The sequence below is a fragment of the Microcaecilia unicolor genome, chromosome 6 (assembly GCF_901765095.1).
Source record: "Microcaecilia unicolor chromosome 6, aMicUni1.1, whole genome shotgun sequence".
NCBI lineage: Eukaryota > Metazoa > Chordata > Amphibia > Gymnophiona > Siphonopidae > Microcaecilia > Microcaecilia unicolor.
Genome location: NC_044036.1, coordinates 312,147,426 through 312,435,783, shown reverse-complemented (window position 1 = coordinate 312,435,783; position 288,358 = coordinate 312,147,426). Strand labels below are relative to the sequence as shown.

Genomic DNA, 288,358 nt, shown 5'->3' with positions numbered 1-288,358 from the left:
ATCATGAGTTCTGCAGTCACACTGAAGTTCAGGTTAGAGTCATGGGCCTGAACCAAAGTCAGGCCTTGAATCAAAGCTCTTAGCTATGATGATAATATACAAGTTTTTGGTTGTGCTGGGCTGATCCCTTGTTCCTTCCAGTAGAAGGTCAGTATTTTAAGGTCCTGGTTTGTGGAGAGTCTGTATGCTACCAGGTTTCCTACATGACCTTTGTTATGTGTTGTGGATACTGCTGATCTTTGGAAGTCCCAGAAGTGGAGGAACTCCAAGCATTCTTTGGTACTTTCAGTATTCTGATTCTCCAAGTGTAAATTAATGTCTTCTGTTATCAGGATATTGGGGTTAATTATGCTGGAGTTTCAGATGAAGTCCAGAAAGTTGGTTTAGGCCATTTTTCAGTTCCTGGAGGTCTGTAGAATAGGTTGTATGTCAGTTGGTTATGTAGGGTTTTGTTGCTTATTTCAGGTGATTTCTAGTTACATAGTAACATAGTTGTGGTGTAATGGATTCCACTATGGGTTCTACTGTGAAGAAGGGTTTATAGATGAGTGTAATTCCCCCTCCTCTTTTCCTATTTCTGGTCCAATATGTTATCTTATATCCTGAGGGACATAGGTCTAGTATTATGTGGTCTTCTTTGTCATGTATCCATGTTTCATTTAGAAAGACCAGTCTTAGATCTTCTTCCAGTATCCAGTCTTTGATTGTTTTGGTTTTGTTTACTACTGATCTTGTATTAATATATCCCACAGGTATTGACAGATGTCCTCAATTATTCCTAATCTGGGGATTTTCATTAATTGATGGTTGTTGGGATTTCGGATTTGGCTGGTTCCTTTCGGTGTTGGTTTTTGTGGTTGGGAAGCTTTGGTGTGTGTCTACAAACTATGTGCAAATATACAAGTATATATTATGCTGATCCCCCAAATCCAAGCAGCCTTCAGAAGTTGCTTCTATCACTTATAACAACTATGCTGCCTCTTTCCATACATTGAGAAGGTAAGTCTTTTCGCAGTGCTTCGCATCATGATAATGCACTCTATACTGGTCTGACAACACAGATTTTCACCAGCTCCAGAATTCAGAATGCTGCAGCAAGACTGATAGATGGTTGCAAGTGATGTGATCACACCACACCATTTCTGCAAAAACTTCACTGGCTTATCAATACAATATGGGGCTAAATTTAAAACTCTCTGTCTGATCTTCAAGGCACTTAAAGGAAATGGGCCAGAGAACTTGAAGAACAGGATTCTTCTCTACACACTTCCAAGGTTGCTAAGGTCCTCCTGAGGACTATCCCCACTGATTCCCTTTCCAAAGGACATCACATGATGTGACACCTATCAATAAAGTATTCTCTGGAGTAGCCCACGCATTCTGGAATACACTCCCTGAAAGGCTTCGCTCAGCGCAAGACTATCTCTACTTCAGAAACAGGTATCTCACAAACATAAGGACTAATACCAGCTGCACATGCTACAGCAGGACTTACTTATCCACTCCTACCCTAGCTGAGATCATATTCATACACTTTTATGACTCCAGGTAAAACTTTCTTTCAGTTAGTCCCTTTATTTTCTAACTCCTGTTATTTTATCTTATGTCGATATGTTCCATCTACACTTAACATTCTATGCTGTCTATTAAGGTGTTGTGTACTGTGTTGACATACTAAGTAGTATACTATACCCAATGTTGCCTAGGTTACTTTGTAAACGTAATGCATTACACTTACTATTTACTTGTTTCATAAAAGGAATGTTAAGTTACTGTGAAAAGCAATATATTACAGTTACTGGTTACTGTTTAATAAAAGCAATGTTAAGGTATGTGAGTGGTGTAGGAATTAGGACTGTGGGCCCTCACTGCAAGGGATGTGGGTTTGATTCTCATTGTGGTTCTTTCTAAGAATGTTACCAGTGGCGGGCCAGTCCTTTTTACAAGTCAATAAGAAATAGGGTCAGGTAAGGGAAGGGCACATGTGTAAAATAAGGTACAAAATAATAAGGAATAAAATAGTCCTTTGAGGCAATATAATGCAGAGACTATTGAGTAGCATCAGTAGGGTAGGCCTTACAAAACAGGTCTTTAAAGAGCGCCTAAAGAGTTGATGATCATGCAGCTTTTTCACACAGCTCGGTAATGCATTCTACATCTGCGTTCCTAAGTAGGAGAAATTAGACGCGTAGGTGGTTTTGTATTTAAGACCAATGCAACGGGGATAATGAAGATTCATATAATTACGAGATGATCTGTTTCTGTTCCTCGCCGGAAGATCAAGTAAGGTCAATCATATAATCCGGGGCTTCACCATAGATTATTTTGTGGACCAGAGTACAAAGCTTGAAGGTAATACGGTCCATAATTGGGAGCCAGTGTAGTATCTGACGAAGAGATGTAACGCTATCATATCTCATTATAAAAACATCTTATGGTTTTAGTATTACTGTCTATAGGATGCCTACTGACAACAATCAATTTTTGCATTACGAGAGTTGCCACACTCGGAGTCTAAAAAGGGATCTTCCCTAGTCACAGTTTTGGAGACTAATAGGGAGTATTTTACTAAGCCATGCTAGTGGTTTTAGTGTACACTAAATGCTAGAGATACCCATAGGAATATATGGGCATCTCTAGCATTTAGCACATGTTTATTTTTAGAATGCACCAAAAACCCTAGCGCATTATAGTAAAAGACCCTCTAAGAGACTTTTTAATAAAGTGCGTTAGACATAATTTAGTACAAGGTAACAATCAACGCACAAATGCGGTAACTGCTTTTGTGGTATTTTTGTCATTATTGTGCTCTAAACCTCGCTTTAATAATGCACTTTAGTAAAAGGGCCCCTTAGTCTCCAAAACTGGAGACACAGAGAGGCTGCAGCACTTCACTGAGTATTCTGACTGATCTCTCCATAGACCTACCTTGTCAAATTCCCTAGGTCTCGAGGGGTCAGGGTAGGAGCAACCTCCAGTTGCTCCTGTCCCTGCCAGTGTTGGGTTCAAAATGGCACTGACAAATCCCTGGTGGTAGTGTCACGGTAATACTGCTAGAGGTCAAGCTGATGTATAAGGGCCTCCTTATAAGGCAGCTTGATCTCTAGTGGAATACTGTAAGATCTGAATACATGCCTTAATTTATTATAGTTATTTATGCTATTTTATCTTATTTTTAAAAACGTATTTGACTAAGTGGTTTACAAAAGAACATACATAATCATATTATATACCGGTAGAACTTAACATACAAATAGACACATTTTGTTAGGTTTTTCCTTGTTCTACTCTCTGAAAGTGTTTTCTTATGACCTCTCTGTTTTTGTAGCCTAAAATTGCTTTCTTGAATTTGGAAGGTCTTCCCTTTATTTTTTTTTCTGGTTATTACTTGTGTATAGGAAATTTCTTTGTGTTGATTGACTTGATTCTGTATTGTAAATTGCTAAAACATAAGATAATAATAATCATAAAGAGAAATAAAAATCCTGTCAGTCTAAGTACATAAGTAATGCCACACTGGGAAAAGACCAAGGGTCCATCGAGCCCAGCATCCTGTCCACAACAGCGGCCAATCCAGGCCAAGGGCACCTGGCAAGCTTACCAAACGTACAAACATTCTATACATGTTATTCCTGGAATTGTGGATTTTTCCCAAGTCCATTTAGTAGTGGTTTATGGACTTGTCCTTTAGGAAACCGTCTAACCCCGTTTTAAACTCTGCCAAGCTAACCGCCTTCACCATGTTCTCCGGCAACAAATTCCAGAGTTTAATTATGCGTTGGGTGAAGAAAACGTTTCTCCAATTTGTTTTAAATTTACTACACTGTAGTTTCATCGCATGCCCCCTAGTCCTACTATTTTTGGAAAGCGTGAACAGACGCTTCACATCCACCTGTTCCACTCCACTCATTATTTTATATGCCTCTATCATGTCTCCCCTCAGCCGTCTCTTCTCCAGACTGAAAAGCCCTAGCCTCCTTAGTCTTTCTTCATAGGGAAGTCGTCCCATCCCCACTATCATTGTAGTCGCCCTTCGCTGCACCTTTTCCAATTCTACTGTATCTTTCTTGAGATGTGGCGACCAGAACTGAACACAATTCTCAAGGTGTGGTCGCACCATGGAGCGATACAACGGCATTATAACATCCTCACACCTGTTTTCCATCCCTTTCCTAATAATACCCAACATTCTATTAGCTTTCCTAGCCGCAGCAGCACACTGAGCAGAAGGTTTCAGTGTATTATCGACGACGACACCCAGATCCCTTTCTTGGTCCGTAACTCCTAACGTGGAACCTTGCATGACGTAGCTATAATTTGGGTTCTTTTTTCTCACATGCATCACCTTGCACTTGTTCACATTAAACGTCATCTGCCATTTAGCCGCCCAGTCTCCCAGCCTCATAAGGTCCTTCTGTAATTTTTCACAATCCTGTCGCAAGATAACGACTTTGAATAACTTTGTGTCATCAGCAAATTTAATTACCTCGCTAGTTACTCCCATCTCTAAATCATTTATAAATATATTAAAAAGCAGCAGTCCTAGCACAGACCCCTGAGGAACCCCACTAGCTACCCTTCTCCATTGTGAATACTGCCCATTTAATCCCACTCTCTGTTTCCTATTCTTCAGCCAGTTTTTAATCCACATTAGGACATTTCCTCCTATCCCATGACCCTCCAATTTCCTCTGTAGCCTTTCATGAGGTACCTTGTCAAACGCCTTTTGAAAATCCAGATACACAATATCAACTGGCTCCCCTTTGTCCACATGTTTGTTTACTCCTTCAAAGAATTGAAGTAAATTGGTCAGGCAAGATTTCCCAACACAAATCTTGCCTGACCAATTTACTTCAAGAAGCCTTTTTTATTATTTCCTTACTTTTATCTGTCATCTTCAAAAATAGAACTAGAGAAAAATGCAATAAGATGAAAATAAAATTATATAACCCCACAAAAGGTTACAAAATTTCAATAACACAATAACAACAAGTTTTTAAAAAGTACAGTTGAACATCCCAGCCTTAACCAGTTTCCTACAACACAAGAAGTTATGCTCCTTCAAATAGCAACAGGAAGTTTATCCCACTAAAGAAGCCAAAGCATATCTTTTTACAAAGCTCTTCTGATGTCCTGTTGGGAGTCTGGCTTCCTTTTTTGTGCAGTGTTATGCAGGGACAGATCACAAGTTTATGGGCCCCCGGCCCAACTAGCACATAGAGCCTCCCTCTCCCCCTTCCCGACTGCATCTGCCAAGTACAAAGTTTTACTATCCACCACACAAGGAACACAACATACATGCAACTGTGCAACAGTGCAAGGACCCCATAACTTTTAGCTATGGTACTTGGGTTTTTCATATGTATTTAGATAAGTTTTTCCTATTTTTGTGCGATGTTCAATGTAATATCATTTGATGTTTCTTTTTTATTTTAGTGTGTTTGTGACTTAATTGTTATATGTTTGATATTCCTTAGCCTAGTGTTTCTTCTATTTTTATTTGTCCACCACTTAGATATTTAGTTTATAAATAACTAAGGGGGTCCTTCCACTCAGCTGTGGCAAAAAGTGGCCCTAGCATGTCCGTACATGCATCTTTACCATGCGCTAAGGCTATTTTTACCACAGCTGTAAAATGTCCAATTTTTTTGTATTAATTGTCTTGCGTTAATGTTGCAATTAGCGCGCAACCATTAAAAAAAAATTACCACGTAAGCACTTGCCAACACCCATTTTGTAGGCAGTAACGACTCTTGCGGTATCCCTGTGCTAACCAGTTAGCACTGTTTAGCGCAGGAACACGCACTCTCTGCCTCTGACATACCTCTCAAAAATAATACAGTTACAGGGTCTTTTACTAAAGCTTAGCTCCAGTTATCTCCAGCAGGGACCATAGGAATAAAATGGGCTCTGCTGCAGATAACTCGAGCTAAGCTTTAGTGTGCACAGATCTGGCAGTTACCACAGGATGCCAGAACTCATCCTGCAGTATGCCATTTTAAGCTGTGTTAGGTGCACATTAGCACCTACCACAACTTAGAAAGAGTACCCCTAAATAAATCAACAAATAAACCTAAAAAGCCCTATACTGGGTACAGGTCAACCCTCTTAGTCAGATCTGGCACACTGAAAAGTCACAGCTAAGAGGACTGAAGACAACCATATAAGAACTTAAGCATTGCCATGTTGGGACAAACCAAAGGTCCATCAAGCCCAGTATCCTGTTAACAGTAGCCAATCCAGGTCACAAGTACCTGGCAAGATCCCAGAACAGTAAAGCAGACTTTATGCTGCTTATTCTAGAAATAAGCAGTGGATTTTCCCTAGTCCTTCTTAATAATGGCTTATGGATTTTAATTAGCAACAAGTTGGAACAGAAAGCTGGACCTAAGCCATGAAGAGCAACTGTAAAAATCCATCTAGATAACCAATAAAACTCATACAGTAATAGAGCATGGTCAAAGGCCTTCTGGCCCAGCAACCATTATAGAAGAAAGGAGAGGGAACAAAAGAATGAGAAGCAAAGGGAAGAAAAGAAAAAAGAGAACATTGGAGAAAGAATGAAGTGAATGATAAGGGAAAAAAAGCACTTCAAGGTTGTCATAAAATATAACATGTGAAAATCCTTTTCATATAGGTCATTGAGGGAGGAATTTGGATGTCTGGAACAGGACATGCTCAATCTTCCTGTATTTTACCAAATAAAATAGGTATAAGTATGTGTAGAAGTGCATGTGGAGTTTATATAACTTGCTGTACCACCCAAGCTGACTTGCAGAACTGGGCAGTTTACAATCCAATTAAAAAACATACAAATAACAGTACAGAAAGAAACTACAAAATTCGATAAGAAAGAGGGTAGAACAATCATACCAGGTCACTTGCAGCAAGACAGAGATAACCAAAGGGGAAAGGAGGGGACCATAGGGGAATGGAAGGGAACCAGAAGTCGGCAGTGCAAGGAAAGAGAGGGAAGGCAGGCAGGAAATAATGACAATTTACGCAAACTCCAGTACATGCAGTGGGAGCAGTGATTGAAAAAAAAAAAAATAGGAAAAATGTGTGTCTCAGCCTCTTAGCATTGCTGCGACCAGGCACATCACAAGTTCCTTGATGCAGTAATGAGATGAGAGGGCCAAGTTAGACCTGCTATCTGTAAAGTGAAAGGAGCCCCTGAAGGGAACGTTACCTCCAGTTTTCCCTCATTATCAATCATACCTCCCTCAGCTCTTACCAGGGAGTCTCCCTGGTGTCTAGTTGCCACTGTTCCCTCTAAGCTGGAGTCCTCCCAACTGTATTGTTGCCAGTAGGGAATGGTGCTTCAAAGTTGTGCTTTCAATTGCTAGGAACAGGCATGTTCCCTGTCGTCCTGCAGAGCTTGCCTATCCTTCACTATTGAAAAGGTAATCTTCTCCCATTGGAAGTCTTTACATCAGGCTACCTACCAGGAATGGTGGAACTTAGTGCTCCAAATTTACAAATTCGAATCACACCTTTGCAAAGAAATCTTCTTGTTTTGCATCATATAGGGGAAAATGGCTACCACTTGTCTCTTATTTTGATACAGTACAAAGATAAGTACTAAATTTGATGTCTTTTTTTGGCATATGCATGCTTTATACTTTGATTTGTATTCTCCAGCCCCCCCCCCCTCCCCTTTCCCTCTTCTTTTCCTCTTTCCTCCCTCTCTCTTGTTTTCACTTAAGTAGATTGCTACTTCTTACATGTGAGCTCCAGTATTGCCTTACTTTGTAAAATGTTACTTGTTGTTATGTTGTGAGCTCTTGATTGTATCTGTATCAAAAATCAATAAAACAAATGAAACTTAAAAAAAAAAAAGAAAATGTAATAGTGAAACTGCACCCCCACTGGCAGGACTGTAGGTGGAGGACTCCCACTCAGCTTAGAGGGAACAGTGCTAATTGTTTCTGCCTCATCAGGTGCCAGGTTCAAATGGTGCCTCTGACTGTGGTAGTCTCATGCTACAACTGCTAAGAGCCAGATTTCCAAATAAGGAGCTTTTGCACCTACTCTTGACTGAGACTCTGTCTCTCTACTGAAAGCTGGCATTTCTGTGTATCTCAGGGCAGGTGCTAAAGCCAACAAGGATAGTTTTCAATATAGACTTGTCTTTGTTGGAATGTAATTGTATTTTACATGCATTGCCTGTCACCTATTATTTCTCTGTGATTACTCTGTGACCTCTGATGTGAATTACTTAGAGAGGTCACACAGCTATGCAACTTCCTGTGGGGTTAGATGCAGCAGATGCAGCACATGGAGCACATGGAGCTCATGATCTCTCCTAACCTGAGAGGATCTATGGTGGTGTGAGCATCCATTACCATCTAAGCACATGGAAGGAGCTGATAATACAAATGTATAGTAATATGTATATATAAGCCTGTCTGATTATAATCTAACTACAAACTGTGAGTAAACAGATGTTTTGTTACTTCAACTTTAAAGTGACTCAGCAGTGAATTATTCAGGGGTGAATGAGAGAGAGATGAAGAAAGAAATTAACATTTCTAAAGCTGAAGCTGTGTGTACTAAAATCTGCTAATTATTTACTACAAATAATCCAACAAAAGGGTTATGGGCCCAGGGCCAGGAATTGAAAAAGAAGAGAAATATTACCAGGCAGAAAAAAAAGGCCACATTTTTCTCTTAAGTTTTAAAGGAAAGATTCAGTCTGTCTCTCTCTCCCCCCACACAGCAGACAGAAGGCTAAGAAAATGGCTGAGGGAAGAAATTCACCATTTTTCTATTCTCTCAAGGTGCCTAAATTAAATGAGTTTAATTATCAGCAATGGGAACTAAGATTCATATGTCTCCTTCGAGCAAAAAGATTAAATATATGCTTAGACCAAGACAGAACAGCTGAAAATATGGCTGAATGGGACAATGCAAACTATTATGTGAAGTGCATGCTTTTGGAAGCTCTCTCAGAGAAACAAGCCATATTAGTGGAGGGAAAAGATACACCAAAGGACATTTTATATAAACTGAGAACTATGTATGCAACTACATATGCAAAGCAGCAACCAATTTGGCTGGCAGAGTTGAATGAAACCAAATTAAGGGATAAAAGTAAATGTAATGATCACATTATGCATCTTATGTCTTCATTTCAAAAGCTAGAACTTTCTGGAATTCCCATGTGTGATGCATTGAAAAGAGCATTTCTTTTTACCTCACTATCAAAGAAGTTTGATGTTTTTAGGTCTGTAAATGAGGCCATTGAAGGGCAATCTTTTGAACAGGCAACATCAAAACTAAGGCAGGAATGCATAATAAATGATTCTGAGGAGATGTGTTCTCAAAGCAAGTCAGAGAGAAATGAAACAAATTTCTTGGCAAAGAACAGAGGAAGGCGGAGCTATGGGAAAACTCCACCCAAGGGCAAGCTGATTTGCTACTCATGTGGAAAGGAGGGACATGTATCTAAATGGTGTAAGGAAACACAAAACACTCCCTCTAGCTCACCTAAGCCAATGGAACTAAAGAATTTTCAAACCAGGAAATGTATGAAGGACAAAGATAAACACAAGGGTTTTCTAATGGCAGAAAAATCTTTGACTATGGTAAATAATAATTCAAATGAAAGTACTTGGATTTTAGATTCGGGGAGCACATGCCATTTAACCAATTGTAAAGATTTCTTTCAGGAAATGTGTCCAGAGGAAGGTATTCTTAAAACTGCAAACGCAGGGACTGCTAAGATCCAAGCAAAAGGTATTGGATTCTTAAAATGCAAAGTGTCTAATGAAGTTAAAGAAATTCCTGTAAGTGATGTCTTGTATATTCCCCAAGCAGTTTGCAATATGCTTAGTGTATCTACATTAGATAAGAAGGGATTTGTGATTCATTTTGAAAACAGTAAGTGCACAATCTCTAAAAATGATGAAGTGTATGCTGAAGCTTTTATGCATAATGATGTTTATAAGCTGAACATTTCAGGTGAAGCCTCACATATGGCGCAAGTAAGGAAGAATGATGGTAAATGTAGTCTGGAAATCTGGCACCGCCGCCTGGGACATCGTGATTCTAAGGTGATCCAGGATCTTTACAGTAAGCAACTGGCCACTGGCATTCAGATAAGTGCAGATGCTGGTAAAATGGAGAAATGCATAGACTGTGTTACTCAAAAAGGTGTGAGACCCTCATTTCCTGCATACACAGGAAATAGGAGTAATAAAGTGCTGGACTTAATACACAGTGACTTATGTGGACCGTTTAATATCCCATCATTGGGAAATAACAGATTTGTGCTAATATTCTTGGATGATTTCTCTAGATACTGTGTGGCCTATTTGCTGAAAGAAAAAAGTCAAGTCACAGACATGCTGAAGAAATACGTAGCCATGGTGAGCAATAAATTTGAAAGAAAACCAAAGGTTCTTCAGACCGACAATGGTGGTGAGTTCACTTCACAAAGCATGCGCACATTTCTAGAACAAGAAGGCATTCAGCATATCACAACAGTAGCTTATACACCAGAGCAAAATTCTGTTGCAGAGAGAAAATTTAGGTCAATTGTGGAAATGACCAGATGTATGCTGTCAGATAGCAATCTCCCTAAAAGACTATGGGGGGAAGCCATTCTCACAGCAGTGTACCTACAAAACAGAATGCCAACTAAAGGCGCTGAGCGCGCACCACATGAGACATGGCATGGTAGGAAGCCAAACCTGTCACACATAAGAACATTTGGAAGTACAGCATATGCTCATGTACCAAAGCAAAGAAGGCATAAGCTGGATTCCACAACAGAAAGGGGCATTTTAGTTGGCTATGCTCCAGGACACAAAGGATATAGAATTTTGAATCTGAAAACTGGCATTGTTGGCATAAGACATGTTACATGTTTTGATGAAAACAAAAGGGTTGATAAAGGCTGGATTATCCCAGATGAGCCTTATCATCCAGAATATGAAACTAGAACCATAATAGACATGCCAGTGTATATAAATGCCATACCAAGGCAGATGTCTGAAAGCAACTCATCTGTATCTAACGAGGAACAGGCAGAGGAAGCAGACACAGAAAGGATCATTGAAGAAGACAGTACAGTTGGAGAAGGGGAATCAATTGGAGAAGGACTCTCAGATTTAGAGGATGCGGAAAGGTCAGACCAACCTGTTGTCAGACGCTCATCCAGGGAAAACAAAGGTGTTCCACCCCCAAGACTGTCTTACCTAACAAAGTCAGCAGAAGCTCAAGAGCCCTTAACATGGGATGAGATTGAGAAAATGCCAGCAGAAGAAGCTGCTGAATGGCATAAAGCTGCACAAGAAGAAATTGATGCATTGGATAAAAATAATACTTGGATTCTTACAAAATTACCTCCTGGCAAGAAAGCTATAGGATGCAAATGGGTATTCAAGTTAAAAAGGAATGCACAAGGAAAAGTGGAAAGGTATAAAGCCAGATTAGTCGCAAAGGGATATCTTCAAAAATATGGAGAAGATTTTGATGAAGTGTTTGCACCTGTAGTGAAACACACGACAATAAGAACACTTCTGAGCATTGCAGTCTCAAAAGGCATGCAAGTCAACCACATTGATGTGAAAACAGCGTTTCTTCATGAAGATATAACTGAAGACTTGTACATGGAACAACCAACAGGTTTCATAAATACAAAACAAAGACAGCTAGTGTGTAAATTAAACAAAGGTCTTTATGGATTAAAGCAAAGTGCAAAATGTTGGAATGAAAAATTGCATGAAATATTGACAAATTTAGGATTTAAGCAAGGTGAAGCAGATAAATGCTTGTACACTAGGTGCACAAATGGACAATATGCATACATTTTAGCTTTTGTTGATGATCTGCTCATTGCAAGCAAAAGTGAGCAAGAGTACAAGGACATTGTAAAGTGTTTAAACCTCAATGTTGAGATAAAAGAACTTGGTAATGTGTCATACTATCTTGGTATAGAAATTGAGAAACAAAATGATGGTTCTTATCTTCTAAGCCAGAAGCAGAAAATAAATGAGCTTATTGAAAGTTTAGGTATGCAAGATGCCCAAGTTGTAAGCACTCCCATGATCACTGATTTTCTGAAGGATGAAACAGTAAGAGAACCTTTACCAGATAACATCCAATATAGATCAGCCATAGGTAAGCTTTTATATCTAGCTACCACATACAGGGCTGATATAGCAAATGCAGTAGGAATTTTGAGCAGAAGGGTCAGCTCACCTACCAAATCAGATTGGACTGCAGTTAAAAGGATGGTAAGGTATTTAAAGGGTACCATTGATTGTAAATTAAAGATTTCAGCCAATAGTAATCCAAAACTAATATGTTACTGTGATTCAGATTGGGCAGGGGATCATTCTGATTATAAATCCACAAGTGGATATGTGTTTATGTATGGAAATGTACAAATTTCATGGGCCAGTCATAAACAAAGTATTGTGAGTTTGTCTTCTACAGAAGCTGAATATGTGGCTGTATCGGAAGCGTGCAGAGAACTGATGTGGATTGAAAAACTTATGCTGGATTTTGGAATAGCTGAAAAGAGACCAATCCAGATAATGGAAGATAATCAGAGCTGCATCCGACTGTCACAGAATGACAAGGTTCAGTCACGCACCAAGCACATCGCAACGAAATACCACAACGTGCGAGAGTTGGCGAAAGAAGGGGTCATCAGTCTACACTATTGTCACACCAGTGAGATGACAGCTGACATCATGACCAAACCGTTACCCAGAGAACGTTTTGTGAATCTGCGTATAAAGCTTGGACTTTGTATGAATAAATAATTGCATGACAGTTATGCATGAGAAGGGGTTTGTTGGAATGTAATTGTATTTTACATGCATTGCCTGTCACCTATTATTTCTCTGTGATTACTCTGTGACCTCTGATGTGAATTACTTAGAGAGGTCACACAGCTATGCAACTTCCTGTGGGGTTAGATGCAGCAGATGCAGCACATGGAGCACATGGAGCTCATGATCTCTCCTAACCTGAGAGGATCTATGGTGGTGTGAGCATACATTACCATCTAAGCACATGGAAGGAGCTGATAATACAAATGTATAGTAATATGTATATATAAGCCTGTCTGATTATAATCTAACTACAAACTGTGAGTAAACAGATGTTTTGTTACTTCAACTTTAAAGTGACTCAGCAGTGAATTATTCAGGGGTGAATGAGAGAGAGATGAAGAAAGAAATTAACATTTCTAAAGCTGAAGCTGTGTGTACTAAAATCTGCTAATTATTTACTACAAATAATCCAACAGTCTTCCTATTTTATTAATGGGAAGGCCAAGTCTATTTTTATGCCCAAACCACACTCCTGCTTCTCCCCCACCATGCCCCCTTTAATTCTCTTTGTCCAGGGTCTAAATATGCAAATAGTGAATTTCTAAAATTGCTATTTGCATGTGTATGTAATTTAGATATGTAAATGTTTCTGTTTGCATGTCTAGATGCTTCTAAAATGACCTCCAGAATGCCATTACTTGACAAAATATACTGGATTCTGTGAGCAATTTTGAGCAGAGGAAATAGGCTTGTACACTGTTTGAAAATCAGACCAAAGTTTTCCCAAATTTAATCAATTAGCATATTAAATACATTTTCTCCAGATGTAAGCACAGTACCTAGCTGCAGATTAAAAGCACTTTCTCACCTCTGTTGAACCCTATCTGCTTTGTGTAGCATATAGCATGTTTTCTCTGCATTTCCATAGTTTTGATTAGATTTTTTCCAGTGATAAATACTAAACATGGAGGATGCTTGTCACAACAGCTTCCCATATAGCAGTGATTTATTTTTCCATAAGAATATGTGCCATTTGCATTCAGCATTTAAAACAAAGGAATGAGAAATGGGATATGCATCTTTATTATTCCTGTTATTTTTGCTGCAAAGGCTACCTTCTGCTAACCAACTTGTAAAAAGAGTGAGATTACAATCTTTTCATGGAGCTGGCCACTATCCATGGTCCTGATTCAAAGGGTTCTATTATTCCTTAAATATCCTAAGTAATATACAAAATACTTATGCTACACTAATTATGTCTTCACTGTAGTGTTAAGCATTAGCAAATCTGGAATAGTGCACATAAATTTATTAATATTAAAAATAATTATTTTAACTTTCCTTTGATACTTTGACTCACCTAAAGCTGCAGTAACAGAGAAAGCAAAGAAGCACAAAAAAGCAGCAGCAGAAGTCCAAATGTCATTAAAAAAAAAGCATCCAGAAGAACCAACTAGCATCAAACAAACAGGGAAAATTTATTTCAAGAAGCAGTCTTTAGTGTTGAGGTGTGTTGATGTTTCAGTCATCACCCAACATATTCCAGCAGCTGGATTCCTTGCAATAGGGGCACATTCAATCCTTATAATAGGAAATAGTAACACACCTATAAATAATAAAATCAATCAAAACTTGTACATAATACAATAAATAAAATCATAATATGTAATTTCACACGTAAATTAAAATGTAAATAGAAAGACATAGAACTTATAAAACTCATATAAAGAGTGGACACATGCACATTAAGAATGTCACACCTAATATGTACCAAACATGCCAAATAAATAAAAGATAACAAGTAAATGGAAGGGAACAGCAACTAGGCTGGCCCTCTGCTCTGCAGACATGTCTGTGTGGCTATACTTCTAAGAATGCTGCCAAACACATGTCCTTGCCCCTGATTTTTTGCCGTTCATACATTTTGTAAAGTGGCTGTTCATGCTGGATGTCCTCAACACACAGACATCCATCTCGTGTATTTCCTGTTGGAAAACATATGTGAGAAGGATGTCCATTTTGGACATTATGAGCTGGATGTCTCTATTCTGGCTTGAACATCCTTACAAAAATGTCCCTCTAACGGGCTTATTTTCGAAAGTGATCGCCGGCCATCTTCCGACATAAATCGAGAGATGGCCAGCGATCTCGGAAAAGCGGCGAAATCGGCATAATCGAAAGGTGCTTTTTTGACAGCATTGCCGCTTTCCTGTCGCCTCGCCAGCGAAAGTTCAAAGGAGCGTGTCGCCGGTGAAGCAAAGAAGAGACATGGGCGGGCAAGGGCGTGGCTACCAGATGGCCGGCTTTCGCGGATAATGGAAAAAAAAGTGGTGTTAAGCAGTATTTCGCCGGGTTTACTTGGTCCTTTTATTTTCACAACCAAGCCTCAAAAAGGTGCCCCAACTGACCAGATGACCACTGGAGGGAATGGGGGATGACCTCCCCGTACTCCCCCAGTGGTCACCAACCCCCTCCCACACGAAAAAAAATAAAAATAAAGCACTTTTTGCTAGCCTCTATGCCAGCTTCAAATGTCATACCCAGGTCCCTGACAGCAGTATGCAAGTCCCTGGAGCAATTTTTAATGGGTGCACTGCACTTCAGGCAGGCAGACCCAGGTCCATCCCCCCCTACCTGTTACACTTCTGGTGCTAAGTGTTGAGCCCTCCAACCCCCCCCCCAAAACCTACTGTACCCATATGTAAGTGCCCCCCTTCACCCATAAGGGCTATGGTAATGGAGTAGAGGTGTGGGGAGTGGGTTTGGGGAGGATTTGGGGGGCTCAGCACCCAAGGTAAGGGAGCTATGCACCTGGGAGCTTTTTTTGTATTTTTTAAACATTTTTAGAAGTGCCCCCTAGGGTGCCCTGGCATGTCAGGGGGACCAGTGCACTAAAAATGCTGGCTCCTCCCACGACCAAATGCCTTGGATTTTGCCGGGTTTGAGATGGCCGGCATTTTTTTCCATTATCGCTGAAAAACAAAACCGGTGATCTCAAACCCGGTGAACTCTGGCATTTGACCAGGCTAAACCGTATTATCGAAAAAAAAAGATGGCCGGCCATTTTTTTGATAATACGGTTCCGGCCAGCTGTTGCGCCGCCGCCAAAATAGATTGCCGGCGATCTATTTCGCCGGTGACGTTCGATTATGCCCCTCCACGTCACCTTCATACAGGCATAAAATAGATACCCTTTTGAACTTTTCACCTAGGCATCCCATTATAAAATTGCACTCTTACTGCACAAACGTGGCTGCTTTTGAACCCTTTATCATTATTTAGGGGTCCTTTTACTAAGCTGAGAAAAACACTAACATGCACTTACCATAGCAAATAAATACCTTACCGTTGGGCATGCTCAGGCATCCTGTGGTAGTTTTGGGATCAGCACACGCTAAAAAATCAAATCTATTTTTTAGCATTGGGGTGGGTCTGGGGGTGGAGTGGGTGTGCTCTGTGCCAATTAGTATGTGGTTAGTGCATGAGCCCTTACTGCCTACAAAATAGGTGGTGAAAGGGGCTGAAGCACTAATGACCATGTGATAATGGGAAAACAAACAGGGAAAATGTATTTCTATTTATTTTTGGGTACATTTACTTTCTGTTTGTTTATTGGGAGATGATTTTATTTAGTTGATTGTATTAAAATTAGTATGTGGCCATTAATACTGAAATGGACAAATTGCCCATTTTACTCCTTGGGTAAAAGTGCCCTTAGCGAGTGGGAATGACTCACGTAAGGACACACTAAGGCCAATTTTTGACTCCCAAAAAGTTCCCCTCCCAAAAGCAACACCTGCAAGAGATACATTGCATTATACAGCTCAGGGGAGCAACTGCAACAAAGTACCTGTTGTAACCCTTCACACAACCTTCCCCCCCCCCCCCCCCCCCCCCACCCACACACCTTGTCTCAGTTTGGATAAATGTCTCCTGCAGAAATATAATGAACTGATATCTGGTAGAGAAATGTATACATCATTAGTTATATTAGGATCTCTTTTTACCAAAGTGCTAGAAATCCCGGTGCGGCAATGCCGAATGGGCTTTGTTGGCATTCCTCAAAGGAATCGCTAATGCGATCTGATAAAAGAGGCCCTTATAGTATCATTTCTGGTTCAAATTTGCAGGAGACTGCACCATCTTTATGAAATGTGGCATCAGTTCTGGCATTTTTGCATATTCCAGATGCTTTAAAAAAAATGTACAAATTTCAGCTCAAATGACACATTTGAAATACTATAGCATATGTGAGTAATGCCACATAGCACATAAACCCTTCATGTGATGCCTACTGCTTAGTAAGCAGAGCTCCCATTTAAAGCACTGTTTACAGACACCATCTGGCTGGTGTAAATGCTGATTTTCTGGGATAAGAAGGAAATGTTGAAGCTGAAAATGTGTCATCTGACATTCTATCAAAACAAACAATTTTAAAAATACAATTATCTGTTGATTTTGAAGAATGCACTGAAAAACAGAGACACAGGAGAGATAGACAGTCATGGTTTGTTCAATGTCTTGGCCAGGAGTCCTCAAACTATGGGCAGTGGGTTGCATGTGGCCTGAAAGCTCATTTTTCTGACCCACCATACCATTCCTGTCCACAGATAAATATGTTATGGGAAAATGTCTTCCATTTAACTTCTATTTAGCCTGTGGTTTCCCCTGTTATCCCAAGACGTTCCTATAAAACTTCATTCCTAACAAATATAGCCCATGAAAGAAGTTTTAACCCTTTCCTTCCAAGTTTAGTGGGGTCCCTAGGCTCCACCAGTCAAGGAATATGATTTTAGCATGCCGTGGCAATAAACTTCAGCAAACTCCAACGGGGAGTCCTCCACCCCACTTGGCAAACTTCAGTGGGTACTCCTCACACCTCTCACCAAACTCCAATGCCCCCTCCCCCCTTCACTTGAACATTTTAGGGACCCCTGCTCTTCGTGGTTAGAGTATTATTGGGCAAAAGTCCTGAACCTGAGTTTATATTGATCTTCCAGCCAGGAACAGATCCATCTCTTCTCAAACATATCTCAATCTTCATCTTCCCAACTGTAAAGGCATCAAATACAAAACCTATTACGCATCCAACTTCTCTGTCATAGGCAGCCAACTCTGGAACGCCTTACCTCGACATATCCGAAAAACCAGCGAACACCTACCCTTCCGAAAGCTGCTGAAAACTTACCTATTCAAACAAACCTACCCAAACGACCCTACAAAGTCTTGTACCTAACCCACATCACAACCTAAACCCACACTCCTATTCCTTCCCCAAATCTTATACTATTGTCCACTCTTTTTAACTATGTTATCTCCATGATACTTTGTACCATACTTCATATTATCTCTATGATACTATGTACCATACTTTGTATTATCTCTGTGATACTATGTACCATACATTGTAAGCCACACTGAACCTGCTATTGAGCGGGAAAGAGCGGGGTATAAATGCCACAAATACATAAATAAATAAATAAATATATTGATTTTTAAGTCTTTGCGCTAGTTGTAGTTGTTAGTCTTCTACAGCATGGATAGAGTTGGAGATGACACAAAAGGAACAAGTTGAAAGGACACACTTCCACTAGTTGTGCATAAGTAGAAGTGGTATACAATTGCACATGGCACGGGACAATTCACTGCCATGGGGGCAAGTCTATAACGTAGACACTAATATTTATACACCCATCACACACATAAACGGTTAGAATAATGGCATTTATGTGTGCATTTCCAAGGCGATGTACCCATGGGTGAAATATGGGTGGGTCTCAAACCTATGTGTGTAACTTAAAGACAGGTATAACCAGCAGAAGAAAGGAGGTGTTGATGCCCCTGTACAAGTCATTGATGAGGCCTCACTTGGAATACTGTGTTCAGTTTTGGAAGCCGTATCTTGCTAAGGGCACTGTTTACTAAGCCGCTCTTTAGTGTACGCTAAAAATTAGCATACACTAATGCTAGAGACATCTCTAGCATTATTACACATTAATTTTTAACGTAAACTAAAAAGTTGGCATGCCTACAGTGCAGCTTAGGAAACAGGGCCCTAAGATTGTAAAAGGATGAAGCGGTTCAAAGAAAATTGATGACAATGGTATGGAGTTGCTGCCACAAGATGTATGAGAAGAGACTTGCTGACCTGAAGATGTATACCCTTGAGGAAAGGAGAGATAGGGGTGATATGATACAGATGTTCAAATATTTGAAAGGTATTAATATACAAACAAACCTTTCCCAGAGATGGGAAGGTGGTAGAACTAGAGGGTATGAATTAAGATTACAGGTGGGCTGATTCAGGAATAACATCAGGAAGTAGTTTTTCACAGAAATAGTGGTAGATACCTGGAAAGTCCTCCCACAGGAGGTGGTGGTGGTAATGGAATTCAAAAATGCATGGGATAAACACAAAGGATTCCTGTATGGAAAGAGAATGGAATCAAACAAACTTAGTGGTGCTTCCATGACAACTCCAGTAATTGGGAAGTAAGGCCAGGGCTGAGGAAACTTCTACGGTCTTTGCCCTGATTGTGGCTGGACAGATTCAGCTTCAGTAACTGGAGAACAAGACCAGTGCCAGGCAGACTTCTACAATCTGTGCCCTGATCATGGCTAGACAGATTTAGATGGGCTGGAGTGAGGCTTTGATTGCAACTTCAGTAGTTGGGGAACAAGGCCAATGCCGGGCAGACTTCTATGGTCTGTTTCCTGAAAATAGCAAGGACAAATCAAGATCAAGTATACATATATCATATTGCATCATACTTTATGCAATGAGTTTATCTTGTTGGGCAAACTGGATGGTCCACTTAGGCCTTTATCTGCCGTCATCTACTATGTTACTATGAGGGGCATTTTCGAAAGAAACGTCCAAGTTGAGATTTGGATGTCTTTGTAAAACGTCCAAATCCGGGGGCGGGGAAAACCGTATTTTCAAAAAAAGAGGAACATCCATCTTTCGTTTTGAAAATACCAAGTACGTCCTTGGATTTGGACATCCTTAGAGATGGACGTCTTTGACATTCAACGATTTTCAAAACCAAAGACGTCCATGTCAAAAACGTCCAAATGCAAGCCAGCATTTGTAGTGCACTGGTCCCCCTGACATGCCAAGACGCTAACTGAGCACCCTAGGGGGCACTGCAGTGGACTTCATTAATTGCTCCCAAGTACATAGCTCCCTTACCGTGTGTGTTGAGGCCCCCCAACCCCCCCCCCCAAAACCCACTACCCCCAACTGTACACCACTACCATAGCCCTTACGGGTGAAGGAGGGCACCTAGATGTGGGTACAGTGGGTTTTGGAGGACTCCCTGTTTCCTCCACAAATGTGACAGGTGGGGGGGGGGGGTATGGGCCTGGGTCCGCCTGTCTGAAGTGCACTGCACCCACTAAAACTGCTCCAGGGACCTGCATGCAATGTCATGGACCTGAGTATGACATCTGAGGCTGGCACAAAATATTTTTAAAGATGTTTTTTGAGGGTGGGAAGGGGTTAGTGACCACTGGGGGAGTAACAGGAGGTCATCCCCGATTCCCTTCGGTGGTCATCTGGTCATTTTGGGCACCTTTTTGTGCCTTATTCATTAAAAAAACACGTCCGGGTGAAAACGTCCAACTTTTACTTTAGGACGTCCCTGCTTTTTTTCGATTATGGTTCAAAGACGTCCAAGTGTTAGGCATGACCATGTCCCGCCTTCACCATGCCTCCGACACACCCCCTTGAAATTTGGACGTCCTTGCAACGGATTGCAGTTGGAGACGTCCAAAATCGGGTTTCAATTATACCAATTTGGACGTCTCTGGGAGATGGACGTCCATGTTCCGATTTATGCTGAAAGATGGACATCTATCTCATTCGAAAATGAGCCTTTATGTAATACTGTTAGGTTAACTGCTGCACAGGGGGGGAAGCACTAAATGCCACACACTGAGGTGGCGCTAGGGGCTCCCTTGCTAACCTGGCAGTAACTGGGTAGTGCACGGTGCTGCCTAATTACTGCCAGATTAGCACAACGCTGGAAAATAGCTAGCTATTTTCTGTAACGCGGCTAATGGTGCGCACTGGGGCTGGAACTGCCACCGGCGCCCACGTTCGGTCGGCAGTAATTCCAGATTAGCATGCGGTAAAAGGGCTCCTGAGCAATCCAGCCAGATCAACCTCAGTTTACCGAACTACTGAAAAGCTAGAGAAAATAAAAGGGTCTTTAGAGCAGCTTTAAACTTAGCAAATGGTAAACAATTCTATGAGGTTGAGGCTAAAAAGAAAAATGCTAAATGATTTGTTGACTCCAAATAAGCATGTGAAAGTGGAGTGGAGGAGTGGCCTAGTGGTGGACTTTGGTCCTGGGGAACTGAGGAACTGAGTTCGATTCCCACTTCAGGCACAGGCAGCTCCTTGTGACTCTGGGCAAGTCACTTAACCCTCCATTGCCCCATGTAAGCCACATTGAGCCTGCCATGAGTGGGAAAGCGCAGGGTACAAATGTAACAAAAATAAAATAGATACTATTGGAGATTCTACATGAAATGTTGCTATTCCACTAGCAACATTCCATGTAGAAGGCTGCGCAGGCTTCTGTTTCTGTGAGTCTGACGTCCAGCACGGCAGAAGCCTGCGCGGCCACATTGGTGATCTGCAAGGGCCGACTTCTACATGGAATGTTGCTAGTGGAATAGCAACATTCCATGTAGAATCTCAAATAGTAGCAACAGTGGAGGAGTGGCCTAGTGGTTAGGGTGGTGGACTTTGGTCCTGAGGAACTGAGTTCAATTCCCACTTCAGGCACAGGCAGCTCCTTGTGACTCTGGGCAAGTCACTTCACCCTCCATTGCCCCATGTAAGCTGCATTGAGCCTGCCATGAGTGGGAAAGCGCAGGGTACAAAAGTAACAAAAAAAAAAAAGTGAAGACAGAGATAAGAGAAGTTTGGTGGAAGAAAGCAGATCTCAAGGACAATAAGGAACTATGAAGTCCTTTTTACTAAGGTGCACTGAAAAATGGCCTGCGGTCGTGCAGACACGTGTTTTGGGCACGCGAAAAATTATTTTTTAGTGTACCTACAAAAAAATGCCTTTTTAAAGTTTTTGCCGAAAATGGACATGCGGCAAAATGAAAATTGCCACCCGTCCATTTTGGGTCTGAGAACTTACCACAAGCCATTGACTTAGCGGTAAGGTCTCATGCGGTAACCAGGCGGTAATGGTCTATGCTCGTCAAATGCCACGATGCGCGTAGCTGCCATGCGCAAGAAAATAACAAGTATTTTTCAGGCGCCAAAATTGACATTACTGCAAGGGCCACACGGTAACTCCAATTTGGCGCATGTTGGGTGCGCGTAGGTGCCTACGTGGCTTAGTAAAAGGGCCCCTATGAGAATATCTAAAGTAGAGTTCCAGTGGGAAGGGCTTTATGTGTGAGATTGGAACCAGTGATGTTGGTGGAGAAGTGAAATGATACGGTTATATGTACGTGCAGGACAAAAAAATCCTGACTTCTATATTATGAACTGCCTGAAAGCATTTTAGAGATGTCTGAGAAAAGCCAGAAAATACTATGTTACAATAACCTAATTGAGATGCCTCAGTGGTGTGATGAACGGTTTGTTGATCCTTTTTATCTAGAAAGCTGTGTATGGATCTGAATTGATGCAGAGTGTAAAAGTAGCATTTTACTACAGAAGAGGTACAATAATGAAATGAAAGTTGGTGATCCAAAGTTACTTGGTAAATTTTCCTCCTGTTTGTGGCCTTTCATATTATAAAGAACACAAAATGACATGATAACTATCGTTGCTATCTCTTATGTCACTTGAAATGAATGCACATATCCCCAGGAAACTTCCCTCCCCTCCCCCCCCCCCCCCCCCCCCCCCACACCCCCAGACACACACAAAGCATCTAAATAAAGCTGCTTTTAGCTGTTCCAGTGGTAGGTTTGCATCAGAGAAGTAAATTATGCATATATATTTGCAGGTCGATTTTCAGTAAAATGTCTTGGGAATAATTGGAAATATGTCTTTTCTAGATGCTTCAAACTATTTCTCATTTCAGCGGCACTATACATGCATTATAGCTAGAATCACTGAATATGTAATTATAAGTTATAGGGTCAATATTCAAAGCAATTCAAGCAGACAGATGAGGCTCCTGCCCGCTCAAATCATGCTTAACCGGCCATCTGCTGAATTCAGCTGCGCTTAACTAAGCACTGATGCTGAATACGGTCATTAACTAGTCAACATGAAACTGGGCAGGAGAGGGGCATTACAGGGACAGAGATGGGGAGGAGCCAGCAGTTATGCGAATGCCAGCAATATTCATTGCTTCTGCCCACAATAGCTAAGTGGGTACACAGGACCAAACAAAAAACATTTGCAACTATGCCCACTTAGCTATGTGAGTGCTGGCACCAAATACCTGCCAACACCCACACAACTTTTAGATAAAAGCCTGATGAACAGAGCTGTGCTTCCCTCCCTCCCAACAAGGTCCAACCCCCCCAACATGCCCGAATCCCCCCCTCAACATGACCTGATGTCCCCTCAACATGATGCAACTCCCTCCTACCACCCAGTATGATGCAAGCCCCTCTCCTGCTCCACCCTTATTAACATGATGTGACCTTCTCTCCCACCCCCTCAACCAAGTGGACCCCTCCCAAACCCCCTCCTTGAAAAACGCCCCTCCAGGTTCATCTCCAAGAGCAGACCCTCTCCTTTGTCCAAAATGCCTCTTCCCAGGCCTACCTGGACATCCGTGGTGGGCTAGTGGGTCTTCAGGGCAGAAATTAACTCCACTCATTCCTGCCTCTGTTGGCCGTAGATACAAAATGGCTGCCATGACCTCTAGCAGTGGTCTCACAGTACTACTGCTAGGGGTCAGCCTAGGTGCAGCAGTTACGCGTGGAGGGGCATAATCGACCTGGCGCCCAAGTTTTCCTGGGGCCGTCCTCGCATGACGGCCCCCTGAAGGGGCGGGGAAACCCATATTATCGAAACAAGATGGGCATCCATCTTTCACTTTGTTAATACAGTCGGGGACACCCAGATCTCAACCTTAGAGATGGTCATCCTTAGGTCGTCGTTAGAGATGGTCGTCCCCAGTTTTCGTCGATAATGGAAACCGAGGACACCCATCTCAGAAATGACCAAATGCAAGCCCTTTGGTCATGGGAGGAGCCAGCATTCATAGTGCACTGGTCCCTCTGACATGCCAGGACACCAACCGAGTACCCTAGGGGCACTGCAGTGAACTTCAGAAATTGCTCCCAGGTGCATAGCTTTTTTACCTTGGGTGCTGAGCCCCCAAACCCCCAAAATACCCACCCCCCCCACAACTGTACACCACTACCATAGCCCTAAGGGGCGAAGGGGGCACCTACATGTGGGTACAGTGGGTTTCTGGTGCGTTTTGAAGGGCTCACATTTACCACCACAAGTGTAACAGGTAGGGGGGGATGGGCCTGGGTCCGCCTGCCTGAAGTGCACTGCACCCACTAAAACTGCTCCAGGGTCCTGCATACTGCTGTCATGGAACTGGGTATGACATTTGAGGCTGGCATAGAGGCTGGCAAAGAATATTTGAAATGGGGGGTTTTTGGGTGGGAGGGGGTTGGTGACCACTGAGGGAGTAAGGGGAGGTCATCCCCGATTCCCGTCAGTTCGGGCACCTTTTAGAGGCTTGGTCTCAAGAAAAAATGGACCAAGTAAAGTCGGCCAAGTGTTCATCAGCGACGCCCTTCTTTTTTCCATTATCGGCCAAGGATGCCCATCTCTTAAGCATGCCCCAGTCCCTCCTTCGCTACGCTGCCAACACACCCCCAGTTGAGGGCGCCCAAAATTGGCTTTCAATTATGCCGATTTGGGCGACCCTGAGAAGGACGCCATCTCCCGATTTGTGTCGGAAGATGGGCGCCCTTCTCTTTCAAAAATAAACCTGATAGTTACTCTATGCACTAGTTGCCATGAAACTAGATTACTGCAGCATTATCTATGCCGGTCTCCCTGACATCTCTCCCACCATACTATAGATAAAACTGAGTTTAAGCCTGTACTCCATCTTCTTAAATAGATTACACCAAAGGAAAACAAAAGAAAAATTTAGAGATGGGCTGATAAAGTTATGACCTGTATTTGCAACATTAAAAATGTATCCCCTGGTGGTCAATATTCAACTGGCGGTTGTCCATATTTCTTTAAACTGTGACTGCAGCCGGCTAATTTAGACCTGAATATTCAATGTCAGGCCTTATCTGGGCATCAGCACTGAATATTCAGGTTGTCAGTGACGTCTGGAAATTGTGCAGATTCTGTGGATACTCAGTGCTGTACTCACAAGGAGGTTTAGTGACAGGAGACGGCATGATGTCAAAAAGCTGAAGCCGTCTCCCTCGGGCTACTGCCATATTGGTGTACTTTAAACAAACTATCAGCTAACAGTTACCAAGAAGAAAAATCCAAATACCTGACTCCACAAACATGAAGAATAAGTACAAAACAGAGAAAACATCTTTAACTTCTTAGACGAGATGTTGTCTTCATTTACTGCCATCTAAGCACATCCTACCTGTTTCTTCTCACCTCCAATTCAGTGCATGGCAGCTTATCAGATTCAAAGCTCATCTCTCCCAGGAGCCCAGTTTATAGCTGAAATGCCGACAATAATTTTTTATGCTGTTTTAGTGATATTCAATTTTAATCCATGATATATATATATGGGAAACTTTCAAATAAATAAATAAAAAGCTGTCAAATAATAAAAAAACACACATAGGCAATCATTTTTTATTTATTTATAGCATTTATACCCCGCTGTTTCCCGCTCGATAGCAGATTCAGTGCGGCTTACAAGGTATGGTACAAAGTATCACAGAGATAATACAAAGTATGGTACAAAGTATCACAAGGATAACCCAGTTATAGAGAGTAGGACAATAGGACGATACGTGGGGGAGAGGATTGGAGTATGGGTGGTGCTAGTGGTGTGGATTAGGTTCGAGATTTAAATTGGGTGTTGGGGTAGGCTTGTTTGAAGAGAGAAGTTTTCAGCAGCTTTCGGAAGGGTAGATGTTCATTGGTTGTTCGGATGTGTCGAGGTATTGCATTCCAGAGTTTGCTGCCTATAACGGAGAAGTTGTATGCGTAATAGGTTTTGTATTTGAGGCCTCTGCAATTGGGAAGATGAAGATTGAGATATGTTCGAGAAGATTTGGACCCGTTCCTGGCTGGTAGGTCTATCAAGTCGGCCATATAGCTTGGAGATTCGCCATGGAAGATCTTGTGGATCATTGTGTGGGCTTTGAAGTTTATGTGTTCCTTGATAGGGAGCCAGTGAAGTTTTTCACGTAGTGGTGTTGCACTTCCAAATCGTGATTTGCCAAAAATGAGTCTGGCTGCTGTGTTTTGGGCGGTTTGGAGTTTGTTCGTGATTTGGGCTTTGCAACCGATGAAGATGCTGTTGCAGTAGTCGGCATGGATGAGTACTGTGGATTGCACTAGATTGCGGAAAGTTTTCTGTGGGAGGAATAGTTTTACTCTTTTCAGTACCCACATCATATTGAACATCTTCTTCGTCGTGGCTTTTGCATGAGTTTCCAAAGTTAGGTGGTTGTCTAATGTTACTCCTAGGATTTTTAGATTGTCAGATATTGGGATTGTAACGTTGGGGGTGTTTGCTATTGTTTTTAAATAGAAATATCTTTATTATCATCGTAAGCAAAAATAAAGACATATAGCCCAGCACAATACAGCATTACAAATAACAAAGCAAGCTCTGGAGCACTAACAAAAAAAACATTTTCAATATAACCCTCCCCCAACCCCTCAAAAACTTCCCAAACCACCCCTTCCCAATCCCCTCCTAACAGAAAGAATGAAAAAATAAACCAAGGAGGTTTACTACAACAATATAAACCTCAGAAGTTTGCTATTGATTTCAGTAGCATCTGCGAATGTTTGAGGGTCACGCAATATGGTGGCAAGCTCCGCCCACTGCCTTCAGCCCAGATAATGGGCCAAATACGCTCATGCTGTCTCCTGTCATAAAACCTCCTTGTGTACCCACAAAGCTAAATAGGCAACATTAGGACAACCTTTTCAGTGGTTCTACTACAGTTAGCTATGCAGACACCAGCACTGAATAGGACTGGTGCCTGCATTACTCTCAGCTCCTCCCCGTCTCTGCCACCAGACCACCTCAACATGCTGGACTTTTCAGCAGCATTCCACAGTCAAATGCCACTGAAAATCAAGGCATGGCCCACTTATTACAATTGCTCCTGCCCGGTTAAATTATTCTGAATATCGAATCCTTGGTTTCTTATTATCCCAATCCAACATGGAGCACTGAGAAGTCTGATGGCTGATTTTTCTTACTCAGCTTTTTGTCAGCACAAGGGGTTATTATTTCTCCAGCCCCTGGTAAATGGTAAGAAAACATTCTGGTTGTCACCCTATTGCCCTTGGAAGCCCAGCGGAGTGCATGTCTGTCCCAGTATCCAGGCATGCGTTAAATAGATCAGTGAGATGGAATTGGTTCAGGTCTACCAGTCATCTTCAGGAGATGAGGGAAAGCTTTGCTTTCATTATTCAAAACTCATCAGCCTTTTAAAATTAAAAAGAGAATGCTGAGCAAATGGCATTTGATAACAGTATCCCTGACAGGGTACTTAGATTTTAATAGGAGCCCTGTCAAGCTAAATGTATCTTGTGGAAATAGACTGCAGAGTGATCCACCACCACCATCTGGACAGCAGAATTAATTCACACAGAGATGGGAAACAAAGAAACAAGGAGAAGCATACCTGCACCTTTCATCAGTGACATCTTCAATCAGAGAGATGGTAGATGACCTAAAAAAAAAAAAAAAAGCAATTTCTCTCCTGTTCTGTGCTAACCAAAGAGCTCAGCTCAGACTTCCTCAGGACCAGAGCAGGATTAGCCCTTTAGACAAGCAAGGATGTCGGGCCCCTCAGTGTAATATAAATCCATTCTAAAAGTCCCACAAACATTTTATGAAATCTTCTGTTCAAACTCTTTTTTTTAAATGTTTAAATATTTTATTGGTTTTGTTATAAAAGAGAAAGTAACAACAAGTAACAGTGTTAATCTAATACATATTATAGCAAAATGCAAATCTTCAGGTTCAATAACAGGAGCTTATAGGAGAAAATGAGAGGAGAAAGAGAGAGAGAAATCTTCTGTTCAAACTCTAAAGCAGAAACTCCTTCTTCTATGTTCTGATCCAGGATTATCTTTCATCAGACAGGTAGGACGCCTCCTCTTCTTCTTCCTGGCATCATATCCATTGTTCCAGATTTTGAAGACGTATCACAAAATCCCCAAACAGCTTTTAACTTGTTCTTCTTCCTGGCTCTTCCAGGTTCTTTGAACCCACTGGGGTTATCTATGGAAGACAAATCCCCAAATCTCCTTTGTGTCTTTAACTCACTGAGTCACCAGGGGTAGTGGGACAGATATCCCCAAGAAAGGTGTCAGAAATCTGAGGTTCTTCGGCCCTGCAATCACTCTTCTGACAGGACCCTGTCCTGGTGGTCCTGTCACTCTGGCCTTGAGTGTTGACCCAACACAGGCAAGTTCTCATAACTAGATAAACTGTTCTCCCACATCCCTTGAGCTTCTTCTTCCAACCTATAGCCTTCTGACCACTCAATCACACTCCAGAGAACAACACTGGCTTTGAGTTCTAACTCTCAGATAGATGGGAGATAACCAAGATCCAACTACCATTAGTCCAAAGACTCCAGTCCTGAGACCTATAGTATGCCTTCTGCAAGAATGGCAGAAAAGAGCCAAAGAAAACCTCCAATAGGAGGTTTATACCTGAATATGACATCATCAAATCACTGTTATCTCCTCCCGCAGCCTTCCAAGTAGGGGATGTTATCTGAATAACAGGGAGTGGAGGAGTGGCCTAGTGGTTAAGGTGGTGGACTTTGGTCCTGGGGAACTGAGGAACTGAGTTTGATTCCCACTTCAGGCACAGGCAGCTCCTTGTGGCTCTGGGCAAGTCACTTAACTCTCCATTGCCCCATGTAAGCCGCATTGAGCCTGCCATGAGTGGGAAAGCACGGGGTACAAATGTAACAAAACAAAAAAAATATATATATATATACACTCCTACCTAACCCATCCCCAGGGCTGGTGTTAGATATGCAGGGTCCAGGGCATAAAAAAAGGGAAGGCTTTCAGGCTATGCTTTCTTCTGTTTGAGGTAGGCTAAGGCCCCCTGTGACATTGGGGCCCAGGGCAACTGCTCTAGTTACCAGCGCCTAACACCAGCCCTTCCTCTCACGGTCTTTCAGGGATAGATGGTCCTTGTGTGATCATTGCAGCAACAGTCCTGCACTATGGCTCCTTCAACAGCCCTGAATGATGGGATTTGAATCTGGTCACCATGCATCATCTTTAATGCTGACTCTGACTCTCATCTATCTCAGGGTCTGTGAATATTGCCTGTATACCATCCCCAACCCCAGATGCAACACTACCACTGAGCCCAGGCACTGTGCAGTTCATTTGAACCTAAATGAATTACTCTGAAGCACCAGTGTATAAAAGACACACATACGTACTTTGTACTTGAAATTTGTGGAAGTAGGCTAGGGCAGGGTAGTAAAAGCATCTTCTGTTTATGTGAAAATGGAATGAACATGCACTGTTCATCTTCCCTGCTCTAAGCTTGCTGCCAGGAGCACCTCTTTTTTTTATCCAGATAAATGTGCACATGCTTGAGAACAATGTCTCCCATGTCGGTCCTGGAGTACCCCCTTGCCAGTCAGGTTTTCGGGATATCCACAATGAATATGCATGAGATGAATTTGCATGTAATGGATGCAGTGTACACAAATCAATGTCATACATATTCATTACAGACATCTTAAAAACCTGATTAGCAAGGGGGCACTCCAGGACCGACTTGGGAAACACTGCTATAGAAAACAGAGAAAGATCATTTTCAAAAAGACCAATTTACGCTTGTAAATGACATTGAAAATTGCTCCAGAGGGGAAGATTTTCAAATATCCAAGGGGCATTGGTTGACGGCTGGTGCAATAAACATTTGCTGTTTCTATGTAGCTACAAACAATCAGGTCGATATTTAAAAGGATTAACTGTCCAGAAATGGTTCCTGACCAGTGAAATCACTTGTTTGGGGCTAACTGGTCATTTTCAGTGTCTCTTAACCGGTTAGTGCTGCTGAAAATGTCTGATTATTGTTAGGGACGTCGAGGGACATAGCAGGGCCCGGAGCAGAACTGGACTGCTGCAAGCCGACCCGCCCTCCCACACACAAACACTCACGCTGCCCCCCCATTCGCACCACTGCTCCCACCTGCCCGCCCCCTTACCTTTCTGTCTTTGCCTCCGGGGGGGGGGGGGGGGGCTGAGCCCGGTACTGGCCTCTCCTGTTCATGTCCACGCCGAGAGTCAGGACCCGGATGATAGCATTAACGCGATATCGAGCTAATGCAATCATCCGAGTCCTGGGCGGCAGGCAGGAGCAGGGGAGGACAAGAAGAAGGTTGCCTGGCCTGAATCTCCCCTTGGAGGCTGGGCCTGAGGAATTCCCCACCCCACCCCTCCCTTGGTGGCCCTGATTAGTGTCTATCTCAAAACCGGCTACTTTGGGGGCATACCGGGGGCGGAGTCAGCACTTGGCCAGTTAAATGCCAATATTCAGCACTTAACGGGCCAAGGTAACCGCATAAATAGGGCCACATAAAAGTCAATCCAATCTTTATGCGGTGGTCCATAGCCACTTAAGTGCTGATTATTGCACTTAACCGGCTATGCTTTAGCCGGCTCCACAAACCCAGAAATTCAATGCCAGAGTCTGGACATGGCCCTGCATTGAATTATTGAGCATAATGCCAGTTTAGTGAATTTCTTTATCACCTTTTTGAAGAAATTCATTGAAGACTAGTAAAAAAGGCCCGTTTCTGACACAAATGAAACGGGCGCTAGCAAGGTTTTCCTCAGAGTGTGTATGTTTGGGAGAGTGTATGTGAGAGTGACTGTTTGAGAGTCAGAGTGAAAGTGTGAGTGTGTGAGAGAGAGAGTGAGTCTCTCCCTGAGCCCTGCCCTCCCAATCCATGGCCATCCATGTTTCTCTGTCACCTGCCCCCTCCATTCATCCCTATCCTGCATTTCCCCTCTCTGCCTGAGGCCTGCCCTGCAATCCATATCCATCCATGCCCATCTGTCCCCTCCATTCATCCCTATCCAGCAAGTCCCCTCTCCCTGAGTCCTGCCCTTCCAATCCATGCCCATCCATGCTCCTCTGTCACCTGGCCCCTCCATTCATCCCTATCCAGCAATTGCCCTCTCTGCCTGAGGCCTGCCCTGCAATCCATATCCATCCATGCCCATCTGTCCCCTCTATTCATCCCTATCCAGCAATTTCCCTCTCTCCCTGAGTCCTGCCCTCCCAATCCATGCCCATCCATGCTCCTCTGTCCCTTGCCCCCTCCATTCATCCCTTTTCAGCAATTTCCCTCTTTCCCTGAGCCCTGCCCTCCCAATCCATGCTCCTCTGTCCCCTGCTGCCTCCATTCATCCTTTTCCAGCAAGTCCCCTCTCTCCCTTCCATGGCCCCCCCACGCATCCATGCTCCTCTCTCTCCCATGTCCCAGCCTGGCCCGCCCTCTTCTCCCCCCCCCCCCCCCCCCCCCGCATCCATGCATCCCTTTTTTGTTTTTTTTATTCTTTTTAACTTTACCTCCGTGGCGTTTCCGGCAGCGAAGCGTCAGGGAAGGAGGTGGCGCTCCCGACGTCTAGCTTTCCCTTCGCTGTGTTCCGTCTTTTTTTGAAGGCGGAACACAGCGAAGGGAAGGCTAGACGTCGGGAGCGCCGCCTCCTTCCCTGACGCTTCGCTTCCGGATTTGTTTGTTTAGACGCGAGGGCGGGGCAGAGACGGCTGGGTGGCTTCACACCACGAACGCCACGAACCCTACAGCCAGGGACTCAGGGAGTGACGTCAGATGGCTTCAGAACGTTGTCCTCATTAGAACGTTCACGGTGCGTTTTATTATATTAGATAGTTTGCAGCAAGACCAGTCTAAACATAGACAATAGACAATTCCAGCAAAAAAAGAAATATTCAAATAACAATATCTATTATAGTATGCTACTGACAATATCAACACAATACTCATTAAAACATCTCAATAGACAGCACAGGGTGTAAACAGAGGTGGAACCCTTGTGTATATCTGAGATTAGCAAGTTACTTGCTTCTTCCATTAAAGGTTTGGGAGAAGACTCAAGTTTTCACCCCCTTCTTAAAGTAGAGATAGTCTTCTACTGAGCAAACTCTTTCAGGGAGTGCATTCCAGAATGTGTGAGCTACTTCAGAGAAGACTCGTTAACGGGTATCACTTGTGTGATGTCCTTTGGAGAGGGTGTGGTTAGGGATACTCCTTGGGAGGACCTTAGTGACTTGGAGGTATGTAGAGTGAGATCCTGTTCTCCAAGTACTCTGGGACATTTCCTTTAAGGGCCTTGGAGATCTGGTAGCCAATGAAGATTTTGCAGAAATGGTGTGATGTGATCACACATCACTTACAACCTTCTATTAGTCCATGCTGCCTGAGCAGTGAGGAAATCGGCTGCATGCTTCAGCTGGCAACATTGGCACTTCCACACATGCTCAGCACTTCAACATGAACTGAACATGTGCGGGAGCGCCAACGTCAGCTCAGCAGCTGATGAATGCCACAGACTTCCTCACGCATGGAGCTTGGGGCTCAGACCACTTCAGCTGGTAGGGTTTGGGCATCCCTGCCAGCCTTTCCATGGGTACCACAACGTTGAAGGTGGTCTTAAAATGTGCATCGTGCCCCTGTGGGTTTACTGTGATGCTGGCGGGCACCACAGGACACAGTTTGAGAACCGCTGCTCTAGAGCTCCGTGCTGCCTCGGGAAATCTGTGGCATGCATCAGCTGCACAGCATTCCCCTGCACGCTTAGTTCATGTTGAATAACCTTTGAGAGGATAGTTTGAATGGAGTACATACCTAACTGTGTGAAGGAAAAAGAAACAGAAAATAGAATGCAAGGATTTTTTAATTAGCTATTCCCTTTCAAGCAATGGGTGTCCTCTCGCTCAAACTATGCCTGAAAAATATTATGTTGAAACACATTTTATTAGATAAAAATCTTTACAGAAAGCATTTTAATCACTATCCATCAGCATGACTGAGTCCGCTGTGGATTTCTCTTTCCCCTAGAACATCCCCCACATGCAGATCTTCCTCTCTCAATTTCAAATCACTCACTTTGTGGATGGTAGAGAATAAGATTTTGACCTCTACAATATCTTATTAGTTCCATCCTAAGAGATTCCTTTTCTCTCCTGCTTTGGCATTCACTGTTAAAGCAATTCTAAACTTTGCAAATAATCTCATCCGCTTCAAAAGCCCACATGGAACACTTCGGTCTTGCTGCAGTGCTCCTGCATTCTGACCCCTCTACACATAACAGCCACAGTACCATCCTCCAATCTACATCCAGAAGACAGCAGAGCGCACCACTTATTATTCTTATAGCACTACCAGATGTACACAGGAACTGTCCATTGAGAACAGTTTTCAAACACAGGCTGGCTCCATAAGAATTCCTCTCACTTTAGTGGTAAACACCAGAAGCCGACCAGTCAAGGTTAGCAGGTGCTGCAATCAATATGAGCCATTCAAATGGGAACAGTGGTTATGGATTCAGCTGAACTATAAGGATTATGGAGAAGAACAAGTTTACGGTGTTAGATTCTTTATTTATTCTTAAATTATTCTGCTTTCACTTCTCTCAAACTGATGTGACTTTGTGATATGTCCTGGATGGAGATTGTGTCAGCATACATGACGGTGAATGTGCAGGGATGCCATCATAGACATGTTACGCTGCCAACTAACAAATAGTGCCCGGGGGGGAGGGGGGGAGGTTACCATTTGACAGCAATCAAGCAGAGAGGTGATAGGGGCTTCTTTCTGGCCCACCCTAAGACATAAGCATCGCCACAATGGGACAGACCAAAGGTCCATCTAGCCCAGCACCCTCTCTCTGACAGTGGCTAATCCAGGTGACAATCACCCGACAAGATCCACGGAGCGAAGCATTTTGTACTGCTTGTCCCAGGAATAGTGGATTTTTCCCTACGTCCATTTAATAACATTCTATGGCCTTTTCCTTCAGGAAGCTGTGGTTAGGGTGGTGGACCTTGGTCCTGGGACTAAGGAACTGAGCTCGATTCCCACTTCAGGCACAGGCAGCTCCTTGTGACTCTGGGCAAGTCACTTAACTCTCCATTGCCCCATGTAAGCCGCATTGAGCCTGCCATGAGTGGGAAAGCGCAGGGTACAAATGTAACAAAAATAAAATAGATACTATTGGAGATTCTACATGGAATGTTGCTACTATTGGAGATTCTACATGGAATGTTGCTATTCCACTAGCAACATTCCATGTAGAAGGCTGCACAGGCTTCTGTTTCTGTGAGTCTGACGTCCTGCATGTACGTGCAGGATGTCAGACTCACAGAAGCAGAAGCCTGCGCAGCCACATTGGTGATCTGCAAGGGCCGACTTCTACATGGAATGTTGCTAGTGGAATAGTAACATTCCATGTAGAATCTCAAATAGTAGCAACAGAATCTCCAATAGTAGCAACATTCCATGTAGAATCTCAAATAGTAGCAACAGTATCTCCAATAGTAGAAATATTCCATGTAGAATCTCAAATAGTAGCAACAGTGGAGGAGTGGCCTAGTGGTTAGGGTGGTGGACTTTGGTCCTGAGGAACTGAGTTCAATTCCCACTTCAGGCACAGGCAGCTCCTTGTGACTCTGGGCAAGTCACTTAACCCTCCATTGCTCCATGTAAGCTGCATTGAGCCTGCCATAAGTGGGAAAGCATGGGGTACAAATGTAACAAAAAAAAACCTTTCTTAAACTCTGCTAAGCTAACTGCCTTAACCACATTCTCCGGCAACGAATTCCAGAGTCAAATTATGCACTGAGTAAAGAAAAGGTTTCTCTTATTTGTTTTAAACTTACTGCACTCTAGCTTCATCGTATGCCCCCTTGTCCTAGTATTTTTGGAAAGCGTAAACAGACGCTCCGTAACTATCTATGGCCAGGGATGGATTTATGCATATTGGACCAGATTCTATGAATGGTGCCAAAAAAATCGGTGCAGAAAAAATGCACTTAGCGCTTTTCTAGAACCCACGCCTAACATTAGACATGGTTTATAGAATATGCGTAGCACCCAGACCCACCACTAAATGTAGGCGTGACCAAGTAAAACCTGGTGTTAATGTCCACACCTAACTTAGGCATGGATCGGGCGTATTCTACAACAGTGCACGTGATTTCTACAAATGCCCACAAGCCACCCATGCCTGTCCTATGGCCATGCCCCCTTTTCAGATCTGCACATTAGAATTTCCACACACCACTTTACAGAATCCGCTTAGAAAGTTGCGCACATAAATTCTAATTAGTGCCAATAACTGCTGGTTATTGGCCAATTATTGGTGCCAATTGGCTTGTCAAACGATTAAGTTTCATGCACAATTTGACTGCACTGTCAACTCTGCATTCATAACTTTAGTCACCATATATAGAATCTGATGCTAAGCTGTAACATTAAAGAGGACCCTCGATTAAGTAGGAAGAAAGCTTCTCAGTCACTATTCAGACAGCAGCAGTCAACATGTTTTTAAAACGGTGACTGCAGCAGGCAGAATTAGGTCCTGTGTGAGGGGGTTTATAGACTACTGCCCCTCACCCTTAAGAAAAGTCCCTCTCTAACTAGCCTGGGTAACCTTAAGAGCACTGATCCCGCCTCATAAGGATATATTTACAGGAGAAAGAATACATGTATTTTCCCTTTACAACCTGCCACTTTTTCTGTGTATATCAGCCTCATCCACTTATGTGGCCTTAATATGTCAATCACTATTATAACAGTTGGCTGCTACTCTTTGTTTAACTGTTTTGATTTTATGAATACTGTTTTTGTAACTTTATGGTTAATGTTTTATTGTTACCTTGTTATCTACTGAGAGAAAGCTTGTGCTTGGATTAGTGGAATATAAATCTTTGCTAAATAAATCAATAAGGCCAGAGAAAGCCATGACTGGAGAGAGAAGAATAAGCCACTGCAGATAAGGTGCCTTCTGTTCTGCATCTAATGCATAATTCAAACTGCTAGGTTGGGGTTTATTTTGTCTGACCAAGCTCTTGCTTTATCTTTCTCTTCTCATGTTCTTTCCCTCTTTTTGATATTAGTACTATTGATATTGAAATAGGCTTTGCCCTTTGGAGGTGGGGGGGGGGGGGGGGGGGGGGGGAACAATGAATGACTCTTGCGATGGTACACATGACGTCAAGTGATAAGAGGCTGTTCATTTATCGCACTGGGACATAAGACTGACGGTCTCTATCACTGACACCACACAGAAGGGTTACAGAGGTGCTGCTCTGCTAACAGTCCTATCCCTGGGCCAGCTGCAGGTCTACATAAATTGTCTTGATCTTTTCAGTGACATGTTTCTTGTGGTCTTTATTCAACCATGAGCTGACCTTTATCAGGTGACTGGGATGAGAATTAGGCATGAACTCTTGCCAGGGGAATCTGAGACAGTGTATTGTACAGCAATAGCAAGAGAAATGAGCACCAGGAAGGGGATCTCTTGCTGAGTCTTACTGCTTCTTTATCCTAATGGTACAGCCCATTGTTTGAAACCGTAAGTGGAAAAATGCACTAGGGATATGCATAGAAAAAATGTTCATTTTATTTTGTTATGTCATTGTTTTTTCATTATGGCTGTTTCACTTCATTTGAGTCCTGTTGAGCTGTCTAACATTTGTTTCATGTATTAAAGTGTGCCACTATTTATCACATGCTAATGATGTTAACATGCTTTATTAATAAATAGGTCCCTTTGCATAAAATGGGACCTATCATAATAACATAGTAGATTACTACTACTACTACTACTATTTAGCATTTCTATAGCGCTACAAGGCATACGCAGCGCTGCACAAACATAGAAGAAAGATAGTCCCTGCTCAAAGAGCTTACAATCTAATAGACAAAAAATAAATAAAGTAAGCAAATCAAATCAATTAATGTGAACGGAAAGGAAGAGAGGAGGGTAGGTGGAGGCGAGTGGTTACAAGTGGTTACGAGTCAAAAGCAATGTTAAAGAGGTGGGCTTTCAGTCTAGATTTAAAGGTGGCCAAGGATGGGGCAAGACGTAGGGGCTCAGGAAGTTTATTCCAGGCGTAGGGTGCAGCGAGACAAAAGGCGCGAAGTCTGGAGTTGGCAGTAGTGGAGAAGGGAAGAGATAAGAAGGATTTATCCATGGAGCGGAGTGCACGGGAAGGGGTGTAGGGATGGACGAGTGTGGAGAGATACTGGGGAGCAGCAGAGTGAGTACATTTATAGGTTAGTAGAAGAAGTTTGAACAGGATGCGAAAACGGATAGGGAGCCAGTGAAGGGTCTTGAGGAGAGGGGTAGTATGAGTAAAGCGACCCTGGCGGAAGATGAGACGGGCAGCAGAGTTTTGAACCGACTGGAGAGGGGAGAGGTGACTAAGTGGGAGGCCAGCAAGAAGCAGATTGCAGTAGTCTAAACGAGAGGTGACAAGGGTGTGGATGAGGGTTTTGGTAGAGTGCTCGGAAAGAAAGGGGCGGATTTTACGGATGTTGTAAAGAAAGAAACGACAGGTCTTGGTAATCTGCTGGATATGAGCAGAGAAGGAGAGAGAAGAGTCAAAGATGACCCCAAGGTTTCGAGCTGAGGAGACAGGGAGAATGAGAGAGCCATCAACAGAAATAGAAAACGGGGGGAGCGGGGAGGTGGGTTTGGGGGGGAAATGAGATGATGACAGATAAAGACTGCATGGTCCATCTAGTCTGTCCCTGCCATTTTCAGGACACAGATGATAGACGTCTGCCCGGAACTGGCTTAATTTTCAACTATTGGAATTGCTGTTGAAGCCTGCTCCAGGCCAACCAGATCTATCTAGCCATGATTGGGATAGAAATCATAGACGTTTGCCCATCATTAGCCTTATTTCCCAAGTACTGGATTTGCCACTTAAGCACAACTAAGTTCTTTTGATTCTATCTCTTTTCCATATAGGAATCCTTTCAGTTTATCCCACACATTCTTGAATTCATTTACCATTTTCATCTCCTCAATCTCATTTCCAGTTTAAGAAACTGGTGTTAGTCTGGAGGACCCTCCTCTTCCCTGTTTGCCTGCTCTTTAAGAAAAAAATTTGGTTGGATCTGAGCCTTCCCCTAGTCCCTCCTATCTTTAAAAAAAAGTTGGAGGGTACTGGACTCTCCAGTCAACCTCCACATCAACAACAGAAGAAAAATAAAGGTGATTGCAAGCACTCACCCCCCTCCCACCCTCCCATCTCCCAGCACCCTCATACCAAGCCAGACGTAGGACTCCCCCCTATATGCTTCTGGTTTGGTCTTTGGTGTCTAGATCAATGCCATTAATAATACAATGCTGCTCCATTCAGTATAGCCTTAACAGATCAAAGTTGAATTCCAAGCAGGAAACAGGTAAGAGGGGAGGTCTGCTTTAGACTTGGCATGGGAAATTCTAGAGGATAATGAGGTGCAGCCAGGCCCCTAGATTGGACCAAATTGTTATGATATAAACTACAGAATAAATTGTATTTACGGGTGTACACGCCTCTTAACTCTAGATGGCTCCTTCTGCAATTACCACCTACGTGGGCAGTAAGAAAATTAGCCACTGAAAGACGTGATGTGTTTTCTTACAGTTGTGCAGGGGATTTCCTGTTTAGGCCGCTTTTAGGAATCCCAGTAAGCCTAATCTATGAAACGTTTTTACCTCGCGTGCACAGAATGAAATAAATCCTTTGAAACAAAATCAGGTGTCATGTATCTTGTGTCATTTGCACTGAATAAGCATGGTACTTTTAAAAACCTTTACGAGTCCAATAATTTCAGTGTGGCAATTCAAGTACTGCATTGAGTGTTTGACAAGGATAGGTCTTACTTCATTGAAAGCACTTGTTTCTTTATTCATTCATCTCTTTACTCTAATAGAATCCTTGAGTGACTGATGTGGATCAGACTTCCTGTGGGAAAAGCTATACACGGATAGATCACACTTTCAGTTCTGCATGTTATCTTACCTCCTCTATTCCTTTTGCTCTGCTTTTCGTACTCAGTCAGAAACTAAATGAATTGCATGCGTTCTTTGCAAATCTAACTCTAGCACAGAGAGAATGGAAAAACTATAATAAAAGATCTTAGTTTTCCCAGATGCACAGTGGATTGTGCATTTGTGAGTGCACATTTGGGAGTCCTTCTTCCAAGGTGTGCTAACAGATTTAGTGCACGCTAATGATTGCTAAATGATAAGATGGCCATAGGAATAATGGGCACTTTATCATTAGCACACACTAATTATTATGCATGCTAAATCCTTTAGTGCACCTTAGTAAAAGGACCCTTTGGTTTGTTTGGGCACCTGAAAAAATTTAAGAGCAAGCAAATTGCTTCTGCACTCATATACCTATGATTTAACATGTAAACAATCAATTTGCAAGCTTGAAAACATTCTTGGATGCAAACAATGCACGCTAATGAAAATGTCAAAATGAACATGTCAAATGAACCATAAACATGCCAGAACTCTTGCCATTCACACCCCAAGTAGCTTATTGTAGGCTGCATAAAACTTTATACTACTGCACTTCAGAGATCTGTTCAGCTGCGGTACGGAATTATGTCCTGTATCCTGCCACTGTCCTGCAGTAATAACCACAGTTAAAACTGGTCTTTTGGAAAACAGTGACCTGTGTGAGTGCCAACAAACCCACCCAATACACATATGTATATGAAAAAAGAAATGCCTCTCTACGTTCTCATAACCGCCCCCAGTTATATGAAATCCTGGATTTCTTGGCATGATGTTCTGAGGGAAACTTTAGGGCACAACTACCTACAGTCTATTAATTTCAATATTCAAAAAAATCCACAAGAATGTAAGAGACTATGCTAGGGATTATTTGACTGTAAACTATTTTCAGGTACAGATAACAGAACAATTCGTCTCCAATTACTGTAGTCCAATAATTCTTCTTTCTTTGACAGCTTTACAGTTATACCTTTTTTTCCCTTTTCCTTACTGCATTACACAATCGTAGTAACCATTCTATCATTTGATTTGATCCTATATTCGAGTTCTGCACAGACGTTGTCTAATCCTGGCTATTTTCCATTCCTTAGTCCCTTAATAGCTTTGATTTTCTTATCCATTGTGAATGGTCTGGTATCTATCTGCACAATGGACTCCTCTAACGCTGTTTCAGGCTTTGAGTGGTTTACTATTTCCTTAAATCATTCTTCCCAATGTTGGACTTTTTCTTTTGCATCTGAAATGATTTTGCCACTTTTGGGGAATAGTTTACAACATGAGCTACTGTTAAGATGTGTTATTTTGCCACTAATTTGTGCTATTTTAGCACAGGTCCCATTTTATGCAATCAGACCTAGTTACTAATAACTGGGATTAACAGTAAAATAGCACATCTTAACAGTAGCCCATGTGGATAACTTTCCCCCTTAATTAAAAAAAAAAGTCTCTAGAAACAGGAAACCACTGCTACCTGTAGCCAAGTATAGGACAATCAAGTCATTGTGACATCACTGATGAGGTTGGCTCTTAGGCATTGGAGGAATGAGGCGTTATGACATCACAATATCAGCTCTGGTTACCAGAAGCTGAAACTCTTCAAACTAAGGAGGGAAGTTATCAATGTGGGCTAATGCTAAGACGTGTTATATTACCACTAATGTGTGCTATTTTAGCACAGGTCCAATTTTATGCAATGAGACCTAGTTACTAATAACTGGGGTTAACAGTAAAACTGTTAAAAATTCAATGGGTACAGATAAGGTGCTATACAGAATAAAACATGGAAAAGAAAATAAGATGATACCTTTTTTATTGGACATAATATATTTTTGTCCAATAAAAAAGGTATCAACTCATTTTCTTTTCCATGTTTTATTTTGTTTTATTTCTATTGATTACCTTTAAAAGTGGACTAACACGACTACCAAACCTCTCTATTCAAGAATAAGAATAAAAGAGATAAGACCAGAGCAGTGGAAATTATTACCATTAAAATTGAGGAAACAGGGGAACTTCCGGTGGCAAGATGGCGATCTAACGCACTTACGAGACGCTCCAGCTGCCTTGAAATAATATTTCCTAAAATAATTCTAGTTACTCACAATGCCCCACACTAAAAGAAAGGCGATAACCAGGGGCCAACTGCCGGCGGCCAGGACTTCGTCTCCGCGGCAGCAAACGTGGGAGCGCTTCGTGGTGAATCAACCTCGCGAAGCTGGAGAGGCGAGACCCGCAATGGACGCCGCCATAGGAGCGCCGACGCCCCAGGGTTTGGACATCTCTCTCTCGCTCCCGGGGATTATTCCACCTCCATGCCCGGCAACACAAAGGAAAGAGCAAGGTCTGTTTGAAGCAACGGAAGTCGTTGAAGGTAACATTCAGTCCGGCAGTGCCTTTCCTGAATTTGCAATGGAAGAAAGCTTGGAAGAAGCAAATCCTGCAGAAATAACGCTGACTTTAATTTGGAAAGTGCTTCAGGATCTAAAACAAGTTGTTTCTAAGTCCGTTCGAGAAATCACTTCAATTGGGACAAAAATGACTCAGTTAACGGAATCCTTGGATAAGGTACGTTCAGAGACAATGGCAAAAATATCCCAGAATTGTGAGGAAATAAAAAGTATCAAGACTATGGCTGATTCATTGGTAAAAGATAAACTGTTGCTTCATAGAAAAATGGAACAGTTAGAAAACTTCAATCGAAGACTGACTCTTAGAGCAATACATTTCCCCATAATACCTGGGATATCTTCAAATGATTTATTTAAAAAATACCTAACTGAGAATTTGAACTTACCATCTCAAGCCATCCCTCCTTGTAATAAAATCTATTATTTAAAAATACCTGCAAAGAAGAATGAACCTGGACAAGAGGGCAATGAAATAGACCTTCAGAATTTAACGGCTATATTGGAAGAATCCATAACTGAAGTGACAACTCACGGTACTTTAATTATTTCTTTAATATTTGAGCAGGACTTAAGTTCACTGATGAGATTATACTTTAAAAATTTACAGAAACCATTTTACGGTCAAAGAATATGGATCTATCCTGATGTTACTAGAGTAACTCAGGAAAGACGTAGAAAATTTTTGTTACAGAGGGATAGAGTGAGAGAAATGGGAGCCTCATTTCTACTCGCCTACCCCTGTAAATGTATTGTCAAATATTTGAATAACAAGTATATCTTTTATGATCCTGAACAATTACAGGGTTTCGTAGATAGGAAAAGCTTGAATTGAGAATAATTATATGAAATAGCGAGAAAATATCAGAAGTAATGCCACTGACAATTAGACAATGTTTCCTTTTATTAATCTCTCCTATATGATTTTCACCACCTTTTCCCCCTCTGAAGATTGAGGTCTGAGAAAGAGATAAGATTGCTATAATATTCTCTGTTTGAGACCTGTGGGTCCAGATCTTTATTTTCCTTTATATGATCTCTGTGTTTCCACAAGTGTGTTGTTATTATAACTTGTATATTGTTTAAATAATAATAAAAAAAAAATTGAGGAAACAGTCTTTATATGACCCGTTTTGTCGCACCTTAAAGACTTGGTTGTTTGAATGCTGCTATGGAACATAATGTCCTTAATTTGTTACCACTGGCTGAAATTATATTGGTCATTAGTTATTTCTGTTATAGGGGATGGGGTGTATTATCTGTGCATTTTGCTGGGGACATTGACCTATAAGAATTTAAAATGTTGGTGATCACTGATTATTTTTGGTAATCTACCTTGAGTTGCTAGTTAAGTGGAATATAAGTGTTTGAATTAAATGATTCCCCACCCCCAACAGAAGTAGCTCAATGCTTCTCACCTGCACAGTTCAGACTTCACATTGAAGCTGTCATAAGAGGCAACAAACACAGATGAGATGTGCTGCCCCCTTCTACCATCAGGGGGATATCTCCTGCGGCAAGGGGTACATGGAAAAGGTTGTATCAATAATGCTATTGTTGATCCACAGTATCACAAGGAAATGTACCTCTTGAGTGTATTGGGGATGGGCAGCCAGAAAATCTGTGTTTTGTGTCACTTCCTGTGTCATTTCTGGGAATGTTTGTTTTGTTCCTTATTTTTCTAGGCATTTGTTGGGAGCTATGTTGTTGAGAATATGCACTCTCTGCGAACAACATACCAGAGGCGTAGCCAGACTCAGTATTTTGGATGGGCCCAGAGGTAAATTGGATGGGCCCTTCCACACATACATGCCCCCCTCCCCCACCCCCCAACCACACACCACAAATATCTTCCCGGAGATATTTTGTAAGACCATAACAGCTTTTTTTCACTTACCCCACACCTTCTCCCTCTCCTCTGTGACGTCCCGGCATCTGCGCTCCTGTCTCTGAACTCCATCCCTCCCCGATGTCGGTACAGGCGTCCTTGGTGCCTGCAGTGATTCATTCTCGCTGCTTGCGCCGGCCCCACGGGCTTCCATCTGCCATGTCCCACCCTTGCTGACATCATTGCCTGTTTCTTGTCTGGCAGAACACGGCAGATGGAAGCCTGTGGGGCCGGCGCAAGCAGCGAGAATGAATCGCAGCAGGCATCGAGGACGCCTGTACCGACACCGGGGAGGGAAGGGCTTCAGAGATCGGAGTGCAGATGCCAGTATATGCTGTGGAGGAGAGGGGGGAAGAGAGCAGTGTGGCACTGCACCTGGGTGGGCCTTAGCCAAGATTGGGGGGGGGGCTGTGCCCACCCAGGCCCACCCATAGCTACACCACTGGAACATGTACTCTTTTCCATGCGTATGTGTAATGGTCCATGCTTCTGTGACCTATCCGGAAGACAGTGTACACTCTTTAACACAAAATGTTGTGTTTTTCTGCTCATTTTCATTTGTTAATAGAATGCATTGACAGCCCATCCCTGCAGTGTACGACGCTCTGTGTGGTCATATGGGTCACACACCCCAAAAGTCAGCCTCAATCACAGTCTGGTTGTGAGGGATTCAGCAGGTTCAGAACCAGAGCTTCTGTATAGCACCTTATCTGTACCCATTGAATTTCTTTTTAAAACATATAATCCAGTTTTCAGTTGATAGCAAGTAAGAACAAAGTGATAAAACAAATGAAGCCACAGAGCATTTTAGAAAAATGGGAGTAAAGTCAATTCATTCAGACCTTCAGATGTTGAATGCTCCAAGAATATGTCAATACAAATCCATAGAAACTGATTTTAATGATGGCTTCACCTGCAGCAGTCAGGAGAGACATGAAGGCCTGCCTTTGCTAAGGACAGATTTTGCCACAGACAGGAACTACCTACCTGCCTGGGTGAGGAATAAATGATCCCTGAGGAGCAGAACAGAGAGCTGTTGAATTACAACACTCTGGAGCAAGTGTTCTCCATAACTGGCCAACTTATTTCCTTCTGCTCCTGAACAGAAAATAATAGAGTTTGGTGTGAATATGCAGCTGCCCTCTGTGCCCCATTCAAGAGGTGTCGGACATCCAGGCTGAATCAATTCTAAATCATTTAACTCTGCTTAGCAGAGTAATTTGCACTGAAGGGCAAAGTGCACACTACAGAGAGCAATGAGAAGTTTCTTGGTGTCTTTTGAGTTTTATTAATCTGAGGTGTAGGTCCAATGAGCACTAAAAATGCTCATTCATTCCGGACAACTCAAACATATCCAGCAGCCTTAGTACAGAAGGACCTCACTGCATGTTCATTAACGCTTGAGCCAGGCATTCAAACGCCTCTGTGACCCCAATACTGAACAGGATGTTGAGAATAAAATTTGAAATGCCTAATCTACAGTAAATATTTCATATTGTTAATATATTCAGTGGTGCTATACGTTTAGTAAGCACTGCTGAATATACTAATATGCCAGAGAATGTAGTAAAAGCAGTTAGCCTAGTGGGGTTTAAAAAGGTTTGGATAGCTTCCTAAAAGAAAAGTCCATGAGCCATTATTAAAATGGGCTTAGGGAAACTCTACTGCTTATTTCTAGAATAAGCAGCATAAAATGTATTGTACTGTTCTGGGATCTTGCCAGGTATATGTGACCTGGATTGGCCACTGTTGGAAACAGGAGGCTGGGCTTGATGGACTTTGGGCTTGATGGACTTTGGTCTGTCCCAGTATGGCAACACTTATGTACTTATTTACACATGTAGACTACTGCAATAGTATTTACGTAGGCTGCAAAGATCAAATAATAAGAAAACTACAGCCAGCACAAAACTCGGCTGCCAGACATCTTCGTAAAACACGCTTCAAAAGCGCGAAACCCCTCCTAAGAAGCTTACATTGGCTTTCTATTAACGCTCGCATACATTCAAAATATGCACAATAGTCCACAGAATCATCTACAGACTCGCACCAGATTACATGGCATTACTTATCGATCTACCATTAAGAAACGTGACGAGAGAACAGGAAGAACCTACATAGCCCTTCACTACCACAATTGCAAAGGTATAAAATACAAATCTTCACATGCCACCAGCCTTTCCTTTATAGGCACACAACTTTGGAACTCACTACCCAAAGACCTGAAACTCACAGAAAACTACCTCCAATTCAGAAAAAAAATCTGAAAACACATCTTTTCAAGAAGTCTTTCCCCCCTGGATCTGCCTAATCCCACACCACCATACATCACGAAAAGTTCAGAAATTGAAAACAATAATATTAACCCCTCTCACAACATGCTAATATATCAGCCTACGCATTTATTGTACTTCTGTATTATGTACTAGACTTCAACAAATCTAAATTTTGTAACCGCCTTTTTAGCAATATGTAAGCCACATTGAACCTGCCACATGGTGGGAAAATGTGGGATACAAATGCAATAAATAAATAAATAAATAAATAATATGCATGGGTGTCCTATTGAATACACAAATGGGGGGGGGGGGGGGAGGAATTCTATAAATGGCACTCAAAATTTGGCACCAGAAAAAAATCAGCACTGTGCATGGTTCTATAAAGGGTGTGCACTCTTTATAGAATCGTGCATTGCACCAAATCCTGTGCCTAACTAAGTGCCAGACTTATGCCTGCTGAAACTTGGTGTAAATGTTGGCACCCAATTTAGGAGATGCACTGAGGCTGAATTCTATAACTACGTTATGCAACTTTTTGGAATGCTCCTGACACATCCCCTTTTGAGTTATGCACTAGCAGGGGCAGATTGACCATTTGGGCAATGCCCGAGAGCCCAGAGGCTCTGCTCGGTTGCCCACCGCTGCCAAACACTACAACCTCCCCCTCCCCCCGATCCTACATTGAAGGGCCCTGAACAACATTCTTTCCTGTCCATTCTGCCCGGCACCACCACGTTTTAAAAATGGCTGCCGAGACTCCCTGCAACAGTCTTGTGAGACTGTTGAGACCTGTGCGTCTACTGCGGGAAGTCTCTGGGGCCATTTTGAAAACACGGATGTGCTGGGCAGAATAGTGGTAGTGGGCAGGAAAGAGTGGGGTTCTTTCCTTCCCCCAAAGAAGCCATTTGATCACCAGCGCCCTTCAAGGTTGGACCGGAAAGGGCCCACTGAGGCTCAGGGGTGTGTGGGAGGGGAGGCAGCAGCTGTGGTGATAGGAGGGCGGCAGCACGGTGGTGGGAAGGTTAGGGTTACCATATGTCTGGATTTACCCGGACATGTCCTCTTTTTGAGGACATGCCCGGGCAACCGGGCAGGTTTTGTCAATCTGCCCGTTTGTCCGGATTTCTGGACAAACGGGCAGGCTGGTGGGCGGACAAACGGGCAGATTGCTAGCCTCCCCTCCCCTTACTTACTACTTCCCTGGTGGTCTAGTGACCTCTTCTGCCTACGGGGCAGGAAAGAGCTCCCTCTTTCCTGCCCGGAGCGCTGCCCTGCATGCAACCTTCCTGTTGCTGATCTTGGCGCCGATTCAAAATGGCCACCGAGAGTTGGTGACCTCGCAAGACTTCAACTCTCGGTGGGCATTTTGAATCGGCACCGAGATCCGCAACAAGAAGAATGCATGCAGGGCAGCGCTCCGGGCAGGAAAGAGGGGTTCTTTCCTGCCCCAAAGAGGTCACTAGACCACCAGGGCAGTAGTAAGGTAAGGGGAGGGGGGTGATGGGGAGGGGAGGTGACAGGGGGGAGGGGAAAATGTGGCAGGGGCGGAGCGAGGGCATGAAAGGGGGTGGGGTGGAGTGTGAAAGGGGGCGGGTGTGTGGTGGGGCGGGGCATGTCCTCCTTTTTGGGGGACAAAATATGGTAACCCTAGGGGAGGTGGCAACAGGCAGTGGCCAGGGGGGGCAGGTCACCCTCACTGTCCAGGGGTCTAGGGCACTGTCAGTCCACCCCTGCATGCTAGAAGAGTTAGGTGCCATGCCTTATTGGATAGGGCACAGCCAGATGCACCTACAGATTTTAATGAGTGACAATAGTTGATTGTTAGCACCCAATTATTGCTGTCATCGAGCTTGTTACGCAATTAATTTGCATGTGCATCTTGGGCCTGTGAACGAATTTGGGTGCCATATATAGAATCCGGGGAATAGAGCCTGATATTTTTTGCCAGGCAGAACAGACTCCTGCCCAGTTAAATCACACTGAGCAAGTCAGAAGGGGGTCTTCAGCATCTCTTAGCCAGGCAGTGTCGCTGAATATCCCCTCTGACCATCACAGCACTGTCCAAGCAGCGCCGAGGGAAGAAGAGAGCCAGCATAGCTGCTATAGGGTAGCATTGTACTATGGACATTTATCCAGGAACAGAATCTGAGCAGAACCAGAAGTTATGTGGGCACCTGGTGATATTCAGTGTCAGGGCCACATAGCTAACTGGGCAAGTAAGATTTCATAAATTGCCTTTGTCTGATTAGCTATGGGGGTATGGCACTGAGTACTGGATAGTCAGTGCCAATGCCTTTATGTGGCCCAGCACTGAAAATTCAGGACTAAATTAGCTGCAGTCAGCATTTCTAACATTGCTGACTGCTCTTGGCCCAATACTGTCCCGATAGACTATGGCCCTCATTTTAGAAGCCCAAAAAAGATTTAAATACCATTATACAAATGTAAAATCTGATTTTACAAAACCCCAGTATTTAGGACCAATATTTATATAGTGCCAATGTATATCTTGCAAGGGGCCATGAACTGAGCAGTCTGTGAGCGGAGTTAGGGGACTGAAATTTGAATGTCTAGTTCCCATCTCAGAAGAGGAAAATACATATCTGTCTTGACACCTTGACATCGGGATTTACAGCCTTACCTCCTGCCCAAATAAGCACCTTGCCACAACATGAAAGGTTCCTTCTTGCTCCCATCCTTTCCCCCAATCTCCCCTCGATGTTGTGATCCCCCTCCACCAAACGCCTCTTTTGGTCCGATCCTCAACCTCAACCCTCCACCCCCATGTTGTGATCCCTCAACTGCCTCCTCCCTTTTTATTAGATTTTCTCCTCAATCCCCTCCCATATGTTCTCAAGCCTCCCCCAACCCCTCCAACCTGCCCCAAACCCCCTCACCAAACCCCAGAACCTACTTGGAGGTAATCCTGGTGGTCTAAAGGCAATGGGTGGCAACAGTCCCCCTCTGCTCCCACACGCGTAGCTCAATAACCCCCAGCTGTAGTCTTCCTGGGGGGGGTCAACCTTACAAATAAGTTCCTTTTGTCCTTATACGAAGGTTGATTCCTAGCGGTGGTACCGCAAGACTACTGCTAGGGGCCATGAGTGCCATTTTTAATCATGGAGCCAGACAGACAGGAGTGGAGAGAGACTGCTGCCACCCATTCCACTAGACCAAGACGATTACCTCTAGGAAAGTCCTGGGAGTGGGCAGGGGATAATGGACACCTTGGACGAGCTTGTTGCCTATCTGTGTTCTCATGCCAGCAGCTACACATGTAGGTTTGTAAAATGGCAGCCTTATACAGGTGTGTACTGCCATTTACAGGTACAGGGTGCACCCTAAATGTCTAAGAACTACTACTACTACTTATCATTTCTATAGCGCTACAGTCCCTGCTCAAAGAGCTTACAATCTAGATAAGACAGGCAGACAGACAGAACAATTAAGGGTAAGGGAATAAAGAGGTGAGGATAAAAAGGACAGGGCAAGTGAGCAGCACAAGTGTAAGTCTGTGCTTAAAATGTATTGTTTCCATGTTTATCTTGCTAAATTTGATCCTTCCCCTACATGTAGCTGGCACCTAACCTACACATGTAGCAACTAACATTACCCAGCACCTACACAAGTATTGCCAGGGTTAGAGATATATTGATTTTAGATGGAACCTACACGATACACCTGCTTTTTGTAAAATTATGGCCAAAATCTACACATGCTCACTTCCACATGTATTTTGGGGGACAGACGAGCTATCTAAAATGCACTCAGCTTCTTTTTGAATATGGACCTCCTAAAACTTACAAGTGAATATGAATAATGATAGAGAGACCATGAGCTGTCAGCTAGCGGCAAATCTTAATTAACATCTGCCTGTTAAATTTCTCCTTCTCCCCCTTCTCTCCTTTTCTCTGACCTCTTTCCCTGCCTCTAGCTGCTCTGTTTCTTTTTCTACTTGTCTTCATGCCGAAGCCACACTGTAGTATGTACCTTCTGCTTGGTTCTGTTCTATTCCATGCTGGCAACTCTAGATATTAAAAGCTAACACTGCGAAGAGAAGGATCAACATTTTTATTAATAAAAATATTTGCCCATGTTCAGTGCCTTCCTGTTAGAATTCCCCGATGAGCAAATCATCTTCTCTGGCAGCTTCTGTTTGGCAGCATTGCATTGGCAGGTCACAGCTACTACTCAGGGTATATTTTGTGTTGCTGCTAAGGCAGTTGACTCTTGTCTGCATTCACTTCCCTTATGAAAATGTTAAATTGATATCTAGAAATATAAAGTCTAACCGTAAAGGGCGGAGGATAATTTTGTAACAGGTCAACTAGGTTTGGAGGATGAGAAAGCACCCATTTTAAGCCTGTTTTATAAATATACAAAGATGCCCACGTATCTTTGCAGAATCCTAGGGGTACGCTGGTACAAATGGCTGCTATATTGAATCCACTGTTACTTACACCTGTTTGAGAGCTGGTTTAGCATGTGTTAATGCAGCACTTTCTGGCACACTAAGCCTATATTTACCAGGGCACTTTTTTAGGGCAATGCCTATGTTTTGATTTTCAGGACATGCGCTAATGTTCAAGGCACATAGTGCCTTGAAAAACTTAACGTGGGAGCATTTACAGGAGCTGCTAAGTGCTCACGTGTTAACTGTACGTGGAGGGGCATAATCGAACGGGGCGCCCAAGTTTTCCTGAGATCTCCACATTTAGGTCGACCTTAGAGATGGTCATCCCTAGAGATGGTCGTCCCCGGTTTTCGGCGATAATGGAAACCGAGGACGCCCATCTCAGAAACGACCAAATGCAAGCCCTTTGGTCATGAGAGGAGCCAGCATTCGTAGTGCACTGGTCCCCCTCGCATGCCAAGACACCAACTGGGCACCCTAGGGGGCACTGCAGTGGACTTCAGAAAAAGCTTCCAGGTGCATAGCTCCCTTACCTCGTGTGCTGAGCCCCCCAAAACCCACTCCCCACAACTGTACACCACTACCATAGCCCTTAGGGATGAAGGGGGGCACCTATATGTGGGTACAGTGGGTTTGTGGTGGGTTTTGGAGGGCTCACATTTACCACCACAAGTTTAACAGGCACTGCAGTACCCACTAAAACTGCTCCAGGGACCTGCATACTGCTGTCATGGAGCTGGGTATGATATTTGAGGCTGGCATAGAGGCTGGAAAAAAATATTTAAAAAAAATTTTGTTAGGGTGGGAGGGGGTTAGTGACCACTGGGGGAGTAGTGGGAGGTCATCCCCGATTTCCTCTGGTGGTCATCTGGTCATTTAGGGCACATTTTTGTGGCTTAGTCGTAAGAAAAAAAGGACCAAGTAAAGTCGGCCAAGTTTCTTTTTTCCATTATCGGCCGAGGATGCCCATGTGTTAAGCGCGCCCCAGTCCTGCCTTCACTACGCTTCCGATATGCCCCCGGGAACTTTGGTCGTCCCCGCGATGGAAAGCAGTTGAGAGCGCCCAAAATCGGCTTTCGATTATGCTGATTTGGGCGACCCTGGAAGAAGGACGCCCATCTCCTGATTTGTGTCGAAAGATGGGCGCCCTTCTCTTTCGAAAATGAGCCCAATAGTGTCAGGTGAGTTCCCACCAGAACAGTTTCCACTCACCAATTCCCCCCGAGACAATTCCCACCTAGGATAATTCCCACCGGGACAATTCCAACTTAAGGGGGACAATTCCCGCCAAGGACCTCCCCCTCCCCCGGTCATTTCCCACCCTCTGTAGCTTCTTTCTTGTATCGGGTCCCATAAGTCCTGGCAGTGCTTTTTTTTTTTTTTTCAAATGGCACCTGGAACAAGGAGGTTAGAGCAGCGTACGGACAGAGGACATATAATAACAAAATAACTTTTCATAGGTAGAGTAGTAACTTGTTATAAATCGTAATCAGTGTGTCATTTTAAGGGGCTAAATTACGTTGAAACCTAGTTTGGGGGTGTGGAGGGGCATTGCTCCCCCCCAACATGAACTATAGTTTGTATTTATCTTTTTATTTATTTACTTATTTATGACATTTAGATGCCGATGAATTAAGGAGATTACTTGCCTTGTGTGTTTTGAATTTTTTGGGTTATGGATGGGAATTGTCCTCCCTGGTGTGGTGGGAATTGGTTCAGTGGGAATTGTCCTGGGTGGGAACTGTCCAGTTGGAAACTGACCTAGAACCCTCTACATTAACCAGTTAGCACAAGGTAATCCAAATGTGATAGCTGGTTAACGCTTCCACGCCCATTCTCTGCCCACATCAACATGCCCCCTCCAAAATATATATATTTTAAAAATAGTTAACTTGTGGGTTAGTACATGGAAAAGGGGAAAATACTGCAAAACACTTTAATGCACTTCTCAGTAGTCCATTTTCCTGCTTTAAATGCGCTTTAAGGACCTAATGGGGTTTGGTAGAAGAGGCCCAAAGTATGTGTGTATGCAAATCTACTATAATAAAACTCACCCTGAACGTTCTGAAGACAACGTTCTGAAGTCACTCAATCACTCCCTGAAGGGTTCGTGGATTCATGGTGGTGATGCCACTCCACTGACCCGTGCCTCGCCCACGCGTCAAACGTCAGAACGTTGTCTTCAGAACAGTAAACTAAAGGAAGGGAATGGGGATCGCAACCAAGCAGGTGGAGGAGTAGGGAAACACGCTTCCCCTGCCTAGGAAATGCAGCCTACCAACCTCCCGACCCACCCGCGGAAAAAATCTGGAGGGAAACCACCTCCAAAGCTCCAGAGTCCAAATGACTCCGGACACCAGTGTTCGAGGTCCAACCCCCCCCCCCCCCCCCCCAAGCCACCCACCAAAGCTGCAGTTGAAAAGAAGCACTTGCACACACTCTCATTCTCACACACACACACACTCTGACAGGCACACTCACACCCAGACTCACTCTCTCTCTCTCTCACACACACACACTCACACTTTCACTCTCTCTCACATACACTCTCCCAAACATACACACTCCGAGGAAAACCTTGCTAGCGCGCGTTTCATTTGTGTCAGAAACGGGCCTTTTTTACTAGTATTTTATAAGGAATATTTTATAAGGAATGAATGAATATTGCAACTCTTGTTCATGCTCCACCCAAACTCCCCTCAGAACACGCCTACATTATACATGTGGCTCAAAAGTATCTTGTTTAGTCATGGCGTGTATTTTCACATGCATAGCCTCTGAGTAATTTTATAAAACCATTTTATAAAAGTTTATATGATGACCCCTTTGGAGGGTTGTTTTATAAGAACGTGCCTAGGTCAAGAAGCTCAGCAGGCATCTAGTCAGATATTAAAGACATGGGCACCTATGTATCATTCTAATACAGACAGGGACATTGACTCCTGCTCTGTAATGTAGAGGAGTGAAAGGAGTTTTTGTGCTGTCTTTTTGTCCAGAGCCATTATTCACTGGGTGCCTCATCAAACCGGCTAGATCTATATGATGTATTTACTAACTTTGCTGCATGGTGCCACTTCAAGATTTAACACCCAATTCATTACTTTTATTTCTTAGGGCCTGCAGATATTGCCTGAGTTTTAGGTAAAACTTGAAGGCTTTGTTTTTTCCAAATTTGGCCTTTTGAAATCTGACCTTAATTACTATTAAGGTGTATTTTCAAAGCACTTAGACTTACAAAGGTATGTGGAGGGGCATTGACAATGTGACGTCTACGTCCAGCTTTGGACGCTTTGCTAAAAACATCCAAAATTCAAGTGGGGAATATAACCATTTTCAAAACAGAAAACCGTCTATTTTTTTTTTTAAATGGCTATTTGCTAGATGTTTTTGTGCTCTGTGCATTTATCTTTTTAGTCCATTTTCGGAAAAAGAAAATGTCCAAGTGAAAAATGCACAAAATCAAGCCATTGGGATGTAGGAGGAGCCAGTATTCTTAGTAGACTGGCCACACAGACATCGCAGGAGAGCAATGGGGCACCTTTTGTGCCATGTTCGTTATTAAAACAGGTCTAGCTCAGAACATTTTAGTTTTAGTCCTGGAATGGTTTTGTTTTGTTCCATTATGGCTGAAAAACGTCCAAGTGTTAGGAACACCCAGATCCCGCCCTTAACACACCCCTGACACACCCTCTTGTGATTTGAATGCATTTCTGATGGACTTCATAGAAACACATCTAAAAATTGGTTTTGAAAATACCAAGTTGGACACTTTTGTGAGAAAAACATCTAAATGCAGATTGATGCCACATTTTGGATGTTTTTTTCTCTTTTGAAAATGAGCCCCGTGGAGGGGCATAATTGAACAAAAACGTCTATCTCCATGGGCATTTATCTCCGAGAACGGGTCCGTGAAGGGGCGGACCGAACCGTATTTTTGAAAAAAAGAGACGTCCATGTTTTATTTGACAGTTTGTGAGCTGGGCGTTTTTGTTTTTCAGTGATAATGGAAAATGAAAGCGCCCACCTCAAAAACGAATAAATCCAAGGCATTTGTTCGTGGGAGGGGCCAGGATTCATAGTGCACTGGTCCCCCTCACATGCCAGGACACTAACCGGGCACCCTAGGGGGCACTTTTACAAAAACAAAAAAAAAAGGTAAAAGAGCTCCCAGGTGCATAGCACCCTTCCCTTGTGTGTTGAGCCCCCCAAATCCCCCTCAAAACCCACTGCCCACAAGTCTACACCATTATTATAGCCCTAAGGGGTGAAGGGGGGCACCTACATGTGGGTACAGTGGGTTTGGGGGGTTGGACAACTAATAAGCATTAAGCAGCACAATTGTAACAGGTAGGGGGGGGATGGGCCTGGGTCCACCTGCCTGAAGTCCACTGCACCCCCTAACAACTGCTCCAGGGACCTGCATACTGCTGCCAGGGAGGTGGGTATGACATTTGAGGGTGAAAATAAAAAGTTGTGAAACATTTTTTGTGGTGGGAGGGGGTTAGTGACCACTGGGGGAGTCAGGGGAGGTCATCCCCGATTCCCTCTGGGGGTAATCTGGTCATTTAGGGCACTTTTTGGGGCCTTATTCGTGAAAAAACAGGGTCCAGGAAAAGTGCCCTAAATTCTAGCTACAAACGCATACTTTTTTCCATTATCGGCGAAAGGCGCCCATCTCTGTTCGGGTGATAACCACGCCCCAGTCCCGCCTTCACCACGCCTCCGACACGCCCCCGTCAACTTTGTACGCTTCCGCGATGGGGTGCAGTTGAAAACGTCCAAAATCGCCTTTCCATTATACCGATTTATTCGGTTTTGTGAGATAAACGTCTATCTCCCGATTTTGGTCGAAATCTAGGCGTTTTTCTCTTTCAATTATAAGGTGGATAGTAACCTAGGGAATTTTGTAAGTCTACACGCTTTCAAAATGAGCCCCATTGGCTATTATGTATTTCATATTTAGTGCATCATAATTCAGTTGTTTTATTGTTTATTTCATGATGTAATTCCTGTACATGGTGATCCGGTCTCTTGTTGATGCTATCTGCCCTGAATTGTGGAGGTAGTGGTGGAATAGAAGACACGACATAGCAATTCAACCCCGACACATGATCACACCCTAATATTTTGTCTGAATCACCCCAACCTATTTACCGATATGTCTTTACTGTACTTGTCACTGTAATAGTACCCCTATACTGTATTTGTTCACACCGGAGTCTGTAACCACCTTTCCGGAACTATGTAAGCCACTTTGAGCCTACTAATAAGTGGGAAAAGGTGGGATACAAATGTAACAAATAAATAAATAACATAACATCTATGAGGAACTGAGCAGAGTTAGGTCCCGGGCTGAGGAACAAGATTTCCAAAGGAGTGTTCAGGCCTATGTACGATGGACCTTCCAAAGGACCTGATAATCAGCCCATCATGCTCAGACGTTTTTAAGCTGCTGACTGTCACAGGCTGAATCACACCCGGATATTCAATCCCAGTCCATGTCTGGGCTTCAGCATTGAATACTCAGGTAAATGTGGTCACCAAGAAGTTAACCAATATTCAGGCTGGTGCCTGATTAGATCAGCAGGTAAAGTTAGGATACCTTATTTGCTATCCTAACTTTAAGAACTTACTTAACCGGTTAGTGGACTGAATGTCACCTCTAACTAGTTAAGTGCTAGCTACACTCAAGCTCCACCCCTGGGCTACCTCAGCACTAACCATATAATGCTGCAGCTGTCAGTGGCACTATTTAGTGGCATTACCCACTTAAGTACCACTGAATATTGGCAGATGGCCACTTCAGCAGGATTTAAGCCTCTCCGACTTTCATTTCTCATGACCAGCACTTAAGAGCTTGCACAGGCTTCCTTCTGCTTCCCAAAGCAATCAAAACCAGCAGATTCTGAAGGAAGAATCGTGAGAAATCCTCTCTTCCAATCATAATGCCTGCTCTGACCTGGTGTTATTTTTTTTGCAGCAGTAAGGCAGTTTTGTTTCAGGCGCTCTTTTCTGAGCCCTGGGGAGGAATACAAAATTACCTCATTTGCATGAGCTTGACTACATTAACATGCTACTTGCGCATGTTTGTTCCCGTATTCTGGGCCTCTGAACATCCTGTGAAGGTAAATGCAGGCGCTAATATGGCGCTAATGGCCTCTAGCGCCTGCGTTTGCTTTTGAGCATCGGGGCCTTCATGTCTTTTAATTGTGAAGTAAGAAATTGAAAGTGAAAGTGTTAGGTTCTGTAGGTACATCTTAATGGAGTGTGTTTGGTTTCTGAATGAGACGATGTGGGCATTGCTCCATCCAAATGAGAATTTCATATTTCTGGAACCTGATTACATTAAGGTTATTTGAATCAGTCACGGTCTCTATTTCAACTCCTGTAGTCCTAGCCCACCATTAATTCTTTAGGCTAAAACTCGAGTCTGTAGTGCCATCTAGTGGCAGTTTGAAAACTTGCACTATTGAAAGCTAAAAGTGTGACCGGAGATGTTTTACTGCTGGACCACTTTTGGAGCATGTGGCTTATACAATGCAGGGGAACAGGCAATCTCTGTATATTTCTCTAGACATTTAAGATTTGTTTAGAAAATATGAATTGCTGCATTCTAAAGGTCCAACAGCAGGTATATATTCCTGCAGTCTCCATATTTAAAAAAAAAAAGGCTTCCACTAGGGATGGGGGAGGGGGAGGCAGTAGATAGCTTGATGCAGACAGGCATGAGAAATATTTGCTTTACGCATTAAACCAAATACCAACAAATTGACAAGTAAAACTGCTATCAATTACAAATCGTAGAGAAAGCACCACCTTAGTGGCTAAAGCAATGGAGTACAAAGCAGGGAAACTAGGGTTCAGATCCCACATCCTCCACTGATACTCCTTGTTGCATCAATTGCTCAGTTAGGTTGTAGCCTCTTTTCAGAAGGAATCTATAAATACCAATAATGCTACAAGCCATCTTGAACATCATTTGGAAAGGTAAGCAAACAATTATTAAAACAACTATCACGGCCAATGATACGTGAGTACCATTGGAGTAAATTAAGTGGCTTCATACTGAGTCAAAAGGTCTAAGCAGGACCCCTAGCGTTTTTAGTGCACGCTAAAAATAAACATGCACTAAATGCTAGAGAGGCCCATATATTCCTAAGGAATTCATTGTCGGAGAACGTGGTGAAGGTGGTTAGCTTAGCAGAGTTTAAAAAGAGGTTAGACGGTTTCCTAAAGGACAAGTCCATAAATCACTACTAAATGGATGGGAAAAATCCACAATTCCAGGAATAACATGTATAGAATGTTTGTATGTTTGGGAAGCTTGCCAGGTGCCCTTGGCCTGGATTGGCCGCTGTCGTGGACAGGATGCTGGGCTTGATGGACCCTTGGTCTTTCCCAGTGTGGCATTACTTATGTACTTATGTAGCATGCACTAATCATTAGTGCACCCTAAAAATGCTACTGTGCCTTTATAAAAAACCCCCTTAGAGTCCCTTTTACTAAGATACATTAAGCCCTAATGCAGGCTTAGTGCGCCAAAAAAGGCTTACCACAGAATGCATTGAAACATCCTGAAGAATTTCCCTGTTTGCGTGCATTAATTGCATGCTATTTATTTTTTTTATTATTATTTTTGGGAGGGGATGTGGCATGGGTGAGGAGTGGGCATGGAACCACTAACCAATTTGTGCTGGTTGCAGCAGGGATAACACAGGAGCCCTTAGCACCTCCTAAATGAGAGGCGGTAAAATCTCCCATGTTAATTGCATGCTAATGACGACATTAGCACAGGACCTGCAAATGAACAAATTAAGAAAATGCTCTATTTTCCCACCGTGGTAAAAATGAGCTTAGCCCGTGGGAAAGTCCCGAGTTACAATGCACGAAGCCCATTTTTTTCACCACAGCTTAGTGAAAGGACGCCTTAGATTGTGAGTCCTCCAGGGACAGGGAACTACCCTGTGTACCTGAACACAACTCACCTTGAGGTACTACTGAATAGGTGTGAACAAAATCCAATTAAATAATGACAAAGAATTATGGTACTAACGAGCACGTGAAAAGAGAGACATCTTCCCTCACTGTGCAGATCTCTTTATTTCAAAACATAATAGATGACTTGGCAGAAAGGATTTCCTTGTTAGACTGTGACACTGCTAAAAGGCAAAATCAAAATCACTGTGCAACAGAAAACAGAATTTGAAGATGCAGGCAGCAGTCACAATTTGAGAATTACAGAGGCATGGAAGGTGATGATTCATTCACATCTATGGAAATATTTCTGTCAAAATTACTGGACATTCAAGGGGAAAGTTATCAACATAGGCAACCGTTAGGATATGTTATTATACTCTGAACCTGGGTTATTAATAATGTGGTCTCATTGCATAAAATGGGACCTGTGCTAGAATAGCATGTTAGTGGTAAAATAACACGCTGTAACAATAGCTCACATTGATAACTACCCCCTTCAGTCTATGAAGAACTTGAAGGCTGAAGGAGCACATGGAATGACTTCCAACATGTCCTCTTAGATGTGTGAGAGATCATCATTATCTTTGCCCACCAGCCCTCTCACCAGACTGACTGGCACCCTAGGGAGGGCAGGGTAGGGTCCCTATTGAATGGCATGGCTGCGCACTAGGGACCAAGGCGTGACTCAGCCCCCTACACTAGCAGCTGTATCATCACAAGGTAATTCCAGCTGGTCACCAGTGTGTGTGACCTGCACAATATGGGCATCTACAATATACTTTGGGAAGGGAAAGGAGATTTAGATTCTCATGAAATGAAATCATAATACAGAAAAGAAGATGTTTCTAGCAATATGAGTGCAGCTAAGAAAGTTGAAAGCAAGGTTCAGATTGTTTTATCCAGTCAGGATAAAAGACCTAACACACTTGAGAATCCTGAAGAATGATAAGGTTATATTGATTCTTTCAGAAAACAAATGAAGACTCAATTTATATGCACAGAAGAAGGAGATAAAGAGAGATACCAGGGTGAGACAGTGAGCTTTATGTCTAGTTTTCCATGTTGATTTTTGATTTATACTGTTATTAGAGTTGCTGCAAATACCCTAGTTACATTGAGTTGTTTCATGTGAAGCTTCTGTACTTTGAGAGATTCAGGCCTGCAGGCAGATTTATTCCTACGAACTTTGATTGTGTGACAGTTTTTTTGCATAAACCTAAGATGTGCCATGTTGGGTCAGACTGAGCGTTCGTTGGTCCTAATAATCTTGTCTTCACCAGTGGCCAATCTAGGTCACTTGGATGAACCCAGCAGATTCTAATGAGGAAATCTATTCCCAGTGGCTCATGCACAGAGTTAGAGGTGAAATCCCCACCACCACCACCACATCTAACTGACTGACAAAATTTGAGCCCTGTCATACAGCTAAGCAGTGTGAAAATATCTGCCAGTGATTTCTCGAGAAATGCAATGGGCATGTGGAGAATGCATCATTGTAATCAAAGTCTATATGGAAACCTAGCAGATCTGTTCAGATACATAATCTAACTTTAAATGTGAATTTTTTCAACACCATATAATTTTATTAAATGATACAGAGATGCAGATGTGAAAATACATGAATCAAGAAATGTGTTTGAAATATTACTTCTGCATTAATGTTTAATGCTTTGCTTAACTGTCTTTAATACAAAACATCAAAGCAGTGTAAGGAATGTGAGAACATGTGTGCGGACTTAGAAGTGACATAATTGTTACAAAGGCTTGATGTTTGCTGCACAGTAGAAATATAAAATCCTATTGTCTATGGAATCTGCACAATGAGCTCATTTATCCTTGTGATTAGAACAGCAAGCTGTAAACCAGGGAAGCCAGAATTTAAATCCTGCTAACACTCATGGTGACCTTGGACAAGTCACTTGACCCTCCACATCCTCAGGTTCAAACTTAGGGAGCCACTCTATAACTTGGCATCTTGAGTTAGGTGCCTCGATGCCATGTACCAAATGCCAGTTCTATACTGACATCTTAGCACCAAGATTGTTGCAGTTGTCTGGGTCTTGCCGTGTCTGAATCAGTAGAGCCAGCATTTCAGCCAACGAACTTTCCTGTTTCAATTTCCTGCCAAAATCACCTCAAACCCCAGCCAATCGGGTTTGAGCACCCACTACATATAAAGACAAGCTGCAGACCTCCTAGCATATCCTGAAGAAAGCCACGGTACGATAGCTGAAACATCAGTTCCACTTTACTCAGATGCAGCAAGAACCGGATAACTGCAACAATGCCGGCTACAGAAGCCTAAGGTAACATCTTAGTGCCAAGATTCCATGATAGAATGCCAGTGTAAGTCAGAATTGATACACCTACATTTAGATGTGCCCACTTATGCCAGGTCTTTGGCCATCATAAGTTGGCACAGCCAAGTACACTATGCACTGTGTCCAACTTAGAGTATGCTATGAGGTGCATGCGTAAGTAGGAGATGTGCCCATGTCCCACCCATGTATATGCTCCCTTGCAGTTATACACTATAGCACTTATATGATATCTTATAGAATAGCAAATAGTGCACTTCCGTGTGTGTCAATTAAGGTACTATGGGCCCCTTTTACCAAGCTGCGGCAAAAGGGGGCCAGTGCTGGCATCGGCATGAGTTTTACATGCATGCCGAGGCCCCCTTTTACCGCAGCTGGTAAAAGGGAAGTCTCGCCTTCCTGCAGGAAGTGACTGTGTGGCAAGTAAAGCACTTTTCATGTGGCCATTTCGGTAGGGGAGCCCTTACTTCCACCCATTGAGGTGGCGGTAAGGGCTCCTGCATTAACCCGGCGGTAACCGCCGGGTACACTCCAGCGCTATAAAAAATAAATACATTTTTGTAGCGCCGGAAATGACGGCACAATAGGGGTGGAAAGTACCACTGGGCTGCTGTGGTAGCCCGGCGGTACATCCTGTATAGCGAGTGGTAAACCCGAGTTGGGCTTACTGCCACTTAGTAAAAGGAGCCCTATGTACATGCATAAGGTACACATGACTGCGCATGCAGTTATAGAATTGCCTTTCACAACTGTAAGGAATCGGAAAATACATTACATTAGTGGAGGAGTGGCCTAGTGGTTAGGGTGGTGGACTTTGGTCCTGAGGAACTAAGTTCAATTCCCGGCACAGGCAACTCCTTGTGACTCTGGGCAAATCACTTACCCCTCCATTGCCTGCCGCATTGAGCCTGCCATGAGTGGGAAAGCGTGGGGTACAAATGTAACAAAAAAAAATAACTTGCCTTGAACCAGTGCTGAAAAAGCCATGAGCTGAAATCCAAATCTTAAGTTTTTATTTGGAAATCAATTACAAAAGACATATTTCTGCCTGTAATTAATAAAATGATAGATGTTTTACTATCAGCCTTAGGTCATAAGGTCTAAAGCATCGCCATGCTGGGGCAGACCAAGGGTCCATCGAGCCCAGCACCCTGTCACCGACAGCAGCCAAAAGAACAAGCAATTTGTCCCACCCATCCTAGAAATACTGCATTATTCCCTCTTCCATTCAATGACATTCTATGGCTTTTTCCTCCAGGAAGCCGTCCAACCCTTTTTTGAAGTCCGCTAAGTTAACCGCCTTAACCACCTTTTCCGGCAGCAAATTCCAGAGCTTAACTACGCGTTGAGTGAAGAAAAATTTCTTCATGAGGAATAAGTGGTAGAAATGTTCCGTCCTAAAACTATATTCTTGATGGCATACACAGGGCAATTTTGGCACTGCCCACAGGGATTGTAAGCCTGTGAGTATTTATTTATTTATTATTACATTTGTACCCCGCGCTTTTGCACTCAAAGCAGGTTCAATGCGGCTTACATAGTAATAGGGATTACAAAGTATTGATAGAGAAAATATAACAGAGATAGGTAGGTAGAGATGGGCAAGGGTGAAGGGAGTAGGATAGGTATGAGCAAGGGTAGGTGAGCATTGGAGGAGGAGTAGAGGAGGCAGGAGGGGGATGGGAAAACGGGATAAGCAAATGGAAGTTTGGTAGGAGATGTAGTCAAGGTCATTGTCATTGTGTTACGTCTGTGCTCGCCTCGCCCTCTGGTGGCCAGGACCGGTGGCTGCTATGGACTATTACCCATTCCAGACTTTAGCCCAGTCAAGTCCGGATCTTCCAGGCTGCCGGATTTATCTGTCTTGTTTGACCCTGCACAGCTCCCGTAGCGGCCTGGTGATTGCTGCAGTCAGCCTCAGTTGCTGCTGGGCTTATTGGCCATTTGGAAACTCTCTGCCTTTGCCTTTGCATTGTCTAAGGTCCCTGGTATGTTGGTGCATTGTGCACTTCTGCCTAGTCTGGTTTCTTGTTTTAGTTTCTTGTCTGATTCTGCTGTTTGCCCCAACCCAACTTGTTTCCTTTTTTTTTTTTTTTTTATTAGTAATTTTTTATTGTTAACCATTCAAGATACATTGACATTTAAACAGTATCATAAAGCTATTACATAGTTAATCCCCCCTATTTCCCCACCTTGTATATTCCCTCCCCCTAGACTCGTGGTGTTTGATCTTGCTCTTGTAATTGTTCATATAGTGTCCATATTTTTGTGAAGGTCATCATAGTCCCTCTTCGTAATGCCGTTAGCTTTGACATTTGGTAAAGGAAATCTACTTTCTGCGTCACCATCTGCAATGTAGGCATTTCCACTTGCTTCCACGCCCTGGCTAATGCGATTTTGGCCGCTGCAAAGTATTGGGTTGCTAGTCTATGTTGCCAGCTAGGGATTGATATCGGCCGGAAGTGGAGTAGGCATTGTTCTGCCCTATTTGGGTAGGGCTTTTGGATTACTTTACTGACCAGATCCACCACTTTCGCCCAGTATACTTTTGCTTTCGGGCATTCCCACCACACATGAAGGAATGTGCCCCTTTGACCACACTCCCGCCAGCATTGACCCGTCAGTCCCGGATATATTTTTTGTAGTTTAACGGGGGTGTAGTACCACCAATACAACATTTTGAACCCATTTTCATTTACTGATTGTGCTAAAGAAGATCTGAGCAAGTATTTATAATTCCTCACCCATACCTCCTTAGGATAAGAGTATTGCAGCGCCCTATCCCATCTCGCATGGTAAAATACCTGAGGATCTGTACGGCTCAATAGGGCTAGATAGATACGAGTGATACTACTCTTTCCGCCCCCCCTGCCTATTGCTGATTCCAGGGCCATTACAGCTAGCTCTAATTCTTCTTGTGCTCGCCTCTTAACAAAGTTCCGAAGGCTGCAGTAGTAGGCCAGGTCCCTTTCCTCTAGCCCATATTCCTCTTGCAGGTTTGCAAAACTAACCCACTCTCCCTCCTTCCAAACCTGTCCCAATGTACGCAATCCCGCTTTAGCCCATGTATCGAATATCTTTTCAGACCCTCCCATTGGGAATCCCTTCGCCCATCTGATCGCTGTTTGTCTATAATAGTTTCTCTCCGGGAACATTTGTTTCCTAATCTGATACCATGTCATAAGTGGGTGTTTCAGTGCTAGAGGCGTCTGTTTTATGATATGTGCTAGTTCTCCCCCTGGTATCCATAGAATATCTTCAATCTCACGCCTATGTAGCCATGCCCTCTCCCAATGCAACCATTTCTTTGAGGCCCCGGGGGCCCACTCCGCCAACACTCTTAGTTGGGCTGCTTGATAATAAAGAAAAAAATTGGGAACTCCCATGCCTCCTCGTTCATAGGGTTGACACATCATCGCTCGTCGCACCCTCGGTGGACGTTTCCTCCAGATATACGCAAAAATTTTTCGATTCAGCTTATCAAAGAAGGAGGCCGGAATTGGGAGAGGTAGTGCCAAAAAGAGATATAGCAATTTGGGAAGCAGCATCATCTTAACAGCGTGTATACGGCCCTTCCAAGTAATATTAAGGCCCTCCCAACCATCAAGTTCTTTAAATAACTCCTCTGTTTTACCAGGGAAATTAGCAAGAAAAAGGTCCTCCACCTTTGGTGTGATCTGTATGCCTAGATACCTAATGGATTTTTGCGCCCAAACAAATGGGAAAGCTGCACGAAGACCCGGCAGATCTCCTGTAGCTACTGTAAGGTTAAGAAATACAGATTTGGCTAGATTTGGTTTAAAGCCGGATAACTGTCCATAGTGTGTCATATGTTCTATTACCCTCTTTACTGAAATTTCAGGTTGTGCTAACGTCAATAAAATATCATCGGCAAAAAGCATAAGTTTATGTTCTCTCCATCCTCTCACTATCCCTCTAACCTCCTTATCTTTCCTCACCAGGCAGGCCAATGGTTCTATATATAAGGCAAAAAGGAGTGGAGATACCGCACATCCCTGTCGGGTCCCTCGCCCTAGGTTAAACGTTTTAGTATATGCTCCGTTAATTTTTAATGTGGCTAAAGGGCCTTTGTATAGGAGTTGGAGCCAGACTAAGTATCTCCCTGTAATACCTACTCGCCGTAATACCGCAAATAAAAATGTCCAGTCCACGCGATCAAACGCTTTCTCAGCATCAATTGAAAGCAGAACTGCTGGCGTCTGATCATCCCTAACTTGTTGGAGGACATGTATTAGACATCTAATATTATCGAATGTTTGACGTCCAGCTATAAATCCCGCCTGATCTGCGTGTATTATGTGCGGTATTTGTTCTTGTAACCTACGGGCTAATATTTTTGTAAAGATTTTATAATCCACATTAAGGAGTGAAATCGGCCTATAGGAGCTACAAAGCTGGGGATCTTTCCCTGGTTTTGCTATTAAAGTCACCCCTGCTAATCTCCACGAAGGAGGGAGTTCCTGGGCACCTTCCAGCGTATTAAATAACTGTAACAGCACTGGAGCCAGGTGTTTCGCAAACAATTTGTAAAATTTTGTGGGAAATCCATCAGGGCCTGGGGCCTTGCCATTCGCAAGGTCCGCTATCGCCCAGTTGACATCTTCGAGCGTTATGGGGGCAGATAAAGATTCAGACTCTCTGCTTCCTATTTGGGGGATATCCACCTCCTGTAAATATTGTTCAATTACTGCTGTTTCTGATGTCTGTTCTGCCTCATACAGTGTCTTATAATAATCTAGAAAAGTATCCTGAATTTGCTCTGTCTGAGTGACATATTCTCCCGTTTGATTCTGAATGCCCCCAATGTAATTACGCTGGGCCTGCTTTTTAAGCTTATTAGCCAGCAGCCTACCCGCTTTGTCTCCAAATTCAAAGTGCTCTTGCTGCACCTTTTGTAATTGTGCGGCTAAGTCTGCTAATTGAAGTTCATTAAGCTTTAGTCTCAACTGATGCAGTTTCTCCCATCCTTTAGTGTCCGCTGGCTTCTCTTTATGCTCCTGTTCTATTCTCTGCAGTTCCTCCCTAAGGTTATTCTCCTGTTCTGTGCGGGTTTTAATAATGTGGGCCCGTAAGGCGATCAAGTGCCCACGAATCACAGCCTTCAATCCCTCCCACAGACTAGCCGGTTGGATTTCTCCCGTGTCATTGTATTCCAGATATTCTAGAATATATTTTTCTATCACTGGGACATTTTTCGTGTCATTTAGGATAGCCTCATCCAGTCTCCAATATCTGGGGCCTATAAATTTGGAGCCAGCTCGAATTACTAGTATCACTGGAGAGTGGTCTGACCATGTTCGTGGTTCAATAGCTATCTTCTGTACCTTATTTGCTAGGGCTCCCTCACCCAGCCAACAATCTATTCTAGAATAGGAGTTATATTTGGAGGAATAGTATGTGTAATCTTTCTTAGACCCCTGATTCGCCCTCCACAGATCCATCAATCCCCATCGGGCCATAAATCCTTTTAACAATTTCCTATCCGCTTTAGCATATGGAGCTTGGCCCGTGGAGTTGTCTAGTGGCGGGTGTATAGTCACATTGAAGTCTCCCCCTACTAGCAATATACCCTGTTGGTGGCGCTGCAAAGCCTGCTCTATCTGTTCTATATGTGGGCCTTGTCCCTGATTCGGGGCATATACGTTAAGTATAGTATATTGGATATTGTATAGGGAGACCACCATCAATAGAAACCTACCCTCTTTATCAGTTATATTCTTTAGCACCTGCCACGGATGTGTCCCAGCTAACGCTATCATCACTCCTCTCTTTTTAGGGGTAGCTGCACATGACGAGAAACACATTATAGGGTAACGCTTATGATATACTAACTTCTCATAGCATTTTTTAAGATGTGTCTCTTGCAAGAGAACTACATCCGCTTTTAGGCGCTGCATCTCTTTAAACATTAACTTGCGCTTCATAGGTGAATTAAGCCCCCTCACATTCATAGTTACACACGTGATCATTTTATCTGCCATTTCTAATTATACATCTTGTGATACAACCACCACTTAGTCTCCCCCTCCCTCCCCCCTATCCCCTTCCCCCCTCCCCACCCAACCTTAAACCATAACCGACAAGTCCCTCTCACCCGAAGGGACATGTCTTTGGAGTTGTGACTCAATGTCCCGATATCTTCGCCAGCTTGCTGAATATGTCTGGCCCTCGAACTGGAAATAATCTTCGTATCGTTGCCATTATATATCCAACCAGGAAAAGTTGCAGATTTTGTAATCCATAGGAAAACTCTAGATCAGTTGGCCTTTTCCTCTATAGTTGTATGCCCCGATACTTGCCGTCTCAGGCGTCCACGCCCCTGGGAGACCCGCTGCCATTTGGATTTGTAGCTCTTTGATGGATCTTTTAGTGATTGTGATCGACCTGTTTCCGCCGACGATTCCGGGTCCAAATATTCTTGAGCCTCATCGATTGATGTTACTCTTCGCTGTTTGCCTTCTCGGTAGAATACTAGGGCAAACGGGTGCTGCCATTTGTATTTAATGCCATCTGCTCGCAGATGTTCTGTCAGCGGGCGTAATGCTCTCCTGCGTTTGAGCGTTGTGGCTGATATATCGTGAAATAATTCTATAGGGTATGTTTCCCAGATAATGGGCCCGCTCGCCCTCGCCTTATGCATGACCTCTTCTTTAGTCTTAAATTCTGTGAAACATGCCACAATATCCTTGGGCACATTAGCTTTACGTGAGCCCAACGCTCGGTGTGCCCGCTCTATTCGGATAGTTTCGGGGGCCACAACCTGCTCCAGCGTGGACAGAAGGTGGGCTGCTAGTGCCTGCACCACTTGCTCACTGTTATTATACTCCGGTAACTCGGGGAGGCCTCTTATCCTAATGTTTGCCCGTCTGCTCCTGTTCTCGAGGTCTTCCACCTTGTCAGTGAGAAACCGTACCTCTGATTGCTGTTCCAGCAGTTGCCTCTCAATCGCCTTTATAGAGTCCGCTTGTTCTTCTAAGCTAGCCTCAGTCTCATTGACTCTGTTTCCCAGCTCTTTTATCTCTCCCCGCAAGTCTGCCCCCAACTGTGCAAATTCTCTGCGCATTTCTTTCATCTCTGATTTTATATCCTGGAACCATGTTCGCAGCTGGTCCCATTTATCCGGCTGCATATCTCCATCTCCTTCTTCCCCGTTGTCTTTAGGGTCCGCTAATGCGCCTGGCCTCATGGCGCTCCCGTTCGCGCCCTTTTCCACGGCCTGTGTTTCTGGCGCCTGTTCTCGCTGTCGAAATGCAAAGGCGTTTAAATTCGTCGTTTTAAGCTTGGAGTTCGACATCGTTAGGTCCGCGATCTTTCGTCTCGCTTCTGGTGCTCTTAGAATCCACCCGAGGGCTCAGACAGCAATATTTTTATCTCCTTTTTAAGCTGGCTATCGGGAGCTCCGCTTTCAAGCTGCCATTGCGGAGCGTGACGTCACTTCCTCTCCAACCCAACTTGTTTCCTGGTTTTCTCTACTGCCTGCTGCTTGCCCTGACCCGGCTAGTATCCTGGTTTTCTCTTCTGTCTGCTGCCTGCCCCGACCTGGCTTGTTCCTTGGTTTATTCTACTGTTCTGTGTCTAGTTCTTGGTTCTCTGTGTGTCTTGTTTAGTGGCTGCCTGGCAGCTTTCAGTCCTATTTCTTATCTGTTTGTGTTTCTTGTTTAGTGGCTGCGCTGGCAGCTTTTAGTCCTACTCTGTTGTGTGTTGCCTGTTGGTATCCTGCCCCTGCACCCAGGGGCTCAACTCCTGGGGAAAAGCGGCTAAGCGCAGGTGAAGACTAGGGTTCCTGATCTGCCTGTTCCAGCTTGTGTGCCTCTGCTGCAACCCCAGTCCGGGGTTCCAGTCCTGTTCTGCCCTGTCCCTGGTTTGAGGGTGGTTTTGCCTGCCGCTGCCGCTCCTCGGCAGTGGCCCAAGGGCTCACAAACCTAGTTCCGGCTTTGAAAACGTGACACATTGTTTCCTGGATATGTGTTGGGTAGATGGGTATTGATGAGAATTGTCTCCATGGTCTTGAAAGCTAATTTTAAAGAGAACCCCTTAGGATTTCCTTTTGAAAACTTGAGTTTGCAGACACAGTAGGCTGTAAAGGGCCCTTTTACAAAGCAATAGTAAGCTCAAAGCGGGCTTACTGCTTGCTAAAATAGAAGTACTGCCTGGCTACTGAAGCAGCCCAGCGATAGTTCCCACCCTCAGGGCACCATCATATCCAGCACTACACAATCATTTTTATTTTTGTAGCGCCAATGTGTACCCAGCAGAATTGGACAGTGTTGTGCACTGCCCGGTTAGTGCAGGGGCCCTTACCACCACCATAATGGATGGCGGTAAGGCCCCACCCCCCAATGGCCACACAGCAAGTGCTTCATCTGCCGCATGGCCATTTCCTGAAGAAAAGAAAGACCTGCATTTAAAGGGGGCCTCAGCGCACATCAAAAACATGCACCGATGCCAGTACAGGCCCCCTTTTGCTGCAGCTTTGTAAAAGGGGCCCTTAGTATCTATAAACATTTGAGCCTACATTAAAGCATATGCAATTGTATATAAAGAAAGTACTTTGCTTTCCCTACCATAAACTAACCCAAGGACTTTTACCAGACTGGGCGACTGGGTGTCTAAATGGCAGATGACGTTTAATGTGAGCAAATGCAAAGTGATGCTTGTGGGAAAGAGGAACCTGAATTATAGCTACGTCATGCAAGGTTCCACGTTAGGAGTCACGGACCAAGAAAGGGATCTAGGTGTCGTCGTTGATGATACGGTGAAACCTTCTGCTCAGTGTGCTGCTGCGGCTAAGAAATCAAATAGAATGTTAGGTATTATTAGGAAAGGAATGGAAAACAAAAATGAGGCTGATATAATGAGGAGGAGCAGAGGCTGAAACCAGCATCTCCGAAATTCAGAGGGTCTTTCCTAACCATTAAATTGTACTGCCAGGCTCTAGAATCATTAAAGGGAACAGGAAAACTTCTGTGACACACCACTAAAAAAAGAGGAAAAAGACCCTGGAGGCATCAGGTATCCATCAGTTGCAAGGCTATTAGGTCTCTTACAGCAAAAAGCTATTTCAAACCCTTGAGCCTACTGCATGTAATCAATCATTTGCCTCCAGTGGCCAAAACCTCTAATGTTATTTAATCTTTGATCATCAGTGTCGGGTGTCACAGCTTTATAGCCAGCGCTGAGCCTGCTAACGCAGGATAAGTAGTCGCTATCTTTTTATATCTCTTTATATTTCTTATTGACTGCTTTTTGCTGAGAATGGTTGTGTGCTTAAATGCAGTTGCTGTGAGGTTTTTTTGTTTATAGCCTCTTATGAAGTATTCTTTAGAAGCGATTTAAATATAAACATTTTTTTGTTTTTGTAGCATTTTTATATATTCACATGTGATCTGCACTTGGATATAAGTTTATAATAAAGATTAAATAATATTAGAGGTTTTGGCCACTGGAAGCAAATGATTGATTGCATGCAGTAGGCTCAAGGGTTTGAAATAGCTTTGTGCTATAGGAAACCTAATCGCCTTGCCACTGAAGGATATGTGATGCCCCCAGGGTCTTTTTCCTCTTTTTTAATGGTGTGCCACAGACGTTTTCCTGTTCCCTTAGGTATAAGAAAAGATTTTTGTGGAGCAAGACATTGTGTTTGATTTCTGTTTCCCCCTTATTCTGTTTATCTAGAACCATTAAAAAACAGTTAACTAAAACACCTGGAAAGGAAATGAAGTCGCAAAGAATAAAAATGTGAAATGAAAATATCTGGAAATAAGAAAAAGGATTTAGCGTCATTTGTCACCTTTGTTATGTCTGGTATTCTTCGTTTGTGCAGAGGAATATTCTTCTTTTGTCTTGCTGTCTTTTCCATATGCATAAATCAAAGCATCAAACAAGTACTACTACTACTACTTATCACTTCTATAGCGCTACAAGGCATACGCAGCGCTGTACACCATACATGAAAAGACAGTCCCTGCTCAAAAAGCTCACAATCTAAATAGGACAGACAAACAGACAGAACAACTAAGAGGTAAAGGATAAAATGGTACAGGGCAAGTGAGTAGTGGTTAGGAGTCAAAAGCAGCGTTAAAGAGGTGGGCTTTTAGCCTGGATTTGAAAACAGCCAAAGACGGGGCTAGACGTACAGGCTCGGGAAGTCTATTCCAGGCGTGAGGTGCAGCGAGATAAAAGGAACGGAGTCTGGAATTAGCAGTAGAGGAGAAGGGGACAGACAAGAGAGATTTATCCACAGAACAGAGTACCCGAGGGGGGGCGTAGGGAGAGACAAGAGTGGAGAGGTACTGGGGAGCGGTAGAGTGAATGCACTTATAGGTCAGTAAGAGAAGTTTGAATTGAATGCGGAAACTGATAGGGAGCCAGTGAAGTGACTTGAGGAGAGGGCTAATGTGAGCATTGCGACTCTGGTGGAAAATGAGTCGTGCAGCAGAGTTTTGGACTGATTGGAGAAAGATGGCTAAGTGGAAGGCCGGTGAGAAGCAGGTTGCAATAATCTAGGCGAGAGGTGATAAGAGTGTGGCTAAGGGTTCTGGTAGAGTGCTCAGAGAGGAAGGGACGGATTTTGCTGATATAGAGAAAGAAATGACAGGTTTTGGCAATCTGCTGAATGTGAGCAGAGAAGGAGAGAGAGGAGTCGAAGATTACCCCAAGGTTACGAGCTGATGAGACAGGAAGAATGAGAGTGCCATCCACAGAAATAGAGAAAGGGGGGAGAGGAAAGGTGGGTTTAGGGGGAAATATGAGAAGCTCGGTTTTGGCCATGTTAAGTTTCAGATAACGTTGAGCCATCCAGGCAGCGATATTAGATAGGCAGGCTGATGCATTGGTCTGGATGCTGGTTGAGATTTCGGGGGTAGAGAGGTAGATCTGGGAGTCGTCAGCGTAGAGATGGTATTGAAAGCCATGGGACGATATCAGAGAGCCAAGGGAAGAAGTGTAGATGGAGAACAGGAGAGGACCGAAAACAGAACCCTGAGGTACACCGATTGGTAGTGGGATAGAAGTGGAATAGGATCCACCAGAGTGTACAGTAAAGGTGCGAAGCGAGAGGTAGGAGGAGAACCAGGAAAGAACAAGTCTCAATTTTAACCCAGCAGTGGCTTCCAATAAATGTAAACTCAATGCCAGCACTCAAAATTTTCAACATCTGTCACAGGTCAGGTACACAGTCCCATCACTCTGAATCATTTATTGAAAAACTTGTATAAAACTTCTTCATTGCTTCACATATTCATTTTACACTCAGGACCTGCATCAACATGGCCACGTTTCACCATAGCTGGTCAGGATAACAGCCCTGAAGAAGCAACACACTACTTACATTATAATATCAACAATCCCAATGTACAGTACTACAAATCTAAAAACACTTAGGGGTCCTTATACAAAGGCACACTAGCATTTTTAACATATGCTAAATGCTAAAGACACCCGTAGGAATATATGGGCATCTCTAGCATTTAGCACATGCTTGTTTTTATTGCATGCTAAAAATGCTAGTGCAAGGACCCCTTAGAGACCTTAGCATACCCATTCCAAAATAATGATAGTCTTCAGCATTACATATCAATTACCAGATGGCGACTAAATGTCATCACACCCATTTAAAAGTCCAGCCCACCTGGCATCAAAAGTAAGCTACTCCAATCACTATCTACATCATATCAGAGGCATCCAATCTAATTCCAAATTCAATCCCCTGGGGCAGACTGTACCCAATGAGCAAATCGACTTCTGTTCCTTATAATTCAGCAGCCTATAAAGTCTCCCCCCCTCAATACCCACCTGTATTTTTTCAAGAACTCACCACCCTATATCACTCCACTCATGTCTTTTCTGCACCCAATGAGATACCAGAGGGGCTTACAAATTCTTGCATAAGGTTCTAGATTTGTGCTCTGTCAATCGTACCTTAATCTGTTGTTTTGTTCGCCCAACTTAAAGTAGATCACAGGGGCACACTATCATGTAAACTACATTAGTAGACTCACAATCATTGTTAATAGTCCGTCAATTTTCGGGACCATATACAGAAATGTGCAAAATGCACTCGCCAATCAGAAATAAGAACAATTTTATACTAGAAATATGAGAAATGATATATCATAATAGGTAGCATGGAAAGCGCATTCATATAACATACATTTTATGTTCATGATGTCAGCTGTAATGGGGAAGCAAGAGTAGAAATAAGGAAAACTCCCCAGCAGGTTAAAAAAAACCAGCAGAAAATGAAAGAACATTCAGAATTAGGGAGGGTAAGGTTCCAAAGTATTACCTAGGCAACAGGTACCTGAATTACCCAGACCACTCCCTGCACTCCCTGTTCAGAAGGAATGGATCCTCAGAAGCTTAGTTGAGATTGGGAGGCGGGCCTAGTGCTGGGCAAGACTTCTTGGTCTGTGCTCTGAAAATGGCAGATACAAATCAAGAAGTAGCACATCTGAGTTTATCTTGTTGGGCAGACTGGATGGACCGTGCAGGTCTTTTTCTGCCGTCATCTACTGCGTTACTTAAATTACATAAGCCCCACTAAGGCAGTATTGAACTTTGACATTTACCACAAGTAGTGTGTCCCACTGTGTCCAACATGTTGACCTCATAATCAATACTTTTATATGTCAGAATTTCACCCTATGTCCGTCCCCTCTGGTATGCTATTAAGGGCTTTTCCACAAAGCAGGAATGAATCGACAAAATATGCCAAAACGTATACAATAACGCTGTGACCAATGAAATATGTATTATATACGGAAACACAGCTACTAGTTTCTCAAGATGCTGAGTACTCTTGACAGCTTTGCAAAATATCCCTAGAAGCAAACATAACCCGATAATAAGCCCTCTTAATTACTGAATGTGGATAACTACGATCCAAAAGACGCTGCCATAAGGCTTCGGGCATGTTGAAGATTTTGAGCACTGGGATTGAGTTTACATTTTCCATATGGATAACCGTGACATCATCCTTCTGCACTAGTTGTTAGAGAATTCTGGAATCCTACCATTTTCTTCCACTTGTGTGCAAACCTTAACATGAAATAGGTTAATGAGTTCAGTATCCATGGTATTTAGCTAACTGCAGGTTTAAATTACCAAACCCACTTTCTTTTTAACAGCATCAAGCATGATCTCGACTTGACAGAAGCACACAGATAAACTGCAAAAATTGGCTCCCCTGCTGCAATCTGTCTTATCTGCAAGTTCAGTGCACGGTCATTTCATCTTAGGACGTGCTGCAGGATTCAGGGGAAAAGCAACAAACAGAAACTGCACAGCTGTCTTTGGAGTCAGTTTTACATCAGTGTGCAAATTATTATTATTTTTTTCAAATGCAAATTGATATGGTGTTTTTGTCCGATAACCGACCAAGGAACCTGGTTCAGCTGTGACATATTGATAGTACTGTGTAAACACAAGGACCGTAAAATTAAATAATATTGTTTTGACCACAAAAGCCCCTGGCGAGTTGGAGGCTGAAAGCACTGACATATCTCATGCTTTTTATTTTTGGTACGTTGCGCTTCGAGGTAAACAGGCGGGGGAGCTGTCTGTGGTGCTGAATTTCTAAAAGGCCCTTTAAACAGGAATACAGATAAGGGGGTTTCTTTGTCTTTAATCTATTTTGTATAGAAAAATGATTTTTCTTCAGGCTTTTTCATCTTTCTAAGTTGATGTGTTTGTATTTTAAATTGTTTATGCTTGCAGTATATAAGGTTCCGAAATGTCCTGGTCCCCAGATGAGAAATAGCTCAGAAGGAAGAAAAAAAAAATCAAGGAACCCCTTAATTATCGCTTGACAAAAAATGACTTTTAATTGCCGTGTTTTCTTTTCGGTCTTGGAATGATATGAAAACAGTTCCTGTCTAGTAAAAACAGATACTTTAAGCAAGATCAAAGCTCTGCAGGAGGAGAAAGGAGTTGGAAAAACTACTGCCTAAAAGTGAGGTTTTTCTCTCTTGATTGAAAACCTCTACTCTGCAAAGCTTCAGAGATCTCTAGAGCAGATCGAAATTAAAAAAAAAAAAAAAAAGCCCCATGCATTTCCTATAGCTGCCGAAATTTCCAGCTGTTACAATGTTGGTATATTTTTTATAGGTTAATAACAAGTGAAAATATTATTTATTTTCCCGAACTTAACTTCCAAGGACTGTCTTGGCAAGACACAGCTGTACCTTCTGTCTTTTTTCCTGTAATATTTGTTATCATTTAATAATGCAGTCAATGACGGTGTGTACTCATGTTTGATTATATCTTATAGTTCTTCCTGCTCCTTTGAGTATAGAGCAGTCCCTTGCCGGGACTGTAATACGATGAGTCCTTGCAGCTACTTCGTGTGGGACTTTACCACTCCTCCTCCTCACTATCTTCCACAGTCCTCAGCCAGGAACCACAGGCTGCAGCTCGCTCCAGAGCATGGTATGCACACATTGATTCTGACTAAAGCAGAACTCGGGATGTAAACCCTGAACCCCCACATGGCAACACACAAAAAACAACATTGTCAGTAACCCACTAGACCTGTCCCAAGGCACTACAAGAGTTGACAGATTTTTTTTTTTGTTACATTTGTACCCCGCGCTTTCCCACTCAGGGCAGGCTCAATGCGGCTTACATGGGGCAATGGAGGGTTAAGTGACTTGCCCAGAGTCACAAGGAGCTGCCTGTGCCTCCAGTGGGAATTGAACTCAGTTCTTCATGACCAAAGTCCACCACCCTAACCACTAGGCCACTCCTCCACAGTTGCTACTATTTGAGATTCTACATGGAATGCTGCTATTCCACTAGCAACATTCCATGTAGAAGTCGGCCCTTGCAGATCACCAATGTGGCCGCGCAGGCTTCTGCTTCTATGAGTCTGACATCCTGCACATACGTGCCAGACGTCAGACTCACAGAAACAGAAGCCTGCGCAGCCTTCTACATGGAACGTTGCTAGTGGAATAGCAACATTCCATGTAGAATCTCCAATAGTAGCAACATTGCATGTAGAATCTCCAATAGTATCTATTTTATTTTTGTTACATTTGTACCCTGCGCTTTCCCACTCATGGAAGGCTCAATGCGGCTTACATGGGGCAATGGAGGGTTAAGTGACTTGCCCAGAGTCACAAGGAGCTGCCTGTGCCTGAAGTGGGAATTGAACTCAGTACCCCAGTTCCCCAGGACCAAAGTCCACCACCCTAACCACTAGGCCACTCCTCTCTATCTCACCCGGCTTTTCGTCCTCTTTCTCTCTGTCATGGTTTCTCTTCTTCTTCTTCTTGTGCTACCTTATTTTCTGTGTACGTATTTCCCCCTGTGTATAGTTTTCTGGGTGCAAAATGATTGTTATTAACAAACTCGCTCCCTTAACAACGCATCGATTAAAAAAAGACTCCAATGGCTAGATTTCATATCTCATTGTATAAAAGGAGAATGGAATAGATTTCAAATAGTGATAAAGTGCCAGCTGGAAAGGTACAGGCACGAGAGAGCTCCCAAAACAGAATTAGACTTCACAGGGCTCAGTTATTATAATTTCTCTGCGGCCATGAAGATAGGGCAACACTATTTATCTGAAATGAGCTTGCTCAGAGCCTAGCCCCGTGGGTAGGATTTGTACAGCAAATGATAACTTTGACAGCAAAACAATCTCGTAACAATTCAGTCCAAGCAAACCAAGGAAAGGAAAAAAAACCCACAGTCCAAAAATAGAATAACTTAAACATACAAATCCATCATGGTGAGAAAGAAATTAAGGTCTGCAACTGAATGCTAGGCTATGACTGTAATCACCTAATAACTGTTTAAATGTCGGTGGGGATGAACGTTGTTTAACTGGAGAAAATAAGCTGTCAGGGAGGAAACCATGTGTTCAACCACAAAGAAGAAAAGAAAACATATTTACCCTTACTACTCTCTGCACCTATCAAACACAAAAGCAGTGACTGCTGCGTTGTTCACTGTATAACAATAGATAAATGGTCTACCAAAAATAAGTAATTTGCAATACAATTCCTAACTGTAGGGAATGCACACATGCACAACATTTAAAGCCATCTGCCAGCAACCCTGCATCTACTCCTATGTTGCAGGTGGTTTCTGGGAGAGTTCCCCCACTGTGGCTTCAATAACTTGTACCAAATCTGAGAGGTAGCAAACCAAGACACTGTAGGATAGAGCCTGCCCTCCCAGAACAGAGCCTTACTAATGCAAAGTTGGCTCCTTATGTAGCATTCTCTGCTGTGCACCAAGGCCCTTCTGCTCAAAATATAAGATAAGCATGTATGGTGGTCTCAAGGTGTAAGTGAAACTGTGATAAAGCAGGAGACAGAACCAATGCAATGCATAGGGAGAGGCATAACCAGAAAGAAAGTGAGAATGTCTGGTACAGGCCATTGATGGAATCTCAACAAGAACACTAACTCCTTTGGGAATGCTGCACAAAAGCATTTAAATTCAGCACACATTAATTTCTAATTCCCCAAATCCTGCCTACCATGAGGCGATTTTTACTATAACACAGTAAAACAGCACATTGGTTTGCCATTTGACCATGAGAAAATTTACAGTGGGATTCACTAACCTGCAGTACCACCAAAACAAATGTCAAAAGGCTTTTGGTGCTATTGCAAGTTAGTGAATTCCTTGTCTCTTAAAATATCCCCCTTCTCTACTTTCCTCCCAATATAAATTCTCCTACTTGATTTTCTGCTTCCTTAATATTCATGTGCAAACCAATAGGGAGATAATATCAAAAAACAGTTTTTTCAGAATATTCATATCAAGGACCCGACACGGTCCTTGTTTCGGCGCCAAAGCACCTGCCTCAGGGGTCACAAACAACTTTCTCTAAGAAGAAGCTGATTGGCTTGAATAAATCCTTTATGTATACACGTGGTTATAAAAACAAGTTAATCCACAGAGAGAACAGCCAACCGATCCTTGCGCTGAAACACGGACCGGGTGCTTAATATGAATATTCTGAATAAACTGTTTCTTGATATTATCTCCCTATTGGTTTACACATTTGTCAGCCTCTACTTTTGCTGTTTTGCTTTGATTCTCCATGGAGGCTCCTCCTGTTTTCTTGGATTTGTCCTTAATATTCATGCCATCTGCTCTATGGTGGCTTTGGTTAATGAATTAAGGGTCCTTTCACCAAGCTACTACTACTACATTTCTAGAGCGCTACTAGGGTTACGCAGCGCTGTACAATTTAACAAAGAGAGACAGTCCCTGCTCAAAGAGCTTACAATCTAATAGACAAGTGAACGGTCGGTCCGATAGGGGCAGTCAAATTGGGGCAGTCTGGATTCACTGAACGGCAAGCTGCAGTAAAAGGACCCCTGAGGTGGCATCGGCGTGTGGGTTTGCTGCACGCCAAGGCCCCCTTTTACCACAGTGGGTAAAGGGTCTTTTTTAAAAACAGAAATGACTGTGCAGTAAGTTAACCCATTAGTGCCCAATGTTCCCATAATAAGCCATATGGGAACAAATTGATTTTAGTGTACGGCCATTAACCCTGCTTAAGGTTAAGGGCTCCTATACTAACCCTACATTAAGCGAGCAGCACACAGTGCTACCTGATTACCACTGGCTAAGCACCCAGCAATAAAAAATTCTGAGCACCGAAAATGGCGAGCAGCACACACTGGCACTACCGCCAGGCTCCTGCGGTAGCCCAGCGGTAGGGCCAATATGCAGCACCCCATTGCATTGGTACCCTTACTGTGGCTTTGTAAAAGAGCCCTTTAATTGTTCAATATAATAACAATAATAATAATATTAAAAATGTTTTATTGCATATTGTATTAACATTGTAATGTAGCACACTATGCCATACTTTGTATTGTTATTTGAATATTTTTACTGCTGTACTTGTCTTTTCCCTATGTTTGACCTATTTTTGCTTTACACCGCCTTGAGTCAATTCCTTCACAAAGGTGATAAATAAATCCTAATAAATGATAATAAAATTCTTATATAACATCAATAAATTCCAGTGACCCCATGACTCTGACTGAATTGTGTCCAGTGGATTATGTGATATTTTTTTTGTGCCCAGAGGTGGGTTTTGAAGGTGGAGGAGTGGTGTTGATTGCTTATGAACAGTTAAAGCCAGTTCTGGTATCTACACCACCAATGTTGGGATTGGAACATCTAGGGCCCCTTTTACCAACTGCAATGGCTCCCAATCAAGGAGCGGATCATCTTCAAAATTTGCACTCTGGTCCACAAAATCATATATGGTGTAGTCCCAGGATACATGATAGACCTCATAGATCTACCAACAAGAAACAGAGTCAGTTCTGCTAGATCATATCTAAATCTACACTACCCAAATTGCAAAGGCTTGAAATACAAAACAACTTACACATCCGGCTTCGCCTACATAAGTGCCCAACTATGGAATGGCCTCCCAAAAGCTGTGAAAACAATCCATGACCACTTTAGCTTCCGGAAATCACTGAAGACCATCCTGTTCCAAAAGGCATACCCTACTGACCCAACTTAAATGCCTGAATCCAGCAACACAACGAAACCAAAGCCCGTAACGAACACTATATAACTGTTCTTCTCTACGATTCTCCTAATGTATCTGTAACACATGATCCTCTTTGATAATAACATCACTTTGTATCTGTTTTTCATTGAAGGCGACTAACGCCTCACGGTACTATGTAAGCCACATTGAGCCTGCAAATAGGTGGGAAAATGTGGGGTACAAGTGTAACAAATAAATAAATAAACTTACGGTAAAAGGGAGCCTGCAGTAGCATTGGCGCATGTTTTTGACCTGTTCCAAGGCCCCCTTTTATCATAGCAGGTAAAAGGTTGTTTTTGTTTAAAGGAAATGGCCATACGCTAATCACAGGGCTTGGCTTGCGGCCATGTCTGGGGGGGGAGCCCTTACCGCCACCTATTTAGATAATAGTAAGGGCTCCTGTGATAACCTGGTGGTAACCAGGTAGTGCACACTGCTTCCCAATTACCACTGGGTAAGCCCCTACGCTACAAAAATACAAAATGTATTTGTAGTGCTGGAAATGACGCACATTGGGGGAAGAACTACCACCGGGCTACTTGTCCCAATTTGACGTACTGAAAAGCAGCGGTAGCTCTACCGCCACTTTCTAAAAGGACCCTCTACTGTCTAGGTTGAGCACTCTGAATCTGGGCGATCTGCTGCTATATAGGACCCCTACAAATACTCATGTTTACCCTGATGCTCCAGAGTATCTCAGATATTTATCTTGATTCTGTTTAGAGATTTTAATATACACGTATAGATGGGAATGATCAAGAGCTTAATGATTTTTTGTTCATTAGTTTATCAATCTTAGAGTTTCATCAGTTCGTAAATCATCCAAACCATATTAAGGGGAATGTTTTGGATTTGATATTTGCGTCATAATGACGAATATGAGATGGGGTTGGCAGATCTACATATATCCCCGGATTCTATACAGCATGATTTAAGCTGCACTCACAAATCCAGTCATATTCCGGATTTGCACGTGCAACTTAATGAGTTAACAAGCCAATCAGTGCTGATAATTGCCTCTTAACAAGCAATTATTGACATTAATTAGAGTTTACGCTCACAACTGTCTAAGTGTATTCTGCAACATGATGCGTGCATATTCTAAGCTGCATAGTTGAAAAGGAGGCATTGCCATGGGCATGGAATAGGCGGGTCATGGGTGTTTCTCAAATTTATGCACATTGTTATAGAATACACCCAGTCTGCACCTAATTTAGGCATCTGGGATTCCACCAAGTTTTACTTGACGCAACTACCCACAATTAAATTTAGTCATGGGGATGAGCACTCAGCGTATTCTATGATCCATGTGGAAATTTAGGCTTATTCTATAAAGTACACCCACATTTAGATGTTCTTTATAGAATCTGCCTAGGTAATTTTGGGGAAGGGGGTTGAAGAAGGAAGGGGGGAGATGCCAGACCGCAGCTGGGGGGACGTCATCTTAGCCCTCGCTTCAGGCAGCAGATTGCCTTGGACCACCCCTGCCCCTCCGGAATGGTCAGACCATTTATTTGGTGGCCCATCTGAAGCACATGTTGCTAAGAGGGTGCATTCTTTCAGAAAGAGTGTGCAATTTTACCCGATAGTGTACATACATGCACTAATTTGCACATGTGTAATGGTTCACGCATGCAAACACTATCAGGAAAAAGTATGTACTCTTAGCAAAGAAGACAGCAAGGGAGACAAACAAGAGTCTACACTCTGCACAAGGCAAGCAAACAAAGCAAAACAGCGGAGTTGATGAGAATGGCTAGAGACCTTTTATTGTTAATTTTACAATCTGAGTCATTTCTGGTAAATTAAATTTCTAATCTTTTTATCAACTGAAATGTCTAATCTTTTTAACACCTATTAAACACATGGCACTGATGCTCCCTGAGAGCTATTAATCTCATTTAATAATTATGATTACAATCTTTTTCTAAGAGGTGAGAAAAGGGTTACTAAGTACATCTTTTCAACCTAAACTTGTAATTCATATGAAAGGGGAGAGGAGAAAGAGAATGCAGAGGATGCTTTAAGGCAGTAATCTTCACTATTTTTCAATCAGGGGCCATCTTAACAATAATAATAGTAAAAAAAAAGATAAAAATAAAATTTCAGTGTGAGAGCCAGGACCACTGAAGGACAAAATGCCCTAGGCAACCAGGGTGAGAAAGCTGCTGTTCCATGATACAGCCAGACTAGCTGCTCAGAGAGACGCTGTGATATTATATTAGTGTGAATTTTTCACACAGTAAACACAGCAAAAAATGCCAACATCCTTGAGAAGTCCCTTTTGTGTAAAAGTTTGCAAGGGTGGCCATCATTGTAGCAAATCATGCAAAAGCTTATGTACAATCTGTATTAATGATTTGTGCTAATGTAAATTAAGGCAAAGCAGTTCATAAATAGGGGAAAATGCAAAAATGAGTATATGACAAAGCCTTCTCAAGCTGGTTTTCACTAAGGTGGGGTTATTTTTTGGAAGTGCTAGGCAGAAAGTTTCATATGGTGGCGGCCATCCATTACGGAGGCCCTTGGCCCCAATGCCCAAGGTTCCTCTTCTGAGGTGAGGAAACTTTGAGGCCTTTGGTCACCCAGTGGATCCCTCCTCTTCCCCATTTGCCCCAGACTCTGTATAGTGTGCTTAAATTTAGGCACCAAAATCAGCGCAGATTCTATAACACTGCGTGTAACTTAATTGGCTTACGTTAATGCACTTTGATATCAGCACTTAACAAGCAATAATAAGCACTAATTGGCACTGATTAGAATTTAGGCACACAACTCGCTAAGCACATTCCGAATGATGTGCGCCAAACCTCTAACACGTGCAGACAAAAGGGCGTGGTTCTGGGCGGGGAAATGGGTGTTTCGTGGGTGTTCTGAAACTTAGGCGCCTAGTTATAGCAGGGGCATAGCCAGATACCTAATTTTGGGTGGGCCTGAGCCCAACATGGGTGGGCAGAAGAACTCTGCCCTGTCCCACAAGTGATTTGGCCTCTCCCTCTCTCGCCTGCGTGCCATATGGTCTCTCAAACATCTCCCCTCCCCCGCATACCTTTTAAGTAACAGATTTTCACCGACAGCGAGCAGCAAGTAATACACACTGCTCATGTTGGCCCCACAGCCTTCCCTCTGATGTAACTTCCTGTTTCCGCATAAGCGGGAATATATCAGAGGGAAGGCTGTGGGACCGGAGCGAACAGTATGTATCAGTTGCTGCAGGTGAAGATCTGCTATTCAGAAGGTATGCAGGAAGGACAGTTGTTGGGGGGGGGGGGGTTGGCTGGTAGGGCTTGGGGATCCCTGCCAGCCACTTCATAGGTGTGCTGCTACTGGGTGGGCCTGAGCCCAAGCTATGCCTGTCGCGTCCCGCGCCCATACCTGCTCTCCCGCTGTAGGGAGCGGGAGCCAGCGTCCTCCGCGGCACCGGAGGACGGCCAGAGAGGTCCCACGGAGGAGCCGGCGCTGCCGCGGGACTGGCAGGTCAGGCCAGGACCGGTGGCCGGCGACGACGAACGCCAGCCTCTTGGGGAGGGGAGGTCGGGACGAGGTTCGCGCCGCCCAAGATGGCAGCGCCGGAGCCGACATCTCCTTCGCTCCAGAGCCCCGCCTACCTCGCACCGGATTGGCGAACCCGGGCGATAACTCCGCCTGGAGTTCGGGCAGAGCCAATCCAGGGGCTCTGCCGACTCCCTGGGCCGGATTGGTGGGTTTCTTCCCGAGGGCGGGATGGCGCGATATTTAAACCCAGAACCCAGAAGTCATCTTTGCTTCCGGTTCTGTTCCCGAAGCCTGTGCAGCGGTTTCGCGTTGCATCGTTTGGAGTTTCCAGAGACTGTGCTATCCTTGACCACAGATTGCTAGCCGCTTATCCTTGACCACAGAGTGCTAGCCGCTTCTCCAGAGACTGTGCTATCCTTGACCACAGATTGCTAGCCGTTATCCAGAGACTGTGCTATCCTTGACCACCGAGTGCTAGCCGTTATCCAGAGACTGTGCTATCCTTGACCACCGAGTGCTAGCCGTTATCCAGAGACTGTGCTATCCTTGACCACAGATTGCTAGCCGCTTCTCCAGAGACTGTGCTATTCTTGACCACAGAGTGCTAGCCGCTTATCCTTGACCACCGAGTGCTAGCCGCTTCTCCAGAGACTGTGCTATCCTTGACCACAGAGTGCTAGCCGCTTATCCTTGACCACCGAGTGCTAGCCGCTTCTCCAGAGACTGTGCTATCCTTGACCACAGAGTGCTAGCCGCTTATCCTTGACCACCGAGTGCTAGCCGCTTCTCCAGAGACTGTGCTATCCTTGACCACAGAGTGCTAGCCGCTTATCCTTGACCACCGAGTGCTAGCCGCTTCTCCAGAGACTGTGCTATCCTTGACCACAGAGTGCTAGCCGCTTCTCCAGAGACTGTGCTATTCTTGACCACAGAGTGCTAGCCGCTTCTCCAGAGACTGTGCCATCTTTGTCCACAGATTGCTAGCCGCTTATCCAGTGACTGTGCTATCTTTGACCGTGGACTGCTATCCACCTGTCTAGAGAGCTATTTCTGCTGGCCGCAACTCCCGACACTAGCCAGGCCAGCCGTCCACCCCGCGGTTCCAGCAGTCCTGCTGACCGCCTGCAGCTGGGGGCTCAACCTCTGGTGAACGGCGGTCGCCGCGGGTGAAGATTGGGGTGCACGGCTGTCCTCTGAGGTCTTTCGGCCTTGCGGGACCTAAGGGCTCACCAACGTGAAGACAGGACAATGCCACTGAGTTATAGAATATGGCCCAGTGCACCTAAATCTACATGCAGGGATTTACGCCATCTTTACTTGGTATAAACGAATGCATGCAGATTTAGGTGCTGAAATATCAGGTGCCGATGATAGAATACGCTCAGTGCCGATTTTTTTAGGCGCCATATATAGAATCTCCTCCTTCAGGGCTAAAAATGTTAGTGGCAGTAACAACTCCTGGAGTAGTGATGCCATCAAAAATAAATTAAGAGACCAGAGCAGTCAGGTTTTCAGGGTACCCACCATGAATACGTACGAGTTAAATTTGTACGCACTACCATCGCTGTATGCAACTCTATCTCATGCATATTCATTGTGGGTATCCTAAAAACCTGAATGGCTGACTGTGTCCCGAGAACTGGGTTGAGAACTGCTGAACCAGAGAAATGAGTGGAGAAAGCATGGTCCCTGGAATTCTTTCCAACCCCTCTACATAGCTGTATTCTGTGTATCTTTGACCTGGATAAAAGAGGGGAGGGGCCATTTGAATGCTGCAGGATTTGCAAAGAATAATAAAATGAAACTATATATCAAACCATACAGGGCTAGGTTTTATATATGGCAACCAAAACAATTGGTGCTGAAAAAAAGCGCTATTCTGGAAGTCGCACTTGCAGTTAGGCACAGTTGGTAGAATAGCACATACACCCAGGAATCACACCTAAATTTAGGCACAGCCATTTGCAGCGACTGAAATGTGGTACAAATGTATGTGCCTACATTAGGCATGCATCCCCGTAATTCTATAACAACATGTGTTAATTTTAGGAACGCCCTCCCATTTCAATGCCCCCTTTTTCCGATCATGTGTAAATTTTAGGCGCGGATCCCACACATAAATTTAGACATGTAAATGTCAATTAAATGTACCGTATTTTTCAGACTATAAGACGCACTTTTTTCCCCCCAAATTTGGGAGGAAAATGGGGGGCGCGTCTTATAGTCCGAAGGTAGAGATTTGGCTGGCTGGCTGGCTGGCTGGCCGCCCTCCCTCCGAGTTCGGGATCGCCCTCCCCCCCGCCCTGTCACCACTTCTCCCCTTACTCACGCGATCTTCCCTGGTGGTCTAGTGATGTCGGGGCAGGAAAGAGCCCCCTCTTTCCTGCCCAGCGCGCTGCTCTCCATCCTCCTGTATGCAGCCTGACGGTCTCGGCGAGATTCAAAATGGCCGCCGAGACTTCAATTCTCGGCAGCCATTTTGAATCTCGCCGAGACCGTCAGGCAGCAATGCATACAGGAGGATGGAGAGCAGCGCGCTGGGCAGGAAAGAGGGGGCTCTTTCCTGCCCCAACGTCACTAGACCACCAGAGAAGATCGCGTGAGTAAGGGGAGAGGTGGTGACAGGGCCGGGGGGGGGGGGGAGGAGGTAACCCTGAGTTGAGGGCGATCCCGAACTTGGAGGGAGGGATTCGGACAAGACGCACCGGAGCACCTAGGTTTTAGAGGAGGGAAAAAGCAAATTTTTTTTTCCTATTTCCCTCCTCTAAAACCTAGGTGCGTCTTATGGTCCAGTGCGTCTTATAGTCCGAAAAATACAGTATTTATTTATGAACATTTATACCTCACTTTTTTCCACATTAAGCAGACTCAAAGTGGCTTACAATATACAGGAATCAATTACAATTACATTAGACAGGGTAAAAGGAACAGGGTAGGAAGTAAAAGGGAAAGGGCAAGAGGGTCTAGAATGAACTGTGGAAGACCAGATGCTGAGACGGATCAGAGTGGCTTGAACAGCTCTCGGCAAGGCAATCCATAATTGGGAACTGTAGGAATACCCAGGAAGCGCAGGTGAGGTGCAGAAGAAGCAGCAGTATGCGGCCTGAAGAGTGGAAGAGGTCACCGGAGGCAGATGACATCAGCTGGATCCGGCGACTCAAAAAGAAGCAAGTCCCCAGCAAGGGGCAGCCAAACTCGAAAAGACTCTCCAACGCGAAGCAGCTGCCAACGCGCACCAGCCGGGACGAGCAATGTAGAAGACGACCCCGATCTGGTCCAGTGACTAAGCCAAGCGGCAAGTAGCTCAGGCGGAGCTCGCAGGAAGAAGGCCCACAATGCATCTTAAAAAGCCAGTTATTGGTGCTAATTGGCTTGCTATTCAATTAAACTGTGCATGCAATCAAAACTGTAGGCCATATTTGGGGGCATAATCGAACGGGGCCAGCCATCTATATGAGCGGTCATCTCCAAGGCCGGCCCTGGAAAGCAGCATACCCAGCCATCTTCTGTTTCGATAATACGGTCAGGGCCAGCCAAATCTCAACATTTGGGCCGGCATTAGAGATGGCCGCCATTGGTTTCCCGCCAATAATGGAAACTAATGGCAGCCATCTCAAACCCGGCCAAATCCAAGCCATTTGGTCGTGGGAGGAGCCAGCATTTATAGTGCAGTGGTCCCCCTCACATGCCAGGACACCAACCAGGCACCCTAGGGGGTACTGCAGTGGACTTCAGAAATTGCTCCCAGGTGCATAGCTTCCTTACCTTGCATGCTGAGCCCCCCCATAAAACCCACTCCCCACAACTGTACACCACTACCATAGCCCTAAGAGGTGAAGGGGGCACCTACATGTGGGTACAGTGGGTTTCGGGTGGGCTTTGGAGGGCTCACATTTATCACCACAAGTGTAACAGGTAGGAAGGGGGATGGGCCTGGGTCCGCCTGCCTGAAGTCCACTGCTGTACCCACTAAAAACTGCTCCAGGGACCTGCATAGTGCTGTGATGGAGCTGGGTATGACATTTGAGGCTGGCATAGAAGCTGGCACAAAAATGTTTACAAATTGTTTTTGGGGGGGGGGGGTGGGAGGTGGTTGGTGACCACTGGGGGAGTAAGGGGAGGTGATCCCCGATTCCCTCTGGTGGTCATCTGGTCAGTTGGGGCACTTTTTTGACACTTGGTCCTAAAAACAAATGGACCAAGTGAGCTGGCCTTCTTTTTTTCCATTATCAGCTGAAGCCAGACATCTTGTAACCATGCCCCCATCCCGTCTTCCATACCCTGCTGAAATGCCCCTTTAACTTTGGCCGGCCCTGCGAAGGAAAGCAGTTGAAGCCGGCCAAAATCGGCTTTCAATTATACTGATTTGGCCAGGTTTAGGAGATGGCTGGCCATCTCCCGATTTGTGTCGGAAGATGGCCGGCTTTTCCTTCGAAAATAAGCAGGATTGATAACTTACAAAGACCAGAGGACACTCAATACAATTGAGTGGAAATACTTTTAAAACAAATAGGAGGAAATATTTTTTCACCCAAAGAGGAGTTAAGCTATGAAACTCATTGTCGGAGGATGTGATAACGGCGGTTAGCATATCTGGGTTTAAAAAAGGTTTGGACAAGTTCCTGGAGGAAAATTCCATAGTCTGTTATTGAGAAGGACATGGGGGAAGCCACTGCTTGCCCTGGAATTGGTAGCATGGAATGTTGCTAATTGGGTTTCTGCCAGGTACTTATGACCTAGATTGGCCACTGTTGGAAGCAGGATACTGGGTTAGATGAACGATTAGTCTGACCCAGAATGGCTATTCTTATGTTCATATGTAAATGGCATTTAAAATCAAAAAGAAAAGTTTAATACACAAGCTCAGAAGAAACACCAGCATTTTATTTCTAATGCTATTGGTTTGTTTAAATTAAATACCCATAATGGGCTAGATTCTATATATGATGCCTAAAAAAATGGCACTAATAAACCCTGCATAAACTTGCTTTCATTGTGCCATTACCATCCAGCTGGATAGGCAGTGTGTTAAAAGGTGGAGGATAAAGGATTTTTTTAAAACATTTATAATCCCACATTATCCCAAACAAACAGGTTCAATGTGGCTTACATTTGAAATTATAGTGAGACAGAATAATATAATTCAGTCATATCATGGGAGCAAGTATATGGATATGTCTGAAACATTTAACAAAGATAAGAGTACCATGTATACCCAGCTGGGCATTTAAAAGTCTGTCCTTTAATGATGCCGTATGTTCAGAAATCATAGCCATAAGTATAGACAGTTATTCAAATATTATCACATGCATACACCTGAACAGGCATCCATACACACACTGCAAAAGTAAACAACAACTTCTACAAAGTACATTCAAAATTTAATTTTTACTTTCTCATTTCCATCTTCCAAAATTCCAGAGAGCAGATCAGCAGGACCCAAAGCAGTCCAAAACAAGTAAAGTGTTTTTTTAAAAACCAAACAAACAGCAACAGAGTTTATACCTAATCGTTAAACCACCCTTAGGAATTAGAAAGGAGGACAGATTGAGCCAATCTGGGTTTTACTTCTATTGCTTTTAATGGAAGCAAAACCCAGACTGGATCAATGTGTCCTCCTTTTTCTGGAGCCATATGGTAACCCTACTTAGGATTAACCTTTGGGTTTAAAAAGCAAAAATATGTGCATGTAAGGAATGGATAGACGAATTAAAAGAAAGTTTACAGCAAATGCCCTTTATATGTAATACTTGGTATCAATAATGAAACAGTGATGGAATATTCACATAGCAGGCAAGCATGAGCCAACAAATTTATTTTCCATTGAACATAATTGACTTTGTATGAACTTGGCAGCTAACGGTGTGCAGAACTGGACAACGTTGGTACATTTAGACTGCCTCTGGACAGTGCATTTTTATAATATATCACTGCATTCCACAAAACAAAAAGAAGCAAGTTCCCACATGCCATCTTTTTCTTCTGATGTAGGCACAGGAAAAAAAGATATTCAATGCTCCCAGTTTAAACATAATTAATGTTAATCTTTTTTAAATTGTACTTACAAATAAGTAAGTCTGATTGTTAAGTACCTGATTCTCATAACATGACTTCTGTTTTGGTGGCCCTTTACTAGGTGAAAACATCTCTCAACGAACACAGGGAGTGCCTATAGCCAGCCCCTCCAAATGACGCAATGATTTAAAATGTAGAACAAATGAGTACTCTAACCGATGAAACCAATACTTCCTCGGTGTAGATCCGTATGCTGCATAACCCAGCATGTTTGAAAATATAACTGAGATGAAATTTAAAAAAAAACTACTAAGCTGCTCATAAGTTTGCTTGCTTTGTTTTGAGTGTACTAGATGACGGCTGCGCGGGGAAGAAGAAACAAAGGCTAACCTAGCTATTGACGTCATCCCGTCTCCTGTTTTCTTCAACCTCTTTGCTTGATTTACAGGCTATGACGTTACCCTTTTGTTGCGCATGTGTGGAAGAGCGCGCCGCATTCGCTTTACGTTTTTCTTAAGCGGAAGCGAGCGAAGACGTCAGTATGGTGCTTGCGGGGTAGCGACTGCGCAACCGGAAGATGCGGCCTTTGTTGCCCATGCTGCTAACCTGGATCGATCCTTGGCCTTTAAGGGCTGTGGTGACGGTTTCGTTTCGGTGTTAACGTTTTTCTCGTATTTTCTTTTGCGATACCCGTGGAGCGGAATTGTCGTTTATTATCGATGGCAGCGAGGTAAAGTAAGGAATCTGAGCTGGTAAGAAATCTGGTTATTTGGCCATGTGGCGCTGCATCAGCTTTTTGGCGGCAGAAAAGTTGGTCGGCCAAGCCAGGCCCCGCGTGGGTCACGCCTATCGGTGCCGAGCATTTAAGTAAACCAAAATTAAAAAATAATAATAGTAATAATTTGCAACACTTGTGTATGAGATGAACGGTCCATATTTATACACATGTGAGGAACATACATGATAGAAATACTGAGAAGCAGAGATTGAACATGGACAAAGACATAGCCGTAGAGGACAGTGCTGTGAAAAACAATTACACCAAAGAAACAGGTTTTTTTTTTTTAAATCTTGACAGAACGGCACTCAGAAGTTTGTAGACATAGACCATTTAGGAAGATCTAATAAACGGATCAGCCATTAATACGATGGTTTGCTTCTGTTTGTTAAGATCATGTCCATTATAGCAAAATTAGGGTGACTGCTGAAATATGTCTGGTTAAGTTTAATGTACTTTGCTGAATTATTAAATATTTTTTTTTTGTTTTTATTGAAACAGAATATTATATCTTTTAGGTGTTGGTGTAATGAGACCTCCTGTGTGTTATTAACAGTTCTTTTTTAGCTGTATTGCTTGTTCCCACATGCCCACCCTTTGTGAGTAATGGTTTCTAGTCCAGCTTGGGCACTGGCAAGATCCAGGGGCCTGAAGGAATACTGGCCTTACTTGAAGTGGGTGGTTCTGGCCTTTGAAAGCTAGTCAAAATATATTTTTTAATACGATTAACTAAATATATCATATCTTTTATCATTTTTTGTATTTATTAATTTGAAGGGAGTGGAAGAGGGAGGTAAAGCAGAAAGCCCTGACCTAATGCTTTAAGAAGGGGCTCAGCTTTGGTGGGTAGGGAAATTGTAAAGTCTAGAGTGAAGATCATGTCTTTTAATTGACATTAGCACAGGTTATGATCAAATATGTATGTTTTAAATTAATAATCACCAAAAGAATGTTTTTGGGTTTTCTCTTCAAGGTTCCAGTGATGCATCTTAGGACTATGACCACAGGCATACCAAGGTGATTTCCTGGTCTTACCGCTAAACTTTGACTTTTTTTTTTTTTTTTTTAATGCCTTGGGCTTCCTAATTCAGGGGGTATTAGGGGGTCAGTGTTTTTATGGTCAAGGTAACAGCTCCCGTGTGGTGGTACCTTGCAGCTCAGCCTTGACCTAGATTAATCCATGGGTTCATTCCTGTGAGGAAAGCCCTTGCAGTAGCAGGTGTGAGCATTCAAACAGTAGTTTGATGATCATGTATAATACTGCATACACAACTTTTTGACTTTATTTAATACTTGTTTCTGGCTCTGAGCAGCATGTGTGAGAAGTCCCAGCATACTGCTCAAAGCTGGAAACAAGCAGTAGGGAGCAGCAGCAGTCTGGTTGGCGGAACTCAGCAGCCCCACCAGCAAAGTAAAAGGGAGTTCAGGAGGGGGCCTGAGCCCAAATTTTGGGAGCCGGTTGTTCCATGTGGGGCCTACTTTAACAACCAGCTCCCAGAATTCTTAAAAAACGTAAACTGCTCATGAGCTGGCGTGACCCGGCTCCAACACAACTGGTTGTATATAAATAGACTATTAATGATAGCCTGGCTGATTAGAATACTTCCAAAGACTGGTTTGAGACCAGCTGTACTAAAATATATATTTTTTTCTTGTCAAAATCTATACAGTTCTTGAATTTTCAACCCTTGCACTCTGTTTTTCATAAATCAACACCCAAATCCTTGGGTTGCTCTGCATTTGGAGTGCTAAATAAACTAACCATTTGGGTGCTCATTGTCAAAGTCCATAGATTTACATAGTAACATATATAACTAAGTCTGGGTGCTTTGAAAATGAGCATCCTGAGTTCTTAGTAAAGTTGGCCAAAATTGTGTACAGATGAATGGACACTGTTCATTAGAACTTGTTAGTTCTTTCAGACTGGGTTGTGGTTGTTATATTCCTGATCACTTTCTCATCAAGTATTTTAGTTGTTTAATAATCTAGAGCTTATTTACATTTTTAAAATTGTTTTTCAGGAGAGTATTTGGAATTGACCTGTGTTTTTATGCCCTTTGAGACACTTTGCAAACTCAACATGGTGGATTTAATAGGTAAGCAAGTTCTCTGTAGTACTGGTTGGTTTGTGATATGTAGTTGTGTGAATATTTAAGTTCATTGTTGTATTTGTGTTGTGTAGAAAAGCATAAAAGCTGTTTGCTTTGTACAGTCAACTGGTTTTCTTTCCCCTGATTCTTTCCTCATTTCAAATATAATTCATTTACCCCACCCCCGTTTACTAGGCTGTGCTAGTGCCGAGACTGCCCTTCACGTTGAATGGGCTGTGTCGGTATTGCCGCGCAGCTTAGTAAACAGGGGAGTTAATGTTGCATGTAATTATTCCATTCATATCTCATTTCCATTGTACAGTTTTTAGCCTTTACATCACTGTAGCTTTTTTCCCTTTTGTAATGAATGTATAGAACATCTGTTTTAATTGTAAAATGTCAGGAAAACAGACATAAGGCAGTGATGCAGTCTGAAGTTGCTAGTTAACTTTTTATGGTGAATATCATAACGTATTAACTGTTGCAAATGCTTGTGGTAGTAAAGCCAAAGCTGCTTAGTAGGCCCATTCTCACACAAATCTGTTTAATTTAATTCTGGCATATTATAATGCACAAGTTCAAGGTGGAGAACAATTGCACATTATAAGCAGGTACTTTCTCTGTCCCTAGAGGGCTCATGATCTCAGTTTTTGTACCTGAGGCAATGGAGGGTTAAGTGATTTGCCCAAGGTCACAGGGAGCAGTAGTGAGAATCGAACACAGGACACTAGGATCAAAGCCTGCTGCTCTAACCATTAGGCCACATCCTCCCTCCCGCATCTAGCAGTATGTCACAGATAATCCATGTGCCACAACATTAGTCTTTGAACTGGTGTATTAACATTTCACACATGCTGTTAGCAAATCATGACGGGCGCTAAATAGCCCTGATCATGCTGAATAAACATTTCAGTATAGTAGTGCTGGTACTGCTAGATTGAGGTGGCCACCAGCATGCTTTGAAGAATGAGGTCTAAAAAATCCTCAGCATTTGAAGTAGTCTATTTGTTCCAAAGACAGATGTTGTCCCTGTGATCTTACTGGCAGGCTAGAATTGTATTTGATGGTGTTTTTGTAACATCTGAGTTAGAAGGTATACATTTTGCCCTAAATATGCCATTTTATATTTCTACCACAGGAGCTGGTAAGAGATCAACAAGGCTAAGCAGGAAGAAAAGTTGGACATTTTAAAACTATAGAGGAACCAGAACGAAAACCATTATAACCAAACTGTTTTGTTTTTCAGTTTTATTATGATTATTATAACATTTTTAATGAAAAAAATGAATACAGTTGTAGAACATGATGAAACAAATATATATTAAGATTATGGAGTTTGGAGTCTTCATTTCTTTCATCATTACAGCCTTGTTTGCAATCAGTATGGTGGTGAATTTTTATAGATTCATGGTTCTAAAATGCATTTTTCCTAGGTCTTGTATTCATTGCACATAAGAATGTGGACAAGAGATGGCATGCACAAGAACTGATGAATAGGAGCAAATTGTATACAGTTTAACGTTTGTGCATTACTAGAATGTTGGTAGGAGCTATCTGATGCTCAGTCTTGTACTAACAGTTGAAAGATCTTTAATTTCTCAGTGCTAGGCAAGACAGCTTCATACCAGTTATACGTGAAGAATGGTGTTGGCTCCTGCCTCTTCAGTGGTGTATGGGTGACTAGGCAAAAGATAACTTCGATTTTTTTTTTTCAGGGACCTTTATATTATGGTCTAGGGAAGAAGAAAAGGTACAGTAGTGGAGCATTGATGTGGGAGTTTTTTTTGTTTTGTTTTTTTACAGTTGAGTTGCCGTAGAGCAGGGGAGGTTAACCTCTATACACAGAGGGCGGTGTGCATGTCATTACTGCCCCTAGCGGGTTGCAGAAGTACGTAATGTCGGAACCAGAAATGCACAGAGCTTCATAGACCATCTGTGATCAATAAGTAAAATTTTAACTAAAAACTACTACTACTATTTAGCATTTCTTTAGCGCTACAAGGCGTACGCAGCGCTGCACAAACATAGAAGAAAGACAGTCCCTGCTCAAAGAGCTTACAATCTAATGCAAACTGCTAGAGTGGCTAATTTGAAGGTAGTTACAAAATCCAGTATTAAAAATCACCAAAAATCTGGTTAATGATGTTTTATGTATATACATCCCATGGTCTCTGAAACTACACAAAATTCAATGGTGGGCCACATTCAGCCCTCATGCCCACCCCTGCCGTAGAGCATGGATCAGCAAGCACCTGTTTTTAAAGCAGTGAATGCCTAAATCTTTTCCTTAGCTGCTTCTGCCAGTAGAGGGCAGAAACGTATCACCACGTTCAGCCCTACAGTTGCATGTAGTTAAACACACACTAGTATTTCACTCAATGATACATTTTACTGGATTTTTATTTTTATAATCGTAAGGGTTTATAATTTTCCATCTTATTTTCACACACAACCACTTCCCAAGCTTGCAGAAAATATGTATTTTTGCATACTCCTCACAAGCAAACTTTTGTCTTCCTATTCTTTTCCATAGAATAACTCGGATTTAATGTGAGTCATTTGATCTTGGACCTGACTCCAAAAGTCTACACATTTATTGCAGCATTAGTTATACCTGGAATAACTAATCCTAGAATAATTACTTTCACCCTGGGAGGTAACGGCACTGGATTAATGTGGAGCTTGCAGTCTGAAGTCTAGAACGAGCATAATAGCAGTGATTTTGGAGCATGTTCATGTTTGTTTACACTTAATTAGAGATCTTGGCATTTCATTGAAAGTAGAGCCTTCTGTTGACTCTTACAATAGGCTAACTGTTTTAAGAACCTTTTAAGCAGTTAAAGTGATATATCAAGTTTTGACTAAATAGTCATCTTTAGGCGGAATGTGGATTTATTAATACTTCCCAAACGGAGTCACGACCCCAAATAGGTTCACAAACTTCTCATTTAAGGTCATGACTACATTGGCACTGAAGGAAGAAAAGCCATTATGTGGGCAATAACACAGTGTGGGCTTTCTAACAACCATGTGTGGAGAGAGCAGAGCACAAGTTGTAATCTATCTCTCAATTGTGCCTATTGCTACCAGTTTGAAAGAGAGATCAGTTAAATGCTACTCACTTGTCAGTTCAAAACTACTCTTTCATAACTGTACATCACTGCGTCATTCCAACCATTCTTTCCATCACCTGCAGTGCTATCCACTGCAGCTGATCCAGGCCTTTCCCCCCTTGCCTTTGGGCCTGCTGTTCTCCCCCACCTCACCCCATTTACAAGAATATCCACTGAGGAGGAAGAAATGGCCTGCTTTGACCAGGGAGAGCTGTCTGTATTAAAAAGGGGAATAGCAGAGGAGAAGAGCTGGTTGACGTTGACAGGAGAGAGCTTGGGGAGGGGGAGAGGCTATCGGTCTTGGACTGGGATGAGCATGTTCAGCCATGAGGGGTGTGGGACCATGTGCTCCTTGTAGAGCCTGATGTGCATTAGTAGGGGCTAAAAATTGAGGCCATGTGTGAAAAGCACTGTTATTCAATGGTAGGGGAAGTGGAGGAGTGGGAGGAAAGAGAAGGGGTGAACCTGGTTAGAGAGGAAAATACAGATGGATGGTTGAACTGGGAACATTCTTAAAGTGGTAGCTGAGAGAGAAAATGAACCTGAGTATGCTGACCGGGGAAAAGGGAAATTGAATGAGTGAGTTGGGAGTGCTGTGAGCCTATGGTGAGGGGTTGAGAAAGAGGATGAGCCAGGATGCAGCAAGACAGAGGAAATGAGCCGGAAGGGAAGTAGGTCATGGAAGAGGGTGAGAGCAGATGTTGGATTCACTCTTCCCTTTCACCTCCCCTCCCAACACTGCTTCCAATCACACAGTACTCAAGTCACCCACCCACTCAAATCAGCTCACTTATGTATCGATGTCCACCCTCTCACCACCTTAATCCATTCCCAAGACTTGTCCCTAATGTAGGCACCTTTCCCCCACCCACCTAAAAGAGACTGACTGGCTGATGGCTGTTACTGTGTTGCAGAAGGGGTTTGAAAAGTGTGGCAACCTGTGTTGTGAGAACATTAAATAAGTACTTTAAAAGCATTGGTTTGCAAATGTATATATTCCTGAATTTTTAAGTAACAATGTTCTGCTTCTTCATGTTTGAGCAATTTGATTGGGTTACCATTTAGGGTCATCTGAATTTTCAGCTGCTAAAATAGAGTCGCTTCATATAACTGTTTCAGAAGCAGTGGGATCCATGTTGCTTCTAACTTCTCTGATTAGGAAACCTGTTTTGGCAGTAATACAACCCTTGTTCTAGTAAACCTGTTTGAGGCCTGCTTTCCCTGTTCCAAAGCTTATAGAAAATGTAACACAGTTTTTATTTGAAAAATGTTGTTAGAACTATTTTGGTAATCTAGATGTATAGTGGATGGTAGGAAGCATTAGAGGTGATGCCTGTGCTCCCAAAGCCCAATAGTTTAAATCTCTATATTAGAGTGAAGCCTTTAAAAAAAGGGCATCAGTATAAGATCCTTGAAAGCTCATTATTTATTGGGATATATTAACCACCTTTATGAATTGATTCACTCAAGGTGTTGTATATCAGGTATAGTTTAACATAAAACTTAAACGTTTAACAACCCCATCACAATTGTAAAATAACCAGGAATAAGTTTACCTCATTTATTTATCCTAGTGGTTAGGGTGGTGGACTTTGGTCCTGGGGAACTGAGTTTGATTCCCACTTCAGGCACAGGCAGCTCCTTGTGACTCTGGGCAAGTCACTTAACCCTCTATTGCCCCATGTAAGCTGCATTGGGCCTGCCATGAGTGGGAAAGTGCAGGGTACAAATGTAACAAAAATAAAATAGATACTATTGGAGATTCTACATGGAAAGTTGCTACTATTGGAGATTCTACATGGAATGTTGCTATTCCACTAGCAACATTCCATGTAGAAGGCTGCGCAGGCTTCTGTTTCTGTGCGGCCACATTGGTGATCTGCAAGGGCCGACTTCTACATGGAAAATGTTGCTAGTGGAATAGCAACATTCCATGTAGAATCTCAAATAATAGCAACAGTGGAGGAGTGGCCTAGTGGTTAGGGTGGTGGACTTTGGTCCTGAGGAACTGAGTTTGATTCCCACTTCAGGCACAGGCAGCTCCTTGTGACTCTGGGCAAGTCATTTAACCCTCCATTGCCCCATGTAAGCCGCATTGAGCCTGCCATGAGTGGGAAAGTACAGGGTACAAATGTAACAAACAACTACTGTGAAACAGTATCAAACATATACACATTGAACAGCACTGGAATTCAAATGCCAGAGATATAATACAATGTTAGCTTAATACTACTGATACACCTCATAAGCATGCATTAGAACATTCAACTAACATATATGAGGCTAAAAGATTTTCTACAATACAGCTTACCGTGTAGCTGAGGGACCAAGTGCAGATATATGATGGGAACAAAGATGCACAGTACATAGTCAGCTGTGAAAATTTGAGGGTTGGCTAAACTCAAGGCAAGTTCTTTGTATTGTTAAGAGATAAGGAACTGATCTAAGTTACAGTATGTGTAGCAAGCTAGTTCAGGTGCAGAATGAGTGTATAGTCATCACCCTGTGTATTAAAGGCTAGGGAGAAGAGCTAGGCTTTCACCTGCTTCCTGAGGTAGTCTCAAGTTACAGGTAGCACCTTTTGGGAGTAAATTCCTGAGTGTGAGGGCTGCTCTTGAGAGTTTGCTGCTGAAAGCTAGCTTGCCATAGAAAGAGGGCATTCATCTTCTATAGTAGTTTGTTCTTACTCTCTCTTTAGAAAGATATAACTGAAGCTGTCCAGTTTCTAATGCATACATGCAGTAGCCTCTGTGCTATACCAGTTTTGCACATGCCACTGCCCAGATGTGCACGCGTGAACTGAGAAACCAGCAAGAATGAGTGCAAGGTGAGTTTGCAGGCTAATCTGCCGTAGGCACACGTGGCAAACTCTTCAGGCTTTCTTATGGTGCTCCTGGAATGAAGAACAGAAGACTTGCAAGTAAGCAGTGAGAAGGAAGCTGTGGTGCATGATTGGGCCTGCGCTGGCTGCAAGTGTGACTGGAGCAGCCAACGGTGAGATGGGGGCTGAAGGGAAAAGTAAGGAGTATGAAATATGGACAGAATTGGAATATGCAATGCAACTCCTCACAATGTAACCCATAATAGAGTTGTAACAAATTGTATTTCCATCATTACAATGTATTACAATGTAGAGTGGAGGGGTGGCCTAGTGGTTAGGGTGGTGGACTTTGGTCCTGGGGAACTGAGGAGCTGAGTTTGATTCCCAGCACAGGCAGCTCCTTGTGACTCTGGGCAAGTCACTTAACCCTCCATTGCCCGCCGCATTGAGCCTGCCATGAGTGGGAAAGCGCAGAGTACAAATGTAACAAAAATTAAAAAATTAAATTATTGTAAGCCACACTGAACCCGCAAATAGGTGGGAAAATGTGGGATACAAATGCACTAAATAAAAAAATAAAAAGGTGTAGGGTGAGAGGGATGTGCATTGTGCTGCAAATGGTTTGCAGATGGCAGCTAACATTTCTAGAGCGCTACTATGTCCTTCAATGTTGGTGCACTATACCATGTGAGCTGCTAAAATGTCAGTCCCTTGTTAATTGATTTTGTGCTCCAATTTAAACTGGTTTCTTGAAGTTTTTAAGGTAGAGGACATTTAACAGTTGAGGTTAGATTTACATCAGAAGCCAAAAGGTACAACTGCCAGGGCAAAAAAAATGCAGCTTTGCAGAATAAAGAGCTGAATGAACATTTCAGTCTAGAAAATTTCCAATAGTTAAGACTGGGCTGGGCAGCTCTCAAAATTTTGATGACCTTGTAATGTGCTCTGACTTCCCTGAGATACAGCTGAACTGGCCTGTTTCCTTGTAGGAAATCAAGATATGAAAACAATCAGCAAGGATGCGTGAAAACTGAGCAGGGTCCCTGGGGGATGAATAGCTCATAGACATGATTTTTAGAAGACCAGTTCACCCATAGGAAACACGGGTAACAATCTTAGTTACACAGAGTTTGTACATAAATATTTAAACAAACCTTGGCAGTGCCTTTTCTAATGCTGGAAGTTCAGAAAAGCATTTGATGGGAGGGTTTATAAGAACTGTAGTTGGGATCCATGCAACAGTACTTTTTCTGCAGGGATTTTTCTTCCTGCTTGACAACTATTCATTTAAATTTTTTTTTTTTTTTGTATTATTTTTGTTACATTTGTACCCCGCGCTTTCCCACTCATGGCAGGCTCAATGCAGCTTACATGGGGCAATGGAGGGTTAAGTGACTTGCCCAGAGTCACAAGGAGCTGCCTGTGCCTGAAGTGGGAATCAAACTCAGTTCCCCAGGACCATAGAAAACTCTCCAGTTTTGTTATTTGCAAAAGAATTCAGCAGCAGTAGGTGTGTTTTTTTTTTAATTTAAATTGGCACTTAGCAGATTTTTATTGTATTTGGGGTATAATAAGGAAGTGACAAACACATCCATCTTATCCAAAAAGAAATACAGATTGTTAAAGGAGTTCATAACTTAGTAAAGGGTCTTTTTTACCAAGCTGCGGGGGGAAAAGGTCCCTGTGCTGCAGCAGGGGCTGTTTTTCCCAAGCGCAAGGGCCCTTTATACCACAGCGAGTATAAAAGCCCCCAGCACACATGGCCATGCGGTAAGAGAACTCTTACTGCATGACCATTCAATGGGGAGCCCTTACTGCCACCCAGTGACATGGCGATAAGGGCTCCTGCAGTAACCAGGTAGTGTTCAGTGATACCCGATTACCGCAGAGTTTCTGCTGCACCAGCCATTTCTGGGGATTTCCCCCCCAAGAAATGGTGTGCACCTGGGGCAGCCATGTTGGGCTGGTACCAGTCCCGAAAAAGCGAGCAGTAAGCCCGCGTTGGGCTTCCGTTCTATAAAAGGGCCCCTAAATGTTTAAAGAAAGACTGACAATGTAATTGATACAATAACAGCTATAGATGTCACTTGATCAACGATTAGCTGCCTGACTGAAGAGGGTTGCCATAGGTTGACAGCACTTAAATATGTTAAAAATTGAAGCATTCAAAAAGTGTTGAAGCTCTAGTTTTAGGTTGGTTCAGGGTTTTTAATGCTATTTTGTGCATACCAACCAAGGTTTATGCACAGATGTAACGCTAGTACAGTTTTTACAATGCCAAATATTGTGAACAGTCCATGCCTCCCCTTCAGCACATTTTTTTTTCCTTAATCCACCCGCAAGCTAGAAAACATGGTGGGTCTTGTGTGCTTACAGTAAGAGAAGAAACAGATGAAATTCTCACTAACACTGACCACAGAAGAATAAGCTAACTTTTTACTTTTTTTTTTATTCCTTCTCAGATGGTTCATTAATGTCCCAGCTGCACTGAGCTTTCTAGTCATCTCCACATTTCTATACAGCTGCATTGAATAGCTAACATCTTTATTAACATAGTATTTAAATTAGTTATGAGCTGACGTCAGAACATTTAGCCTGTGCAAGACTCATTTTAACACAGGATGCTCGTGGTAGGACAACAAATTGTGCACTAAAGCCGAGCTAAACTGCCTGTAAAGCCTTTATTACATTGGCCCCCTTAGTTGGATCTGGTACTGGGCTCTTGGTATCATGAACTTTCACTGGCATTCATCCTAAATTTTACATCTATATGTATTTTTTTTTTTTTTAAATAGGTCTTCTTACTCTTCCTAATCTGGTCATGATAGCTGCCAAACTGAGGCCTGGATCCCTCCATCAGGGGTCTTTCTGGAACCTTATAGCTGTACATTTACAAATTTAGTTGTCACTCTCATTGATCACCAGCTTTTAAATCCTGTTTCCATCTGCCTTCTTCATGGTTTTTGCATGTAAAGATGTCTTTGGACATTGATTCTTTACTAAGGTGCAAATATTCAGTTTTAAAGAAACTGCTGCTTTTCCAAACATACCTGAAGCAGCCTATAAGAATACTATGCTTGAATGTGCAGAAGCAAGCAAGTGATCTGCTTATGAACAACTCGTTTAGATGTACTTTTCACTCAAGAATTTAGCAATTAGTCAAGAAAAATACATTATCATAAATTGTGCAACAGTAAATGGAAACTATATAGTAATTTCTTCAGAGGATCACAGTAAACAAGTTGTTAAACTGTTAGCAAAACCAGAGCTGCAGGAGGGCAAGTTTGAAAATCGTCCTCTTTGAACTTCACTTCAATTCGTTGGATGTGGGTGGAGAGGTTGTGATGTTTCACGTGAGTGACAGCTTAACCTGGCAAATGTCAGCAGAGAAAGAGCAGTGTGGTCCATCTAGGACAAGCAAAGAGTTTTGGCATGAGATGGGTGATTCGCCTCCTCACTAGTATCATTGGAAAACATTACTTTCCATTTGTCTCTTTCATTTTTAATCCTTGCTTAATTCATGAAGTATTAAACTACATCATTGTATTAAGCTACAAGAAAGTGGATTCTGCAGACAAGGGTATAGCCGGTTGTGATCCCTGAGAACATCCAACAGGTCTGTTTTTTTTTTTTGTGATCTCTACATGTGCACAATGAATATACAACAGAGGCAGTGATTATAAGTCTTATGAAAATGACGAATATCTGAAAATCATTCCTGTTTGTGGCTCTTTAAGAACCAAAGTTGACCATGCTTATTAGGCCATTGGTTCCCAAAGCTATCCTTGGAGTCCCCTAGCCAATCAGGTGTCAGGATAGCCAGCATGATTTTATGAAATGAGAATTGTAGGCAGCATGTCTTAGTGTGGCTGTGTTGACAAGCAGACTGGCCAGGTGAGGGCCAGATCAAGAACCACTGTGGTACATTATCTTTGTGCAGTAAATGAACATATCTGTCCATACATACTCGTTCACTGAGCACCTTGAAGTCGGTCGAAAACAAAATGTTATAAAATAAGGTGACTGTAACTCCATGTCCAAGAGGCCAAACTGAGATATTATATGCAGGAAGATGTAGGTCTGACTTCCAACATGGATTCCTGCTACCATTATTATTAGGGTGCAATTCTTTCTGCATGCAGTGGAGATAAAGCCATAACTGGCTTGGCTTAGCATCCGATACATGGAGCTACACAATCACTCTAGTTAACATAACACCTTTATAATTTTTAGTCTCTCAGTATGCTTAGATTGATACCATTGCAGTGCTACTGTATATTAAATCTTTCATAACAACTACTGTCTTAAATTTAAGCATGGGAATATGCATTTTTTTTTAACTGCTGTTAGCATGTTCTCTGAGCAGATGGCTCCATTTTCTCTGGCATCTTTTATGTTCTTGAAATATGAATAAAGTCTCAATTTTCATACACGCACAAAGGATGTATTGACACATTAATATTTTTGCCATAAGAAAACCAGGCTTACTTCAACTCTCATCCAAATGGGCGTTACTTGTGTGCCACAGGGATCAGTCCTTCCTCTGGTTCTTTTTAAACATTTTCATAAATTGCACAAGGGCTGTCAGGAAAGGTTTGCTTCTTTGTAGATACCACCAAAATCTGTGATAGAATGGGCACCTTGGAAGGTTAGGATAACATGAGGAGGGATCTAGCAAAGCTTGAAGAATGGTTTAGAATTTGGCATCTTAAGATTTAATGCTAAAAAATGCAGGATCACGTATTTGGCCTTCAGAAACTCAAGGCAACAGTACAATATAAAGAGAAAAGTACTTTTGTCACAAAAGAAGAGCAGAACCTGGATTTGATCAGCTGTTGATCTTTAGGTGGACAAATACGTACAAAAAGGCAGAAGGCTGCTTGAGTTCGTGGAGAGAAATGGCCAATAAGAAAAAATGAGATAATGGTGAATCTTTAAAAGTCTTTGGTGAAACCCCATTTAGAGTACTGTATGCAGCTCTGGAGAGCACAACCTTCAAAAGGAAATAAACAGGAGGGAATATGTCTAGAGGGCAGCCATCATCTACTATGTATGTATGTTACTATATAGGGATAGACTTAAACATTTTAATATGTAGATTTTAGAAAAAAAACATGGGGATATGGAAGAGGCATTTAAATACCTCTTTGGATAAATGCACTGGAGGTATGTCTCTTAATTGAAAGGAATCTGTGGAGTGAGGAGTTCATAGGATGAAGGTGAAAAGGGACAGACTCAAGTAATCTAAGGAAATACTTCTGTACGGAAAGCAAGATGAATGGAACGGCCTATAAGCAGAAGTAGTGGAGATAAGAACTTTTTCTGAATTAAAGAAAGCACAGGACATCTCTGAGGGAGAGGAGGAGGTTGCAGTGCTCTGTAGTTGATGTAGATGGTCTTTATTTGCCATCATTGTCTTTGAGACACTTACTAAGTTGTATAGTTGCTAATGCATGCCTACTGCAACTTAAAATGGCATATCAGGGCATGAACTCAGGCATCCTCTGGTAACTGTCAAATTACTGTGCGTTAATCTGTGGGCTAAAAAAAATGTATTTTTTGGGAGGGGGCATGTCAGGGGGTTGAGAGTGAGTGTTCTGCTCTATACAGCCCATCTACATTAGCACATTCTAACTGGTTAGCACAAGAATACTTGATCGGCCTTTACCACTTGGGTGCCAGTAAGTGCTCCCATGGTGATTTTTACATAGTAACATAGTAAATGACGGCAAATAAAGACTGAACGGTCCATCCAGTCTGCCCAACAAGATAAACTAGATTGGCCGCTGTCGTGGACAGGATGCTGGACTCGATGGACCCTTGGTCTTTTCCCAGTGTGGCATTACTTATGTACATGGTATGTGATACTTTATATGTTTACCTGAGTTTGATTTGTCCCTACCTTTCTCAGGGCACAGACCGTAAAAGTCTGCCGAGCACTGTTCTTGTACTAAACGTTCTGAAGCTAACATCGAAGCCCCTTAAAATTTACACTCCAGCCTATCCATATCTATTCAGCCATGATCAGGGCACAGACTGTAGAAGTTTGCCCAGCATTGGTTTTACTCTCCAATTACTGGCATCACCACCCAATCTCCGCTAAGATTCCGATTTTTTTAATGACTGCACACTAATGGCAATACCTCTCTACCCTCATCTCCCCTTACATTCCTACCCGTAACCTCCGCTCTCAAGATAAATCCCTCCTGTCGGTACCCTTCTCCACCACCGCCGACTCCAGGCTCTGCCCTTTCTGCCTCACCTCACCCCATGCCTGGAACAAACTCCCTGAGCCCATACGCCAGGCCCCCTCCCTGCCCATCTTCAAAGCCTTGCTAAAAGCCCACCTCTTCAATGTCGCCTTCGGCACCTAACCACCATACCTCTATTCAGGAAATGTGGACTGCCCCTACTTGACATTTCGCCCATTAGATTGTAAGCTCCTTGGAGCAGGGACTGTCCTTTTTGTTAATCTGTACAATGCTGCGAAACCCTTGTAGCGCTCTAGAAATGTTAAGTAGTAGTAGTAGTAGTATATTAGCACATGTCACTATAAAATACTAGCAAGTAACATCCAATTTGCTAAGAATAAAAGTAATGGGAGGAAAAAGGACTTCAGTGGCTTAAGTCACATCTGAAATTAAGCTTGGACTAATGACCCACCCTATTTCTTTATCAGCCCTAAAAAAAACCAACTCTTATACAATTCCATATTTATTTAATATTTTGACAATTTTTTTTCTTATCTGAAACAAAAGCTGCTTCGAACGTTTCAGATAAGTACTCGAGTGAACATGATCGTATTTGGACTCAATATTGAAAGATAAGAAAAAATTGTCAAAATATTAAATATGGAATTAATTGTATGGAAGGTTTTTTTGGACTAATGAAAAGGTAGGGTGGGTCATTAGCCCAAGCTTCATTTCAGACATGACCTAAGCCACTGAAGTTTTTTCCTCCTATTACTTTTATTCGTAGTAAATTGGATGTTACTTGCTAGTTCTTTATAGTGACACTAGTAAAAAAAGCCCGTTTCTGCCTCTGATGAAACGGGCGCTAACGGACACGGGAGTCCCTTCCCCTCCCCTTACGCTAGTCTCCCTGGTGGTCTAGAGGTACCTGTTCGGTCGGGGCAGGAAAGAAAGAGTCCCCTCGTTCCTGCCCGTAGCGGTGCTGCTAGCTGCCTTGCTGCATCGTGTGGGATTCTGGCTCTCGGTGTTTCAAAATGGCCGCCAAGAGTTGAAGTCTCGCAAGGCAGCTTCAACTCTCGGTGGCCATTTTGAATCGCCAAGAGCTGGATCAGACACGATGCAGCAGCGCTCCGGGCAGGAAAGCGGGGATTCCTTCGTTCCTGCCCGAGCGAACAGGTACCACTGGACCACCAGGGATAGTGGCGTAAGGGGAGGGGAGGTGACAGGGGGAGGGAAGGTGATGAGGGGAAGAGTGTGCTACCGGGGGCGGGGCGGTACCTTGAAAGGGGCCGGGGTGATGGGCACGTCGACGGCAGCTGGGATTTCTTGGAAGGGGAGTAGTAGGGAAACATACTGCTCCCTGTGCGTTCATTTGCCTTGTTTTCTTGTTCCACCCTCGACGTCATCACGTGTGACGCGAGGGCGGGGCATGAAGACATGGTGAGTGTTGTGGCTTCACCACCATGAACTTACGAACCGGTGTGTGAGTGCCTGCAGTGACGTCAGTGTCCTCAGAACGTTGAGGGTGCGTTTTATTATAGTATATTTTCTTCAGAGCAAGTAAAGCCTGGGAAGATAGTTGCAAAATATCAGCACATGGCCATTAATACAAAAAAATTAGGAAATCTGCCATTTTACGGCCACGTTAAAAATGGCCTTAATGTGCAGGAAAAACCCACACAAGGTGCTGCGCTAAAGTCGCCTTTAACCACAGTAAAAGGACGCCTTAGTTTTTTGTGGATAATGGATGGCAGTATAACTTACCAAAGAGGAAGAGTCCGGATTTTGTTGCCATCTCTATTTTACAAGTAGTAAAACCATGCAGAGCATGGCATCTGGAATTCTTAAACACCCCTCTGCATGTGTGTGTGTGTGTGTGTGCGCACACACACATACACCCACCCACCTCCATCTTTATATCTGTGTTGCCTCTGTGTCGTGTGTGTGGACTGGTATGGCTGTGTATGGGTAGGTGGGTGTAAGTGCAGGTTGTATGTGAATGTTTGTCTTTATATCTGTGTTCCTTCTCTATGTGTCTGTGGTCAGGAGAGGAGATGAGAAGAGAGGACTGTGAGGTGCAGTTCCTGAATTGCTGTGTTACTGTGCATCGCCTGTCTTTGTATGCTGCAGCTATTGGAACTTTTTCTCCCATAGAAATACATTGGGGCATTCTTTGGTTGGTGTTTTGTGTGTGTGTTTTGTTTTAGGACGGACCTTAGTTTCTCTTCCTGTTGCCCCCTACCCCCAAACACAAACAGAAATGTCACTTGTGCATTACAAGAACTTGCCCCAGCTCACCACCTCCCTTCCGGAGCTTCTCATTGGCTGGATCCTACCCACAGTCTCTGCTGCTGAATAAGCTGGAAATAGGCAAAGCTGTGCTCGTACACAGGCAGGAAGATTGGAGAACTGCAGATAGGGATTCTAAACTTTGAAAAATGTCCCAATGTGTTAGCTATCTTTCTAACTTCTAGGCAGTAATGCAAAAATATGTTGAATCCTGAAAAAAGCCAGCTATAACATTTGTCTGCCACAGCTGTCGTTTCTCCTGTTTTCTCCAGTATGTTACAGAGTTTTTTCTGCTCGTTCCTTTATGGGAAGACTTTGATTTTCTCTTTGGGAAAGATGCATCTCTCATATCTTGACTTTTGCATAGTACACAAGAAGAAGCTTTTCATTGCAGCGGTCTGGCTTCTTGGAGTTTCCAACTTTGTTTGTCTGCATATATCTGTTTCTAGTCTGTAGTCCCTTTATTCGATGAGGTTCTGTTTGTGTTGTATGAATGACTAAAGATAAGGTATACCATTAGCATCTAGTTTCTGTGTAGAAATCTGTAGTAATTTAGCTCATTCTGCTTTCCATTCTGTAATGGTGTTCTAGGGACCAGTAAATGCACTGTACTCCATATCATCACCTGAAAGCAAAAGGGATGTGTCTGTGCTTGATGCAAAACTGAGAAAATGAGAAGTGAAGTTTACTGTGCTTATTATAAATCACCAATAATATATCCAATTTTTAATTTATCAGTAACATAAGAAAGTATCAAAATCAGTCATCAAGATCTTACGATAATGTACTGAAATATACCGGTATGTCTCATTTCATGCAGAAGTTGCACATATGACACCTTTGCTTTCAGGCAGTGATATGCGAAATATAAACCATTTTAGATTCTCCAAACCTGAGCGACCTTGTTTTAATTTCCCAACTCTCTCCTGAAGGCCCATCTAACAGGTCTGATTTCAGGATAGCTGCAATGAATGTATATGAGAGAGATTTGCATACACTGGAGACCCAGCGTATGCAAATCTATCTCATGCATAATCATTGCAGCAATCCAGAAACTCTCTCTGAATAGGTGTGCCTAGAGGGCTGGGGAAAACATTGTTCTAGGGCACATGGCAATATTTGCCTTGCTGCTTTTTCACAGCTCTTGTTGTAGATGTTTGTATTCTGGGTGTTACTATTTTGTGGTGTGTGTGTTTGTTTGCTCACTCCCTACTGTGGTTGGTTTGTGTTAACTCAGAGTGCCTGGGGGTGGGGGGGGGGGGAGTTTGTGTTGCAAGGTCTCCAAAATTTGAAGATTTGATTTTTATATAGTGAGTGAGTGCTTCTCTGCCCTCTCCTGGAGGCAGACCTAACCTGTCAGATTTTCAGGATTACCACAGTGAATATGCATGAAATAGATCTGCATACATAGTGCCACAATTATGGCTAGACAGATCGGGATGGGCTGGAGTGGGCTTCAATGGTAACTCCAATAGTTGGGGAATAAGACCAGTGCCCAGAAATATTAAGATCAAGTATGTAGAGTTTATATCACATCACATTCAGTGAGTTTATCTTGCTGGGAAGACTGGATGGACCATACATGTCTTTACTGGTCATCATCTACTATGTTACTATTTATTTATTTAGATTTTTCTCACACCTTTTCCAGTAGTAGCTCAAGGTGAGTTACATTCAGGTACACTGGATATTTCTCTGTCCCAGGAGGGCTCACAATCTAAGTTTGTACCTGAGGCGATGGAGGATTCAGTGACTTGCCCAAGATCACAAGGAGCAGCAGTGGGATCTGAACCGGCCACCTCTGGATTGTAAGATCCGTGCTCTAACCACTAGGCCACTCATCCACTCCACCTAGGGTGCCTGGTTGGTTTCCTGGCATGTCAGGGGAACCAGTGCACTGGAAATGCTGGCTCCTCCCACGACTAAAGGGCTTGCATTTGGTCGTTTCCGAGATGGGTGTCCTTGGTTTCCTTTCTACTATGTATATACAAATCTATCTTCCTGGTGTGCCTCAGGGAGAGGGTTGAGGAGCACTGTGATAAGTAGTAAGGGGAAGCCTCTGAGGTCTACTCTATTCATTATTGGAGATGTTCTGTGTGAAGTGTTTGTTTGCAGAACAGGAGGTACTTATGTTTGCAGTTAATGACAGACTGGACACCTCACTCCCATTTATATATATAAGTTTTTAATACAAAGAGAACTTGAACAAAAAAGTAACACACAACTTTTTAAAGATAGAAGCAGTGTAGGTATACATTTCTTTAGATGAGGGAAAGCAATGAAGAATCATCTGATGTATTGTAGCTGTATAGCACTTGTGTTGAGTGCGTGTCTCACAGATTTAAGAGTTCTGGCAATATGAGCCCAAGGAGGACCAGACTTTCAAAACTGAAGAAACATTTCCACATTTAGAGGCTGCAGCTTCTTTCTTACAGAGGCAAATTTAACCGCACCATTCGTATATGTTAAGGTTAGTATTATCCTTCCAAAGGGAGATATCCATTCACGTAATTAAGGTGAGCATGATGTTAAATAATTTTTAGCAGATGTTGATGGTATTGAAATATCAGGAGTCACAAGGCATAGGATTTTGTATGAGAGGTGGCCTTTTATAGAAAATATGCTAGATATTTTCCCCATACTGAAGCCCAAAATATTTTGAGGTTGCAACAGTAATAAATCATATGCGAAAGTGATCTGATTTCTTTAGAGCAAGACCTGCATTTGTTAGATGTGACGTCCGGTAAGTTAGCAGTTTTTGCAGGTGTCAAACGCACTTCATGAAGTGTGAAGTCAGAGCAGCTGACAAGGACAGACGGAGTATTGTAGACCAGTAAAGTTCCCATTCAACTTGAGTTAGTTCCAGTTCCAATTCAAATTCACAGGCTTTTTCTATTCTGATGCACCTCGCCTCCCATGTAGGAAGATTGGCTGAGTGGTGCTGTCATGGAATTACAATAGCAGTTTTACTAGGAGGTTTCATTTGGTCAAGGTTTCTTTGTTGCATGTGGGGCTCTAGAGCTTTTTCTTATAAAGTTTTTATAGGAAAGTTTTATAGGCAGTTTAAAGCTCCTAGATAACTCTTTATACATATCTTGGCTGGAGCTTATGCTCAACTTGTTTAAGAAAGAAACCCATAAATACCTAGCAAAATGAGGCGATTTTTCAATAGCCTGAATCGCCATAAAGCATGCAGCTTACTTTTGTATTCACTGACCTTGGAGCTCCTTGTCAAAGAGCAAAACCAATATGGGTGGCTTCCATTTAAAAACTGCCTAAAAGCACAGGTGACAGAACAGGGTGTTCATTTGAAAATGTAAATGTGCTTATGCTGTTTACTCTCCTGACCTAAACCCATCCCTGGGAAAGGTTCCTTTTGAAGCAGGCCAAAAGTATGTGCACTGTGAAAGCCTGCTTATCATTTTTGCAATGCTGAGGTTGACTGTTCTCAACCAGAACAGTCCAGCTGGCCAGCTTTTAAATATTGCCACTCCATGAGGTTAAATTAGGGCATCGGAGCCAGACAGATGAAATGTGGCTTCCCAAACCAGTCGTGGGGTTCTCCCAGCTGCTCAGTTTTTCAGGATAGCCACAATGAATATGTGTGAAAAAAATTGCATGCAATGGAAACAGTGCATTCATGCTTACCTCGTTAATATCCATTGCAGATATTTTGAAAACCTGATTGGCCGAGGGTTCCACAGGACAGGTTTGGGAACACAAACCACTGTTCTAAGACATAAAGAGGGGCATAATCGAAAGGGGTGCCCAAGTTTTCCCGATGACGTCCTCGCAGGACGTAACGGCGAAGGAGCGGGGAAACCCGTATTATCGAAACAAGATGGGTGTCCATCTTTCGTTTCGATAATACGGTCGGGGACACCCAAATCACGAAATTTAGGTCGACCTTAGAGATGGTTGTCCTTAGAGATGGTCATCCCCGATTTTCGGCGATAATGGAAACTGAGGACGCCCAGTTCAGAAACGACCAAATGCAAGCCCTTTGGTCATGGGAGGAGCCAGCATTTGTAGTGCACTGGTCCCCCTGACATGCCAGGACACAAACCGGGTACCCTAGGGGGCACTGCAGTGGACTTTAGAAATTGCTCCCAGGTGCATAGCTCCCTTACCTTGTGTGCTGAGCCCCCCAAAACCCACTCCCCACAACTGTACACCACTACCATAGCCCATATGGATGAAGGGGGGGCACCTACATGTGGGTACAGTGGGTTTCTGGTGGGTTTTGGAGGGCTCATGTTTACCACTACAAGTGTAACAAGTAGGGGGGAATGGGCCTGGGTCCGCCTCCCTGAAGTGCACTGCACCCACTAAAACTGCTCCAGAGACCTGCATACTGCTGTCATGGAGCTGAGTATGGCATTTGAGACTGGCATAGATGCTGGAACAATATTTTTAAATTGTTTTTTGAGGATGGGAGGGGGTTAGTGACCACTGGGAGAGTAAGGGGAGGTCATCTGGTCATTTAGGACACATTTTTGTGGCTTGGTCGAAAGAAAAAAAGGACCAGGTAAAGTCCCAAGTGTTCGTCAGGGACGCCCTTCTTTTTTCCATTATTGGTCGAGGACGCCCATGTGTTAGGCACGCCCTAGTCCCGCCTTTCCTATGCCTCCGACACGCCCCCGTGAACTTTGGTCATCCCCGCGACAGAAAGCAGTTGAGGACATCCAAAAATCGGCTTTCGATTATACCGATTTGGGCGACCCTGTGAGGACACCTATCTCCCGATTTGTGTTGAAAGATGGGCGCCCTTCTCATTCGAAAATAAGCCTGCAAGAAAACAAAGCTGTTGACCTCAGTTCTGCGAGCCTTGTTTAAAGCAGAGTACTGGAGGAGATATAGGTGCTCATTTTCAAAGCACTTAGACTTACAAAGTTACGTGGAGGGGCATTTTCGATAGTGCATCAAGTTGGACGTTGGACATTTTGTGCTAAACATACCAAATTCTAATAGGAAATATGCCCATTTTTGAAAAAAGAAAAACATCTATCTTTTTTTATTTTTTAAATTCCGTTTCAAACTAGAGAGTTGCACGGGGACAGAAATCCAATCCATCCCTGCTGGAATCTAACCCATCCCTGCCGCAAATAATCTCCTCCAACCCAGCCCCAGGCTCACGCAGTCACTTCCGCACTGCAGTCACTTTGCCTCCCCCCCCCCCCCCCCAAGAAAGAGATCTGCATGAACTATTTATTTTTATTATTTTGACTTATGAAAACCACTTGTTGCTGAAATGCTCAAAACGGAATAATCCATTTGTACAAAAGAGATGAGGTGAAGATGTGATTCCATGTGCCCCAGTGAAAGGAGAGTTTACTTCCAATCTTTGAAACACCAGGCTTCCCAAGGCAGAATACATTAGTTAAAATGAACCCATCAGTAAACAGGATATCCTCACTGAAATTTGGCCATCTATTACTGTATTGTATAGAACAGTGTAGAAAAATGAGCACAAAACACAGCCTTTATTAGTGCGGTTTCTACCAGCAATAATTTTTAAAGCTGTTTTAGTGGTATTCAGATTTATTTCATGATATTTATATCTACATATGGGAAGCTTTCAAATAAATTAAAAGGCTGTCAAATAAGTAAAAAGAAAAAAATCTTTTGTCCTCCATCTTTAAGGTTTTGCCTACCAACTAAAGTCTTGTCTGCCATTTTAAACAAGTAGCAGCAGCGAAATGGATCAGCGGCAGTGGGCAGGAAAGAGTGTCCCGAAGCAAACCACTATGTGCGGGGAGGGAAAGCATAGGCCGGTTCAATTGTGTGGTTCTGCAGGAACCTTGTAGGACCCGGGTCCATCCCCATAGGATCCCTGTGAACTCCAGTCCATCCCTGTGGGATCCCAGTGGGATTCCTGTTGTCCCCGCTCCCGTGCAGCTCTCTCTTTCGAACAAGGTTTACTGCTTTGTGCGTTTATCGTTTTAGACCATTAAAAAAAATGCACTCCATAAAAATGCACAAAATGAAGTCATTGGGATGTAGGAGGGGCCAGCATTTTTAGCAGACTGATCCCTCAGATATCCCAGGAGAACTAAGGAGCACTGTTGTGGATTTCATATAAATGCTCACCATTGCTCCCTTATCTTATCTGCTGAGCCCTCCAAAACCCACTGCCCCCAACTGTACACCACTATAATACTCTTACACCTATATTTATTTATTGCATTTGTATCCCACGTTTTCCCACCTCTTTGCAGGCTCAATGTGGCTTACAATAAATACATCATGGATACTGGAAATAAGAAGAGGATATACATTTGGTTTTACAGAAGGATTTTGGGTTACATGGTCATGAAATACAAGATAGTGGTATTACAGAAGACATTATCAGACATTAGAAATACAAGATAGTGGTGTAGCAGAGACATTAGATGCGTTACTACGTTTCTGGGTATATTTGGAGATTTTTACATGTTTTGATCTTTGTGGTATATCTTTTCAAAGAGATGAGTCTTTAGTAGTTTACGGAAGTTGGCCAATTCATAGGTCGCTTTCAAATAGTGTGGTAGCCATATATATATATATATATATATATATGTGTGTGTACAGTGGGTTTCTGGTGTCATCTGGTCATTAGGGGCACCTTTTTGTATCTTATTTGTTAGAAAAAACATGTCTAGACCAAAATGTCAAAGTTTCCGCCCTAGACATTTTGGTTCTATTCCATTATGGCTGTAAAACATCCATGTTTTGGGCATGCCCTGATCCTACCTTTGAAACACCCCTGACATGCCCCCTTCAGATGAAATGCATAGATATGCTTCTGCAAAACCAGGTTTCAAAAATACTGATTTGGACATTTTGAGAAGAAATCTGTCCAAATGGTGCTTTATGACGTTCTGGACATTTTTCTCTTTTGAAAATGAATCCCATAGTAACCTGTGGAACTTTGTAAGTCTAAATGCTTTGAAAATACACCTCAGCCTGGCTTTGGTCATGAAGAAATTAATAGAAGTAACATGAAAATTGAAGGTTGTAGAATGTTTAGAATTCAATACAGTACAGGAACTGAAGCACATGATAGAGGTATATAAAATAATGAGTGGAGTGGAACAGGTGGATGTGAAGCGTCTGTTCACGCTTTCCAAAAATATTAGGACTAGGGGGCATGCGATGAAACTACAGTGTAGTAAATTTAAAACAAATCGGAGAAAATTTTTCTTCACCCAACGTGTAATTAAACTCTGGAATTCGTTGCCGGAGAAAGTGGTGAAGGCGGTTAGCTTAGCAGAGTTTAAAAAGGGGTTGGACGGTTTCCTAAAGGACAAGTCCATAAACCGCTACTAAACGGACTTGGAAAACTCCAAAATTCCAGGAATAACATGTATAGAATGTTTATACGTTTGGGAAGCTTGCCAGGTGCCCTTGGCCTGGATTGGCCGCTGTCATGGACAGGATGCTGGGCTCGATGGACCCTTGGTCTTTTCCCAGTATGGCATTACTTATGTACTTATGCACAGAGCCTTGTCATTAGGAGATCAAACTTAGCTATTCTTGTTATACAAGTATAAAATTAATTAATACACTTGTACAGAAAAGTCACATGGTGAAAACACAGAATAAAAGAAAACAAACAATAAAAGAGAATTGAAACCATTGCAGCTTGTAACTTAACTTCACAATATATAGGAGAGGCCAAGCCAAAAGCTCCAAAGAAATATCTGCATTAAACACAAAGAAGGGTGAATCTGTCAACCCTGGACCCAGAAATGTATCATTCCTTGAGTGTACCACCATCGCCTACAGGAGTTGGGAGGAGTAGCCTAGTGGTTAGGGTGGTGGACTTTGGTCCTGGGGAACTGAGTTCCATTCCCACTTCAGGCACAGGCAGCTCTAAATGTGACTCTGGGCAAGTCACTTAACCCTCCATTGCTGCATTGAGCCTGCCATGAGTGGGAAAACACAGGGTACAAATGTAACAAAATACAAATGTTATTCTAACCCCAGACCCTCAAACATTTTTTTGCTAGCTAGGAAGGAAGTCAGCTGTACAGGTTGAAACATACGGGTGAAGATTTTTACACTGGTTTTTGCAGTGTAGTCATAGTAACAAATAGTAACATAGTAGATGACGGCAGAACAAGACCTGCACAGTCCATCCAGTCTGCCCAACAAGATAAACTCATATGTGCTACTTTTTGTGTATACCTTACCTTGATTTGTACCTGTCCTTTTCAGGGCACAGACCGAATAAGTCTGCCCAGCACTATCCCCGCCTCCCAACCACCAGTCCCGCCTCCCACCACCGGCTCTGGCACAGACCGTATAAGTCTGCCCAGCACCATCCCCGCCTCCCGCCACCTGCTCTGCCACCCAATCTCTGCTAAGCGCATTCCTTGAGTGTACCACCATTGCCTACAGGAGTCGGGAGGAGTGGCCTAGTAGTTAGGGTGGTGGACTTTGGTCCTGGGGAACTGAGGCAGTGGCGTACCAAGGGGGGGCGGTCTGCCCCGGGTGCACGCCTGTCAGCTGAGTTCGCTAACTTCGCTGCAGCTCCCTCTGCCCTGGAACAGGTTACTTCCTGTTCCGGCCAGGGCAGAGGGAGCTGCAGCGAAGTTAGTGAACTCAGCTGACAGGCGCATGCTGCGGCACCCCCCCCCCCAGTGGCGTGCACCCAGGGGGGGTGTCATTTCACTGGGGGGGGGCCGCACTGCACCCGTGAGGGGGCGCATCGACGATCCGCCCTGGGTGTCATGCCGGCTAGGATCGCCGCTGAACTGAGGAACTGAGTTCGATTCCCACTTCAGGCACAGGCAGCTCCTTGTGACTCTGGGCAAGTCACTTAACCCTCCATTGCCCCATGTAAGCCGCATTGAGCCTGCCATGAGTGGGAAAGCACAGGGTACAAATGTAACAAAATAAAAATGTTATTCTAACCCCAGACCCTCAAACATTTTTTTGCTAGCTAGGAAGGAAGTCAGCTGTACAGGTTCAAACAAGATTTTTACACTGGTTTTTACAGTGTAGTGAGAACATTGTCATTGATCTTACAGTGAGCTAGAAATTAGAGCTTTTTGCAGATGGATAAGATGTGTGGCAGAGATAAGGGAGAGTGAAAAAAAAAACACCTTGTTTGTAGTTCTGATTCACCTTTTACAGTGATAGCTCAAGGCAAAATGCAATAATTGAAACAAGACTAAAGTGTGTTAGTGCAATGGTTGCAGTTCGGCAGGCTGGTGCTGTGTGCTTTGCCATGCAGTGTGCATATTTCATAATCTTGTTGACTCCAGTAAGCTTAATGTACCCTCAGGGCTTGGCCGAGCTATAGCTGTGCTGTGTGTGATTAGTGTTCCCCCACCTCATCTTGCCCATTTCGCCACTGTCAATGAGAGGAGACGGTGGGCTGGGAGCAATCTTTGCACCCTCTCCATATTTGTGCCCTGAGTGGCCACACTGCTCCCATAGCACCAAATACAATATGTAGTGCAGGTGGGGGCTAGCATCAACAGAATAGTGGAGGAGTGGCCTAGTGGTTAGGGTGGTGGACTTTGGTCCTGGGGAACTGGAACTGAGTTCGATTCCCACTTCAGACACAGGCAGCTCCTTGTGGCTCTGGGCAAGTCACTTAACCCTCCATTGCCCCATGTAAGCCACATTGAGCCTGCCATGAGTGGGAAAGTGCAGGGTACAAATGTAACAAAAATAAAATAGATACTATTGGAGATTCTACATGGAATGTTGCTGTTCCTGTTCCACTAGCAACATTCCATGTAGAAGGCTACGCAGTCTTCTGTTTCTGTGAGTCTGACGTCCTGCTCGTACGTGCAGGACGTCAGACTCGCAGAAGCCTACGCGGCCACATTGGTGATCTGCAAGGGCCGACTTCTACATGGAATGTTGCTAGTGGAATAGCAACATTCCATGTAGAATCTCAAATAGTAGCAACAGTGGAGGAGTGGCTTAGTGGTTAGGGTGGTGGACTTTGGTCCTGGTGAACTGTGGAACTGAGTTCAATTCCCACTGGAGGCACAGGCAGCTCCTTGTGACTCTGGGCAAGTCACTTAACCCTCCATTGCCCCAGGTACAAATAAGTACCTGTATATAATATGTAAGCCGCATTGAGCCTGCCATGAGTGGGAAAGTGCGGGGTACAAATGTAACAAAAAAATAGGGTGTAAATTCAAACTGTTCAGTTTAAGGTGTGATGTGGACTGAGAGAGGCTAGAACTGTGCCTTGAGCTAGGTCTTGAGCAGCAATTTGACTTATCAAGGACCAGTATATGCCCCACTCTACATATGCAAAATATAAATGGGTAGATAATAATTTTAGCCATTTTAATCCAAGGCCCCTTTAGTTTCTCATTTCCTTACTACTTTAACAAAAATTGGTGCAACTTTCTAACAGGGAAGCTGTGGCCAGACAGATGAACAAATGCCAGAATCCATAGTTACTTTATGAGATGCATCTGAAGCACACACTTGGAGCACTGATACATAATGCTGTGTGTAAGCTATTAATTATCAAGGGGAGGAATGAAGGTAGAGCAGGAGTTTGTGGAGAGAAAATTAGTTGGGCAAAGTGCAGATGATGGAACATTACCCAGTTTTGGACATTCAGGGAACTAGAGCAGCAGCAGCAGTCCAGAGATGTTTTAGCAAATACACCATATACCCCCCAGTGAGAGAATTAGACCCTGACTTTGTGAAGAAAGCCTATAACACAGGCTCAGCCTCTCCAACTTCCAAGCCAGCCCTGGTCCTTTTTTTTTAGGGGGGGAGGGGGAACTAGGACTTAATTCAGAAAGGGTTGAAAAATATAGCATTTCCTTAGATGAGGAAGTGTGCCTTTCACCGCTGAAGCATACAGTAACTAAGCCTGCCATAAAGAGGAATTCAAGATAAGGCCAGTTTTAAAACAGTGACCAATTTGCCATATTAAGGGAAATTATTGCAAAGTTGTACTCGGCCATTAGCTGATTTCTTGGACACCGGAAATGTACTAGACCCATTTCAGTCAGGCTTCTGTCACTTACATAGAACAGAAACAGTATTACTGTTGTTTGTGGGAAAACAACAGAGCAGATCAGTGGAAAGTCCACATGAATTTTATTAATGAGATCATAAAAGAGCCCGACACAGGCCGTGTTTCGCCCAATAGGGCTGCGTCAGGGGCTATTCAAAGATCCTTATTGTCAATACTTAAATATGTATCAGTACGTTGTCATAAATATGTAGGGGACCACAAGTCTATCCTTTCAAATGCTAGATTAAAAAAACAGCCGATAGCCACACATCCAGGTGCCGACATCACGGCACCGTCACATTAGAAGCCACAGATCTCAGCAACTCGTACAGCCCTGGGAGCAGCTGTTGCTCTTTCCCTTTAATATCAATATCCAGTTTTTTTTTATATAACTTTAGCAAGAGTTCAGACTTTAATTATTACATTTCCCCATGTGATGATCAGATTCTATGTCCAAGATGTTAGATGGTTAAAATCAGTGCTACCCAGGGCTTTTTTTTTTTGAGGGGGTGCTCGGGGGTACTGAGTACAGGCACCTTTTCCAGTGTCTGCTAAAATTGACCCATGGACCACAAGTTTTAATGAAAGAGCTCAGGCTCAAGACACCAATTCTGCCTTGTCATAGATTCTGTGACTGGTTGCAGACGGCCTGGCTATTGTGGAGTGAGTCCCTCAGTGATCACCCCACCCCTGAAGGGTGGCCTGGCATTTGAGTACCGGCACCTTTTTTGCTAGAAAAATTGCACTGGTGCTACTCAACCTGTCCTGCAAGAACCCCAACCATCCACAATCAATATACATGAGATTGATTGGTATACACTGTCTCTTTGCTATGCACATTTATCTCATGAATATTCATTGTGGATATCCTGAAAACCTGAATGGCTGGGGTTCCCCCTGGACAGGTTTGGCAATCACTGGTCTAAACCAATGGTTCTCAACCCAGTCTTCAGAACCAGAGCAAGCAGTGGGTCGAATGGATGGGGGAAAAATGGGTGTGTTGGATGGGTCTAGAGTCTGTATATTAAAAACATGACGTTTCTCTCTTTCTTTTTTTTTTGGGGGGGGGGGGGGGCTGGGGACTACCTACACATAGTAACATAGTAAATGATGGCAGATAAAGACCTGAATGGTCCATCCAGTCTGCCCAACAAGAGAAACTCATTTTACATGGTATGTAATACTTTATATGTATGCCCGAGTTTGATTTGTCCCTGCCTTTCTCAGGGCACAGACCGTAAACGTCTGCCCAGCACTGTTCTGTTCAAACTCCAATTTCAAATATCACTTCTCTGTTACAGTGGTCATGTCCATATAGTATCTTTCCTGGAGAATTTGAACCACTTCAATGGTGAGGACAGCACAGTGACAGATTTCCCATACTTCAGAAATTGCTGGGAGGCTATTTGTGATTCCCAATTCATCTACTCAATGTGAAAGGCATTTCAGTGCCTTCAGTGCTCATAAGACACAATGAAACAATATGTATCCAGAAACTACAGGCATTGTGGAGGAGTAGCCTAGTGGTTAGTGCAGTGGACTTTGATCCTGGGGAACTGAGTTCAATTCCCACTGCAGCTCCTTGTGACTCTGGGCAAGTCACTTAACCATTGCCCCGGTACAAAATAAGTACCTGAATATATGTAAACCGCTGTAGTTGCGACTGTAGTTGCAAAAACCTCAGCAAGGCAGTATATCAAGTCCCATTTCCCTTTCCCTATTTGAGATTCTACATGGAATGTTGCTACTATTGAGATTCTGTTGCTACTGTTTGAGATTCTACATGGAATGTTGCTATTCCACTAGCAACATTCCATGTAGACGCCTGTCCTTGCAGATCAGCTGCACAGGCTTCTGTTTCTGTGAGTCTGAGGTGCAGGACGTCAGACTCACAGAAACAGAAGCTTGCACAGCCGCATTGCTGATCTGCAAGGACAGGTTTCTACATGGAATGTTGCTAGTGGAGGAGAAGCCTAGTTGTTAGTGCAGTGGACTTTGATCCTGGGGAACTGAGTTTGATTCCCACTGCAGTTCCTTGTGATTCTGGGCAAGTCACTTAACCCTCCATTGCCCCTGGTACAAAATAAGTACCTGAATATATGTAAACTGCTTTGAATGTAGTTGCAAAAACCTCAGACAGGTGGTATATCAAGTCCCATTTCCCTTCCCTTCCCCCTTCAGTGAAGGAAATATGAGCAAGCTACTGAAGTGACTTATGCAACAGTTACAGAATTGTTACTGATGTTCAGTGTATTGTGGGGTGGTTCATGGTGAGTCAATTTGTGTGACCCATTGCTTGCTCTGCTCAGAACACATCCAGCCCGTTTAGATTTCAGGGTATCAGCAGTGAATATGCATGAGATAAATATGTATACAAGGGAAGCAGTGTATGCAAATGTGTCTCATACATCTTTTTTGTAGATATCCTGAAAACCAGACTGGCTGGGTGTGTCCTGCCAACTGGATTGAGAACCCCTAATCTCTGTGCCAGAGCCGGTGGAGGGAGGCGGGGCTGGTGGTTGGGAAGCGGAGATAGTGCTGAGCAGACTTATATGGTCTGTGCCCTGAAGAGCACAGGTACAAATCAAAGTAGGGTATACACAAAAAGTAGCACATATGAGTTATCTTGTTGGGCAGACTGGATGGACCGTGCAGGTCTTTTTCTGCCGTCATCTACTATGTCTTGGTGAAATCACTGCTTGGCTGTGTGACCATACATTAAAATGGAACGTCAAGCAGAAGTCTTGTGGCTGGGCAAAGCTTGAGATCTTGGATTAATTCCTACCAGGGTTATACAAACTAAAGATTTAACAGTAGATTTAGATTCTGACCTGAGTGTGTACTCTCAAGAAGCAGTACCGGCTTGGGCATCTTTTGTTAAGCTTAATGCCTTCTGCAAGCTAAGTTCCTAGCCATCACAAGAAAATCTTTGGACAATAACACAATCTCTCCTATCATGGCTTTATTGCTATTAATTGATAGGTGTCGGATTGCTGCTGAAATGGTAAGTGCCTTCAAATTGTGCAAATCACTACAACTCATGCCTGTGGGACTATGGGTCTTTTAGTCTTCAATATTTTACATCAGCTAACTACAGAGATCTGGATAAAGTTTAGACTACTTTTTAGGGTGTACAGAACATTGTACAGATTGGGACCTGGTTACCCACACTAAGCAGTCATCTCTACATCATACCTAAGGAATTCAGTGGTTCCTAATAGGACAGAAGCTTAGCTGCAACATACTGGGGAAGGGCATTTTCAATCATAAGACCCTTCTGGTAAGAATCACCTATAATGCCATAGATTGAAGGTCTAGCTCTTTAAACAGGCTTATTTTGATTGTCTGGCTATTGCACATGGACAAGAGTCTGAGACTCAAAGACATGGATGTTCTTTGAGATGAGATACAGGTAATTATATTGGGGGCCAGAGGGAAAAATGGGATGCTGGATAAGGTTGGCTATATTTTGGTTTTGGCTGTGGGCTATTGTTTATAAACTGCCTCAGCTTTCTTCAAAACAAGGCAACACATACAACTGAAGAATAAGTATGTTTTATAACCCAGGGGAAAAATATGATATCTTGGGAACCACACAGCCAGTTGTGTTTTCAGAATGTCCACAGTGAATACGCATGTACTGAGTTTCCAGTGCATGCAGACTTCATGTACTTTTATGGTTGTATATCCTAAAACTTCAACCAGCTGTGGAGTCCTCGGGGCAGCTTTTAGGAACCATGTGCCTGAGAAATTCAAATATTACAAAGATATGTGTCCAAGAATCCAATATTTGTTTTCAGTGGAAAAGAGATTCTAGGTATGAGGCATAGGTCGGTGATTCCTACTCAGTGTTTTCTGGTGCTGTTCCCTACATGGCATTGGGCCCTCAGTCCTAGCTACACCACTGCCACACACACTTAACAGTAAAGCCCAACTCCTACAGGGCACACTACTATCCATTGTCAGGTTCCCTTTAGAGTGAAGGGGGAAAAAACCCTGTAACTGAGATGGCTCAAAAGGAAAACATACACTGTATTTTCTAAACTCAGCAACACATTTACATGAAAATCACAATTAAACTTATCATAGCAAGGCTCCTGACAAATCACAATGAATTTTTTTTTCCTCCTATCCCAAGTCCCATATCGATGCATCAGGAAACATTTACTCCCTTGCTCCAAGAAACACTGTCTTAAAGGATCTAAAATACAGCCTCAAAAGGGCTTCCTTGTCTTGTGAGAATATTTCACTACCTTTTATCACAGTTTTATAATTCCCAACTTGAAAGAAAATTAGTCAAAAACAGATTTCAAATTACACCCTGTAAGAGGAGAACTCTTACAGGGTGTACCTGTATATGTAAGCCGCATTGAGCCTGCCATGAGTGGGAAAGCGCGGGGTACAAATGTAACTAAAAAAAAAAAAAAAAAAACCTAAAGAATTTCGATGTAATTGGACTCTTCTGAACCACAAAAATAGAGAGGAAGAGCACAAAATCACAAAGGCAATCTTAAATGCCTGCAATCAATAAAAGAGAAGGAACTCATACACACACGCGTGTAGGCAGATGGAACTTACAAATGTTTGTGTTTAATAATGCTGAATGTTCTCTCGGCTCAGTCAGCGAGCTGTTAATAATCACTACACCCCAGGAAGCCAAGCATTAATTAGCACCAGATCCAGTAGGAACAGTATGTATTTTTTCTACCCTTATTTTTCAAACAAAACACCTCAAGTTGCACTGGCTCAAAAATGATTTGTTTTCCAATGAAAAGCAAGGCACTTGCAAGGAAGTCTGAGGAAAATTCTGCAATGATAGAAATAACCAGTTGCTACAGTTTCAAACATATTTTTTTTTCACCTTAGTAACATTTCCTTTTCCCCATCTGGAAATATTCTAAAGGTCTGGCCCCATAAATAAATTAGGGACCCTTTTACTAAATCACGTTACATGCTAAAACGTGCTTAGGGGCTTTTTTTTTTACCAATCTGCAGTAAATAGTGGCCTTAGTGGGTGTTTACGTGGGTCATTCCTGCATGCTAAAGACACTTTTACCACATGAGTAAAGTGGCCAAATTTCCGATTCTTTCTATTAATGGTCACGTGCTAATTTTGGTGCCTGGTGTCACTTCCAACACAAAATCGAGAAGGCAGAAGGTCCAACTGGCTGGAGAATTTATTGTAGTCAGAACTCCTGCGATTTCTCATAGTGGTGTCTTTGTTCCTCCACCTCAAGAGGTTTTCTCCTGTCGCACACTAATTTTACCATTATCGTGTGGCCATTAGTGAATGACCCCCTACCACAACCTGTTTTGTAGGCAGTAAGGGACCGTTATTCAAAGCGATTTAAGTGGGCAGAAGCCTCTCCTGCCCACTTAAATAGCTTCTCGCCACCTAACCGGGAATATTCAGTGGCACGACCAGGCAGTGCCGCTGAATATCCCCTGAGACCACCCAAACAAAAAGTGGGCAGGTCAGGGGTGGTGCTGGGGAAGAGCCCCAGGCTATGCAGATGCCGGCAATATTCACTGCCAGCACCTGCGTAGCTATGCGGGTGCCTGCTCTGAATATCAGGCCAGCACCCACATAACCTTTTGTTTTCTTTAAAACAAAAAGCAGCCCCTGAGCCCCCCCATGCCATTGTCCCCTCCTTCCCTCCCCCAGCCCACATCAAAAAGACCCCTTCCCCCCAACCATGAAGGTAAGCCCCCAGGCTTACCTATATCCCTGGTGGTCCAGTGGGGTTGTTGGGGGCAGGAGTGCAGATCCCTCGCTCCTGAGTGTACAAAGTAATCAGCGCACTGCAATGTAGCTGCATTAACCAATTAGTGCAGAACACACTTACTGTCTGTCCCCAGACCCGCCCCAGTGCTAAAAAAACAAGAAATTATTTTTTAGTGAGTGGGTAGCATGCACCAATGCCAAAATTACCACAGGATGCCTGAGCATGCCCCGCGGTAAGACATTTTAAGCAGAAGTAAGCATGCATTGATGCTTACCGCAGCTTAGTAAAAAGACTCCTTAATGTGGGAAAAAAGGCATACTGCAAAATATGGTAATTTGCCTATAAGGGCACACTAATTATGGGCTATATATTTTTTTTGTTATTTTATCTTGAGGGAGTATGTCATGGGTGGGGATTGGTGTGGAAGCATTACCCAGCTTGTATGTTTGCATTAGTGCATGCTAACTGGATAATGCAGACTTAATGCAAGAGAACTTTGCACCTCCTACATAAGTATTGCCGTACTGGGAAAGACCAAAGGTCCATCAAGCCCAGCATCCTGTTTCCAACAGTGGTCAATCCAGGTCACAAATACCTGGCAAGATCCCATAAAAGTTCAATACATTTTATACTGCTTATCCAAGAAATAGTGGATTTTCCCTGTCCATTTAATAATGGTCTATGGACTTTTCTTTTAGAAAGCCGGCCAAACCTTTTTTTAAACTCTGCTAAGCTAACCGCCTTTACCACATTCTCTGGCAACGAATTCCAGAGTTTAATTACACGTTGAGTGAAGAAACATTTTCTCTGATTTGTTTTAAATTTACTACATTGTAGCTTCATCGCATGCCCCCTTGTCCTAGTATTTTTGAAAAGCATAAACAGACGCTTCATATCTACCCATTCAACTCCACTCATTATTTTATAGACCTCTATCATATCCTAAATAAGAGGCGGTAAGTACTCCTGTGTTAATATGTTTGCAGACCTCATGCACTAATAGAAAAATTAGCTTTGGACCTGCAAAAAGAGAAAAGCCCTATTTTGGGGCCATGTTTGAAATGGGCTTAGCACGTTTTAATGAAGGACTTTTCCGCATGCTAAGCCCATTTTTTAATGCTTTTGGTAAAAGCAGGGCTGCCGAGAGGGGGGCAGGAGGGCAAAAATTCCCCGGGCCCGACCTCCAAGAGGAAGTCTGGGCTCAGGCCTGGCACTGGTAAGCTTCTTCCTCCCTGCTTTCGGGTCTGTCCTCTCCTTTTCCTGTGTGCCACCCAGGACCTGAATGATTACATTAAAGTGATATTCACGTTAATGCAATCATCTGGGTCCTGACTCCCAGCACATAGGAGCACTGCCCGAGGGAACAGCAGTAATTCAGAAACTGGTGCGGGGGTGGCAGCCCAAGGGGGAGGGGGCGCACATGGTGGTCCAGTCCCGCCCTGGACCCGGCTGTGTCTCTCAGCGGCCCTGGGTAAAATGGCTTCTTAGCTCTTTCAAAAGAAAAGCATCCGAATTTAGGTTTTAAGTTTTGTTCACACATAGCTAACAATCCCCCCATTTACTAAGCTGTGCCGTAATGCCAACACAGCCGATTTCAAAGTGAATGGGCTGTGTCAGCGTTAGCGCATGGCAGCTGCTATCACAGCTTGGTAAACGGGGGGGGGGGGGGGGGGGGTGACTCTAGCCAGTTTCTACATTCCAACATTTGTGTTCCACTTAAACTGCACTGGTAAATCTTGAGCCTTTTCAATAGGTCTAACTAAGGGAGTGGAGGAGTGGCCTAGTCAGGGGTGTGCTGGTAAATTTTAACAACAGGCTCTTTCTCCAGACGTAGCCAGCTCTGCAGTTGGAAGGGCCAGGGGTGGCCGGGGGAGGGGGGGAGCAACACTTGCCTCTCTCTCCTCCCTCCCTTCGTGCGGGCACGCTAGGCATACCTTTGCTGGCAGCCACTAAATGGACTGCCACCACTCCCAACGTCTTGCTCTGAGCAGCATGCTGGAACTTCTCTCACATGCTCGAGAAGTCCCAGCCTGCTGCCCAGAGCTGGAAACAAGGAGCGGGGAGCAGCAGTAGTCTATTTACTTGGCTGGCAGGGCTCAGCATCCCCACCAGCAAAGTAAAAGATAATTCAGCAGGGGGCCCAAGCCCACATTTTGGAAGCCAGTTGTTAAAGTAGCCATGGAGGGCCCTACTTTAACAACCGGCTCCCAAAATTTTAAAAAACTTAACAACCGGCTCTTGCGAGCCTGTGAGAGCCTGCTCCAGCACACCACTGGGCCTAGTGGTTAGAGCACCGGTCTTGCAATCCAGAGGTGGCCAGTTCAAATCCCACTGCTGCTTCTTGTGATCTTGGGCAAGTCACTTAACCCTCCATTGCCTCGGGTACAAAATTAGATTGTGAGCCCTCCTGGGACAGAGAAATATCCAGAGTACCTGAATGGAACTCACCTTGAGCTACTACTGAAAAAGGTGTGAGCAAAATCTAAATAAAAGGGACAATACATTTCAGATGTTGGAGAGAGATCTGTCTCTGGCATATTCAGAGCTTCCTGGAGGAAGCACTTGCTTGTTTCAGTAGCAGCTAGTGAGTAGCTGATCCCATTGGAACTTCAGGAAAGTGAATCAAGTTGCACCATCCCCAGATTCTACATTAAAGACCTAAGGAGATGTGCTGGGGATTAAGGAATAGTTAGGGATGCAAGATATGATGGCATTCCCATCCAAAATGCCTAGATCTAAGATCTGTGCCCAAATTGGGGTGACCTTTATGGAGTCCAGGAGATAGCTATATAAATAGGACAGCAAAAAGCCTGTCCTAGATGTATCTCTAAAGCTATATGAACAGTAGCTGGATATCTCTGGCTATCCATAACAAGTGGCACTCATCACTGTATACATGTATTCAGTGTCACCACTTCTACAGATATGGCACTGAATATATATAAAAAAAAAGCCATGGCTGCAGTTTTTTAAAAAATGCTAACTGCTGGTTTTAGGGGAGGGAACACCACAGAAGCAGAGGATCGGCTATCACTACCTCAGAAGAAACCAGCCAAAGGAGTAGTGTAATCAGCAGGGCTCTTCCACAAAAGAACAGAAGGATGAGGAATATAATAATCAAAATCTTTATTCTCCAAGACCTGACAGAGTACTGTCGCTTCTTCCTCTTTAACATCAGCAAAATTCGACCCTTCCTTTCTGAGCACACCACCCGAACTCTCATCCACGCTCTCATTACCTCTCGCCTTGACTACTGCAACCTACTCCTCACTGGCCTCCCACTTAACCATCTATCCCCCCTTCAATCCGTTCAGAACTCTGCTGCACGTCTTATATTCCGCCTGAACCGATATACTCATATCACCCCTCTCCTCAGGTCACTTCACTGGCTTCCGATCAAATACCGCATACAGTTCAAGCTTCTCCTTCTTACATACAAATGCACTCAGTCTGCAGCCCCTCATTACCTCTCTACCCTCATTTCCCCTTACGTTCCTGCCCGAAACCTCCGCTCACAGGACAAATCCCTCCTCTCAGTACCCTTCTCCACCACCGCCAACTCCAGGCTCCGCTCATTCTGCCTTGCCTCACCCTATGCTTGGAATAAACTTCCTGAGCCCTTACGCCAAGCTCCCTCCCTACCCATCTTCAAATCCTTGCTCAAAGCCCACCTCTTCAATGTTGCTTTCGGCACCTAACTTTTATACCTTTTAGGAAATCTAGACTGCCCCAATTTGACTGCCCCTACTTGACTGACTGTACATTTGTCCTTTAGATTGTAAGCTCCTTGAGCAGGGACTGTCCTTCTATGTTAATTTGTACAGCGCTGTGTAACCCTAGTAGCGCTTTAGAAATGTTAAATAGTAGTAGTAGTAGTAGTGTTTCAGCATAAAGCCTACATCGGGGGTCTAAAAACAATGGACATGCATAAAAGGCATATATTAAAATATAAAATGGAAAAAAACCAGAAAATAAACATATATCTAAAAATGCATATGAATGTATAAAACCAAAAGTGACATGAGATGGTAACATGAGCACAATAAGATAATGAAATAATATGTAATGAATCAGATGGACAGAAACAATATTTACAAGACTAAAATGCTAATAGACAAGCATGTGGTGAAAAAACTTATATAAAAAATGTAAAAAACTCACTTGAAAAATGTTTCCAAATGAAAGGTAAAATAATAAAAAGATAATAATTGAATATATGCAAATAAGGCATTCCAGGTAAACAATGTAGATAATGAGACATATTAAAAACTAAGGGTAACAACATAACCACAAACCTGTATCGGAAAACACTAATGAAAATATAGTCATTAATGAACATGTAAAAATTAAAAACATTAAAAACACTAATGAAAATAGAATAACAATCTGTGAATCAAATACAAAACAAGTTTATGGATTAACAAAGGGTAAAAAGAAATAAAGATTGTCCTGAGCAAATTTATCCCTGTCCTTCAGATTTCTTTCCAAAGTAGAAACTTTAGACTCGGTCACATTTAACGTTACCAGATAATTCCAGTATATGACATAAGATAGATGCTCACAATTTCACTATAGCCAGCCAAACTGAAGAGTTATAACTAGAGGAACTAATAAGGTCAGTCTTCCAAGCAACCTGAACTGAGAGTAGCAGCCTCGCTGTGGCTCTGACAGTAACCCCCTCCTTCTAAAATTGCCACTTTCTTTCATGTCTGCGTTTTACAGGGAGCAATCTGAGGTTCTCTATATGCACCAGTACAGCACTTCCTTCCTCATGCGTTCCCCCCCCCCCCCCCCTCTCCCCGACATTAACTAGAAAGGTGGCAGAATGAAGAGAAGAATAGTAGAAGAGGCAGCACCAGTCAATGCAAGTGGATGTGACCAAGGTCCTGGGCTCAAAGATGCCCCTCATGAACATTGGGTCCCATGAAATCTATGGGTCCAACAAGGGATACAAGGAGGGGCTTTTTTTTAGCATTGTAAAACCTTGCACTGTCTTTCCTTTTTACCATTTTTAAAGAAAAAAAAGGAAATATTTGAATCAGAATAGCAGGGGAGAAGGGCTGGGCAGTATGCTAGTGCCCCAATCTAAAATATTTAACTTTGTTTTTAATTATTTTATGGGTCCTTTTACAAAGGCGTGCTGAAAAATGGCTTGCGGTAGTATAGGCGCGGGTTTTGGGCGCACGTCGATCCATTTTTCAGCGTGCCTGTAAAAAAGGCCTTTTTAAAATTTTTACCGAAAATGGACGCATGGCAAAATCAAAATTGCCGCACATCCATTTTTGGGTCTGAGACCTTACCGCCAGCCATTGACCTAGCAGTAAAGTCTCACACAGTAACCAGGCGGTAATGACCTATGCACGCCAAATACCACTTGGCATGCGTCGGATACGCGTGGCCAAAAATAAAAATTATTTTTCAGGTGTGCATATTGGACGCGTACCAAAAATGAAATTACCACAAGAGCCACACGGTAACCGGCCGGTAACTCCATTTTGGCGCGCATTGGGCACACGTAGACACTTCCACAGCTTAGTCAAAGGGCCCCTCATTTAGCTATATCTTTTTATGACAATTGCTGTATGATTTTCCTCATAACTTGCCTCTTCTGCTGAGCTCATCTGCAGGCTGTGCCTCCTTTAGCCTGAGCTAGGCTTGGGGCTCTCAGTAGCATTGGTGCCCAGTGGCGTAGCTACGTGGGGCCACGGGGGCCTGGGCCCCTGTAGATTTGGCCCTGGACCCCCCTGCCGATGACCCTCTCGACCCCCCTCCCACCGCCAACCCGCCATCACCTACCTTTGCTGGCGGGGGACCCCAACCCCCACCAGCCGAGGTCCTCTTCTTCCAGCGCAAGGCTTCGTTCTGTTTCTGAGTTTGATGTCCTGCACGTACAACAGGACGTCAGACTCAGAAACAGAACGAAGCCTTGCACCGGAAGAAGAGGACCTCGGCTGGCAGGGGTTGGGGTCCCCTACCAGCAAAGGTAGGCGATGGCGGGGAAGGGTTGTCGGCGGGAGGGGGGTTGAGAGGGTTGTCGGCAGGGGGGGGTCAAAGTTGTTGTTGGTGGTGGCGTCACCCAGCAATGGTGGGGGGGGGGGTAAAATGTGCCCCCTCACCTTGGGCTGTTGACCCCCCCCTCCTGCCGAAGTGTGGCTACGCCCCTGGGGTGCCCAAGGCAATTGCCCCGCCTGCCACCCCCTAACACCAGCCCTGGCTAAAAGCAGCTTGCTGGGTTTGTAGTTCATGTGTTCTTTGCTTTGGAGCTTGGGTGACGCGGCCCAATGTGCTCCATTTAATAACCACGTGGATCTTTGTCACCACAATGACCAGGAGCAGTGCAGTGGTTAGAGCAGCAGCAACTAAGGAAGTTGACATTCAAATATCACCTTGTTTGCTGACACCTGGGTAAATCACATCACCCTCCTTTGCCTCAGGAACAAATGTAAATTATAAGCTCTCTGGAGACAGGGAAATAACTGCTGTATTTGAAGTTGTTGCTTACCTTAAGCTCATGTTTAGAAAGGTGATCAATTAAGTTCTAATTTAAGAACTGTTTTCTGCCAGGTTTCTTTTTAATTCAAACATGTCATCTGCCAATAGGGGATGAAAGGAGAAAAGAAGCTGTTCTCTGAACATGCCTATGCTCCAGACACCCTCCCTAGACTAGATTTCTCCACTCACACCCTCACTGTGCGGCTGACACAACTCCCTGTTTCCTCACGAACACACACGCACTCACACTCATCCTGCCTCAGACACCCTGTCTCCAAAATCCACCTCCCATGTACACACGCACTCTCACACATCACAGGCCAGCTGCTCTCCCCCTCCCCCACTCTCCACCTCTGAATCTCACTCAGAACAGACTGCTCATCCATTATTATCCCGGGCACCCCTAAATTTTCATACATACTCTCTACGCCCTATTCTCAGCCCCGCCCCCACTATTTTGGTCAACGCAGTATTGTAGGGACCCATTCAGCTCACTGCTGATTCGTTAGCTCATCTGTTCATTTCTGGTCAGGTTCTAGAAGCCTGATCTTTTGGGAGTCTTTTTGACCCATCCATGTTTACAAACATTCCCAAAGATGATTCACCTCAGTTATGTTTTGCAATAGTTCTGTGTTGTGCATACTTTGAATTCTTTGGCTATGTGCTAGTCTTCTGCTCGGAGAGACAATACTTTCATGTGAAACTCTTCTACTCAGGCAGGATGTGGAAAGCTGATCTCTTACCAGTTTATGCAGCCTCTGTGGAGATTATTGTACCAGTATGCTTGAAGTTTAATGATAATTGTTTTTAAAAATATTGTCTATACAATTTATTTACAGGTTTGGAGAAGTAGGAATGCTTTAGTGAAATATTCTGCAGTAGGGACCCTTTTACTAAGCCGCATTAAGTGTCTATGCGTGCCAAAATGGAGTTATCCACCCGGCTACCGCGTGGGTCTTGCGGCAATTTCATTTTTGGCATGCAGCTGAAAAATAATGTTTATTTTCGGACGCGTGCAGGTCATTACCACCCGGTTACCGCATGAGACTTTACCGCTAGGTCAATGGCTGGCGGTAAGGTCGCAGACACCAAATGGATGCGCGGCAATTTTGATTTTGCCGCACATCCATTTTCGGCAAAAATTTTAAAAGGCCTTTTTAACAGGCACCTTGAAAAATGGATCGACCCGGACCAAAACCAGCGCCTACACTACCGCAAACTATTTTTCAGCACACCTTAGTAAAAGGACCCCTTAGTTTCTGTAAAAACAAATAAAATTAAATTAAAATTAAATACATCGGTAGTTAGAACATTACCTTTGCTGAATATTTATATTAGATATCACTGATTATTTCTGGATCTGATATCACTGATTCGCTTTATTTAAATATTCAGATCTTTTTATCAGTTGCAAGCATAAGATTTTTATTTATTTATTTTTTATTTGTTGTATTTGTATCCCACATTTTCCCACCTATTTGCAGGCTCAATGTGGCTCACGTAGTACCGTGATGGCGATCGCCAATTCTGGTAAGAGAAATACAGAGTGGTCTAGTGTTGATGTTCATAGATGACAGAGTATTTTAAGTGATCAAGGAGAGAGAGTTAGATTTTGTCCAGTTCTGGTAAGAGTTTCGATTGTCTTACAGAGTTCAGGTTGGTTCTTTCTGGTATGCCTTTGTGAACAGGTTGGTTTTTAACGATTTCCAGAAGTTTGTTAGGTCGTTTATTGTTTTCATGACGTTTGGAAGTGCATTCCATAGTTGCGTGCTTATCTAAGAGAAGCTGGATGCATATGCTGTTTTATATTTTAGTCCTTTGCAGCTTGGGAAGTGGAGATTTAGGTATGAGCGTGCTGATTTTTTTGTGTTCCTGGTTGAGAGCAGGGGCATAGCCAGACAGCAGATTTTGGGTGGGCCTAGGCAAGAAGTGGGTGGGCACCAAATGTTCTCTCCCCCACCCCCACATCAAAAACATATCTCAGCTGGTGGGAAAATGCTTCTCTCCAATCTCCACCTTGGTAGTCTGCAGCAGGCATGCGCTGAAAACTGAGCATGCGAAGGTGCCAGTATTGTGGAGAGCAGCATTTTCATTACCATGTGCTACTGTTGGATGGGCCTGAGCCCTAAGTGGGTGGGCCCCGGCCCACCCAGGCCCACCTGTGGCCAAGCCACTGGTTGAGAGGTCTAGATCTTCTAAAATGTTAATTAGGGAATTAATGAAGCAGTCTTGTAAACCAGTTAATGAAACATCATACGCTTTGAAATCATCAGTGAAACCAGATTGGATTTTGCACTGTTCTGTTTTCTATAGTTTTGAAATACAAAAATTGTGTCTCTCTTCATTAGTTTAATGTTATCCTGACTATTGTGGAGGTAACTTGTGAAATACAGGTGTGACCATCTGTACGATGAAAGAACTAACTAAGCTTCAGGAAAATGTGGCCTTGTTGCGCTCTTGCACAAGTCTTTCCTACACTCTAAGGCCATTTGAATCATAGCTGTAAAAATGCCTTTTTTTTCTATTTTTTGTATTAATGGCCACACGCTAATGTTGGCATTAGCGTGCAACTATTTTTTATGTTTTATCTATTTATTGAATTTTAATTTTTACAAACAAATACAAGTTTGTTAGGCAATACAGAGGAATTAATATATGAGAAGAAAAAGAAAAAAATCACAAGTTGTAACATTATTATTATCTCTTCCTTAGACCACAAAAGAGACAGTTATCTGGGGGAGTGGTTTAGAAAACATGAGGAGATTACAAATGAGGAAAAACATACATAGTTAAAGTCCAAATTGGCCTAGTCCTGTTCTTTTTTCATTATCATTCATTTGTAGCTGTTTCAGATGTTTCAATCGGTCGGCTAGATGGTTGTTTTTTTTTTTTAGTCCAGAAAAACCCGTAAATGCTGTTAAATTTTGTATATCAGGCTCAATTCTTTGTGACGATGGTATATTCACTAGGTTAACTGAATCAGAAATTTCTCCTCGTTTCGGGTAATTGGTACATAGTAAATTTTATTACATGGAGGAATAACTGTTGGAGATAATTTCAATATTTCTTGTAGGTATTTTTTGAAGAAGTCATAAGGTGACAATCCTAGTGATTTTGGAAAATTCAGTAATCTAAGTGTGAGACGTCAATTATAATTCTCTATTTGATCTATTTTGCGGCATGTCAATACTTTATCCTTGACTAAAACATCCAGTGTAAATTTCACATTGTTAACATCTTCTTTTACCTGAAGAATTTGGTTTGTGGATTCAGTTTTAACCTTATCGAGAGATTCAGAAATTGTTGTCAGTTTACTCACTATTGTCGACATTTCTCTGGTTGGTTTAGTCACTTCAACAGTTAAATTCTGGACCACTTTCCAAATAGCCGCCATTGTAGCCTCCTGGGGAGTCTCTTGCTCCGAGTTGTTTTTCTCTGCGTGTCCAGAGAGGAAACCGCCGAGTAGGTCTGTACTGTTAACATCTTCGGTTCCAGCCTGGCCTACTGACTCTACCCTGGATCTCGCAGGACAAGGAGGTGGGTTCAGCTCTGGCGGCAATAAGGTGGTATCCGGCCCCAAGAGTGGCGACGCTCCTCCGCCGTCAGTCAACACGGGGCTCGCTAAGCCGGTATCCAACAAAGAGCTTCTCATAAAGCAGTCGAGCGTTTGCTGGATTGGAGACGACGTTAGGGACATTGGCGGTTGTCCCTTCTTCGTTCCCTTCCTTTTTGTGTGAGGCATCTCAAGGAAAAAGTTAGAGGAATTATCCAGCAAACAACCAAATCGCTCATGCAGCAAGGTAGGACACCATCTTGCCACGCCCTCTCTCCTGCAACTATTTTTAAAAATGACCTCATGAGCACTCACACCCATTTTGTAGGCGCTAAGGCTCTCGCGTTGTTCATGCGCTAACACAGTAATGTAGATGTGCTAATTGGTTAGCGCAGGAACAAATACTCTCTGCCCATGACATATCTTCTCACAATATTTTTAATAAAATGTTGGTATGCATTTAGCACACACAGATTTCAATCCTACCGCAGGATGCCTGAGTGTGTCCCATGGTACTCCATTTTTTTGCTGCAATAGACTCACATTGAGGCATATTTTCAAAGCACTTTGGGAGGCTAAGTTCCATAGGTTTCTATGGAACTTTGGGAGGCTAAGTGCTTTGAAAATGAGCCTCATAAGCACCTAATTTAGCTTAGTAAAAGGGCCTCTAAGGGGTCCTTTTACTAAGCTGCGGTAGGATCTACGCCCATGCAGTGTGCACCAAAATGAGACTACCGCCAGGCCAGCGCACCCTCCTGGCGGTAATTTCAGATTTGACGCACACCCATAATGCATGGATGAATTACTTATTTCCTCCTACGCAGGCCAGTTCCGGCGGTAATTGGCACTTGGCACGTGCCGACCGGTCACCGTATGCGTAGCGTGTAAGCCTTTACCGCTAGATCAATGGGTGGCATTAAGGGCTCAGGCTGGTTTTGGGCACGCACTGGTTTCGTTTTTACCGCAGGCCCTTTTCCTATCCCATTGAAAAAAAAAGCTATTTTTTGTAGATGCGGTAAAAACTGGCCCGGCGTACACCCAATACACGCGCCTACACTACCACAGGCCCCTTTTTACCACAGCTTAGTAAAAGGGCCTGCAACTAGAGTTTATAGTTTATTAAAACTTGCTATATCGCTCTGGCTGACAATGCAGTACAGAGCAGTGTACAGGCTAAAAATCTTATTTTAAAAAGGAAAAAAAAAATGAACTCCAGTATTAGCTAGGAAAGAAAGACAGACAGACACACCGAGAAGACAGTAAGAAAGAAAAGAAAACAGGAGATTATTGAAAGGACTCCATGCTGGGGGCTCAAAGCAGCAGGTCAGTCTGGCCCCTCAAATGCCTGTTTAAAAAGCCAGGTCTTCAATGCAGTTTTAAAATTTTTAAGAGAAGTTTCACAATGAAAGGTCTACCCAGTTTCATTCCTAGTGCAGAGGCAAAGATCTCAGTGGATTTCCAGCTTTTCCGTCTCTTCTTTGCAATTAGGGATCCTCTATGCTTATTCCATGCCTCACTGAATTCTGTTAGTGTTTCTGGCTGGAAGTCCGTTACATAATTCATCACATTCTGTAAGGAAATACTTTGGGTTACGCTAGGAGCCACTGAAAAATATCTGCTACTTGAATCATATTTATATGTCTTTTGAGGTACTTAAATGTGCATGCTACAGTTACCTCTTCCTTCCTCTGGGGTATGCAAAGCTAGATCCTTGAGTTTTAGGTACAGTGCAGGCTCTGCATCATTTTGGTAGCCATTCCCTGAACCACCTCTGCTCAGTCTATATCCTTTTACAGAAATGAATTGCAAAACTGGCAGTAGCACTCCAGATTTTTACCTTCTTTTCTACATCCCTATCTATCTCACATCCCTCTGTCTCTGGCCACACTGACTTTTCACATTGTTTTTATTAATTTTGATGCTTGGAATGCCCTCCCGCGGGAGGTGGTGGAGAGGAAAACGGTAACGGAATTCAAACATGCGTGGGATAAATGTAAAGGAATCCTGTTCAGAAGGAAAGGATCCTCAGGAGCTTAACCGAGATTGGATAGCAGAGCCGGTAGTGGGAGGCGGGGCTGGAGGTTGGGAGGCGGGGATAGTGCGGGGCAGACTTATACGGTCTGTGCCAGAGCCGGTGGTGGGAGGCGGGACTGGAGGTTGGGAGGCAGGGATAGTGCTGGGCAGACTTATACGGTCTGTGCCAGAGCCGGTGGTGGGAGGCGGGGATAGCGCTGGGCAGACTTATACGGTCTGTGCCAGAGCCGGTGGTTGGGAGGCGGGGCTGGTGGTTGGGAGGCGGGGCTAGTGCTGGGCAGACTTATGCGGTCTGTGCCCTGAAGAGCACAGGTACAAATCAAAGTAGGGTATACACAAAAAGTAGCACATATGAGTTGTCTTGTTGGGCAGACTGGATGGACTGTGCAGGTCTTTTTCTGCCGTCATCTACTATGTTACTATGTTGAAGTCATCAGATATATCACTCCAAGTTCTCTATTCTACATGGTTTACTAATATATTTAAAAAAAACACCTCACTTTTAGAATTATAGCAGACCCAGGTGTTCCTTAAAAAATCCCATTTCTACCAAGTAAAATGCTTGTACTATGAACTGTAGAACTTGAATTGTGACTTTCATGGGTCAAACAGATTTTGGGAGTTATTATAGAAGGCTTGCACAGCATCTGCATATGTAAATAACAGGTTTACATAACCCAATGTATCCACGCAGTGATGATAGAAAAGATACTGCTTTTGTGTCTGTGGCATGCAGCTTTCAAAGAGCTTTGGTTTGAGTGAACTTGAAAAGTATACATGTATCGATCCTATTTTGCAATGGAAATACACCTCTACCTCATAAAATCCAGGTGCTGGCATTTGCATGTACTCTGAGGCACATGTGACACCTAACTGCTCATATGGACCTGGGATTTTGAGAAGTGATAAAAGAAATTGTACTTACCTCTCTAACATTAAAAATGACCTAAATTAATTTGGAAGTGTGTTACTTCACTCCTTAATCAGTTCTCTTTGGATGCCCAGTTTTGTAAAATCCGGCACATGCAGACATATGTTGCAAAATCACTGCTTACACCTGTAATCACCAGCATTTAGGGGTCCTTTTACTAAGGTGCGCTGAAAAATGGCTTGCGGTAGTTTAGGCGTGGGTTTTCAGTGCACGCTGATCCATATTTTAGCGCCCCTGAAAAAAAGGCCTCTTTTTTTGCCAAAAATGGCCATGCAGCAATATCAAAATTGCCATGAGTCCATTTTGGGTCGGAGACCTTACCACCAGCCATTGACCTAGCGGTAAAGAATCTGGGTGGTAATGACCTACGCGTGTCAAATGCCGCTTGGCGCGCGTCCATTATACGCGCCTGAAAATAAAAAATATTTTTCAGATGCACATATCGGACATGCACTAAAAATGAAATTACCACAAGAGCCATGCGGTAGTCAGGCGGTAACTCCATTTTGGCGCTCATTGGGCGCGCATAGACGTTTACGCGGCATAGTAAAAGGGCCCTTTATATGTTCAAAGGCCTGCATAATGGCATTCTGTTTGTAACACTGTTTTTGTGGGATGGTTTTAATTGGAAAATAACTAGTCATGCTGATTGTGCTCCAAAATACATGAGTTTTTCCTGCACGCTTTGAAGTTATTTTTTACAAAAGGCTCAGTGCTTAGCAAACCTCTTGTAAAATACTTTGCATATTATAAACGTGTAGATTTGGACATCCCTTTTCTTACCTATCCCCCTCCCCCCTTTTATGTTTAATTTATTTATTGAATTTTTTATAACAAGCAAAAACAAAATTTTTCTTGTACAGAAACACAGAGCCACATTATTACAAGAATTAATATAGCAATTAAATATTCTCTCTTCCTTAGACCACAACCTTAGTTGGGGGGGCCCCTCCCCCCTTTTACAAAGCTACATTAGCGACTGCTGATGTGGTCATCTTGACACAGCCCTTTCAAAGCGAAGGGGCTGTGTCAGCACTGCCATTCGGCAGTCGTTAGCAAGCTTTGTAAAATGGGAGGATATATAACCTATGCATAATTGGATTTTTTGTATGTTGCTTTCGTTCCTCTCATCAATAATGTGGTGGAATTTCTCTCAGGAGCTCCTCATTAAATTATTTTATACGGCATTACTGGGCCAGATATACCAAAGAGCTTTTTGGCTCACAGAATGAAACAAGCTGGTAATAGGAATTAATCATTGCTGCTTCGCTGCCTGTCTTGGTGACTTGGTGGTAGCTGGTGATAGGATTCAAGCAGGCTATAATTCTGACCATCAACCCTTCTCTCATATTCATGTCAGCAATGTGTACTCCTCTTGATATCATTTAATATAATTGCACATACAGGGTCTATTTAGAGTAGCTGTCAGTGAGGACACACATCACATGAAAATGAAATGAATGTTACGTACCTTTTATCCTTTTGTTTATTGGAACTGAGACTAAACTGATTTGTGTTGCAAACCTGTAATTGAAATACATATGTTAAATTTGCAAGTTGGTAAGATTTCATTAGCATTTAAATATAATTCAAATAATAAAAAAAATATTTTCTTTTTATTGTTAAACTCCCTGGTTGGTGTTGAGTCATTTTGGGGAAACACTGTGACATATTCGGTACCATCATTGTAATACCTTGCTCTGCCACCAGGGGGTTTACAATTGGTGTCACGGACAGGGTAAATCACCCCACTTAACACCCTGGGGGTGACCTTGCCTGTAAATTTAGTGTATTGTGGAATGTGTATCAGTGGGTTCTTTCTGGCTAATTTTTAGGTCTCCCGAAGGTCTGAGTTCACTCCCAGCCACAGAATGGAGAAACAGAGAAGATTTGGGGATTGAGGAGCAGATTATAATAGAGAAGATTACTGGGAAGAAGAAGAATACTGTAGAAAAAATGCAGCTTGGCATCATGGACAGTGGTGTGAGAATGCTGGGAGGTTCTCATTTTGAGAGGACCGGAGGCCTCTCATATGTCACAAGTATGGTCAAGCAGGTCATGTCTGTCGACACTGCCGAGCTGAGTGGGCAGAGGAAGACCTCCATTATGAGAGGATGCCGGTCCATGGCAACCAGAAGCAGCAACCTAGGCCTGTAGGAATATAAGTCAAGCCCTGAAGTTGAAAGGGTCCAGCAACCCCGGTCTAGTTCAACACAGTGGTACCAGGTCTATCAGACCACTGAGGTCCTGACCCTCTCGTCTGAGGAGTTGGTTCAAAGACAGAAGAAAGCTCAGCTACTAGCACTAATGGAAGAGAAATTAGATAAGATTGAGAGGGCGTTTGAAAAGTTGGCTGAGGAAGAAAGAAGGAAAAAAGAGGAAGTTGTGGAAAATTCGGGTGTTCAGCAGGACGTGGAGTCACAGGTTCTGGTGTTTGAAGAAGAGCGGCCAGTAGCAGAGGGGAATGGAAATGAAGAAGCCTCAGTTCCTGAGTTGGTGGAATTTATTTATTTATTTTTGTTACATTTGTACCCCGCGCTTTCCCACTTCCTAAATCAATATTAATCTCTCAGGAGAAGTGGTAAATGAGGATCCTCCGGTGATACAACCACACAGGGAACCTGTGCAAGAGGAAGAGCTCCATGTGGAGAATTCTCTGAAGGAGGAGATGTTGGAGCGGCAGGAAATTTTGGAACCCCTTGTGGAAAACAGAAAACTCCAGGCAGATGTTGATGAGGTAAAGAGAAAATATCCTGAGAGCAATATGGTCGGGAATAAGTGAATCAGCACATTCAGAAGAGATTGAATGGACAGTCAGTTCAGTAAGAAAAGAAATGGTACTGAAGAAAAAGTTACCAGAATCTGGAAATAAATACAAGAATATATTGAGGAAAATTGCGATCAGGAAAGACACTAAAGAAATAAAGCAAAGAGAAGTAAGGGGCCAGAATAAATGGACAGAGATGCAGCTAGAGTCTGTTGCGGGGCAAGAACTGCAACTGTTTTCCTGGCCTGCGAGACGAAAAGGTACAGATGGAGAATTGGACTTCAGTCAGAGAGATCCAGCCAGAGAGTGTAAGGCGGAGAAGCATGAAAGAAGATGCAGGGAAAGAAAGACCTACGATTTTAAGAAGAGGAAAAAGAAGAGACATTTTGTGACTGAGAGGTGACTCTGACCTGAGGGAAGTACTGGGGGTTACCCAGAAACAACCTTGTCAGTTTATGCTAGAGACTGTGCAAACATGAGGTAACAAGTAATTAATTATTGTGCTTGTGGTAAAAGAAAAGTGGAGGAGTGGCCTAGTGGTTAGGGTGGTGGACTTTGGTCCTGGGGAACTGAGGAACTGAGTTCGATTCCTGGCACAGGCAGCTCCTTGTAACTCTGGGCAAGTCACTTAACCCTCCATTGCCCCATGTAAGCAGCATTGAGCCTGCCATGAGTGGGAAAGCGCAGGGTACAAATGTAACAAAAATAAAATAGATAATATTGGACATTCTACATGGAATGTTGCTACTATTGGAGATTCTACATGGAATGTTGCTATTCCACTAGGAACATTCCATGTAGAAGGCTGCACAGGCTTCTGTTTCTGTGAGTCTGACGTCCTGCGCAGGCTTCTGTTTCTGTGAGTCTGACGTCCTGCACGTACGTGCAGGACGTCAGACTCACAGAAGCAGAAGCCTGCGCGGCCACATTGGTGATCTGCAAGGGCCGACTTCTACATGGAATGTTGGAATAGCAACATTCCATATAGAATCTCAAATAGTAGCTACAGTGGAGGAGTGGCCTAGTGGTTAGGGTGGTGAACTTTGGTCCTGAGGAACTGAGTTTGATTCTCCTTGTGACTCTGGGCAAGTCACTTAACCCTCCATTGCCCCATGTAAGCCGCATTGAGCCTGCCATGAGTGGGAAAGCGAAGTACAAATGTAACAAAAATAAATAAAAAATATTGAAACATATTCACCACAAAAAAGAAATTGTGATAAAAACTGAAGTTAAAAAGGGTGGCATGTAAAAATTAAATGTATATGTGGGTAAAGTGCATGGAAATTGTAATGTTGGGGATAGTTGAAGATGTATTCATTAGACAAATGTAGATGGAATGGTGTGTTTGGATATATGGATTGTCTAAGGGGGTGTTGGTTTTGGGGTGGTATTTGAAAAAAAGTTTATTATATACATTTTTTTTTTTTATTTTGCCAGCCCGAATGTAACCCTATGGGTTAAATTTTAAAAGATTACCTGACTTCTTCTAGATCTGGTGTGGAGACAGTGAGCAGTGCAGTGAAACTGAGTAGTTTGTGTGCATGTGCTGAGTGTTCCGCATGCTGATGGAACTCTCAGGAGAGTGACAAACAGCTCAGGCTGGCAGTTGGGAGAGAGCTCTATTGGTGAGAACATGTTACTAGGAAAAGACTGGAAGAAAGTTGATGCTGAAGATCATCACCTGAAAGAAAAGGCGCCCACCGTTCAAGAGAGCCAGAGAGAGAAAACAAAGAGAGCAGCTAAGTGACTGAAACTATTTAAAAAAGTGCACATAAGAGAAAATAGTAAAGGAAACCTGAACAATAAGTGAGAGATAACTAAAAGAAGGAAAAAAAGAGTAGAGGAAAACTTACATGTTGAGATCCTTGAAGGTCTCCGGAAATCTGAAAGACAGGAGAAAAGAAACTTTAAAGAATCTAGTGTGTTGCAAAATTGAATGTACTTAAATGATTTATGTAACTAATATTTATACTTATCTGAAAATGCTCTCAATGTTTCTAGAGACTAAACTAATTTGTGTTGCAAACTACATATGTTAAATTTGCAAGCTGGTAAGATTTCATTAGTATTTAAATATAATTCAAATAATAAAAAAAATATTTTCTTTTTATTGTTAAACTCCCTGGTTGGTGTTGAGTCATTTTGGGGAAACACTGTGACATATTTGGTACCATCATTGTAATACCTTGCTCTGCCACCAGGGGGTTTACATTAGTCTTCTTATTTTCTTACTCCTGTTACTCTATCTTACTTATCTACAACTAGTAAAAAAGGCCCGTTTCTGACACAAATGAAACGGGCGCTAGCAAGGTTTTCCTCGGCTCCCCTGCAGCTGCCCGTGTCCAGCGACCCTCCTCTCCCCCTGCCCCCCCTGCAGCCACCCATGTCCAGCGACCCTCCTCTCTCCCATGCCCCCCTCCAGCCACCTATGTCCAGAGATCCTCCTCTCTCCCCTGCCCCCCTCCAGCCACCCGTGTCCAGTGACACTCCTCTTTCCCCTGCCCCCCTCCAGCCACCCATGTCCAGTGACCCTCCTCTCTCCCCTGCCCCCCTCCAGCCACCCATGTCAGCGACCCTCCTCTCTCCCCTGCCCCCCTCCAGCCACCCATGTCCAGCGACCCTCCTCTCTCCCCTGCCCCCCTCCAGCCACCCATGTCCAGTGACACTCCTCTCTCCCCTGCCCCCCCTCCAGCCACCCATGTCCAGCAACCCTCCTCTCTCCCCTGCCCCCCTCCAACCACCCATGTCCAGTGACACTTCTCTCTCCCCTGCCCCCCTCCAGCCACCCATGTCCAGCGACCCTCCTCTCTCCCCTGCTCCCCCCTCCAGCCACCCATGTCCAGCGACCCTCCTCTGGACATGGATCAGCTGTGAGGCATGGTTTTTTCCCCCCCAGGTTCTGAAGTTGACATCATAATGGCTACGGTGATGTCAGCCTGATTTACGGAGCTGTCCTGACCAACTCGGAATGAGCCACGGTCCCAGGCAGCAAGTCAGAACTTTGGAGGTGAGAATTATTATATAGGATATATGTTCCATCTTTGCTTACACCCTAAGCTGTGTATGAAAATGTTTTATGACATATTGAGGCATATTTTCAAAGCACTTAGACTTACAAAGTTACATAGGGGTCCTTTTACTAAGCTGTGGTGAAAAGTGGCGTGCGGTAGTGTGGGCACGTGTTTTTGACGTGCGCTAGACCAGTTTTTACTGCGTCTGCAAAAAAGGGCTTTTTCTTTATGGGATGGAAAAGGGCATGCGGTAAAACTGAACCCAGCGAGTGCCTAAAACCATCCTGAGCCCTTAATAGCACCCATTGATCTAGCGGTAAGGGCTCATGCGCTACACACACGGTGACCGGTTGGCGCGCGCCAACTGCTGATTACTGCCAAAAATGCCGTGCTGGGGAGGAAATAAATAAGTAAATCATCCAGGCATTACAAGTGTGCAGCAAATCTAAAATTACTGCCAGGGAGCGTGTTAGCCTAGCGGTTGCACAGCTGGTGGTACCGATAGGAACGGAACGCCATAGCGATTGGACTTAAAGCTAAGTGTTGTCTGGAGGGTACACCAGGGATGAACACGAACTGATACTTTGTATATGAAATTGATTATACCAAAGAGCTATCAAATAATTGATCTGAGGAAGTAGAGACACACACACTGTTTAGATAAAAGTTATGATTTATACACCTGGCTAAGCATTTTGGAGAATAGATGTTAATGCTGTTATGTTAAATGATGGACTTTATTTTCCTAAGCCAAAGATGGGAAGCCGAGCTCAAACCTTATAGTCTGCAAGTTCAGGCTGGTCGAGCGGCTGTCAGGTTCTCAGGTTCAGAGCCCGCGGGGCCGGGCTCTGGAGCAAACGTGAGCCCTTGGGCTGCTGCCGAGGGGCGACAGCAGCAGGCAAAACCCACCAACCAACACTGGGTAAGCACACCGGCAGGGACTGCAGGCACTGCCCAGCGAACCGGAACACATGGACTGGAATCCCCCGGACTGGAGGACACAGAACTGGAACACTGGACTGCAATCCCCCGGACTGGAGGACACAGGACTGGAACACTGGACTGCAATCCCCCGGACTGGAGGACATGGGACTGGAACACACACCGGACTGGAACACACTGGACTGGAGCACACTGGACTGGTCCGCACAGCTTCACCTGCACTTAGCTACTAAGCCCCCCAGAAGTTGAGCTCCTGGGTTCGAGTAGCCGGCAGGACTTACTGGATACCGGATGACACAGGGACCAGGACTGGAAACAGAAGTGCTCCTAAACCTAAACTGATCTACGTGCTCCCAAGCCCTAAACCAGCAGGAGTGTTCCTAACAGAAAACTGACAAAAGGACTTCCTAAGCCCTATACTAACAGAGCAGGGAACTAAACACAAAGCTAACACAGGTGCTACTAAGCACCAAGCTACAAGCAGAGCTTTACACTAATAAGCTAAACACAGAACTAACCAGCTACCTAAGCACTGCTCTAGCAAGCTAGATACAACTAACAAGGTGCTTCCTAAGCACTACTCTGGCAAGCAACCAGAAGAGCTCCTAGCACTAAAAGGGAAGACAGGGGAGCCACAAGGAAAAAGAAGGGAAGCTAACACATAAGCCAAAAGTGATTCTAAATCACCAAACACCAACAGCAAAGACTGCAATGCTCCCAATAGCACAAACACCAGAAGTACTTCTAACAGCAAACTCTGCAGTGTTCCTAACAACACCAAACCCTGAAGTACTTCTATCAGCAACAGAGCTTCCAAAGCCCTACACATAGCAATGCTTCCAAAACCAAGAGGGAAAAGCAGGGGAACCATAAGGGAAAAGCAGGAAAGCTAAACACACAGTCACCAGTGCACACTGCACTAACACTAACCTGGACCTTAGCAAAAGCAAGCAGGGAAACTAGACACAAAGTCAGAAGTGCACACTGCACCACCCTACCTAAAGCAAACACCACCGTTGCAAAGGCCCTGAAGGAAACAACACCACTTCCTTATCAAGGCTCTCCCTGATGATGTCACACTCCCTAGACCTAGGCAAAAGCACACTGACCCAGAGAGGCCCAACCCACACCAATGCAACACTGTGAAGTACTTGAAGCTAGTACACCCAAAGAGAGTTAGAACAACTCAGACTACCCACACAGGTGCAGTATAGTGAAACAATTAGAGCCATGCTGCTGGAAGCTGCCAGCACAGAGAGACAGAGCCAGCTCAGAAAGGACAGAGAAAAGAAACAGAAGCCAGCTAAGAAGCTGACCCCCAGGAAAGAGGTAAGTTTGAGAGGGGTTCAGACCCCAATCATAACAGCGGCTAGACTGAGGCTTTTTTTTCTCCATCTTGAGTGGATGTTAGGTAGTTTGCTATCAGTGTGAGTGACAAAACTAATTACACACAGCTGGTGCAAGGCTGGGTTTTTGATTTTCAGTAGTCTTGTTTTGACATGCACTGCACACGCATACAGCCTAATGCACCTTCGTAAAAGGACCCCATAGTAACCTGTGGAACTTTATAAGCCGCATTGAGCCTGCTATGAGTGAGAAAGCGCGGGGTACAAATGTAATAAAAAAATAAATGCTTCAAAAATGAGCCCCATTGTGTTGACATTGTAAGTAGTATACTATAAGACCCCTCTAAGAAGTTTGAAAATATCAACATCAGTTTGCGGGTGTTTTGGGGAGTATATGTAAAGATTCCAACACGGGAATCAATATAACTAAATTACTCAAATAGGAACCTCAAATCTCCAAATAGGGAAATACTTGTGTATTCAGATCTATCCCTATAATATATGGAGTCCATTACTATCATAGGTTCCAATCAGGAGGAAAAGGGAAAAAAACATCGACTGTAAAAACTCATCATGGATGGGAAAACTGGATGAATATGAAAAACCCCTTTCCACCTACTAATCCCCCAATTGCAAACACCACACTCCAAACTGAAAAACACAAACACAAACTAATACCTGAAACTCTGCCACAATTCCCTCATTCAAAAGTATAGATCAACCTTTATATATACAGCCCCCCAGATCCCACACAACACAAGGAAGGCCACCGGGTACTTAGCTGGAAACTTGAGTCCGTGAAGACTTGAAAGTATTCTCAAAAGGTCAGTGGCGTTCCTGGCCTGGATGGCACCCGGGGCGGAACGCCGATGCGCCCCCCCGGTGCAGCGCCCCCCCCCCCCACTAGATGACACCTCCCCCCTCTGGCGAAATGACACCCCCCCCGGGTGCATGCCGCTGGGGGGGGGGGGTGCCACGGCGCGCCTGCTCCTCCGAGTTCACTAAACTTCGTTCATTCGCTGCAGCTCCCTCTGCCCTGTTCCGGGGCAGAGGGAGCTGCAGCGAACGAACGAAGTTTAGCGAACTTGGAGGAGCAGGCACGTGCCGTGGCACCCCCCAGCGGCGTGCACCCGGGGCGGACCGCCCCCCCCCCCCCCCCTTGGTACACCACTGCAAAAGGTTGTCCCTCTCCTACTCATGTGCACGTGGAATAGGGAACGGCAGTCCTCCTTCCTTCCACTTATTGGCCACAGCTTACAAGATGACGCCTTTTGCCCTTCAACAAGTGCGCCTTGTTTCGTCCTGCTTCAGGAAGGACGCTTCTATAACTTCAAATATCAATAAAGAGCATAACCACAGGAACTTAGTCCAAACATAATTCATCCGGTTTTCTCTCCCATGATGAGTTTTTACGGTTGATGTTTTTTTCCCTTTGCCTCCTGATTGGAACCTATGATAGTAATGGACTCCATATATTATAGGGATAGATCTGAATACACAAGTATTTCCCTATTTGGAGATTTGAGGTTCCTATTTGAGTAATTTAGTTATATTGATTCCCGTGTTGGGATCTTTACGTATACTCCCAAAAACACCCGCAAACCGATGTTGATATTTTCAAACTTCTTAGATGGGTCTTATATTTATTTAGTAAGTTTGAATTTCCCTGAATTGTAAAGTAGTATACTATGCCATACTTTGTATTATTATTTGAATATTTTTACTGCTGTAATTGTCTGTTGCTTATGCTTGACTTATTCCTGTTGTACACCACCTTGGGTGAATTCCTTCAAAAATGTGGTAAATAAACCCGTGTAAATAAGGGGCCCTTTTACAGGGTGGTGGTAAGCCCAATGCGGGTTTACCTCTCGCTCTTCCAGGACTACCGCCGGCCTAACATGGTCGCCAGCAGTAGTCCCGCCCTGAGCGCGTGCCACTTCTGGGGGAAAAAGAGAACCCCTAGAAATGGCTTGCATGGCAGTAAACCAGAGATAATCGGGCATCGCCGTGCACTGTTTGATTACCGCCGGGCTAGTGTGGGAGCCCTTATCGCCACTTCAATTGGTGGTGGTAAGGGCTCCCTCGTCGCGTGGTAAGAGTTCTCGTACTGCTTGGCCACGTGTGTCTGGTGGCTTTTTACCTGCTGTGGTAAAAAGGGCCCTGGCACATGGGAAAACAGCCCCTGCTGCTAGCACAGGGCCCTTTTCCCCTCAGCTTGGTAAAAGGACCCCTAAATGACTAAATAATGAAGTAAGTAGAATAGGACCGGATTAAGGCCAACTGATGCTCTAAGCACTGTGCCCCTTGGCCCATCCATTACTTAACTGACAAGTCATTAAGGGGTCTTTTTACCAAACTGCAGTAAAAGCACCTCTGCAGTGGTGTCAGCATGCAGGTTTGCCATATGCTGAGGCCCCCTTTTACCGCAGCAGGTAAAAGGCTTTTTAAAACAAAAGAAAAGGAAATGGCCGTGTGTTAAGTCTCTGCAGTGGTGTCAGCATGCAGGTTTGCCATATGCTGAGGCCCCCTTTTACCGCAGCAGGTAAAAGGCTTTTTAAAACAAAAGAAAAGGAAATGGCCGTGTGTTAAGTCTCTGCAGTGGTGTCAGCATGCAGGTTTGCCACATGCTGAGGCCCCCTTTTACTGCAGCAGGTAAAAGGCTTTTAAAAGCAAAAGAAAAGGAAATGGCCATGTGTTAAGTTAAAAGCACCTCTGCAGTGGTGTCAGCATGCAGGTTTGCCATATGCTGAGGCCCCCTTTTACCGCAGCAGGTAAAAGGCTTTTTAAAACAAAAGAAAAGGAAATGGCCGTGTGTTAAGTCTCTGCAGTGGTGTCAGCATGCAGGTTTGCCACATGCTGAGGCCCCCTTTTACCGCAGCAGGTAAAAGGCTTTTTAAAACAAAAGAAAAGGAAATGGCCGTGTGTTAAGTCTCTGCAGTGGTGTCAGCATGCAGGTTTGCCACATGCTGAGGCCCCCTTTTACCGCAGCAGGTAAAAGGCTTTTTAAAACAAAAGAAAAGGAAATGGCCGTGTGTTAAGTCTCTGCAGTGGTGTCAGCATGCAGGTTTGCCACATGCTGAGGCCCCCTTTTACCGCAGCAGGTAAAAGGCTTTTTAAAACAAAAGAAAAGGAAATGGCCATGTGTTAAGTTAAAAGCACCTCTGCAGTGGTGTCAGCATGCAGGTTTGCCATATGCTGAGGCCCCCTTTTACCGCAGCAGGTAAAAGGCTTTTTAAAACAAAAGAAAAGGAAATGGCCGTGTGTTAAGTCTCTGCAGTGGTGTCAGCATGCAGGTTTGCCACATGCTGAGGCCCCCTTTTACTGCAGCAGGTAAAAGGCTTTTAAAAGCAAAAGAAAAGGAAATGGCCATGTGTTAAGTTAAAAGCACCTCTGCAGTGGTGTCAGCATGCAGGTTTGCCATATGCTGAGGCCCCCTTTTACCGCAGCAGGTAAAAGGCTTTTTAAAACAAAAGAAAAGGAAATGGCCGTGTGTTAAGTCTCTGCAGTGGTGTCAGCATGCAGGTTTGCCACATGCTGAGGCCCCCTTTTACTGCAGCAGGTAAAAGGCTTTTAAAAGCAAAAGAAAAGGAAATGGCCATGTGTTAAGTTAAAAGCACCTCTGCAGTGGTGTCAGCATGCAGGTTTGCCATATGCTGAGGCCCCCTTTTACCGCAGCAGGTAAAAGGCTTTTTAAAACAAAAGAAAAGGAAATGGCCGTGTGTTAAGTCTCTGCAGTGGTGTCAGCATGCAGGTTTGCCACATGCTGAGGCCCCCTTTTACCGCAGCAGGTAAAAGGCTTTTTAAAACAAAAGAAAAGGAAATGGCCGTGTGTTAAGTCTCTGCAGTGGTGTCAGCATGCAGGTTTGCCACATGCTGAGGCCCCCTTTTACCGCAGCAGGTAAAAGGCTTTTTAAAACAAAAGAAAAGGAAATGGCCGTGTGTTAAGTCTCTGCAGTGGTGTCAGCATGCAGGTTTGCCACATGCTGAGGCCCCCTTTTACCGCAGCAGGTAAAAGGCTTTTTAAAACAAAAGAAAAGGAAATGGCCATGTGTTAAGTTAAAAGCACCTCTGCAGTGGTGTCAGCATGCAGGTTTGCCATATGCTGAGGCCCCCTTTTACCGCAGCAGGTAAAAGGCTTTTTAAAACAAAAGAAAAGGAAATGGCCGTGTGTTAAGTCTCTGCAGTGGTGTCAGCATGCAGGTTTGCCACATGCTGAGGCCCCCTTTTACTGCAGCAGGTAAAAGGCTTTTAAAAGCAAAAGAAAAGGAAATGGCCATGTGTTAAGTTAAAAGCACCTCTGCAGTGGTGTCAGCATGCAGGTTTGCCATATGCTGAGGCCCCCTTTTACCGCAGCAGGTAAAAGGCTTTTTAAAACAAAAGAAAAGGAAATGGCCGTGTGTTAAGTCTCTGCAGTGGTGTCAGCATGCAGGTTTGCCACATGCTGAGGCCCCCTTTTACTGCAGCAGGTAAAAGGCTTTTAAAAGCAAAAGAAAAGGAAATGGCCATGTGTTAAGTTAAAAGCACCTCTGCAGTGGTGTCAGCATGCAGGTTTGCCATATGCTGAGGCCCCCTTTTACCGCAGCAGGTAAAAGGCTTTTTAAAACAAAAGAAAAGGAAATGGCCGTGTGTTAAGTCTCTGCAGTGGTGTCAGCATGCAGGTTTGCCACATGCTGAGGCCCCCTTTTACCGCAGCAGGTAAAAGGCTTTTTAAAACAAAAGAAAAGGAAATGGCCGTGTGTTAAGTCTCTGCAGTGGTGTCAGCATGCAGGTTTGCCACATGCTGAGGCCCCCTTTTACCGCAGCAGGTAAAAGGCTTTTTAAAACAAAAGAAAAGGAAATGGCCGTGTGTTAAGTCTCTGCAGTGGTGTCAGCATGCAGGTTTGCCACATGCTGAGTCCCCCTTTTACCGCAGCAGGTAAAAGGCTTTTTAAAACAAAAGAAAAGGAAATGGCCGTGTGTTAAGTCTCTGCAGAGGTGTCAGCATGCAGGTTTGCCACATGCTGAGGCCCCCTTTTACCGCAGCAGGTAAAAGGCTTTTAAAACAAAAGAAAAGGAAATGGCCGTGTGTTAAGTCTCTGCAGTGGTGTCAGCATGCAGGTTTGCCACATGCTGAGGCCCCCTTTTACCGCAGCAGGTAAAAGGCTTTTTAAAACAAAAGAAAAGGAAATGGCCGTGTGTTAAGGTAAACATTTGCCGCGCTGTCATTTCCTGGGAGAGAAACAAAAAAGCAACACTGGGCCTTCAGGATTGAGATGATCAAAGTTTCTTGTTTATTAATTGACGGATAGACCCGACATGGGCCGTGTTTCGGTGCACTGGCGCCTGCCTCAGGGGTCAGCTTATCCTGATCAAAAAATTGTAGGTGGTACTGTTTTTTTAGACTGACAGCGTTGTCCATGCTCATTAGGCTCTCGGAGCAATTGAGACTCCATTCCACATCAAAGGTGCTACACTGTGATAGTACCACCTACAATTTTATGATCAGGATTAGCTGACCCCTGAGGAAGGCGCCAGTGCGCCGAAACACGTCCCATGTCGGGTCTATCTGTCAATTAATAAACAAGAAACTTTGATCATCTCAATCCTGAGGGCCCAGTGTTGCTTTTTTGTTTCTGTATTATTTTGTGTGCTGTTTTACCCTCTCTTTTGTGTCTGCCCATTTCCTGGGAGAGCCCATTTCCGCCATCTATTTAGGAGGCAGTAGGGGCCCCGGAGCTAACCCGGTGGTACCTGGGCAGCACGCGTGGCTGCCTGCTTACTTCCGGGTAAGCCCCCGGCACTCAAAAATAAAAGTATTTTTTTTCAGCGCCGGAAATGGCATGTGTTGGGGGCAGGCACTACCGTCGGGTTTCTGCGGTAGTGCCGAATTGGCACATGGCAATCCCGCAGTGGACTTGCTGCACCTTTGTAAAATGGCCTCTAAGACACAATAAGTGCTGAACAAAACAAAATATCATATATATTCATAATGATTAGAAAAACCCTAATATTCTTGTTGAATAATGGGTGTAGCAGATGGCAGTGAAAGAATTGAGGGTTATGATAGCTAGGTGAAAAATCTCTGTTGTGCCCCCCCTTCCCTTGCTACCCTAAGCACATTCTTATTTTGCTTAATGGTTAATCCAGGGCTGAAGTGGAGGTAGTCCGTATTAACACATTGAAAAATAACATATTAAAACATGTAGAAGTGAATAAACCCATTAACCCCCAAATTCTACAACAGCCAAGGGTAGTTAAGATTTTGCAATAACAACCACTCATTAACTTTTGTGCTGAAAGTAACGCAAAACTCATCTTTTGCATGTCTAACAAAGGCCATTAGGGTGACCTAATTAGCACACCGTAATGGCCAATGTTTCAAAGCACTTTGGTGCATTGACCTTGTAATCTTTATCGTCAATAAAGATTTATATATTTTCCATGCATGCCATTAGTGTTTCATAGTTGCCTAATCTGAACAAATGTTTTACATAGAATCAGTGAGTGTAAAGTACTGTTTTCATAAGGATGTTTTATAGCAGGGTGGATGCCTTTTACAATAATAGATTTGGGAACAGATCTAAATCTTTTTTTATATATATATAAGCATAGTGTCCCTGTGATAAGAATTATATGCACCTAGATGTGAAAGAAGTTTAAGAACTTGTTCTCCCAGGACTAATATTAATCACATCAACAATAATCCATGCTTGGGCGTCATTGTTAGCATTAGTGCATTAGAACATACAAATAGTCATACTGGGTCAGACCTATGGACCATCTAGTCCAGTATCCTGCTTCCAACACTGGTCAATCCTTTAACAAGTTTGAATAGTTTTGTGTCATCTGCAAATTTAATCACATCATTCATCGTTCCTATTTCCAGATCATTTATAAATACAGTCCACCTTCGATTTACCAGACCCCAATTTAACAGATTTTGGATTTAACAGACAAATTGCCAGAGGCTATGTGTGTATTATAATGTCGTTTGGCATTGGTTATTTGACAGTTATGACCAAGATTTCAGAATTCAGAAGCAGCAAAATTCTAAAACAAATCAATTAAAAATTTTCAGGCATTTCTATTTAACAGACAATTCGATTTAACACACTCTTTTTTTTTCTCCCAATCACTCAGTTAAATTGAAGATTGTATGTTAAAGAGCATCGATCCCAGTACAGATCCCTGGGGTACACCACTATTTACTTTCCTCCACTGAGAGAAATGACTACTTAACCCTCCGCTCTCTTTTCTATCTTTTAACCAGTTCCTAATCCATGTGCTTCCTATTCCATGGCTTTTTCATTTTCTCAGCCATCTCTCATGAAGGACTTTGTCAAATGCTTTCTGAAAATCTAGATACACTACAACAACTGACTAACCTTTATCCACATGTTTATTCACTCCTTTAAATAAATGAAGGAAATTGGCAAAGCAAGATTTCTCTTGGCTGAATCCATGTCGACTGTCCCATTAAACTATGTTTGTCCATGTGTTTGGCAATTTTATTTTTTATAATAGTGTCTATTACTTTGCCAAGCCTAGAAGTCAGGCTTACCAGTCTGTAATTTCCTGGATCCCCCTGAAATTAACAATTGGTGTTACATTGGCCACTCTCCAATCTTTAACACAATCTGCAATCACACTATTTAACACTTTATAACACTATAACTAATCATCAAGAATGTATTCACCCAGTGTATTACTTATAAATCTATAATTGCTGTCCTATTAATGCTGTAAACTGCACTGAACCCAATACAGGGGATATTAGCAGTATATAAGATCTAGATTGAATTGAAGGTACCACAGATGATTTTAATGATAGATTACAGATCAGTAATAGATATTAATTTCATGTTTGAGTTCTTTCAGTACCCTGGGGTGTATACCATCCAGTCCAGGTGATTTACTACTATTTAACTTGTCGATTTAGCTCAGTATGTCTTCCAGGTTCACCAAGATTTGTTTCAATTCCTCCTTACCATCACCCTTGAAAACTATTTCTGGCACAGGTAGATCTCTTGCATTCTTTTCAGTATAGACTGAATCAAAGAATTCATTCAGTCTCTTTGCTATAGCCTTGTCCTTCCTAAGTGCCCTTTCACTCCTTGATGATCTAATAATTCCGCTCATTCCCTCACATGCTTTCTGCTTTTGATATACTTGAAAAAGTTATTATTGTGAGTTTTTGCCTTTATGGCAAGTTTCTCTTCAAATTCTCTTTTAGCCTTCTTTATCAATGCTTTGCATCTAACTGTTCAAAGCTTATGCTGCTTCTTGTTTTCTTTATTCAGATCCTTTTTTTTGAAAGATGTTATTTTAGCTCTAATGGGCTCTTTCATTTCACCTTTTAACCATGCTGGCTGTTGTTTCCACCTTTTTTTTTCATATATGTGGAGTATACCTGGTCTGGGCTTCCAAGATGGTACATAAGTATTGCCATACTGGGACAGAACAAAGGTCCATCAAGCCCAGCATCCTGTTTCCAACAGTGGCCGATCCAGGTTACAAATACCTGGCAAGATCCCCAAAAAGTACAAAACATTTTATGCTGCTTAGCACAGAAATAAGCAGTGGATTTTCCCCAAGTCCATTTTAATAACGGTCTATGGACTTTTCCTTTAGGACGCTGTCTAAACCACATTCTCTGGCAATGAATTCCAGAGTTTAATTACACATTGAATGAAGAAATATTTTCTCTGATTTGTTTTAAATTTACTACTTTGTAGATTCATTGCAATACCAGTCCTAGTATTTTTAGAAAGAGTAAACAGACACTTCACTTCTACTCGTTCCACTCCACTCATTATTTTATAGACCTCTATCATATCTCCCCTCTTTTCTCCAAGCTGAAGAGACCTAGCTGCTTTATCCTTTCCTCATAGGGAAGTCCTGTTTCCTACATGCAAGACTTTGCACTTGCTCACATTAAACATCATCTGCCATTTAGATGCCCACTCTCCCAGTCTTGTAAGGTCCTCTTGTAATTTTTCACAATCCTCTTGCGATTTAACAACTTTGAATAATGTGTCATCAGCAAGTGGTTATCTCACTAGTTACTCCCATCTCTAAATCATTTATAAATATGTTAAAAAGCAGCAGTCCCAGCACAGACCCCCTGGGGAACCCCACTATCTACCCTTCTCCATTAAGAATACTGACCATTTAACCCTACTCTCTGTTTTCTATCTTTTAACCAGTTTTTAATCCACAATAGAACACTACCTCCTATGCCATGACTCTCCAATTTCCTCTGGAGTCTTTCATGAGCTACTTTGTCAAATGCCTTTTGAAAATCCAGATACACAATATCAACTGGCTCGCCTTTATCCATATGTTTGTTCACCCCTTCAGAGAAATGTAATAGATTGGTGAGGCAAGATTTCTCTTCACTAAATGTCAGTGTCATGCTAATGTATTCGTATTAATTTACAGTTTTTTTTTAAATTTGTGCTCTGAACCCCCTCTCCCCCCCCCAATGTTTTTCCATATTTGACCTTGATTGCTGATACCAAGGTATCCTGAAAACCTGACTGGCTGGGTGTGTCCTGAGGCCTGGGTTGAGAACCCCTGATCTAATTATTTTATTTATTCATTTTATATTACATTTATGTCCAATACATACCCCTGATCTAAAGTAAGCAATATTCAGCACTAAGGACCGACAGCAGGGTCTTACATAAGGGGTTTTAGAAAAAGAGCTCCCATGGGGAAAAGTGGTAGCGTTGAGAGACCTGATCCATCAAAATCACATTTTTCACTCAGAGGAACAATTATTAAACCAAAACTAGCTATCAATACAGGGACGGTAACATAGGATTGGGAGGATCTCTGAAGAGTATCCTGCTGGTGTCAAAGGAAACTCCAGGCTGAAGATATGAATGTGCTGCTGATTAACTGCATTCCTGTAACTACTTCCCCCCCCCCCCCACCCCCCCCCCCCCATATTTTTATGGAAGTTACCAAACAAACGTGAACTTCCTGCCAATGTAAAATAATTTCAGAAGTACCTCAGGAAACTGTTTGCATTTTGGAACAAATCCCAAGACTGTGAGGTTTGCTATTATTGGAGATTTTCTGGAAACTGAATCCTGTACAGGCTCTGGAAACTCAGGGAACCCAAGAGCTTTAGAGCCTATGAAATGGCCCTACCCTTCCCAGCTGTGCCTTTTTCTTGCATAAGACAATGTAACTGGTTACACATGATTTTCTTTTCCCATTAAAATTTTACATATGTATCTCCATTACAAAAGGGGGCTTTCTGGAGGCAGGTAAGACCAGATGGATCCCGGTTTCAGGTTCGTTCTAGAGCTGGGTAGGTGAGTTTGTTCTCTACCTTTCCACATGAGCTGGTTCACAAATTGTGCAGTGCTGACAAAATGATACGAAACAAAGGCTGTCGCCTCGGTGGCATACTGAGGGTGGGGGCGGTCCACCCCGGGTGCATGCTGCAGGAGGGGTGCAGCCACGTGGCTGTCAGCTCCGCTGGTTCCCTGCTCCCTCTGCTGGCCGCGTGGCTGCTCCTAGCACCCCAGCAGGTAAGAAGAATGCACCCAGGAGGGGCTTGGAGGTGATGTGCTGGGGGAAGGGACGCTGCACCCTGGGGGATGTGCAGTGGCGATCTGCTCTGGGTGGCAGCCGACCAAGGAACACCACTGTGTCTCCTGAGAATGAGAACAAAGGGCTCCTTTTCTTTCTGATACATTCTTTATACTTATTTCGTCTCCTCCATTTCTTGTGGCACCAGATGGGGTACCTTCACCTTACACCTCTTCAGAAGCAGGCCGGTAGTTTTACAGGGACAGGAATAATGCATGCAAATTATCTTCTCCTCAAACAAAATGAGAACAATACTTAGAAGGGCATTTTCGAATGGACGTCCGAGTCAGAATTGGAATGTCCTGCTCAATTTGGCCTTTAAAAAAATGTCCATTTTGCAGGCATTTTCAAACAGGAAATATGTTGGGATATTCTTTTCAAAAATACATGAGAACATCCAAATTGTGGATGCCAACAATCCATGGACAAGGACAGTTGTCTGGAAGCATTTTAATAGAAATGGCCACACAGATGTCCTTGCAAAGCCCAAATCATGAAATTTAGGCCGACCTTAGAGAAGGTCGTCCTTAGGTCGTTTTTGAGATGGTCGTCCCCGGTTTTCAGAGATAATGTAAACCGAGGACACCCATCTCAACAACGACCAAATCCAAGGCATTTGGTTGTGGGAGGAGCCAGCATTCGTAGTGCACTGGTCCCCCTCACATGCCACGACACCAACCGGGCACCCTAGGGGGCAATGCAGTGGACTTCATAAATTGCTCCCAGGTGAATAGCTCCCTTACCTTGGGTGTTGAGCCCCCCAAAACCCATGCCCCACAACTGTACACCACTACCATAGCCCTAAGGAGTGAAGGGGGGCACCTACATGTGGGTACAGTGGGTTTTGGGTGGGTTTTGAAGGGCTCACATTTACCAGCACAAGTGTAACAGGTAGGGGGGGATGGGCCTGGGTCCGTCTGCCTGGAGTGCACTGCCCCACTAAAACTGATCCAGGGACCTGCATACTGCTGACATGGAGCTGGGTATGACATTTGAGGCTGGCATAGAGGCTGGCAAAAAAATTAAAAAATTTTTTTTTAGGGTGGGAGGGGGTTGGTGACCACTGGGGGAGTAAGGGGAGGTCATCTCCAATTCCCTCCAGTGGTCATCTGGTCAGTTTGGGCACCTTTTTGAGGCTTGGTCGTGAAGAAAAATGGACCAAGTAAAGTCGACCAAATGCTTGTCAGGGACACCCTTCTTTTTTCCATTATCGGCCGAGGATGACCATCTCTTAAGCACGCCCCAGTCCCACCTTTGCTACAGTGCCGACACGCCCCCGTGAACTTTGGTCATCCCCGCGACAGAAAGCAGTTGAGGACACCCAAAATAGGCTTTCGTTTATGCTGATTTGGGTGACCCTGAGAGAAGGACGCCCATCTCCTGATTTGTGTCAGAAGATGAGCGCCCTTCTGTTTCGAAAATGCCCCTGTTAGTGCAAAGTGTCCAAAGTCCAGACATCGTATCGAAAATGCCCATCTATGTAACTTTGTAAGTCTATGTGTTTTGAAAATGAGCACCTTCATGTTTAATATAAAAGTATCTTCTTAACAGCAGGGCCCTAGCCAGCATGGGCCATGTTTCGCACATGCTGCGTCAGGGCCCAGTCCTGAAGGCAAACCATGAACTGACGCTTTCCATTACAAGAACCAAACTGTTTGCTAAGCATTCTCCATCTACAGTCACTAACAATCATACATCCTTTCCAAAGGAGACTTCCTAGCAAGGCTAGTACAGTGGCCTGTGAACCAAAGGAACTGGGTTCAATTCCCACTGCAGCTCCTTGTGACTCTGGGCAAGTCACTTAACCCTCCATTGCCCAGGTACAAAATATATAACCTATATGTAAACTGGTTCTTACAGACATTTTCATTCCAAAGGTTTTAGCAGTCTTTCGTGCAAAGCTAAATCAAGAAAAATCTTAACTCCTTTTAAGTATAATCTATACTTCATTAATCCTGTTTAGGATAACCAGACATTACGGTAAACCTGTTAATCCTTCTTTTCACTGTGCCCTGGGGGTTGCTAGTCAAAGTACAATTGAACACAATTCCTTGTAGGTTCAATACATAGTTTATTTATATACAGCAGGATTATCAAACCTTATAACAAATACAACACATAGAGACTATGTCATATGCTTTCTTGAGGTATGGTACATAGATATTTCTCAGCTGTCCTGTCCTCTAATAAAGCAATCAATCTGGCCAATGCCAGAATAGCAAATTTCAGCAAGGTTCCCAGGTTCAAGGCAAGACCTAGTTTCTCACAACCATTCAAGAAGCCCAGTAGGGTTAAAGCTTTTCCTCATCAGAGATCCATAGTATGGCCGACAGCCCTCAAGTTGCCAGAAATGATTATCTAGTTCCCAGCAAAGCCCTTGTAAATCCCTGAGGTTTCAGCTTTGGTGGTATGTGCGGGGGGGGGGGGGGGGGGGGGGGGGGAGAGAATGGGGGAACAGGCAAGACCCTTCTGCTTGCTCAGCTTCAATTTAGCATGGTGAGTAACAGGCAGAGCCAGCTGTTCATAGATTTGAAGCCAATCAAAGCCCTAACACCTTGTCCCAAAGAAGAACTTCCTGGTTTATTTTGCGCCCTTCTCTTCCACTCTACATTTCTTACTCCTCATTCTCCTCTCCACCCCCCCCCCCCCCCATTTCTATTCCTACTCCTACTCGAGGTGGGGTTGGACCTGGGCTCTATTTTCCCATCAGCTTTATTCATTTTTTCCCCTCAGGATTGATAAAGGCCTGCCAGCTATTGCTCCTGTAGGATTCACAAGTGTCATAAGTATACCCCCCCCTCCGCACCATTTTCGTACATTTGCCGCTTGGTCCTTCCCACTAATACACATTCTAAATGGTTCCCTTTTCTTCTCAAATCCTCGGTAGGCTACAGGGAATATTTGTGCAAGTTCTGTCTGCCAAGAAAGGCAAATGGAGAATAAATTACAGTACGTATAAAAATGTACAAAGACCTTTGTGGAACATAAGGTTATAAAAGAGTCAAGAGTTTTGCTGAGGACATAAACCATTATTATGAAACGCAAGGGCATTTAGAACAAGAGCACAAGCTTTAAGACACTATTATGTCTTTTTATATATTCATTTAGAAAGTTTTGTATTGTTGTTTATATAATATATTGTAGCTAATTCATTGTACTTTGCAACATGCTATTTTTAAAAGTGTTACATAACAGTTTTTACAAACAGTAGGGTAAAAAAAATATTTACTAGAGAGCTGAGAAAATATATATCTGACTTCATTTTTTTTGCTGTCAAAGAAAAAAAGGAACAATCCAATTTAACATGACAGTTATTTTCTATTTAAAATAATTATCTGAGAACCTTTCAGGACCTTTTACTAGTAACATTTATTTAGCTCCGTGAAGATCAGCAATTAATCTTAAGAGATTTTTTTTTAACATAGGAAATTGTGTTATATTGTAAAGTGATGATAGAGCGGCAGGTCTTTCATAATCCCAAGTTTCACTGCGGCACTGCTGGGTAGTGTTTTCAAATGGGGCAGTTTTGCGCATGTCATGACAGCCATGAACCTTACTCCTAAAACAGAGAATGTGGGTGTGATTTCAGTTTCTGAAATTTACTGCTAATGTACGCCATAGTACTTGCATTGTGTCAAAGAGAGCTTCCTTCTGGTGTTCATAAAATGTAACATGTACAGTAACATAGTAAATGATGGCAGATAAAGACCTGCACGGTCCATCCAGTCTGTCCAACAAGATAAACTCATTTTACATGGGCCCAGACTTAATTGCTGGAGGAGTACCCTAAAGGTTAGTACTGTGGCCTGTGAACCAAAGGAAATGGATTCAATTCCCACTGCAGCTCCTTGTGACTCTGGGCAAGTCACTTAACCCTCCGTTGCCCAGATACAAAATATATACCCATACGTAAACTGGTTTGATTGTAACCACATAAAGGCAGTATATAAAATCCCATCCCCTTTCCTTTGGTACTTGACGATCTTCTCTTTCTCCACTCAATACACAGAATAGTCAGTTGCACCAATACTTCTTAGCATCGGCTGTTCTCGTGCCTTTCTCCTTTACCACACTGTCTGGCTTTTTTGCATCCGAGGGAACTGTACAGTATAGGGGGTGTAGTGCTTCAGTGTGCGAAGGAAGAGCGGGACTTGGGGGTGATTGTGTCTGACGACCTTAAAGCTTTCGAACAGGTAGAAAAAGCGACGGCCAAAGCCAGAAGGATGCTTGGGTGCATAAAGAGAGGCATGACCAGCAGGAAAAAGGAGGTGATAGTGCCGTTGTATAAGTCTCTGGTGAGGCCTCATTTGGAGTACTGCGTGCAGTTCTGGAGACCGCACCTAGGGAAAGATATAAATAGGATGGAGTCGGTCCAGAGGGCGGCTATGAAATTAGTAAGCGGTCTTGAATGCAAAAATTATAGGGACAGGCTTATGAACCTCAACATGTATACGCGGGAAGAGAGGAGGGAGAGAGGAGACATGATAGAGATGTTTAGATATCTCAAGGGCATTTATGTACAGGAAGAGAGCCTTTTTCAAATGAAGGAGAGCTCTGGAATGAGGGGGCATACAACAAAGTTAAGAGGGAATAGGCTTAGGGGTAACCTAAGGAAGTATTATTTCACAGAAAGGGTGGTGGAGGCATGGAATGGCCTCCCGGTGGAGGTGGTGGAGTCGAGGACTGTTCCAGAATTTAAAAAGGCATGGGATAAGCATGTGGAATCGTTTAGGAACAGGAAGAATTAGGGGTTACAGAGGTTGGGCAGACTGGATGGGTCATATGGCCTTTATCTGCCGTCATGTTTCTAAGCTTTTTATCAGTTGGAATTGAAATGTCCCAGGTGATCATAACCTCTTCATATTCTATAATTCTCTTAGGGGTCCTTTTACTAAGCTGTGGTAAAAGGGGGCCTGCGCTAGCATCAGTGCGTGTTTTTGAATGTGCACTGAGGCCTCCTTTCACCGCAGCGGGTAAAAGGCTGTCTTCTTTTCTGGAAAAGAAACGGCTGTGCAGTAAGCGAACCACTTGCCACGTGGCCATTTCGGGGAGGAGCACTTACCGCCACCCATTCAGGTGGCGGTAAAGGCTCCCGCGCTAACCTGGCGGTGCTGCCCGATCACCGCTGGGTAAGCACTGGCACTACAAAAATAGCAAATATTTTTGTAGCACTGGAAATGGTGTGCGGGCTCCTGCGGTAGTTCTGGGTTGGAACATGGCAAACCTGTTGCCACGCACCAACCCTTTAGTAAAAGGGCCCCTTAGGGTCATAATCTCAAGGACTTTCACTAACTACACCCTCTCCAAAAGACATTACACGATGTGATACCTGCAAGCGAGCCTTCCCCGGAGTAGCCCCCACACTCTGGAATGCATTGCCTGAAAGGCTCTGCTTAACACAAGACTACCTCTACTTCAGGAAGCAGGTGCAAGCTTGGCTCTTCAACCAAGCCTTTAACGGAAGAAGTAACTAACTTGTTAGTCTCACTCACACACACAAGGATTGACTCGGGCTGCACATACTGCAGCAGGACATGTTTATCCACTCCTACCCTAGCTGACATGATATTTAACCATCTCTCTGACCTCACGTGCAACTTTCTTCAAATCAATCACCTTACTTTCTAATTCTTCGTACTTTTTTACTTATCTATATGTTACAACTTTGCCTTACCCTTCACTACCAATTATAATCTTCTAGTACATGTCGTGTTGTCATTGCAAGTAGTATACCATGCCATACTTTGTATTGTTGTTTGAATATTTTTACTGCTCTAATTGCCTCCTGCTCATGTTTGATCTATTCTTACTGTACACAGCCTTGAGTGAATTCCTTCAAAAAGACGGTAAATAAATCCAAATAAATAATAAATAAATCTCAATGGTTTTTCCCACGCAGTGATAGTGTAATGTTTGCAAAGTTTACAATGGATGTGTCGTACCCCTCTAATCTGCCTTTCCATATATAAACTGGCTCCCATCAGAACTTTGCAGACAGCTGCAAGATGCAAGACCATTTCCAGCTCTTCCTGACAGAATAATAAACCAGTTTCCCCACTTTTTCAATGCTTGCTGTGAACCATCTCATCCATAGTCCGCTGTCCTGGGCTGCAACTATCAATCTCTCATCCTTTGATTTCAGTTCACCTCTTTAAGCATTCGTGTATCCAGCTTTTATCAATATATGCTTCCTAGAGTATTTCCCACCTATTTTGTCCTCTTTTCCTAGTCTACTCCTTTAAAGTGTTCTTCTCTTGTTTCACAAATTCATCTGTTTCCTTCCCTTTGTGTACTGTTGGATTTTCATTCATTCCTTCTACTCATTAACGATGAAGACAGATTCTGGACATTTATTTCATACTTCAATACTTCAGAGCTACCAACTTACCCATTCCAAGAGAGAGACTTTTTGGCCAGTCCTGGTTTTAAACTTACATCCCAAAGCAGTGTGGTATTTGTAGTCCATAATTCTATCCATTGAAATCACTGCTGTGGGTCCCATAATGCACCAGGGTGAGCTTGGCAGAAATCCAGGACAAGCTAAAAATGTTTCCCTCCTGGAATGGGTAACTTGGCAGCTCTGATACTTTTTACGTATTTAGATCGCTTGATGCTGGTTATGTGGGCCTAGAAGCCTATGATAGCAACTCTATATGTATAATCTCTCTCTCTCTCTAAGCCAAATTTCCTCTTTGACTTGAGGAATATACAGTTTTGGCATACACTAATTGTTTTAAATACCTTCGTGAGCAGGAGGAGATTTCCTGTTAGCACATCCAGTTTTCAAGCTCTTTAAGAGGCCAGTTTACATTTCCAAAACTGTATGAAAGGACAGGCCTTGCCAGCTGATTAATGACTTGTTATCCCATGATGTTAATGCACTTTTGGATATCTATTTTAATCTCCTGTAATATTAAATGCTGCTTTGTACAGGACTTGGTTTTGATTCCCAGATCAAATCATCCAATCCCCAGATCAGCCGGTGTTATGAATGCTAAGTAGACGGTGTGCTTGCCTCATGGAAGTGAGAGAATATCTGCTGTAATTCAACAGTGATCCCTAAAGACCGAATCTGGGGCAACTTTCTAGCTGTAGCCCCTGATCAAGGGCTGCTACCGCATATGGCTGAGCTTGGAGGAGGGCCCTAAAATTAAGGGGGAAACTCTACGCTGGTTGAGAATGAACACTCATGGAGTCATAACTCTGTAGAATCCAAATCAGCCAAAGACTTGGAGGAAACTGGAAGGACAGTAATACATTTAAAAAAAACCTTCTACAATGCTGTATTTTTCCATAGTCTAATTTATTTTCAATCTAGAAGAGAGGAGCAACAGGGGAGACATGATACAGGAATTCAAATGCTAGAAAAATATTACGAACAAACAAATCTTTTCCAAAAACGGAGAAGCAATAGAACCAGAGGACATGGAATGAAGTTGCAAGGAGGGAAGCTTAAAAGCAACTTCAGGAAATACGTTTTCATGGAGAGGGTGATGGATGCCTGGAATGATGGGGACAAAAACAGTGACAAAATTCAAAAAGGCATGGGATAAACACAGAGGTTCCCTATATGACATGAAGGTGGAATAAGAGTATAGAGAAATTACACTGGATGCAAAACATTATTGACTTTCACATTTTAGGAAAGGCATGGGGAGAGGGAGGTAACCTGCACGGAGCAACAGTTATAACCCTTAAAACTAAAGGTAGGGGTGGGGGGTAGGAATGAAGGTAACCTGTACAGAGCGGCAGGTGTAACACTTAACTACCTTTCTGGGTAGACTGGATGGCCCATGCCGGTCTTTAGCAGCCATCATTTATTTACAGTGGTTCCCAAACCTGGTCCTGGAGGCACCCCAGCCAGTCAGGCTTTTGGAATATCCACAATGACTATTCATGACAGATTTGCATGCAGTGGAGGCAGTGTATGCAAATATCTCTCATGAATATTCATAGGTATATTGGGATTTTAGACAATAATTGTTAGATTTATGAGATTTAAAGATGTAATAAAGATGAATATAATTTCAACAGTTGTTAAGTATATTATATAAATTTGCTGCAACTATTTATTGAAATTAACCTAAGATAGCATTATGAATATTCATTGTGGATATCCCAAAAACCTGACTGGCTGGGGTGCCTCCAGGACCAGGTTTGGGAACCACTGATTCATTATATTACTTTGTAAATGTAGTTCTGAAGAAGGAAATGTCCTGGCTGCTGCTTTATTGAACTTATCAAAATATCCTAAGGGGAAGAGCTGAAATGGTTCGGTGAGCTTTCACAGACATTTAAATTACTAAAGCCCACAGCCTGGAAACACTGATTTCTGTTCAAAGGTTTAGCTGAATCCCATAAGGAAATAACTAGAAAACAGTTTCTCAACAAATGCCACAGAACTTGTTATAGGTTTGGTGCTGATGAAGAGCACAATTAATGTTATATATACTATTAGCCTGTTATAAGTGCATAGTGTACAATCAAACAGTTGTCTTAAGTATTCAATAAGGACTTCTGCCTTACAAACAGGTCAGCATTGTACTGCCATCCCTCCTCCCCCCCCCCAAATGTCTGACTGATCCACCTTTGCAGTTTCTAAATCCTGATAACCCTAAAGCAAGAGGTTCACTACCCAGCTTGGTTTTCAGGATTTCCACAATAAATATGTATGAGATCTATTTGTATTCACTGCTTCCACTGCATTCAAACTGATCTCATGCATCTTCATTATGGAATCCGAAAAACCAGGCTGGGTTGTGGACCTCGCGGAATGGATCTGAGGACCCCCTGCCCTACAGCAGTGGGACTTTTCTTCATTTACCTTTAGTGCTGCTCTTTTATTCCTCCTTTCTGACATTCTTTCCTGGGAAAATAAATTAGCAAAGTAAAATAAATCATGTTAAATGTGTGTTGAAGACTTGGACTGTCTCCAACCCTGCCCCATCCCTGCAGATTCTGTCTTCGTCCCTGCCCCGTCTCCGCCAGCCCTGTCTCCGTCCCCATTCCCATGGGCTCTGTCCTCATCTGCAGAAACCTTGAACAATTATGTTTTTATATTTAAATCTTTTTATTAAAGTATAAAAAGGAACAATATGCTGTGCAACTACTGTGTATAAATTACAAACAGAAAACAATAATAACAGTGAGCAGCTATAATAATCCTCCTCACCACCATCCTCTACCCTTCCAACCCCAACAATAGCTGATTTCTACTACCCCAAGGAATACTAATCCACCCTGTTAAAATGCCCAGGGGTACAAAATACAACCCGTTCTGTATGCCCTAGAGGGCAGAAATATGCCCTATGAAGCACTGTTATAATTTTTTAATCTGTGGATGAATAAGAAGTCATCATCAATCTTAGGATTCAGTTTAGCTCTCCTGTCTTCCACAGTCCCTCCTGCAATAGAAAATGTCTTCTTAGAAGATGTTCTGATAGCAGGATGTACAGGATCCCCCATGCAAATTTTGCTAGCTGTAGCCAGCATGTTTGCTTGTTTTTCCAAAAAATCAAAATATTATTGTCTGCATCAATCAAACATAAATAAGAGTCCAGTTCATTAACAGGCTTCAAAGTAGAAAATGACACAGGGACAAAGTTTGTCCCCGTCCTCGTAGGCTCTGTACCCATCCCCATGGGATCTGTCCCCGCCCCATCCCCGCAAGCTCTGTCCCCATCCCTATCCCCGCGGTTACTGCAGGTCTCCGTCCCCATGTCATTCTCTAATCTGGACCTTCTCCCAGAGGACTGATCCTGCTCGTATCCTGGGAACTCCTATTCTAAAATAAGAGCTTATTTCTACAGCTTCACACAGAGAGACGTTTTTCTTGCTAAAAAAAAAAAAAAAAGGAAACCTTTATAGTAACATAAAGACTGAGATGGTCCATCTAGTCTGCCCAGCAAGCTGTATGGCGTTGTATCAACCACTCTTTGCTGGTTACCCCCATGCCATTTTCTTTATGGCTGCAATTGCTAAGAAGGTTACCTGCCTGCCTCTTTGGAGGCATGCTTTAATCATATTACTGCTGTTTAGGGCTAAACCACCATTCAATGGAGGTTATCACACTAGTTTGTTACCATCACCTTTTTGGATTGTTGCCAGTTTGTTTCCACAAGTCTCTTTATGACCCTTTCCAAGAAAAATATATTTACAAATATTCCCAAACCTAAGTTTAAGAGATTAGGGGCCATGTTTACTAAGGCGCGTTAGCATTTTTAACACGCCTACAATTAGCGTGCACGCTAACCATGTAGGCGTCTATAGGGATATTGTAGGCATGTACATGGTTAACGTGCATTAATATTAACACGCCTATAACATGGCTTAGTAAACAGGGCACTAGGGCTCTTCAACTCGGGAATGAGAAGGCTGAAGGGGGGATATAATGGAGGTCTACAAAACCCTGAGTGGTGTAGAATGGGTAAATGCAAATTGATTTTTTACTCCTTAAAAAAAAACGTAAAGACTAGGGGACATGCCAGAAAATTACATGGTAATATTTTTTCTCTCAATGAATAGTTAAGCTTTGGAACTCATTGGTGGTTAGCATATCTGAGTTTAAAAAAAAGTTAAAAGACCAAAGCGTCAAAAAGTACAAAGATCAAGAGACACTCAATGAAATTGCATGGAAATACTTTCAAAACAAATAGGAAGAAATATTTTTTCACTCAAAGAATAGTTAAGCTCTGGAACTCATTGCTGGAGGATGTGGTAATGGCAGTTTCATATCTGGTTTTTAAAGAAAATCTTAATTAATTAATTAAGGAAGGAAGGTATGGACAAGTTCCCAGAGGAAAAGTCTATAGTCTGTTATTGAAATGGGTATGGGGGAAGCCACTGCTTACCCTGAGATTGGTGGCATGGAATGGTGCTACTAATTTGGTTTTTGCCAGATACTTGTGACCTGGATTGGCCACTGCTGGAAGCAGGATACTGGGCTAGATGGACCATTGGTCTGATTCAGTGTGCCTATTCTCATGTCATCATATTCACTACATGCTATTTTTCTTTTGTTTTATATGAAGCAAATTGATTAATATAAATACTATCTTTCTCTTCCTATCACTCTCCTGTCTTCAACCTTTAGCTGTATTCATTTGTTTGAAGGCGTAAATAAATGTGTGGATAAAGGTGAGCTGGTTGATGATGTAATGTATCTAGATTTTCAGAAAGCTTTTGACAAACTTTCTTATGAAAAGTCATGGGATAGGAGGGAATGTCCTTCTGTGGATTAAGAACTGAATTGGCCACTGTTGAAAGCAGAATACTGGGCTAGATGGACCACTGGTCTGACCCAATATGGTTATTCTTATGTTCATAGTACTTGATTTTCAATATTATGCAAGAATGAAAATGCTCTAAATGATCAATTTTAAAAGTATCTTGTGTATAGTAGCAAGCTCCAATGCTCACTTTTGAGAAACTTGAATGTTTGCAACCATTGGCAAGCACCAAAATGGCCTCAAATCCAAGACTGAAATGTCCCTGCAGAAACCGGATCTGATTCATAAATTACACTACATCATTCTCTAGCTGATCAGTACAGCAGACCTTCCTTTAACTATAAGAGCCTCACATGTAACAGAACCAAGGCAGGTACAAGGATATTGGGTACCCTAGGCAAAGCTTACACCTTCTCCTCAACTCTCTCTCTCCCTCCAAAACAATCACATCACCCCAACATCACTCTTCCCAGAATAATATGTGTAAATGGGCTGTTTGAAATTTTCCCCATTCCCTACTTGTAAAAGTATCTCCTTCCCCCTCCCCATTTTTGGAGAGTGTTTGATTGTCAGGACTTTGCTTTGACTGCAGTTGCTTTTGGTACCAGTGCCACCCTCCCCAAATTGATGCTTTAGGCGGCAGCTTACTGTCACCTATTAGTTGAGTTCCCCCCCTCCTCTCCTCCCAGTATCAAGTTCCCTGAAGGTAACCTATAAATAAAAACGTTCTACTGCCCATCCTTTTTCATTCACCACAGATCGTGGCTCCGTCTGCATCAGCAGTGCCCTAGAGCCGGAGCCAGCCGGCAGATCATTTCCAAGAACCAGCAGGAAACTTGGCTAGCAACAATCACCGTGAGCAGCACACAGAGAAGGCAGACGTACACTGCCCCTGAGCACACAGTCATTTAAACCCTGACTGACACCACCACCACCAGGCCATCTTGCGTCACACCGTCTTACGTCATACGTTTTCGGGACGCGCTCCAGGCTCCTCCCCCTTTCCCCCGTCATCTCTGTTCCGTCAACCACTGACCAAACAGCGCCTTCCTCGGGGAAGGAAGGAGGCGGCCACTTGCCCCGGCGAAGCCACTCCCGGAGAGCGGCGGCCGCGGTGCCAGCGGCGGCGACAGTTCTGTCTCGCTGTCAACGTGGAAAGCCGGCTGCCGGAGGGGAGCGAAGCGCGATGGCGACGGGCTGCGCGGCGCCTCTATGACGGAAGGTAGGCGGGCGGCTGGCTGTCCCTCTCTCTCTCTCTCTCCCCGTTGGCTCCCAAACGCTGTGGTGGGTCCTCGCGCGCCCGGCCCGGCGCTGCCGCGGTTCCCCCCTCCCTCGCTTCCTCGCTCCTCTCGCGCTTCCTTCCGCGCTCTAACGCTCTTTCCCCCCCCCCCCCTTTAGATGGAGGATCTGCTGTTCATCGGAAGAGGAGCGCGCTCGCCTCACACCAAGGTCCGGTCCAGGGGTCCCAGCAGCAGAGTAAGTAGACAGTGGAGCCTCCTCCAACCGCCTCTGTTCCCCCCCCCCCCCCCCCCCCCGCTCTCTCCCGCAACCCGGGCACGTCATCCGGGTCCGTCCTTCCCCGCGCCATTCTGACATTGGGTCCCAAACTTTTCTCTGAAGGGCGAGCCGTCCCTTATTGCTACTGTGTCCAGTTTTCTAGGGCTTTGATCCCCTGCTGCGTGTCGTTTCTTTGTGGCAGATGGAAGAAGGCATTTCATCTCTCTTCATTCACTGCCATCCAAGCCCGGTGGACGTCTCAGGTTGCAGTGGATCACTAATAAATCCCCAACTCCAGGTTCATAGGCTGAATAAATCATTCGAACCACTCATCCGTGAAGGAAGGCTGATCATTTTTCAACAAAATAGGGGGAAATATCTTACTAGAATACTTGGCAGATTTTTTTTAAACTTGTTTTTTTTTTTTATTTCACATTACAGAGATAACTGTTTAAAATAATGCAGACGTTTTTGTGCAGCGTTAGCTAATTGGCTGCTTGTGGGAAAGCTGTGTAGGGGATGTTTGCTTTTCTTTCTAGAATTTGTTTATTTAGTGTTTATAGATTATACAAATAGGCATGGAAATTGCATGATGTTTAATTCATTTTTGAATATTGAAAAATCCACTGTGATCAGCTAGATTTAAAGTACTTTTTAAAGACTCTCTCAAATCATTTATATAACATTGTTTCTGTTTTGAAGAAATAAGAATACAGCCAGAGTTTTTGTGAGACAGTAAACAGAAGTTGTCGCCCTACCCTTCAGTGTTATGCAAGCAGTGTACAATGTATCTTTAAAGATTTTCAATATCTTTTTTAAAGAACTCTCTCTTTTAAATGAGCACAGTTGCTTTGTTTTCTGAGGTGCTTAATTTTGTTTCACAAATAGAAGCTAATTTATACATGGTGTGAAAGGAAGCATGCAGTGAGCAACTTTTTGGTAAAGTAGGTATTTCTGCCTGTGGATACACAGTACCCCTTCAACTGTGCTTTTTTTGTAGTTGCAGATTCTATTCTTTATTTTCTGAAAGAATTGGCAGGGTTTTTTTTCCCCCCATAACATTCTTGACAGGTACAATTAAGTTGACAAACATCAGCAGGACTGTTGGTTCCTAGTAGCATTAGTCAAGAATGCTAAAAGTTTGCAATAAGACATCCACATCAAAAACTTTGCTGTGGGGATATGCAAGAGGCTCAGTGTCTTGCAGAGGGATTTGTGTTCAATTTTTGTCTCAAGTTTTCTACCAGAATATACACTGCTTCAATGACTTTCAAGCCTGTAGACAATATATACATATTCCTTACTTCAGTGGCGCTGAGGATACTCCCATGGTGTTCACAGCCTCTAGGGCAGTGGTTCCCAAACCTGGTCCTGGAGGCACCCTAGCCAGTATGGTTTTCAGAGAGATTTGCATGCACTGCCTTCACTACATGTAAATCTCTCATGTGGGTATCCTGAAAACTTGACTGGCTGGGGTGCCTCTAGGACCATGTTTGGGAACCACTGCCCTAGGGGCTAGGATCTCGTAGTCCTTTGCATTGGTTGCACTTGGATTTAGGGCCCATGTGTTCTTGGTTATGTAATAACTGGATTACATAGTAAATGTCAGCAGACAAAGACCTGCACGATTTATCCAGTCTGCCCAACAAGGTGACCAGAGTTGAATCTGGCATTCTGCACAGGTTCCACTTCTATATGATTTAACACTGGTATGCTTTGTAAGTCTAAATGCTTTAAAAATATGCCTTTCCTCTGTCTCTCGCGGACAATTTTGGCACACAGACCGTTGAAGTCTGATAATTACATTGGGAAAAGTGGAAACTTAGGTTAAAAAAAAATCATTGGGTAAAGTTCTGAGTCAAGGCTCATGGTGCAGACCCCAGCTTTTGTTCCAGTCTAGCTGGATGCCCCAAAAGATTAGAAGAAGCTGCAAGGTCAAAAAAAAGGAAAATCCATGTTAGGATGTTAAACATGCCTCTTAAGATGAAGTTCTGAAGACTTTGCTGTGGTGTTAAAAGATCATGTAAATGTTTTTATAAAGATGTTGCTAGCTGCCTCTACAGCTCTTCCAAGGTACGCTGGCCTGAGGAGCAGGGGTTGGATCTGAGATTTAGAACTGGATCTCTCGCATTGTTGTGTAAAATGCTCTTGCTCAGCCATTAGTCTGGTTCATCTTGCATGCAAGAGAAAACGTGTTTTTTACTCATGTAATTTTAACCAAAGTTTTATGCTTCACACCAGAACCTTTAGTTAACGCAACACCAATAGATGTCAAAGACACAATTCAGCTTTAGCTGATGGTGCCTATTTCCTGCTTGGAGGGATTTACATGCTGGAAAAAGATAAAATCAGCTGATTTGGCATTTTACACTACTTAAGCCTTCTAAATGCTCAGCATGTGCACTGTTGATAAAGGTTTGAACTAGGTCCCAAAAATTCACTTTTGTATGTTTGAAATTTTTTTTTTTTATCCTTAAGGGCAAGATTTGGATTTCCATTGTTTTGCTTCTTTATCTATAGCTTTTGCTTATAGCTCTTTTCTAGCTGTCATCGAATCATTTCCTGTAAAAGAGTGCATTTTGTGGCCTATTTACGAACAAGGTGTTGCTTGTTAGTAAATAGGCTTCATAGAGACTAGTGAGGCCTAGTTACTAACAAGGAGCCTTAAGGCCTGCATCACTAAACCGCACTAGCAATTCCCACATAGCAAATGTGACGTAGCCCATTTGCCACATTGGGAATCACTAGTTTGGTTTAGTAAGAGTCCCTTAATGCATTATTTCATTTTTGTGAATAGACTTCATGATTGGTAAATAACTTGTTTATAAATATTAACTTCACTGGCTGCTGTGATTATTTATTTATGATTTTATTTGAATTTGCATTTTAAATGCACATACCCTTTCCAAATCTTCTGCCCATAGGTGAGCTATAGTCAAGTACCCAAGTTATTTCTCTGCATAGGTGGGCTCACAATCTAATTTGTACTTGAGGCAATGGAGAGTGATGACTTTGCCCAAGGTTACACTGAGCATCGGTGAGAAAAATGGGAATGTGAACCCTGATTTCCTTGGTTTTTTTTTTGTCCACAGCTCTAATCTAAAACTTTGAGAAAGTGGAGGAATAACCTACCGATTGCAATAACATAGTAAAATTGAAGAGAATACTTTAGAACATTCTAAGATTAGTTAAGCAATTCTTGGCTTAGTGATAGTATTCAAGAAATGTAGGGTCCCTTTTGCAAAGGCTCGGTAAGGCTACCGTGCAGCAAATCAGCCCTATTGCCAGGGTAGCGTGGGAACCCAACGGTAGTTCTGAAGTTGGCGCACAGTTTCCTGCAGTTGAAAATAATTTTTTGTTTTCTACTGCAGGGGGCTTTCCCGGTGGTAATCGGCAACGTGGCCACATTACTGTACACTGCCCAATTACTGCGGGGTTAGCTCATGAGCCCTTACCGCCTACTAAATAAGTGACAGTAAGGGCTCAGGCAGTAAATAGCCACGTGCTAATTTTAGTATTAGTGTGCGGCCATTTATTGCCCCATTTTAAAAAAAAAGTTTTTCCTGCCATGTTAAAAAAGTGGCCCAGTGCTTGCCAATTTCATTCGCCAAAACTAGTGCAGGTTACTTTTTACTGCAGCTTAGTAAAGCACATTTTTTATTTTCGGGGTACTCTTGAAGATGATTTTTTTTTAATTAGATGTTTAATCCTGCTTTGTCTATAGTCATTACATTGTGACAACAATAGGGTCATGTGGCAGGTCACTAACTCTCCATGTTGTACAAGTATTCACTCTTGGCCAGAAAGACCATGAAGTGACTGTCCTTAGCTAATGACACAGATAATTCCTTCATTTGAGCCTTAGCCAGAAGGTTGAATAAAATGATCATATATGGCATATGTCCGAGTTCTGAATTATGTAATCTTGCATTGCGGACCAAAGACTGGACTGAGACATCTTTAATGATTTCTAATCTCTGGTATCTGTGTTACAGGTTTGAAGACTATTAATACACCTTCATCATGGTGCAGAAATACCAGTCACCTGTGAGGGTGTACAAACACCCATTTGAACTAATTATGGCTGTGAGTACTAGCTATTAAACTTGAATCTCATGTCATGAATGCTGTAATTTTTCTTCCCTGCAACCCCTCCCAATCAGACATGTAGCTTAACCCTCCTTAAACAGTGAAAAGGTATTTCGGTAGGAGAGAGAGGCTGAATATGGAAATTGTAAGAATGCAACTTAATATGGGGGAGTTCAGATAGCTTTTGATGACCCTCTTTAATAACTGGCCTTCCCCATTTAGAGACAATTATGTACTAATTTGCAGCCTGCCATATGTCAGAAGCTTTCAGCCAGTGTCAGTATCATAGAGCAGCATATCTCCATAAATGTTATGTCTGGTTTTGAGGAGTGGGAGGGTTCAGCATACACCCTGTTTTCAAAAGCCAAGCTCATCGCAATAGTGCTTCCTGCTTCAGCCCAGTGACTAGTGCTGCACCTGTATCCCAGAGCTTTGTTTAGCAAGAGGACTACATCCCCCTGACCTATTATATTTATTAACCCAGATGGAAAATACAAATACACTCTTCTGTAATTTTAGTTTGTGCAAGGTAGCATGCAGACTAGTTAAGGTTTCTTTGACATGCAAAACACCAAAATAATGCATGAATTTACTTCCTCTTTTTTGTTTAGAGAAGTAGCCTAGTTAAATTTGCTTATTTGAAGTGACTTATTCCTCAAATTAATATGTGCAAACTGTATTATTTTAGCATCTTGTCTAAAAATTATGCCCTATGTCAATTTTAATTCCTGTGCCAACGCTGCCTCTGTTAAGCACAAATATTTTCCTAGGTTCATCCTAATAGCTCTGTGGCAGAGCTGTACATTGGCTGTGTGTATGATCGGGATTCACTTCCTGAACCCAGCTTCTCTTTCACGGGCTGTTCAGGGCCCAAGCTGCAATGGGGGAGTAGAAATCTTTACTATTGCACAATGGTGACACCTAGTGGTGAGACTTGGAGCTATGTGTACCAGATTCGAGAGGGAGCTGCAGTCATTCTGTCTAAAAGTCAGTATAATAGCTGGGCTAAATGGGAGAAGAGTGTATGGTTTTAGAAATGGACTAAAGGGACCAGGTAGTTGGGCTATAATGCACCGTGCCTTCATTCACAACAGAGGCCAGTTCTGATTGAGCTGGAAGACCAAAGTAATAAGAAGAAAATCACCAGGCCTTTTATTAAAAAAAAAAAAAAAGTTGGATCCCTGTTGGTCTGTAAGTGTCTTTAGGTCCCAATAAAACCAGAAATTCTGTATTGCTGCATGTGGTGTTTCAGCTGATCTGATTTTTGTATCTTTAAAAGTATTCAACGTTATGAAAGGAACTTCTATTTAAGCAATATGACATGCAGCGCAACACATCACAAAAACACAAAAGAAATTGTGTATGCACTTACAGAGATCCAGACAGTATGGCTTTTGGTAATAGTTTTAATTATCTATTTGTTACATTTGTATCCCACCTATTTGCAGTCTCAATGTGGCTTACATAGTACCGTAAAGGTGTTCGCCAAATCCGTAGTTGCATGTGACTGTCCTCTAAAGCTCTGAAAGATACAAATCGGGCAAGAGCAGTGCACACATTTTATGCGATGTTGCTTCAGCTTTTAAGACATAATTCTATAAAGCGAGTGCTAACACAAAGACGCACACATATATAATGAGGGAAATTTACACCACCACCCCACCCAGAATATTTCCAAAATGCATTTACCTGTGCAAATGGACTTTTTCAAAATTTCAAAACAGGCCTCCGTCTCTGGGATTAAATGTATGTGTGGCTGTCGGTAACTATTGTGCTATTTTTTCACCATCTGGAAGCTTCTGCCCTAGGCTGCTGTACCGTTAAGCCAGCAATGTTTTATGATAGTATTCATTTGTACTGTCCAGTTCTCTATCTTAGTTACATGTTCCATCTATTACCAGACTACAGTGAACTGTAAATGGGAGTTTTAGTAACACTACTACTACTACTACTATTTAGCATTTCTATAGTGCTACAAGGCGTACGCAGCACTGCACAAACATAGAAGAAAGACAGTCCCTGCTCAAAGAGCTTACAATCTAATAGACAAAAAATAAAGTAATCAAATCAATTAATGTGTACAGGAAGGAGGAGAGGAGGGTAGGTGGAGGTGAGTGGTTACAAGTGGTTACGAGTCAAAAGCAATGTTTAAAGAGGTGGGCTTTCAGTCTAGATTTAAAGGTGGCCAAGGATGGGGCAAGACGTAGGGGCTCAGGAAGTTTATTCCAGGCGTAGGGTGCAGCGAGACAGAAGGCGCGAAGTCTGGAGTTGGCAGTAGTGGAGAAGGGAACAGATAAGAAGGATTTATCCATGGAGCAGCGTGCACGGGAAGGGGTGTAGGGAAGGACGAGTGTGGAGAGATACTGAAGAGCAGCAGAGTGAGTACATTTATAGGTTAGTAGAAGAAGTTTGAACAGGATGCGAAAACGGATAGGGAGCCAGTGAAGCGACTTGAGGAGAGGGGTAGTATGAGTAAAGCGACCCTGTGTGGAAGACGAGACGGGCAGCAGAGTTTTGAACCGATTTGGAGAGGGGAGAGGTGACTAAGTGGGAGGCCAGCAAGAAGCAGATTGCAGTAGTCTAAACGAGAGGTGACAAGGGTGTGGATGAGGGTTTTGGTAGAGTGCTCGGAAAGAAAGGGGCGAATTTTATGGATGTTGTAAAGAAAGCAACAACAGGTCTTGGCGATCTGCTGGATATGAGCAGAGAAGAAGAGAGAAGAGTCAAAGATGACCCCAAGGTTTCGAGCTGAGGAGACAGGGAGAATGAGAGAGCCATCAACAGAAATAGAAAACGGGGGGAGTGGGGAGGTGGGTTTGATGGCATGAGGAAATCACATACAGAATGTAAAATATAATAACATTTGAGTATTCTAAGCTTTTAAATCAATCATTATTGTTAGTTCTGGGAAACTGATCCTGTTGTCTTGCCACATGATCCGCATAGAACTAACAATGGCAATTGCAGAATACAAGAATCATATAACATAGCATATAATAGAACAGTATTGTTTGCACCATTTTCATGTTAACCTTTTGCAAACACAACTTCTTTATGAAGTGATCTGGAATGGGAAATTGAACTAGAATGAATAGGCTGCCTAGTACAGTATTGTTTTTTGTAGTTTTATAAATTATTCTTGGCTCTACGGTCTCTTTTTTTTGTTTTGTTTTGCAGATGTGTTTGAATTTAATATCTCTTACTCTAAGCTAAACTTTACAAGTGTCTTTTGGAGCCAAGTACATTACCTTCCTGTACGTGTTGGGTTCATAATTAGTGAACTTTTCCATTGTTTGAGTGTTTTTTTTCACAGAGGTTGTTGCCTGGAACTTTTTTTTTTTTTTTTAGATGCTCAGGGGAATTTAAGAAATGTTCTTTCCTTTTATTTCCTGTTAATCATGTTTGTAATAGCTGGGCTCAACTATAACATAACCCCACAGGAATTTGATTGTGCCGAAATTGCTCATGAGGATCCTATTGATGCAGTGTGGTAACTCTGTTTGCCTATTTAGTCTTTTAAATATTGAAGGCAAGGCTGCCAGCTCTCTCTGAACTCTTCTTTGGTGGTTTTTGTTCTGACCTAGAGTACAGTGTGACAAGTTGCAGATTGTATATGACACATTAAACAGAGCTGGAATGATATATGTGCATTCATTCAGGTAGTAAAACAGAAAATAGAATCTCTGTTTTTGCGAGCTTGAGATGCGATTGTGTTTGGTTTTAATGGCATTTTGGCTTCTTCTCATTCAGTAATTACCTATACTAGTGAAGAGAGAAGTCAGCAATGTCCAGTTTAGCAAACTTACATGAAGCTCTTATGTTATAGAAATTATAGTGGTTCTGATTTCTCATCTATGTAAAACACTTTTCTCTGAGGACAAGCAGGCCAGGGTGACATCGTTCACGTCGCCTGGTGCGGGGCTTAAAGCTAATACAGAATTAAGAACATGCTGTCACGTTTTCAAAGCTGGACACTGGGTTTGTGAGCCCTTGGGCCATTGCCGAGGAGTGGCAGTGGCAGGCAAAACCACCCCACGCTAGAGACAGGGCAGATCTCTGACAAACAGGCTTCACCTGCACCTGGCCACTTTCCACCAAGAGTTGAGCTCAAGGTTTCAGGTGGCCGGCAGGACTTACTGGACAGGGCAGGACTGGCTAACAGCTAGGCAGCACAGGAACAGCGAGGCAGGGAAGGGATAGGCTAACGGACAGGACTGAAAGCTGCGAGCAGCCACTGAAACAGGGAACAAACACAGCTAGACAGGAGACTGAACTGAAAGCTGCAAGCAGCCACTGAAGCAGGGAACAAACACAGATAACCCCAGAACTTGACAAAGACATACAAACAAGACACAAGACTGGGAAGCAAGCAATACAGGAAACAAGCAGTATCCTAAACTAAACATAGACTAACTAGAGCAAGGAAACAAACTCGGGCAGAAGTGCTAAAGCACCAACATACCAGGGCCTTAGACACAATGCAAAGGCAAAGCAGCAAGGTTTCAGAATGGCTAATAAGCCCAGCAGCACCTGGAGCTCAGCTGCAACCATCACCAGGAAACTATGGGTGCTGTGTAGATTCAATCCAAGCAAGCAAGTCTGTCAGGCCGGAAGATCCGGACCGTACTGAGCTGAAATCTGGAATGGGTGACGGTCCACAGCAGCCACCGGTTCTGCCCACCAGAGGGTGAGGTGAGCACAGATGTAACATATGCACAGCATCCCCACTGCACATGCGCGCATGCCTTCCTGCCTGTCGCAAGAGCATTGCATCATCAGTCTATTCTCATCTGCAGTGAGGAGCGAACGCAATTGTCCCACACTCCTCACAGCGTCTGGTGCAAAAACATTGGTTGTTTTTTTTTTTTTTTTGCCTTCAGGGGTTTTTTTGCCATGATTTTTGTTTGGTTTTCTTTAGAAAATTTCTCTATCCCTTCCTATATATTTTGTTTGTTTTTTTTCCCCCCATTTTGAAGTCTTTTTTTTTTTTTTTTCGTTGTTGTTTTTACCGCACTTGGTAGGTCCTCTTAAGCCTGACCTCTGGTTGGTCTCTGTTTTTCTGGTGCTTGCCATTTTTTTTCAGTCATCATCAAGCCATTTCATTTGGCCATGGCTGTTTTCCCTTCTATGTCATTGAAGGTTCCCAGTGGCGTTAAGAGCTGTAGCCAGTTCAGTAGGACCATCTCTGGCAAAGACACTCGTTATTGGTGTCTTCAGTGTTTGGGTCTTGAACATATCCCTTCTATCTGTGTTATTTGTCTTCATATGAAGAAAAAAATCCAGATGGCCAGAGCGGCTCAGAGAGAAGATTTTTGTAACCCAGTCCGAAACCTCAGTGTCGGGAGTTGTATCGGTCCGAATGGCTAAGAGGCCTGTCTCAAACTCTGGGAGTGAACGTGCATCGAGTGGGTCTCAACCTTCCTTGATGCCAGCCGCTATGCAGGGCCCCTGGGACCAAAGTCAGTTCTAGACCCAACCCCGAGGTGACATGGGGATTTGACGTCGACCTCATCAGTACCAAAGAGCATCGATGACCGGCATTGGGCGAAGGCCGAGAATCATCAACATTGATCCCCCTCGACACATGCTACTGGGAGCTCCAGGGTACTGAGGGATTTGATCCCCTAGAAGCATCAGCACCAGGACGACTTCTCCCCCTCCAAATAGGAGGTGCTGATGCGTGCATCTCCACGCAACCAGGACCAGGCACCAATCTCAACCCTAGCAGTTCATCATTCTTGTCTCTGAACCAACACACCAGCTTTTCCTGATGGCTTCCCTAAACTTAGTGGGTTTTTACAACAGTGTTCATTGGCATCTGGGGCACCTGCTGTGCTCTGTGCTGTTGCCCCGCAAGGCCCTGTCATGTGCAGCACCACTGTCAACAGCCACCTGTGTTGGCACTCTCAACATCGATTGAGGAAGTGTCGCCAAAGCTAAGGATAGAATAGACACCTCGATGCTCTTCTCAAATACATGACTTCTCTTTGTCGAAGCAGACTTTGTCTCAGCCCTCCCATGAGGAGTTTTTTGCTGACACTGATGAGCGCTCATGGGAGTCTGAGGATCCATGGTACTTCTTGGATGAGGAGTTATATGGTATCCCATCTGACCTCTCCCCTCCAGAGGAAAGGAGGAAGTCTCCACCTGAGTGCCTTTCCTTCCCAGGTTTTGTTAGGGAAATGGTGACAGCTATTCCCATTCATTTGGAGACAGAGGACGAGCCCAGGGCCGAGATGTTCAAGGTCTTGGACTATTAATCTCCTCCTAGAGCGACTGTGATAGTCCCCCTTCACCACATACTGAAAGACGTTCCGATGAAGAACTGGGAGAGCCCTCTGTCATTCCCTGTCTTTCCCAAGACAGTTGCTTCATTGTTTCTTGGTTGTAGAATCCATGCTCGAAAGAGCCAGAAGTTCTGTAGACTATGCTTCAGCGCCCCCTGGCAGAGAAGCTAGAACCATGGATTCTTTTGGGCGGATGATGTATCGGGCCTCTATGTTCATCTCCCATATTCATTCTTACCATCTCTACATAAGCCTAGACTTGTAGAACTTTGTGCGCAGTATGTCTGATATAGCGGATTCTCTCCCATAGTAGCAGGCCGAATCTCTTCATCATTTGGTCAAGCAGCAGAAGGTATGTACAATGTTCTTGGCAACGGGTGCCTATGATACCTTTGATTTGGCACCCAGGATCTTCGCCCAGAGTATAGTGATGTGCAGAGTCTCCTGGCTGTGTGTCTCTGACTTGGACCCTGCGGTACAGCAGAGGTTGGCAGGTGCCATGTGCCAGGGATATGAACCTTTTTGGAGACAAGGTGAAGGAGGTTGCTAACCTCATCAAGAAACACACTGCCACCATGAACACTCGCTCTCCCACCAGATGTCTTCTGCACCTTCCTCCTCATCTAGGGGTCTCCACTATTCTGAGACATAGATACACTCATTCTCGCCAGTCTCAGCAGGCTCACTCCCAGCATGCTGCTTCTCATCAACAGTATGCGCCCAAGGCCCAGTTGAAGCTGGGGACGAGCTTTTGACCAACTTCAGCAGAGCATAGCTGCAGTAAAGGTGACCATGCCAGATGACCTACCAGTCAGGGGAAGGTTGAATTTTTTCCAATAAAGGTGGCCTCTTGTAACCTCCAACCCATGGGTTCTCCAAATAGACTGTGTTGGCATCAAAGACTACCAAATCGCCAACCAAGAGCATCTCTCTTCAGTTCTCAGCACAAGCAAGTACTTGCAGAGGAACTCTCTGCCCTTCTAAAGGCCCATGCGGTTGAGCCTGCTCCACCAGGGGAAGAAGGGCAAGGATTCTGTTACAGATACTTCCTTGTGCCCAAGAAAGCAGGGGGGGGGGGGGGGATGTGTCCCAACCTATATCTAAGGGCCCTGATCAGGGAGTGCTGAACAAATTCCTTTTAAAATAAAAGTTCAAGATGATTTCCGTGGGAACCCTTCTCCCCATGATTCAGGGAAATGATTTGCTATGCTCTTTGTACTTAAAGGATGCTTACACTCACATCCTGATACTTCCTAATTATCTTCAGTTTCAGCTGCGGACACATCACTTCCAGTACTGCATGTTGCCTTTTGGCCTTGCATCAACTCCCAGGGTTTTCACCAAGTGTCTAGCAGTAATTGCAGCGTCGCTATGCTGACTGGGAAGTCCATGTGTTCCTATATCTGAATGATTGGTGAAGAGCACGTCGAAGGATGTGCGCAGGAGTCCATGTGGAGAACTATTCAGGTTTTGGGGTAGTTTAAAATGACCCCTAGGAGCTCCAAGTCCCATCTCTATCCCATTCAACAAATGGAGTTCATCGGAGCCCTGCTAGACGTGCAGCAGGCATGGGCCTTTCTCCCTGTGCCGAGGGCGGATGCTTGTCACTCTTTTCACTCAGGTCTGAGTCAGCCAGCAGGTGTCAGCTCGGAGGATATTGAGATTGTTAGGCCACATGGGGGCTCATTTTCAAAGCACTTAGCCTTCCAAAGTTCCATAGAAACCTATGGAACTTTGGAAGGCTAAGTGCTTTGAAAATATGCCTCATCGCCTCCATTGTCCATGGCACACCTTCACATGAGAACTGGCCAGTGGACCCTAGCTTCCCACTGGTGCCAAGCCTTGGGAAACCTAGCAGATGTCATTCGAGTAACACCAGAATTGGTTCAGTCTCTAGTGGACAATTCGGTCCAATTTACCTGTGGGACTGCCATTCCTCATTTCCAAAAGGTGCTGGTGGGGAGCTCATGTGGAATGGGCTTCACACTCAAGCTGCTTGGTAAGCTCAGGAATTGGACCTTCAGATCAACCTCCTGGAGCTACAGGCAATCAAAACTCTCTAAAGGCTTTCAGAGAACGGCTGTCCAATCAAATTGTACTCATTCAAACAATCGGGTTGCAGGGTACTACACCAGCAGGTGGGTATCAGATCACGTACACACTGTCGGGAGGCCATCTGGTTGTGGCACTGGGCAGTCCAACATGGGATGCTTCTGAAGGCCACTTACCTGGTGGGCAAATCCAACAGCCTGGCCGACACTGAGCAGGGTCATGCAACCGCATGACTGTTCACTCAACATGGACATTTTCCATGACATCTTCTAAGTGTGGGGCACCCCCTAAGTGAGTTGAATGGCAAAGAGATCCAATCACAAGGTCCCTCAGTTCTGTTCCAAGCCCACGACAGACTAGCATTGGATGCATTCCTCCTTCATTGGGGGACAGGTCTTTTGTATGTGTATCCTCCCATCCTTCTTGGGGGGAGGACTTTGCTGAAACTCAACAAGACTGAGGGGCCATGTTCTTGATGGCTCCATACTGGTTTTTGGTTCCCTCTTCTGGAGTTGTCCTCCAAAGATCCTTACAAATTGGAGTGTTTTCCGACCCTCATCACGCAGAACGAGGGGGTCTCTTCTGCATACCAACCTCCAGTCTCTGGCTATCACAGCCTGGATGTCAAGAGCTTAGAATTTGCTTCCTTGTATCTTCCTGAAGGTGTCTCCTGGGTCTTGCTGGCTTCCAGGAAAGATTCCAGTAAGGTGTTGCTCTTTCAAGTGGAGGAGGTTTGCCGTCCGGTGTGAGGGCAAGGCCCTAGATCCCCTTTCTTGCCCTACACAGACCCTGCTTGAATACATCATACCTTTTCTGAGTCTGGTCTCAATACCAACTCTGTAAGGATTTACCTTAGTGCAATTAGTGCTGACCATCACTGTGTAGAAGTTAGACCCATCTCTGGACATCCTCTAGTTGTTCGCATCATCAGAGGTTGCTTTTGACAAAGCCCCCTGTCAAACCTCCACTTGTGTCATGGGACCTTAACATCGTAGTCACCCATCTAATGAAAGCTTCTTTTGAGTTACTTGATTCCTGTCATCTGAAGTACTTGATCTGACCAATGGTGGATGTTTTCAGTGAGCCTGGTAACTAGGGATTCCCACACATGAGAATATGGCCTACTTGTTCTCTGAGAAGGCAAAGATACTTACCTGCAGCAGGTATTCTCCAAGGACAACAGGCCATTCATTCTCACATACCCTCCCACTCCCCATTGGGGTTGATTCAGTGCTATGTTATAGTACTGATGGTCCTGCTTTCTCACGGCAGGTGAGAGAGCACTGTGGGGTTACTATTTGGGTTCCTGCCAGGTACTTGTGACCTGGATTGGCCACTGTTGGAAACAGGATACTAGGCTAGATAGACCATTGGTCTGACCCAGTATGGCTATTATGTTTTAACCCATTTATAACAGGATCTGTTACAATGTTAATCTGCTTATAATGCAAGGCCAGCATAGCTTCTGATTTGGTTATCAGGAGATGCTGATATGATCAAATCTGAAGTCCTGCAAACCCAAGTGGCTAGAGAGGTATTGGCGCGCACTAGTCGCCCATCTGGTACCAACCAGCAGGTATTGGCAGTGCCTAGATTATACGTTACTCTCTGTTTTGTTTGCTCCCTTTGGCCGCAATCAACATGGCTGAGGGCCGTGGAAGTCATATCTACAGATTTACTTATTTACAGCAATGGAGGGAAAGGAACTGTTATACATATGTCTGTTTACTTGTGCTTCTACCATGTGAATGACCTCCATGCCTTTTCTCTGAGTTTAGCAAAAATGCATGGATGACTTCCACCATTTTATAAAACTTTCTGCAACAAGTTGAACTTCTGAAAGACACTGATACTTCAAATAATCACGAGTGAGGATTCATTTACTCCATTTTTAAAAGAAGCTAAACCTAAAAGAAATCTTACATTGCTGATGAAGCCTGGGATATGATCACAAAAATTTGCATTTTCAAATGTTGGAGAAACCTAACTGGTGCAAGTGTAGTCCTGGATAACTCACAGGTAGCCATTGACAACAATGAAGAGAATGTTCTTAGAAAGATACACTTCTGAAGGCCTCACAGAAAATGAAGGTCTTACAGAAAATGACTTGGCGGATGCAGAAAGACTGCTGGAAGCATTCATTGATAGTAGGGCCACATGACCTGAAAACATTACTGTCAGAAATCATAATTTGAATGCAACCGAAGAAGATGAGCATGGGGAACCAGAGCCGCCACCAACGATCAGAGGCACTTCCAAGTTTGCAAACAGGACTTAAGTTTCTGTAGTTTCTCTTTCAGTTTCACTATTAAGACACTTGATTGAAGTCATCAAAAATAAGCAAAGAAACGTAATAAAACAATCAACCCTTGATATTTTTTTAAACGTGAACCACTTTTAAGTAGACTCTAAAGTTGGTTTGCTTATAGTTCATTAAAAAAAACCAATTATTGGCATCTTGCATACTTTATTGTATGGACAATATGGCGATTTGAGGCTCTCAGTTATCCTCATTGGTTGAGTAAATATGGAGGTCATTACATAAGTACATAAGTGTTGCCATACGAGTATAGACTGAAGGTCCATCAAACCCAGAATCTTGTTTCCAAAAGTGGACAATCCAGGTCACAAGTACCTGGCAAGATCCCAAAATAGTACAATACATTTTATGCTGCTTATCCTAGAAATAAGCAGTGGATTTTCCCAAGTCCATTTAATAATGGACTATGGACTTTTCTTTTAGGAAGCTATCCAAACCTTTTTTTAAACCCTGCTTTTATGTTGGCTCCTCAGTTGTAACTGAGGCAGTGGTGATTTAAAGGACTACCCAAGGTCACATGGTGCATCAGCAGGAGCAACAGGATGTGAACATTGGTTTTCTTAGTTCTCAGTCTGCTACTGCTAACTTGGGTTCAAATTTCATGGTGTCATATAGCCTGCAGGGCTGCAGATTCCATAATATTTATAAACCACAAGGTAGGTGGAGCACTCTTGACAGGGATTTTTTAAAAGGTGATGATTCTCCTTGCACATTCCAGCGGGAATATTACCCAGCTGGGCCAACTGCAGCTCATAATTGGCAGCATGATGGTTATCCTTTATTAGAAAAAAAAAATACAACATTTTTGTGGGTGAGATGGTATAAGGAGAATATTTGTACAGGTACTTGAATGTTTCTGCATCCTGGCCTAGCTCAACCCTGGCTGGGAAGATGGCTACCAGAGAGCATTAGAGTAGCATGGGTTTCACAAACGTTGTTCACACACCACATGCAGGCATACCTGAAGAATGTGAGAGGATCATTTAGGCATTGTGAGAGGTAGGCCAAGGTTAGACTAATACCAAACCAAGTATAATACCTTTATACATTTATATAGCAGGATGAACAGGAAGAAGGATATTCTATATCTGTATCTGCCATTGAAGGCGTGGGAAGGTATGAAAATCGGGATATGGGTGAATCAAAAGGAAATTTAGACAGGTATATGTTATGTTGTAATGTGCTGAGAGTGTAATTTTATTTTTTGCTGAAATATAAGTAATTTACTGATTCATCATTATTGTGGCTTATTCTCCTGTAACATTCTCAAAGATGGCAGCCTATTCATTTTCTAGGCGGATTCTGACTCCTGTAGCTTGATCATGGGTGGTGTCTGAGATGAGGTACAAAAAGCAGCACACATCCTCATTACAAACCCTTTGTGCTCCCCTGCTGCTGCTGGGACACTACAGTAATGGGGAACCAGATCTATAGTAGGGATGGTGCAGTATTTTTATTTTTTTATAAATCTTTTTATTATTGTTGACAACACGGTTAATACAACAGTTATAAAAATACCAAATGAGCACAATGTAGATTACAAAAGAAACATCAAGCCGGCTCATTGTCGTCAACTGGTTTTTAAGTTTTTATCCCCCCCAACTCCCCCTTCCCCCTCCCACAATCAACACTCAGATGTGGATCTGAATCCCATCCGCCAACTCAGACAATTGAGTGGCAGACAAGGCCCAGAGTCTAGGAATAATACCTTATATCCCTGTTTCCCTCCCTCCCCACCTCCAACCGTATCTCTCTGCGTAAAATAGATAGAAGAATGTCTCTTTTACTGGAGTAAATTGTGGCGTTCTGGGCTAGATGACCAATGCACAAAAGGTTCCCATACACGGTGATACGATATGGTATTTCCAGTGCGGAGTGCTGTCAGCTTAGACATTAAATGAATATAGTCCAGTTTTTGTAAGACTTGTCTCAATCCCGGAACAGTTGGTTGTTTCCAGGCGCTCGCCAATACCAGCTTACTTGCCACAAAAACTGAAGCAGAGAGCTGGTGCGTCGCAGCTTTCACCCCTCGAGGTTTAGCATGTAACAAGCAGTATTCCATCCGGAGTGGATAACGAGTTCCAGAGAGGTGAAACACCAACTGTATGATAGATGTCCAAAAAGACTGGGCCTGTGGGCAAAACCACCATACATGACTCATATCCCCTTCCATGCCACAACCTCGCCAACATAAAGCAGACTGTCCAGGAAACATCTTAGCTAATCTCTTAGGCGTATAATACCATTGGTATAGAATTTTATGCCCATTTTCCATCATGTTACTAGATATTGAGACCTTAAGTAGAGATTTAAACATAATCTCCCATTGCTCATAGGTAAGAGAAGTGTCCATGACTGATTCCCATCTAGCCAGATAATAGGTAATAGGTTTTCGGGGAAACTAAAAGGGCTTGATATATTCTGGAGATATTGGGATGGTGCAGTATTTTTCATATGAATATTTTCAGGTTCTTCAGGGGCCAGACTGTGCTAAGTTTAGGGGGTCTTTTACTAAAGTTTAGCTTATCTGCAGCAGGGCCCATTTTATTCCTATGGGTCCTGTTGCAAAGAACTCGAGGTAAGCTTTAGTAAAGGACCCCTTAAGCTTATTTTTCCAGCTTTAGTATGCTTTTCATAGGAACTCTATCATTATCTTCACACCTCTGTGGTTAACGCTGAAAATGGACAGTAAGAAATGTGTACAAGTTCTTAAATGCACATTGATTTTTTTTTTTTTTTTTTGTGGAGAAGGGTTGTGTGTAAATCTTATTATCTCAAGGACCCAGTAAACAAATAAGAGCTGTGACCCAAATTCAAACTGATTTTTAAAGCGATGCCTTTGGTATGCAGATTCTGGGTTTGTCAATTTAAAAAAAAAAAAAAAAAAAAATATATATATATATATATATATACTGTATATATAATATTCCATAAACTTACATATATGTATTATAAGAAGTCAAGCCAGATTCCTTCATAAAATAAACATGAGGAAGAATAGACAATTTCTGATGTATGAATTTGAGTTCATTAGGCTTAAATCCAGTAGTACGTAAGCAGAATGACTGCTTGTGATGCCAAGCTGCACTTTTATACTGTTCAACGGATACTGAAGCATATTAATTAGCTTCAAAATGTTGGCTACTGTATTTTGTTATTAACCTCTCACTGGTGACTGTATGAGATTTGAAAGAATGTGAGAAATCCTATTTCCCTTCATAATATTTTTTTTCTCTCTTGAAATCAAGGTGGCCTTTTATATTTGGAAAAAAATGATGGATCAGGGAGATAGTGGGCTTTGCTTATCGAGACTTTAAGGTTCTTGACACTGTTCTGTACAGAAGACTGAGTGTGTGGGGAGTAAGACTACGTTTTATAATTTGCATACAAGTGCTTGAGTAGCATTACAGAGAGAGTAGTGTTTAATGTAGTCTGGTCAAGGTAAAGTGACCAATGAGGTACCCCAGGGCTTTGGATTTGGGTTTTAGATTTATTACTCACCTTTTCCAAATCTGAGCTCAAGGCAAGATACATTTAGGTATATGAGTTATTTCCCTGCCCAAATGGTCTCTCAGGCTAAGTTGTACCTGAAGCAGAGGGTGAAGTGACAGTCTTGATCCTGAATCCTGCCTTCCCTGTTTCACAGTCTTGAGCCAGTTCTTTTAGCATCTCTTGGTGATCTTGCTGAGAAACTTGAGCAAAACATCTCTGTTAGGAGAAAACTTTCCAAAAGGAGTACAAAAATAAAAGGATTTTTTCGGGAGAAAAACTGTTAAAAATTGTCAAGAGTGTGGAAAATGAGCTTCAGTACTAAAAAGTGTAAAACTATGCATTTGGAATACAAAAATTCATTATCCACCCATCAGTTACAAAGGAAAGAACTGGAGACCTCAAACATAAGATCTAATAGTAACCCATTTCAGAAAATGTCAAAGATAGCCATAGTGGAGAATGATTTATAGGAAGTCCTCAAAGAGGTTTAAGACTTATTTATTTATTTAGATTTTGCTCACACCTTTTTCAGTAGTAACATTTAGGTACACAGGATGGCTCACATTCTAAGTTAGTTTTTCATGCAAGTCTTTGGCTGGTTAGATATGTTAAGGGAGGGGGCGGAGGCTGTCCGGGAGAGTTTGATGAGGTTTAATGAGGAGTGTTTTCATGTCTAGCAAATTTAATGAACTGTTAGCATTTTTAAATTATGTGATGTTATGTAAACTTAACTGGTCCAGATGTAGGGAGGCTGTAGAAAAGTTTCATAAATACAATGTAATAAAGCAGTGGGGAAAGCTGTGACACTATGCTTGGCTATGCAGGGGGGAAAAAGGAAGGAGGGATTGAAGTAAGTATCATCATTCTTGATTAGTTGTGTAGATTCTCACTTTGAATTGTGTGTTTACTTCTGGAGGTTACACATGTCTAAGGAAATTGAGAAGCGGTCAGGAAAAAGCTACAGTATGAAATTTTATCCAATGTAACATCCTTCAACCCTGTTAAAGGTGAAATATAGAGTATAATAAATCAAATGATAAAAGACCTTCAACCCGTACTCTACAAAGAGGCAAAAGACATTCAAACTATACTTGCAGAAGAAAAGAAGGGACAAAGGGATATTGTAGAAATGTTACTTTATTAAATCCTTTAAGATATTAAGAGAAAGTAAAACTTTCCATATGAAAGGACATTTTACAGACAAGGTTATATGAGGATTTAGAGGAAACCTAGGAGATTATTTGCTTAAGGCCAGGGCTTTCCAAACCTGTCTTTGGGGAACCCCAGCCAGTCAGATTTTCAGGATAAGCACAATGAATATATATGAGATAGATTTGCATATCTAGGAGGACAGGATTGGTGGTAGGTACCAGGAGCAGTCAGGGCCGTGCCAACACGGTAAGCGAGGTAAGCATGGCAGGAGGGCGCCATCCTCTGGGGGGCGCCCCACCACACCATGCTTACCTCGCCCTCTTCTCCCCAGATCCTTTTCCTTTTTTTTGTTTAAATTTACCTCTGTCCGGCGGCAGCGTAGCGTTAGTGAGGAGGCGGCGCTCCCCCGCCCCGACATGTCAGTCTTCCCTTTGCTCAGTTCCGCCTTCTTCTGACATCAGAAATGACGTCAGAAGAAGGTGGGACACTGAGCGAAGGGAAGACTGACACGTCGGGGCGGGGGAGCGCCGCCGGACAGAGGTAAATTTAAACAAAAAAAAAAAAGGAAAAGGATCTGGGGAGAAGAGGGCGGGTAGTGTAGCGATCGTTTTCGGGGGCGGGGCCAACTGCAGGGGGGCGCCGGAGACCCTAGGCACGGCCCTGGGAGCAGTCTACTAGTACAGTACTTCAGTCCTCTTTCTGCAGGCACACTTTCCAGTCAGCTTTTCAGGATCACCACAATGAGTGTACATGAGATAACATGTTCATATAGCAGAGTTTTACTGTACACAAATCTACTGTACTAATAGAAGTAACGATAACATTTCAGTATGCTTGGACAGCACAGAGAACTAATAGGGCAGGTTGGAGGTAGACAGAGGAATCCAGTAGAAGAGAGAGGCTCGGGGATGCAGGAGTTCAGGCCAAACAGGTCAAGTTTTCAGGATACCCCTAATGAATATGTGTGAAAGAGATCTGCTTGCCTAATGACTCCACTGTATGCAAATCCATCTCATGCATGTTCATTACAATCTATAAAATGGGTAATACTATTCCACTATAGTTACATCATCGATATAAAGAACTTAGGTAACCATATATACAGTTATTCTTAATTCAATATCACATTTATTAACAATTATTTATAAACATTAAACATTAAAATTTTTATTCCACATCAGTCATTCATCAATTCCTTTCATATCACCCTATCTATAAACTCGTTCATAGTAAACTCACAACCACACTGACACTTCTTCATACTATATAATTAGCTTAATCATTAGAAAATAGGGGGAAATGGAGGTAGATTAACTCCACTGCTTTTTTTCTTATTGGAGTTGACCTACTCTGTAACAACCTGTTACAACTTATAATCATGTTTTTACTGTTTTTATATAGTAACATTTTCCATCTTGAGTAAATCGCTCAACAATAATTCTTACTTTGCTATTTTACTCATCAGTTCAATACCAACAGTGAACTAATTAAGTCCATTTTCTCTTATTAACCATTACATATTAACTGCCCATTGTGTAGTTCTTCAACATTCTCTTTCTAGTTCAAAACTATATTCCATCCAATAACCTCCAAAATTGATCACCAGCTGCTTGTTTCACTCCTAGGTCCTCCTTTCTTTCTTCATATTATTAATTCCTTCTGTTAACACTCGACACAGTTCTGTGTTTTGCTCTCTGGAGTCATCAGGGGTTTAATTACAATAGTGTGATAATATGAAAGGAATTACTAAACCAATCCCCCTTTATCTACTCAATAAAACATTTATACACCTACCATACAGATTTCTCATATTCACAGATGCAAGTCCAGGAGGTCACTGCAATCCCAGGTAGAGCAATAGCGCCATTCTAACTCAGATGCCCACACATGCAAACTACTACATAAAAACAGCAGAAAAGTTGATTATAAGTTGTAACATATTAACTCTAATAAGAAAAAAGCAATGGAGTTATTAGAAAATGGGGAAAAATGGTAGACTAAGATAATTACATAGTATGAAGAAGTGTTAGTGTGGTGGTGAGTTTAGTATGAATGAGTTTATAGATAGGATGGAATGAAAGGAATTGATGAATGATGTGGCATAAAAATGTTAAAGTTTAAAAATGTGTTGATATTGAGTAAAGAAAGAATTGTATATATGGTTACTTGAAATTCTTTATGCATGTTCATTAAGGATTTCCTGAAATCCTGATCTGTTTGTGATACTCAAGACTTCCACTCCTGCATCCCTGAGGGGCTTGTGTATGTTCATTCATATGGAACTTTTAGAGGACCAAAGACAGAAGAGCATAGGCCCATGGCAGAGAGTGATGTTGTGGCTGTATCATGTTACCTAGAAGTTTGGGGTGACACAAAAAGTATTTCCATCCTAGCATAGGACCTTCATCACGAGTTCAAAAACACTGGTGTTTGTGAGATGTGTAGTAATTAAATTTCCTTGTGAAAAGGGGTCTGCTTTTTTAAAAAATTTTGTCCATTTCTTGCACTGGTTGCCTTTAAGTGCCTTGCAGTCTTCCATTTTGAGCGGCTTCCTGTGTCCCATGCTTGTCTAGCATTTTGCCTTTCAACAACATATCTGTTAAAGCTAATCAGTTTAGACATGGGCAGTTCCTGAAAGTAATGAAAGTACAAATTTTAGTTAGTTGGTCCTTAATGGAACTTCTTTATTCTAAGGATTCCCTGAGCCTGCAGATATCACTTAAGCTCCAGGGCTATTTTTTTAAATTAGGATTTATTTACCGCTTTCTGAAGGAATTCACTCAAGGCGGTATGCAGTAAGAGTGAATGAGATTGGCACGATTTACCTTTGGTAAAACCATGTTGTCTCTGATCTTGCAACTTGTTGGATTCCAGGAAATTCACTATCCTTTCCTTAAGCATCACTTCCTTTACTTTTCCAATAACTGAAGTAAGAATAGATCAGACATGAGCAATAGACAATTTCAGTGGTTAAAAATATTCAAAGAATACAAAGTATGGCATAGTATACTACTTACAATGTCAACACAATATGTAATAGAACATTTTAATTGACAGTGTAGGGTATAAGCAAAGATGGAACATATTAAACAGAGAACATGATAGCAGGTAAAAATCATATAGCCCATCCACATGTGAGTCAGAGAGGTTTCATCTGAAGTAGCATGTTGATGGCATGCAGGAGCCTGAGGGCTAGATTTAGTTACTGATTGGAATTGGATAATAGTTGTGCAGTCTGTTTCTAAAGTTAATATATGTATGCCACATAAATACATACAAATGTTTTCCAAACAGCATAATAACAGAATAAGATGAATGCCTACTGATTTCAAGTTGTGTGCCAGATTCATTATATTTTATTTGTGTAATTTTAAGTTAATAAGGTTTATTATAGTAGTAAGGCTGGGTTGTGTTTTATATTATGTTTTTTTTTTTTTTTGTTACATTTGTACCCTGCGCTTTCCCACTCATGGGCAGGCTCTATGTGGCGGGCAATGGAGGGTTAAGTGACTTGCCCAGAGTCACAAGGAGCAGCCTGTGCCGGGAATTGAACTCAGTTCCTCAGTTCCCCAGGACCAAAGTCCACCACCCTAACCTGTTATTTTACTGGGTGTGTATTTGCAAACAACTTAGTATGAGGGATAAGCAATCTAAAAGTATTTTAGGTCAAAGAACATAAGTGTTTCTTTCCAAGTGAGAACATTTGAAGTCAGTGAGATTACTGTATTCTACAATACATAGTAACATAGTAGATGACGGCAGAAAAAGACCTGTGCGGTCCATCCAGTCTGCCCAACAAGATAAACTCATATGTGCTACTTTTTGTGTATACCTTACCTTGATTTTTATCTGCCATTTTCAGGGCACAGACCGTAGAAGTCTGCCCAGCACTAGCCCCGCCTCCCACCACCGGGTCTGCCACCCAATCTCAGCTAAGCTTCTGAGGATCCATTCCTTCTGAACAGGATTCCTTTATGTTTATCCCATGCATGTTTGAATTCAGTTACCGTTTTCATCTCCACCACCTCCTGCGGGAGGGCATTCCAAGTATCCACCACTTTCTCCGTAAAAAAATACTTCCTGACATTTTTCTTGAGTCTGCCCCCCTTCAATCTCATGTTCTCTAGTTCTACTGCCTTCCCATCTCCGGAAAAGGTTCATTTACGGATTAATACCTTTCAAATATTTGTACGCCTGTATCATATCACCTCTGTTTCTCCTTTCCTCCAGAGTATACATGTTCAGGTCAGCAAGTCTCTCCGTATACGTCTTGTAACGCAAATCCCATACCATTCTTGTAGCTTTTCTTTGCACCGCTTCAATTCTTTTTACATCCTTAGCAAGATATGGCCTCCAAAACTGAACACAATACTCCAGGTAGGGCCTCACCAACGACTTATACAGCGGCATTAAAACCTCTTTTCTTGTGCTGGTCACACCTCTCTCTGTACAGCCTAGCAACCTTCTAGCTACGGCCACCGCCTTGTCACACTGTTTCGCCTTCAGATCCTCAGATACTATCACCCCAAGATCCCTCTCCCCGTCCGTACATCTTCAGACTCTCACCGCCTAACACGTACGTCTCCCATGGATTTCTACCCCTAAGTGCATTGCTTTGCATTTCTTCGCATTGAATTTTAATTGCCAAACCTTAGACTATTCTTCTAGCTTCTGTAGATCCTTTTTCATGTTTTCCACTCCCTCCCGGGTGTCCACTATGTTATAAATCTTAGTATCATCCGCAAAAAGGCAAACTTTACCTTCTAACCCTTCGGCAATGTCGCTCACAAACATGAACAAAATCGGCTCCAGCACCGATCCCTGAGGCACTCCACTACTCATCTTTCCCTCCTCCGAGCGAATTCCATTAACCACCACCCTCTGGCGTCTGTCCGTCAACCAGTTCCTAATCCAGTTCACCACGTCGGGTCCTATCTTCAGCCTGTCAAGTTTATTCAAGAGCCTCCTGTGGGGAACCGTGTCAAAAGCTTTGCTGAAATCTAAGTAGATTACGTCTATAGCACGTCCATGATTCAATTCTCCGGTCACCCAGTCAAAGAATTCAATGAGATTCGTTTGGCACGATTTACCTGTGGTAAAACCATGTTGTCTCTGATCTTGCAACTTGTTGGATTCCAGGAAATTCACTATCCTTTCCTTAAGCATCGCTTCCTTTACTTTTCCAATAACTGAAGTAAGGCTTACTGGCCTGTAGTTTCCAGCTTCTTCCCTATCACCACTTTTGTGAAGAGGGACCACATCCGCCATTCTCCAATCCCATTTAACCTCTCCCGTCTCCAAGGATTTATTAAACAAATCTTTAAGAGGACCCGCCAGAACCTCGTTGAACTCCCTCAACATCCTGGGGTGGATCCTGTCCGGTCCCACGGCTTTGTCCACCTTTAGATTTTCAAGTTGTTCATCCTCACTCTCTTCAAACGGTGCTTTATCCACTCCATTCTCATTAGTGCTTTTGCCAGTCAATCGTGGTCCTTCTCCAGGATTTTCTTCTGTGAAAATAGAACAAAAGTATCTATTTAGCAAATTTGGTTTTCCTTCATCATTATCTACATAGCGGTTCGCAGCATCTTTTAGTCTCACAATTCTCTTTTTAGTCTTCCTCCTTTCACTAATAAACCTGAAGAAATTTCTAGCCATTTGTTCTTCCGCTTGTGCTTTCGCCAGACGTATCTCTCTCTTGGCTTCTTTCAGTTTCATCCGGTATTCCTCTCCGTGTTCCTCTTGAGTTTTTCTGTATTTCAGGAACGCCAACTTTTTAGCCATTATTTTCTCGGCCACTTGCTTGGAGAACCATATCGGTTTCCTTTTTCGCTTGCTTTTATTTATTCTCCTTACATAAATGTTTGTGGCCGTATTTATAGCTTCTTTCAGCCTGGACCACTGTCCTTCCACTTTGCCCTCCCAGCCCATCAGCTCCTTCCTCAGGTATTCCCCCATTTTACTAAAGTCAGCATGCTTGAAATCCAGGACTTTGAGTTTTGAGTGGCCGCCCTCCACTTAGCTGTCATATCAAACCAAACTGTTTGGTCACTGCTGCCCAGGTGGGCACCCACTCAGACATTTGCCACACTATCCCCATTTGTGAGCACCAGATCCAGCGTCGCTCCCTCCCTCGTGGGTTCCATCACCATTTGTCTGAGCAGAGCACTTTGAAAAGCATCCACGATCTCTCTACTTCTTTCCGATTCCGCAGATGGAACCTTCCAATTTACATCCGGCAGATTGAAATCTCCCAGCAACAGCACCTCTCTCTTCTTTCCGAACTTTTGAATATCTGCGATCAGATCTTTATCTAGTTCCTCCAATTGTGTCGAGGGTCTGTAGATAACACCGACGTGGATAGAAGTTCTATCATCTCTTCATCCATATCGCTGCTTCCTTTCTCCAGGTCCCTTTCATTTCAGTCACTGCGATATCATTTCTCACATACAGAGCTACTCCTCCACCTTTACGACCATCTCTATCCTCCCTAAATAGATTATAGCCTGGTATGTTTGCATCCCATTCATGGGAACCATTGAGCCACGTCTCCATGATTGCAACAACGTCTATGTCTGCCTCCAACATCAGGGCTTTTGAAGGTCATGAACTTTATTGCTTAGACTGCGAGCATTTGTGGTCATCGCTTTCCATCTACATTTCCTGGTATGTGTTTCAACATTTGTGATTTGGGGGGGTGTCTTTTCTCTTTGGGTACCTTCATATCTTTTTGTTCCACCTTCATTGTAAGGTTGCCCACATTTTTACTTGCAAAAAATAGATGAAACAAATTTATTCTAAATCATTTGGGTGAAGTGTTGACTTCAAGCTGAGATTCGATAGTTCAGGTTGAACCGGGGAACTAGTGGCCCAGCCTTACTTTGTAGAATTTTGGGACTATTTCCATGTGGGATGCTGTTTCCTGTTTTTGTGGTTGATCCTTAAAGGCACTCAAGCTGTCGGTTCCCTCATTACCAGCTGCTGCTACTTGCTTTGCTTTTCTGTTTCTCTCAGTACTAGCAGAAGGCACACTGCCAAATTAAATGCTGTTTTTAAGATGTCCACAGAAACCTAATGGAATGAAGTTCAATTGTATCTATTTATATGCAAATTAACAGCAAAAAAATAAATCTTCAGTGGAGCTAAATTGATGGTAGCAAGGAGCTGTTTAAACAAGTCCCAATTCTTGTACAATCATTTTTAATTTTATCACTAATCATGTGGAATCATGTTTAAACTTCCGCATTCTTTCTTCCTCTCCCCTAATGTGGCTAAAGATCTGTTGATTTGGTTTTGAAGGAAAATATAAACTGCAGTATTTTCCTGACCTCATACAACCAAACGCATGAGCCTAGTAACTGGATGTGAGTGGAATACATTAGGATTTGCTGAAAGGAGATACTGTCTCTTTTTCAAAAGGATGTATATAGAATGGGTAGACTAGATTGTATAGCTTGGTGAGCATTTTTATCCATCTATTTTTCAACTTTGTTTTGCTGTTGAGCTGAAAAAAATTAAACAAACCTAGGGGTATGTTTACTAAGGCACCTTTGTGTTTTAATGCGCCAATAGATTCCAATAGATGCATTAGCGTTTAACATGCGTTAAAAATGCTAATGCGCCAACACAGGCATAAATGGGGAAGGAGGGGGGGTAGAGGGGAGGGGAGGGATGGTGAGTAGAGAAGGGGTAAATCGGAGGGGGGGGGAGAACAAAAAGAAAAAGAAATGATGACAAACGTAAATGATTGTGATTACATCAGTACTGTCGAAAATAATGTTGGGTTAATGTCATATAGGCCACAGTTGTATTATTGGTTACTGTTATCGTTAATACAAAATTTATATAAAAAAAAGTTACACATGAATTACCAGTTGAGTCCAAATCATTACTGGTGGGAGAAGCAGTCTCTGGTTTCAGCTTTCTTGTAATAGATTCTGCAGTAATAAAATACAATCTTCTTTGTGTCTGGAATTTTGAGGGGCACCCAAGGGACAATGCTGGCATGTTCAAATAAGAGTGTAATCAACTGTTTCCTGTTATAAACATTTTCTTTGCTACTTGTAGATTTATTTAAAAAAAAAAAAAACTTCATGGTTTAGTTTAATAATGTTCACTAGCAGATATCAAAGCTCATTGTGGTCGTGATTATAGAAAACTAAATTTTTGAAAACTTGGATTTACACATGTAAATCTGCGTTATATGCATACAACAAGGGGATGTGGTTTGGGCAGGATTTGGGTGGGACATGGGCAGGACCAAAAAAAAATATGTGTACTCCTTATTTCAGAAGGTGAATGCATAACTTTGATTACTGTGATCAATGTTGGGATTTACAACTGCTCCTAGGTACATAAAGATTTTGTAAAAATGCTTGTTTTGGGCAGTACTCTTGATAGGGGCGGTTCTCTCCCCCCACCCCCAAGAAATCCATCGTGCCAAATGATTGCATGCTTTTTACTTAATAGGGAGCATTTATATGTTTATCCAAAACTAGGCATGTGTGTTAGCTCTTACACTTCTGGGTTCTGAAATGACAACTTACACATCTACGTGTCAGCACTTACATGAATATGTTGTCTAGTTGCCTCTGTTGGTGTTTTAGACATTAACAGTTTTAAAATGGTAGCTCCTGACATGAATGTGACATGGCCCAACCTGAATATCGCCATTCTGATTTCTACATTCTATCTAAAATGCGGCTGTATATATGGGATCTGCAATGCATAGCACATGGTATGTGCTACTGCGTTATTATATTGTGCATTCTGTCCTGTAAGCACTGAGCCTAGTTCAGGGGATGGGACAGTGGACATCCTCAGAGGAAACTGGCTTATCCTCTGTGCAGCATAAATTAGTTTTCTTTTCCAAAAGCATAAAAAAATGCATATTTAGCCTACTTTATGAAGGGGAAAAAAAGTCCTATGAGAGCACCGTGTTTGTCCTCTTCCCTCCCGCATGCCTCAAAAAGTAGGCTACATTAGCTTTGGGTGGAACCTGTAATTTATACACGTTACCTTATGTGGCAATTTAAACATTTTGGGTCCAATATACCAAAAAAGCTGGGCTCCTAAATATGTGCCCTAATGGCGGCCAAACTTAGAAGTCTAAAATAGCAATTCTAGAAATTGGCACCCAAATTAAGGGAGAAACAGAGAAGTAGCATGATCAACAGGACACTTCCAAACAAAACCAAGGAGATGAAAAATAAAAAAAATGTTCTTTGATAGTGGATAAGACTTGACACGGCACCATGTTTTGGTGAACGCCTGCCTCAAGAGTCTACAAGTTAAATAAAATACACAAATTTAAGTACATGAAAATGTATAAAACAAAATAATGTAAAGAATATGAATACATAATTATAAAACATAAAAATGTACATATTGGCATAAACAGCCATTGATGACAAAACCAAGTAAAAACACATATAGATATATTCCTGGATTGCTATATGTGTTTTTACTCTCAGGAGCATAAATCCTTTGAATATAGGTCCCTTTATATTTAACATTTGGCGGTTTTACATAATTTCTGAGTTGTTCAATTTTTACATTTTCACCATGAGAATACAAATCTGTTTTACTTACAGATTTTAAGGGCTAATCGCCAATATTTAGCAATGGTGGTGAAAAATAATTTTAGCAGTGATACTTGTTTGACTTTTTTTATTTTTCCTTTAAGCATTTGTGAAAACCATGTTGAAATCACGGAAATTGTATTCAAACCTACCAAGGAGGATATGTCTTGGCTGGCTTGCATGTTGCAGACAGCACAAGATACTGCTCTTTGTGCAGCTGTGCCAGGTTTTGAAAATGTTGGGTGGGTCTGAAGAAGGAAGAGTTTACGGTCTGAACTACTTTCCTGAACTGATCATGAAATGTTCTTGTGTTTGATCATGCTAAATGCACAGTCTTTACACATGGCCCTTTTCTTTGAGATAGGTAGAGGGGTTGGCTGAAGTTGTGACATATTTGGAAATCTGGATTGAAAACCATTTTCAGGGCATTCAATATATTGAATTATTAAACCCTGCTGAAATCCTTGAACAGTGCGCATAAATTGTTTTTTCTTTCTTTGTAGCACATTTTCTGGACTGCTGCGGCATGAAACTACATTTAGGTGAATCCAACAAATTTCCAGTCTCTTGGTACTGCTGCAGTACCAAGTGGTTCTTTTAGTAGCTGTAAAGAAAGAGGAAGAAGCTAAGAGGTTTTGAGTAAGAGACAGAGAGAAGAGTTAGGAGGCTGCTTTCAGAACCCTAAAACATGCTCTTTGGTTTATTTCTTATTTTTTTGTGTGCTTTACTACAGTAAGTATACTATTCATAATAACCCCCCTTCCCCTAGTTCTAAAAGTCTTTTCTGCCTTACGTGTGTATTACCTTGATGCTTTTGTGGCATTATGAGAAGGATATAACATAACTCTGCATCAGTTTACTTAGCCACTCCCTATGTTAGGAATTTTAAATAAAATCTGCTTTAAAAATCTTCAAAAAGTTATATATTCTTATTCTTTTATAATACTGATTTGCATTCAAGAGACAGTTTCTTGATTAGAAGAAAGACTGCACAAAATACATTAAATCGTAACAACCAAAGTAGAGAAAGTAATTTATCTAGCATAGCATATAAGTTACAATTGGGAAGACGGCTAAAAAAAAAAAGATTTAGTGGACTATCTTCCTAAAAGACAACTGGAAAGAAAAAAAGAGTTAAGGAGAAACAAAGCACTGTTAGGCAACAACAGACATCTTTTGTTTAGCCTGGATCAGGCGACCCTCAGGGGGAGGAATGCTGGCTTCGGCCTAACCCTGGTAAGCCTTTCCTCAGCTGAAAGGTGCCCAGCTCTACCACCGGCTGCCTTTCAGGTGCTGTGGAGGACTTGCAGCTCATCTGCATATCCCGCCTTCTCCGGGGTGACTCCAAAGTCCCCTCCGACCCACTCAGGGCCTCCGCTCTAGGTGCCCAGCGCTCCCACCAGGTGCTGTGGAGGACTTGCAGCCCTTCTGCATTTCCTCACAGCTGTATCCGGGGTGACTCCCAGGTCCACCCCGATCTTCCCAGGGCCCTCGCTCCAAGTGCCCTGGGTTTCCAGGTGCTTTTTGGCTAGGATCAGGCGACCCTCAGGGGGAGGACTGCTGGCTTCGGCCTAACCCCTGGTAAGCCTTTTCTCAGCTGAGGTGCCCAGCTCTACCACCGGCTGCCTTTCAGGTGCTGTGGAGGACTTGCAGCTCATCTGCGTATCCCATGTTCTCCGGGGTGACTCCCATGTCCACTCCGACCCACTCAGGGCCTCCGCTCTAGGTGTCTCCTAATTATTTGGAAAATCATTCCAATGTGTAGCTGCCAAGTATGCAAATGCACTAGAAAATATCTTTCATTTGAAGATGTTGGGGGTAAGAGTTAGTTGAAGGGGTGGGAGAGGTGGGGAGCTAGTTGTGGGCAGAAGTGGGGTAGTTGAGGAGTACTGGGACATGTTGTGTATTGCGTAGAGGTGTGACCAGGAGAGTAGAGAAGAGAGGAAATACAGTTTAAAGAGACAAAACCCTTCCTTTTCAGGAAAAAGACTTAAGCAGTGAAATGTTATCGTCATCAATTCCAAAGGTAGCTACCGGAGTTGCTGTAGTAGTTATGAGATTCTGAAAAGATTCCAGGAAAATCTGTTAAATTAGCCATAAAAGGATTCTCACTCTGCTGAGCTACACCTGGTTGGCCGTCTTCTAGATTAGATTAGAAACAAAGGAAACATAATATACTTCAGAAATAACCATGGTACCAGAATTAGCCAATTGCAACATATCTTTCAAGTAAACTTCAAAAATCATAGATAAGAGAGAAGTTTTAGGAAAATTCATGAATAAAGTGATGTGGTAGCTGTGTTAGTCCCCTTTTAAAGATAATAGAAACAAAACAAAGAAAAACAATAAGATACCTTTTTTTATTATTATTGACCATACATTTTTTGATTAGCTTTCAAAGGCAATACCACCTTCTTCATACCAATAAAGATTTATCAGGAAAATTAATGAATCCCAGATTTTGTGCCCTAAATAAATTCTCCATGTTTTCCAGTTACATAAATTTACAGTATGTTTAATACAAACCAATCCCGCACACTGTACTGCCTGAACTTAGGATCTGATTTCTGAGTTCTCTTTTCCATTTGTTACAGCCTGGAATCCCGATCTTGCAGTTTAAACTTTCTTCTTGTGAAACGTTCAGTCTGTTTCATAGGACCACTCAAAAAACAAATTGGTCTTTTGAAGCAATCTTCCGAGGTTCACTGTACACAGGGTGTGACTGCAATTCTACATACATTGATAAAAACAGTAGGATACAGTAAAGGAATCAAACCAGAGGAGCCAAGGGATGATGTGGACTCTTGAGGTAGAAAACACACTGTCTACAGGGGCTCCCCTCTGCTCACCTACAGCAGTATTATTAAGTACATATAAGTACATAAGTAATGCCACACTGGGAAAAGACCAAGGGTCCATCGAGCCCAGCATCTTGTCCACGACAGTGGCCAATCCAGGCCAAGGACACCTGGCGAGCTTCCCAAACGTACAAACATTCTATACATGTAATTCTGGAATTGTGGATTTTTCCCAAGTCCATTTAGTAGTGGTTTACGGACTTGTCCTTTAGGAAACCGACTAACCCCCTTTTAAACTCTGCTAAGCTAACTGCCTTCACAGGAGCACGAGGAGGTGTTCTCAAAATAGGGCTTAAAGAAACCCCTGAAGAAAAGAGATAGTTGAGACATGCTACCATTTAGAGAGAGCACATTGAGAGTTTTTGAACATGTTTATGTATAGGACCTACTGCAGATCCATATGCTGTTGGCGCAAACTTCCCTATTCTTTCTGCTTTCCCATCTTATTGCCAGGTACTCTAATCATCAAGTAACCCTGAAGTATTTCCAAGGTATTCCTAAAATGTTCCTACATGCAGCCGCTCCATAGAGAGACTTGATTTTTAAGCAGCAGACTGATGATTTCACAGTGGGTGGGACCTCTCCTCAGTGTGGTGTTCAGCATCCTTGTGCTCCTGGGTCACCAGAGGATACTCTCTAACGTTTGTCTAGATTAAAATAAAGCCTAATTGAATCTGAAGGGTCTCTGCAGACTAAAATCCTCCAAAGACGTCGGCATCTTTAGTCTCTACACCAGTGTACAAACAGAGTACCAGATAGAGTACTGGCTTTTTATAATTATTTTATACAATTTTTCAACAATAGCAGGAAAAAAAACACATTTAATGAAACACCCAAATCAGAATAACAGTTTACCTACAAGGAAAAGAAAACAGTCAATATAGACCTCGTCATGGAGGACTTGCTGTTGTGTCTGGGGTGAAAAACAAGAATAACAAAATTTGAGAACTTGTATTCCCCCCTCCTCCCCCCCCCCAAAAAAAAAGGGAAGAGAGCGAGAAAAAAAAAAGAGGAAACTGGTAGAAACAGATTGAGCCACTATTTATTAAAAAGAGAGGTTTTCCTCTTTCACAAGCAGTGCAGCAGATAACATTTCTCCCAGAAAGAGTATTTAACAAGTCATTGCTGTAATGATTTTATGACTTCTGCATAGAGAATTTAAACAAATCTCTCCAAAATCCTTGTCAGTCCACCATTTATAGACCTCTAACCACTAGACTACATTTGGCAACATAAAAAATATGCCCTTAAATCTCTCCCTTAAGTGGGTCACCCTTCCAAAGAAAAATGAGAACAAGAGGTTTTTGTCTTTGCAGTGTTTCTATTCTTAATACATTCTATTTTTATTTTTAAATGTGCTGTTGCATTTGTAGTTTGTATGTGAGAGCATGATGACTGCGACCATCATCCCATGTCATAGGCTGATATTTTTTACTGCCCCATGATGCCATGAGGCAAATTTTATGTGTGCTGTGAAGGTGACTACTGAGATTGTTAGGCACCTAACACTATAAGTAAAAGTCTAGCTTTGAGTAGGTTTAAAATAAGAATTCAGTTTTTCCTGTGTAATTTATATTGTTAGAGGTTCAGGAAGTGTTCAGGAATGAATGGGGACTCTACAAATTATGGCCTGTTAGCACTGAATATCTGCCATCCCTTATTTCCTGTACTATAAATACTTATCAAGTTGCTCATGCTTTAATTATACTAATCAACATTTTAAATGCTTTCAGTAAAATTATTTATCTCCAGTGGAGCTTGGATTGAGTCACAGAAGTGTTACAATTCATTTTAGCAAGTTTTAGAATCTATGATAAATGGATTTGTAGACCTAGAAGAACAGGCAGAGGCTGAGTCAGAAATTCTGCATTTAACTTGACTGTCGGAAAATCAGCATTAATGACCAGAATGCGTCTCACCTTAGACATTTGAGATGCCGTTTACTAAGGACCAGGTGATCAAAAACAAACACGGGTGCTAGAGACCATTAGTGTCGGACTAGCAGGGTTTTTGATCATCTGGACCTAAATTATCTTACAGTAATGTCATATTAAACATAGCTACCTCAAGGGCCTATTGTCTAAAATGGGACCTGTGGCAGATAACATGTGATAACAGTTTCAAGTTACAAATGTAGAATATTGAACTTTTTTCTCTAAAATTGTGATTTATTATAGTAACTGATCTTCAGTTTAATGCTCGAGCGGTTTTTGTGGTCAAGGTCTATGCCAGCATTTCCCAAACTGTGTGCCCGAGCGAACTCTGGGGTGCTGTGGCAAATCCTGACCTTCCTTCCGCCTGAACCGCTACTGCAGACAGCAGTGGCAGAAAAACAGCAAAAAAAAAAAAAAAAAGGAAGCACAAGGCAGCATGTGCTGTCTGTTCTGCTGGTCCTTTGCCCCCAGAACTGGAAGTCGATGTCAGCAGGGGCAGAGCCTACAGCCCATGCCTGAAGGCTACTGCGGCCCTGTGCTTTTTTTTTTTTTTTTATGGCCACTGGAGACAAGGAGCAGAGGGCCTTTGGGGAGGCCTTTGGGACTCGCAGAGGCGACTGCCAAGGAGGTTGGATGAAAACAGGAGACAGGATGAAGTCAAAACGTTGAAGCCAATGGGTCAGTTTCTGTTTTCCCTTCCCATTCAAATGAAAGCAAGCAAACCTTATGAGCTGCTGCATCCAAGTTGTTATTCTTTATTGTTCGTAGCATTTTTTATTTAATCTCATATTTTTAAACGTGCTGGCATGTGCAGCATACAGATGTACAAATATTAAGTATAATAACGGAATAACTTTTCATAGGTAGAGTAGTAATTTGTTATAAATGGTGATCAGTGTGCCATTTGGAGGGGCTGGTTAGAGGGACACCCTAGCACTGTTATATTTGTGCAGAGAAAAAGAAGGAGACCTGTGTAGCCTGGGGGTGGGGTAGCAGAGACTTGTGTAGCCGGGGGGGGGGGGGAGGGGGGCTGCGAAAAATTGCTCGGACACAAAGGGTGCCATGAACTGAAAGAGTTTGGGAACTTCTGGTCTGTGCAATGAAACTGCCATGTGTAATAGATGTGGCTATAAAAATTAATTTTCTAAGGTCAGCATGTAATTTAGCACTTCATAAAGGTGGGTTTGGAGCTTTTTGCTGTTTTGACATTTTCATGTTTGTGGGGGTATGCTATCTAGAGCACCATGAATGAGCTGCCACAATACAGTTCATCATACTAAAGATGTCTCAGTTCCATGCAGCTTTGGTGGAAGCAGACCTCAGGTTTGCTGGATGTCCCTTTCGACCTCTAAATAGTCACTGCTGGGTCTGTGTAGAATTTTTCCTCAAAACGTTGTTTTTTTTTTAAGTACTTGCGCATTGTTTATTTTGACTTCTTCAAGCAGAAGGGGAAAATCGTTGTGGTGGAATCATTCAGTAGTCCTTTTACAAACCCGCAGTAAAATGTGGCCTGCGGTAGTGTGGGCACGTGCTGGGCCAGTTCTTACTATGGCTGGGAAAAAGGCCATTTTTTAATGGGCAGGGAAATGGGCAAGTGCAAAAATTAAAACTAGCATGCGCTTGTTTACAGCCTGAGCCCTGAACGCCAGCCATTGACTTAGTGGTAAGGGCTCATGTGCTACCTGCACGGTAACCATGCAGCATGCGCCAACATGACTGCACTGCTGATTACCGCTGGGAACGCCCCCCATGGTAGAAAATAGAAAAATATTTTCTCTGCAGAATTCAGCATGCTCCAACTCGGAATTACTGCCGAGCACATGCTTTATCCTGGTAGTAGTGCTGATTTGGCATGCCCTCCCCGCGCGTTAGCTCCCTTGCACCTTTGTAAAAGAGTCCCTCAGTGATTTCAGACCTTAACGTATCTTTCATACAATAATGGGACACTTGGAAATACAGTGCAATAAGGTATTTTGAAGCGTGTATTGAGTGTGTGTGTGTGTGTGTGTATATATATCTATATCTATCTATCTATCTATCTATCTATATATATATATATCTCTCCTATATAATAATTCTCACCTCCAACGTTCTGACTTGCCTGGGACCGTGGCTCATTCCGAGTTGGTCTGCTAGGCTCCGTAGATCAGGCTGACATCACCATAGCCATTATGATGTCAACTTCAGAACAGGGGGGGGCATGCCTCACAGCTGAACCATGTCCAGAGGAGGGTCGCTGGACATGGGTGGCTGCAGGGGGGGCAGGGGAGAGAGGAGGGTCGCTGGACATGGGTGGCTGCAGGGGGGGCAGGGGGTCGCTGGACATGGGTGGCTGGAGGGGGGCAGGGGAGAGAGGAGGGTTGCTGGACATGGGTGGCAGGAGGGGGGCAAGGGAGAGAGGAGGGTCACTGGACATGGGTGGCAGGAGGGAGGCAAGGGAGAGAGGAGGTTCACTGGACATGGGTGGCTGCAGTGGGCACAGGGGGAGAGGAGAGTCACTGCACATGGGTGGCTGCAGGGGGAGAGGAGGGTCGCTGGACATGGGTGGCTGCAGGGGAGCCAAAGAAAACCCTGCTAGCGCCCGTTTCATTTGTGTCAGAAACGGGCCTTTTTTACTAATATGCTATTCTGTATTTACTGAGAGCACTTTGCTTTGCTTTTTTTCCCTTCTTTTTCTTTTAGTCTATAGTACAATAGCCCTGAATGACTCCATAGTACTTGCAAGTAAGATTGTGTACTTGCAAGTAAGATTGTGAGAGATTAAGGGGAAGGAAGGAGGGTGCTAATGGCTGCAGCCTAATGCTCTGTGCAGCTGTAACCTAAATTTAGCTTCACTAGCTCTTGCTGACGGGGAAGGTGATTGTTCCTCATTTGTAGCAATTAATTTAATAGAAAAAGAATACTTGACTGTGATGGACTGCAGTGTGCCTTGTGTGTTGTCATTTTTGTCTAAGGGACCTATTTTTATTAAGTTTTCTCCTGTGGTGTGTCTATAGAGGAAAGTGCTTAGTCAAACCCTTAAGATTGCTGCCCATCACTTGTGAGACAGCATCTCCAGAAATTGCTTTTTGGAACAAGTTGGATTTTTCCACCTTCATTTACCTAAAGAATATGATAAGCAACCCACCATTTTTTTAAGCACTATGGGGCCATTTTACCAAACTGCGGTAAAGTGGCCATGGTGCATTCTTACATGGGCCTTTTCCACATGCCACTGCCATTTTTACCACTGGGTAAAACAGATGATTTTTCTATTTTCTCTATTAACTAGTAAAAAAGGCCCATTTCTGACACAAATGAAATGGGCGCTAGCAAGGTTTTCCTCGAAGTGTGTATGTTTGAGAGAGTGTATGTGAGAGTGACTGTGTGTGAGAGAGAGAGTGAATGTGCGAGTGTGTGTGTGTGAGAGAGAGTGTGTGTGTGAGAATGAGTGTGTGCAAGTGCGTATGTGAGACACAGTGTGAGAGAGAGAGATTGTGTTTCACACAGATATAGTGTGTGAAATACAGATTCTCTCTGAGACTGAGTGTATGAGACCAAGAGAGTGTGTGACTGTGTGAGAGACAGTGTGTGAGAGTGAGAGAGAGAAAGACATTGACTGTGAGAGAGTGTGTGTGTGACAGAGATACCTCCACCCCTCTCTCTGGTGTCGGCCCCCCCACTCTCTCTCTGGTGTCTGAGCATTACTGTGCAGGACGCTGAGCTCTGGCTGTGCTTCAAGGAACTGACCAATCCTATTTAATAGAATGCACCTCCAACATTCTGAAGCCGAGAAACCTCATGTGGTTGGTCACTTTTGCTTGTGACGAACCCGGAAGTACGTGATGTCAATTTAGGAGATGGATACAGAGAGCAGGAATGCCTCAGCCATGCAATCAGCTTCAGAATGTTGGAGGTGCGTTTTATTATATAGGATGGCCACATGTTAATTTTCCCATTAGCGCATGAGCCCCTACCACCACCTATTTTGTAGGCAGTAAGGGCTCACATGCTAATCAGGTAGCACGTGGCAATATAGCTGTGTCAACCGATTGGAGCAGAGCAAACCCACCTCCTGCGCTAAAAAACCCCAGTTTATTTTTTTAACGCGTGCTGATCTTAAAATTACCATGAGATTCCTGACTGCCCCCACGGTAAGGCATTTTTAGCTGCAATAAGCATGTGTTAGTGTTTACTGCAGTTTAGTAGAGAGACCTGAGCTTTTAATACTGTGCTATTTTTATTTTACAACCTTTGCTGCAAACATTTCACATATGTAAAAGTAAATGGGATTATTTAACAAGCCAATTAAATTTCAGAATCAAGGTTCCAGTAGCAAATTTTTCCCAAGAGATGCCATTCAATATCATCAGCAAAGCTACTAAAATCCAGTTTCCTTCTCAAGCTGGTCTTTCCTTACTTCTCTGTGTCTGTGTTTCCAGAGAGCTTTATGATGCTATATATTTATACTGCTCATAATTTAATTAAAAGTAGTTGATATAAAATCCGATTTAAAAAATGCAAAGGATATTTTTACTATAAAGAAGCATGAGTTTTGATGAAAGGCTGTATAAATGCATGTTTTATGGAGTTTGCGGTATCACTTGACAAAAATCTTTGAACCATTTTTGGGACAGAAGAATTGATGCTTAACCTGGCTCTCTGTTAAGAAAAGTAATTGCTGTGGTATGAAAATCTCTTGACGACTGTTTCAAAACCTCACATCACCAGACAATACAATGAAAATCAGCCCTGTTCTAGGACACTTTTCTCTCTCTTGTTCCCTGAACATATAAAAAATCCCCTTGTGTTCAATCACTAAATGGAGCAGATGTTACCTATTATGAGTTTACATAATCTTTTTGTAGCAGATCTCTCTGGTACAGAGATGCAGAAGGTCATTTTAAAAGCCTCTCCACATGTAAATAGTGGCATTTACACCTGCCGATTGGCATACATGTGTAAATGGGATTTCAGAAAACCAGTGTTTACGTATGGAGATGCTCCAGGATGCAGAGATTCCAAATGAGCATGTTTTGGGTGGGCAGAAAATCTATGTTTCCCACTCTACAGTTGGCTTTGGCTAGTATGCTGGCTGAGCGCTTTAAGGCTGAGATTGATGTTACCCATCAGTCTGTAGTGAGTGGTGGAATAGGAGAGGCACCAGTTGGATTGGTACAGTGAAATGAGGGTGGTGTTACTCCTTCAACTTCCATGAAAGGTATCTCTGGAGGTGGACGAGAGTTAGTGGACCACTGATCTTTCCATCTGAATTTCTAGTGAAACTATCCAAATTACCAACATTCATAAACCCTTTTGTTTGTTCTTGATTTTAGCTGCCTTAAGAAAGCAGGAGAGAGAATTCTTCTTTCTTTAATTCATCTTTGACAGTAGGAGTTTTTCCTTCATAATTCAAGGAAGCTATCATATGTCCTGCACACTCTAGACTCATTTGGGAGGAAAGTTTATCAACAGATAAAGTTTATGGATCGCAGTACCATACGTCTGAATGGTAGAGCACTTCTAAAAAAAAAACTCGGTATGGTACCACAAAGAGAATTACATACGTTAAGTTTATTTGAATGCTGCTTCTTACTTCTCTCAATGTTTTTGGTCTTTTTTAAAAATAAAAATCAGGAGGAAAAGACCTCATTTAGACCTTAACCACACTTTTTGAAGCTTGTTGTTTCTTGCTTAGAGGCTTGGTCAAACAAGTCATCATTGGTCTGAAAAACCTCCTGTTAACTGTTGTTGAACAAAAATCAATCTGCTTTATTAACAATAACTTAGTCCAACAAACATATTTATAAAAAGGTTACTTAGCTTGAGCAGCCTTGCTCTTAAGCCATTCCAAATGATCGTTTAATGGTTTTCTTGTGAAACCTTATCCAACGCTGTCAGATTTTTGGTGGGGGTCCCAACGGGGACCTGTTTCGTTATGAAGATGACCCCACCTTCCTTGACGATCTGTGGTTCAAACAAATAAATTTATATCATGCCAAAAGAAAAAGAAGAAACGAAAACATCTGCCTCTTATATTTGGATTCTTAAAATATTTTCACAGCATGTGTTCTCAAAATGGTGCCTGCTTTTTAAAGGAATGCCATTTAAACAAAGGTCCGATCAAATGTAAGGGCATACGGACATCACTTCGATCTGCCCACTTTGTTGTAAAATACAAAAAAACGCGAAATATATACACTTTTGTTTCTGTAAATGTTTATAAAAATGCAGTCCATTGGATCACTATTTAAACCATGTGGTTCCAAAACATTTAAACGATGAATCCATTGTTGTTCTTGTTGGAGTAGTGCCTTATCTCTATCACCTCCATGTTTGTAAGGGTTCATCTCTGTGCAATTGATGCTTATCACCATGTAGGAGGTAAGGTCATCTCTGTACAGCCTTTAGTTTAGTTTGTGAGAGGTTTGCTGTCATCAAAGACCCCCTATCAAACCTCCCACTGTGTCATGGAATTTGTGTTGTTCTCACCCAGCTGATGAAAGCTCCTTTTGAGCCACAAGATTCCTGTCAGCTGAAGTATTTGACCTGGAAAGTTGTGTTTCTGGTGGCACACTTCAGCTCGCAGGGTCATTGAGCCTCGGGCCTTAGTAGCTGATCCACCTTACATGAAGTTTCATCACAACAAAGTAGTTCTTCGCATGCACCCTAAGTTCCTTCCTAAGGTGGTGTCAGAGTTCCATCTTAACCATGTGCCTTCCCAAAACCACATGCCTGTCCTTGTGAGAACGTACTGCATATTTTAGATTGCAAACTAGCCTTAGCCTTCTGTCTGGAGTGGACTAAATCCCATAGACGGTTCACCCAGCTTTGTTTCTTTTGGCCCAAACAGGATGAGGGTAGCCATTTCAAACACACTATCTCCAATTGCCTAGCAGATTGCATCTCCGTTGCTTATACCCATGATGGGCTGACTCTCTTGAGGGTCATGTCAAGGCTTATAATAAGAACCATGGCTATGTCGGTAACCAACTTGAGATCAGCCTTCATTGAAGAGATTTGCAAAGCTGTAACGTGTTCTTCAGTCCATACATTCACATCTCATTATTGCCTTGAGCTGGATACCTGATGTGACAGCTTTTTCGGTCAGTCAGTCAGTCCTGCAGAATCTGTTTGGTGTCTAGAATCCAACTCCACCCTCCTAGGCCCAGTTTTCTTATATTCCAGGATGCACTTTCACAGCTAGTATGTATATGGTTTCAGGTTAATTGATTCAGAGGCCTCAACATTTCGAGTCCCTATTGTTTTTGGTGAGCCTAGTAGCTAGGAATTCCCACATGTGAGAATACAACTGGACCTGCATGTCCTTGGAGATAGTGAAGTTACCTATAACAAGTGTTCTCAGAGGACAGCAGACCAGATATTCTCACATAACCCTCTCACATCCCCTGGGAGTTGCATTCCTTTAGCTAGATTATCTGACTGAGGGACCTAAGCGGGAGGGCATGTGTGGTGGGATACTTTCTTGAAACATGTATACGCTGATCAGCGTCCGCACAGGGCTCTGTTGGATGGCGTCACCCACATGTGAGAATACCTAGCTTTCTGTCCTTGGAGAACACCTGGCACAGTTGAATAACTTTGCTTTCTCTCTAGGGAAAAAAAAATCTGGTAAGATACCATTTTCCAAACAATACCACAGAATCTCTATGGTATCTGTGTTTGATATGCAAGCACACACACACACTTCTTCTCTCCTATCTCCTTTTCCTCTCTCCCTCCCCTTCCTCTTCCCATGGTCCTGTGAACTTGGATTGCTGGCAGTAGCAGCGATTATGGTGGGCTGCCTTTGGCCAGCCCTCTCCTGTGACTCCACGTTTTCTGATACAATTTCTGTGTGTGGGATACAGCAGAGGGAAGGCCAGTAGCTGGAGGCAGCCTGTCTTCATTTCTGCTGCCACCAGCAACCCAGGACACAAGAAGGGGATGTGGGAGGGAGATATGTCAAACGCACAGCGAGAGAGAGACAGGACCGTGGGGGGGGGGGGGCGATAGGGAAAGAGATGCTGGACCAGTAGGAGGAGGGAGGGAGAACGAGAGAGGAGATGCCAGATCAGTTCAAGGCAGCAGCAATGCATGCCCATCCAAGAAGTTATTTTCTACCTACGTCATTAAATGCAGGGTGCCGTGGGGTGTGCAGTGCAGACATGTAAAAAGAGAAGTTGCAACAGCGTCTGTGTCCTGGTCCAGCTCTAGCTGTCTGTCCCACCTGATTAGATGACTATAAAACATTCAAGCTGGGGATTTCAGCATCCTTTATCATTGGCATCTGAAGCCAGTGTCTCCTCTAACCCTTAGGTTATGCCAGCTATGGGATTATATAGATGATGTGTGTGTGTGGGTGGGGGGGGGAGGGGGCGGTGTTGGGTATGACAGTAACAGATTAGGAAAACAAAGTTACATGTAGAACTAATGGAGACTTAAGTTCCATCATGTGTGCATGCAAGTCTCCCCCCCCCCACCCAAACAAAAAAAACCCACACACACAATAAATAAAATCATGCCATAATCTTCTTAGATTTCATGACTTAACCAGAAAATTGAATGTGGATAAGATACCAGACAACTTATTGGAGAATTTGTAAAGGGAGAGGAGAGGGTGGCACAGACACTGGTGATCTTGTAAGCTGGATTTAAACTTTAGATTTAATTGCATTTTCCAAATTCTTGCTGAAGGTGAGTTAGGTAATAGGTAGTTCCCTGCCCAAGGTCACAAGGAGCATTAATGAGAGATGCAAAATTTGAATCCTGTCTTCCCTGGTTTGTGCAGCCCATTGCTTTAATCACTTGGTTGCCACTGCACTTGGTACTTTTTTAAAAGTATTATCCTCATGTTGAGTCTTACACCCAAGGGCTCAAGCTTTATTTCTACCATCATTTATTTGTTTTATAGTGCATGTGGAACATTAGTAAGTAGTAAAATCGTTATTACTGATTTATAAAATTGTACTTTCCTTCAGAAAGTAGGCTAACCCACCTCCAAGAATAAAAATACATTCATAATTATTTTGAAGGTCAAAATACCCGAGATATATGTATGTACTTTGTCTCCAGTGCATGCAGATGATAACTTTCATATTCCGTGTAGATGTACTAAAAAGCTGACTGGCCAATGGTCCTCCCCCCCCCTCCCCCCCCCGGACAGGTTTGGGAACCTAAAATCTCTTCTCTACATGCTTAAATTTTAACTTGCCAGCAGTGCCTACTGTTATAGGGGATGGGATTTGATATACCGCCATTCTGTGACTGAGTCAAAAGTGGTTCACATATTATATACAGATACTTATTTTGTACCTGGTGCTATCGAGGGTTGAGTGACTTGCCCGCAGGGCTGGTGTTATACATGATGGGGCCCAGGGCAGACAGTAGGGAGAGGCACCAAAACTTGTAAGCTGGCCCTCTTTCAACTTCAGGCACGTTTGGGGCCTCCTGTGACATGAGGACCCAGGGCAATTGCCCTGCTGGCCCACCACCAATGCTGGCCCTGCTTGCCTGGAGTCACAAGGAGCTGCAGTGGGAATTGAACTGGATTGTCCTGGTTCTCAGGCCACTGCACTAACCATTAGACTATTTTCATTTGGGCTGGGGTTTCTCTTTAGTTTTCTAGTTGGCTTCCATGGCCCCTTTGAGCTTAACCTTGAGTGAAAACTGCTAACTTTCACAACCCATTGGTGCTGTTACCTGCTTGGAGCTAAGCACATTGGAGTTGCTTTAATTGGGTGACTTAAGTTGCAACTGTCTACTGCAAGAATAAAATTTTACCCAGCCAGTATAAACAAATGGGGATAAAATTAGAACAGTCCTTCAGTAATGCTAGGCATCATCTAAGGATTTAAGAGGGGGGTAGGAGTTGGTGTAAGATTTGTAGGCATATTTACTTTAGAGAAAAAACTTAGCCCTGAATAGTGTTTTCGGTAAAATGTAATCATCTGCCATCTCCCAGTATCCCTAAATTGCCCCATTCTTGAGGGAAAGTGGTAATAATAATCATTATATCAAAACCTTTTCCATAGAATGCTCTTTCACAGCAAATTCTAAAGAAATAGAACACTAAAGTGGTTTGTCAAAGTGGCACTGAAGATAAAGTAGAAACAAGCTGATGTAATTGGAATGGAGGTGGAGGTGGAAGAATACATATAAATGAAGTATGCTATAAGGAGAAAGCTGCTGTGTATTAAACATGTGAACAAAAGTGAATCTACTTGTGGGTGGACTATTAAGGGTTTTTGGTTGAAATGGAATATATATTTAAAATGTGCTGTAAATGCTTCTATTGTTTCCTTTGAGCAGGCTTTTATTGCCTTCCCACACTTGAACTGCTATGCAGTTAATGAAAATGGCCTGTTGGAAAGTTCTCAGTCAGGGGCATACAGTTAGTCCTTGAGGGCCACAAACAGGTCAAGTTTTTAAGGATTATACATGAAGAAATAGTATATATGCAAATCTCTCATGCACATTCATTAGGGATATCCGGAGAACCTAACCTGTTTTTGCAGTCCAAGAAGACTGAACTTATGAATCTCTGGTCTACGTTTACAAAATGTATGTGTATGACATGTATTATGAACAAGGGCATTCTCTTTTGAAGGAGACTCACTTTGGAATCCTTGGAATAATTGAGTTCCTCTGGAGTACAGTCAGGTTATTGGTAGATAGTATCCTGCTGTTAAGTTATTTTGCTCTGGGATGGATAAGGTTAGTTTCAAAGTGACAAAATTGCTGTATAGACATAGTGAATAAATACCAGTAAGACCATCTTTTGCCTATATCATCAGTCAGGAGTCTCTCCAAAATATATGAGTATGTCAATTATTTGCACATATACAGAAGACATAAAAGTTTCTAGTACTTGTAGCGAACACTCTGGCGTCTATATAGATCTTGATTTTTATTTTTTAAAGATTTCTCTTCTTTCAAATCTCTGCATGAGGTGAGTTACATAGAAATAAAGTAGATATTTTCCCTTCCAAAGAAGGCTTGCAATCTAAGGGGCCTGTTTACTTAGGGTTTTCTCTGATGTTGTGCTTATGGGAAAAATACTTGGTAAGTAGGACTCAGTTGTACCAGATAGAGTGGAGGGTTATGTCAACTAAGATCACAAGAAATGTGAGTGGAAGAATCATGTTGTTTTCCCTAGTTCTTAGCATGCTGCTCTAAAGATAAAATCAATTTAATGTGTGGATAAAGGTGAGCCGGTCAACATTGTGTTTCTGGATTTTCAAAAGGCATTTGACAAAGTACCTCATGAAAGACTCCAGAGGAAATTGGAGCGTCATGGGATAGGGGTAGTGTTATATTGTGGATTAAAACTGGTTAAAAGATAGAAAACAGGGAGTAGAGTTAAATGATCAATAATCTCAATGGAGAAGGGTAAATAGTGGGGTTCCCCAGGGTCTGTGCTAGGACCGCTGCTTTTAACATATTTATAAATGATCTAGAAATGGGAGTAACTAGGGAGATAATTAGGTTTGCTGATGACACAAAGTTATTCAGTCGCAAGAGGATTGTGAAAAATTGCAAGAGGACCTTACGAGACTGGGAGAATGAGCATCCAAATGGTAGATGACGTTTAATGTGAGCAAGTGCAAAGTAATGCATGTGGGAAAGAGGAACCTGAACTATAGCTACATAATGCAAGGTTCCACGTTAGGAATCACCGATCAGGAAAGGGATCTAGGCATCATTGTTCATACGTTGAAACCCTCTGCTCAGTGTGCAGCGGCGGCTAAGAAAGCAAATAGAATGTTAGTTATTGTTAGGAAAGGAATGGAAAACAAAAAGGAGGACATGGGACTGAGTTCGATTCCCACTTCAGGCACAGGCAGCTCCTTGTGACTCTGGGCAAGTCACTTAACCCTCCATTGCCCCATGTAAGCCGCATTGAGCCTGCCATGAGTGGGAAAGCGCGGGGTACAAATGTAACAAAAAATAAAATAAAAATAATGCCTTTATATCACTCCATGGTGTGACCGCACCTCGAATATTTGTGCAATTCTGGTCGCCGCATTTCAAAAAAGATATAGCAGAAATAGAAAAAGTACAGAGAAGGGCGACGAAAATGGGATGGGACGAATTCCCTATGAGGAAAGGCTAAAAAGGCTTGTGCTCTTCAGCTTGGAGACAAGACGGCTGAGGGGAGATATGATAGAGGTCTATAAAATAGGGGATGGAACGACACCCCTATGAGAAAAGGCAATAAAGGCTAGGGCTCTTCAGCTTGGAGAAAAGACAGCTGAGGGGAGATATGATAGAGGTCTATAAAATAATGAGTGGAACGGGTAGACATGAATCGCTTGTTTTTCCAAAAATACTGGGACTAGGGGTCATGCATTGAAGGTACAAAGTAGTAAACTTAAAACGAATTGGCGAAAATATTTCTACACTGAATGTGTAATTAAACTGTGAAATTTGTTGCCAGAGAATGTAGTAAAAGCAGTTAGCTTAGTGGGATTTAAAAAAAGGTTTGGATAGCTTCCTAAAAGAAAAGTCCATAAGCCATTATTAAAACTGACTTGGGGAAAATCCACTACTTATTTCTAGGATAAGCTGCATAAAATGTATTGTACTGTTTTGGGATCTTGCCAGCTACTTGTGACCAGGATTGGCACTGTTGGAAACGAGACACTAGGCTTGATGGACCTTCTGTCTGTCCCAGTATATCAGTACTTATGTGCTTATGATGAGTTTAGACATTTTTGATCAGTAAAACAAAGCAATTTTTTCTTGCTTCCAGCTATGCAAAATGCTTGATAGTTATTATGTATGAATGTGTACCTGTTATACCTGTTCTACTAGGCTGTTAAAGTGTGTTAGATTACATGCTAGTCTTGATCATCTGGAATTTTTAATTGATCTCAAGCTAATTGAGAAGACTGAATAGAAACTGGAGATAGCTACCTAACAAAATATTTATTATCTGAGACATTCAAGACAGAGCTAATGAAACCTGTGCAAATAAGGGAACAGGCAAATGATGAATAGAGACTTGCCTAGGAGGTTAAAGACTTGGAGAAAAGATGCAAAATAAACAATAATAAAAATAATCTTTGCTTATAGATTAGGTCTGAATGTGAATATTTATTGTGCTTATGGAAGGAGAGAATTAGAGTGTAAACACATTTGGTTCTGTTTTTGTCTCGGTACCCTTTAAATAAATAACTTTCTTCTTATACTTTTGTAGAAGATGAAGGGTTGAGCAACAGCCTCATCAAAAGCAAATAACAGGAACATTAGTGTCAGGCTTGTGTAGTTCTGTTAATGAGGTCTCACAAAGGGGATTTTAATATTTCCTAGCATCTGAAACGCATCTCTTATTTTACGGGAAGTTTCCTACATTTTGCTGGCCTGTTTGCTTAGTTCTTATTTCCTGTGAAATTGATGTGGGGTTGTTTTTTTTGGGGGGGGAGGGTTCCATTTTGAGCTTACATTTTCTTCTAGGTTAGTGATAATGTACTGCCTCTGAAGTTACTGTATAGAAGAAATATTGTTCCAGAGCCCAAAAGTACAAACATTCCTGTTACCAGCAACAACCTACGTACATTGTTTCTCTACAATACTTCAAATAAATTTTTGTATGTGTTACAAAGTTGAAAAAGGAGGGACAAACATACCTATACTGAATTCAGAATAACTGACAAAAAATGCCATGGCAAACCCGGAAGTCAGGACAGCTCCACTTATAACTTAAAGGAAAGGTCATAGATACGCCCACCATTTCACTTCTTTGTTAAGGCCAACAGGTTGTATAGTATAGATCCAGAGTGGCGTTTATAGTATGAGAGCAGATACTACAGTGACCGCAACTTGTGTGGCCACCGACTTTCACTTTTGTAAGCAGTTCTACAAATTGGGAATGGGTCAACCACTGAGCTACATTTTGACTTCTGGAAAAAGCAAAATGGGGAACGTCAGTGAAAACTGAGTGATATTGCAATATATGCCAATGTTTCTTAATCACTTGTTTTAGTTGAATAAGGTAATATACACACTAATCCTGAAGTCTGCTCCTTAACAGAAGGTTCTAATAACAATTCCGTGTATATGCTTTTCGAATTATTTTAAAAGGGTAGTAGCCCTGTTCAAATCATGTTTTCAAGTCCTTTTGCTTTCAATTTAAAATCTGAAACAGTACCATATAATATCTATAGCCTTAGAAATTGACCCACTGGGAGATTATTACGCAAATGTCTAGGATGACTTGAATAATGTAGGATTGTGTTCCTGTCGGTGCTCTTACAGTACAAAGTGGTAACAAATATCTTCTGGCATATTTTTTTTCAGTTTTTGGTTACAGGAAACGGTTTCTTCAGTTGACAGTAGTGTGCAGTGAGTATTTTGTCTTGGATTCAGTGATTACTTCTTATCTTCACAGGCATATGAAAGACGGTTTCCCACTTGCCCTCTAATTCCTATGTTTGTGGCCAGTGACATTGTGAATGAATTCAAGAGCGAGGATGCGGCTATTCACATTGTTGAAAGGCGCTGTAAACTGGATGTAGATGCCCCAAGATTATTGAAAAAGGTAACTAATAAAAGCAGATCTACTAACATTTAAAGGCACGCCTGGAAACATGAAGAAAAGTTTTTGATATTAGATGTAGTTGATGCCTAGAAAGGTTTTATAGTATTTCTTTTGGCTTTATAGCAATGGTTTTCAAACTTTCTGTTGTGACATACCTGATAGAAGTGTCATATGTGTGACACTGAAAACCACAATTCACAGCTGAACACAAAATCCTAAGTATCTCATTGTTAATAACCAGGCAAGAGAAATATAAAATGTTCTTAAACAGAACTTACTTTAGTTACTTTGTAAACTATTGTTTAAATTAAACCAAGGGAGTAGCGTGATCAGCAGGACACTTCCAAGTACGACCAAGGAGAGAAGAGATGGAAGGAATATCCTTTTAATAGTGAATAAAATACAGTGGATAAGACTCGACACGGCACCGTGTTTCAGTGAACAACGCCTGCCTCAGGAGTCTGTATATGGAGATTACTTGTAAATGCAGTAGAAAAGTGAATAAACCAAATCAAGCCTTTAGAAAGGCTAATGGATGATAAACATGCTCGTAGCGTGGCTGACACAGTGAATTTCATGCTTGTTCCACATCAGACTACAATCCACTCCAAGCTTTGCTTGTACCTTTAGCCCCCTACGACTATGTTTATCATCCATTAGCCTTTTTAAAGGCTTGATTTGGTTTATTCACTTTTCTACTGTATTTACAAGTGATCTCCATCTATAGACTCCACAAGGTGCAATGTTGAATTTTATTCACTGTATTCACTTTTAAAGGATATTCCTTCCATCTCTCGTCTCCTTGGTCGTACTTGGAAGTGTCCTGTTGATCACGCTACTCCCTTTCCTCTGTACTCCCCTCATAGTGGATCCAGTTTCTCCACTTTTGTGGTTATTTGCTGTTAAAATTAAACTGCCAGATATTTAAAGGGAAATTACCTTCGAAACAACACCTAACTGGCTATCTGGTCTTGACTATCACCGGTTAGCGACTTAAAGATAATTGGTTATATCACATGATATAACTGGCTATCCTGTGATTTTTCATTGTGGAGTTGGCTAAGTTTGACGGCCATATTTGGCCACCACAATAGGTGGAATAACTTTGGCTGGCTCCAACTTAACCAGCCAGGGCTGAAAATCGGCTTGGGCACCCGTTAAGTTGAAACCGGCCAAAGTTAAACCGGATATTCAGCAGTGGTGTTCCTGGAGGGGGGGGTGCGGTCCACCCCTGGTGCACGAGGCTGGGGGGGGGGGGGTGCCACGCGCACCTGTCCTCTGTTCGTTCCATGCTTCTTCTCTGCCCCAGAACAGGTTACTTCCCCCCCCCCCCAGCAGCGTGCACCCGGGGGGGGGGGAGTTCTTTCGCGGGGGTGTTGCGCTGCATCCAGGGGGGGCTCCACCCGGGGGGCAGGGCGCATCGGCGATCCGCCCCGGGTGTCAGTCCCCCTAGGAACGCCACTGATATTCAGTGCCAATTACCAGAAACTGTCCAGCATTGAATGTCTGGGTTCAACACGGACCATGAGAGACAGCCTGGTTATCTCCCACAGTCTGAATATCGGGGCCAAAGTGTCTATGAATACTTCTTTAAGAAAAAATAAAACGTAATAACTTTTATCACTGAGAAATCTTGGGTTGAGATTGAATGGTAGGTAAATTCACACTAAACTTAACTGTCAGCATCTTTACCCATCTGAGGGTCTGTACAGGGCATAGAGCTTACAGCTTGTCATACAAAACAAATATATATTCAGATCTTTAGCTTGTCATACAAAACAAGTATATATTCGGATCTGTTGTTACCTCACTAGTAGCAAACCAAAATCCCTCCAGAACCAGACAGTGAAGTAACACAAAACCCTGAAAATATGCTACTCAGAAACTATTTAGTGTATAGATCTTATGGACACCAGACCTGCAACATTTCCAGTTGGGGCTGGTGACGATTGTTTTATTGCGGGTAGTGGGGAGCAGAAACTGGGACTAGTTACGGGGATTTCAAATACTTGATTCTCAGGTTTTCTGTTCTTCCCAGGTTGCAGGCACAGATGGTTGTTAAGGAAAAGGATAAGTTTGTTGTCTGTACTCAGTTTTTGATGACACACTGCCCAACTCTTCATGACACACCAATGTGTCCCAACACACTGATTGAGAACCACTGAATTAAAGGGTGCCAAAATCATTTAGGGGTCCTTTTTCTAAAGTGCAGTAATTTTTTTTTTTTTGCACTTACAGAACATTAACTGCAAAACGTAAGGTGTGGTGAGTGTAAAGCATTTGTGGTAAACGCAGAGGGCATGACCATCATTTTCCCTGCGTTTAGCACACTGGGTAGACACTTAATGCAGGATCACCACATTACATGCCTGGGTATATAGTGCGGGTCTACTTGTGTTATCTGCCCAAGCATGTAATGTGGTCTGGACACAAACAAGCAGCACAATCCAACCCCTCCCTTTTTCTTGATCCAGTTCCACCCCCTACTCCCCAACCCTTTGAGATAATTCCCATTTATCTAGTGGAATGGGAAGGCTGACCACTATGTTACTGCTAGGGATCATTGGCACCATTCTAAACCCATAGCCAAATGGAGCAGGAGTAGAGGGGGACCATATCCACCCCAGTCCACTAAATGATCAGGGATACCCCTGGTTAAGTCAGGGGCTTGGGGGTGGGTGGGGTGGCCCGAGAGAGTTAAGTTAGAGCCAAGTGGAGAGAGGGTGGTAGTGGAATTATAATTTGTAGGATCAGAGTAAGGTGGGATCATATTGGGGGTATTTCTTTTGAGGGATCAGATCCGGTGGCAGTTTTTCTGTTGAAGAAGGGGGGGGGGGGGGGGGTTGGTGGTCCTCCCCTAAAAGGTTGTGGCCGCACTGCTAGTAGCACAGCTGCACTTAACATGATCTCTTCAGGTGGTAGTAAGTGTAAACGCTATCAGCAGTCATGACAATGATCGTAATCAACCCATGTGCTTGCTGGCCTCACAGGCACTCCTCCGCCCCTTTCTGCCCACTACATGCCCTTACCTGCACTAAGTAGCTTAATGCAGCTTAGTTAAAGGGCCCTTTAGAATCTCTCATAATGCTTAACAAACCATTTTCAAAAATGTAATGTCATTTTATAAAGCAGTTTCAAGGGAGAGTCTTTTAAAAGATGAATAAATGCTTTTAGAAGGAGCTATTTTTCTGCTTATTTGTTTGCCTTTGTAAGAGGCATGTTTCTTAAATAAAGACAGGGTGCTCAGTAGATCATCCAGTTTGGTCATTGATTCTGATAGAGACACTGATATCATAAAGCACTTGTGACCAATTAAGGGGCCCTTTTACTAAGCCGCTTAAGTGTTTACGCGTGCCCAACGCATGCCAAAATGGAGTTACCGCCCTACTACTGCATGGCTCTTGCGGTAATTTCATTTTTGGTGCACATCCAATACGGGCATCTGAAAAATATTTTGTATTTTCAGGTGCGCGCTAAGTGGCATTTGATGCGCGTAGGACCTTACCGCCAGTCATTGACCTAGCGGTAAAGAATCTGGACGCGCAGCAATTTTGATTTTGCTGCACGTTCATTTTCAGAAAAAAAAAAAAGGCCTTTTTTCTAGGCGTGCTTAAAAAATGGATTGGCGCACACCCAAAACCCGAGCCTACACTGCCGCAAGCCATTTTTCAGCACACCTTAGTAAAAGGACCCCTGAGTGATCTTACAGAAAGTCCCTTCCTATCTCCCCTTTTGCTTTCATTATATAGTTGAATTATGTCCTTTCACATTCTTAGGGTGAGCAGTTCAATCGATCAATTTTAGCACCCTAAAAATTTACAAGAAAAACACGCGTGATACAAGACTGGTAAAATGGATAAGCTCACATGGTATATAAACTTGCATTTTCGAATGCTTACTTTAAAGTTGTTAGAATGCCTAGACTATATTCATCTTGGCGTTGACACTTGGGTAAATCTGATCAGTGGAATCTTTATGAAATATTTAGATAGTGCGTTTAGGCCTTTTCCCCTAGACAAGCATGAAAGAAAAGCCTTAGCTCTTTGAAGTTTTGTTGTGTAATCAAAATTGGTGAATTCATTTTTCAGATTGCAGGAGTAGATTATGTTTACTTCATCCAGAAGAATTCCTTGAACAGACGAGAACGGACTTTGCATATAGACGCTCACAATGAAACCTTCTCGAACAGGGTTGTTATTAATGAGCATTGCTTCTACTCAGTGAGTACTGCTAACTAAGGCATATTTTATACCATCTTTTCATTTACATTTTGTATTTGTATATAAAAGATCTACAGGGTTTACTTTGGGCCATCTGCCTTTAGCTTGTTATAGCTAGGTTTTATTGAGATCATAACACTTTCTTCTTGCTCTTTTGGTGCTGGAATCTGATGTCTTCTTGTCATCATTTGCATCTACATGGGTTTTTTTTTTTCTTTCTGTCTCACTTAGCTCTGTCATGGGAGTGACTGATATTGAACAGGTCCATGGGCTCCCTATGTGGTGCACCAGTTTGAGATTACTGAGAATTCCCTGAGGGCTGTGAATGGTGCTCCCACAATATCCCCAGATAGCCTAAAATGAAGACTTGACCCGTGATCCGCCTACATCTTCTGCTGACCCAATAGTACATCATTTATAATAATTTTAATATGCTTATCTGCAGATCCCTGGGAGTAGCCCGTTTGAAAAGAGAGAAATTACAGTTTATTCACCGATTGAATAACGTGTTAAAGAATGCTAAATATAACTTTAGAATGTAACATTAAGGCACGGCTAGTCTCTTATGGCTTTGCTTTGTTTTAATAATCAGTTCCATGCCAAACTCACGAGGCCCCATTATGTATAGGTTGTTGAATCAGGACATGCTCAATTCCCCCATTATTTAACAAAAGGCTCTGCTAAACACGGTGCCTTTTGTAAAATGTAAGAAGTACACATTTAGCTGGTGCATACAGCCAGAGCATCTATTTTACAAATCTACATGTGCAGAAAAAAGAGTGGCATTGCTCAGAGCTTTATGCATCTAAGTGCTGCCATAGGTGCCAGCATTTGAAAATGATTGGGGGTGCCAAACAATACAAGTTTCCCCTCCCTGGGCACAGTGAAGAAGCTTCCTCGATATTATGGGTGTTCAGCATCCACTGACACCACAGAGCTGGCTCCTATGAGTGTTGCAATGTACGTTGATGTGTGCTGGTTTTTTGTACCTTCCTGTGTTTGTTTCTTTTTGACCCTGTTTTATTCAGAATGTGTCCCTTTATTCCTTACTCTTATGGTTTAGGTTCTTTTTGCCCTTCTTTTTAAGTTTCTTTTCTTTTTACCTCGTCAGTAGACCGCTCTGGTCAGGTTTTTCCCTTGTTTTTCTCTGGTGCTTTGTCCCTTTTTCAGGCACCATTGAGTCTTTTGATTTAGCCACGGCTGTTTTGCATTCCATGTCATCAAAGGTTCTGTACCCAGTGCAATAGGACCATCTGTGGCAGAGACACCCATTCTTGGAGTCTCCAGTGTTTGGGGCCTCAGCATACCCATTCTAACTGTGTTCTTGTGTCTTCGTGTGAAGAAAAGAACCCAGTTGGCCAGAGAGGGTGGAAGAGAGAATTTTTGGAGCCAGGTCCGAGTCGTCGGTATCGGCATGTTTGATGTAGTAGGGGGTTGCATCAGCATCGGGTGAGTCAGTCTGAATGGCTGCGAGGCCCTTAAACACTGGGAGTGACCATACATCGAGTTGGTCTCCACCTGCCTCGACGCTGGCCACTCTGCAGGCCCCCCTGGGACCGGCCCGAATTGGATCTAACCCTGAGGTGACGTGAGAATTTGACATCGCCCTCATCGGCACCAAGGATCATCAATGCCCGGCATCGCAAGAAGCATCTGCATTAGTCACCCTTGATGCATGGTGCCAGGAGTTCTGGGACACCAAGGGATCCTTGTACCCAAGAAGTGTCAGGCTGTGAAGACCACTCCCCCTCCATACAAGAGGTACCGATGTGTGGGTCTCCAGGCACCTGTGTCTACCCAACAAGTTCAGCAGCCTGTGTTTATACTGATGCCCCAGCCTTTCCCGATATCAGCCCTCAATGAATGCCTTCAGGACTTGCTCTTACACCAGCTTCTGGAGTGCTTGCACCTGCCATGCCTCTTTCTGATTCCCCACATGGCCATCAGCCTGTGGTGAGGTCTCCAATGTCGGCGGCGCCCCCCCCCCCCCCCCCCCCCCACCGTTGTCGCCTGTGTCGGCGGCACATTCCTCCAAACATTGCTAGTCTTGGTGGCACCCCGCCGACATCACCCATCTCAGCGGCACCCCCCTCTGACGTCGCCCATCGGCACACAAACACACACACACACCTCCCCAACGTCACCTGTCTCGGCACACACACACACACCTCCCTGACGTCACACATGTTGGCCCCCCACCGGTGTCACCTGTCTGGCACACAAACACATCCCTGACATCACCCGTGTCGGCGGTGCACACACATCCCCGACGTTGCCCACTCGACAGCATGGAGGAAGCTTCGCCAGAATCAAGGCTCGACCCGACACCTTGATGCCCCTCTCAGGGACATAGTTTTTCCTTGTCAAGGGGGGCTCGGTCTCAGCCCTCCCCTGAGGAGTTCCTGGCTGACACCGTTGAGGAATGCTCATGGGAGTCTGATGAGGGTCCATGGTACTTCTTGGAGGAGGAGTCCTTTGGCATCCCATCTGATCTCTCCTCTTTACAGGAAAGAAGAAAATCTCCACATGAGAGAGCCTTTCCTTCCCATCTTTTTTCAAGGAAATGGCGGCTGCCATTCCCATTCCTTTGGAAGTGGAGGACGAGTCCAGTGCTAAGATGTTTGAGGTCCTGGACGATGAGTCCCCTCCTAAAGAGGCTGCGATGGTCCTGCTTCACGAGATCTTATGGGACGTTCAGATGAAGAACTGGGAGCCCTCTGTCAGTCCCTGTCCTCCCTAAAAAGATTGACAACATGTACCGGATTCAGTCTTCCCTGGATTTGATAGGCCTCAGTTGCTTTATCATTCCCTGGTGGTGGAATCTGCGCTTAAGAGCCAGGAGTTCTAGGGGCTATGCTTCAGCGCCCCCTGGCACGGAAGCTAGAACCCTGGATTCTTTTGGGTGGAACACGCATCGGGCCTCTATGCTCATCTCCTGTATCCAGTCGTACCAGCTCTACATGAACCTGTACTTGCGGTTCTTGGTTTGCATTATGTCTGACGTGGCAGACTGTCCCCCACCAGAGTAGGCCCAATCACTTTTCCAGCTGATCAAGCAACAGAAGGCATGTCATAAGAGGGGTACTTACTACTCACAAGTTTATGGCCTCGATTTATACACGGGTCACAATATTTTTGGCCATTTTTAATCCCAGAACTGCTCTCACCTTATCGATGAGTAGATATGATAATTTTGTTTTGCGTTCATTTTTAATTGTTGTACACTTTTGCAGATTTACTCCAAAATTCTATTGTTGGTTACCTATCATAAATAAGCATTTTAATATCATTCAGTTCCTCAGTTATATGCCTATCTCTGGCTTCAAATGAAATATCACTGTAATTTATTTATACATGACTTTGATAGCCCTGTAAAATTATGGGAAAGCAGGCTATGCATAAACCAAATACAGCCCTCCAATCAGCTGCTAAAGGTTGCATTGCAAGAATCGCACCTTGTTTCATGTGTAAATCACACTGATTCGGGCCTTTCATTTCTTATATGCACTTCTTAATGCAATCAGAGCCAGCCTTTTAGGTAGGGTAAGCAAGGCAGTTGCCCACATGGCCCCCTGGCAACACAGTTTGATCCCTCTATCCCAAGCATGTGCAGACCTGGAGCACCACATGGCCCTCAACTGATCCAACTTGCCTTCGCTGTCTCAAGTAGGTGCCCTGGGAAAGGTTGCATCCCCTCAGCCCTTCTTTCCTTGACACCCAGCATGCTATCCACACCTGAGCCATCCCTGAATACAGTAACTGTAAAATTTGAATAGGATGTGACTCCATTGCACTCAAGGATCTTCAGACACCTCATTAACATGCAGGTATTTCCTAAAAACATTTATCTATCAAAATTTATTTTGATGTCATTAACCAAAACAGCCTGAAGTTACAATAAAATAATTTGATAAATATAAAATGTATAAAGGAAATAAAGAACTAAAATTATAAAAATTGGCCAAAACTAAAAACATTCCAATCTAACATACCTCACTACTAAACCATTCTAACTGATCTACCTAATTGTATGTATTGTAGAGGAACAACTGCATTATACTGTAAATTGGAGCTGATGGGGTGCTAAAGTGGCATAGCCATCCTTATATTTCCTGCCTTACAGAGATTATTGAAAAAAGTCACCTGCAAGATGGTGAAGTCCTGATTTAGTGGATGCCACCATCAGACTCTTCAGTTAAAACTGTGGTTTGGAGGATTCGGCCATTATACTGATATGATTTGCAGGATACCCCTAATTAGGTTAAAATTAGCATGGAATAAAATGTGGCTTAAAATGTGGCCTCCAGCTTAAGGGAAGAAGAGAAGTTTCATGATTTGTGGCAAAAGTTGTTTGCATCTTTTGTATGGCAAGTAAATGAAACAGTGAATGTATTGCCTCTCCCTCTTGGCAGGTTCACCCTGACAATGAAGACTGGACGTGCTTTGAACAGTCTGCAAGTCTGGATATCAAATCCTTCTTTGGCTTTGAAAGCACAGTAGAGAAGATCGCGATGAAGCAGTACACTAGCAACATTAAAAAGGTTAATGAGAGAATTCACAGCACAGGATATGTGTAATCTTATAGGCAGAGATTTATGAGGGAGCTAGTTCCAAAAGGACATTTTTATTTTGTAATATTTATTTTGTAATTTTCAAAACGTGAATATATTTTGAAACTTGATACAGACAAACCCAACTATCAATGTGAATGCTAAGCAGCCAAGATTAATTTGTTATAAACATGGAAAGCGCTAATGGGAGGATCCAGTAATAAGTTTCTGCAGTGTTGAAGGTTTTTAATAAGGATAGAAAAAACTGTAGTTCACCATACAATGTCTTGTAAAAGTCTTTGCGCCCTTGTATATTTTTCACATTCTGCTAGTTTGTTTTACTAATCTATACAACTTTCTCTACAATTTAATTGTAAAATATAGAAATATTCAAAAATTAATAAGAGGTTATGTACATTAAGGGGTAACTATAGATCACCTAAAGTTAGGCGCTGGGCTGATCCATACTAAGTTCAAATTCTGTATCAACAATTGTGTGCGCAATTGCCATCAAAATACTAGCGTACGTCTGTGATTAACATGGCACTATCTCAATGGCTGGTGTAAATGCTCACGCCTAACTGCTAGTATTCTATAATTGGTTGTTAATGCCAATTAGCAGCTTGTTAGTTGTTATGCGTAAAGTTGTGTAAAGGGGGTAAAGCTGCTTCTTGTTTAGCAGAAACATGAATTTTTCCTCATAGGTGGTAGGACTGCTTTTGAAAATCTTTGTATACATGCAGACTTTAGGTTTGGGGCCAAGATTTACAAGTATTTTTTTTTCTTAAAAACAAAAACTAAAATCAGTGAAAGCATTTAATAAATATGCAAAAGGTATTATGGAACAGTTTATAAACAAAATCCAGTTATACACTGCTGTTACATTCATTATAGACAAGAAAATGAGTCAGAAGAAAAGCTGCTATTATTTATCCACTTTAAACATCCTTCTTTATTTATTTATTTATTTATTTATTTATTTATTTATTTATTTATTTTCTGCATCAGTGTTGGTTAGAAACCAAAAGGTAACCGAACACAAGAGTCCCACGCGGACAATAACAACAACAACCATTTCTAAAGCGCTACTAGGGTTACGCAGCGCTGTACAATTCAAACAGAGAAGGACAGTCCCTGCTCAAAGAGCTTACAATCTAAAAGACAAGAGAACAATCTAAAGACAAGTGAACAATCTAGAGGACGAGTGAACAGTTAATCTGATAGGGTGGATAGATTGGGGTATTTTATATTTCTCGAGCGGTTAGGCGCCGAAGGCAGTGATACACAAAAAAGTAGGGAACTTAGGAAGGCTGGACAAACCACAGGATCAATTAGATTAAAAATTTATTGCTGTGATATCTATCTATATGTATATAAAGTGTCAGTTCAAAGGAGATAAGCACTGATGCTTTACCAAACTTTTGAACCCTGTTGGAGTATCTGGCTTTGTATTGCCACAAGTGTTTTTGTATAGTGCATCAGTTATGCATGCATGGTCTTTTTAAAGACCACTTCATCATTTCCACCCAGCAGTACAATCTTATCCTTATCCCCATATCATCAGACTCCCGAGGTAGGCACGTTTTGCGCCAAAACAGTGTTGTGTCAGGTATTGATTTTATATTATCATGCATTGTTTTATATATATATCACAGCAATACATTTTTAATCTAATTGATCTTGTGGTTTGTCCAGCCTTCTTCCGTTCCCACTTTTCAGTGTTGGTCAGGACATCTTTACAGATGTTGTACTAATCACAAGCTCACTTTAATATATTTATTTCTCCCAGGGGAAAGAAATCATTGAGTATTACTTGAAGCAGATGGAAGAAGAAGGTATAACTTATTTACCACGCTGGATGCCTTCTATTACGCACTCTTCAGAGATTAACACTTCAAGTTCGGGAAGGCCTGTGTCCCCAGCTTTGAACATCCCAGTTACTGCCAGCAAGGATAGCATGAACTGTATGGATGTTGTGAATTCTTCTGGCAGCCCAACCGAGGCCATGACTGGAACACCAGATGGTACGGATTCTGAAAAGCTGTCGGCTAAATGAAATGAATTGTTCATATAGTGATAAGCTAACATAAACCTGGTCCTAGTGCTAACCTGTGTCTGGTCAATGAAAATTTTAAGGCTTTATTTCCAAAGCCTCTTCTCACTGCAAATACAATAGCAGAAGCTCTTAAACATATATGAAAACATTTTCAAGGCTTGTTTTTCATTTTGGATTAGATTGAAAGAAAAGTTTGATTATTTAAAACTACTGCTATTCTTTTCAACCCAATGGAAGTTAGAAAGAATTATACAGAAGGGTTGAAAAAGTATGGGGGCTAAGTAGCTGAAAATTTATCAGAATAGGTGAAACATGGCATAGGGAGGAACTGATAAAATGGCACAGCAGGTTCGAAAATGGACCAAATCGTAGTGGGGTTCCAGAGAAAAAAATGTTTCCACCAAGTAATTGCTTTTCTGTGAGAGAAAGAGTTCAACTGGTGTAGCATAGAAAAATTAGCAGGAGGGGGTAAAATTGGCATATGGAAAAGATCAGTAAAAGACACACTGGGGCCGATATTCAGACCGCGGGAGGCAGCCCAGCTAACTCTCGTGGTCAGCAGGGAGACTGAATTTTCAATGCCGGGCCAATTCTGGTGACGGCATTGAAATCTGATTTATTTTTGGCCATTTTAAACTTAACTGGCCAAGCCAATATTCAGCGCTGGCCAGTTAAGTTTATAGCAAGCAAAGATAGGCCTGCTATTTGGGCGGCTCAATTTGGCCGCCAAACTTAACTGGCAATGTGCTAAATATTCACGGATAGCAGGTAATATCGTGCCCTATAACCGGATAGCTGCTATCGCTGAATATTCACAGCTGGTTAAGTGCTATTTAACTGGCCAGGAGCCATTCCTGGCTGCTTAATAACGCTGAATATCGGGGGGGGGGGGGGGGGGAATTAAGTTCAAGAATGGGCAAAAGTGGACTGGGGTTCCAGAGAAACAAACTCTCTCCACCCATCCCCCAGGATAGAAATTTAGAGTGAGGTACAGCAGTTGGAGGCAGTATAAAAGGTATAGTTCCCTGCTTTTCCAAACCTCCAAACTTTCAAAAGGTGCTACACCACCCCGCAAACTGCCTTATCCCTTAAAACTACCCCTGCAATCGTCCCACTCCAAAAAAAAGTATATTACTCCAACTTCCCTACCACCCTACCTGTAACTGACACAACACCCCATAAACCCTAAATCTAGTAATGCACAATTTACCCCTATATGCTGTTGGTAGGGCCAGATTAAGTTATTTGGACATACTTTGTGCCCACATGTTTAAGAGGGCCCTGTGAGAAGTGCTCAGAACTCAGGAAGTTTGAATTGCTAATTGTTTAGTTTTTTTTCCAGAAATTAGCGTAATTTTTGCATTAATAATTAGAAGGTAGAAGAGTAAGTAATAACTGGATATTTTTCCGCGTTTAAAACCTTTTATCTGGATGTCTCTAGTCTCCCATCTCCTCCACCCCCACCTTGCGAATGTGCCTGCCTTGCTTGCTTCCTTTGTAAATTTGATTAGTGGAAGTTTCTGTATTATAGAAGTGAAGTTTCTGCATGTGGCGGAGGGCAGAAAAGAATAACCTCCTCCAAAAAATGCCCAAATACTTTTCCATGGGAGCAGTAGTTCCAACAGTTGCACTATACATAACAATGGTTCGCTGTAACATAGTGATAAAGGAGTTTTATTATTCAAACATTCTCCGGGTAACATTTTGATATTTATTTGTCCCACTATCTCTGGTTTGAGGTTCAGTTCATAACTTTGTCTGCTGAAGCCGCTAAATATTCCAATCTAAACTTTATGTAGATTTTTTTTCACTACTGTAGTATTTTTTGTTGTTCAAAGATTATACTGGTTTCCTGTTAAATGCACTCTGTTGTCTGGCTATCCTGTGAACACTGTTAAAACTGAGGTTCCTTTATGTTGGATTATTGTATTCTGTGTCTAAACAAAAGTGAACCCTGACTGCAATAGAGGTCAAGACAGCAAATATTTCAAAAATTGTTGAGTTATATTGGTAGGTCTACTCATGAAAAATGTGTAAATAGTAGAAACAAGAGACAAATACATATTCATTTCAGCTCTATAAAATGAAAACTGTATCTGATTTGTGGAACAGCAAGACAAAATTTAAGATTTTGGTGCCAAGGAAAAAGGAGCAGTAAAATGGAGTGCAGATTTAAAATCGTTAGCACCCTGAAGTTATAAATTTATTGATTTATTTATTTTTTCTATGCAATGACTTCTAAGAAAGCAGGCTAAGCAGCTGTCTTATAAAATCATACAACATCTGCAGCAGTTTCATTTTACTAAGGGAGACAAACATCTGGAGCTCAGAGCCCACAAGAGATCAAACTCTATTCTCTACAAATTCAGGCTAAAAGACTACAATTTTCACCTTCGCAAAGCAAAGGCCCTGTATTATGCGGACTGTATCAAGAAGGCTCCCAGCTTAACCAAAGAGGAGTAGCCTAGTGGATAGTGCAGTGGACTTTGATCCTGGGGAACTGGGTTCAATTCCCACTGCAGCTCCTTCTGACTGGACAAGTCACTTACCCTCCATTTCCCTAGGTACAAATAAGTACCTGTATATACTATGTAAACCGCTTTGAATGTAGTTGCAAAAACCCCAGAAAGGCGGTATATCAAGTCCCAATCCCCTTTCCTAATGTCCCCTTTACCCATTTCAGGTGTCACCCCTTCTGCTTCTACTGCTGACTGCCTGTCTCAATACTTTCTCATCAAGGTCCAGGCCCTGACAAAAGCATTATAGTTGACTGCTCCCCTCCAGCTGCCCCTCCTCCCTCTACCAGGCTGTGCCTCTTGCACTACATTCCAGCCACAGTCACCCCCACCCCCCTCCCTATTGTTGTCTCTACCACCAAATCTACCTATTGCGAGCTGGACCTGTTTCCTTCTTCCTGGTTAAAATGTTCAAATCTACAGCTCCTTCAACAAATACTGTCATTGATAAATGCTAGTCTTTCTCTTGGTCAGGTACCACTCTGTTGGAAAGCAACGATTGTTAAAACCATCCTTAAGAAACCCCTGCACACTATCAACCAGTTTCTAATCTATGCTTTCTAAGGTTCTAAAGAAAATTACTTTAACAAATGCTTAATCAATGCTTAATTGATTTTAACTGTACTTATCAAGGTGTTCCAAAAATATCAAATATGTCTGTTATATTTCTATGTTGCCAACTCTTGTGACAGTGAATCTGTGTTCTAATAACAAGCAAATATCTGAACTTCTTTATTTTATGAAATATGCTTTCTATACAATATATACGCATGAGCAAAATAAGCAAAAAGTGTGAGTGCCTATGTTACAATACTATTAATAATTCAAGATGCTGGTATTATTTCAGTTAATATTCAACTATATAATAATATTCCATACATTGCAACGTACACTCAAGAAACATTTCTATTAAGATATTAAGTAGTTCATTTGTTAAAAAGTTATGGGTCATTAGGGAGATCTAACATAGTTATAAAGCTGTAATTTATTTATGATTTATTTGATGTATATGTATAATGTTTATCTTGTTGGGCAGACTGGACGGACTGTACAGGTCTTTATCTGCCGTCATCTACTGTGTTACTATGTATTCACCCAACTGTCTTCCTTTGTCAAAGTCATTTGCCCTTCAACCTAAACACTCCGGATTTAGATCTCATTCTAGCATAGAAACCGTTATTCCTGCTGTACTCAGTGAAATTCATACTCACTGGGATAAACATAATGTGGTTCTCACAGTCTCTCTTGATCTTTCGGCAGCTTTTGACATTGTTGACCATGCCCTCCTACTCTCCTGTCTCCTTTTGCTGGTATTTTAGGTTCTGTCATGTCCTGGTTCAAATCTTTTCTCTCAAACTGTATGTACATTGTCATTACTTCCTCCTCCAGGGCTTCCCCCGATCATTGCCTTGTGTACGACAAGGCTCCATTCTGTCCCCCTTCTTTTCAACCTATTTCTCAGCCCTCTTGCAACTCTGATACAGTCCACAGATATTTAATTTCACTTTTATGCAGACATCCTCCTGCTTTGTCCCACAAATCCCTTTAATCCTTCTTTTGGGCATCTCAAAGACTGTCTGGTCCTCAACAGAAAGAAAACTGTACATGCTGGTTCACTGGGGGTCTTCGTACATTCTGCTTCAGTTTTTTGGGTCTACTTTCCAACCAGTCAAATTTTTTAGATACCTCGGAGTCATTCTTGATTCGCACCTATCATTAAATAGGCTTCTTCATATTCCGACAGCTCCGTGCATCTGACACTACTTTAGTTCCAAAATCTAGTGGTTAGGGTGGTGGACTTTGGTCCTGGGGAACTGAGGAACTGAGTTCGATTCCCGGCACAGGCAGCTCCTTGTGACTCTGGGCAAGTCACTTAACCCTCCATTGCCCCATGTAAGCCGCATTGAGCCTGCCATGAGTGGGAAAGCGCGGGGTACAAATGTAACAAAAAAAAAAATCCTCGCTTTGCATGTTACAAGACTGGATTACTGTAACATCGTCTACTTAGATTGTACTCAGACTCTCCATCAAGAAACCCCTATAGAACATCCATCTGGTTGCTATGTCATGCCCATTGCTATGACCACGTTTCTCTGCTGATACATAAGTTTCACTGGGTACCAATCCACAAACGCATATTATTTAAATTACTAGTCCTTGCATTCACATCCCATAGGTTTGGCCTACCCCATTATCTGTCTTATCTCACTATTCTGTCCATCTTCTCTGTTCGCTGAACAGTCATCATCTAGATCTGTCCCAAAACTTGCCCAGTTAGAATCTACCCATCACCTTGCTTTCTTCTTTGCTGCCCCTTAACACTAGAACTCCCTCCCCTTAGACATTCATACAGAAACCTCTTTTAAGACTTTCAAATCAAAATTAAAGACCTGGTTGTTCACCAAGGCATTTACCCTGGACTGAACTATCGCACCAACTGCTGCTGCCCACGCCCCCTCCCCCTTCATCTTTATTCACCTACCTGAGTGCTTGCTCTGTCCACTTTCCTATCAGTTTTTTTAGTTCTTTTCAATTTTTAATTGTTTTGGATTATTGTAAACCATAGAGAGCTGCCAGTCATGGCTGAATAGCAGATTCTAATAAACCATAAACCATGTTGTAGCAGCATTCAGTCTAGGAAAATTACCAGTGAGCATAGTTGGACTCTGTTTTAGAAATGCATAGTTGGACTCTGTTTTAGAAATGCAGAGTCCTTGGTATGTAGCCAAAAACCAAAGTGTTTACCTTTCAGCGTATCTGCATTTTGGGAGTAGTTCCTTTTGACAGGCAGTTTTCTTGAATTTTGCTTTGCTTGGATTTTTGCTATAGAGGTTTCTGGACAGCAGACATTTTTAATCCAGGACCCGTTACCTTTTACTTTTTTAGAATCTAACAGTAAGCTCTTCAAGTTCACAGCTGTTTTCTATGAAATAATATTCTTATGCCTTGAGTTCATTTTGTGTTTTCTTTATCTGTACAAAGGTATGCATTTTCAAGGATTTGTACGACTCACTTCCCCCTGAGGAGTTATACATTCTTGGCAACCAGATTCTAGAGCACTGGAATTCCTAGTTTTGGAAGCTCCTCTTACTTAGGCAGCATGTGACCAACTCCTATAAGCCATAAGTGTGAATCTACGCAAAATACTGTGATTGACCAGGAATCATTACAGATAAATTTTTGTGCTGGAAAAAAAAAAAACACTTCCTACAATGAAAGAAAAAAAATCAAGGTGGCAATGACTAGCTGTAGTAATGTATGACTACTATATTTTTTGTAGATAAGCTAGATGCAGACTACATCAAGCGCTACCTGGGTGATCTGACACCACTGCAGGAAAGCTGTCTCATCAGACTTCGACAGTGGCTCCAGGAGACACACAAGGGCAAAGTAAGCAGTCAGCATCCTGGCTTATTTCTGTGTATATTCAAACTTGCATGCTCTTAATAGGCTTTTACATCAAACTCAAACACAATATGAAAAAAGGGCTACTAACAAATTAGGCCCAACTCTTAAGCTCTGCTCATATTTGTTGGCAAGCATGCTTTTCACATGTATTATTAACTCCAGCTATTTCAAGCTTTCTTAACTATTTAACTGTTTTATTTGTGATTAGTCTGTTCCATTGGTGAGATCTGTTTATAATCTAACAAGTTGTGAGCAGGGGCGTAGCTAGGCCTCGTGGTGGGAGGGGGCCAGAGCCCGAGGTGGGGGGGGGGGGCAAATTTTAGTCTGCCACCTCGTCGCTCCCCCTCACCACCTCGTTGCTCCCCCTGCAAAAGCAGATATCTTTTTCTGGCGGGGGTCTCCAACCCCCGCCTGCTAAAGCCTTCTACAGCGTCGGTCTCCGGCGCAGCCACGTTCGCTGCCCTGCTCTTTCTTCTTGCTGACGTCCTCGTGCACGCTCCTTTACGTGAAACTGAGCATGCAGGAGGACGTCAGCAAGAAGAAAGAACAGGGCAGTGAACGCGGCTGCGCCGCAGACTGGCGCTGAAGAAGGCTTTGCCTGGCGAGGGTTGTGGACCCCTGCCAGCAAAACTGGGGGCCTGGATAAAATTTGCGTGGGCCCAGGCTCCTGTGGCCCCACCTAGCTACGCCACTGGTTATCTTATATGTATGTGTGAATATTTTGTCATGTTATGGTTCCTAAAGTGTCTCTGGTGGTTTGCAGTACAGTTTGTGGTTGTCTCCCCTCTTCTTCATTATTCCTCACGATGTCACTTTGCTCTTCATCAAGAGCCTCATTTTCTCCACTGTAAACTGCTGTGAATTTTAAGTGGAAAAGGGTGGTGTACAAGACCCCCAATAGAATAGAATGCAAAATGCTACAATTCTGATGTGGGCTAATTTTGGAGGATGAATTTTTGGCAGCGCTTTGATTATGTATGCACTTAATAAAATGTGTTTGTGCTTGCTCTTCATCTTAGCCATAATGTCTGCAGATTTTGTGGGATAATGTTATAAAGCTACATAGGCGCCTTTGTTAAATAGGCCCAACACAGACAGCAACTTTCCCTCCCAACCTAGGAGACCTGCTAAGAAATTACTCAGGTGGCAGTTGTATAACTGGGTGCCTCCTTTTAGGCACTCTGATGCAGCTCAGTGAGAGTCTATTCTATAATGGCATCTGGGTGGCTGATACTGTTACAGAATCAAACATATAAACGGCGAGTGACCGTACTCACTCGCAAATGCGCAGTAGAGACTTCCCTGTCTGTCCCGCCCCCGCGTCAATACGTGATGACGGGGGGGGGGGCGGGACAGAGAGGGAAACTGCGCGAAGGGGAGGGAACCGTCGAGGTCGCCACCGCTACCCCCCCCCCCCCCCCCCCCCCCCCCCCCCCCCCCCCCCCGAGGTCGCCGCCACTGGTACCCCCCCCCCCCCTGGAGTCACCGCTGCCGCCACCCCTCCACCCGGCCCGTCTCTTCGCTAATCAACTTACATCTCCGCAGCAGGCAGAGATCAGCTGAGCTGCCGTCGGGCCTTCCTTCCCTGCCTGTGTCCCGCCCTTGCTGATGTTACGTCACACGAGGGCGGGACACAGGCAGAGAAGGAAGGCCGACGGGAGCTCAGCTGATCTCTGCCTGCTGCGGAGATGTAAGTTGAATAGCGAAGAGACGGGCCGGGTGGAGGGGCGGCGGGGGCAGCGAACTCGGGGGGAGGGGGGGCGGCAACCCACCAGCCCGTTTTAACGGGCTCAACGGCTAGTACTAGCATAATCTGGCATTGGTGTGTCTTACATTTAGGCATGTGCAGTTATACCAGCCATAGACCTAGCATAACTGGATGTGCCTTAAGTGTGGCAAGGATGCGCATAAATTATTCTGTAAGTTACGCACATAACTGAGAGGCCCACCTGTGCTCCTCCCACATGTACACACTTGCATTTACACACTGTAGCACATATGCGTGCCCTTAGAAAATAGCAATTAGGGCACTTATGTGCATAAGTGCTCATTTTTTGTGCATTTACATGCACAAAGGAGCTCATATCCTTGAGCGCCTAGTAATAGAATTTCCTTTTAGTGGTTTGGGGTTATTTTAATGACCAGCAGTTTTCTCCTATTCTTTTGAACTTGCTCCTCTATTATAACCAGCCTCTGTTCTGCTGCGGTGCCATGAACCTTCACTTGTACCGGAACTTTTTCCCCCTATTTGATATCGTTTCCCAGTTCAGCTCTGTCATTGCAGACTGAACAGAGGGCAGTGCAGTCATGGGCTGGAAACCCAGCCATTAGATGTTACCATTGAGTAATAACTGGGACACTCTCTTCATTCCCCCTCCCACATTCAGGGGCTGTGAAACCTACCTGCACAGTATCGCCAGACTCTGCTTATCCAGGGAGTGGAAAACTTAACCCAAGAATCCAACCCAGGTCCTTTGCATGGCAATATGCACCACAACCATAGGGCCAGCCTATTCATAGGATTTTTTTTTAACCATTTCATACCTTGTGTTTAAAATTTCCATGGTTTTAAACAAATGGAATCATCATATTCATTACTGAAGTAAATACGGGTACAGAGACTGAAACCTAGGTACTAGAAAGACACATTAGGAAAACACTTGTATGTTTACACTTTCACTACTGGAACACTCTTGTATCCAATTTATTCATTTTAAAATGACCCGTAGTTACAATTCAGAATTACAGTACTGCACACATTGATCAAAAAAAAGAAAGAAGGAAGACAAAGGAACCGTAAAGCAAATACAAAAATAAAATCCAGATCCCCAAAGGAAAGGCCAGAGTGATAATCATTTCACAGTGAACGTCATCAGTGCTCACACAAATCCAAACCATTATGCGAACTGTGAAAAAAAAATCTTCTGCTGGATCACTCTTGCCCAAGCACTAAAAATGCCTTTCTGGGATTCCCACTTAAACCATATCAATTCAGTACGGTTAACAAACTGTCAAAACCCAGGCATACCTGGGAAATGGGAACAACACACAAAGTCAATAATATCCAATCATTTCATAAGGTACTTGCCTTCTGCAATAAATGTTTATATATAGTAATACATTTTTTTCATAGATGTTTATGTAATTTAGGTAACAGATTACATCAGTCCATGTAGAAACTGAGTTTTCTTGGAATCGCAAGTCATAAGATGTTTTTCATTTTTATATAAATATCTCTAGATCCCCAAGGATGAACATATTTTACGATTTTTGCGAGCTCGGGACTTCAACATTGACAAGGCTCGGGAGATCCTCTGCCAGTCTTTAACATGGCGTAAACAGCACCAAGTGGACTACCTCCTAGAGACATGGAATCCTCCCCAAGTATTACAGGATTACTACGCAGGAGGCTGGCATCACCATGATAAAGGTTTGATAATGTCCTCATGTTTTGCACAATCAGAGAGCACTTTCAAATCTGTCTAAATTACTTTTAAATTAGTATTGGCAAAATCACAACTAGTTTTTTCTGCTTTGTTGTCATAATGTATGATGTCGCTTTGCCAGATTCTAGCTACCATAGCCAAACCCACATGAGTTGTTGAAGCAATTGAAATGAAAAATGTTTATAGGGTAAGATCCAGCCCTACTCTTGTGAACATTTCTTGCAAAATTATTGTATAATTGGTGAACATTTCATATGTATGCTTATTTGTGTGAGATCTTTAATTAAAGCCCGCAGATTATATACAAGCACAGTAAGCCTGTACTTCCACAGAGAGCTTACAGTCCAAGTAGATTCCTGAAGCAGTGGGAGATAGTGACTTTCTCAAGGTCACAACATCAATGGCAAAAGCAAGATTTTTGAACAGAGCAGCTGGATAGTGTGTGCTAATTCCCACCTGCAGAACCCCATTTTACATAGAGCATTGAGACGTACAGGTCAGTTTGGTGATATTTTAGAAAAGGAAGTGCCAATGCACTTCTAAAATACCTGCAGGAGTGTACATGTAGATGCTGGCGTGTTCAGTGGGAACACCCCATTTTGTAAATATGCATGTTAAAAAAATGGCATGAACCAGGCAGCTTCCATGTGCAGGTGATGACACATGTGGAAGTGGTGCCGGCTCTTCCAATGTAGCTGCCATATTTTACAAACCAGTATATGTATGTGTCACTAATTTAGTAGGCAATTCACAATTCATGTATCCATGCTACCCATACATTTAGTATCATAGTTGTGTAAAACATTTATAGCAATCAAAGTGAGAATCATGACCTCTGTGGTGACTTTTGTCACATGACCAACGTTCACCTGCCTCCTCACTGGTCACCCAATATCATTCTCACTCATGTTTCTATTTTAATAATTTGGGGGCCCTTTTACTAAGCTGTGTAGGCGCCTATGCGTTCCAAATTGGAGTTACCGCCCGGTTACCACGTGGCCCTTGCGATAATTTCAATTTTGGCGTGCAGCAGCTATGCGCATCCGAAAAATATTTTTTATTTTCTGATGCGTGGCAGCTATGCGCGTAGACCGTTACCATGTGAGACCTTACCGTTAGATCAATGGCTTGAGGTAAGCTCTCAGACCCAAAATGGACGCGCAGCAACTTTCATTTTGCTGCGTGTTCATTTTCGGCAAAAATTTTAAAAAGGCATTTTTTGTAGGTGTGCTAAAAAAATAATTCTGCACACGCCCAAAACACGTGTCTACACTACAGCAGGCCATTTTTCAGCGCAACTTAGTAAAAGGACCCCATTGCTTTTTCACAAATTACTTTAATTGATCTAAATGTGTAAGCACTTAACTCAAAGTGAAGGGCCAGCCGCCCAACATGCGCTGTGTTTCACTATCAAAGCTGCCTCAGAGTTAGGTCCTTAAAAAGAAAAAGCGTACAAGTCAAATTGAAAACACTTGTATAGCAAAATAATATCTGTGAAAAAATATACATGTGTACCGGTCTGAGCCAAAAGTGTTCCTTTCTCCATATTTGAGCAACTTTAAAATGGCAGCTCAAAGCAGAAACTATCTAAAAAGCAGGAAGCAAAGTCCCACCCAATCAGAATCGTAGTTTCAAAACAATGAAGTCCAATGTAATTCCGTTAAGAAGTTGAATGATGTTACCTCCCTCTCTCCCTCCCTCCCCAGTTCAATTTTATCAATGACACGTCATCTAATGAGTCCATTGATGTTGTTTATCTGTCCAATGCTGTACCATAGGAGCTGATGCTCCACTAGAAGGTACACTGTCCCAAACAAAAACTGCTTCAATACTTTCAACATTTGTCTGAGTCAGGTTTTGAACATCAACTCCATTATTGTATACCTTTGTGCACTTAGCACTTACTACCATCATGTTGAAGGTAAACCCATCTCTGTATAGCCTTTAGTTCAGATTCATTGTTTGTTTTTAATTAATTTGATTTATTTCTCACCTTTTTCAGTTGTGGCTCAAGGTGTGTTGCATGTAGGTCATTAGGTATTTCCCTGTCCCTAGAGGGCTCACAATCTAATTTTGTACCTAAGGTAATGGAGGTGTAAGTGACTTGCTCAAGGTCACAAGGAGCTGCAGTGGGATTTGAACCGTCTAGTAGCGCTATACAAATGATAAGAAGTAGTAGTACTGCTCTAACCATTAGGCTACTCCTCCACTCCATGTGAGGTTTGCTTCTATTGAAGCTTTCCATGGTATCATAGGACTTTAAGGTTGTGTCTGATGTTAACTTCCATCAAACCATTGTACCTGACCTGGAAAAGTCCTGTTTTGGTGGAGGTAACTTTTAGTATGCAAAATGAATGAATTCCAGGCTTTAGTGATTGATCCACCTTACACTAAATTTTACAACAGGATGGTTCTGCACACTCATCCAAAGTTCCTTCCTAAGGCAGTGCCAGACTTCTGCCTTAATCAGCCAATTGTCCTGCAAATATTTTCCCCAAGGCCTCACGCCCATAAAAGTGAAAATTCATTGTACTCATTGGATTGCCAGAGATCCTTATCCTTCCATTTGGAGTGGATTAAAGTCTTTAGAATGTTCATTCAACTTCTTGTTTCTTTTGACCCTAATAAAGGTGCACTTTGTGTCACCAAACACAAACTTTCAAATTGGCTAGCAGACTGTCTATTTCACTTATGCCCAGGCAGACTTGACTCTTGAGGGTCATGTTATAGCTCATAGTGTTAGAGCTATGGCTGTGTTGGTGCCCAGATTCCGTTCTAGAATACTGACATAACCCACATTAGCATGCCTAACATTTATGCACCCGCAATAACATCAGCTATAGACCTTGCATAACTGTGTTCATGTAAATGCGGTAAGGACACACAAGCATGAGTAAGTGGCAGCTCAGCCCATACCCCCCCCTCCTCCCTTGCCAAAGCCATCTTGCATTTATATGCTATGCCACGTACGCACACACAGAACAGCACTTAGTTGCTTTATTGCAACGTATGTGCGCAAGTGTACACTTACCCATGACAGGGGTTTAGAGAAAGGAGAGACAAGACAAGGATGATGTGATCGACATTTCCTTGAAAGGTATTAATGAGCAAACAGATTTCAAAGACATGAATACTGTAGAACTAGAGGTTATGAAATGAAACTTCAAGAGGATAAGCTTAAAAGCAACCTCAGGAAATACTTTTTCACAGAAAGGGTGGTGAATATCTGGACTGTCCTCCCAGTGGAGGTGTTTGGGACAAAAACAGTAACCGGCATGGGATAAACACAGAGGATCCCTGTTATAGCAAGAGTATGAGATCAATCAAATGATATAGAGAGGTGTCTGGAGGCTTTAATGTCCTTGGTGGAGTCCTGCTCACCCATACTTCTGCACGAATTAGAAAGTACAATCCTAAACAATGGCATAAAGGAAGTAACCCGCATGTTCTGCACAGAGCAGTAGGTACAACCCTAATTACCTTGCTGTGCAGACTAGATGTGCTATGCTAGTCTTTATCTGTGTCTACTACTGTGTGTTCCCATGGAAAAGAATGGGCAGCCACAGGGTTAGCACTTATGCATGTATTTTATAGAATCCACATTCAAGTGTTGATTCTTACTGGCACATACATGCACAGTTACTCCTGCCTCGGAGCAGGTCTAATTTTGTGTGGAGCTTTCAGATATAAAACAGCCTCTGTTGCCTTTATAACAAGGTGCAAAATATTTGCCTATGTTCCTTCATGACCCTTTAAAAAAGATTTCCCAGATTTTTGTATGCTGCATTACATATTGTAATGTTTACATAAGAACATAAGCATTGCCATACTGGGACAGATCAAAGGTTCATCAAGCCCAGTATCCTGTTTCCAGCAGTGGCCAATCCAGGTCATAAGTAACTGGCAAGATCCCAGAACAGAAATAGATGTTATGCTGTTTATCCTAGAAATAAGCAGTGGATTTTCCCAAGTCCATCTTAATAATGGCTTATGTATTTTTCTTTTAGGAAATTATCCAAACCTTTTATAGACCCTGCTAAGCTAACTGCTTTTACCACAATCTCCGGCAACAAATCTGAGTTTAATTGGGGGATCAGAATCCAACTCCAAGGCCCCCTAGCCCCATTTCTCTTCATTTCCAGACTGCCTTAAAAAATGGTTGTCCTTTATGTGATGTTTGATTATGGTGCAATAAAAACAACTTGATATGGATTATGAATGGATTTGTTATGATTGCAAATATTATGTATTAACTACAAAGATTATTTTTATAGTGCTGAATTTTGTTTTCAGATGGCCGTCCACTTTATGTGCTTAGACTGGGACAGATGGACACGAAAGGGCTGGTGAGGGCTCTGGGAGAAGAGTCTCTTCTTCGCCATGTAAGTGCTAAGATCCATCCTGAGCCAGTGTAACGTTTGCAAGGAATCATGAAATAAAATATGATTTTTATTTTCTTCACTAGTAAGTTGCCTATGTTACTATCATATTCATTCTGAGGACCATTATAAAGTCAGGTCTTTTCTCTCCACATCCCCAGTATCAGGGACCTTGTTTGATCAGTGAAAACAGTTTGACAAGTTAGCAAGGCTCCAAGCTAACTGACATTTTGTATACGGCTTTAGTTTTTGAGGGTAGCGTATTGCAGAATACCTTTTGGATATTAAGCTGTATATGTAGTTTTTATTTACCTATAATCTGTATCTGCTTAGAAGCTCCAAAAGCTTCTCTATGGCATCTTTGGACATGAAAACAGAAGGAAGATTGTTTTCTACTACGACTGATCACTTCTAAAGCCTGCAGGCATACACAGAACTATACAGGTACACATAAGAGACATTCCCTACTCCATGGAGCTTAGTCTAGTCAAGACAAGTATAAATGATTAAAATAAAAAAAAAGCATACAAGAATGAACACATTATAGAAAGTTCAAGACTTAGATCTTATCACCAGCAATTAGACCTCTCACGTCTCTGCTGAAATTAAATATAATTGTTAAACCTGTAACAGCAACATCAAGAAATTGAAAATACATTAGCTATAGGTGTCACAGCTGGATGTGGTACACTGGCAAAAGACATTTTACTATGTGTGTTTTTTGCACTACAAATTAAGCTACAGGACCAAGCACTCCCATGTATGAGTTAGTAACCTGAGTGCAGAATATTAAAGGAAAATTCATGGATAGCTTAGGCCCAGAGAAGTCTGACACTTGATTCCAACTTCTGATGTTAGGCTTACTCATTTTTCAGTACTTTTTTTTTTTTTGCTATTTATCAGTGTATATCTTCTGTATTGTCCTGACCAGGGCACTGAATAGAAACATGATGGCAAATAAAGTCCAAATGGCCTATCCAGGCTGCCCTTCCTCAGTAACCATTAATTCCTCCTTTTCTTAAGGGATCCCACAAGCCTGTCCTACACTTTATTAAATTTTGGCACTGTCCTCATCTCCACGACCTCCACCAGGAGGCCATTCCATGCATCCACCACTCTTTCCGTGAATGAGTATTTTCTTAGATTCCTCCTGAGCCTATTTCCTCATCTTCATCCTATGCCCTCTCATTCCAGAGTTTTCCTTCATTTGGAAAAGGCAAACCTCCTGTATATTAACACATTAATTTAATAGGAAGTATATTTACCCCCCCCCCCCCCCCCCCCCCCCAGTGCTAGCGGTTGCCATGCATTAATACCGACGCAGTCCATTCACTTTGAATGGGCTGTGTCAGCATTGCCACAAGGTTTAGTAAACAGGGGGGTTATTCAAATTAAAGTTTTCATTGAAAATTACTGTGATTTCCAAGTCAAACTTAGTATTTTCGGCATTCTTTATTTCCATTGGTTTGACTGTTGTAGTAGTGATTACAAAGATTGCAGCTTAGAGGCTGAAATGAGCGATCTGTTTAGGACAAACCATGGAAGAAGTGAGCTTGAATATTTAAAGTATTAGCACCAGCAGAACTTTATTTTTAGATGTGAGGCCCTTCCGTTTGTCCTTAGCTGCACGACTGGTTGATCTAGGCCAGTTAGTTACACAGGATTAAGAATCCATGCACTAAATTGGGGCCAGATTTACATCTCACATTAGCAAGATGTTTAGGGCCTCCGTTCTCCTCCCTGCCAGTGGGAGGGAGAAGAGAGAAAAATGATTCTATGCAACGCCATCCTGTGCAGCACAGGCACCTCTAGGCATGTGCATATGGTGCCTGCCATGAGCAATACACCTAAAACAAATCCCTTCAAACGAAGAATTGGAGTAGTGTGCAAAATCGCATAAGCTACACATAAACTATCTTTTATAGTGTTTATTCATAGCACCATTGGATGTATAGAATGGTGATAAGCATATGAATCCATGCTCCAAAGTGTACAGTCTAAGTGGGTACCTGAAGCAATGAGAGAGAAAGTGGCTTTCCCAAGGTCACAAGGGGTGTTAATGACAGAAGTGAAATTTTAACCCTGGTTCTCAGCCCAGTGTGCTAAACACTATTTTACTTTCTTCTCTAAAAACTTAAAGAAAATATTAAACCAGCACCAGTGCACAGAGGCAACAGCTTAACTTGGTCTAAACAGTTTGTAAACCAAAACATATCTAGTTAGTGTAAAGGCTTATGCAGAGGTAATTAGCTCCAGCCTTCCTTTTAATTGCTCATTTCAAATGTTTAATTCCAGACCAGCCCTTCACTAAGTCTGTCTTGATTAGATTGTAAGTTCATTGAGTAGTGACCAACTGTACTGTGTATCTGTATAGTGTTGGACGTATCTTGAAGTGCTGTAGAAATTGATAGCTAATGGGAAATATGAGTCTGCAGAGAAGATTTTTACTTTTTCTAATTTAACCAATGATACATCAATGCAGGGAAGAGCTCTACAGAACCGTTTTTCATGGGAGAAGTATCTAATACACATAAGAACACTTTAAAAAAAATTGTCAGAATAGAGAAGTGAATGAAGTGGAAGTATCTACAATCTGATAGAATCTCTTTCCAAAGTAAGATTGTATCTGCAGGTTTGATGTCATCTGTAATATATACGTGTATACTATAACTTGTAAGAGGTTAGAATCTAGTGTATCAAACAGAAAGATTTATGTGCTTCCCCAAAATATGTCCAGAATGCTATGAAATGATGGCTGGTTCTATAGAGTTTATGTAATGCAATTTATCTAGAATTGATTGCGTACATAATAATGACATAAGATAGCAGGTCTGTAGACTGAGAATCTCACAAAGGTATATTGGCACAAAGAAGTGGTCATAAATGGCATGTGATTATGTGCTCAAAATGAGCACACAATCACATACCAGGCACTTTTCACCCCGAATGACTAGATAGCAAGAGCTATCCTCCTAAAGTCAGATCACATAGTGTCAGTGACATATATAGAAACATTAAGGAAAGAAAATAGGAATAGCTCTACTTGTTCTAGTTGATGTGTTGATCATGGAGAAAACAGGAATACTAGTAGATTAAAAGAGGATATAGCACATGAGACCACATAAATTGGTATTTTCAGATGGGGTGGCAATCTAGAATCTTAGTAGATTGATTTGGGCAGGAAAATGTTTACTGACCCTGAACACAATTCATCTTGCAAGAAGGCTGCATCTAAAAGCTGATTGGTTGAGCAAAAGTTATTTAGAAATCAGAATACTCTATTTTTAACCATTGGAAAAGTGCAAACCATTGGTAACACAATCATTTCTTTCACAGGTGCTCTCCATAAACGAGGAAGGACTGAGACGCTGTGAAGAAAATACCAAAGTGTTTGGTCGGCCAATTAGGTAAATCCCTTGTATATAACAGTAAACACCATATGTATGTTTTATGTATTTGACAGTAAACATTTTTGGCACTCTTTACTTTCATCTTTGTAAAAAAGAAAAAAAGTACTACTTAATTGCTGTTGTACCTGATGCGGTGATCACTTTTATTCCATAATGCTCAGGAGATCCACATGAAAAGGAATACATTTTTAAGTTAGCATTTTTAATCCACAATATAGTAAAACAGCCAAATGAGTTATAGTGGTGGACATCTTTACCTCTTTCTTTTAACTAGTATATCATCAATATTACTACACTAGTAAAAAAGGCCCGTTTCTGACATAAATGAAATGGGCGCTAGCAAGGTTTTCCTCGGAGTGTGTATGTTTGAGAGAGTGTATGTGAGAGTGATTGTGTGTGTGAGAGAGAGTGAATGTGCGAGTGTGTGTGTGTGAGAGAGAGTAAGTCTGGGTGCGAGTGTGTCTGTGAGAGAGAGAGAGAGAGTGTGTGCGTGAGAATGAGAGTGTGTGCAAGTGCATATGTGAGAGACTGTGAGAGAGAGAGAGTGTGTGCGTGAGAATGAGAGTGTGTGCAAGTGCATATGTGAGAGACAGTGTGAGAGAGAGAGAGTGTGTTTCACACAGATACAGTGTGTGCGAGAGAGTATGTGTGAGACACAGACTCTCTGTGAGACTCAGACTCTCTGTGAGACTGAGTGTATGAGACCAAGAGAGTGTGTGAATGACTGTGTGACACATAGAGAGTGAATGTGATACAGTGTGAGACATAGAGTGTGTGAGAGACAGTGTGTGAGAGTGAGAGAGAGAAAGACATTGACTGTGAGAGAGAGAGTGTGTGTGTGTGACAGAGATACCTCCCCCCCCCCCCCCCCTCTGGTGTCAGGCCCCCCCTCCCTCCCTTTGGTGTCAGGCCCCCATCTCTCTCTCTCTGGTGTCTGAGCGTTACTGTGCAGGACGCTGAGCTCTGGCTGTGCTTCAAGGAACTGACCAATCCTATTTAATAGAATGCACCTCCAACATTCTGAAGCCGAGAAACCTCGTGTGGTTGGTCACTTCTGCTTGTGACGAACCCGGAAGTACATGATGTCAATTCAGGAGATGGATACAGAGAGCAGGAATGCCTCAGCCATGCAGTCAGCTTCAGAATGTTGGAGGTGCGTTTTATTATATAGGATATAAAATATGACAAAATCTGGCTTTCAGATAGGAGGGTCTAGAGCAGAGTAGCATAATCTGTTTTATATGCTAATGTGATTGTTACCTCTCTACAGACAGGAGTATTACCATCCCTCATTTATAGCAGGATATGTTATACAGGTTTCTTCCACCATCCAGGTGGTTTAGCCTCTGCTTCTTCACATCTCTGCAGACAAGGGATGCATGCAGCCAAACCAGGGATGATTTCATCCGTGATGGAACCAAGACTGATCTGCTCTCCTTAACAAATAAAAAAAAAAAACCTCAACATCCCTCAGCCTGTTTCATCTGTGGGATGCTTTCTCCCGCTGTCCTTAATGGACAAATAAAAAGTATGGGTGAACAGGACTTCACCAGGGACATTAAAGCCTCCAAATTAGTTAACCTGATAGGCTGTTCATCGTACCTGAATGTTTGGCTAAAACTAGAAAGAGACTTTGCAACAAGCCCACCCCCACCTTGAGCTTACTTTAGTACCCTTCAGGCTCTGAAAGCAGATTTGGTTGGCTTCTATCAGGTTGATGATACTGCTGGTGTGGCTGCATGATCCTGTTCTCTGAAGAGAATCTGTGTTACAGATTAATACCTTCACAGCAAATACTAAAGCACCTAAAGTCTTATTCCGATTAACAGGAGTTTAAGACCTTGATTAGTTGTAAATAATGTGTGTGTCTGCTTTAAAATGTGGTATCAGAACATCATTTTTTGATTTTCAAAGTCTGCGGCTTTATATCCTTCACACAGCTCCTGGACTTGCCTAGTGGATCTTGAAGGTTTGAACATGAGGCACTTATGGAGACCTGGGGTGAAAGCCTTGCTTAGGATCATTGAAGTAGTTGAAGCTAATTACCCAGAGACACTGGGCCGCCTTCTTATCCTTCGAGCTCCCAGAGTCTTCCCAGTCCTTTGGACACTAGTAAGTTGTTGTTTTTTTGTTTGGACGTTGAGTACCTTAATTCAGGTGTATTTTGTATAGACATAGTAAAAGTATTAAGTGTGACTTTCTATATAGTCTCTACTGCAATGAGAGAAAGATGTTACTGGGTACCTTCCAAGAAGGTCCAGCAACATGGAAGCTGCCTAGTCCAGGACCTCCGTGTGTCAGATGCCCTTACCTGGGAGGGGATTAGGGGATTCCAGGACCACTGAGCCACAGGAAAATTGTTGCTGGTTGAGGTTGGGGAACAGGCGTTTCAGAGCTGGCTTTTCCAGTTTCGGTTTTTTTTTTTTTTCTTGGTCCCTTCCTGTCAAGTGCACGAGATGGTCCCCAACTCATAGATTGTACTCCCAGTGCAGCAAACTGCTGCAGATTTACCATGGAATTTTGCACTTTTTTTTCCAGTTAGCACATATTTTATAATGCCACAGTAATTTGCAAGATATTGGTTTACTGCATCAGAAGTAAAAGGTTGTTTTTTTTTTCCCAGTACCTGCTTTAGAATGTTGTGAACTGAAACTTAGCACACACACTGTCTATTGCATCAAGACCTCAGCTTATTCATTTACAGTGTAACTTGGCCATCCCCCTGTCTTCAGTGTAGACAGGGGGATGGCCAAGTTAGAACTAGGCACAACAGCTACAGCATTCAGGTGGAGGCCTGGCCTACCTGGGCTTGCCCTGGAAGCCTGCAATTATGGACACCTAAGTGCAGCCACTAGATGTCGCTGTTGCATAATAGAGACACCCCCTCCCATTCAAAGGAGCTGTGAATGCTGCTTCTGTTGCGGGCTGAGGAAATAAGACTTGGCGGAAGAATCAAACCCAGCCCCTGTTATGGTGCAGCACACAGCATTAGCCACTGGATTAGTCCAGAGAATTAATTTATCACTTATCACAAAATGAGCACATTGTAAAACTATCCAACTTTCTGATAATTATTTTTTATGAGTCCTTATCAATATAGTTTTGCTTAAGTCATAGCAGTACAACAGGCAATGCACACTTTGTATTCCCTATTCAGCTGGACTTGAGCATGCTATCAGCATGGTAGATTGGACCCAGGCAGGGACGTACTGACCATACGGGCAAGCGGGCAGTGCCTGAGGGCCCAAAGACTTTCCCCCCACCCCCTGTAAAGTACAGCCCCCCTAAGCCTCAGTGGACCCTTTCCGGTCCCGTCTTGAAGGGCCCTGATGGTCTAGTGGTCTCTTTGGGGGCAGGAAAGAATCCCCACTCTTTCCTGCCTGCTGCCGCTACTCTGCCAACGCTGCCCCTGCATTTTCAAAATGCTACCGCAGGAAGTCTTGGCAGACATTTTGAAAACACAGCAACGCTGGGCAGTGTGCATAGTAAGTGATGGCAGATAAAGACCTGAATGGTCCATCCAGTCTGCCCAACAGTGACATTCATTCTCAGTTCTAGATTAAATCAACAATGAACATGATGACATATACTTGATCATGTGTTTCTTTGTTGTTTCTGGGACACAGACTGTAGAAGTCCGCCTGGCTCTGTCCTTACGTTCAAAGTACTGGAGTTGCCGTCAAAGCCTTACTGAATCCATATTGTCATTTGCAGGACACAGAATGTAAAAGTCTGCCTGCACTGTCCTCGCGTTCCAAATTACTGCAGTTTCCGTTGAAGCTCTCTCTTAGCCCTTCCTAAACTGGATTGCTATAGGTGGGACTCAGAGACTGAAGAATACTTCAAACTCATCTGCCAATGGCACCTGAGCAGTAGCTTCCAAAACATCTTTAGTGTTTGTTAAAGTATTTACCAGGGATAGAGTTGACATCTACAAGTTCTATTCCTACATAATTAGAAAAATAATTGAACTTGGCTTGTCTTATAGCAGCTTTATATTTACCAACAAATGCCCCTTTTCCCAAAGTCTCTCCAGCCTCCTACAGGTTCTTTTCAAATCCAACAATTTTTCGTTAAACCAAACAGATTTTTTTCTTACTAGAACTCCTTTGTATCTGAACTGGTGCTATCATCCAGGACTTCACCACAAACTTCATCCCAGTAAACCATGAAATCTACCTCAACATTTCCATGAAATTCCAGCTTAGCTAAAATTGTTTTCCAAAATAATTCTTCATCAGTCTTATCCCTTGGAGCATAGTGTGTTCTAATACCTGGTTTAAAAGAGTTCACAGCCTCTCTGCTTTTGAGAACAAATTGCAGACTAAAGTGGTCTGATCAAATAGTGGGTAACCAGTCAGAATCTACAATCCAAAAATCATCTTGAGACTGAAACCTATATGCCAGAAGATCAATCTGACCTTTTTCATGAGTAGTACCACCAAACCCACCCTATGAAACCTCAGATATTGTAACGTATCTACCGGTCCTTTGGACTCAGAATCTTCTAGGTTATCTAAATAGATATTAATGTCATCCAAAAGTAATATATTTTCAGATACCAAATTGGCCCTAGAAATAAAATCCCTAAAATCATCTTGTACAGACTTCCATTTCAGTGGAGGGCGATAAAACAACACACATCCCAATTTTCCTTGCAATGTGTCATCCTGAACAGAACATGGATATCTGCGACATAATGAAACCAAAGACCGTAATGGACATACCCAAACTCTTCCTCTTCCCCCCCTAAATTCCCCCAAAGTACTCATCATACCTGAACCTTATTCTACCATAATATCACCTTGTATTTGTTTATACCGGAAATGGCAAACGCTGTTACGGTACCATGTAAGCCACATTGAGCCTGCAAATAAGTGGGAAAATGTGGGATACAAATGTAACAAATAGATAAACAAGCCATCACCTCCGGGGGGGGGGGGGGGGGGGGGTAATATGACTAGACTCCAATCTTACATGAAAAAATGACCTAGATAATCAAAGCCAAACCAACCCCTCGCTTTCCTTCTCTACATAAGACATTGAGAACTGGATCCTCCCTGAGGGCGGAACCATATTTCAACAATAAAAGCCATCTCAGGTTTTTCCAGCCAGTGGCATTCTTGGCTCAGGTCCACCCAGTGGAGGCACCCAACATCAGCATTTCTCCTCCTCTGTGGCATCCTAACATCTGGCCGTCTGTCACTGAAGCCGGTCCATCCCCGGTGTACCTTTCAGGTGTCCCTGGCGCCTGCAGTGATTTCATTATTGCTGCCTGCACCAGCCCTGCAGGTTTCCATCTGCCAGATCCCGGCGCAGGCAGCAATAATGAATCAGTGAAGGCGCCGGGGACGCCTGAAAGGTACACTGGGGAGGGACGGGCTTCATCAATGAGCGGGCAGATACCGGGACATCGCAGAGGAAGAGAGATGTTGATGTGGGCTAGGTGAAAAAAAGCTTTTTTTTTTTTTTTTTTTTTATACCTCCTGGTTGGGGGGGGGGGGGGGCGTGGTGTGGAAGGGCTCATCTAAGTTAATTCTGGGCCCATCCTGCCTGTGCTGGTTCCTGGCTTAAAATAACTGTCGGGACCTCCTACAGCAGTCTCGGCAGCCATTTCTATTGAGCACTGGCACCAGGCAGGAAAGAGTGGGGTTTGTTCCTGTCCACAAATAGGCCACTAGAGTACCAGGGCTCCTTCAGGTAGACTTGGGGAGGGCCTGCGGGTGGTTGGGCAGACTGGGGGGGGGGGGGAGGAGAGTTGTGGTTTCAGCTGAAAATACAATGGCATTTTCATCCGAAACACAAACCCAGATTTTGTACCTGTTTTGGTGCAGAATCCAAAACTGAAATTCGGTCGGCTTCTTTGTGGGGTTTGGTAGTTAGATCTGCTCTAGAAGTCTTTATATTCTATTTAGTTAATTGAATAGCTCTTGGAGTGCACATTTTTTTAAAATTTTTATTAGTATTGCAGCCATAGATTCCTTCACAGCTGTTAAATTTTTTTTAACCTTTAGAATAATGGTGCTTCCTGATTATAGTTGTCTGCCTTATACATTTTTCCTATCTTTAGGGTAGTATCATTAAGGCTGCGTTGGGTTTGGTTTTAAATGAGTTTTATATTCTTTATGTATTGATGGTAAACATTTTTGGCACTCTCTTTGTCATTGCAAAATAATTTACTGCTTATTTGCTGTTGTACCTGATGCAGTGATCTTTGCTCCATAATGATCAGGTGATCCACATAAAAAGGAATCCATTTTTTAAATTTGAAATTTTATTCCATAGTATAGTTAAAACAACAAACATGATTACCTCTGTTGCTTTAATTAGTATATCACTAAAACTACCACATATAAATTATGACAAAATCTTACTTTCAGATGGGAGTCTAGAACAGAGTTTCATAATCCGTTTTATTATTCTCCTTTCAGGTTAGTCCATTCATAGATGATAACACCAGAAAGAAATTCTTAATTTATGCTGGAAATGACTATCAAGGGCCTGGGGGTCTAGTGGATTATATCGATAAAGAAATTATCCCTGATTTCCTTGGTGGAGAGTGCCTGGTAAGAGATGGACGTTGTGTTTGCAAAACCTGTATAATTTCCATCTTCTAGAGCAGAACATAATTTTTGCTTCTCTGTCATATAAATTTACATCTGTAAATTCTTCTTGCAGTTTTGAGCTTGCATCTTTTTTGTATATGTCAAATCTACATCACACGTTAGATAAAACTCCATTCTCTTTAAGAACCATCATATAATTGCATTTTAAATTAGAACATTTTCTTTTATTCCTGTTGACATAAAACTCAGAGCATACATATTAATGCACCTCTCAGTAACTCCCAGAATTATGGCTATAAGGGTGCAGTTAAGAATAAAATTAAAGGGCTAAATAGAAACAAGAAAAGGCGAAGTTACATTTTTAACAAATGGTATTTGTGGTTTATATGAAACTGTCAGTTATTCATAGATCCTGGTCACTGGGAAGTACCTTGCAGATATTGGGTAGATTATGTTCTTTCCTATGAAGAGAGGCTGAGAAGGCTAGGGCTTTTCAGCTTGGAGAAGAGACGGCTGAGGGGAGATATGATAGAAGTGTATAAAATAATGAGTGGAATGGATCGGGTGGATGTGAAGCGACTGTTCACGCTATCCAAAAATACTAGGACTAGAGGGCATGAGTTGAAGCTACAGTGTGGTAAATTTAAAACGAATCGGAGAAAATGTTTCTTCACCCAACGTGTAATTAGACTCTGGAATTCGTTGCCGGAGAACGTGGTACGGGCGGTTAGCTTGACGGAGTTTAAAAAGGGGTTAGATAGATTCCTAAAGGACAAGTCCATAGACCGCTATTAAATGGACTTGGAAAAATTCCGCATTTTTAGGTATAACTTGTCTGGAATGTTTTTACGTTTGGGGAGCGTGCCAGGTGCCCTTGACCTGGATTGGCCACTGTCGGTGACAGGATGCTGGGCTAGATGGACCTTTGGTCTTTCCCAGTATGGCATTACTTATGTACTTATGTAAGATCTGCAGCATACTTGTCTAGATTGGCTGCTGTCAGAGACAGGATGCTGGGCTCGATAGACCTTTTATAGTCCTATTTTATAGTCCTATTGTGGTTCATGTTTAATGCTTTGGTTCCAATTTCAGTGTGATGTCCCAGAGGGTGGGCTGGTTCCCAAGTCTCTCTACAGGACACCAGAGGAGTTGGAGAATGATGACATCAAGCTGTGGACAGAGACCATTTATCAGTCAGCGAGCATCTTCAAGGGATCTCCTCATGAGGTACAGATATGTAAACCCTACATTTTTAGGTCCACCTTTAAGAAAAAAAGCGCAGGTTTACATTTTTTAGGTATGAATAAGTGAAATAACAAAAGAAAAGTAATTTATACAAAGATGGCAGATAAAAGTCCAAAAATGCCTTATTCAGCCACCAACTTTGGGTAGAGGTACATATAAATTTCCATATGTAGCCCAGTATCAACTTCCCTCCCCTCTCGCATGCCTTTCCCCTGACCTCAAAGCTGATTTCCTACCCATTGCCCGTCCCACCCATGTTCAGAATCTGTTAATAATGATGGTTGCTGCCCTCACCACCATCTCTGATGGTCAATTTCAGACCTTGCCACCTCCAAGATCAATAGCTAAACTAAAACTCAGGGCACCTCCTACATCTTATTACCAAGTTTTGTAATAATCCTGAAAGCTGCAAAGAAATAAGACGCTATGTAAAATGTAAAATAAAAACACCAGCACTGGCTTCTCCATGCTTATTGAAGTTTTGAATTTCAGACTTGTCCCCTCCAGTGAGGTCATTGCAGTGCCTTCTTGGAGGCCCGATGCAATCATACTATTCCTGTGCGGGCTTGCACCTGCTCCGCCAGGCAGCTTACCACCACATTACTACTTTTTTGATTCAGTAATATCCTTCTGCTTAAGTACATAAGCACCGCCATACTAGGAAAAGACTAAGGGTCCATCAAGCCCAGCATCCTGTCTCCGACAGCGGCCAATCCAGGCTTCAAGAACCCGGCAACCCCCCCCCCCCCCCCCCCCCAAAATAAATAAATAAATAATGTTCAATGGACTTTTAAAGAAAAACTTTCTCCTATTTGTTTTAAATCTACCATATTCTAGCTTCATCTTGTGTCCCCTGGTTTTGTTGTTGTTTGAAAGTGTAAACAAACGCTTCACATCTGTCCGCTCTACTCCGCTCATTATCTTGTAGACTTCTATCATATCACCCCTCAGCCGCCTTTTCTCCAAGCTGAAGAGCCCTAACCTTCTCAGCCTTTCCTCATAGGGAAGTCATTCCATTTCCTTTATCATTTTCGACGCCCTTCTCTGCACCTTTTCTAATTCCTTTATATCTTTTTTGAGATGCGGCGACCAGAATTGGACACAATGCTTGAGGTATTTGCTTGTATCTCAGTCAGAACCAGGACTGGGATCTAGCCTTTTATGTTTCATTCGCAACTCATTGGGATTTTGTTCCCTTATTTTTTATTCTCCTTACTCACCTCCACTGGTCATTTGTGATGGTTCTGAGCTGGGAACCCTGAAATTGTAGAGCCTGAATCTGACCACTAGGTGTCAGCTTTAATGACCTGACTCACTACCACCCCTTCCAGCTCCTAGGGCGAGCAACCCCAGCTGACCTGGAGAACAAAAGACTTGTCCCACAGATCATATCACAGATCTTCTGCATGACAGTGCACAGGACATGGCTGCTGGGATCAGTGGGCCAGTCCTTTTCCATTATTTCACTACCATCCTCTTTGCTGCTTGACATCATCTGTGCTTATCCTGTGGGTTGTGTTTGAAGTCTGTTAAGCATTTTTGTCTCCATTGTCCCCAAGAGTCCATTCTTTGTATCTACCACCCTGCATGGAGAAATATTTTCAAACTAGTGGAACCATGCCCGTTTCCTCAACAATGAAACGGGCCCTAGGAAGGCTGTCATGTAAGCTTTTTTTTTTTTTCCCCTCTCACCTGCCCTCCCCTCCATGTCCAGCAATTCTTCCCTCCCCTCCATGTTCAGCGATTCTCCTCTTCGCTTCCCTCCCATCCGTGTCCCGCGATTCTCTCCTCTACTGTCCTCCCATCCCATTCCTCTACTGTCCTCCCATCTCCCAGAGGAGAATTGATGGACATCAATTCTCCTCTGCCCTGCCCTCCCCTTCCTCCCTGCCTCACCTCGATGTCCCGCGATTCTCTCCTCCCCTCGATTTGTACCTGAACGTTCTCTGGCTGGCTGGTGCTGGCTTCCGTTCCGTTCGTAACATCCCTCCTGACGTCAGCTCGACTCCAGCATTCTCTTCCCTCTTACTGTTCCACCCTCTGACGTCATTACGTCTTGACACGAGGGCTGGACAGTGAGGGAGAATGGAACGCTGGCTGACATCAGGAGATGTTAAGAACCCAGGCAGCCAGGAGATGTTACGAACCCAGGCAGCCAGACATGGAACATTGGAGGTGCAAATTATTATATAGGATATTTGATTTTAATCTGTGCTATGACATCTTGATCTAGAGCACTGGTTTTCAACCCTCTCAGGGACATCTGGCCAGTTGGGTTTCCAGGATATCCACAATGAATACGCATGAGAGATCTGCATACAAACAAGGCAGTACATGCAAATATATCTCATGCATATTCATTGTGGATATCCTGGAAACCTGACTGACCACTGATCTAGAGCATTCTTTTCCTCTGGGAAAAAAATGTAGATGTCATGAACACTTAACCATTTGACATATCCTGCTTGGGCATAATACTTTTTGTTCAAAAGCTCTCAGTACCTACAACTTGCAGTATATATCCCCATGAACTTAAGAGCATGTTATTGTCAACAAGGCTTTGTGTTCTGGATCCAGAATTTCCACCTGTTCTTGGTCTTCTAGTTCCATTTGAAATCAACTTCTGTAGAACTGTGAATTTTCATTTGCTGTGTTTGGGTGGTGGGGAGATTTATTCCTCTTTGTCTAGCCTAACCTTCATAGCAGCAGTCCTTGGCTGGAGACCTCACTGTGAGCCCCTTCTGAGCTTTGGCTTGTGTAGACCCAGAGCCTTACCGTTAGTTTCTCTTCCTTGCCTGTTGTGAACATTTCCTTCACATACTCCCCAGCTCCCTGCCCCCTCCCTTTCAATTTAGTTTGTGGAACTGAAGTCAGACTTGGAAATCTACCACTTGTGATGTTTGACAACATTTGTGCTACAAAAACAGGTTTAACATTTAGTCTTATTAGTTTGGCATGATCTGGGTTTGTCAGAAATGGGCAGTATCCAGGCTGCTAGCAGGAATTATAAAGTATCTTGGTTACTACAATTTATCATAAATCTATTTAGCCACTGGCTATCAAAAAAGTCTCTCAACTTTTCTACACTATATTTAATTTCTGGCTCAAGAGTGCATCCAAAGACCATTTTAATAATATGCAGCAACTTGATTCTTCTTCTTTTTTTTTTTTTTTAAACCTTATTTATTATTCGGCAAGTTACATGATACTGCATGAAACTCAACAAAATCCAATGCCTATATGATATCAACTAGGCACTATATGCAATATAACCAAGTTAACCATTTACAAACAATAACCAATGTAAGAATCTTCATAGTAGACTGTGTGGTGTAATGAACCCATCAGTGGACTCTTTATCTGATGGATTACCAGTGATCATACACCTTGCCAGGTCTTATCCCCAGTATCTCTTAGTCAACATCCATACCAGCACTCAGACCATACCCCCCCCCCCCCCCCCAATCAACTCAAGGGTCTTCTATCCTCTATGTTTTCTAAGGAGAATCGTCTAAAGAATATCAATCCTCCTCATCCACTTTTCCTACAGAGTGGCCAGATTTGCAAAAAAAAAAAAACCTTATTCCACAGAGTTAAATATGTTCATACCCACAGTTTGGAATTGTGTTTATACGTTCGCAGCTCAAAGGGTACCCAACTTACCCATTCACTGCACCCAGACTCTTGGTTCTGACACTGTCTGTAATCCAGTCTTTTAAGATCAGCTTCCTGACTAGCAAAAGTGCATACACGACAAATTTTGTTTGCCCAGTGGGAAACAATTCATGCTACCTTCCTACCCTCCTCTGATTCCCAGTCTTCCAACATAAGCAATGTATACATGTAGGGAATATTTCTACCCAGTATGTGCCTAAGTGCTGTCCTCGCAATTCCAGAGTACCTAGAACAGTACATTCTAAAAAGGAATGGAGCAATATTACCTGTTTCCTCTTACACTTCAAACAAACATCCGTATCCCAGGGATTATTATGATATCCTCTGTACCTTGTAATGCAAACTCTGTGTGAAACCTTTAATATAATTTGTTGATGAGGCACAGAGGAGATCAGCTTATAGCCCTCTTCCTAGCATATACTTAAATTATCAGCATTAACATCAGTACCTAGTTCCTCCATACACATCCTTGCCAATATGGTCAGATGTGAAGTGGTCAGGCAAAAGAGTAGCATGATCAACAGAACTCATCCAATAACACCAGGGAGACGGAAAAAAAAAAATCATATACAGTTTATTCCATAAATAAACAGATGTTACCATGTTTTGGCTAAAGTGCCTGCCTCAGGAGTCTACAAAATATAAATAAACATACAAATCCATAAAATAAACAGTAACATTCAAAAATAATGATAATATTACAACGTAAATATAAATGATATATATCAAATAGAAAAAGTATACACACATATATAAAAAATAGATATATTTATAAAATAGGAAATCTTATTTATAAAAAATATATGTACACTATACTGGACTATGTGAACAATAGTATAATGAACACATTTACAGGATCAATATACTGTTTTCAAAAATGTGTACATATAAGTAGTATAATTTTAAGAAGAAAATATATGACCAGGGTATAAATGGTGAATTTTCAGTCGAGTTCTACCAAAAAGAAAAAAGAACTAACCTGTGTATTTGTGATAAAGCCAAAGTGTAACAAAGAAGGCTTCACAAAATTGCTAAAAATGGAGAGTCTATAAACAAAAAAAAAAGTTCATTTCAAATAGAGTTCCACAAAGAAATCAACATAATTAAAAAAAAAAAAAAACTATTCATGAACAATCATTTTGCATATTTGAAATAATATGTTTCTAAATAGGAAAAAAAAGAGGAGGGGATGAGAAAAAAATGCAAGAACGTGTCTCAAAAAAAGGAAAAGTGAAAATTATGAGAGAGGATCACTGATGAGTAAACATACAATAAAAAATATAATTTACATAGGATAAAAAAGGCTTGTGTTGTAAACTGTAAAAGAGTCCAATAAAAGGATATAAAGCTTAAATGTTGTTTATATAAATATCTATCTAACAAAAACTGAAACAAAGCTAAGAATATTGAAAGAATATAATACAACAACAACAACAATCATTTCTAAAGCGCTACTAGGGTTACACAGCGCTGTACAATTCAAACATAGAAGGACAGTCCCTGCTCAAAGAGCTTACAATCTAAAAGACAAGAGAACAAACTAAAGACAAGTGAACAATCTAGAGGACGAGTGAACAGTTAATCTGATAGGGTGGATAGATTGGGGTATTTTATATTTATATATTTATATATATATTTATATTTTATATTTATATAATTTATTTTATATTGGGGTATTTTATATATAATAGCATGATACAAACTGCAAAAATAAACAATTAAAAAGATAGGAACCAAAACTTTCTACTAAATGACTAGGAAAAAAAGGAAGTCAGAATGCCAGTTTATAATGATTACAGTAAGGTAATATGAACACTGCAGAGTATGAAAGAAAAGAATGCTGAAAATACACTTACACAATGGTGAATACAGTTGACTATGAGAACCACTCACCAAAAAAAACACAAAAAATATATATCAAGTTGTGAGTGTAATAGCAAAAAAGAAGCAATGTGTACTCAAGTGGATGTGAAAAAAAAAGACGATATACTCGAAAAGTAAAGAATGTAAGATACAGACTATGGCAGTAAACAAAAGTTAAAAGGAATGAAGTGCGAAAGATGAACTTACTGCAATACAATTACAATCCTAAATCCAAAATGGAACAAACCAACTCTGCACAAATGTCCTCTCGTATATGCAATATATAATGCAAAAAAAAAGGTGTAAAATGCTGAGCCTGACCTCTTAACTTTAAAAAAAAACGTATTACCATGAGTGCAATGTAAGCTGTTGCTCTATTCTGTTTCTCTATCTCTAGAACCTTTTATATTGGCATCTTGGGAGAGAATTCACATCTTCCCCATCATGTTACTTTATAAATTTTAATAAACAGCAATTCATATGAAATCTAGTGTTAAGTTCCCTTGCCTAAGCAAACACTGTACTTTTAACTATATTGTGCATAACACAATGCCTCGTTTGATTTAAAATGTTTCCTCTGCTGCAGATTTTGATCCAGATTGTGGAAGCTTCTTCTGTAATCACATGGGATTTTGATGTGTGCAAAGGTGACATTGTTTTTAACATCTTCCACTCCAAGAGAGCTCCACAGCCTCCTAAGAAAGACACCTTAGCTACTCACAGCATCACGTCACTCGGTGGCAATAACGTGCAGCTCATAGACAAAGCATGGCAGCTTGGGCGGGACTACAGCATGGTAGAGTCACCACTTATCTGCAAAGAAGGAGAAAGTGTGCAGGTAAGCTTGCCAGGACCAAGCAGCTCTGTTCCATTCAAATGAACTGTAATTTATCTTACAGTAAAAAAAGTTTGTACAGAATCTTCTATTTAATTGGATGTAGGACCAGTGTTAGACATGACGGGGCTCAGGCACACACTCAGAAGGGGGTCCCAAAGCTTGCTTCAGGAAGGCTTGAAGCCCCCTGTGACATGGAGGCCTAGGGCAGGTGCCCTGGTTGGACAACCCTAACACCGACCCTGATTGGATGTTGTAGTAGTTTGGCACATGGCTTTAAATCTAGTTCACTGATTCAGTTTCAAGTTTAATAATATTTGATATGCCACCCAATGGGAAGACCCAAGCAGTTTACAGGTTGGTAGGCTAAAAGTTATAAGGGACCTCTGTGAAATGCTTTTGTGGTGTAGCAGGAGTTTCCAGTAACTAATCCCCATGTCGTCTCATTGTTTTCCTTTATCTCCTAGTAATTTTTCTATACTTAATACAACAGCGGTCATTGGAACTGTGCTATTTATAGTTTGTGCCCTGGTTTTGGGAGCCATTATAGATGTATTTGGGTTCTACCAGGATTTACTGTAAACAATAGTAAATCAATACGAAAATACAGGTGCAGCCACCTATAGAATAGATATCTCAGCATTGCTGAACACCTGTTAGTTTCTGTGTAGAAGTTAACACATTTGCCTCTCAATAGTACTGCTGACTTAGGGGCCCTTATATTAAGGTGCACTGAAAAATGGGCTGCGCTAGTGTAGGCGTGTGTTTGGGCGCACGCAGATCCATTTTTCAGCACGCTTGTAAAAAAAAAAAAAAAAAAGGCCTTTTAAAAAATATTTTTGCCTAAAATGGACGTGCGGCAAAATAAAAATTGGCGTGCGTCCATTTTGTGACTGATACCTTACTGCCAGCCATTGACTTAGTGGTAAGGTCTCACGCGTTAACCATGCGGTAATCGTCCATGCACATAGAATGACGATTACTGTTTGGTTTCTGCAATGTGCCAGAAAATAAAAATTATTTTCCGGCGCACGTGGTGGACGTGCGTCAAAAATGAAATTACCGCAAGGGCCGGGCAGTAACTCAAAATTGACGTGCATTGGGCGCGCATAGGTTCCTATATAAGAACCTTTATGGCATTTTAAAGAATATATGAACCAACTGAACTAGTTGGCATGTCTTTGTACCCCCCCCCCCCCCCCCCCCCCACACCAAGTCTTGACTGAAAAGTTTAAAAATGTTACCAGCTTTGTGTCCATAGCAGAAAAGTAGCATTTTTACACTTTCTTCATAACATCCATTCCCCTCCTTTATTTGCTTATTTGTCCAGTTGCTGAGCATTCAAGATAATTTCACAGAATGTTGCTTGTGGAACTTTGAGACACTGATTTGTGTCTGCTCCTTGCAGGGATCCCATGTCACCCGATGGCCTGGGTTTTATATCCTGCAATGGAAATTTCATAGCATGCCTGCCTGCGCAACCACAAGCCTGCCCCGAGTAGACGATGTACTTGCGTCTCTGCAAGTTTCTTCTCACAAGTGCAAAGTAATGTACTACACAGAAGTAATTGGGTCTGAGGACTTCAGGTAAGGAGGGTGGCACTGCTCTCTCCATTTTTATATTGCTTATACTGTTTTTTTTGTATTTCTTGTATGTTAGAGGAAAACTTACTTTGTGATAAAATAACTGCCTAGCTGGACCATAGGATCTAAACCCAAATGACAGCTGGTCCTATCAGAAAAGAGAGAGAGTGTTCTACAGAGGTCAGGTTCTGTAGTCTAAATTTGTGGATGCAATTAGATATTATTTCCCAAGACTGGTCTTCTTTTAAGTTTTACACCTCATTTTATTTATTTGCTGCCTTTATAGCCCACATTTTCCCACCTATTTGCAGGCTCAATGTGGCTTACAATATAATACAACAACAATCACATTAATGGGATAAGGAAATCTGAATATAGATAACAAATAAGGTGCATGAGAATATTATGGCAATCATTTTAACGGAATAATAATTTCAGCCTTGTTGCAGTTGTGGTGCATAAGAAAATTGTGTATAATGAGAAGTGGGTAACTAGATAGAACGTAACAGGATAAAATATAATGTTCAATAATTAGGGTGTAAGTTAGAATAAACAGATTTGAACAGTTCCATTAAACTTGTATCTGGTGAAGTTTGTGTCAGTATTTTATGGGGGATCTTTTATGTACGTTTTTTTGAACAGATAGGTCTTCAGTGATTTCCGGAAGGTCATCAGGTCATGTGTTGTTCTCAAGGTGGTTGGTAATTCATTCCATAGTTGTGTACAGATATATGAGAAGCTGGATGCATGTATTGATTTGAATTTAATTCCTTTGCAGTTGGGATAATGGAGATTTAAGTAAGTGCGTGATGAACGTTTGTTATTTCTCACTGGTAGATCAATCAGATTTGACATATAGGAAGGGGTGTCTCCATAAATGATTTTATGAACTAAGGTGCATATCTTGAATGCAATTTGGTCTTTCAGAGGAAGCCAATGCAATTTGTCTCTAAGGGGTCCAGCACTTTCGTATTTCGCCTTTCCAAAAATCAATCTGGCTGCTGTGTTCTGGGCAGTCTGAAGTCTCTTGATGGTTTGAATCTTGCATCCCACATATAAGGAATTACAGTAGTCCAGATGACTCAGTACTAAAGATTGTACTAGGTTACGGAATGTCTCCCTTGGGAAAAAATATTTCACTCTTCTAAGCCTCCACATTGCATAGAACATTTTCTTTATAACATTATTCACGTGGCTATCTAGATTTAGATTGCGATCAATTGCTACGCCTAGGAGTTTCAAGGTGTCCACAACAGGAAAAGTATGATTTAGTGTGCTTATATTGGTGTATTTGATTTTATTATATTGCGATGATATTATAAGACTATACTCTTGGTGCTTGTCCTCATTTGAACATACAAATCTTTAAATACAGCAAGCAAACTATCTGTTATCAAGGTAACCTTTTTACTTAATAGAGGAAAGGGCTTCAGAAACTCAACAACTGCTGATCCAATTTATAATTGGACCGCTGATTGCTTTACTCTGCTCTACGTGGCCAATTATTCGACCCACGTTGGCGAGAATCCTCATCAGTCACAGTCCTCTTTACTAGCACTAGCAGTAATACATTTTTTCACTTTTTTTAAAAACTTTTTTGTATATACATGCTGTGCAATATCGCAAAACAAATACTTAGCAGCGGCTGTGCTGGAATGATAACGAATGCCGATGATATAAGGCATTGTATCTTTTCAGCGTTGAGCTTCAGATGAAATGAATCTGCCTATGAATTCATAACCTGGAAGCTGAGATTGATTTTATCTGCAAGTCTAAACCAGTTAGGAAAAAAAATAACTTTTTTGGGCATCAGTAGAAAAAGAACACCATGAGCTTGCATTCATAGTGTTAGTTAATGGAGCATGGAGCCATCATCTACATACTGGGATTAATATTTTATAAGCTTTCTCACGACTTTTGTGTGTATAGTGTGAGAATATGCGTAACTTGCCCTTAAATCTATCCATATTCATGCAACCTGCATAGATTTGGCCATATAAAGTGTATTCATAGAGATGCATTATAAATCTATGCACATAACTTACATTTTCAAAAACCGCACAGTAATGTGCTGCTGACTGAATCAGGAAATTGTGTATGGCTTAGCTTGTTGCGAGACTAGATATTTCATTTTTTTCTTAAGTTTGGTATTTTCAAAGGTTAAGACCCCCACATTTTAAGTCTTTATAAAAAGTAGAATTTACATTACAGTGCAAGTTCAAGAAAAAGCAAGCCAATACTAATTTCCAAAAAAAAAAAAAAAAAAACTTGAAAATAAACTACTCATAGCCCACATTGAGAGAACATGTCAAAAAGAAAAAAAGGCAAACCTAATCTCCATATAAATAAATAAAAAGGACATACTAATACAACAGTAATTATGACTCATATACTATCATCTAACCACCAAATGGGAACATAATCCAGGAACAATGAGCAGATTTACCAGCAAGAAATTTTTCCAAATGCAAAGGGCCCATAATAAGTTACCACACATTTACATGCAAATCTTGAAAAGAAAATGGCACCCACCTCTTGCCTCTTTACTCAGTATTTCAACTGTAGGAAAGCTTTTCTAAGAAGCTTGGGTGGCTTTGGCTTTATCTGGGAAGATATCAAAATTCTGACTAGAAAAATGAACTGTTTTTTTTTTGTTGTTTAAATAAAAGTGCAATTTTAATATTGAAATCTTTTCTACCTTTGAGAGATAACCAGTAGAATTTGGCTTTAGTGATGATTCCAAAAACTCAGAGAGCTTCAGGCTATTCACAGTTGTTATATTACCCCCTTCTCCACTTTCTCTGCAACCTCCTCTGGCAAAAAACAAACAAAAAAAAAAAATCTTAGAATCAACTAAAGCATCTGCCTGGGAGTAATCCAGAACTTTCAGATACTTTTTCAAGAGCTCGATTGGAAATAATTGGGTCATCAAGAGGTTTAAGAATCTTTAAGTTCTTCGACCTAGCTACGTTCTCCATTGATTTCCAGGTTTTTATGGACAACAAACTTCCTTTTCTAGAAGCAGTTACAACAGATTGTAGTACAGCTAGCTGTCCATCTGAGTCATCTTAACATCCTGCTCAGTAAATTTGGCAATGGTTTCCTCAGAATGTTCACATAATTGAGATAATGTCCCCTTCAAAGTCACCTCTATCCATGTGACCACAGAACAGATACATTGCAAGGAAACTTACTGAGTGAGGTACTGGTTCAGCCAAAGACTGAGCAACTGTGAACTCAAAGGAAAGAGAAACTACCCAAACATCTTCACATCCTGCGCTCCAATAGAATTTATAGAAACAGCTACTGGGAGACTTATAATAGGGAATCATGTAGAGCAACATCTTGTCACACCAACAAGGAAAACAAGTAACTGGATTCCAACAACTTTGCTGTAGGTATAGGAGGTCAGATCCTTCTAAACAGACTTAACGAGGTGGCAGAGAGGAAGTATGTACACAGTTTCACAATGTAGCTGTTATCATTTTAAATTACTTCACATATTTCTAAACTATCTTGCAATACATTTTATAGATATTTAAGTTCAGTAACATGGTATTGCCTTTTCTCGTCTATCTCAGGGGCATAGAAACTGGCTAGCGCAGGTCTCAAAACCCCAATATTCTGGTTCATTGGGCCTTCAACAACCACTCCACTACTCCATGACTTGACTTTACGCTTCCCCGTTTCAATTACACATCCTCCAGACTCGAGTGCCTCTCCCTTTGGGTATGTGCTGATGGCCATACCTTCTCTGTTGAGGAAGGTAATGTTAATGTCACTTAGAGGTACTGATTTTCCTGCAGCCATTAAGTCTCTCATTTCTAAGCACTCAGTATCCACTGCTGTCTGATAAAACCCCAAAATGCAAAGCAGTGTCATCAAAATTGGTTTTATAAATCTTGAAGGTCTTGTTGCAGAAGGCTCATTTTGAGGAAGATGATGTTACCCATTAAGCATACTTTTTTTTTTCCTTGGGTTTTTAACTTTTTGGTGTGAATTCAGTCTGCATTCCATTGGTTTCTACAACATTACTATACCCAGAATACCTGACAGTAATTTGTGTAACAGAATTATTTGTGCATCTTTTGTGGAATTTATTCTAAAACCAGCCAATGGACATCTTTACAGACCTAGGACCCTGTTTACTAAGGCGCGTTAGCATTTTTAACATGCCTACAATTAGCACGCACGTTAACCATGTAGGAGCCTATAGGGATATTGTAGGCGTGTACACAGTTAAATTGTGTTAAAAATGTTAACTTGCCTATGCCACGGCTTAGTAAACAGGGCCCCTAATATTTTACCACTTATCAATAGCTATTAGAATGGTATTGGTAACAGTGCTTGTAGTCCACCAACTCCCAATCATAGGTTCAAAGCGGATAACAAGTATTAACTGTTACACAATGATGAAGAGAGACAGATACCAGAAAAAAATTATCACTAACGCAAACATTTTTTAAACAGATAAGATTTAAGAGAGAATTAATCTTTCTAACGTCAACTGGGAGTGAACACCATATAGAAACTGCCTGATGCGGAAATGATGTTGATAAAACTTTTGTAAATCTTATTTTAGAAATGATGGGAAATTAAAGAAGGCATGAATCTATGATATATGATGAAGTAGGAGATAAAGGAAATGAAAATAAAGATAATTAATATTCTAGACATATACCATGTAACATCTTATATATACCCGACATGCAAACTTAAAAATAATTCAGGCTTAAATGGGCCCACAATTGAAGATGAGTTTTATGTAATATATTGAGGGTGTGCTTTGACAATTTGTATTTCCAAGTTTTATATTTTGAGAATGGTGTAAAAAACTGGAAGACTTTTTGAATGCTTGTCAGTGGAGCTTTAAATGCAAGACATTCGGAGTTAATGCATTTGAGGTACAGAAATCCAAAGGAGTTATGTGATTGGAGAAGTGGGAGGAGGAAGAGGTCGATGTACACAGACCAGGCAAGAGACAAGTTAGCAAAACAGCAATGTGACAAAGCAGTGGCCAAACTTAGAACTTTGCCTGGCTATATAGGCATCAGAAAAAAGGGGATAAGGTCTAACCAATAACCCGTACAGGGGCATAATTTGGAATATTGTGTTCTGTTTGGATGCCATATTTCAGTAAGGAATGGAATAAAGAGGCTAGGGGTGTCCAAAGCAAAGCAACCAAAATGGTGTGGGACCTGCACCAGAACACATGAGAAAGAGACTTGAGGACTTAAATATTCATACCCTAGAAAAGAAGGTGAGACAAGGGAGATAAGATATAGATTTTTGAATACTTAAAAGGTATTAATGCATTAGCAAACTTTTATCAAAGGAGGGGAAGATATGGAACTTGGGGACAAGATATGATGGTATGCAAGGAGAGAGGCTGGAAGTATTTTTTCATGGAAAGGTTGTTGAATGCCCTTCTGAGAAATATTTGTAGAGACAAACATTGACAATTCAGAAAGGACTGGGATACACAGAAGATGGAAACCAATCAATCAAACTCAAGCTCAAAACACTGAAATAACTTTTTTTTTTTTTTTTTGCATTTCTAAGTCATTAGTGGACATAAATGCCTGATCTCTGCACCACAACAAAACTAAAGAACGTAATGGACATAACACAAATCTTCCGTTAGTCGATGCCCTAATGTGGTTGTGTCACATGAACTTTATCTTACCACAACATCACATTGTATTTGTTTACACCGGAGTCTGCAAACGCCTCTCCGGTACTATGTAAGCCACATTGAGCCTACAAATAGGTGGGAAAATGTGGGATACAAATGTAACAAATAAAAAAAATAAAATAGCTTGCAGTTACCACCCTTTCCCTTTATTGGGCAGTCTAGATGGATCACTTTGGTCTTATCTGCCATTGTGTACTATTTTGATATTTGTGCTGTTTTGTATTTTGTTCTTGATGGTCTCTTATTTGGTTTGAATGGAAGAAACTTATAAGCAGCAGGCTTTCAGATAATGATCTGAGATATTTCATGGATGCTAACCGCTAATATCTCAAAAAAGAAGGGCACTGCTGCCTTTCGGCCCAGTGTTCCAAACAATTCTGGGAACTTAGAATGTTCTATTGCTGCTACAGCCACAGACAGTTTCACAATGTAGCTATTGTCATTTTAAACAACTTTACATACTTCATCTGCTGCTATTATAACCTTGTTTGATCAGTTTAGCAATACGTTTTATAGATATTTAAGTTCAGTAACATGGTATTGCCTTTTCTCGCCTATTTCAGGGGCTCCATGACCAGCTTGGAATCAAGCCACAGTGGATTCTCTCAGCTCAGTGCTGCCACCACCTCTTCAAGCCAGTCCCACTCCAGCTCCATGGTCTCCAGGTAGTGCTACAGCAGCACCAATAATAGTCAAATTCAAAATAGCAGTGGATGAGCTAGGAGGAGCCATCTTTGTCAGCCGAATCCATTGTGGCATCAACAGCACCAAAACAAGGCACTGAAAAGGCCTGCTTATATTGGAAAAATATAGTATTTAATATTTTTGACATGGGTGGGGAAGGGTTGGAAATTTTTTTTTTTTTAAATCCTAGTATAAATTCATTTTCTTCTACTTGGTAGCCATAGATTTTTATAAAGCATGCTTGCATAAAACTTTGATGAAATGCAAAACAAAACTCTTTAAAAGAGAAAAGTATGTATGTTGACAGTTAATTGAAAGGACGAATATTCTTCTGTGTGAAAAAGCTAAACATTTAGCACCAAAAAATAACCCATCAACATTTGTGAGACTTTATTTTTTCACTTTATTCCTTGCATGAAGGGGGTTCCTAGTTTTGTTTTTGTGTTTTTTTTTTTTGTGATAACCAGATGTATATAATAAAATTAACAATCATTTCCCATCCAGCACTTCATCACTAACAAATCTTCAAAAAAAAAAAAAAGTGGAGACAGATGACAATGTCACCATAAGCTGGCAAATCTGTCCCCTAGCATGAACAAGTTTTTTTTTTTCCTGTTCCAGTATCTTTGAATTGTTTTTTTTTTTTTTTGGCTACCTGCAGATTGCCAGTATGTTTGTCTTAAACAGGGGGTCTGTAGGGCACTTCATATTTATTATGCTACCCAGTGGTCAGGACTTACTGTTTATCATTGTGCTGGCAAAGGTTGACTTTTGGCATGAAGGGGTTAAAAGTATATTTTTAGCCCTTGAGCCATGACCAATGTATAATTTTTTTTTTTGTTTTTTGTTTTGTTTTTTTTGTCTTATTGTGTGTTTTACAGTGAGCCCCTACAAATAACTGAACATGGGCTTGCCCTTGCCACACCTAGCCCTGACCCGAAGGCTGGTCCAGATGGGGTCCTCAGGTTCTCCCAAGCCCCTTCCTTCTGGGGCCACCATTTTTCTACTCTATACACCTTACGCCCTCTTCCCTTCCTTAAATGGCCACCATCTTGGCGCCTTTCCTCCGTGCGGGAAGGTGGGGCAGTACTCTCCTCTGAGAATGAGGCCACTTCCACACCATGACACCATCTCCCTACAGTCGTGCCTGAATTCCACCAGCCCTTGGGGAGCAGGACTCTCAAGGTTGCTGGCCAAAGACCCTGAGCTACCTCCACACAGCCAGGCTGGACCAGATTGGGTTTGTTTGTTGTTGTTGTTGTTTTTTTGGGGGGGGGACAGGGCACAGTGCACTGATGACACTGTGCTGAAATATACATTATTCAGGAACATTCATATTTATATCCAACCAGCAGTGAAATACAAGAAACAGAAGCTTGAAATCTGAGCACAACTGTTGATCACTATTATCTGTGGCCAAAAGTTTCAACAGGGAGCATTGTTCAACTACTTTACCAAGTGGAAGGAAATATGCTGCCCCCTCACTCCTCCTGACAAAACACTAATAACCTGAAGACTTACAGGCTTCTTCAAGGACTGCAATAAATTTATGTTAAAACTTGCTATCATAATGTATTCTGATGCTGTCAGGATAAAGGGCTTTTACGCTGGAGTAAATATCCACTGAGAACTTCTAAACAGATTTTCCTTGGCTAGAATTTTTATGGGTTTGTTTGCAATTATGGTCACAGCGTTTGAAGATACTTCTCTGTGAAGGAGCACTCGACCTTGGAATCCAGCCTGTCCTCCTTCTGGATGCTGCAGTGATGGTGTAGAAACAGTACCCTTCATTCACCATCCGTTGCTATGGAAGCCATACACCCATGATGTTAACTGTGCTGTAAGCTCAAGGGTAAAGTGCTTGTTTGTGTGTTAAAGTATCTTTGATCATTTGTAAAAGGGAGCTGTGGAAAATGTGAATGGTAAATGCTTTTCAGAAATGAGATCAGGAAATATGTTTTTAATATGACCTGTTTATAGGGCTGTGTACATTTTAGCGCATTTAAACAATATTCATTAGGGAACTCGCAATAGAACCCTCTTGGTTTCTTCTTTAGCTGGTCCTTGTAGGCAGTGGTGAGGTTCAGTTGAAGAGCGTTGCCCTTGTAAAAGACTCTCATAATATTTGCTAGTAACAAAGGCAGTATGAGTTTTGTTCTTTATGTAGTTTATTTTCTTACTACATTTAAAGCATTGCATAATCCTAGACTAAGCTTCTGACAGAGTTGTTAAATTATGAAAAAAAACTTATTGCAAACTTGTTTCTCTGAGGTGATAGGTTCAAGTTGAAATCAGCTTTGCAAGGAATTCAATGCCAATGTTTATTGCACTGTATTATCAAGAGTGTGTTCTGGGAACAGTTTCTTTAAGGAGATCACTGTGCAACTGAGTAATTTTATTCTGGAAGCACAAAACTTAATACTGCAGCCTTGAATTAAAGATCACCAGCATGAGGGTTTAGCTAAGAAAGGTGGTAAAAGCACACATTGAACTAAAAGCAAAGCTTGTTAGATCACTAGATGGAAAATAAAATTGCATGCCCTACTTTTGATAAACTGATTTTGATATATCTTGTAGTCTGTTTTAAAATGTGCATTAATCTTTGGGCTTGGGGGGGGGGGGGGGACTATAGCCACTATTGCTAGTCCTCTTGGTTCAGACTATCACACAGTAGATTTTTGTCAATCTGCTGTTTCTCAGTGCTGGCGAGTCTTGGAGGAGGGTGCTATAAGGGCAGTATACTCCAAGCCTAAGGAGAGGGAAAAAAAGACAGTGATGACCTTTCCTGGCCACTCAGTGGCTATGTAGAGACTTCCCTCCAGAATTCAGACTAGCAAGGATTTCTGACAGTCACCTGGGCCGGAGGGCATACAAACATAAGGGAAACTAATAAGATAAAAGATGAAAAACTATGGCCATAAATTTGCAATTCTTCTTCCAATTCTTAATTTTGTCACTGGTTTGCTTCTTTGGCACGTTGTGAGTTTCCTCCTAGGTTTGTTCTTGTAATTTGACAGTACCAGGCCAAATTAGCAGTGTTTTATAGTTATTAGCCTCTGTCAGGTTATTAGTGCATGCATCACTCTTCATGTGGTGTACTGCAAAATTATATAAAAATGCATAGTACAACGTATTTGTATGTTCATGGCAAAAAAGATTTTCATTACTTTTTCTTTTTGCATCTAAAACTGATTGTATAAATAAAATGTGTGCATGCAGAGAAGCAAAATGGAATTGAAACCAATACATTCCCTTACTTATTTGAAGTTGATGGCAGTGCTTCACCATGAAGGTGTTCGTTGTGCAAAAGTAATAATGCACACACTTGCATGGAAATAATGATGGCACTGTGCAGCACAGAGAATATTTCAGTGGAACAGCTGAGATCTTTGTTTTAATTTCCTGGCTGCTGTAGATTTTTTGGGCCAGAGCCTAGCATCCTCCTGCCATTATACACCTGCAATCATGCTTCCCACAGCCTCTCTGTCACTTGGGGGGGGGGGGTGCAGGGCCATAATGCAAAATATTGGTTATAATGGCAAAAGAAAATGGAGGAGAAATTTAAAAATCCCTCTGCGAGTTTGGCCCTTACACAAGGAATTTCAGTGCTTGAATGGGGAGATGACTGGGAATGCACAGAGACAGTCTTAAGTATATATGTCCAGAAATGTTTCAAAATTGGGAACCATCTTTTCTGCATGTGGCTCCTAAGGTTTAAAGAGCTAGATTCCTGCTCACAGAGGCTGTCTTTACAGTAGCCAAATTTGACCTTCAAAGTGCTGGAATTAACCAAGTCTACTGTATTATACCAAAAGGATTAATAGTATTGTTTTAATAAGACTTTGTGATCCTATCAACAATAAATATTTGCTATGTTCTAGGTGTAAGGGCTTTTTAATATAAATATGGACTTTATTTTCCGTGGGCTGATCCATCATGTTAACCCTTTTGTGTTGGGAATCCAGGTCATTTTTGCTTGCTTGTTTTTTTTCTAGCCTGATGCATCCAACTTACGCCATTGGGATTCACCCAACTAGTAGTGCCAACTCGCATAGGTGTTAAACAGCAACTACATCTGCACAGATGTTTTCAGGGAAAAGGCAACTAAAGAAAACTAAGGTGGCATTTTAGTTTCCTTGAAAATGGCATGTGATGTGCAAGTGTATTAACTTGTTCCTTTGGGGGAAAACTATATATATATATATATATAATTAGAGCACATATAGCAAGAGGCATTTTAGGAGTAGTAACAATAATCCAGTCCTGTAAGAGAGAACTCTTATTCTCCTAGCCTGTCACCATTGTGCTGAGCAGCAGTATAATAGATTGCACTCACTGGCTGTAATTTCTTGCCTTTTGCAATGAATAAATGGATGTGTCAGGCAGCATCAGACATAGAAAAGTAAAAGGTGAGACTGTCTTGTGGTTTTACTAGTTAAATTAAACAGTTCCTATTTATCTCTTTGTTGGGGAGTTGCTATTAAGAGTACAGAATTCAAGAAAAACATTGGTTTTTGTTTCAAAACTGTATGGATTTCAACCAGAGGGCATTACTTTTTTGCCTTTAAAGAGAAAGTAACAAGACCAAACGTTAGGTGTACTTAATAGGTTTCTCCCTTTGTATTTGTGGGGGGGAAATGCTTAGTCCATATGGCCCTTGATGTAATAAGGATATTAATAATTTTGTCATTTAACTATCTTGGTTTTCCTCCACTGTGCTGCTATTGCTATTTTGCTTTCATCTTTACCTTCACCATTGATACCTTCTTTATCACTTTCCTATCTCTTAACCACTGTTACTGCTTTCCTCATTTTTTTCTGCTATTTAGTGGTTACTTATCAAATTCTGTAAATGTTTTGTAAACGTATTACCTCACTCTGGTAATAGTAATAAAAAAAATAGTCTTTAAAAGATTTTTTTAAAATTGTTACTAATAAATGTGAACCTGGTTACACGTGTGGTGTATGTTTGGGAGGTTATTTTAGAAAGATGTGGCTTATGGCTAAGTGCAATAACGGTGCACTGGGGAAGGAACCATCCCCCACACCATCAGCGTGCCTGGTCTCTCTCTCTGCAGAAACTGAGGGGTCCTTTTACTAAGCTGTGACGTGTCTACGCGCGCCAAAATGGAGTTATCACCTGACTACCGTGCAGCTCTTGCGGTAATTTCATTTTTGGCATCTGAAAAATATTTTTTATTTTCGGGTGCGAGTAACAGATGCATGCCAAGTGCCATTTGATGTGTGTACATAATTACTGCCCAGATTCTTTACCGTTAGGTCAGTGGCTGGCGGTAAGGTCTCTGACCCAAAATGAACGCACAGCAATTTTCGGCAAAAAAAAGGTCTTTTTATAGGTGGTCTAAAAAATGGATTGGCCCACACCCAAATCCTGCTCCTACACTACCACAAGCCATTTTTCAGTGCACCTTAGTAAAAGGACCCCTGAGTTGGTTGACCATAGAAAAAACAAGCTTCTCCAGCTTAGTGAGAACTGGGGGCTGTTAAACTTTGCTGTGGTCCTCATCAAAAGAAGAACACCAAACCTTTTATAAGAGGGTCTGTCTACTTAATTGCATTAAGCCCTAACACATTCTTTGTGCACACAAAAATGCTTACCACAAGCTGTTTGTATTTGCTAATTGTATAGTATTCATTTTGTTAACATTTCTGGAGGGGGGTATATCAGGACAGAGAAAGGGTATGGACATGCTATTCGGCTACCTTGTTCTAACTACCACACACTAACTGGTTAGCGCGTTCATAAGGCAAGAAGAGGTGGTAAGTGCTCTCCCATAAATTTTTTTCAGGTTATGCGCGCTAATATGAACATTAGCGCACAACTTGAAAGAGATACAGGGAATTCCCATATTCCCTGGGCTTAGCATGCAGAAAGGTCCTGCGATAGCATGTGCTAAGCCCATTTATTAGAATGTGTTAGTTGACATACCCCTAAATGTCTACCAAGTCACGTAGAGTTCGTTGGTATATGTGCCATATCCTTTTCTTCATAATTAGCATCTACAATTAATCAGTTATAACTAAAAACCCTTCCTCTAGTTGATTATGAATTGAGTTGGTGCTTTTATTCAGTTGCCTAAGAAGCAGCTCTCAATAAATGCTGTAAAACAGACACATTTGTTGAGTTCAGTGTTTCAGGGGTACCATTTGCCACTAGTGTTATTCTCATTTATAAATTCCAGGTGCAGTTAACATGTTAGCTTTTCTTGGTTAAGTCGCCCACTCCCAACTTCCATTTAGATGTAAGCACCTGGGCCACTAATTTATTTTATAGTACTGAGGTTTTTGATATGACAGTTTAGTGTCCCTAGATAGGAAATGTACATACAATAAAAGATGGTGCTTGCAAGTCATATGTATTTTCTATTCTGGAAAATAAATTGGCTGGAATTGCATCTGAAAAAGTGGATTTGGGCTCTGAAAAGCTCATACCTTAATAAACTGGTTACTCTCTAAGGTGCCACCTGCTTTCTTGTCAGTTTCACAAAACAGAGTTTTGTACAATTTTGGCATCCTATTTTTCTAAATTGTAATATAGCATGAGGAAATTCATCCATCAGTTGTTTAAAATGTATTACAGTGCACTAAAAACCCACCTTGCATTTGATTATTTGTTTAACCCTTTCAAATATATCTGAATCTAGCAGCCAGGGGTTAGCGGGTCTTGCTTCATTTTATAGCCAGTGTTTTGCCACTAACTGTCCTGGTCACTTATCATTCTGTCATATGATTTTAAGATATGTTGAAATGTACTATACTAGTACCAGATTCCTACAAATCAGGAAAAAAAAATGTTTGCCATATTATTTCACACTGTAATTTCCCTCAAGCATTAGTTAGTTGAGCTTAGCCATTGATATAGTGGACCTGACACTTCTTCATAGGTGGCCCAGATTCTCAAATCGCATTCTCACGAGGGTGTCTTTATTCCCGCTTTTATCTGAAAATGTCCCCATTAGGTGACACTGTAACCTTTGGTAAGGACTTGCACTACCTACTAACAAATGCTTCCAGATGAAAGCTGTGATAATGTTTTTAATAAGGATTGTAAAATCATAATTGCCACACTAATACCCATTGCAGAGGAACTGCCTAGCTTCTCTTCCTTTACGCAAAAAAGGCAGGACAACATATGCTCGTCCTTCAAGTAAGGTAAAACCAGAAACCCAGGGAAAAAGTGGGGCCAGCCCTACTCATGCCTGCCTTTTCAAAATCAAGAATGGAAACTTGATGAGTTATTTAAAAAAAAATATCTTGCGGTATTTTATTTTAAATATCTTCAATATGCTTGTTGAAAATATAAGTAGCCACTAAGATTTATGTATACACAAGTGTTTAGAATACCAGAATATATGATATTCCATTAGTGTCATTCTGCAAGTACCTGCCATATTACATAGAGTGTAATTGCAGTGGGGGGTGTACACATGGCCAGGGCTCCTGCCAACATGCAAAATTGCAGAAAGGTACAATAAGTTCTGTGCCTCGCTGCCACAATATAGGCACTCATATCAGCTCTGGTTGGTGCCTAGATGTTAGGTGTGCCAGTACTGGGTTCTGCTTGTGTTCTATAACTCAACCTTGGTGTTTGATTCTGTTACAGAATAGAGCTTCTCTGCAGGCACCAGTTATGGGATTAGCCCCCTTGCGACTGTATGGTTTCATAGCAAGAAAGACTAGTAGAGACAGTTTGGTTTTTATCCCATTGCTTGCATAGCAATGTAGTATTATGGTTTCTGAGTTCACTTATGTTTAAGAAAAAAAAAATGAGATTACCAGCCAGGCCCAGCTTTTTTTTTTTTTTACATTTGTACCCCGCGTTTTTCCCACTCATGGCAGGCTCAATGCGGCTTACATGGGGCAATGGAGGGTTAAGTGACTTGCCCAGAGTCACAAGGAGCTGCCTGTGCCTGAAGTGGGAATCGAACTCAGGACCAAAGTCCACCACCCTAACCACTAGGCCACTCCTCCACTGTTGCTACTATTTGAGATTCTACATGGAATGTTGCTATTCCACTAGCAACATTCCATGTAGAAGTCGGCCCTTGCAGATCACCAATGTCGCCGTGCAGGCTTCTGTTTCTGGGAGTCTGACATACTGCACGATGTCAGACTCACAGAAACAGAAGCCTGCGCAGCCTTCTACATGGAATGTTGCTAGTGGAATAGCAACATTCCATGTAGAATCTCCAATAGTAGCAACATTCCATGTAGAATCTCCAATAGTATCTATTTTATTTTTGTTACATTTGTACCCTGCGCTTTCCCACTCATGGCAGGCTCAATGCGGCTTACATGGGGCAATGGAGGGTTAAGTGACTTGCCCAGAGTCACAAGGAGCTGCCTGTGCCTGAAGTGGGAATCGAACTCAGTTCCTCAGGACCAAAGTCCACCACCCTAACCACTATGCCACTCCTCCACTCCTTCCACATCCATATACACGTACTATTAGCAATGTATCCCTCACTAAGGGACCTTTTTACTGAGCTACATTAGGTGCCTAGTGCAGCTTTATAATAGCATAGTGTGGGATGTGCTCAGGTGTCCACAGGTAAGTGCCAAATGTGCACACCCTAACTGCATGCTAAAAATCTTTAAAAAAAAAAAACATTTTGAGGTCGCGTAGAGGTTCCTGTGCTAATCAGTTATGGTCCGATGTTCAGAACGAAACGTGGGCACTAAAGGTGGTTAACACCCGCATTAGTGAACACAGAATTCTCAGAGGCTGTAGCACAGGAAACGTGCCAAAGATATTTATTTGTTACATTTGTACCCCACATTTACCCACCTATTTGCAGGCTCAGTGTGGCTTACATAGTACCATAGAGGTATTTGCCAGTCGGTGGATAACAAATACAAGGTTATGTTGTGGTCGATTGAGGTAGGTGTGTGTCAGGTACCATGAGGGTCGAGGGGAATAAAGATTGTATACTGTCCAGTATGATCATTGGTTATGCTGTGGGTGTGGGGATTTACGTTGAATCGGTAGGGTAAGCCTTTTGAAGAGGTTGGTTTTTAGTGATTTCCTGAAGTTTAGATGGTCATGGATTATTTTCACAGTTTTGGGGAGTCCATTCCATAGTTGTGCGCTTATGTAGGAAAAGCTGGATGCGTTAGTTGTTTTGTATTTAAGTCCTTTGCAATTTGGGTAGTGTAAGTTTAGGTATGATTGTGATGATCTGATTCTGTTTCTGGTTGGTAGATTTATGAGGTCTGTCCATAGGTGGTCGGTGGCCCAACTGTTTGGGGAGGCTAAAGGGGGTGGGGCGGGGTTAGGGGTGGGGTGGGGCTTACATCCATAATTGCCTGACAACACACAGAAAAAAATAAGTAACATAGTAGATAACGGCAGAAAAAGACTGCACGGTCCATCTAGTCTGCCCAACAAGATAAACTCATATGTGCTACTTCTTGTGTATACCTTACCTTGATTTGTATCTGCCATTTTCAGGACACAGACCGTAGAAGTCTTGCCCAGAACTAGCCCCACCACCCAAACACCAGCCCCGCCTCCCAATCTCGGCTAAGCTTCTGAGGATCCATTCCTTCTGCACAGGATTCCTTTATGTTTATCCCAAGCATGCTTGAATTCCGCTACCGTTTTCATCTCCACCACCTCCCGCGGGAGGGCATTCCAAGTATCTACCACTCTCTCCATGAAAAAAATACTTCCAGACATTTTTCTTGAGTCTGCCCCCCTTCAATCTCATTTCATGTCCACCTCCGCCATCCTCCAATACTGTTTTAAAAGTTTTAAAACCTTCAAAGTCAGTGCACCTCTGCCTAATAGTTGAGATCACAGTCTAAGTCATCATCATCACAAACAATATAGGAAAAAGAAAAACCACAAGCATTAGGGGCTTGGCTTATAGCCCATTTAGTTATGTTTAAACAAAAGAGATCTGCATGAAACTAAATATTTATTTTTTTTACTTGTTTTGTTTTAAATGGTTCTTCAGAGTCATCAGCAGCACCTACCTCTATCTCCTGAAATCCAACGTAAGTGCCAATTTCTGAGTGTATAACGAAAGTGGGAGGGAACATCTTTCAGACTGTAGTCTCTCTCTTGCCTTCCCTCCCGCGCGTTCCCGCCTATGCTCGAAGGCGGGCTCAAGGCTGACTGGCTGCCTGAGCTGAGGGCGAGCAAAGAAAGAAGAAGCGCTGCAGGCATACAGGACCGCGGCGGCGCGCCATGTGAGAGCCCGAGCGGGCAGAACTCGTCAACTGCCTGGGCTGGGCTGAATCGGGATGGCGTGTCGGTGTCGGCCCGAAACAGATGATCCTGCAGAGCGGCGAGCCCCGGGCGGGCGGAACTGGGGCATGGCGTGTCGGCGTGTCGCGTCATGGTAGGTCCGACTTGTCAATCAAGATCCGATCCTTTGGCAGCTTCCCCAAGCCTCTTATACCGGGCGCCTATGGGTCTGTCATATATCCTGGGTCTACATCGTAGATAATTTTGTGGACTAAGATGCAGATTTTGAAGATGATCCGTTCTTTGATTGGGAGCCAGTGCAGTTTTTCTTGGAGGGGTTTAGCACTTTCGAAGCGTGTTTTTCCAAATATCAGCCTGGCAGCCGTGTTTTGGGCGGTCTGGAGTTTTTTTACGAGTTGCTCTTTACATCCCGCATAGATTCCGTTGCAGTAGTCTGCATGGCTTAGGACCATTGATTTGTATTAGGTTTCAAAAAATTTCCCTCGGGAAGAAAGGTTTGGTTTGTTTAAGTTTCCACATTGAGTAGAACATTTTCTTTATTACGGAGTTTACTTGGCTCTCAAGGGTAAGGTTGCGGTTGATTATGACGCTGAGTATTTTTAGGCTGTCTGAGGTAGGGAGGGTGTGTTCTGGGGTGTTTATGGTTGTGGTTTTATACTTGCTATGTTGAGATGAGAGGATGAGGCAGTGTGTTTTTTTCAGTGTTCAGTTTCAGTTGGAATGAATTTGCCCAGGAGTCCATGATGTTCAGGCCATCATTCATTTCATTGGTTATTTCTGTCGTCATGACTGCAGGGGATGTAGATTGTGATATCATCTGCATAGATGAATGGGTTGAGGCCTTGGTTGGATATGGACTTTGCCAGTGGGATCATCATCATGTTGAAGAGTATTGGTGATAGTGGTGATCCTTCATGTATTCCATGGGTAGCTTTCCATGGTGGTGATATGTTTGAGTTTGATTTTACTTGGTAAATTCTGGTGGTTAGAAAACCCTTTATCCAGTTAAGTACATTTCCATCAATCCCGAAGTGGCCAAGGAATCTTAGTAGTATATTGTGGTTTACCATGTCGAATGCGCTTGACATGTTGAATTGGAGGAGAAGTATACTTTTGCCTGTGGCTATTTCTTGCTTGAATTTGGTCAGCAGAGTGACTAGGATAGTTTCAGTACTATGGTGGGAGCAGAATCCTGACTGTGAGTCGTGTACTATTAAGAACTTGTCCATGTATTCCGTAATCTGTTTGGTCACCAAGCTCTCCATCAGTTTGACTACTAGTGGGATGGACGCAACTGGGCGGTAATTAGTTAGATCGTTTGTGTTTTTCTTGGTGTCTTTTGGAATTGGGGTGAGTAGGATGTTACCATATTCCTCGGGGAAGAGGCCTTGTTGTAGCATGAAGTTTAGGTGGGATGCGAGGTCTACTATGAAGCAGTCGGGGGCGGATTTGAGTAGATGACTGGGACATATATCCAGTTTGCAGTGGGTGTTGGCAAACCTATGAGTCGCTTTTGTAACTGATTCAGTGGTGAGGAGGGTAAATGTTGACCAGCTGGGCATCCACCAGGGATTAGGTCCAAGTCGTTAAAGAATTTTTCTGTCGGTGTTGTGCTGAGGAAGTGTGCTACATAATTTTATTATTTTTTTGTTAAAGTAATTAGCAAGTTTGTCTGCGGGTGGCATGTCTGTGTTGGTTGTGGTGATAGGGGTGGTGTCTAATAGGTTATTTACGAGTTGAAATAATTTCTTCAGATCTTTGTAATCTGGTCCTATTTTAGTTTTGTAGTAGGACCTTTTGGTATGTCTTATTGCATATTTGTATTTTCTGTGTATTTGTTTCCATGCATTGAGCGTATGTTCATCTTTTGGGGGGGGGTTTTCCATGCTCGTTCAAGTTTCCTGGTTTGTGTTTGAGTTTTTTAAATTTATTTATTTCGTCATTGAACCATGGTATCGAGTTTTGTCTTCTTGTTGTTCTTGTTAAGGGTGCTATTTCGTTTAGTACACTTCTGCATCTATCCTTCCAGTGATTGAGGCAGTGATTGAGGTAGTGTATGGAATCCGTTCGTGTTTTCCATTCGTTGTCATAAATCAGTTGCCAGAATACTTGTGAATCTATTTGCCCTCTCGTGGTGTAAGTTGTGTGTACTGGTGTATGGTTTAATCCCTTCTTCCGCCAGTTTAGGGACAGGTTCAATTTGTAGTGGTCGGTCCAAGGTGTTTCTGTCCATTTGATGTATTTTATTAATAGGTTATGATCTGTGGACAGTTTGTGTGATAAGAGGTCTAATGTGTGTCCCTTGATGTGGGTAGCTTGCATGTGAGGCCATTTGAGATCCCATGACTGTAGGAAGTCTTTGCATTCATGTGCATTGGTGGAGTTGGGGTCTTCTAGGTGAAGGTTTATATCACTTAGTATTAATGTATTGGAGTTGTTTACACAGGTGTTTGAGATGAAGTCCGTGAAAATAGGCTGGCTTTCGTTCCAGTTACTGGGTGGTCTGTAAAACAGGACGCAGTTCAGATGATGGATCGGGGATTTGTTATGGATTCTGAATGATGCAATTTCTAGTTGGGGTGTTATGGATTCGGCAATGGTTTCGGTGGTGAATTGGATTCGGTAGATTTTTGCTATTCCTCCTCCTCTCTTTTACATTCTGGTCCAATGAGTGATTTTGTAACCTGGAGGGCATAGTTCAAGGATTATGGGGTCCTTTTGATCGTGGATCCATGTTTCGTTGATGAATATAAAATCGAGGTTTTCTGAACTGATGAAGTCTGATGTTGTTTTGTTAACTGCGGACCTAGCATTAATGTAGCCCACTTGGATATTTTGGAATGGGGCTGCTAGGTTTGATGTGTGGATTTTTATTAGTTGTCGTTTCTTGGGTGGTATGTGTTTGTTGTGATCTTTCCTTCCGTTATTTTGGTATTGTCCGTGTTTAGATAGTCTTTGTTTAGTTTGATGGGTGTCAGTTTGGTGAAGTGTGGAGTATTTGATCAACCTTTGGTGATTTTGTAGGATGGGTATGATATTATTTTCTGTAAGTGGGATGGCTAGTGTTAAGTGGATCAGTGAGAGGGAGTAGATTGTTAGGAGTATTTTGATTGTATTCATTTTGGTGACAGTTTGGGATGGGTAGGTTACTCAGTCAGATGCTCGGGGGTGATGTCCTGGGCGCAGAGCTCTTTTGCTCTGGATGCCGATCTGGTGGTCGGAGGCAGAGAGGGTCCGTTAGCAAGGATGTTGTGCTATTGGTTGGGGTAGAGTTGTAAGCTTGGTTGTCTGCAGGTGGCAGTCATTGGGTTGGGATCTTCACTGATCGGCCTCCTGTGATCACAGTCTCGGTGAGTATTCTTTAGTATGAGGCTCAGGCTGGGTCCCACGCGGGGTGAGCCGCGATGGTCAGCCCATGTGGTGTCATGTGGGTCTGTCTCGGTGTCATAGGTCCCCCACGTCTTGGCCAATGGGGGCTCCCCTCTTTTCTCCTTGGCTCCTGCGGTGCACCCCCGATCTCCTCTCTCCCGCTCTCCCTTCCCTTGGTGGGCGTCCGGTTGGTACAGCTGGGGTGGCGGGTGGGTGCCTGATGTCAGCGGGGGCAGCACTATCTCTGTGGCGGGAGGAGCTGTGGTAGACTCGCGGCGGCCGGCTGCGTCGGGGGGGATGTCGGTGGAGTGGTCAGCTGATCGTGTCTCCTTCAGCCACCGCTGGCCTGCTGGCTGCAGCTCCGCCCGGCGCTCTCCACGGTCTGCCCAGGGACTCCCTCAATGTCAGTACTGGGTTGTGGGTGGGTGTCGCTTCTTCCTCTCTAACATTAGCAAAATTCGCGCTTTCCTTTCTGAGCACACCACCCGAACTCTCATCCACTCTCTCATTACCTCCCACCTTGACTACTGCAACCTAATCCTCACTGGCCTCCCACTTAGCCATCTATCCCCCCTTCAGTCCATTCAGAACTCTGCTGCACGCCTTATCTTCCACCTGAACCAATATGCTCATATCACCCCTCTCCTCAAGTCACTTCACTGGCTTCCAATTAGGTACCGCATACAGTTCAAGCTTCTCCTCCTAACCTACAAATGCACTAGATCTGCAGCCCCTCCCTACCTCTCTACCCTCATCTCCCCCTACATTCCTACCCGTAACCTCCGCTCTCAAGACAAATCCCTCCTTTCAGTACCCTTCTCCACCACTGCCAACTCCAGGCGCCACCCTTTCTGCCTCGCTTCACCCCATGCTTGGAATAAACTCCCTGAGCCCATTCGCCAGGCCCCCTCCCTGCCCATCTTCAAATCCTTACTCAAATCCCACCTCTTCAATGTCGCCTTCGGCACCTAACCACCATACCTCTATTCAGGAAATCTACACTGCCCCAACTTGACATTTCGTCCTTTAGATTGTAAGCTCCTTTGAGCAGGGACCGGCCTCCTTTGTTAATTTGTACAGCGCTGTGTAACCCTAGTAGCGCTCTAGAAATGTTTAATAGTAGTCACATTGGGGAGGATGTCGGCGGAGTGGTCAACTGGTCGTGTCTGCTTCGGCTGCCACTGGCCTGTTGGCTGCAGTTCCTCCCGGCGCTCTTTACGATCTGCTCAGGGGCTCCCTCGATGTTGGTGCTGAGCTTTGGGTGTGTATTGGTGCCCAGTCCGTGGAGTCCAGGGCTCCTGTCTGAGAGGGAGCCGCTTGCGGTGCTGACCCGACTGCAAGGATCGTTGCAGGACAGTCTCTGATGCACTGACCCTGGTCGTTCCAGCTCTCGCGCCTCCCGGTCCCCACTCCTAGGTGAGCCTGTCTGCCTGGTGATGTCGGGGCAAGAACCGACCAGGCCTCGAGGCAGGGAGGGATCAGTGGCAGGCCACCAGCATCAGCCCGTCCAGGGGGGTCCACTGGCGCGATGGAGAAGTGCCAATCCACCGGCAGCTAACACATGGGCTCTGTAGTCCGTTGGCTTGTGGCCCGATAATCCGGTGGCCAGCGGTCTCGCTCCTGACCGTGTTCCGATCAGGGTCGCTGGAGCAGCAGCAGTTTAGCACAAGTAGCAGGCTAATATAGTCAAACGGATGTTAATGAGGTCATTTCCTACACCCTCCCAATAGTCTGAGAACAGCGCACAACATAGCTCAAAACATATTTCGCAACCTGATTCAGACCATGATCCTGGCTCACAACTACTGCAATGGAATTCAAGCAGGGTGCAAAGAGCAAATCCTAAAAAAAAAAAAAAAAAAGCTACGAACAGCACAAAACACAGCAGCGAGACTCATCTTCAGAAAAACAAAATTTGATAGCGCCAAACCCCTCCTGAAACTACACTGAATACCAATCAAGACCGCATAGCCTTCAACATCTCACTGGTATACAAAATAACGTTCGGCCTCTCACCAAGCTATGTGACCAACCTAATAGACTTAACCAATCCAGAACTCAAACAGATCAGCAAGATCCTACCTTACCCTCCACTTCCCATCACTTAGACATCAAATACAAATCGTTTCTCGCAGCTACTTTTTCCCCATATCTGCACCAAAACCTGGAATACACTTCCAAAAGACCTAAAACTGAAAGCCTTTAACCTTCCAAAAACACCTAAAGACCCATCTATTCTAAAAAAAACATCCCCGCTGAACCAACCTAACCATCCAGCAGACCAATCAGATCTACCCATAAACTAGATAGTTGGAACGGAAAAGGCACAAGCTCACAATGACCAACATGGACCCAAATACTTAACCGACCTTTCCAAAACATACAACCCAACACACCCTATGTAATAAGTACCCACTGTCCACCAGAACAGCAAACCTGGCCTGACCAATGATGTAACCCTATTCGACTATGTTGTGACCTTATTCAACTCTCTGTGTAACTCTCTAACAATAAATCTTGTAAACCACATTGAATCTCCTAAGGTCTTAACCTGGCTCAGTACTTCCATGAGAAACATCTACAGACTCTCACTGGCTCTATCGAACTGTTAACCCACTTGATACCTTGTAACCCGCCCCCACTGTTCCATTTAAGCCACATTGAGCCTACTTTTAGGTTTACCAGGTGCATGTGCACAGGAGCGGAGCTTACCATAAAACTCTTCTGTGCATGTTCCAAACATGTTCACCCCCTCCCCCTTTGCTTTTACAGTGTGCATATAATTTGAAAACCATTTCCTTTGAGCAGTGGTGAGCTAGGTTTCTGTACTTCCAGTGGTATAGTTTCTGTACTGCTGGCTAACTGCAGGAGTTCTGAACATTGGCCCATTAGTGCAGCTACATTGGTTAGCATAGGATTAGCACGTAAGTCCAATGGGTGGCAGTAAGTACACGTGCTAATTTTTTAAAAATGTCTGCATGCTAATGGTAGCGCATGGCCATTAATACAAGAAAATAGAAAAAGATCCGTTTTATGGCTAGGGGGCATGTGATGAAGCTAAAATGTAGTAAATTTAAAACGAATCGGAGAAAATTTTTCTTTACTCAACGTGTAATTAAACTCTGGAATTTGTTGCCAGAGAATGTGGTAAAAGCGGTTAGCGTAGCGGAGTTTTAAAAAGGTTTGGATGGCTTCCTAAAGGAAAAGTCCATAGACCGTTGTTAAATGGACTTGGGGAAAATCCACTATTTCTGGGATAAGCAGTATAAAATGTTTTGTACATTTTGGGGATCTTGCCGGGTATTTGTGACCTGGATTGGCCACTGTTGGAAACAGGATGCTGGGCTCGACGGACCTTTGGTCTTTCCCAGTATGGCAATACTTATGTACGTATGTACTTAATGTGCAGGAAAAAATCTGCACAAGGGTGCGCTAAGGCCACTTTTTACCACAGCTTAATGAAAGGACTCCTAAGGTAACTAGCATCAACTGTGTGATATTGGATTGCTATGTCGTTAAATTTATACAGATATACAGATAGCTTTACACGTTCCAGTAGAGTAGCCTAAAATTCCATACACTTGTAGTATGCCTATTCTGTGTATACTATTTGAACACTAAAGTTATACATCTATAATATGCCCTTAAACCCGTTGTCTTTTGGGTCAGTTAAGGACTTCTGTCACTAGCGGCTAGTTCATAGCTATAGATTTTCAACCTTTAGAGTTTTAGTGGTGGGCTGAAAACTGACCTGTTCTGCCATTATCCATATCGAACTAGGGCTTCTGCCAGCATGCTAAGTTACAGAATACTGTAAGTTATGGTCCCCCCCCCCCCCCCCCCCATGACCATTCCCCCTTTGAGATGCACGCTAAGAGAGTTAGTTGCACAACGAGATGAACATGCAAAGTGCCAGTTAACATCAATAATTGGGTATTAGCACCCAACTATTGATGTAATCAAGCTTGTTGAGCAATACATTTGTGTGTACCAATCAGGGTGTCATATATAGAATCCAGAGGATAGTGTGCACTCTTTAAGAGGTGTGTGCACTATTAGTGAATATTTTATGCAAACAGTTCATTGCTACAAGCTAGTTGCAGCTACCAAATCAACACCACCACTCAGAAGTAGCCCATCCTTAACCTAAAACTGCTAATAAAACCCAATATAGCAGTGGAAAATTATGTGGTTGCAATGTTTTGCCCATGACTGTATTAATAGTGGTAGTGGTATTGTAACCATATATTTTCCTACCCTGACACAAATCCCCAATTTATTCATCCTAAAATGTGATGTTTGTATACAGTCTATATCAACACAAAAGGGGTGGGAAAAAAGACCAACTTCAAGTGATCAAATAGAATATTGAAAGGTATTAATCCGCAAACGAATCTTTTCCGGAGATGGGAAGGCGGTAGAACGAGAGGACATGAAATGAGATTAAAGGGGGGCAGACTCAGGAAAGATGTCAGGAAGTATTTCTTCACGGAGAGGGTGGTGAACGCTTGGAATGCCCTCCCGCGGGAGGTGGTGGACATGAAAACGGTAACGGAATTCAAACATGCGTGGGATAGGCATAAAGGAATCCTGTGCAGAAGGAATGGATCCACAGAAGCTTAGCTGAAATTGGGTGGCGGGGGGAAGAGGGGTTGGTGGTTGAGAGGCTAGGATAGGGGAGGGCAGACTTATACGGGGTCTGTGCCAGAGCCGGTGATGGGAGGCGGGAAATACTGCTGGACAGACTTATACGGTCTGTGCCCTGAAAAAGACAGGTACAAATCAAGGTAAGTTATACACATATGAGTTTATCGTGGGCAGACTAGATGGACCGTGCAGGTTTTTTTCTGCCGTCATCTACTATGAATACCAGGATACGATGCTCCAAAACACAAACTTTATTCAGACCCTGAATAAAGTTTGTGTTTTGGAGCATCTCATCCTGGTATTCTGTTTGATCACTTGAAGTTGGTCTTTTTTTTTCCACCCCTTTTGTGTTGTTGAATTTCTGTGGGAATTTTGAACTTCTTTTGGCATTTTGGTTATACGGTCTATATGTCAGACATGAATTACTGCATGGTTTATACCCTTTTGCATATTGGGCCTGTCGTCTATACCTTCACCAGAGGCTCATTGACAATAGCACCGCCTATGGTTAATGATGGTTTCCTGTTGAGCCCAAGCTCCTCCATTGTTTCATAGTCTTACAAGAATAGTGTGGAAGTTTAGGCAGCACCAAATGTGCTGGGAGTTATATACTAATGAAAAAACATTCAGCATAACATGCTTCCAGAAAAGGAGAGCGGAAAAGGTAAACTGTGGGAAGAGTACACCTGGCTCCTGGGTTAGCATCTGCTCTATCTGGATAGTACTGGGTGTTTCATCCAACTATACAGTGAGCTGGCTATATTCAACCTCTTAACAACCAATAGTGGAGATGGACAAAAAGTTAGAGAAGAACAATACAGGATCAAAATGAACCTTAATGACCCAACATGGCCACGTTACGGTTAATGCCTGCATCAGGGGTCCTATTGAAGCCTAAGTGCAACCAAATAAATAACATAAGTAATAAACTGCCATCCATATTGCTAAGCAGTTAAATATAAGCCAGCAAAAAACCTGCCCTAATTTAAGCTATTTAGCTACATGGAGAGTGGTTGAATTTTGCTGGCTAGTCAACAATGAAAACGTGAAATAAACACTGAGGCTGCAGTTTCCAAAAAAAACCCCCCCCCAAAACTAGCTGATTGTAAGGTTTAGTTATTGACCTGTCTAATTTTAAATTTATCTGCATTTTTCTTTTCAGAAGTACACACTAGGTGGCATTAGAATTCTCCAAATCTTTGGTAGAGGTAACCTGTTCTTCCTGCAAGAGTGGTAGAAATCATGTGCTCTTCATAGAGGTTCCAATCATGGTACGGCTGTTTCTGTGGTATTTTTGGTGTTCTTAGTTGAATGGTTTATAATATCGTTCTTGAAGACAACAGACATATTTGATTTTCTTATCTTTTTTTAAGCTTGGGAGTAACCATATAGAGGAACTATTCTCAAATTTACTATAGTAAAGTAAGTTTTATGTCTTAATGATTAATTGGTGGTCAAACCCAGTATAGTCTGAAACAAAACATTTAAGTAAATGTGGTGCTTTAATAGGGTTAAAACAAATCATTGTGGGACAGTTTTCCTCCTGGCATATGCTTACCAATATAGTATAGCAAACTGGTACATCATAGTGAGGTCACTTTTCTGTTGACCCCTGTGCGGTGCAGAAAATATTCTATAAAAATAGAAGTCATGCAACGTTAACAAAGGAACCAGAAAGCAGCTGGCTGCCTGTTCCTTCTCTCTTTATCAGCCTCTACAAACAGATAAGATTGCTTGTGATATTTGATATGTCTTCTTTTTTTTTTTTTTAAGAAATCCTTCAGACTTTAGTGCAGATTGTTTGTCAAAAACAAATTTCTAAAAGAAGAGTTTATTGGGCTTCTAGCTAAAATACTCATCAAAAAATGAGACAGGCAGATACAGCCCATGCTAGCCACACATTCCCCAGGCAGACCATCCCTATGCACATCCAGGGTCAGGTTTCACTTGTGAGCATCCATAGGCAGTGGTAGAAAGGGAAGAGGTCCTTCATTTCCACCCTGACTACCCCTGCCCAGATCCTGCCTTCTCCTGTGCTGAGCAGCAGCAGCTGCTGCTATTCCGATAACAAAATTTAGCTCAGGGTCTACTGGGGCTTCCTTCTACTACGGAAACTCATGCAAAAGGAGGGGGCACTGTGGGCCCTGCCAATCCCATGCTGAAATTTGTTACCAGCCTTGCTGTAATGATGCTGCTGCTTCTATCTGGGGCCCAGGTCCTTCCAAAGGACATTGGCATCTAGCCCAGACTGAAGGATGACAGTGGAGGCAGCATGATGGTGCCTATCAAAATCTGGCCCTGGAAGAAGTTTCCTACACTATTCCCAGATCCAGGTCTGAGTTTTCCTCCCACCACCACCATTCTCATTTCCTCTGTGCTATGCCCCTGTATATTCTGGAGCTCAGACATCTGATTGCCTCGATGCTGCTGCCTCCAGGACTATTTTCACTGTGGTGGCTTACATGTAATGCTATGTGCAGGCCATGCCTGTGTGCTGGCCAACCAGAGCAGATAGACGCAACCATACAATCAATTGTCTGTTATACATAATGGGATTGGGCTTGCTTTCTCTGCCTCTCTACATGTATGGATGACTGTAAACCCACTTCCAAACCTTATCCTTTTGTCTTAATTGACCAACATAGTTTATTGAAACTTGCTACACTCCTTTAAGCTACCAAGGCAGTACAGAGCAATGTACTAACTAAAAAATATGAAAAAGAAAGGAACTCCATTAAGAAACAGGACAGTGAGCACTCACACAAAAAGGACAGAAACAGAAAGGAAGACACAAGTGTAGGACGGTCTCTTGCTAATCTTGCTAATGTACCCAATCAATCCAGTCAATACGACTCTCCAAAATCCTGCCTAAAGAGCTGAGCCCGAGAGCCTTGAAGGTGAGTGTTGCTACCTTAAAGATTATGTGCTCTTCGATGGGCAACCTGTGATGCTGTTTTAGAAGAGGAGTGGATGATCTGAATGGTAAGCACAACAAACTAGCCTAATTGGAACATTCTAGAGAGTTTGTAGCTTTTTCAGTGGTGACTTGGGTAAACCTGCATAGACAATGTTGCAGTAATCAAGACAGGTGGTGAAAAGAGAGAGAATGAAGGCATGGAAACTATCATGGTTGAAAAAATTACGAATGGCATGGAGGTAGCAAAAGTGGAGAAGAGAGATTTTAGATGGAATATTTGTGGCTTAAAGGAGAAAGAAGAGACCCATATAATCCCAAGATAGCGAAAGTTGTGACTAGGGTGATTTGAGTTCCAAACAAAGTGAGCAGATGTGGTGGGGGAGGGGGTTAAGAGACCAGAGAACCAGCAAGCAACGGCTTTGTCAGCATTGAGAACTAAACGGTGATCAAGTAACTATTGCGAAACTGAATCTAAACAAGCCTGGAGTGGGGCAATCGAAGGAGAGGTGGAATAGGATGAGAAACTTGGGTAGAGTAGGAGAATGTCAAAGAAATAAGCAGAAATCCTGGTGGACTAAAGGAGGGCATCAAGAGGGCTCAGGAAAAGGTTAAATAGCAATGGTGAGAGAATCCAACCCAGGGGGACGCCGCATTGAAGCTCCTTGATAGATAAGAAAGAGGAAGAAGCAATGACTTGAAAAGAGTGGTGAGACAGGAAGGATGTGAACTAAGCGAGAACCTCGCCAGTGATATCGAGAGACAGTAGTTGAGAAATGAGAAGATGGTGGTTGATGAGGTCAAAAGTGGCACTGAGGTCGAGGGAGACCACCAGGACATTTTGTGTTGGTCAAGGTGGGCATGGATTTCCCTAAGCAGAGCTGTCATCACAATCTGCCTACTGTAATGGGCTCAAAACCATGATAGTCTTGGTTGCAGAGCAAGGACGTTATCAGTAAGAGAATGAACTGATGAAACACTATTTTTTTTTATTCAAGAACTTTGGACTTAAATGACAAATTGGAGACTAGACAGTAATGCCTTGGAACAAAGGGATCAAGATAGGCTTCTTTAAAATAGGACGGACCGGGGAGATTACTACCAGAGATAGTTCTTGAGGGCTACGTATTATGGCGCCCATAGGTCTCAATGGAACTGATGGATAAGGATGGGGTGGAGGGGGGGATATGTAAAAATTCGTTGATGGACTGTATTGTTTGGTGTGCACTGAATTGGAGCTTTCTGGTTTTGTAAATGATGGTTGCACATTAATAAAAAAGTTGAAACATAAAATAGGATGGACCACTGCCCATTTCCAGAGGTCTGTGAATTGACCAGACTGACACTGATTACAGAAAGGAGCGTGGGAAGGAGATGAAGCTTTTGGGGGTTTAGCCATGATGGGTGGATAGGGTCACAAGGGCAGAAGATGGGTTTCATCATTGATAAGACTTTAGTCAGAGGAAATAGGGTTTGAGGCTAGAAGAGCACCAAGAGGTGGTGTTGAAGTGGGGCACAATGGCAAGGGACGATGGGACAGGCAGAGAGGGAGAAGAGGGAGTATGCATGGGAGGGAAAGGCTTAAGTAAATTGTTGATTTTTTTAATAATATGGAAGAGCCTCAGCAGTGAGCATTGAGTTTACCACAATGATACAATGAAGGAGTAGTACGTTGACGATAAATGGAGTAGAGGTCTCTAGAAGGATTGAGGGACCAAAATTTTGAGAGATACTCCTTTTTAGCCAGGTTTAGCTATAGGTTGTATAAAGTGGAGGAGTGGCCTAGTGGTTAGAGCACCGGTCTTGACATCTACAGGTGGCTGGTTCAAATCCCACTGCTGCTCCTTGTGATCTTGGGCAAGTCATTTAACCCTCCATTGTCTCTAGTACAAACTTAGACTGTGAGCCCTCCTGGGACAGAGAAATATCCAGAGTACCAGAATGTAACTCACCTTGAGCTACTACTGAAAAAGGTGTGAGCAAAATCTAAATTAATAAATAAATAAATAATGGAGCTCTCTGCACTTCTGCAATGCT

The 288,358-nt window shown here is 42.6% G+C and overlaps 1 protein-coding gene, 1 long non-coding RNA gene and 1 other non-coding gene across 8 annotated transcripts; all 3 read left to right on the top strand.

Annotated features, from left to right (window-relative positions):
- Nucleotides 1–88,854: 88,854 nt before the first annotated feature.
- LOC115472189 lies at nt 88,855–92,554 on the top strand. Its single transcript, XR_003942476.1, has 4 exons — nt 88,855–89,114; nt 90,114–90,157; nt 91,162–91,236; nt 92,369–92,554. It is a non-coding gene; the product is annotated as an uncharacterized LOC115472189 (long non-coding RNA).
- On the top strand, nt 90,257–90,412 carry LOC115473634. The gene has a single exon (XR_003942726.1).
- Nucleotides 92,555–108,094: 15,540 nt separating the features above from the next.
- SEC14L1 (SEC14 like lipid binding 1) lies at nt 108,095–284,609 on the top strand. Of its 6 annotated transcripts, none has more exons than XM_030208149.1 (18): nt 166,285–166,464; nt 166,641–166,718; nt 170,735–170,825; nt 214,876–215,025; nt 219,114–219,245; nt 223,658–223,786; nt 225,585–225,819; nt 231,648–231,757; nt 235,016–235,205; nt 239,515–239,603; nt 242,937–243,007; nt 244,951–245,122; nt 249,442–249,576; nt 250,669–250,803; nt 256,946–257,197; nt 258,603–258,781; nt 265,037–265,138; nt 284,570–284,609. In XM_030208149.1, exons 3-18 carry the CDS (start codon nt 170,763–170,765, stop codon nt 284,580–284,582), a joined length of 2,157 nt encoding a protein of 718 aa, XP_030064009.1. In that variant the 5' UTR covers nt 166,285–166,464; nt 166,641–166,718; nt 170,735–170,762; the 3' UTR covers nt 284,583–284,609. The 6 variants fall into 6 exon arrangements, with proteins under 6 accessions (XP_030064007.1, XP_030064009.1, XP_030064005.1 ...); XM_030208145.1 differs by lacking the exon at nt 284,570–284,609 and adding an exon at nt 266,039–267,779; XM_030208147.1 differs by lacking the exons at nt 166,285–166,464; nt 166,641–166,718; nt 284,570–284,609 and adding exons at nt 108,095–108,114; nt 266,039–267,779.
- The last annotated feature ends 3,749 nt before the right edge of the window (nt 284,610–288,358 follow it).

Coding starts and splice junctions, on each gene's coding strand:
- SEC14L1 (XM_030208147.1), top strand. CDS start 170,763: ATGGTGCAGAAATACCAGTCACCTGTGAGGGTGTACAAACACCCATTT. Junction 219,246..223,657: donor ATGAGCATTGCTTCTACTCA/GTGAGTACTGCT, acceptor CCCTCTTGGCAG/GTTCACCCTGACAATGAAGA. Junction 243,008..244,950: donor GTGTTTGGTCGGCCAATTAG/GTAAATCCCTTG, acceptor TCCTTCACACAG/CTCCTGGACTTGCCTAGTGG.